The 288,358-nt window shown below is 42.9% G+C and overlaps 1 protein-coding gene across 2 annotated transcripts; it reads right to left on the bottom strand.

Annotated features, from left to right (window-relative positions):
* Nucleotides 1-96,835: 96,835 nt before the first annotated feature.
* Nucleotides 96,836-266,878, bottom strand: Lekr1 (leucine, glutamate and lysine rich 1). 2 transcript variants are annotated; one of them, XM_060378393.1, is made up of 13 exons: nt 266,386-266,878; nt 263,454-263,539; nt 244,920-245,134; nt 195,794-195,913; nt 193,927-194,102; nt 181,824-182,009; nt 152,963-153,044; nt 145,043-145,120; nt 142,594-142,797; nt 122,925-123,018; nt 113,747-113,911; nt 109,763-110,062; nt 96,836-97,321 (listed from the first exon to the last, which is right to left on the bottom strand). In XM_060378393.1, exons 2-13 carry the CDS (start codon nt 263,499-263,501, stop codon nt 96,911-96,913), a joined length of 2,079 nt encoding a protein of 692 aa, XP_060234376.1. In that variant the 5' UTR covers nt 263,502-263,539; nt 266,386-266,878; the 3' UTR covers nt 96,836-96,910. The 2 variants fall into 2 exon arrangements, 1 of the variants encoding a protein (XP_060234376.1); XR_009590120.1 differs by lacking the exons at nt 96,836-97,321; nt 109,763-110,062; nt 113,747-113,911; ... (6 more) ...; nt 195,794-195,913; nt 244,920-245,134 and adding exons at nt 256,624-258,348; nt 263,028-263,105 and having other exon boundaries at nt 266,444-266,858.
* Nucleotides 266,879-288,358: the final 21,480 nt, after the last annotated feature.

The raw sequence follows: 288,358 nt of genomic DNA, 5'->3' as shown, positions 1-288,358 counted from the left end.
CTATACTGTTCCCTCCTTTTATTATTTCCTGCATTGCTGGGAATTGAACTCAAGACCTTATGCATGTTAAACAGCTGCTCTAACAGTGAGCTATCTCTCCAGCCCTTTTTGTGCATTGAGACATCCGTAAGACTGATGTGACACCTCTAGTAAGTGACAGCCACTATTTAAAAAAAAAAAAGATTGATTTATTATGTATACAGTGCTCAGCCTGCATGAACCCCTGCACACCAGAAGAAGACACCAGATCTCACTACAGACAGTTATAAGTCACCCTGGTTGCTAGGAATTGGACAGCCACTATTAAACCCAAGTTTGTGAGTCACCAACATTACTTCTGGGAATCAAACTTGGGTCTTCTCCAGCCCGGAGGCATCTGATGTTCTCTGAGTACTCCTGTGTTCATGTGTCCATAACCCACATGCCATATACAGGTAATTAAAAAAAAAACAAACAAAACATTTTTTTAAACCCCCAGATTCTTAGTCACCATACTACATACCAACCCACTGGCTTTATTAGAATTCTATTTTAATCTGTCTTTATTTCCAAGTCTGGGTTTTCAGACATTTTTATGAAGGGTCTTTATAATGCAATGAAACCTGTCAGCAGCCTTTTGGAGCTCAGTAAGAAATGCTGCTCATTGGCTGAGTGCTACAGAAACTGGTCCCTGGGGCCGGGCAAGTGCCTGTCCCTGTGTCCAGGTCTTAGGATAGCCCCTCCAGTGTTGGGCTTAGAGACTGGAGGGCACCAGCTCTCCATGCTCAGCCACTTTCTAGAACTGACATCTGCTTGCTCTGGAAACTTCTCAAAGGCCGGCGCTCTCAAGTTATGGCCCGAGCTACCTGATAGGGTGTGGTGCTTATGAAGGAAGGGGTACGGGAGCTTGTGAGGGAGGGAAAGGGCCGTTGGCTTTTCATCAGAAGTCTGCTGCTCCTACTTGGTGGCTGTGTGGCACGGTTGCTTAACCTTTGCGAGCCAGACCTTCTTCACTGGGGATTATCTAGATAATGTCTCCCCTTTGTGATTGTGGAGTTAGCAATGTGCAGAGAGACACTGGCACTCTGTCCTGTCCTCACTTCCTTGAAGTCACAGCTTCATCCCCAGCAATGAGAAGAGTTGCCCCCGACATCATATGCTAAGCGGAGCGCCAGCCAGCATCTCTTTCATAAGCGCTGGCAGGCAGCTCTGTTGGCAAGCGTCATTTCTTGTGCTTGACCTGACTGTCCCATTAATCGCCAACCAGAGACTGTTCATTCCTCTTTGTATCCCTTCTGTTAACTGGAGACTCCAAACACTAAGTTCTCGGCAGCGGCCTGTGTGCCTGTGTGGGGGAGAGGTTAGCAGAAGTCGGTTCCCAGCTGTTAATGTGCTGTGTATATGTTAGGCAACAGTGCAGTTCTGGAAATATCAAGGTCAAGGAAGCCTCACTAAGGAACTCCGGCCTTTCCTCCCAGGAGGAAGACAGTTTGTTAAAGCAATCTGATCAACAGTGTCCCAGACAGATTAAAGTCTGACAGCCTGAAGCCTTTTCACGCCAAAGAACATGTCACGTGACATTTAGTGCCAGAGCCCCACGGACCATGTGGGACCCCACAAGCTGTTCCTTGAGATCAGCCCCTCAACCCTGTTCCCACTAGGGTGAGAGCCCAGAGTGTTGGGGGCGGGGTGGGGAGGCACAGTCTGCTGCCCTCTCCACCAGGTGTCCGAATTTCCCCAGGTAACTCATGGCAACAATCTAGTGGGTTGGAGGAAAGGGGAGAAAGTGGGTCAGAAAAACAAAACCATCTGTTGCATTCTCCATTTGCCACAAGTCATGAGTTCTGCCTACGCAAGTGTTCTTAGTGCGGTGAGGAAAGTGACCCGAGCGGTTCAGAAAACCCTACCTGAAAATCACAATAATGGAAGGAATACTGCGCATCAGTAAAATGACACTCTCTTATTTGCAAAAACAAATTGAGGTTTTGTTTGAGGAGGGGACTCTTAGAAATTAAACAAACAAACAAACCAAAATGTAGTTGACTAACTAAATACCCCTTCCCCCAAACAGAAAAAAAGACCTTCCCTTTTATCTGGGTTCAGACCTGGCGAGCAACCCGGCAAGCCCTTCATGAATATTCATGAACGAGGGAAATGGCTACCGCAAAGGAACCATTTCAGCAGCGCAAGAACCCTTTCGAAATGCTGGTGATTGAGCAGGGTCTTTCTGATGATTCTCTGCAAATCTTGGAACAAGGAAGGCCAGGTCATCTGGTTTCATGGAAGAAACAGAATAAGGACTCCAAATTAATCGCTCCTGGGGCTGGGGGCTGAGGCTGTATGTCTGATGCAGTGGGGCAGTTTAAACAACCATTCCTCAAACTTCCAGCAAGTGAGGTTCAGCTCCCAAATTAAGTACCCGCTTCATAGACACCTCTTACAAATGGCCCGAAAGTTTTTACAGCTTATGTACAGCAGCCCTGAAATTCGTGATCCTATCTCCCAAACATTGGTGTGTGACTCCCCTGGCTCCTATTTTTATTTTTTATTTTAGACAGGATCTCGTGTATCCCAGGCTGGTCCTTGCTAGCCAAGTTTCCACCTGCCAATTGCTGGGGGCTGCAGGCACTTAACACCATGTTCTGCCTTGGTTTTTCATTGACAGTAATTATATATGGCTATGAAGGACAGTAGCATTTCAGTGTACAAACAGGATAATGGCAGATCCGGGCAACTGGCATGTCTGCCACCCCAGGGCCTTGGTGTTCTTTTAATGACAACAAATTGTTTGCAAGAATGTCCTTCAACTCTGGGAAACACCCTCGCCTGGTTTCACTTTGTGTCGGCTCCAAGGCTGTGCCTGTAGACAGAAAGGGTTAAAGTTGGAGTGGGTGTAGAGGGTCATTTCAGTCATCTGAAGCCATGAGAGTGGAGACTGGGGCTCCGGCCCAGGGATGTTAGAAGGGAACGCGGTGAAAGCAATGCTTTGCTCTGTTGCCAGGCCAGGGTCTGTCCTCAACCTTGATCCATGTGATCTAGATAAGCAGAAAGGAGTGTACCTCAGTCACCATTGCCATATTGCCTGGGATGGCAATGCCAGGTCATGTCTGAGTCACACGAGTATGGTTTGGACACCTTCCACCAAGAGACCTGCAAAATCTATGTGTGACTTTCCCAAAACTTTTTTTTCTAGGTTCCAGGAAATACTTTATACTTTGTAGTGATTGACTTGGCCAGGGCGGGGGGGGGGGGGGGGAGGGGGGATGGAGGGGCAGTTACTGCTTGGCTGTGGGGCCTGAGCTATCTTAGTCCTAGAACAGAATAATCCTCTTTCTCTACACCGACACCCAACAGGCCTCCCACTCCTCTGTACTGATCTTACACTGTAGGGATCAGGAACTGAGGGGAAGGGGTGAGGGCGACAGAACCCATTCAGAATCCCAGGAATCAGACTCCGGAGACCAGACTCAAAGGCGCTGAACTAACTTTGTTATCTAGGGTAACAAACAGCCTTTAAATGATTGAATGGCCAATCAGACCATCCCATGCTAGCCTCAGTCAGGTTGGTGCAACTATAAGACAATGTGGGAGATGAGGGGGAGAAGGTCACCTTAGGAGACTCACATAAAGGACACATAAAGGAGGGGCAAGCAGTCACGGCCCTGGCCTCAGATCCATTTTGAAACTTCACTCGTGTGCTAGGAATCCCTAGTAGATAGATCAACACTGTGCAGTGGATCAGGATCTTTCGGGGAGTCAAGGAGTTGCTGTCGTTTCACTTGCCATTCCCTGTGCGCCTCCTAAAGGCCGACCTTGACATTACATTCCCCACACTACACACACACACACACACACACACACACACACACACACAGGAGCACTCTGACAGCTTAGTCCTGTCTTCATTCGGCCTCCCAGGCTTTCAGGCTACCTCTATATAGAAAGGCCATTCAATGATTTAAGTCTTCTGACTAACACATGCAAACTAGACTTTTATGGAGAGAGGCACAGGGTAGCTGACTCCACAAAAGGGAAAAGGGCTGGTGCTGAACATGGGTCCTTGCTTTGTGCCAGAAGTTCCAAACATTTGATCTCACTTAAACCCACCCTTAGGCCTAGAAGGAAGATGTCTGTCTTATTTGCCAGGATTGTGTCAACATCAAGAAGAGGACAGTGCTAAGACTGGAGGTGGTCAAGGCGAAACTTCCATCAGCTGACTTTAGAGATCATCAGACATCAGCTGTCTCTATGAGTTCACCCAAGTCCAGCCTCAGCTAGATCCAAGGCGTGTATCTGAGATGCAAGGTTGGCACCATATCTGCTCTGGCTCCCAAGGACTGGCCCCTGGGTCTATCTTCACAAAAGGCTGGTGATGACCTTCTGAAGATAATTGACTGGAATGATCTGAGAGTTACAATGAAGCTGACAGACAGACCCAGACCAGGTGCTATCATTTGCTTCCTTCCTCCCCATCAAACGCCCCCCAAGGAACCACTGAGAGACAGAGGCAGACAAAATGATGAAGCCCAGCGGAAACGCCACTCTTGGTGAGATTATCAACATTGCCGGACACGTACGGCACAAACTGCTCCTTAGCTAGAGAACTTTCTTAGACCGTGAAAGAAATCCTGGGCCCAGCACAGGTCATATGCTGTAATGTCAGCGGTGGCCACCCTCACCACCTCATAGATGACATCAGAAAGTGGAACAACCAGCTAATTAACAACATCCAGGAGAAGTTCCTTCAACCAAAGGTCATCTAGCAGCCAGAGGAGGAGGAGGAAGAGGAGGAGAAGTGTTAAGCAGGAATATTCACTCCAACTGGGTGTGGCTAATCCTTCTGGCAACATGGAACCTGGGCTGTTGCTTATGTGAGCAGAGATACGAAAAGCATGTAGACAAGTTATACGCAGTTACATTATAACCAAGTTGGCTATTCCATGAGAGGCTTCCCTCAGACCCTGTGCAGAAACGAAACAGAAGTCCCCTCCCCCCCTTACCCCTCACAGCAAGGGCTCCCGATTTCCCACTGACTCTTGAAACACTAATCCTCTTAGGGATAGTTATGTCTGACTCATGGCCAGGGCCTGGAAAGCCTTTTAAAGCACTGTATGGGGGAGAACTCTGGGAATTCCCTGGGCCTTTCTGGACCTCTGAGATTGTGTTCCTTGCACTAAGGATAGCCAGCTACCAGGCCTGGGCCTGTCGTGCAGAGGCTGGTGAGTAGGACATAGAGCAGTGGTTCTGGCATCCACCACCTCCTCTTATCCTGTCCCTAGCCTACAATTTGGGTAGCTCCCTCCCCTGTACGATACAGGCACAAGTGGATTTTATGCTTTATTTTTTAGTTTTATTGGCCTCATTTAAATTTTTTATTTTATGTGTATGGGTGTTTTGCCAGCATCTATATCTTCGTACTACAGGCATTGCAGTCCAGGGGGAGGCCAGGAGAGGGCGATGGATCCCCTGGAACAGAAGGTAGAGAAGGCTAAGGGTCACCATGTGGGTGCTGGGAATTGAACCCCAGTCCTCTGGAAAAGCAAGCACTGTCTTCCTGAAAAGGAGCCAGTCCTCTTAACTGCTGAGCCATCTCCCAGCCCAGCGGAGGTGCAATTTAAACCCAAACCCACCTAGCCCCAAAGCCTGGGTTTTTCTCCATTCTTATCTTAGTCAATTAGCCCACAGCTGCCCACACCTCTGTGGCAGACAGACAAATGCAGCCACAGAGATAACGTGGTCATGACTCGGCCTTTGACTACAGGAAAGGAAGGCAAAGAGAAACTGGGACAAAGGGCAATTCTCAGTGCGGTCACGCCTATGGGTAGCTAAGTCATCTGATGGCTTGATTCATTCCCAGGGTGGACCATTTTCTGGAGCTCACATCAGGTATAACTTTCTTTAGCTTTGTGATCTTGTGCAAGCCTCTTGCCCTCTCTGAACTCAGTGTGCCCCCTGATACCTACAGCGTGACAACCTTGCAGGGTTTTCCTGAGGGTTGTGGAACAGCACATTGCAAAGGCCAGTGCCTAGCACCCAGATATCTGTGAAATGCGTGTTCGCCTGAACTGAATAAGAACCCAAGCATGAGCTCACTGAATGCCTCCCAGAGAAGCAAGAGCTGGAGGAAGGCTTTTGGTGTGCTTCCGGGAACTATCACAACTCACACTGAGGGGTCTACAGCCCACGAGGCTCAGGATGATTGCAAACTGACTTCGTTTGGCAATTATTTTCCTCTTGTTGGCCTGATGACATGGTGAGCTCTGGACAATAACGTGGTGCTGAAATGTCAAAGGGTTGGACGGAAGCCAGTCTTGGATCAGGTGACGTTAAGATGCCTTCATGAATCCCTGAGGCCTCTGTGCCTGTCCACCACCTCTCTGTAAGTCCCTCTCAGGCTGTTCCATGCTTGCCAGTATTTTGAAAGCCACACAATACCTGGCACCAAGTTGACAAAATTTTCCCTAGATCACTTATGGGTATCTAGAGACCCATGATGTGGTCCGCTCAGGAAGAGACACAGAGCTGCAGGGGCATGAAGGATGGAGCCAACAGCAGTCATCTGGCCAGGAGCAGATTTTAAAAGGAAACTACCGGAACCTGGGAATCAAATGAATGACAAGGAGAATACTGAGGCGACTCTTCCAGGCAGGGTGATCCCAGCCTTCTGGAGGCTGAGGCAGGAGACGGCAAGTTCAAAGCCCGCAGAAGCTGGGCACGCCTATAATCCCAGCACTCTGTAGGCAGAGGCAGGCGTAAATCTGTGAGTTCAAGGCCAAACTGGTGTACAGAGTTCCAGGACGGCGGGGACTGTTACAGAGAAACCTTGCCCTGAAAAACAAAACAACCCCCCACCCCCCACACACATGAACTATATAATGAGACCTTAAACAAACGGGGAAAATGAGAGGATGACGAAGGTGAGGAAGGAAGTGGAAAAGCGGGGAGCAGAGTGAAGAGGAGGGGAGGGGAGAGAGGCTTGGTTCTAACTAGCGCAGAGAAAGGAAAGCAGGTCAGAGGGGCAAGAGCTTTCAGTTACACGCGGTCGACACTAGAGGGCGACCGTTGACCAGATTATTTCTTCCACAGGCATGACGGAAAAGGCTGTGAATTTTTGTGTGTGCTTTCCTCTCCACCCTCGCAGCCCGTTCCCATCAACACAGCAAAAGGAGTGAGGGAGTGTGGGGTAGGAGTAGCTGGCTGGAGCTGCTGGTCGTCTCTCCCCATCGTGGTACTGTCCAGGTTCACAAGAGCTAAGTCCTACCTCGAGGCCGTGAGCAGCCAGTGAGAGCAGAAGCTCCCACAGGGAGCCCCGCAGCCCACTGGCCGCGCGGTTCTGATCGACAAGAACTTCCCTTCGGACCACCGGAGTCTCAGTGGCAGCAGAGAAAAAGATGAACGCTCCAAGCGTTCTGTATTCTTGAGTGGACGTGAGAAGAAAGGGCCGAGGAAGAGCAGTCACAGGCTTTGATTGCTTCCCTGTTCCTTAGTCTACTATGGGGGAAGCGTGGACCCTCCTGGGGGAGTTTTGGCGAGTGTCCACTGCCAGGTGTCAGGCAGGTTCCCCAGGCTTAGCCTACGGGCAGCAGCTGGGAGGCTGGCTGGGGAAGGCCGAGCTCCCTCCTCGCTCTCCAGTCCTAGGTTTAAGACCTGGTGTGCTTCATGACCTCGTTCCTCCACCAAAAAATACCGAGCATGCTTTACCGACTGCATCTCGTTGGGCCCATTACTGTTATTATTATTTGTTATTATTCTTTGTCGCTATGGATATGTGACTTTCAGCGAAATACAAGAGTAATGCATTGGGTGCATATTGGCCACTAGGTGGCAGCACGAGGCCACCAGATGCTTACGGGTAGCTGGGCAGAGGGTGGCTGGTAAACTATGGGGAAAGACAGAGGACTCCACCTCTGACTCACAGACGGCTTTGGCTTCTCACAGCGTTTCCTCACATTGCTGGGTTTGCACCTCACACCAGGCCCAGGAAACTGGCGGGTGGGGCAAAAGTCATTGCCCCACTCCGAGGGCCAAGCGAAGGGAGGGCTACCCTGGGAGGGCCAGTGTCTCTGAGGTCACAGAGGGGCAGAGGCGGAGGCCACCGGGATCCTGGCTCCCCCTGGGAAACTCCTCCCTCGGAGCCTCAGATAAGCTGGGTACTGAGAAGTGGACTAGGGCAGAAACCAGGAGGAAGGACAGCAGTTATTTTTACACCGTCGCTCAGCTCAGTCTTGAAGCAAGCAGTAGCTTCAAGCGTGGCTTAGGTCTGCTTTTCACGCCTCACCAGGGGAGACTGTACTTTAGACTCTGACAGAAACTAACTCTCCCCGCCTCCCTCTGGGCCGAGCTTGTCCTTCTTCAAGCTTTCTCTGACCCTGCGCCGGTGGGAGGTCTGCTGGGCGGCCTCCCTCAGGACTGAGCACAAAGGGCAATTCACTGTATATGTTGCACGGGCTGGACGACCCGGAAAGGCGAATCAAGAAGAAAAGGCCACAAAACAGAACACAGGCATGGAATGTTCTGATTGTGGGGAAGCGATTTTCTGACCCCGAGGAGGAAGAGCCAGGGGGTTGCCAGGCAGAGTGTGCCGGGCACTTCATGTCTGCGCTCGGCGCTTTCCCCTTGCTTCTTTCCCTCTGAGGTAGGAACACCAGCAAGAAGGCAAAGTCCGAGCTGGAGTCTGGACACTGGAAAGCTCTCTTACCACCCAGAGACTAGCGTTCAGTGTCTTTCTGAGAAGGTGAACAAACCTACAGAAGAGAGAAAAGCTAGAGGTTCCTTGTAGATGAGAAAAAGCTATTGTTCATTAGTGGGGGTGGGATGCATAAAATGCCAACTAATTATGAACCGGATACAGCAGGACGCAACCTGGCCTGGGTGGTTCTTTTAATTTTTTATAATTTAAAAAATTTGTGTGTGGGGGCTTAGGGGGAGCTGGAGAGATGGCTCAGAGGTCAAAAGCACTGTCTGCTCTTCCAGAGGTCTTGAGCTCAATGTTCAGCAACTACATGGTGGCTCACAACCATCTATAATAAGATCTGGTGCTCTCTTCTGGCCTACAGGCATGCATGCAGGCAAAACATCGTATACATAATAAAGAACTAAATCTTTTTAAAAAATGAAAAAAATGTATGTGGGTGTTTTGTGTGGATGTATGGCTGTGTACAACATGTATGCCAGGCTCTGGAGGCCAAAAGATGTTGGACCCCCTGAAACGGGATAGAGATGGGTCTTCTGCAAGAGCAAGTGCTCTTACCTGCTGCATGATCTCTCCAGCCCCATTTCCTCCTTATTGAGCAGGAGCCAAAAAAAAACAAAAACAAAAACAAAAACAAAAACAAAAAAAAATTCTGGGAGGAAGGAGTTGGCAAAATGGAGCCAGGCCTGAGGCTGATGGAGGTGCTTCAGGTAGAGGACCAGAAAATTGAGACAGGTAGATGGTGTCCTGAATGCTACCAGGTATCCTCTAGGGTGAGGTGACGGTCACCCATGGGTACTGTCCCTTCTTAGGGTCATCCAGAATGACCTAGGGCTGTTCTGACTGGGCAGGTCCCACTGGGGGAGGAACTGTCCCGGGGATAGAGAGCAGGAGACGACATGGTTCAGTTCCCTGCCTCCACCACTGCCCTCAGGGGACTGGCAAGTGCAGTTCAAGATGGGGAGGAGAGGAACTGAAAAATCAGATCACGAAAAAGAAAGGAACCTTTGGCACACCGCCTGGGCATTCCAGAGGCTGTGCATTCAGCACCCTCCTGGGAGGGCCGTCAGATGGGCACTAGCCTGGCTTTCTGCATGGAGTCAGCTTCTAAGCACTGACTCAGGATGACAGCTCTCCAGAATTCAAGGAGGATTTGAGGATGATTTTGGAGCCCTCATATCGGCACTGAAAAGAACCTGGGAGGAGTCTGTCCAACTCTAGCAACACCATGGCGAATGGTGTTGGAGGGCAGAGACAGGAAGCCCTCATTTTCTGACTCACCACCTAAAGCTCTTGCTGGTAATCAGTGAATGCTGCCTCAAACATGCAGGTGAAGGCAGCTGGAAGTGTTCTGTGGAAACTGGAGCACCTTTCCCAGGCCTACGAGGTTGAAGGCAGAAAGTAAGCCTTATCTCTGAACCTGCCCAGGACTGGTGGAGCTAAGCCTCCCGACACTGTGACTTACCAGCAGCTAGAGCAACAAAAGAGCCAACACAAAAGGTCACAAACCAGAGAAGGTTGGTGGCAGAACATCCTTTTGTCCTTAGTGTCCTGTGACAGTTCCCTGAGAGTCACTGCGCCAGGGAGATCAGAAAATGGAGGTGCTGACTTGAGAGTAACAGGCCCAGGAAGGTTTGCCATGACCCCTCAGGCAGCTCTGACTCAGCAGCCATTTTATGCCATGCTGGCTGGCAGTCACTGAAGAACGTCTGTTCAGACCTCTGTGTTGGCTCTGACTAAGCAGATGAGGAGAGACAGCTCATTACCTGGCTGGGAGCGTCTTTCTGCCTGAGCCTCCCACCTGAGCATTCCTGTCCTTCCTCTCCTGTTGGAAGGCAGAAGTCAACCTGCCTGCCTTCCTCACAGGCTCCCAAATGGCAATACCCAAGTCTCCCTCTGCCTGGGGTAGCATGGGCACATTCACAAGCAACCACCTACATAGTTTTTAGTTGTTTTTTTTTTATTTCTGTTTGCATTATAGCCCAATTAGTTAATTTTTTCATTGCTGTGACAAAACGCTTGACAAAAAGCAATTTAAGGAAGAAGGGTGTTGGCACTATTTTTTTTAAAGCTATTTTATTTGGGTTCTCATACCTCTACCTCCCTTTCAATCCTTATCCCTTCCAGCACCAGGTAGGAGAGACCGAATGTTGGAGGGGAGAAGCAGAAATAGGTCTCTCTTTAGACTCCTTTCTGCCGGTCAGGGTCTGCGGGATTCTTGGGGCAAGCACAATCTTCACAGTCAGGACATCTCCGACATCTCCACAATGCAACAACAGCAACCAGGAATAGAGGTGGGGAGCAGCGGCGGCCTCCTCTTCCTCGGAGCGCCCCGGCCCCTCTCGGGGCTCTGACACTTATCCCCTCTCAAGAGTTCCCAGAATTAAACTATTTGCAGCTGACACAAATCTCGCCCCTGTTAGAGCGCAAGACAGTCAAAGTGAACAGCTGGACAAACTGAAGCCGCTCCATACCCCACACCTGGGATTGACACCAAAACCTATTCACGTAACACAGCTGGGTTTTTTTAAGAAACTGAAATCCTCACTATAGGAGGTTGTATTTTGGCTCACAGTTTGAGGGGGTACAATCCGTCATGGTAGGGGTGGGAACTGTCAAGAAGGGCTCTGAATGGGTGTGGTGCCGCAGGCGCCGTCACTTGAGAGGCAGAGGCAGGGATCTCTGAGTTCAAGTCCAGCTTGATCTACATAGCAAGCTCCAGCCCACTCAGCACTGCATAGAGAGGCCCTGAGTGGCTCTCAGCGGTGCGGCAGCCGATGCGTGAGGCATTCTGGTATAGCGGGAGGCGGAGCTGGCTCTTCCAGGAATGCCTTCCCGTGGTGTGCTGCCCCTCACTCGAGGAAGGTCTCCCCAGCTCTCTGGAAACTCACAGACCGCGCACCTACAGGTGCGTCTCCTTGGCGAGTCCAAATCCCAGCAAGGTGATACACTGAGACTAGCCAGCGCATAGCCCCCTCACATAGCTCCGTCAGAACTCATCGTCTGCTGGGCTCCCTGTCCTCCAGCAGCCGGTCTCTGGGTGGAGTCTCTTCCTTGAAGAAAGCTCTCCGTGGTTCGTGGTAACCACCCCAGTCTCACCCAGCACTGGGGGGCAACTTCTCTCACTTTCAATTTCTCTGTCCCCAGCAGGTCCAGGGTTCCACCTTAGAGTTTTGCAGGTTAGCCTTCTTGTTCTGATCGGCCCAGGCTATTGCAGCCGGCTCAACCATTTTTGACTGTCTGTGGCTGAACATGGTAGCTGCCATCAGACGAAGGCCATGAGGCTGTTTTTCTTTCACAGCAAGGCATCTGGGTCAGCACAAAACATCCCTGGCTTTAAGGCTCGTTCAGGAAAGGCAGGACAGTTCGACAGAGTGAAGATTAAAGACAGCTGGGTGTGGAAGCGTAAGCCTGAAACCCCAGTGCCTGGGAGGTTGGAGAAGAACTCAAGGCCAGCTTGGACACGTGCAGAGACCCTGCTCTCCTGAGCACAGTCCTGAAGAGTGAGAATCAGATTCTTTAAAACGATTTGCTAGCTACAGGAGCACATAGGGTAAGGCTTTACGGGGCTCTGAAGGGAGAGGCTCTGACCCTCCTCAACTTAAACCCATTGACACAAGTGTAAGTAAGCTCTCTGTCCCTCTCTGTCTTGCTCTCTCTCAACAGGGTTTCTCTGTGTAGTCCTGCCTGTCCTGGACTTCTTCGTAGACCAGGCTGGGAGAAAGGTCTCTTGAATACTGTGGGTTTTTTGGTTGGTTGGTTGGTTGATTTGGCAGTTTTTGAGACAGGGTTTCTCTGTGTAGTCCTGACTGTCCTGGGACTCTCTCTGTAGACCAAGCTGACCTTGAACTCATAGATCTGTCTGCCTCTGCCTCCCTGAGTGCTGGGATTAAAGGCATGCCCTGCCCAGCATGAAGAAAGGGCTTTTAAAGTTTGTTTGTTTTTTGTTTGTTTGTTTTTTTTAAACCACAGAGATTTTTTGTTCTGCCAAGATTACGCAGTCAAGGTGACTTCAGAATAGTCCTTGAATGTCTGTGTTAGCAGGTCACAGAAGCCAAATCAGGAGTAGTCCCATCATAACAAGCCAACTCCGGTCCTTCCGTCTTCCTACTTCCTTTCCCGCTGTTGGCCTAGACTTTGTTTTTCTCTTGTGGTGTCAATACAAATGCACCATTGGTGGTACCAGTCGAAGCTTGCAGGCCATAAGGACACTTTGTTCCTTCTCTGTGACTTTGCATGTCTCTGCCTGATTCCAGATGGCAAGCCAACACCCTCAGAGGGTCAGTTCCTGTTTCCTCTCTTTCCTATGGAGTAACGTCCCATGGTGCCCTGCTCTCCAGCACTAGGGCTCACTCCTGCCCACATCTTCCATCCATCATTTCTCTCTTTTGAAAATAATGTTTGCGTTAAGCTTTGCCTTACTGTGTCTCCAGATGGTATGGAATTTATGAACAGAGATGTTTCTCTAACACCACACAATCTAGCCTTTGTCTGATTGTAGAGTAATGCCAATGTAGTCTCTTGTTGAATGAATGTAGTCTGTGTTGGTTTTTTTTAAAACTGTTTTAACTGCCCACAGAAAAAACATTCATGTTTTTCCTCATTGGGCTGTATGTAAACATCCATCAGAAAACCTATATTAAAATTTTATAACATTTTAAAACTATTTACTCCTAGATAACTTTGCATCGGCTTTAAGCAAGGGAGCAAGCCATGGACTCATCAAAACAAGAGCCAAAGAATCAGAACAGAGAATAAAGACGGGGGAAAAAAAAACAACAACAGCAAAAAACAGTGCAAGTAAACAGGGAGGGAAAGTAGAAGAGACAGGGGACAGATGAATCTAGAGGGACCTAAGACCAGGGTTGGAGACATGTTAAACTCAGTCTTGGCATGTGTTCAAGGTCAGCTTGGGCTACAGAGAAAGTTCCTAGACCAACCTGAGCTATGAAACCCTGTCTCAAAACTTCAGTAACTAACTAACTAACTAACTAACTAACTAACTAACTTTTTTGCCTTGGAAATCAATACACAAAGTGAGCAAGGCGAATTCTAGTATGTGATATGCTACTAGGAGAGGGTTTTAGTTTCATCTGATCCCTCAAAGCTGAGCAGTAGCATGTACCCATTGCATCTTGCCCATTATACTGGGGGGGGGGAGACCATCTGTGATAACTAAAGAAATTCTCTTTTGTGCTAGGCAACCATCTTGGTACCTGTCTGACTCAAGTTCCTGGAAGATAAGTTCCTGACAACCATGACTGCTTGACTCCACCCAGAAATGTACAGCCACCGCCATCTGCTTGTTATGATGTGACTAACTGCTGATTTGGCTTCCGTAACCTGCTAACACAGACATTCAAGGACTATTTTGAGGTCGCCTTGACTACCTAATCTTGGCAGAACAAAGAAATGGATTCCTGGCAGAAACACAGCAAACATCTATGATAATTTTACAGAGAATTTCAAGTAGGAGAGCATAATGACTTGAGGCCAGTGGCAGCATTACCCTAAGTGAAGACAAATCAGGAGCCGTGGCCTTTCTGGGGAACTTGAGTTCAGAGGAAGTTAGTGTTGTGGGCTCCTGGCTTTATGAGCCTCATCATCGAAATGTACAGTTTGGTGGTCGTAGTGCTGTGTCAGCATTTAACATGTTGTGCTGAAACTATGGCTTTCCTTTGACTAGCCCAGGTCAGAGTGATGGAGTCCTAGCATATCCTGGCTGCAAGGGTACCTGACACACCTCTCTATGATCAAACATCTCTGTAGGGGCCTGTCTGTTTTTGGACCAATGTTTGAGAGGAAGCAGTCTCACAGCACCCTGCCTCCCCTTAGAACAATGGTTCTAGGATCTCGGTGGGTGTCAAATGCATAGATACCCCTAAATCCAGTTAAGTAGGACTGCATTGGGGCCTGAGGATTTGAGTTCCAGGTAATTAAAGCTGCTGCTCTAAGGACACTGGGAGAACCACCAACACCATTCAGTAACGCCACTGAGCTTACTTCCCAAAACAAAGGAACCTTCTCCAGGGAAGGGGGGAGATACACAAGCTCCTTTATGTTTCCAAACTCAGTGATTCCAAAGATGACCCAGGATCAGGTCTACCGTTCCACGTGATGGTTTCCAAGTGGTTGGGGTAATGAAAGTGCCACTATTTGGTTGTGAACTATCCATCCTGCAATGAAATAATAGTGAGAAAATGATGTACAATAAGATAATGATAGCTAATAACTGCTTATCATCCTGTGTCAGATTAATTTTCTCCTTCCGATAGTCATGAGTGTTTTATAGGTGATGAAGCCGGTATTCCACAAAGTTAAAAAAAAAAAATTGTCCAAGGTCAGGTATAAGTGACAAGGACTATAGGGTTCCTTTAGGTGTCTTCACTATAGGATCCTAATACCCAGGATTCAAGAGTATATTTCTGGGCAAAACATAATATAATTAATATAATATAACATAATATAATATAGCATAACATCATATATAAAATATATAACTATACAATAAAGTTTTAATTATATTTTATAATAATTCATTATATATTATTATTTATACATAATATATGTAAACATTTGTTCTATTATAATATGTATTTGTTTGTTTCTTTTTTGAGACATCATTTCTCTGTGTAGCCCAGGCTGTCCTGTACTCAGAGTTCTGCCTGCTTTTGCCTCCAAGTGCTGGGATTAAAGGAGTGTGCCGCCACGTGTGGCTACCTACAGGATCTCACCAAGCAGCACTGTCCTTCCAGGTTCTCACTTTGTAGCCCCGGCTGCCCTTGAACTTCTGGGCCGCGCTCTAGCTCCACTCTCCCAAATTCTGGGATTACAGGCATGAGCCACCACCCCCGGCCACATGAGATGGTTCATTATCTCTTATACTGGGCTCGGATCCAAGATTCCCCTCCTTAATGGTTGCTATGGCCGCTGAGTTGGGAGGTGGGCTGCAATGGGAAGGGTTTGAGTCACAAGGAAGGGAACACTGATTCGTGCAGCCCTCAGGGGCCTCGGGAGCGCGCTCTTCTTCATCTGCTTTATTGACACAGGAAGGATAGCATTTTCCATCTCTGGAGGATGCAGTACTCCAGACTCCGAAGTGGAAGCTAATACTTGACCCTTGCTAAAACCAAACCATGCACGTATTTTGGTCTTGTAAAGTTACACAAGTTTATTGTTTGCAAGTTAACCAGACTGTGGTATTTTGTTATAGCAGAGGCAAATGGCTAAGTAAGAGTCAAACAACTCGAGCAAATCCTTCATCATTCCTTCTGGGCCTGTTTTCTCATCTGGAAATTGGGCGTATATGTGCCTTCCTCAGAGGATGACTAGGAAGGCTAAAAAAGCCATTTGCCAAATTCTGGGTGCATTGCTCAGCACAAGGCCAGGGTTCAAGAAATGCCCACCTCTTTTTTCTTCTCTTTTCCTATAAGGTTTTCAAAATTGAAACGTCTTCCCCGGTTGAGTCTGAACCGCTGAGTCATCTCCCCAGCCCTCTCCCCAGCTGATTCTTGAGGATCTTTTGAACTACAGCTCCCCTCCTGATTGGCAGGTGCCATTACTACAGCTACGAATCCCGAGGGCACGAAGCTTTTCTGCTGGACGGGAAGAGACGCGGACCTCAGGCTCCGCGGAACAAAGAGCTCATGACACTTAGAGTGAAGCAAATCCACATGAAGGAAACTGAGGAGTGACTCAGAGGCCACAGTGCCCAGCACAACCCCGGCAGCCGATCCTCACCGAGGGTCTGGGCTCGGGCCGGGCTCCCAGAGCCGGAAGGTGTGCTCTGAGTGAGTCACCGGCTGCTAATAAAAGACAGCAGGCACCGGGGGTGACTCAGAGCGGTCGTACAGTTGGCTGAGATACGCTCTTCGGAGGGGTAGCAAAGGGACTGGAGCTCTTTGGCCGGGGCTGTGTGAAATTTGGGGTAGGCCTTCGGCAAGGCATCTTGCCATCCAGGGGACGCCGCAGGGAGCACCAGACTGGGGAGACCTTGGGGCGCGCGGGATAGCTCGTTTTTATACCCCTTCACTTCTTGAAAAATTCACAGAGGACCATAAAAGAAGATCTATGTACCTTAAAACAAGCCGGAACAGCGGAGAAAGAAAACCTGGCGGCGCTTGAGAGAAGGGGCTATCGGATGAAGCCACGCCAGAAAGCTGTGCTAGGGGGAATTCTTGAAGCTGAGCCAAAACATGGAGTCCTGGCAGATTTTATGTTAAAGTTTTTATATTAAGAAACACAACAGATGTCTATGGTAGTTTCACAGAGAATTTAAAGTGGTTCTTCACCTAACAATTTCTTAAAGTAGCTGTGAGGGTTGGGCTGTGGAGTTAACCTGACTGGGTTTTAAATCACCCAGGAAACACGTTTGGGTGTGTTTGTGAGTTTGTTTCCAGAGAGATTTCCTGGGGAGGAAAGACCCACCCTGAATTCAGGAGCATGGACCCCTGGACCGATTTAAAAGGAAACATGGAGAAAGCCGGCTGAGTTACGGCGTTTATTCTCTGCCTCCCAACTGTAGCCTCATGCTTCAGCTTCCAAGATTTCCCCACCAGGCTGGTGTCACTTCAAACAGCCAAAATAAGCCCTTCCTTTCCAAAGGGGCTTTTCTTAGCTATTGTGGCAAAAACAAGAAAGTAACACAGGGACTTTGACTCAAAGCTTAGGGGTACAAAGCCAAGCAAACCGGGGAAGTGCTCTGCTCAGCACTAGAGTTATCTAATGGTAGAGCAAGGGAAACACTAAAACTGCAAAGCAACGTGTCCGGTGTCACTGCTGGTTGTTGGTTTTTGCTTCCCTTCAGAAAGCAGAGATAGATTTTAAAAGTCGCTTCGACAGCATCTGTCTTAGTTGCTATTCCATTGCTGTGAAGAGACACCGTGACCAAGGCAACTTATAGAGGAAGCCATTTAGTTGGAGGATCACTTACAGTTTCAGAGGACAGGAAGCAGGGCAGCAGGTAGGCAGGGAGGGTATAGAGCAGGAGCTGAGAGATCACATCTTACCCACAAGATGGAGGCAGAGAGAGAGAGTGGGCAAGACCAGGTCTAGGGGGACTTTTGAAACCTCAAAGTCCACCCCCAGTGACACACTCCCTCTTACAAGGCTTCCTAAACAGTCCACCAACTGGGAACCAAACCTTCAAATATATGATTCTATGGAAGGGGAAGCGTCCTCCCTCAAACCACCACAGTGCCTTAATAAGATTGTTTCACGTGCGCACATTGGTGTGTATACATCTCATAGCTCAAAATCAACCTTTGGAGGGAAAGGTAAGTACAGGTCTGTGATTCTGTGGGTAGAAGTACTAAGACAAGGCATTTCTACAAACTGCAAGCAGATTTTTTTTTTTTTTTTTTTTAGGAAATTAAAATCTTCAATTATGGGTTACATTCTTTAAAACAATAGAATATTTGCTTTAATTTTTTAAAGGTTTATTTATTTTTACTTGTGTGGACATGTGTATGTGTGGGTGGGAGGGGGGTTGGGGGGTGCATGTGTGAACTCCGGTGATTGCAAAAGCCAAAAGAAGATATTGGGTCCCTTGGAGCTGGAGTTAGAAGCAGTTTAATCACTGAGCCATCTCTCTAGTCCTAAGTTTTAGGTTTTGATGATTAAAAGATTAAAAATGTTTTACAACCATAAAAACAGGACCAATTTTAAGTTTAGAAGACACAGAGATAGAAATTAAGAATGAAAACCACAGCTGGGCATGATGGTGCACACCTGTAATCCCAGCACTTGGGGAGGCAGAGGTAGGAGGATCTTTGTGAGTTGGAGGCCAGCCTGGAGTCTAGGACAGCCAAGGCTACAAAGAGAAACTCTGCCACACACACACACACACACACACACACACACACACACACACAATAAAAGAAAGAAAAAGAAAACCACGTTTCTAAAGTTGTGCTAATATTTTTAGATTTGTTTATTTTACTTTATGTATGTGAGTGTTTTCCTGCACGTATGTATGTATGTGCATCATGTGTGTATTTGGTGTCTGTGTAGTAACTAATTTAGACATGTCCCGAGTCACGGGCTTCATATTAATTCGCTGTCAGAAGCTTCAACCTCCCTTCAGAACTAGCACAAGGTTCAGCCCAAGGCAGTGGCATCCTGAGAGGTGGCATGTCTCCTGAGTCAAGCGTAGAGCTCACGGCCTGCAATCATCTTGCTGTTGCTCGTATGGCTAAGCAAGGCTTGCTATTTGGAAACGTGCAATTTTCAGTCTGTCAAGTGAGAAAAACCAGGACCCAGAGAACAGCAGCACAGAGAATAGTGGCAGCTGGGACTAAAGGAGCAGTGGGGAAGGCCTGCGCCTGTGCGCAGACTCGCCCTAAGATCAGTCCCAGTGGCTGTCCCGAGGCAGGCTAAGGCCTGGTCACTGGAAATGGTCTCAGCAAATGTGAAAACTCCTCCTGGATGTAGCTAGAAACTCTCCTGCACCCTGGTGGCTGTGTGAGGCAGGCTGCCGGTTTCCGGGAAGGATAGGCCAAAGAGATTGAGATGGTAGGACTAGAAATAGGGAGTATTGACACTTGACCGGAACTAAAGCCTTTCAAAAGATTTCTTCAAAAAACAGACATCTTCGATTCTTCCTCTTGCTGTAGAAGAAACTTTTTTCTTAAGGTTTGTTTATTTTTACTTTGTGTATGAGTGTTTGCCAACGGGTGTGTGGGTGTGCCATTTGAATGCCCAGTACCCTCAGAGGTCAGAAGAAGTTGATTCTCAGGAACTGAAGTTATAGATGGTGGCAAGCTGCCTTGTGGCTTCTGGGAAACACACACAGATCCTCTGCAAGAGGAGCAAGCGCTCTTAAGCTCTGAGCATCTCTCTAGCCTCAAATAAATTATTTTTTAAAGATTTATTTATTTATTTATTTATTATGTATACAGTGTTCTGCCTGCATGTGTGCCTGCTATTTGTCCAGCCCTCAGTAGGAAGTGTAGTGGGAAGCAGAGAGCTCTGGGTTCTTAGGGAGTAGCCTGGAGTTTCACTAGATGAGATAAATCCCACCTCAAGAAGTAACTAGGGACCAATTTCTACTTAAGGGCTGTGATAAGTCTAGCCTGAGTGACTCATACAAGAAATAAACGAGAGCATTTGAGAGACGGCGAGCACAGAGAAGTGGAAGGGAGTTAAAATTCAATTTCCTGTCCCTTAGTGTTCGATTTCTCTTTAGTCTTGTACACAAAGTCCTGGATACTAACAATCTGAACAAAACTGACGCTAGCAGGAGTCAAACATTTTCCTACCAGCACATTCCAGCCCTGGAACTGTCTGAGTTCTAAATCTCCATTATCCCAACCAGTTTCTAGCAGCGTTTTTCGAGCCCTTGGCTTTCCCCTGTGCCTCAGTCTGTGTGCCTCAGACAGCCTGGACCAGGCCCGTACTGTGTTCACAGTGGGCACAGCTTACAAACGGTGGTACGGGAACTGTTGGGGAAGAATGTTTCAGCTGACCTATCCCATAGGTGGCCTCTAAGAGGCCAAGGCCTGAGTCATAAGGCTTGGTGCTGGGCTTAGGGGGAGTGGATTGTGTGTGTTTGGGGAAGAAGCTGATAAAGCTAGTGGGCATTTTTGGTTTGAAACCTCACCGCACAGGAACTTTAATTGACCACGTTACACTCGCTTCCAGCATCGGGAAGAGCCGCAGACCGTCTATCCCAATCTCAAATGCTAAATAAATAAATAAATAAATAAATGCTGTCTGGATCATGAAGCTAGAAGACAAAGGTGGAGAGGCCCCAGTGAGAGCTGCCTGTGAAAGCGATGATTCGGAAACTCTTGCAGCACCGGGAATGACTTTCTTAACAACGGAAGGAAAATTGACCAGGGCGTGAGTGTTTTATTTTTTTTATTTTTTATTTTTCAGATGAATTCTGCCGCACAAGCCCAGAGGAAGAAAATGTGTCCCTCAGCCCTGCTGCGGACTTCCTGTGTGTTCTAGAACGCCTCCCTCAGCCCTGCTGACTCAGTGTGATCTTGACAGCATTCATCTCCGCGGACTCAGTCTCCCCACCAGTAAAATGAAGCGTTGGCCCAGGGAAGTTGGAAGCCCTTTCCTGGCCTGGACACGCTGATTCCGTGCGAGCCGTTTTCAGGCTTGCTAAATCATGCGTCGCCCCACCCAGAGAGAGCCGACTTTGTGCAAGAGAAGAGTGACACGCACTGCTTGACTCTGATTAAGCGGAGCTCAGCATCGCTCAGCACCTCGCTGCGTTGGGCCACGCCAGGCTGAGTCTCTGCCTGAGGGTAGACAGAGCTATTTTAAGGCAGGGCTGATTAGAGATAAGGTGTTGCGTTTCTTTGCCAGTCTCTGGCCCTGACTCACCCAAATCTCTCGGGCTTAAAGCTTAACCCTTGACGAATGGATGGATGTAAGCTCACCTCCCTGCTTGCTTATGAAAACGATATCCACTGCGCCGCAACTCGTGCTCCAGCACCTTTGACCTCTCCTAGCTCATGGAGCACCTCTGAGCTGCAGCCTGTTTGTAAACCACTTTCTTTGACATCTTCAGTTCTCTGTTCAGTCCTGTTACTCAGTCTTCTGACTTACACAAAGGGGATCGCCTTAGCGATCCTCCTAAATAAATCCAGCCACCCTGTTAGGTAGGGGTAAGGAAGTGTCACAAGATGCTTGCAAGGGGCAAAATACTTCTGCATGCCGAAAGGCCGCTAGATTTATGTTACTTTAAAAGCCAACCGAAATAAATTAAGTAGCAGCTAACCCGACACTGAAAATCGAAAGCATTAAAAAAGAAATCAATATGGTTTTAGAAGATAAAATGTTACAAATACTTGAGCGGCTTGTTCCCACTATTTACAAGAGTCTTGGTATGTTGTCTTTGTCCGGTTTGTTTATGTTTTGGCTTGACATAGAAGAAAGCCTCCATGGGAACTTGACAGGGCTAGGACCATGGCTTAGACCACACTGGATTTTATACAGTTGCTTTGGTCCCAACAAGCAAGATGCAGAGGGGATTTTTAAAAATTGATTCAAATTTCAGGGACACTTCAGAGAGTTTATGCCTTTAAAAACAGTCTGTACCTCAGACCTTTCTAATGAGAACAATCATAGCTCTGTTTGCTTTGGAAAAGCCTTTAAAACAAACAAACAAATGTATTTTTTAGGAGCATATTCCAGTGTGGCAAACACTATTATTTTAATTAACTAATTAGTTTACCTCCTGACCAAAGTCCTCTCCCTCCTCTCCTCAGAGTTCCCTCCCCGGCCCATCTCTTCCCCCCCATCCACTCTTCCTCCATTTCTCTTAGAAAAGGATAGGTCTCCCGTGGGTTATCAATCAGCCCTGGCATATCAATTTGCAGTAAGACTAGGCACCTCTTCTTTTATTGAGGCTAGACAAGGCAACCCAGTAGGAGGAGAGCACCCCCAAAACAGGCAACAGAGTTGGAGACAGCCCATGCTCCTGTTGTTCATGTTCTCACATGAAGACTCTGCAGCACATCTGTTACATACGTGCACAGGGTTTAGGTCAGTCCCATGCATGCTCCCTGGTTGGCAGTTCAGTCCCGGCAAACCCCTAGGGGTCCAGGTTAGTTGATTCTGTGGGTTTCTTCTGGTGTCCTTGAATCCTCTGACCCCTGCAATCCTTCCTCCCCCTCTTCTGAAGGATTCCCCAAGCTCAGCCTAATGTTTGGCTGTAGGTCTCAGGATCAGTTTCCATCCATTGCTGGGTGAAGCCTCGTTGATGATGGCTATGCTAGACTTCTGTCCCAGCACGTCTTAGAGGCAGCGCAAATTGTGGATCAAAGGCTTTGTGGCTGGGTTGGTGTCCCGGTCCTCCAATGGAAGTCTACTCTGGTTCCAGGAGATGGTCAGTTCAGGCTCTATTTCCCTCCTTAGCTAGGATCACCTCATAGATTCCTGGGAGTTTCCATTGCTCTAGGTTTCTAGCTCATCACAGAGAGGGCCCCACCCTTGTTTCAGTTGTTTCTCCCAGTATTCTCTTCCTCCCTCTTCTCCACACCTGAACCCTCCAGTTCCCATCTCCCTCCATCTAGTCTGCCCCTCCCCCACCCACCCAGTACGGTCATTCTATTTCCCCTTCCCAGTTAGACTCACAGGTCCCCCTTGAACCCTCCTTGTTACTTAGCTTGTTTGGATCTGTACACTGTAGCATGTACTTTACGACTAATATCCACTTATATAAGTGAGTACATATCATGTTTGCTTATTTGGGTCTGGATTACTTTACTTAGGATGTTTTTTTTTTTTTTTAAGATAGGGTTTTTCTGTGTAGCCTTGGCTGTCCTGACTCACTTTGTAGAGCATGCTGGCCTCGAACTCACAAAGATCCACTTGCCTCTGCCTCCCAGAGTGCTGGGATTACAGGCCAGGATGATTTTTTTTTTTTTTAGTTTTATCCATTTGACTGAAATTTTTCATGATGTTATTGTTTTTAATAGCTGAATAATAATCCATTGTGTAAATATACCATATTTTCTTTATCCATTCTTCAGTTGAGGGACATTAGCTTGTTTCCAGTTTCTGGCTATAATGAATAAAGCCTCTATGAAGACCGTTGAGCAGGTGTCATTGTGGTAGGATGGAACATCCTTTAGATGCTCAGTATAGCTGGGTCTTGGGGTATATTATTTCTAATTTTCTAAGAAGTCACCAAAATGAATTCTAAAGTGGTTGTACAAGTTTGCACTCCCACCAGCAGTGGAGGAGTGTTACCCTTGCTCTATATCCTTGCCAGCATGTGCTATCACTTTAGTTTTTGGTCTTAGCCATTCTGAGGGTGTAATATGGAATCTCAGAGTCGTTTTGATTTGCATTTCTCTGATGGCTAAGAATGTTGAATATTTTTTAAGTGCTTCTCGGCCATTAGCGATTTCTCCGTTGAGAATTCTCTGTTTAGATCTATGCTCCATTTTTAAAATTGTGTTGTTTGGTTTGTTGATGTCTAGTTTTTGGGTTCTTTTTATATTTTATCAAATATAAAATATTTGGCTAAGGCCTTTTTTTTTATTTTGTAGGCTGCCATTTTGTCCTTTTGACAGTGTCCTCTGTCTTCCAGAAGCTTTTCAGTTTCATGAGGTCCCATTTATTAATTGTTGATCTTAGAGCCAGAGCTATTGATGTTCTAATCAGGAAGTTGTCTTCTGTACCAATGTATTCAAAGCTATTTCTCACTTTCTCTTCTATAGATCTAATGTATCCGGTTTTATGGTGAGGTCTTTAATTCACCTGGACTTTAGTTTGGTGCCAGGAGATAGATACGGATCTATTTGCATTTTCTACATGCAAACATCCAGTTAGACCAGCACCATTTGCTGAAGATGCTGTCTTTTTTCTATTATATAATTTTGGCTTTTTCGTCAAGAGAGTTATAGGCCAAATTAACAGTGTAACTAAATGGTGTAATAAATAAGACCCAAACTGTGGGTCGATATCCGGCAGGTGGAGCTGAGAGGAGGGTGGCCAGTCCAGCTGGACGCCCTCCGTGGCTGAGCCAGATGGTGAGTATCAACAGCCCGGTCCTCCCCAGATGCCCCAGGAAATAAAACACCACCAAGCAGGGAGATCTGTAGGAACTCGGTTTATTGAATAAAGTGGTCCTTTTGGTTTGGGTCGAGGGGCAGGGTTAAGAAAGTGAGGTAAGATGACGTAGAGGGCAAAGTTAGGTAGTGCAAGGAGAGGTGGGCCAGCGACAAAACTCCACGTAACAGTTGCCAGGCAGGGTTGATTTTAAGGCGGATATGCTGAGTCACTTTTGCCCAGAAGTGGCGCCTCTTAAATCAGAAGCTAAAGACAGGTCTCCAAACGCGAGCCAGGCTCAGGTAGATGCAGCAGGCTTTATCAGGCCCAACACCAGACTAGCCTCAGAGAGGTTAAATTCTAGTTTGGGCTTTGTCCTTACCACCTGTGAACCTTTGAAAGATCATTTCTTCAGACCATGTTTTCTTTTCCTATAACATGAGATGTATACAGTGATCTTTAAGTAAGTCCCTGACATATTGGGATTGGAGCAGTCTTTTGCTTGGAAGTGATTATAAAAGGTAAGGTTGGTGGTAAAAGCTGTGGGTACAGCTCAGGGTAGAGTGCTTGTTTAGAACAGGCAAGATCCTGGGTTCAATCCATCGTCACCCCATCCACCCCCCACCGCACCCCCACCACAAAGTTGGCAGTTGGTAACCTTTTTTTCTTTTTTCAGTGTAAGCCATGGCACAGTTTGGGACACCTATGATACCTCAGTGCCGTGTTAGGCCATGTGTGGAATATGATGCAACATTCTAGCATCCATTTATTCAGCAAACACCTACTGTGCACCAGGCTCTGTGCTGAGCAACAGGGGTACACCTAGGTATAAATCCTACATCTGCCAGGAACTGTCCTTGACACAGAATAGTCACGGGAAAACTAGTTTATATTTTTTCTTTAAAAAAAAACCTTTAAATGCTGTTACTAGAGGTATGCACATGATGGGTGGGGGGCATGCATGTGTCATGGAATGTATATTGAAGTCAGTTCTCTCCTTTTTCCTTGACATAGGCTCTTGGAATCGAACCTTCTTTTCCAGGCTTGTGTGATGAGCACTTCACCTGCTGAGCCAATTTTATCACATTTATGACTTTCAGTGTTGTTCTGTGCTACCCTTTACTTAGCCCATGGCAACTACAGGAATTCAGGTGTGGAGCAGTCCAATGGAGCATCGGCAGCTAACCAGAGACTATCCTAAACAGTGACTTTTCCTCTCGTTGCCACTCCCAGAAGCCAATAGTTAGCCAGGTGTGAGCAGGGCTCCTATGAGCCTTTCCCATATTCATGATTGGAGGTTGATGGCATGGAAGCTTCAGATATGAAAAGAATACATAGAATGTTTATGTAAACATTATCCAGCTTTCAATAATGAATAAACAAACAAATAATTTTGTGTACTGTGGTGCTGTAGTGCCCAAAATTAACCAGTAAGCACCACCTGCCCAGAACCAGGTGACTTCCTGGAATGCTGGGAATTGTAGTTCTTGGGAAATAACAAAGCCTCATGGGAAAGTGTGGTGGCCTATAGGTTTGTCCTCATAAGCTCCTGCAACATGTGCTTGAAGCCATTCTCAGTTGGGAAATTCCAGGAAATGGTCTTCATCAAGGTTCATCTCTTGGTCAGTATTTAGTATTTAATAAAGCTTGCTTCATATTTGGCCCAACATGGTGGAGTCATTTTTTCTGGTGAATCTTGGAATTAACAGTGTGATGAACCCCATTGAAAGTGAAATGAGCTAATGCAAGACAAGTTAAAATATATAAATACAGGTTTATTGGAGGCAGCTCCTGGCCACCATGCAGGGGGAGGGGAAGAAAGTCAGAAAAATGTGGGGTTGGGGGAGAGAGGAAGAGGAGAGGGAGGAAACAAAGAAAGAAGGAAGCGAGGAGCACAAGAGACAAAAATGTCTGGGTTATATAGTGAAGGGGGAGGGGAAGGCCCTGCCCCTGGGCTGGAAAGTTCAGGGTAGAGGACAGGGTATGCCAGCCATACCCTGCAGCAGGTAGAGACTGAGGGATGCTGGGAGAACCTGGGAGTCAGATCCTCCTTGGTTGAAAAGGCACCTCAGCTGCTTGTCCAGGTCTGAAGTCCAGCACAGTCATTTTAATAAAATGGCCCAAATGGAGTAGCACTATTAGGAGGTGTGGTCTTGTTGGAATAGGTGTGGCTTTGTTGAAGGAGTTGTGTCACTAGAGGGTGGGCTTTGAGGTCTCAGAAGCTCAAGCCGGTTCTCTTCCTGGTGCCTGTCAATCGGTATGTAGAACTCTTAGCTACTTCTAGCACCATGTCTGTCTGCATGTGGCCATGTTTTCTGCCATGATGGTCATGGCCTAAACCTCTGAACTGTAAGCCAGTTCCCCTTAAATGCTTTCTTTTGTAGGAGTTACTGTGGTCACAGTGTCTCTTCCAGCAACAGAAACTCCAAATAGGACATGTGTGCTTACTCTGATTTTTCTGCACCTTCCTCCATCTGTGACTTATCTTTAACAAACCCAAAACATCACCCTTCATATGTAGATATTTAATAGTTTGCTAGTAAAACAACAATAACAAAAACAAAGGTTCTTTTAAAAAGGGTGTCACTATATTGTTTGTGCTTTCATCTTGCCTTCCCCTTTCTTCAGGGCTGGGGAGATGGCTCAGGGGATAAGAGTACTTGCTTTACCAGCTTGAGGACCAGAGTTCAAATCCTCAGTGCCCATGTAAAAACCCAGGCATGAGTGTGGGTGCCTGCAACCCCAACATTGTGGGGTGGAGGCAGGTGGTTCCCCAGATCTCGGTGGCCATCTAGCCTAACTGAAAAGGCAAGTTCCCAATTCTGGGAGAGGCTCTGCCTCAAGGCGATCAGCCAGGGATGAGAAAACTGATGGCCTTGGCCTGCACATGCAGTGGTGCAGGCACCCTCAAAGGCACAGACACACACACACACACACACACTCCCACATGCTTGCACACACCATGTACACGCTGAGAAGATAAGCCTTAACAATGATTTCTTTAATGAAAATTTCTTATTAGTAATAAAGGCGCATAAACCGTGCAGATTCAGCAATGATTCTGCAACAAAGCTGGGCCTTGGACAGGTGGCCCGAAGCAGCCACAGTGTACTCACAGGCCCACCCGGCAGGACCCACAAGGACACCTGTGGAAGATGAGCCTTCCAAGAGCCACCGTGCAGGAGCTCAGGGGTTGCGTGCAGCCTTTGGGACAGAGGGAAAATGCCTTCCATTAGTGAGGAGCCCCAGTTACCGGGTAAAGAGAAGAGGTTCCTAGGCCGGCCAGGTGTCTCAGAGGCACAGCGCTTGCCCCCAAGCCTGAAGGGCTGAGTTTGACCCTGCATGGTAGAATGAAAGAAACAAGTCCTACAGGTGGCCATCTGACCTCCACACCCGTGTAGCGGCACTTGTGTCCCCACAAATGGACAAACAAATGAAGATTTTCCCCATGTTCCCATACAAGGGATCACCTGGGGTGCTTAGCATTCCTTGAGCTGTCCCCAGGTCAAACCTCCTCGGAGCTAGGCCTGTGCCGTGTGGTGGCTAACGCAGAGCATTAGGGTAGGGGGAAGAAAATGTCCTTTGTTTCCTGTGGAGTTCTATCACTTCAGATGTGCTTGTGCTGCCCAGACCTGTCATCTGGAATCCTTGGAATGGCTGCCTTCTTTCTTTCCAGCCCTCACAGCTTCTGTGTGTTGTTAAACAATCAAGCATTTTGCTTCTCCTCCCCAGCCTTAGATTTCTCGGCCACCACTGCTGCCTATGTTCTACGCACAGCTCCACAAACTCCCTTCTTTCTGCCTCTCCGACAGTTCTTCAAGGCCCAGCCTCTTTCTGCTTGTGACCTCATCTGTAGGCGCCCTGGGATCAGCACCCAGAAAGGTTGACATCTAGGCCAAACAGTCTTTGTTTTTCAAAACTGGGTTTCTCTGTGTAGCTTTGGCTGTTGTGGATCAGATTGGCCTTGAACTCACAGAGATCCACCTGCTTCTGCCTCCCGAGTGCTGGGATCAAAGGTGTGTACCACCACATCCGGCCTAGGCTGAACTGTCTTGACTGAGCAAGAAAACAGTGTAGGAAATGCACTTAGCATGTGAGGAAGCCTCAGTATGCACAAACATTAGCTCTTAGTCCTGTTTGCTTTATTTTGAAAACACTTCTGGCTGCAGTAAAGTTGCACTTGTGAGAAACACAGGAGAATAAGGGTCCTCGTGTGTTTATCACCCAGCTTTGGCAATTGCCAGCTCATGGCCTGTCTCGTTTGTCTGAGTATTCATGTTTCCCCTGTTCCCTACACATCCCCTTCAACAATTGATTTTGAAGCTACTGCCAAGGAATTCATTTTAATCTTAAAATTTTAGTTATTGTCTAATAACTAATACTGGTATAACTTGAACTGTAAAGTCACAAAAAGTTAAAAAGAGAAATGTCCCTCCCTTTATCTTCACCCTTTTCTTACAAAAAGACAATATTTTATACCTTCCCTGATTAAAAAGTGGAATCACCTTCACCTTGGGCTTGGCTACGGGAATTTCTTTGGCCAAAGGGGCATTAGCAAGCATCGCGCAATAACCATTTAAAGTGTTGTTTGTTTGTTTGTTTGTTTGTGTTTTTTGAGACAAAGCTCCTCTATGTAACTCTGGCCATCCTAAACTCTGTAGACCAGGCTAGCCTCCAACTCACAGCTATTCCCCTGCCTCTGCCTCCCAGAGGGCTGGGATTACAGGCATGTGCCACCACGCCCAGCTCATTTAAAGTGTTCTAATCATGAGTTTGCCTGCTTGTGTCTGGGAGCCCTCCTGTCACCATATGAAGAGGGTGGAATGTGGAGAGAGGCCCTTGCCATCCCAGCAAACCCACAGAAATGTAATCTGGATAAACGGTGGTATGTGAGCTGTTCCTTTGGGTGTGAGCTGAAGTATAGAATCCCGCCAATTCCAACATCCAGCTGGGCATTCTTTCTGGTTAGATGGATATTGTATAAATATTGGTATAGCTTGAATTGTAAAGGCACAAAAAGTTAAAAAGAAAAATGTCAGCCCCTTTATCCCTACCCTTGTCTTACAAACAATGTTTTCTATCTTCCCCCAATTAAAAAGTGGAGTCATTTTTGTATCTTCACCTCGAGCTTCGCTATGGGAATTTCATATCTGTTTTCAATATAGCCTGTTTGTGAATCCTCAGAAACAAGGTTGTACATGCACATTCTTCTCCTTCTCCCACTTCCCCCAAACTTTTCATTAAAACAATGATAAGACATAAATCCTGAACCCAACCGTATTTGTTAGAGATAGCAATACATGCTGGAGATTGCTTCAGTATGCCATTCTATGCAGTAACCATAAATTATTTAATCAGCCCTAATTGACAGGCATTTAGACTGTTCCCAGTCTTCTGCCATTGCGTGCAGCGTGGCAATGAACAACGCTGTGATCCATTATTCAACACACACAGGCGGATTTCTGAGGGATGGATCCCCAGCTGTGGCTCACAGGGATGAGTACAGCGAGGCTGAACAATGCCTTCCCCTGTAGGGAAAGCAATACTTTGCTACTTGCATATGCTTTTCCCCAAGGCCACAGCTGTCTAGTCACTTCTTCCCACAGTATTCCCACTGGTCCCTTTGGCTGTCAGGGGCATGGCCACATTCCCTGGAAAAAGCCCTTGTAAGGCTGCCTGTCTCACCCTGGGGTGAGACCAGCGCCACAGGGGCCTGCCAGCTCGCTGGTTCAGTGTCCACCGTGGGGCCGTCAAACCCTTGCCTTTTCCCAGCACCCCGGTGTGAGAACACTGCCTTCTGAACTGGGAGAACTGTGATCAGCTCAAATGAGCCATGCTTCACTGACAGACACGAACAAGTCCACTAGAGACAAGGGTCCTTGGGCAAACTACCAAGTGGCCGGAGCTGACCTCAGCAGAACTAAAGGGACTCTATGGAATGAGCTGTAATTTCATACTCGCTCCACCCACCCCAAGCCATTAACCCTGCAGACAACTCAAGCTGACTATCTAAACAAATCAGAGCTGCAGAATAAAGGAGATGCCCCTTGGAGGTATGGATTAAAGCTCACATAGAGTAGCTCCTACCAGTGCTCAGGTACCCAGGAAAGGGTAACCTGTCTACTTCCTTGCTTCCCAGTGAGGTCTCTTCCTTCCTGCTTTAGTCCTGCTTTTGGGAAGGGCGGTTCGAGACAGGGTTTCTCTGTGTAGGCCTGGTTGTCTTGGAACTCGCTCTGTAAACCAGGCTGGCCTCGAACTCACAGAGATCCACTTGCCTCCCAAGTGCTGGGATTAAAGGTATGTACTACCACTCTTCATGGCTACTAAATTTTTTTTTAATGGGAGGAGGGGTGGCTAGTGTCACTTTTCAGAGCCACTTTTCTACAGACAAAAGACACTTTTCTACAGCAGGGTCTCTAGTCTCCAAACTCTTCATCATGGATAGCTGCTCCCTTCACCAGCATCTTTGGCTGGAGAGAGTTGCTGTCCCCACAAAGTCTCCTCCCTCTCTGCCGCCCAGCTGAGCTTGGCATCTGCTCTGTTTTGTGTCAACAGTCATTTGAACCTCACCCTTCCTCCTCTCCCGGGGCCTCAGGGCTTGGCGTGTGGATCCCTGTGGTCATTCCTCATTTGGCAAACCACCACCAGGTCTCAGAGGTGCCTGGCCCTCTGCCACCATTGAAGAAGAGGTCGGGGTGTGGCGGGGAATCTAGGCTTGGAGCTCCCAGAATAGGGAAACCCATGGAGCCGATTCTGTCCACACCTGATAAGGCTGACGCCAGAGGTAAGGTCAGAACCCAGCAAGCAGCCTGGCAGGCCCGGGGACAGATAACCTAAGGATCCTCTGGGTCCTCTGTAGATCTCAGGAAAGAAAATACCTGCCCAAACAGAAAAGCACACAATGCGGAAGGGAGAGGAGGAAGAGGGTGTGGGAACAGGCCTGTGAGTAGCCACTGGGCTCTCGCTGCTTTTATCTCCAAAGGGGCAGACACTGGAGAGAATTTTATCTCTCAGAGGTTATATTTCAGATGCAGGGGTGCTGCGGGGCGTACCTTGTGGTGGGTTTGTTTACTCCCTCATGAGATCCCTCAGTCTTGAGAGGTGGAAGAGGGAAGCTGGGTGGGAGGTAGAGGAATGGAAGCTTTCTTACAACGCTCATCAATTTAACTTGACTAGGTCGGTAGTAAGTATCTTGGATTTTAAAAACCAACACCACAACTCCACTTTGTGGGTGGGATTTAGTCTGCACCATAACCATGGCTATTATGGATTGACTTTACTGCCACATGCCACACACCGTGCATATGCTTTCTAATCGAAGCTCTCTGCAGGGGCGGCATCGCCTCCATTAAACCTCGCTGCGTGGCAGGCTTTGCCTTCATTAAGTGAAGGGAGAAAATGGAGTCTCCGAGAAGCTGGGAGTTGTATTCAAGTTCATACTGCTTCCAAGAGGTCCAGATTAAATTCACATCTTCAAGACTCCAGCATCCAAGATCCTCCCTACCAGCATCCTGATGCTGCTTCCAGATTGAGAAGGTCGGAAGCCAAACCCTGATGAGGGACCAGAACTGGCTTTTCTGTTCATTTCTGTTGGCTCTGGACTTGTGACCCGCTACTGTATAAAGCTTTCTCTGGGAGCCATGCAGAAAGAAGGCAATCCCAGACTACAGTGAATAAGCAGGGAGCCCAGGGCAGATGAATAGCTGGTTTTGCTGGTTTCTGTTGAGAAAGCAAATGATCTCCCATTTCTTCTACTCCTCCAGCATGCATGCATTACAAACACACCACACACACACATTAATGTAATACAATTTTTAATAACCTTTCACATACTAATCACTTTGAAAAAGGATCTTAGCTTCGATGTACAGCAAAACATGTATTCAGCACGTATAAATATCCGATGTTCAAAAAATGAAATATAGTTGTTCTAGATCTCTTGCATATCCTAGATCACCAAGCTGCTTTTTGAGTTGGGTGTAATTAATTTAAAAAATATTCTTTTTGCAAGTTGTCTTTATAACTGAGAATGTGGACAGGCTCCATGAAAAACCATTAGCTCCCTTTAACCAAGGAGAAACTCACATTAAGTGAGTGGGTGATTTATTGCACAGACCCACGGGGAAGTGTGGTATTGGAATTAATAATAGAGATTGTCTGATGCTCTGTCTTTTCCCAGGCTGTTTTCCAAGGCCTGATGTGGAATCCTGCTGTTTCTGCATCAGATAAATCAATGATAATCTTTAACTCAGTGAGAGGCGAATCATGGGGAGGTAGTCTTGCATCCGAGGCAGTGCTAAGATCAGATTCCTACAGCCCATTCACCAGACGGTTTGAACTTGCCAGATTGCCTGCTGGGTCTAAAACACGGCATGCGTGTGATGACCCTGGCTCAATCGTTTTCCATGAATCTGCTTTCCCTAAGTCACGACTGACATTTCCAAGTCACACAGCGGGAAAAGCTCCACATTTCCATTAATGGTCATTGGCCAGATCTGGCCTGTGCACCACCCACTACTCTTCTCCCGGCATCAATTCTGCCCATGGTAGGAGCAGAGAGAACTGAGGACAGACAGAGAGGGTGGGCGACGCATGCCCTGACTCCTTGTCTTCCCTTTCCATTTCTTCCTCTGCGGCAGCTTTTGGCAGGAGAATTTTCCCCAAAAACTTATGTTAACTCATTCACTTGGTTACTCCTTTCTTTATTCATCTGCTTGTGTAAGCTACACGAATGGAGCCTTTGTTGTGAGATAAATGTGGAGAAGCTGAGAGATTTAAACTTGGTATGTAAAAGAATGGCTTTCATTATGATATCTTCATACTTGTCTATAATTGGGCTTCGCTTGTATTCACCCTGCTGTTAACCCCTCTTGTTCCTTCTACTGCTCTCTTTCTTCCCTCCAAACAGTTTCCTTTCTTCTTTCATACTTTGTATTTATTGGATCTGGATTTTAAAGAGCTGGATGCAGGAGGAAGAAAAAACAACAACAACAACAACAAATAACCTCACCATGAATTGAAATTCTGCTAACACCCTCAAATGCTAAGTTAATACTTTAGGTGGCAGATAAATGGGTAGCTTTTCTTTTGATCTATGTTTCTGAATTTTCCTTCAGTCAGACATATTGGTATCTGTATGAGATGGGTTATTCAAAAGGTAACTATATTATGACATGATGAACACATGCTAAGTGCACAGAGAGGAACAGGAAACATTCTGGAGGATGGAGAGGAGTGTGCTGTATCTAACCCAGGCGAAGATGCAAAGGCTTTTGGAGAAGGTCATTGTTGGGTCGTGCTGGAAGTTGGAGTGTGACTTTATGATGTGACCTATGAAGTCATCTGCTTAGCACCTTTCTCTTCTCTTCTAAAAACCTGTTCTCCACCATCCAAGTGCCAGCCGGATCTGATCCTGCTCAGCTTCCATGGTCCAACAAGCCTGTATTCAGGCTGATAGAGCTCTAGCCTGAGTCGTCCAGTTCACTGTTCTGTGGTCTACAAAAGGGCTGCCTGCCGAGACTTCACTACCTAGCACTGGACCAGTCCTAGACACCCAGACTTTTATCTAGAGCTTTCTTTCCTTTCCTTTTTTAGATTTTTTTGTTTTATTGTGGCCTACAAAAGGGCTGCCTGCTGAGACTTCACTACCTAGCACTGGACCAGTCCTAGACACCCAGACTCTTATCTAGAGCTTTCTTTCCTTTCCTTTTTTAGATTTTTTTTTGTTTTATTGTGTGTGGGTATTTATGCATGCCTGGTACCTGTGGAGGTCAGAAAAGGATCCCCTGGAAGTGGAGTTACAGATGTTTGTATCTACCATGTGAGCCCTGCGAAGCTAACTTGGCCCTCTGCAAGAATAACATTTATCCATTGCCAAAGTGACTTTTATTTGCTTGATGTAATTGTTGTCTTGGTGGCTTACTACCTCTGTCTGCTCACCTAGGCTTAGTCCTGGAAGCTTCTAGTCTCCATGCAATCTAATCTAGGCCTAGATGTTTTCAACCTCTGAGATTTACTGCTGAATAAGCTTACCTTTTCTAGTTCTTTCTAAACTTTGGCTATCTGGTCGACCCGTTCTGGCTCAAAACTCCTCTCCAAGCTAACTTATTCAATCTGGCTTTTTTTTGACTTCTGACTGAATTGTTCTGCTTGGCCTCATACTAACTTTGGCAATCTATTCTAATCTTCTGACTCCTTCTCATTCTCTGGCTCATTCTGTCTTCATCTGTGTCAAGCTTGTTCTCTCTTCAACCTGTCTCTGTACAACTGTCCTGGTAAAACTGCCTTCTCTCTACCTCACTCTCTTAAGTCACTTCTCTTTCCTCTCTGTTCTCCTGAGAGTTTGGACACATTTTATTCTGTCAAATCTTTCTCTGATTGGTCACTTTGTCTGCCCCTCAAGTAGACATCATTTTCAAATATGGGTACTTCTTTTTAAAAACTAACTTAACCTTCATTGTTTGGGATTAAAGGTATGTACTAATGGTGTGCCTGTATTCTAGCCAGATGGATTAAATGTGTGTGCAAAGGGTGTGTCTGTATTACAGCCAGACTAGCCATGTTGCTCAATTAAAAACCCCTCTATGTCTTCCCCCTTTTCTGTTTAAGCCAAAATTGTTTACATTTTAACTGTTATATCAAAAACCATTATCAATCCCATAAACTTAACGGTCTGAATGTCCTCATGAAGATCCACTGATACGATGATCCTTCATAACTGCAGTCCTAAACATCTGTCTTCAACAAATGTCCATTTCAGCCTCAAGGTTTTCCAAGCTGCCATTTGTCCTTCAGCTGGGTTGTTGAGCTGTCTCCATGCAGGGGGATCTGCTTTCTGCATCTTCTGCATTGCTGTCTTTCTGTGTCTCTTCCTGGAGTTGTGACTTTCATATGGAAGCTTTTCTTATTTGGATCAGATTTTTATCAATTTTGATGCAACCTATAGTCTTTTATCATCTGTGGAAATATAGGCAAAGCCTCTTCTCCAACATAACACATTCCCTGACTTCCATTATGATGTTAAAACATCTTTAAATTATACAGTTTGGTCTAATTCAGCAGGTTGTTTTTTTTTTTTTTTCTTTCTACAGTCCAGTGTCCATACAATCTAATCTAGGCCTAGAGTGTTTTTTTTTTTTTCAACTAGTTTCATTCCCCCTTTCTGTTTATTACAATAAAATTAAATCTTTATAAATGCACACATAAACTTGACACTTAGGCACTTGTGTTCCAGTGGGCCAGGCTCCTTACCCATTGTCAGTGGGCTATCTTAATTCTTAATTTCATTAGGTACCATAGGTTCACAATTAAGCACTTTCTGTTCTCTTATGTCTTCTGTCTTTTGTCTCTCAAGCCTTTGTACTATCATAGCTATTTTTTCTTGTTGTATAGCTATTTTTTCAACCTTTTTTGAAAGAAAAAAAATATAAAGATTGCACTTGAGAGTAGGGAGGGGTTTACTCCAGTGGTCACAATTGTAATGAGTACTGTGATGGCTTTTTCAAGTAATGTTTCTATTTCCTCAACTCTTACCCTTGCTCTTAAGGGATCTGAAATGGAGTTTCTTATTTTTGAATGCAGGAAAAGTGTGTCTATGTAATTAAGATTGTCTTTTTGGGTGGCTTACTGTGATTCACTGTTTCAGAGGCTCCTGCATTTTCCCTTGCTCTGGGCTCGAAGTTCCTGCTGCTTCAAAGTCTCCCAAGTCTCTCTGGGCATCCAGCAAAACTCAAAGAATGAATACTTCTTCAGCCGATGTCCCAAAAGGAAATCTTTCTTTTTCCACGCCATCTCGAAAAACTTTCAAACAGAATGTCTTTCCTTCTGCTTCCTGTGCATCTCTCTATCTGACCTTCTGACTTCTTACTCTCTAAGGTTTTTCTCTATGTTCACGTCCTGCCAACTGGTTGTTTGCGTCACCTCTTAACCTATGGTTGATTGTATTTAATTCAAGCAGAAAGCTCTTGGATTAAGGGTGTGTTCTAGGGTTGAGCCACCCACAACTAGAAACAGGTTTTTCCAGGTAACAACACAATCTTAGGGTTCACAGTGTGATCAACTGTCCTGCAAGAAGCCATCTCTCCAACCCCTGATTTTTTTTTTTTTAATTTAAAGTTGGAAGTGTCTTTGGTGGAAGCTCAAAATTCAGTAGCTGTTCCAGATGATAGGGCTGAGTTTGGAGAGCAAGTTTCCTTTAACACGAAAGAAATCAGCATGTCATGAGAGACAACTCAGTGGCCACCTGATGAGAATATGAGAAAACGGAAAGCTGGAGAATCATGGGGGAGTTCAAGGCCCTAACTCTAGCTGCTCTGGTATCTGTTATAGTTTTCCTTCGCCATAGCTCAGCTGGAGTCTGAACTTGTCACTAATACACCCTCTCAAAGAGCAGTGGCTAGGAAAGAACAAAGGCAGAGGTGCAAACGACATGTGCGTTTGCCTGGAGGGGTGAGTGATACATATGTGTTGCATGTGGTCACTTGCAGGGACGGCAGAATTCAAACTTCAAGGTTTGAATCTTAAGCTGTGCTTCTCTTGGACCCCGAGACACCAATGCTGTTTGACCAGCATCCACAGCTGACCTGAATTTCCTCTCCTCTCCATGACCGGCCCTCTCTTCTAGATTTTCAGTGAAACTAAACTGGATCCCTAAGAGCAACCTCTCCTTTCTCCTTTGAGACCAATTTTGTGAATCTTCTAAGGGATGGCCGACAATAGAGAGTCAGGAAGGTGCTAGTGATGCCCTCACTATATCCCACAAACAAGGAGAACTCAGATATACAGTACATGTAGCTCCTAGAGAAAGGCTTTGCTGAAACCTTTAGGGACTCATCTTGGGGAACTGTTGGCATACGTTTTTTTTTTTTTTTTAACTCTTTTACTTACATTTCTTATATCACTTTCTCCCTACTCCACCCCAATCCCTTCCAACACCTGGGACAGAGAAAGGGCTAGTGTGAGAGGAGTTTCAGGAGATCTCCAACTTCTTGTCTCACTGTATCAACAGCAACCAGGAGCTGCAGTAGGGAAGCAGCAGCAGCCTTGTTCTTTCTCGGAACTCCCCAACACTCTCTGGGCTCTGGCATTTATTCTCTCTCTCCAGAGTCCTCAGATAAAAACTATCTGCAGCTAGTAAAGAGCTTCTCTCAGAGCTCCCATGAGGCAAATAGTTTGCTGCTGTGGACAATCTGAATCACACCTGGGATTAAAACAAAAACATGTTTATGCCCACAGCAGGGAAGAGCAAAAAAGACTCAGAATGCAGAGCTGACAGCAGCCCCTCTTGTTTCATGACGTTCCAGGCAAACCAAGCATGTGTGTCTAGAACCTGGGCCTTAGGGAATCTCCGCCACAGAACATGCGGACAACTAGCATCTTTATGTAATCTCCGTTTCTCTTTCTCTGCTTCCTTCTTCATCACCTTGTCTAGAAACCTGCACTGGAAGAGTGTCCAGGGAATATGGGCTACCCCACAGGCCAGATGTTTCTCTTTCAGCCTAGCACACTGCTTAGTTCAGATCAATAAGTCTGACTATGACTTTCTAGCAAAGATGAAACACCATCTGGACATGCAGGTAGAAAGAGCAGGATCCAGGGGCTGCTCCTGCTTCTGCTCACCCAGTTACCTTAGCAACAGCATCTGCACCAGGACCCAGGGGAAAGCAAAGCACCACTTGCCGATGTCTCAATTTCGAGGTGAGGGGCATGGAAGAAGTCTGAGCTCTGGTGGTCACTGGCAGGCTGTCCCCAAATAGGCCTGTCTGTGGGTCTGAGGTTTCTTTGCCTGGTTTAATGATGCTGTTAAAACGTACTGTCCTCCAAATAAGAACAACCTCTCATTTCTTTGAATAATTTAGCACAGGAACTGTGTCTAGAAGCAGGCATTGTTCAGCCAGTCTTTCGAGACTTAACATTTTACCCATCACCTATGGCACAGAATATGTGTGCTAACCAAGGAGAAGATTGTGTTCCAAAGAGGCCAGGACTTCATCAGGTTGGATATTTCTTCAGCTGTACTAGGAAGTAAACGTGGCCTTGGGCTTTGAGTTCATGTACAATAAAAGCAATCTGGGGTGGTCAACATGACTTATGAACATCTCAACTCTAAGTTACCTGTTACAGTAGGAATAATAGGAGTGATTGCTTCAGCATGGTCTCTGAAACCTTTGCCTGCAGTGTCTCCTCCTCTTAAAAATTCTTCGCAGCACTGAGGATGAAACTCTGGACCTCAAGCATGTTAGGTAAACTTTCCATCACTAAACTATATCCTCAGTTGTTGCCTTGTCACCATCTTGAAACCATCTATTGAGGTAGAAAGAGCAGACAACACTACCTCTATGTGGCTGTGGAGAACACAGAGAGCCTAAAGATCCTGGGTTCTTGGGTAATGACCCAAGAGGACCTGGAGTTTGTGTCTTCTGCATCCTAGATCCAGGGACTTGTCCTTGAACATACTTCATGAGAGCTCTTAGGAGACAGAAGTGCCCTCCAGCCTTGTGATTTGGCTTCACACTTGACCGAGTACCTCTCTGAAGAAGGAAGAAAACTAATGTTCATTCATTCAACAAGTAATTTTACTGAGTGCTACCCTGTGCCAAGCATGGGGCTAAGCAACGAGGACTCGAAAGGGGATGAAATGTAGCCTCTACTCCCACACTGCTCAATCCATTTAGACATTTCCCTTGGTTTATGTATGTATCATGTTGTTGAGGGAAGGAACCATCAACTGTGAGATTCCCCCAAGCGACACTCTTCAGCGGATTTTTTACCAGCATATTTCTACTGGCTGCATCCATTGGCAGGAGAAAACACACTTCTAAAATTGTGAGAGAGGAGCGAGGAGCAAGGGTGAATGAAAACCTTAAATAAATGCTAGCTGATGGTACCTGGGCTGCAGAGAGGTTAGCAGGCCTTGGCTTGTGAAGAAATGCTTCCAACAATGAAGCTGGGAGCAAATTCCCAAGCAAAGGTTGAGGGGCTGACAGGCAGACAGAGAGGCCTGAGAGCATCGCCACGTGGCCAGCCACAGATGGTGCTGGAAGAGAAGCCGAGCCTGTCCTGTGAGCACTCAGCCTTTAAGGCTCCACAGCTGGGCACTGGGGACGTACCCACCCACACAGCAACCCACTTCTGTGTCCGTGAGGTCAGACGGTAAGGCCGGAGACTTAAAGCTCCAAAAGCTCTGAAACAGGGCCTCCTGCCACTAAGGCTGGAGACAAACTTTTAAGTATTCTGACTTCTTTTTCCCATGGGGCCTCGTCATGTCTTGGTTTGTGTACAGTAAAATCAACAGATTTGGGGGTTTTCTTAGATCAGCTTTTTATCTACGCGGTGAAATGGTATTGAGGGATCATAATCCACATGAAAAGCCCAAACTTTCCAGGCCTATATAGGACCCTGATGACATAATTTTAAATCACAGAAAACAACCTACAACTTAAATTTCTGATTCCTTCTGCAGAATTTGTAACGAAAACACATGGTACGGGTTTAACTCCATAGACCAGAGGAAGATTCAAGTGACCACACAATAGAAGCTGCCTCCCCACATTTTCTTTTTCTTCTCTTTCTTTCTTTCTTTCTTTCTTTCTTTCTTTCTTTCTTTCTTTCTTTCTTTCTTTCTTTCTTTCTTTCACAGGGTTTCACGGTGTAAACTTGGCTGCCCTGGACTCCCTTTGTAGACCAGGCTGGCCTCCAACTAACAGAGATCCTCCTGCCTCTGGCTCCCTGAGTGCTGGAGTTACAGGCGTGCACCAACAGGCCTGGCTGAAGACCCACATTTTAAATCAATTTTATTTTAATTTCTAGCATCACATTCCATGGCACTGGAAATGACGTTGTTTTGTTTTTTAAGATTCCCTTCACATTAGCTTATCTTTGAAACAACAAAGAAATGCTGGAAGGGCCAGATCATCAGTCCAAGAGGCACTGAACTGAGCTGAAATGAGCATAGATAAAATTTGGGAGAGGTCTTAGAAATCATCAAATTCAGAGATGTTACTGAGTAGGAAGAGGTTAGCCCAGTGGGAAAGTGTTTGTCTAGCATATACCAAACCCCGGGTGACATCTCGGTCACAACAAACAGAAAATAGACAAATGTCTGGATGACGCCAAGGATGACTGGCTTCCACTCACCAATGAAAGAATTTTGTACTGAGTAAGGACTGTGTTCTGATTAGCTAAGGGCTGTCGAAGTTCCACAAACTGTATAGCTTGGACAACAGATATTTTATTGTCTCTCTGAGGTTCTGGAGTTGGGGCAGGCTTATTTTCTGAGGCACAAGAGAAAGTTCTGTGCCGTGCCTCTCTTTGACTAGTTTTCTAGCAATCTCCAGCATTCCTTACCTTGTGGAAGCATTGCTTTAATCTCTCCTTTCTCACAGGTGCATCCTTTGTTTGTTTGCTTTTTGAGACGGGGTTTCTTTGTAGCCCTGGGTGTCCTGGAACTTGTTCTGTAGACCAAGCTGGCCTCAACTCTGCCTCCCAAGTGCTGGGATTAAAGGCATGTGCCCCACTGCCCGGCTGGCTGTGTGCATCTTTTTCTATGTCCAAAGTCCTATTATCATCCTGGATTAGAGCCGACTAGCAAGAGCAGGGCAAGCAGGCAATGTGCAAAAGCTTCCTTCTTCTGTGTCCTTATCTAGGCTTCCAGCAGAAGGTGTGGCCCAGATGAAAGGGCTCTTCCCACCTCAAGATCAGAATTAAAGGCTGCTGTCTTCCTGCCTCAAGGTCCTGACCAAAGCATGAGTCTTTCTACCTCAAAGGTCCAGACTAGAAGTGGATTCGCCCACTACAAACCAAGCAGAAAATCTCTCACAAGTGTGCCCTCCCTTCCTGGACTGTAGTTCATTCCAGGCATTGTCACGTTGACAACCAAGAATAGCCATCACGACATCTGTGAGCATGGACTCCAGAGCCCCGCTGTGGGTTCAGAGCTCAGCCCTTCTCTCACAGGTTAAAAAAGTGGCAAGCTTTTCCTCTCAGTTTGTTCATCTCTAAGAGGAAGATGAAGCAGGCTTACAGTTTCAAAACCTCAAGAGCTCTGAGTAAAAAAAAAAAAAAAAGTATTTATAACTTATTTGGCAGCCAAATAGCACATTTGATACAAAACACATCTGATACAAAAACCAGTCTTGAGTTGACACAGGCTTCCTACATTCTATTTATGCAACGCATATATTTAGAGAGCTAGTCTGTCTGAACACAGGATGTGGCCGCACATGCTACAGAGTATCGTGTAGCCTGTCATATGCTCATTCTATGGCTTTTTATTTGTTCATATCCCCAAACCCTGGCTTGCCTGACTTGCCCCCAGGGTTTGAATTAGGGACTCTGGGTTTTTCAGCACATGTGACCCACCACGACCTGCTTGGTTTGAGTTCTGGAACCCTAGCTGGGGCCAGACACCAAAGCTGGGGCCAGATTGGGTTCTCTAACAGCTACAACCTGGGACCTCACTGTGTGTGTGAGGGGAGCACAGGGGAGCGGTTAGCGAGCTTCAGAAGGAGGTCTCTGAGGGTAAGCAGTCTTAGGCTATTCAGGAGGAGGAAGCCACAGCTGCTGGTCTTTGCTCACACTCATCAATCATTCATAAATACTCACTCAGACTCCTAAGGAAAGCTTTGCCGTCCCTCTTGTGCCTGACCCTTATGGGTAACGGCTTTGCCAGTTTACTGTGGACAAATTGGTCTTGGAGTCCTTAACAGGCCATGCTCATGTCAAGATACACATTCACTCTGGACTTCACTCTTCCAGAGCTTTCTCCACTTGCTATCGTCATGGTGCCATGGAGAAGAGTATGTAGCATCTCAGGACACATCCTGGCAGATACGATTGTTAAAATCACAATAGTATCTCTCCGGTCTAAAGTCTCCGGGGTGGTAGAGCAGTGAGGAAGGTTCTGAAATAAATGCCCTATGCTAGAAGCCATGCCTGTTGTGTGTGTTGCTCTGCTTCTTGGTCTGGGGGCTTATGTCTCAGGATTCACAAGACAGCCTTCTATACGCACTACAGTGAGGCAACCTCTGCCTTCTGAGGTGATTGTTGAATGATATGGTGTTATTAGTTTGTGTTAGTCTGCAATGGCTACTGCAACCCAATACTACAAACTGAGTGGCCAAACAACGGAATTATATTGTCCTGTAGTTCTGGGAATGGAGGTCCGAGACTCAGCTGTTGGCAGGATCAGTGTTTTGTTTTGTCTTGTACTGTTTTTCTTCAATTTTCTCTCCTTGGCTTTCACCCTCTTCCTCTGATGCTATCTCTTCTTCTTAAAAAACACAAGGCATGCTAGATGCATACTAGTCTCATGATGTTTAACGCAGTTAACTTTTTAAAGTTCCTACCTCCCAATACTGTCACATCCTGTGGTACTAGAAGCTAGGGCTTCAGCGCATAAGTGGGGTTGGCAGTGGTACCCATAACACTGTTTTTAGAGACTAAACGAATTGCCATTATCTCTGGATGAGTGCCACATGCTTGCCAGTTTGTGTCTGCTTCGTTGAGTTTGACAATGATGCCCAGGAGAACTCCCCCTTTCAGTGGACTAGGGGAAGGGGATGAGGGGAAGAGGGAGAGAGGGTGGGACTAGGGAAGTTGAGGGAGGGGGCTTCAATCAGGATATATAATCAATAAATTATGAAGGAAAAAAATAAAAATAAAAACAGGAAGAAAAAAACTGAGGCCCAGGACCACTTAGAGCCCTTAACCAAACTCACTTGCTCCAAACAGCAGAACCCAGCTTTAGTGCTTGGCTTGTTTTTATATTAAGATGCAGGTTTAGCTTAATTAAGTGCTAAGGAATGGCTGCCATATAGCACACCCCTCTCCTTTATCCCACAGAACCGTAGCCTCCACGTAAGGGCATCTGAGGAACAAAGGGGAAGAGAGTATGTGAAATCTGAGTGGGGTTCTCCATTTCTCCTCAAGGTGCTTCAGGTACCTTTCACCTAAGAAGGCCATGACAGAAGCAATGTTCCCACAAAAAGGGTAGGGGTCAGTTTGTGCCCGTTCCCCTCAGTGAAGCTGCAGTGTGGATACTAAGAAAAGCCTCTGGGAGGTCACCTTCCTAGCAGTGCCATGCTGTGGAATGCAGGCCCACAGGGGTGCCAGCGTCACTTTTGGGAAGATTTTCCTCATCGCACCCTCAACCCCTGCTCCTGGCTGGACCTGAGGTAACCTACCCTCACAATGGTGGAAGGCAGGCAGTGGTTCTCAACCTGTGGGTTGCGACCCCTTTGGGGGTCACCTAGGGCCACCTGCTTATCAGGTATTTTCCTTACAATTCACAACAATAGCAAAATCACAGTTGTGAAGCAGCAGCAAAAATAATTTTATGGTTGTGGGCTCACCACAATCCGAGGAACTTTATCAAAGGGTCGCAGCATCAGGAAACCTGAGGACCACTGGTCTGAGGCTGGAGCCTTGAAATGGTGTTTCAAAAAATGGACGACAGTGGCATTCCCAAGACTAGTGTCAGAATGGGAAACAAGAGGTCAAGGTGGGTTCTTGCTGACTCCATTCCAGGGCTTCCGGTTATGTCATGTGAGGTAAAAAAGCATCAGGGTCATGCGTCAGATGACTACCGGGAGGCCTCCGCAGTGGGTGCCCGCCACAGGTGTGTGTGTGTGTGTGCATGGCCATGGCCCACGCCTGTGCTGCGGTGGCGACCAGCCTTCCCATGCAAAAGTTCCAGCAAAACAGCTGGTGAGTGGGACCCTAAATGGAAGTGATTTTCCTAGCACCATGACAACAAGACACCCTCAGAGCTAATGGCAACACTCCAGCCCTCATCTCTCTGCTGGTTCCTGCTTACACTTCATGTTTCTTAAAATACTTGCCTGGCTGGCAGTGTGGTGACTCACCTGCGCAGAGCAGGTGGGAGGCACTTCCTTCTGAAGAGGAGTGGGGAGCTGGTACAGCCCCTGAGCCTACCCTTCACACACTGTTCCTGGCAAGGGTGGCGCGCTCCCTCTCTGTCAAAGCTGCAGTTGCCCAAGAAAGCAAAGTGCGGAAGTGTCAGGCTATGTCCCTTGTGGTGCACAGAGGTTGGGGGAAGTAGGCAGGGCTGTCTGGGTAGCTCCTCCTCATCTTCAGTCCTGTATGAGTACCCGAACCACCACGCACTGAGAAACGGAAGCTCACATGGAGTCATTTTTACCCTTGGTGCTCTGGGGCACCTCGGAGCCAGTCCTGTTCCTGAGATTCCACGAATTCTGATGTACTTACAAGACTTCAAGTTTTGAACTTGGTAACCTGGAACTCACACAGGTTATAAGCTTCAATAATTTAAAAAAAAAAAATGTACTGTCAAGAATTTTACTGTCGACTAAGATGTTTGTTCGTTCTTGAGTCTGCTTGAATCGTGCAGGCTACGTATTGCGGTCTATTGGAAAATACCCTGGAGTCAGATTCAAATGCTTGGTTCACTGATGAGGAGCTGGGTGACTTTGGTCAGATTACTTTGTCTCTTGGAATGTTCATTTCTTCAACTTTTCAGAGCAGTGTCCTCCAAATTGCATAAATAAAACAAGAGACTGTGCTCATGAAAGGTACATTACAGGGGCAGGAGAAATGGCTCTGTGCCTGTGCTCTTCCAGAAGACATGAGTTGAGTCCCTATGTCAGATGTCTTGCAACCACCTGTACCTTCTGCTTCAGAATACAGGGCATCCTTTTCTGGCTTTTATAGACAGACAGACAGACAGACACACACCACACCACACTACCACCACCACCACCACCACCACACACATGCACACACTCCACCTACCCCATATAAAAATAAATCTGGAGAAAAAGAAAAAAAGAAAGATGCAATATAAAGCGAGGCCACTACATGCTCACGTCTTTTCCTGTCTCTTTGGATCTTTCTCATAGTTTGGAACGAGCACCATTTCTGGCTATCTAGTATTCTAACATTGATATATTTCCATATGTGGCTTTACATACCTTAAGAACATAGTACAAAATTATTCAAGAAATAGAGATCAGGACACATACCCTGAGACCAGCGGTGGCTAAAGTCACAGGAGTGATTTGGATGGTGTCTTAGGGTTACTATTGCTGTGATGAAACCCCACTACCAAAAGCAACTTGGGAGGCAAGTGTTTATTTCACTCACAGTTCCATACAGCAATTCATCATCAAGAGCAGTGAGGGCAGGAACTCAAACAGGGCAGGGACCTGGGAGATGGGAGCTGCTGCAGAGGCCATGGAGGGGTGCTGCTTATTGACTTGCTCCTCATGCTTTGCTCAGCCTGCTTTCTTATAGAACCCAGGACCACCAGCCTGGGGATGGCACCACCCACAATGCTACCAGTCACAAATTAAGAAAATGCCCTACAGGCTTGCCTACAGCCTGATCTTACGGAGGTATTTTCTCAGTTGAGGTTTCCTACTCTCTGATGACTCTAGCTTGTGTCAAGTTGACATAGACCAGCCAGCACAGATGAACTTCATAATAGTATAGAATCAAAGCCTCTGGCTTTCAGAGATGTGTGGGTAGTTTCGTTCTGGAAGATCTATTCCAATTCTCTGATATGAAAAGTTGTATTCTAACTTCAGGGCACCAGCTGATGACACACTGGCAGCTGTTCACCCATTTGCTTTGAGGCTCCTTTCTAATGCCCTTCCCTCAGAAGCATCCTGTTTCCTCGGGTCTGGCACCAAGATCTGTCTTCTTCTGCAGCTTTCAATATTTGCTGGTTTCCTTTTTGTTGTTCTTCCTGCTTAGGTCTCTGTGGTCCAACAGATGCTAATGGAACAAGACAGGGCTTGAGTCTAGTCACGTTCCTTACTTGCTGGGTTATCACGGACAGGTTACTTTATATCTTCTCTCCTCCCACCGCTCCCCCTCCCTTTTTTTTTCTTTTGGATTTTTGAGACAGCATTCTCTGTGTAGCCCTGGCTGTGCTGCAATTTGCTCTGTAGACCAGGCTGGCCTCAAACACAGAGAGAACTGCTCCCCTCTGCATCTGCCTCCTGAGTGATAAGATCAAAGGTGGTGACCTCTGGCCCTGCTTCAAATCCTTCAAATGGATCTGTCTTAGTTGCTGTGCCATTGCTGTGAAGAAACACCAAGACCAAGGAGACTTACGGAAGAAAGCGGTAATAGGGACTTAGAGTTTCAGAGGGTGGGGCCATACCCATCATGGCGGGGAGCGTGACAGCAGGCAGGAACAGCGCTGGGTCAGTATGACACCACCATCCAGACAAAGCAGAAGGCCAAGAGATGGGAATCAATATTTACCAATTACACCTCTGACAGAAGGTTACTATCTCAAATAGTTAAAGAACGATAACAAAAAAAAAAAAACCTGGATCTCAAGAAAACAAACTACCCAATTTAAAAATGGGGGACAGATCTAAACAAAGAGTTTTCAAAAGATAAAACACAAATGAATGAGTAACAGAGACATGTCCAATCTCCTTAGTCATCAGGGAAATGCAAATTAAAACTACTCTAAGATTTCATCTTACATCAGCTTGGCCAAGATCAATGAAACACATGACGGCTCATACGGGCAAGGGTGTGGGGCAAGAACACTCATCCATTGTTGGCGGAAGTGCAAAGGTGTGAAGCTGAGAGGAGCTCTACCTCAAGATCTAGCTATTGCATTCTTGGGCATACACCCGAAAGACTCTCCATTCTACTACGGTGACACATGTTCATTCATGTTCATTGCTGCTCTATTCATAAAGCAAGAAATTAGAAACAGCCTAGATCTGTATCAGTAGGTGAATGGGTAATTAAAGTGCGCTGCATTTATGCTAAGCGCAGGCCCCATGGCCAGGGGAAGATGGTCAACACGAAACAAACACAAAGGTATTTCTGGAGATTTCTTGTCTCACATTGCTTCGTTTGGGATTTTATTTTATTTTCCTTACTGATCTTTTTTTGGTTGCTGATTTTATGTTTTAATGGGTTTTGTGTGTATCTGTGTATGTGTATGTTTCTCGTTTCTCATGCTCTTTCTTTGTTATTTTTTTCTTGTTTATTTTGTTTTCTTTTTTTTTATTTGCTTGCTTTACTAGAGGGAGGAAAAGAAGGCATAGAGTTGGGAGGGAGAGGAGGTAGGAAGGACCTGAGAGATAAGGAGAAACTGATCAGGATATATTATATACATTTTTTTTTCGGTTAAAGAAAGGGAAGCATTTGGTTCTTGATGTTTATAACCAGTTTACAATTTCCCATTTGTTTCTCCATTTGTCATGTAGAATGTATCTCCTAGTAAGATGCCTTCTATACTGAAATTTTAGGGAGGCTCTGGGGTAGAAAATCCTCAACAAATAATGTCTAGGTGTCTGGTGCTATTCCTCTCCTTGATCTACCATTGTGCACTGGCAAAAACAAACAAAACAACAACAAAATAACCAAACCAACCAATTATCCCCCCCAAACCAAACCAAACCAAAAACAAGAACCAGTCAACCAACCAACCAACCAACCAACCAATCAATAACAACAAAAACCCCTGCTCTATATAATGCCTGGTGGCAAAGACACCTTCCTCTCCTGTCTTGTCTCTGAGGGCCCTGATATAGGGAGTAAGTAGGTCTGAGGACAGCTTCCAATGTTCTCCAAACTGCCCTTCCTCTCCCATAGAGTTTTTGCCACTTGATGCACCCACTAGGCTCTGTTCGCTGCAGCTCCTCCAGGGAGAAGGAGTCTCCAAACCCCTATAGACTTGCCTTGTCAGTGCACCAGACATGATTGTATCCTAGCGCCAGCTCCAACTACAGCATCTAAGAAGATGAAGAAATGAAGATCCAAGTAACTTCTGAAGATCTCCCACTGGTGACAGAGGCTGGTGCTCTCTGTGTTGCTCTGCCCTTGATCACTATCACAGTGATAGTCATGGTTTATTGTCCATCCTTTTCCTCTCCTCTGGGGTTACTAACTCTCCTTCTGCTTGTTTCCATGGAGAAGCATGTACTGGGATGAAAAATGGGATTTTCATTCCACCTCTATAACTGTTCTCCCCATGCACCTACAATTATTTCCATGTTGACAGAGTATGAATGTCTGCATTATAGCAAAGCGTAATCTTAGCCATGTTAGGATTTGGGAAAATCACAGCTTCCTTGACTTGATCCTGAAAGTCAGTAACCTGGTTACCCCAGACCAATTCTCAGCTCCAACCTAGATTCAACACATGACCTGGAATTCTCTTTGGTCTCCTCCATGTGTAGAGGATTGCTCACTGAGGTGGTGTCTACCTCTCTTATCCCTCTCCAGTGACTCACTGACTCAGTTCCACACATCAGATTAGAAAACTCTTTGGGGCTAGAGGAAAATGCATACCAGCTTGTTTTGCCAGAGGGCACCACTTCCCAGAACTCTGAAGTAACATGGCTGGTCACTTTCTTTGATGGGATACTAATCATAGTTTCAAGTGCTCAGGTACCTGAATATTCAGGCCGGACTTCTTTATTTTACTAAAGTGTGTGTGCGCGTAGCTACAAAGGCCAGAGGAGCTGGAGTTACAGAGAGTTGAAAGCTGCCTACTGTGGGTACTGAGAACTAAAGCCTGGTCCTCTGCAACGTCAGTACGTTTCTTAACTGTGGAGCCATCTCTTTGGGCCCCAGGCTGGACTTCCTAAAGACCTTTTCTCATCGTGGAACCCCCCTCACTGTGCCTGTGCCCCTAACCTCTGCTTGCCTTTTCTCCAAAGTCCTCCACACTGAGTTCTCTTTCTCTCATCAAAAGTGAGCACTGAGAATTGAATTGAGCAGTGTCTGGCCCATGTTCAGCAAGTACCTCTTCAAATGATAGCCAGAATGCTCATAGCTTTGGGAGCCAGTGCCGGAACCCACATATCAAGATGTTCAGAAGACCAGTAGTTCCTGTCTCTCACATGTCACAGACCACGACTGCCTCAAGGGTGCCAAAGAGGATTTCCAAGCTTCCTCCATTCTCGAGGTTTCTAGCACCACACTGGATTCTGTGGGGAATACAAAGTTCCAGGCAGTCTATTATCAGGGCTATTCTCTTAGCACCATCTCTCTCTCCTGACCACTTGACTTTCTCCTGCAAGCTCTGAGTGCAAGCCTTCCCACCCCAGAGTGAAGCTGTCTGCACGGGCTTCTCTCCCTCATTTCCAGAAATGAGCCTGCCTTACACCCCTCATGCCCAGCCTAGCAGAGACAACTGTGAAGGATCTTATAAATACCAGATAAATCAATAAAAACCTAGGAATTCACATGTTTCAAAAGCCAGGCCTTCTAAATTTCATGGACTGACTCCAGAGAATAAGGAATTTACTTCCTCTTCTTGTGAGTGGGGATAAATATACATATACATATATATTACAAGCTTTTCAATTCTCAAAAGCTTCATACATTGTAAATTTCAAAATATTCCATATGGAACAATGCTGTTTCCAAAAGGCACAGCATAAATTTTAGGGTAAAACTGGTAAGAGTTTCTTTCCCTAGTTTCCTCCTTTTAACTAAAGAAAAGATTATGAGTGTCTCACATGTTGAAAATAAAGGCTATAGAGAAGGTTCAGTGGGTAAAAGTGCTTGCCTTGAAAGCTTGGTAACCTGAGTTCATTGCCTCGAACCCGTGTAAAAAATGTGGATGCAGCCGGGCGTGGTGGCACACGCCTGCCATCCCAGCATGGGGGCAGACAGAGGCAGGCTGATCTCTGTGAGTCTGAGGCCAACTGGTACACAGAGTCTGTACAGCCAAAGCTACGCAGAGAAACCCCGTCTTGAAAACAAAACAGAACAAAACAACAATAAGAACATCTGTATGCATGGTGCCCAGCTGCAAACATCTGTATGCAGTGGTGCCCAGCTGCAATCCCAGAACTCGTAGTAGGACGTAGATCGGAGCATTCCCACCAAGCTTGCTGGCCAGCTAGCTGGAGTATACTGCAAAGCACAAACAGGAATCTCTTTCTTCAACAATGTGCAAGGCATATGTAGTCCTCTTTAGGTGTTCTTGAATTCTGTTTGCAAGTATTTTGTTGAGAAGTTTTGTATCTATGATTATCAAAGAAATTGGTTTATAGTGTGTGTGTATGTGTGTGTGAATCTTCATCTGGTTTTGAAGTCAGGAACAATACTGACTTTATGGAATGAATTTGGTAGTGGGGTCTTCTTTGAAAGTTTGATAAAGTTCAGCAGTGAAAGCTGTCTGATTCTGAGGTTTTCTTTGAGGAAAAGCATTTGATTGTAGCTTTTAACTCATTGCTTGTAATGGGAGTGTTTAAGTTGTTTATATGTTCTGGGTTTAATTTTAACAGGTGGTATGCATTTAAATTTTTTTCTATTTCTTCCATGCTAGCCAGCTTTTTAGAATACAAGTTTTCATAGTAATTTCTAATAATTTCTGATAATTATTAGATAATAACTTCTAATAATGTTCTGCATTCCATGAAGTCTGTTGTAATGACACCTTTTTTGATCTCTCATTTTATTTATTTGTGTCTTCTCCTTTCTTTTTTTCAGATTGGCTTAAGGGTTCACCAATTTGCATTAACTTTTTCAAAGAACCAACTGTTTAGTTGACTTTGGTATTACTCATTTATTTATTTATTTAGAGGCAGAGTTTTTCTGTGTAGCTCTGGCTATCCTAGAACTCCCTCTGTAGACTAGGCTAGTCTTGAACTCACAGAGAACTGACTGCCTTTGTCTCCTGAGTGCTAGGATTAAAGGTATATGCCATTACAGCCTGATAGGTATTACTCTTTTAATCTCAATTTTATTCATCTTTTTCATTATCTTTATCATTCCTTGCTATACACCGTGTTAAGGATTGGCTGCTTGTTTAGTTTTGTTTTTCCTTCTGGGCATCTTGGGGTGCATTATGTTGTTCATTTGACATCTTTTGTATTTTTTCACATGGGCACTTATTGCTATAAACTTTCCTGTTAGGATTGTCTTGGCTGCATCCTACAGGTTCTGATAGAGAGTATTTTCATTATCACTTGTCTCTAGGAATTTTTAAATTCCTGTCGGACTTTTTGGATGACCTATTGTTCTTTCAAAAATGTATTATTTACTCTCTAAAAATTTTTGTGCTTCCTGTAGTTTCTATTGTTGATTTCTAGTTTCATTCTATTCTTTTCTGAGAGGACACAGAGAATTGTCTTCAGGTTTTTCATTTGGGATTTTATTTGTGTCCTCTGCTTTGATGGATTTTGGAGAAGTTTCCATATTCTGTTGAGAAAACTGTGTATTTCCTATCTGTTTGAGTGGAACATTAGATATGTATCTGTCGAGCATATTTTATCCTAATACGCTTTAGCTCTGAAGCTTCTTCATATGTGTTTAGTTTGGAAGACCTACTTATTGAAATGTGAGGATGGAGTGTTGAAGTCTCCCACTATTGTATCGGGACCTAAATGGTCTTTTGTTTGTCTCTTTGTGTTTAGGAATTAGGGGCTCTGATATTTGGTTCATAAATGTTTACAACCAGTATGTCTTCTTGTTGAAGTGTCTCCTTTATTAATATGTGGTATCCCATTTTATGTCTTTTAACTAATTTTATGTTTCCCATTTGCTTGATAGTTTGTTTTCTACCCTTTTATACAAAATTTTGAGTATCTTTGATAAATAAGTGTGTTTCTTGGCTCTTTTTAAAATAATAATAATAATAATAATTTTTGCCTGTGCACATGTCTGTATGCCGTGCATATCTGGTATTCTCAGGGGTCAGAAGACAGATCCCTCCAACTGGAGTTACAGACAGTTATGAGCCTTCATGTTGGTGCTGGAATCAAACCCAGATCCTCTGGAAGAGCAACCAGTGCTTTAACCACTGAGATATTCCTTCAGCCCTGGTTATTGTTTTGTTGCTGTTGTTTTTCTAAATCCAGTCCATTAGTCTGATTGTGTGTTTTGTGTGTGTGTGACAGAATTTCTTCGTGTAGCCTTGGCTGTCCTAGACTCAATTTGTAGACCTGGCTGGCTTTGATTCACAGAGATCCCCTTGCCTCGCCTCTGCCTTGCTGAGTCCTGGGAGGAAAGGTGCGCTCCTGCACTCCCAGCAGATCTGAGTGTTTTACGTCGTGAGTTGTGTCTACTTACATTTAAGGTTATTATAGAAAGGAACGTGCTATTTCCTATATGTTTGTTAGATGGTGTTCTGTTTTGCTTGATTGTTGATAATTATTTTCCTTTTCTCACATCATTTAGGAGGGTTTGCTGAGTTGCTATATTGGGCATGTTGTTTCTTCCCCAAGTCTAGTTTGTTTACAAGTTTTCACAGAAAGTACCCTTTCATCTATTCATGTGGAAGAGGCTCGCTTACTTCTCCCTCCCTGTAAAGTATCACCAAGGGCCTTCTGTGACTCGGGCTTCTCTTGAATTACCTTAATTTGTATTTGTTTAAATAGCTTTATTTCCCCATCAGTTTTTGAAAGTTAGTTTCCAGAGTGTAGCATTCCTGGTTCACAGTTGCTTCCCTCCAGAGTTAAGGTGCATCGTTCCATGACTCTGACGTTGAGAGCTGCTGAGAAGTCTGCAGTGATTCTGACTGTTTCTGCCTTGGCTGTGCGTTAGTCTTGTCCTGCTTTTGGGATTATTTCTTTACTTTGTATTCTTGACATTCTGGCTCTATGCCATGGGCAGTTTCTTCTCTGGTCATGTTTGTTTAGAGATGTACAGGCCTCTTCTGGTTGGATGCCTACCTCTTTCTGTAGATTTGAGAACTTCTTTTCTCCATAGTTTCGTTAAATAGTCTATCATTCTATTTGATTTTTTTTTAAAACCTCTGCCCCTCCCTTTATACAATGATTCTCAGGTATAGCCTCTACAATGATTCCCAGACTTCTTGGTAATAGGTGAGCCCTTGAAGTCCCCAAGTCTATTGTCTCTCCTTTGGGACACCACCCCCCTTACTCTTCCTGGAGTTCACCAACTAATAGTTATTGCCAGAGCAGAGCAGGCAGCACCATTCAACAGGGTCTGAGCTGTGTAAGAAGTGTTTAGTGTTTTAATCACGCTACTTGAAGGATGTGTATGGTGGATGTAGAAAGAGGGTATATGGCCTCCTCGTCTCCACGGAGTAGAGAGGAAAGAACGTGGCCTGCATGGGCCTCCACAGCAGCTGCCCTATGGGATATATCACAGCAATATCTGCCCTGCTGGTTGTTGTGGGCGCCTGGTCCATCTCTGAGGTGGAAGTGTAAAGGCGGTGAGTTCATGATCCAACCTCCAGTCTGAGCTAGTGCTCCCTGATTGGCTCGCCCTTTGTTCTGAGTGCAATAGACTATCTAACCTCTTGCTGTGGCCTTTTAGCAGCCCTGGCCTCAGGGGCCTAGCTTGAAAGCCTTTATTTTGGGGTCAGCTTGCTGAAAAGGTCACCTCAGCCATATGGAACAGACTTGTGCTTATATCTGGGCAGAACCTAGGCCACACGTGGGATTCGTGTTGCCTGCGTCGTCCACAGGAGGGTTTCTCTCTGCCTGCCCAACACTGGGCTCCTCTCTCACAGTTCTGGAATGATGGAGGGGACAACACCCTACTCCGCATTTGTGATCAGTCATTACCTTTCCATTAGGACTGTTCTCCTTCTCTAGGAGCATTTGCCAATTCCCAATGTAAAGAAAACACTAACCAAACAACTACACACACAAGCCAGTGTCTACTTCTTTCAGCTGCAGCCTTCCCTTTTTTATCCAAACGCTCCTGAAACCCCAAATTACTTCTCCTCCCTCAACCCTACTTGCTTCTAACACAACTTGGTTTCTGCTCTCACAGCTCCACGGAATGGAACCAGTATCACATAATTTACCAATGACTTCCTCTTTGCCAGACTGAATGGACATTTCCCAGTACTCATTTTCTTGACACCGTTGGCATTTCTCACTCATGACTACTTCCTCAACCCAGAGATTGCTATTGTGTGAAATGGGTGATGTTATTTGTCCCCTCCCATCCCCCCGACTTTCATTCCGATTCACCACCTCCTCAGAATGTCTCACTTGGTCATTAGAAACTGAGATCTGTCAAGGTTCAGTTCTCATGATTCCATGACATACTTTTTTTGGTCCACTGTACTTTGTGGCCATCTGAGCCCTGACATTAATGCAGAGACGCCTTCTGTTGAATATTCCCTATTGGGCAACTCTAAGACTCTTATACTTGGTATCTATGATCCTAACCCTTCCATGGAAATAGTCATCTGTATATTCTTACGGGCACATCCAAAGTATGGTCACAGCATGCTGTCTTCTTCTCAGGTCAAATTAAATGTTTGCTTTTCACTGTTTGTTTTTAATCTAGCAACCACAGTAAATGGTATTTCTATATGTGAAACTGCATAAACTAGAGAAAGGGAATCCTTTTTTATCCCCCTTCCCTTCTTTGCCGTCTGCAGGAAAACCTTGGACTGGTGGCTAGTATGTAAGGTTATCTGCCAAAGAAGTGTGGATGAATGCACTACTGGGATTCCAAACATTAGGCCTGAATTCAGGTCTGAAATATGGCATCATTTTACCTTTCAAGGCTTCTCACTCCTTTTTCATTCACGGAAGGGAGTCCACAGACATAATCTCCATCTTCAGTCATCTATGAGTCCATGTGCTCCATTCTGTCACTATGTAAGCATCTGCCTCCTGCCATTCCTCCTTCTTCAGTCTGTCCCACCCAGGGAAGCAAGAGAGAATATAAGACTTATAGCTGGAACCACTTGCTGAACACAGATCATACCTGCCTGATGAGAGGTGCCCAGGTGGGAGTAACACTGAAAGCGAGGAGGGTAGGGAGGGTAAAGGAGCTCCTTTGCTTAGGAGATCCTCCAGGGCTGTGTACTTTGCCTAAGCGCCGTCACACGGGAGCACTTTCCCTCTTGTTCTGCTGTGCTGTCTCCCTCTCAGAACACGGCATGGATATTTGAGAGCCTGTCACCACCAGGCTTTGTGTTAAGCGATGGGTACCTCATCTTACTTGAATCCCTAGGTCCTCGGCCCCATTTTAATCTCCCTTCCACAGTCCATAAAACTAGACTTCACCAAAGAGCGTTCAGCTAATCGTGCAGTTTGGTTAATCATCAGTTCAAACCATTCTACTCTGTGCCCAAGTCCAGAACGGCTGTGGTTACAAACACTGATGAACCCAGAGTTCTCTTTTGCAGACCCACGTGTTCTGAGTCTCTAGAGGCCTGATAAATGACCCGGAAACAGTCGCAGATGTGCCAGTAAGATCTGGATCCGGTTCCAGCTTGCAGAATCCAAAACTATAGCTTTAAATCTCAGCTTCCTAAGATGTAAAAGAGAGGCATTATGCTGTCATCGTCTAAAGAGCCTGAGTCTTTAACACTGGCAGTCCTGCAGTGTCCCCAGCATGCTGGGGGAAAACAGGACCCAGTAAGCTCTGTTCTCTGCGCTCTGTTCCCTTAGCTAGCCCCGGAGCCGCCTTCTGCTGTCCTGGCTGCCGCCCTCGCCTCACGCATGCGCAAGCAGCCCACCCTGTGGCCTTCCATCTGGGCTCAGCTTGGCCTTGAGAAAGTCCTCACTCCCAGCAGGGAGAGGGTTCACCCTGCCAAGAACCCTCAGGCTCTTGAGGGAGGTGCGCTCGTTAGCAAGGCCAGATCCTCTGTCTGGCCCCTGGGAAAGCTGCTCCCGTGCTAGAGAGCATGTTCCCCTCCTCCATGCAGCTGTGCACTGGACCAGTGGACGTGCGGGGCAGCACAGGAGAAGCCAGTCCTGCCTCCCCATCTCGGAGGGAAAAGCTTTCCAGACCACAAGGCCTGGCCTGGGAAAGGAACAGAAGCCAGAGCCCTGCTATCTCAGAAAGCTGAGGAAGAGTTTCCTCTCAAAAATGATACTGTGGATTAAAATGAACACCTTTAAGTTCATCAATGACGTTTAGCCAGGCTGGGAGTGGGGGTGGCACTAATGGAGGGGTGGAGTCCTCATAACCTGATGCTAAGCCCTTGAGAGGTGCCTGCAAAGTGGTAGACCCTTCTTTACTGCTTGGGTAAATGTGAAAGCCTGGGTCCCTCCCTCTCTTTCCCCCTCTCTCCCTCTCTCCTTCTCTCCCTCTCTCCCTTCCTTTCTTCTTTCCTAACCTCCTTCCCTCCTTTCTTTTTTTTTCAGTGTCTGAAACAGGCCAGGGGACAAGAAAAGGCAGAGAGTAGCCTTTTCCTCACCCAACGTGTCAGTTGATCGCCTGTCCTCTTGCAGAGTCCCTGTGCAGAGCTGAAGCGTTTTATTTGTTGAGATAGGGAAGGAAAAAGATGCTAATTGAAAAGTTTCCTAAATGGTGAAGCTACTGTGGGCTCTCCCTTCCCAAACTGTGTTCATTTCTGTGAACCTGAAAAATTCGGGAACTGCAGTGAGCTGGAGGAATCAGCAAAGGGACATTCTTTCAGGGAGATGAAGAGCAGAGACACCCTCTAATGTCAGAGGTGTCCTGCTTCTTCTATTTCTTCAATTAGTGCATCTTTAAACATGTTTTATTTTTATTTTTCTATTTATTTATTTTTGCCTCATGCTAAGTTCTGAAAAGGGAAAAGGTCCAGGAAAGACTGTTGCTCTGGGCAAAATGGGCCCCAGCCTGAGTTTTCTTCTGTCAGCAGACAAGGAGTGGGGGCTTCCTAACCCTGGAGGCAGAAGCGCTCTAGAAAAAGATTGTGAGCTGTGTGGAAAATCTTTGCTGACATCAGTTCATTTCACATCACCCAGCTTACTTTGATTTGGTTTAACTAATCTAGTTTTCTTTCTAAATCCTAAAAGAACTGGAAAAAGAGACACCGACTGAAAGTAATTTAAAAAGTTAAACCAGGTATAAGGGATTCGCCATCTAAAGGTTTGCTTAGGTGAGCATTTAATAGTTTTCTTTTCTTTTCTTTCTTTCTTTCCTTTTTTTTTAATTTTAGGATTATGGGGATGTATACATACATCACAAAACTCAAAACTTCACCAGAAATCCTGGAAAATGTTCACTGAATATGTCATTTCTAACATTTGCTAATTCAGAATAAGGACTAGTGTGGGGATATGGAGGGCGCGTTACAAGCAGGGTTTGAAAGCCTCCAATGTGCCTGGTCAGTGACTGGCTGCTCCGGCAGTGAGAGAAAAGTAATCCTTGCCTTCTGCTGAGGTAACAGGACCTGGCTGCTGTGGAAGGAATCCTACCCAGGAACCACAGCATTACAGGGTCCAGCTCAGTTCTGAGAACCTACGTGCCAGTTCGAGAGGCAAGTGAAACAATGCAGTCCAGGCACTCTTCCTCAGCCAAGCCCCCGGTCTCTGTATTATGTACATAACAGTTATTTCCAGTCGTGTAAGAGGAGACCCCCAAACTACCAGTATTGTGTTGGTTTTGTTTTTCAAATGTAGGACTTCCTGTTCAAAGGGATGAAAGCCCCAACAACACTTGCAGACCACTGTAGAGAAACAGGGGCCTGGCCATCCACACGTACCCAGGGGCCAATTGTAAAAGTGACCCCGTTTCTACCTGAATGCACAGCACGGCTCACATGCTAGGGATTCCCATGCCCAGTCCTTTTCACCGGCCTGCCCCTCTGCGTCCATAGCAACTGAATCCAGGTCTAGAGACCGGGAAACCTGGCTTGTAAGGGGAGCAGGTCTCACGGGAGATGAATATCAATAATCTGCCATAGTATTCTCTCAGAGCTCATTTTTATTTTTAAAGAGCAGGATCGAAACTATCCGAGAGCTTTGCTTCCTCCCTTTCCTTTCTTTTTGGTAATATAGTAAAAAAAAAAAAAAAGTTGCGGAAGTGGCAACTTAATTTGTATCTAATTTCAGCAAAATAATTGCAGACTGCTTCCAGCTTGAATGAGCAGCGAGGTGAGGCTCCCACAAGCCGCTTATTTTAGTAGCACTCCCTCAGGATGAATGCTAGCTATTTTCAGTTGCATGTGGGAAAACCATGGGCGAAGCCAAACCGTGGCAAGTTGGCATCGTGTGTGTGATCCGTCAAACAGATTCCACTCAGCTTCGTCTCTTATTGCACTCGACGGATGACCTTTTCCTTTCCTTTTCTTTATTCAGTTTTGGGTCATGCTTTCCTCTTTCTCTGTCATTCCACCTTCCTGCCTGTCTCCCCCTCTACCCTCCCCAGCGGCTTTTGGCTGACTGTCTCATAAAAACAGTGTGAGTGCCAAGTGGGTTGTATAAAATCCTTAGCAAGGGATGTGGGGTGAAGCACACTGCTCCCGAGGACTCAGAGGGACCGGCGCGCACCCATCCACAGAACCTATCGAATACACAGTGAAATAATACACTTCTCTCTGTAATTTATACGGCCTGGGGTGGAGCTGAGCTGAGGCCTTAAAAGGCTCTTGGTACGTGGACTGCCCAGCCTCTAAAACGGCCCCCAGTAGCCATCCCTTGCTAACGGTCACTCTTGGCAGCTTCCTCTTGAAAGGGAAGGCCCCGCTGGGTGAGGTACAGATGGACCCATATGGTGAGGAACTGATGTTTATCACCAGAACACGGGGTGGGCCTGGGAGGTCCACAGAACTTTACGCAGAACTGTACGCTGACATTTGCTCTGACTGACATGTCGTCTGGAGCCAGATAACATGTGGACGTGGAGATAACGTGGAGTCAACATGTGGACTCCAAATACACACAAATCATGAGATAACGGCCTTCAGCTCCTCAGTGTGGGGATAATTTGTAGCAGGAGACAAATACATGTAGTCCCCAAGCAGGTAAGTGTGATCCCACGGGGTCCACCAGAATGTGAACGCCACCTGCTACAGCTTCTCGATCTCTCCCTCAGCTCCTTCTGGCCATGCCTTTTTAAAAAAATTTTATTTTTAATTACACCTTATTTACTTTGTATTCCCCCTCTAGTTCCCTCCCTCCTCCCCTCCCAGTCCCTTCCTTCCTTCCCCTTCTCCACGCATGCCCCTCCCCGAGTCCTCTGATAGGGGAGGTCTTCCTCTTCTTCCTTCTGATCCTAGTCTATTAGGTCTCATCAGGAGTGGCTGCAGTGTCTTCCTCTGTGGCCTGGTAAGGCTGCTCCCTCCTCAGGGGGAGGTGATCAAAGAGCATTGGCCATGCCTTTTTCTCAGATGTCTTTATAGGAGTCTTTCTTCTGCCTGAAATGACCAGTTTTTCTCTTCCCCAGAGAACAGACTCTGGCTTGGCACCAGGCTCAGCTGTGCCCTCTGAAGAATGCTCCACTCTGAACCAGGCACTACTGTGTCCTATTTGGGGTCTTAATGGCACTTGGCCTCTGCCTACATGGAGCACATGACACTGTACTACTTTTATGGGTAGGTGCCTTAGTCCGTATTGTGTTACTGTCACAAAGTGCCTGGGTCTGGGAACTTTATAAAGAAAATAAATCCATTCATCTCAATTTGAGAGGTTCAAGAACATAGTACCAGCAGTAGCACATGACAAACCACATCAACAGCATTGGCTCTAACAGCTTGCAATCCTAGAGGGCAGAAGACTGCATCAGCCCTCAAGCCCTGGTATATAGAATATGCCATGCTAGAACACCATTCTTGGAATAGATCAATGGTTATTTCTCCAAAACAAGGATGCTAGGTAGAAGGGGGCATCTGCTAACTAGTTCCACACTTACTCACACAGTGTGCTTAAAGCATTTGGTAGAAGCCTCCTTTGTTTAGCTGGGCAGTTAATTATTTTGAAAACGCAGCTACAGAGGAGGCCTGAAACTCTCTTAATCTGATGCTAGCCCATCAGTTAGTGTTTGCAGGCTGGCAGTTCTATAATCTGACTTGACATCATTTCAGTCTGTAGCCATGGAGTTGAAATAGCCCAGGCATCTCAAACATCCCTGCTCTTCATTTTTTCATTTTTATTATGTATACAGTGTTTTGTCTGCATGTATATCTGCTCACCAGAAGAGGGCACCAGATCTCATCAGGTGGTTGTGAACCTCTGAGCCATCTCGACAGCTCCCCAACCCCCACTCTTCATTTTTAGAAAAAGGTGGGGGGGGGGAAATGAAGGCAATGGACATCTTTAGGTCTATACAGAAAGCAGAGAGGAAGGCTGACTTTGTGTCTCAGATGGTGATCTAGGGTACAAAGAGCAGGGCTCACTCACTCACTCACAGGCTAGTGAACATACAGGTGTGAATAACACTGCAAATCTACCTGCTCCATCGTCCAACATCAGTTCTTTTCTTAGTATACACACACCAGTAACAACCAGCTTTTAAACTGACCTAACTATGCTTGCTTAGGACCCTTAACTATAGTTCTCCACAGAGCAGTCTTTCCGAAGCACACATTGCATCTTCCTGCCCATCTAGTCCAGCACTCACCACAGCCTGTCCTGTGTCCAGCCTGGTACATCCTCTCTCCATTGTTGCTGTCTACCTCTGGTTACATTTGCTGTCTTTCACGGCCCTGAGGACACAGGCCCCATCCTTCTCCAGACTATGAGCGTGATCTCTGGGGCCTGGTTAATCCTATTCCTCCAGATTTCATCTCACTCACTTCTCAAAGATTTTCAGGGGCTTTCCCTATTAAATCAGTCCACCCTCCTCCACACTGTGCTGGAGGACTCATAGAGGAAAAAAAATGGGAATCAATAAATGTTTAATGGAACTATCCTGTTAATTTTTGGGAAGAGGAACATCAGGTGAGAAAAATGCCTCCATTTGTAAACGAGTGCGCAGGGCATTGACTGATTGATTAGTGACTGATGTGGAAGGACACAGCTCACTGTGGCAATGCCATCTCTAAGCGAGTGATTCTGAGGTTTATAAGAAAGCAGATTAAGCCTGGAGGAGCAAGTCAGCAAGCAGCATTCCACCAAGGCTTCTGCCTCACTTCCTGCCTTGAGTTCCTGCCATGTTTCCCCCAGTGATGGGTGGTGACAGGAAGAACAAGCTGAAGAAATCCTTTCTTCCTGGAGTTACTTATTTTATTATGACTTTTTTTTTTTAATTACAGTAATTGGAAGTGAACCTAACCAAGACAGAACCCAAAGCTTGGGACACAGAAGGGCCATGGTAGTTGGAAGGAGAGTGGCCCCAGGGCCTCCTATATTTGAATATATAATCCCCAGTTGGTAGACTTGTTTGGGGAGAATTAGGAATGCAGACTTGAGCAAGGATGTGTGTCACTGGGGATGGCTCTGAGGCTTCAATAGATCGGGGCTGGTCTAAGTTGGCCTCATTTTCTGCCTTCTACGTACGGATCAGATTGTGAGCTCGGCTCCTGCTCCAGCGCTCCCTACTTTGGCACTCAGGGACTCCAACGCTCTGGGTGTTTTATCCCAGCAATAGGAAAGTAACTAAGACCCAGGCTAATTTGAAGAATACAATCCTAAAATAGCACTGGGATTGCAGTAATCAGAGGTTTTAAGTTCAAAATGTGAAGAATGCACCACATTTACTGTAAGAAGGAACTCCCACTGACCCAGGCTTCCAGAGCCTCAGGGAAAACCAAGGGCTCCAGGCCAACTCCGGAGCAATCTCATCTCTGCTTCCCACCTCCACCTCCTGACCAAGCTCGCCAGCCCTCCACACACGGAGACTGTCTGCGTTGCTCTGAAGGGGAGGGAGGGCTGAGTAGGGGTGGGTCTTCCAGCCCCCTTTCCCAGGGCACCATGCTGCCCTGCGAGCCTTTATCCCACACCTGTTCTTACCTACAGGACAACCCTTCTTTGGAGAGAGAGGCACATGGTGACTGTTACTGCCCCTGCTGGCGAGGTACGATATCCTGTAGGGGGAGGGGCAATTTCCTCCAAGTGTGGAAGATGCTTCACTTGGCCTCCTCTCTCACTTACGTCCCTCTTCTCCTTGATTGCTGTATTTCTTTCAGCAGTTTTGCACTAGCAAACACTTTTTTTTTCTTATCTGTTAAAATATCAGAGTTTAGTGTTGGCTGATTGGTCTCAGTTCCCAATCCTGTGTCACAAAGGGGCCCTGAGAGGACTAGGGAAGACGACTCCCCAGTCACCCAGTTTGCATGTCAGTGAGAGCTGAGCAGGACACTTCATGCCCCAGACACAGGCCATCTTGTGGGGTCTCTGTGCCCTCGCTGACTCCTCCCTCTCTGACTTAACTTTTGCCAGGAGCCGGGAGTCTAGAAGGACATTCATCTGGTTTTTCTTCCAGCATTTCCACCACCACTACCACCAACATTCCCCTCAGCTTCCCAAGTGCGAGGCTGTATACTGGACACAGAGAGCTTCGGAGCTATCCAGCTGCTTATCCTTCCTTTCCAGGTCTTCCCTGCCTGGGAATCGGCAACGCAGAAAATTAGATTCAAGAAGAAAATGAAAAACGAAGCGAGGCTTGAGGTGAGCGTGGCAGTGCAGAGGGCTGGTGAGGGCCAAGTGCGGGCTGTCGCCTAAGGGAGCTAGCTCCTGGCGAAACTGGCCTGCCCTTAGCAAGCTCCACGGAGCTGACACAGAGCACTGCGACTCGGGGAGGGATGAAAATACCCCGTGACATCATGGCTCCTAGCACGGCCAGGGCATTCTAGAGGTGTGCGGTGTCAGGACGGCCTGTGCTGGCCTCACTTATCTACCTGAGTCATTTGAACAAAGCACTTGCTGGCTTAGCTTTGTTGTGACTGGAATCTGGAGCCAATCCCCTGGCTCTGCCCTGTGGGTTTTGCTTCTGCAGCACAGCGTGGGGATGCAGGGACCCAGACTGAGTCCCCTGGCGATCAAGGATAGACTGTTCCTTCTCTGGGCCACAGGCTTCCCAGGAAGGAGTCTTGGCCAAGTGTATTTTGTGTCTCCCAGAACCAAGTATAGCGCCTGGCAACCAGCAGGTTCCCGTGAATAAATGCAACACTACCCAGACACGTTCTGGGAAACACAGGGGCTTTTGTGCTCAATAGCACAGCGCCGTGTAGGTTCCTTAGTTTGTGGGACTCCAAGAATCATTTTTATTTCCTGGCAAATGTGTCTGGTGCTGATTGCACACGAGGAAGTCCCGTGGGAATCAGAGTTGTCACCGGCCGACTGCAGGCCTCAGAAAAACACACTAAAATGGAGGTATTCATCCCAGGGAGGCTGCAGAATACTCGAGGAGTGAGAGAACGTCCCTGATTCTCGGAGCAAAGAGAGGCCGTGCTTGAAAACAAGGCTGCAGGCAGAAAGCTTCCCTAAGACACCCTCCCACACATTCCGCAGCTTTTCCACTAGGCGGCAGACAGAGGCTGGAGAGCATTCCAGGCCGGAGGCCAGTCCCTCGGTGCAACCAGCCCACACCAACACACTAGGCTGTTTGTGCTATGCAGAAGGCAAGGCTTGGTCTCTTTTTCGGCCTGGCACCGCCTCAGGGAGATTGCCTGGTTTGCCTGTGACGTCAGACACCACAAAGTATGATAAAGAAACTATACGATTCAGGGTGAATGTTAATAAACAGAATGAAAGAAAAAGGAGGAGGAGGAGGAGGAGGAGGAGGAGGAGGAGGAGGAGGAGGAGGAGGAGGAGGAGGAGGAGGAGGAGGAGGAGGAGGAGGAGGAGGAGGAGGAGGAGGAGGAGGAGGAGGAGGAGGAGGAGGAGGAGGAGGAGGAGGAAGAAGAAGAAGAAGAAGAAGAAGAAGAAGAAGAAGAAGAAGAAGAAGAAGAAGAAGAAGAAAAACAACAACAAAACAAATCAAAACAAAGATCCCTGATGTTTTTCTTGCCACATGTGGTGGTTTTGGGGACTCCGTGTCTCCTGTATCCTTCATTATTCTGAGCAATCATGTTGTATCTGAATTTAGTGATTTCACATAATAAAAAAATAACTGGGAAAGAGCAATGGCCTCTTTCTTGACCATCAGTTCTTGAAAACAGCAACTCTGTTTTCTAAACAAGTCACTGGTTCCTTCTGAGACCCTGTTCTGCAGGCCTCCGTGTAGCAACACACAGAAGGAAATATTTCAAGGGAAATTTATTTTTTAATAATTCCCACATGCCTTAAAAAGTCATTTCCTCCTAAGACATTCTAGGCAATCAGGCCCCTTAATTGGCTTAATTTTTATTCTTAATCCTCAAGGGTTGAGAAAAAAACAACGTAACTGTCTACTGGCTTCCTGTTCCTACTATCTTCTCATAAATTGTTGGACGCATAGAGTTGGCTCTAAAATAAACTACACTGAGCCTAAAGGAATAAACATTTGTCAGGCCAGATCACAGAAGCGAAGATCATCGTCGATGTCATCATATAAAATCAGAGGATTTGAAAGTTGCTCTCCTGCTTGCTGAGGATAGAACTTGCTCCATGTTTTCTGGCATTAATAGAAATGTCTGTCAAAACAATGCTTTATGATTTTTAATGAATTGTGTTTTTAATTGTGCTGAGAAAAAGTAAACAGATTGAATGAGCCAATAGGGAAGGATCAGGCTGTCCTTAAAACACCAGTTTCTGGTGGAATCAAAATTCTTATGCAAATCTTTTCAAGCCACGGACTCTTTTTGAATGTGATCCCCGATTTTATTCTGATAATATCACAGCTCAGAAATACTCTATCAAGACAGATCCTGACATCAAGTTGCTTTAATGATTTGCAAAATGCTCTTAAGAATTATCTAAAAATATGCAGTTTTTAAATGATATCATAGATTCGTTCATCTGAAGTCGTTTGATTTTCAATTAAAAAAATAAACAGGCTTGGATATATTTGGACACAGATGCTGCTGTGGTTTCCAAATTCCTTTGTTTAAAGGTGTTTTCCAACTGTGACAAGATGTGTGGAGAAGGCATTCATCTGATTGGGTATTCAGGCTTACAAAGAAAGTAATTACAGGGCCAGAGAGAGGACTCACCCTCCTTCATCTAAATTCTCTTCCACATATCAACATAGTTTGACCTTGATTTTTTTAGATGTAAGTAAAGGACACTGATGTAATTCAAATAAACCAATTTTTCAAGTGCCCCAAGGGATCTGGAATCAGAGATGACAGGCTTGAAGGGCAAAAGCCTAAAGGGGTAACCAATTCTTCAGGCCTCACGGTGGATGCATCGTCCCTTCTTATTGAGCTAAGTTATTTTGTCTTCTTTCCAGGGAACATTTGTTTGCCCGGTCCTCTGGAAAACGCCCAAATGCTGGCTTCCCCTTTCCCTCCCTCTCTCTGACTTCCTCTCTCTCCCTCCCTTCCTCCCTCTAAGCCCTTCAGTCTTCTTATTGACATTTGCACCCTGGCAGCCTCTGTGGTCAGGGAGGTGACCTCCAACCTTCCTCGCCTTTCTCAGAGGGCAGAGGCCCTCCCTTCTGCCCCTGACAAAGCAGTTTCAGTCAACTCTTGGGTTTCTTCATGGTTGATTAAACTGTCTGTGTTTATTCAGGACCCTTCTCCTCTTTCTGTGTCCGGCTGCTGACCTTTCTGTTGCTTCATTGTTAGAGGAGAAAGCTCACGGGGCAGTCAGTCCAAGGGCTTGTTAGCAGCCCTGGAAAACAGTGAGGCCAACGAAATTATTAGCGCATCTTCAAAGCCAGTGGCTTTTCACCTGGGTATCTCTCAGAACTGCTGTTACTGGATGAAGCCAGAGATGAGGGGGGGGGGGAAGGGAAACATTAGGTAGCTTGTGAGTTAGGGTTGCTGTGTCCTTCTGAAACTGACCTGATGCTGCTCATCTTGTCATTAATGTCCTTGTGGCTTCCTGTAATGTGAGGTTCTGAACAAGGGTAAATAAGACTTTCATTGCTTAGAAAGAGGAATGAAAAAGACAACAAAGCACAGAGAGTTTTGTTGAGAAGCCAAAGACAAGCTAAGAAGGACACTTTGAGCCAGAACTCCCTGCCTGCCCGGGTTCCCCTCCTCCTCATCCGTGGAGATTCTTGTCAGCAGACCCATACTGAAACCCTTCCCTGGGCTTCTGGGCAAACTCAGGTCCCAGCAGGCTGTCAGCTGGCTAAAGCCTAGTCTTCATGTGCTCCCACCCCACGTGGGCATTCTTTCTGTTTCTAAACATTGTGACCTGCACCTGCTGTATCGCTCCAAAAGGCATTTTTGTGTTCCACTTCTTTGTGTATGAATTTCATCACCCCGGCTTGGCTGCCGGCGCTCAGACAGAGGGAATGCACTGTCTTTATCTGAGTATGCCTGGAAGCAGGAGCTGCATATTTTAGTGAGAGTAAGTGGATAATGGAGGTGCAGACGGATGCTCTCCCAGCCTTTCTCTTACATTCCTTTAATGCCACCTCCTCCCCTGTGATAACTTTATCCTTCTTGCTGTTCCCTGCAGTGCTTAGCTCCTGGCGTACATAGGGTTTGGTTTCATTTGCTTCTGACTTTAGCTATATGTCTCTATCACCTTTCTATATCGCTAGCTCTGCCCTGTCATTGCTGCCCTCTCAGAGGGTCTAGTCTCAGGGGCCTGGAATTCCACTTAATGCTCTTGGTCACTGGAAATGACACACAGAGGCTAGACACCCAGTGGAGTTCAGATTAGTCATATGCAATCACCAGGGCTGATTTACATAAGGACAACAGCTTCAGGCTGACCTCAAGTGTAAGTCTAGCATTGTTTTGAATCCCTGGTGCTCCTGCTTCTGCTCTCCTGTGCTGGGATTACAGATAAGCTCTGCCATTATTCTTGGCTAATAAATTAAGTTTTGATGGTCTAGGGACTCTGTGCAGGCTGTCAGGCAGTCCTGCCTGCTCTGTTCTGGCTCCTTTAGTTCCTCCACAGCTGGCCTGGTGAGAGGAGAAGCCATGCTCTAGGCAAAGCTTCTTTGACATTTGGTGTCTCCTCTGACTCTTGTAGGTCCACAACATTCCTTGCCTCTACCTTCTAAGTTCCAGTAGCAACCCCTACCTGTGGCAGCTGAAACCTGCTCCTGTCATTGCCAAATGTCCCTAGAGTCAAGGTTGGGGCAGAGTGACTGCCACCCCCTCACCCCCAGGGATACAGTTGGAAGCCACAGACATGGAGTGGAGAGGGTGGCTCTCAGAGCCAGAGGGCCATCTTCTTCTCTAGGGAATTTTCTTTTCAGATATTTATTAATTTGTGTGTAGAGGTCAGAAGACAACTTGAGGGAGTCAGTTTTCTCTTTCCCCCACTGGGCTGGAGGGTTTGAACTCAGGTCTTCGGCCTTAGCAGTAAGTGCCCTTACCCACTGAGCCATCTTGCTGGCTCTTGTTTTCATTTTATAATGTAACTGGTATGGTGCTCTGCCTTAGCCAGTTTAGGGAGAGAGGATTTCTAAATGTACTTGAATTATATAGTATTTTAGCTCTCTGCTTTAATTTTCCTCCAGGGGCCAGTTTTTTAAAGTTGCTGCTCCTGGGATGGACCCTTCTGTCTGAGGCTTGGACACATCTTGTTTCAGGAACCCTGTGGCTTTCTGAGAACTCTACTGGAAACAGGAAGGGAGAGAAACCAGCTGAGCAGCTCCTATATTGAGGACATTATTTGGGGCTCCATTCCTCCACTATCATGACCTAAGAAGTAGATTCCTGTCTCTCCCAGCCCCCCTTCCCTGAGGATCCATAGACATTTGGGAACAGTAATCATATAATCTGAACTCAGCTGACACCTGGCTACAAACCAGATGTTATAGTATTGATCTGCCCCAGAGCTCCTGCTGGGCAGCATGGACTGTGGCTCAGAGTACACACAGGACCCCCAGGCCAGCACACTCTGGCTCTGGTCAGTGTCTGGCCATTTCTGCCTATCACAGGATGACCCTGTGGCCTGGGCTGCTTCTGGCTGGGGGTGGGGAAAAGAAGACGGAGAGTTAAAGACTTGCACAGTCTTCAGAAAGCATTTCTGTTGCTGCTTCCACGGAGTGCCAGGGTCTGGATGCCCTTGTCCCTCCCCACTGGGCACTTTCCATTCTCAGGAGGAAGAACAAAAGACTACCATGAGGCAGAGGTGGAATCAGGACAGAAGGGAGCGATGTAGTCTCAGGATATAGTCTCTCCAGACTTGGAAAATCCTGTCAAAACAACGTGTCCCCAGAGGTGGGAACCTCTTCTTGGCTGACAGGGCTGAGAATCTCTGGCCAGACTCTTGTTCTTGAGGGCCCTGGGCTGCTCTCCCTCTGGAACACCTCTCCTGTGTCACCACATGCCCACACAAATGCCCTTCCCCCTGAGTGCTCACTTAACTTAGCTGTTACCACAGGCTTCTCCCCCCCTGAGCCACAGCAACTTGCTGCTCTTGAGAGGTGACCATGGGCCTGGAGTTCTCCACAGGCCACCCTTTCTTTAGAGCTGTTTTTCTTTGGTTGTAGCTGCCGCTGACAGATACTTCTGTAGGTAGCCACTGTCTTTGGAAAGTTGGGATTTCTCCTAATAGTGAGATAGGGAAAGGAGGTCACGAACTCGCCTTCACAGCTAATGAGAGGGAGAACCACCTTTTCACTGTGTGGCGAAGGCACCTGGCGTTGTTTGTGACTCCTGCCCACCCTCTGGGTCATTTGTGAGGGCTTCTCTGTTGGGCTAGCAGCTGATATTCAGGATGACGAAATGCCTTGGCTGGACCTGCTTTTGTGTCACGAATCAAGCAGGGCAATAAGCTAACCACGCTGAGTGTTCCTTTCTGCCACTTGAGTCACTCGTACTCTCATTGCTGGGCCTTTGTCAGAGAGTCCTTTGTCACTTCTGAAAGTGTTATTTCTTAGGAAATAAAAGAACAGTACGACCATAGTTAGTGCTGCCAGTAAGTTCTATTACTTGAAGCACATTTACTGTAATAGAAAAATATGAATCTGATCAGTGTGTTGGGAAGCCTATTACTACCAGGGCCATCTTCTTTGTCCCCAAGCACCATGGCACCTACACTTCAAAAACTTGTTCTATTGTGTTGGGGAAACAGGATGAACAGTGCTTCTGTGATGCTGGTTTCTTTTAAAAGAGAAAGAAGACAGAAAGGGGAGCTGGGGGTGGGAGGAGTGGAGGGTAAGAGAGGAGGGAAGAAGGAAGGAGGAGGGGTACTGCTTTGCTTCTTCAGCCAGAGACCATGCAGATTTTCTCTCTGAATTTAACTCACACAGCTCTCTGCTGACCCCCAGGCAGCGCTCTGCACATGCTCTAAGGTTAACTGTGTGGCTTTAGGTGCATTCTGGACTCACCACTTTCTTTACGTTTGGCGGGAACACACCCGGAAGCATGAAAAGATGCGGGCCAGGGACTCGGCTTTCACGTACTGAACCTTGAGAGCCAGTGTGAAACAAAATGTGAAGTAAGCTCTCTGGATTCTTAACTTTACACACAGACTTCAGAGAAATGTGTTGATTGTGTCAGAGGGATACAATAATGCACTCCAGTATTTGGCTTGCAGGAATCTTAAAAATAACACTAAAATTGTCAGAGTTACATCAAATGCCGTAAAGTAACTCCCTTAGACCCTTAGATGGGCAGTGTTCTGGATTGAGTCATGTCCTCCTGGAAAGTGTTGAAGTGGCTCATCCTCCTTCAAGACATGAACCTATTCGGAGACAGGGTCCTTGCAGGCACAATTAATTAAGCTTAGATAACTTATTTGTGGGATGGGGAGGGGTGGTAATCTGATATGACTGGTGTCCTCACACAAGTGGGCATCAGAAGTAGACAGGGACAGGAGGAACCTAAGGTGAAGCCAGAGGCAAAGGCCAGTCTAGCGGTCTGAAAGCCCAAGGATACCCAAGCCTCCAGACAAACCATTGGACTTCAGCTCAGAAGAGTGGAGCAGATCCTCCTCCCAAGGCCCTCCAAAGGACAACCTCTTTCTCCCCAGTTACACTCTGATTTTGTATCTCGGGTCGACGACAGGACTCAGGCACAGTAAATGGCCATTGCTTGACGCCATCCAGCTTGTGACTCAGTGCATGTCTCTTCTGCTAGGGCTACTTGGTGGGTATTTTGAGAAACACTAAATTTTTAAAGGTGCCTGATTTTAGAGTCTGAGTGACACAAGTATGGTTCTGGTCAGGCCACCTCCCTCCAAAGTCAGGTGTCCTTGGACATGCATGTAAATGTACCAGGGTGAGGATGAACGAGAGGCTCCATGCGGTAATACCAAGAATGGAGCTGGAGACACGGTAGGTTCTCAAAGGATGTTGCTTAGGCCCATCTTTTCCTTCTGGAGCTTTTTATTCAGTTATTTTCCTAAGAGATGAGTTGCTCAGGGCAGGGAGAGCTAAGATCTCTTGACTTCAGTCTCAGCATGGGCTAAGTGTGAAGTTGGAGGTCAGTCCAGGCCACCCGACTCCACACCTCCAACGTGGTGTCTTTGGCGGTGTCCTTGCCTCTCCATTACACCAACTCTCTGCGTGCGTTTCTCGTGAGTGAGAGTAAAGGAAATGCAGCAGCCGAGCCTTTGCGATATCTGCTAAGAGGTCCTTGCTGTTCAAACAGTCTTGCACAACACAGAAGGCTTTCTTAACAAAACAAACAGTTTTTCTCTATTCTTAATCCTACTCACTGAGAAACAACTGACTTCACATGTTCTTGACATGTAATTGTTTGCTTGGGGCAACTGTTGCCTCACAGACTTATATTGCATTGAGAATGTTTTGCAATGCTCCTTACAGGAAAGATGGGGCCTTCTAATAAGGGACCGAGTAGATCCTGAAGGCTGCAGAGTGGTGTTTGGAAAGACTGCAGAGGCCTGTCCTGAAGGAAGTCAAGCTGTGGCCATCATCACATGACTCCAGTGCAAAGGGATTTGAACATTGCTTGGTGGTGACTGATTATAGAGCCAAGATGTCCTGGAGAGATAGATATTTTTGGAACCAGTTTGCAGATTTGGGATGCTGCTTCAGTCATGACTCAGTATCAATAAAGACCAAGGACTAGACTGCAGCCTACACAGATCTCCTCCCCTGGGAAGGTCAGAAACTGTGCGCAGGAAGCTGCAGTTCCCTGCCTGTAACACACACCCCATGCCAAAACCCACCTCTCTACAAAAGATTGCAAGCAAGCTGTTCGTTATTTCCCTGCTTCCGTCGACTCTGTGGGCCCTGAGTCCCAGGTTGAGAACCAGTCTTGTGACTCCTTTCAAGATGAAAAGGAAACTCTAAAGCCATTTATAAATTCTTCCGTTTAATGACATGAGCTGACACATGAAATACGATGTGGGAAAAACTAACCATTGACAAAGCAGTACTGGTAGGAGGAACTACAAACTGAAGTTTATTGAATGGAAAGAGCAGCCAGACCCCAGAGGCCTCAGCTGGCTGTTCGGGTCTGTCTTGTCTGTCATGGGTCTGAAGCAGTTTCTGCTATCTTCCCAGCCTCCATGTCCTCATGAACAGTGATGGGAGTCACGGTTCCCACAAGCAGCTACCTGGGAACCTGGGGATGGTTCCATACTCAGGGATTCAAATGTCTATGCAAATCTCTATGTATGAAGAGAAGGTGGCATTAATGTGAAAACTGAGCATAGTGACAGAAATACCTAAGCATCTCAAATTCTTAGAGTTGTTTTTCACTTGAGGGAATTTTACTATATTCAATAAAACAGTATCTTTTAGGGGAAACAAACAACAAAAGCCTTGGTCCTATTATATCCTGTATTAGTTTTTCTGTCGAGAGGGAAAGCACACCCTAAACATTGCAAATAAACTCAGAAAGGCTCAGTTTTCAGTACAAACAAGGTTCGCTTTTCTTTTAAAAACAGCTGCCAACAGTTATCACTACAAATGGTCCCTGTCTTAGGACAAATGAGCTTTCTTTGATGACTTGACTTTACAGTGGCGTTGGAATGATAAGGAATTTAAAAATTTTGATCTTTTCCCAGACTCAGTGAGATCTTTGATCTTTTCCCAGACACCGTGAGAATCGGCTGTAGCTGTGCCGCAACCGCAGTAAAACACTCCTGCTCTACAGTGGACGATGGCGGGCAGTCAGCGCCACATCCGTTGGTTGGCAGAGTCCCTTGGAGGATCCGTCTGGGGAGGGGGTGTTCTTGGGATTCCTTTTTTTTTCTGAGAATAAGGAAATAAGCCCGTGGGAGAACAAAGCCCTTGGGACTAATGCTGAGGCCCTTAGCCCTTGGCAAGTCATTCCAAAGTCCCACAAGTGCTAGGAGGTTTGGTGTGTGTGTGTGTGTGTGTGTGTGTGTGTAATGACAGCTAATTTAAAAGAAGGCACAAACGTCTCCTTGTTTTCACAAAGTCACACAGTGATAGCTGTATATTTGCCTCAAGTATAAGCACACAGCAAACTTCCTTTCTGAAACCCATGTCCCAGGGGCCAGAACATCTAGGGAGGCCTCGGGGCTTGGGGTGGAAGGAGGACGCTGCCAGCCATGGCTGTGCCCCTCTGCGGTGTTATCTCCAAGAATATCACGATCTGTCCCCGGAAGCCGTGCTCAGGCCTGGTCTTACAGCTTGTTTCTTCTTGCCAACAATTCTACTGCCGCTTGTTTTATAGGAAGTCGCTTTTCTTCTGAGCAGAGAGGGACTGTCCCTAGCCTGAGCACAATATGAGTAAATGATTGCTGGCAGCTGTAAAAGGATCCTGTAAAGCATTTATGTCAACCCACAAAAAGGAGCTGGCTTTTGCACAGCTGTCTTTTCTGCTCATTTGTTGCAGGTAAAAAGCTGCCAGAGTCACTTGTGATACGAGGGCTCAGGCTTGCTTTAGGAAACGGGACAGCCAAGGCCTTGGGATGACCACATTCTGCTTCCTCCTCCTTCTCACATCACCGAGAAAGGAAACCCACACACCCCAGGGGGATATGTATGGGGGAGTGTCCATGCTCACTTCCTATCACAAAATCAGGGTGGTTTTCCCACAGGAGAAAACCAGACTTTACCCTGCTTGAATTTGGTGCTAGAGTGGGCCAAATGATACTCACATAAGAATGAGGGCATGAAAGAGTCCAGTTTTTGACAGCAAGAAGGAAGTCCTTCAGGTTCTGGCTAAAATCAAAGCAGAGGTTCTGAACTGGGGGAGAAGGAGAAGGTCAGCAGGGAGCTCAGATTTAGGAGGAAGGGCTTTTTAGGTCTCTGAGGAGATTCACTGCCCGTTCCAAACTGATCTTCGCAAAGCCTGAGTTTCCTTAGACAGCCCTGCTTTCCGCAGAGTCCCAGACAGATGCTCGCTGCCAGTGAAGCTGAGCTTCCGGTTTCGGGTCAGCTCTCTGCCTACTGCTTCTAGATCTTGCCAGCTTGGATCCTTCAGCTGATTACTCAGGGTTTAGGTATTTTTAGGCTTAAATCATGTACTCGCCCCTCAGTGTCTGAGCCATCGAATCCGGACAGAACCTCTTAGATAGCAGTTGTCTGCCACTCCCGAATATGTGAACCTCCCCCCTCAGCAAATGCAGGAGATTAAGAGCAAATCCTGCCGTTTAATGTAGTTTGTGCTGTGTCTCAAAAGCGCAGAAATGGAGTGCACATATCTCTTGGGTACTCAATGATGGTAAAGCCTTAGACAAGCTGAACTTGAGGTTTCTTGCACTGGCTGCTCCGAGCTCTGCCTGTTCCGCTCCACCACTGCACCTCCCGTTCTACCTCTCTCCCCAGTGCGCTAGCTGCTCTGCTTGGCTTCACTGTCTCCCCCATCTCTCCGCTGCTTATTAATAAGAATAAAGAAGCCAGGCCCTGTGGTGCATGCCTGTAGTCCCAGCACTCAGGGAGGCAGAGGCAGGCAGATCTCTGTGAGTTCGAGGACAGCTGGGTCCACAAAGGGGGCTTTAATCTTTCCCTCCATCACGTATTCACTCATCATAGTGGTCCCTGCTGCGGGAGGGGAGTGTCCGAGCTCGGACGTTGTACTCACTATTTCTGTGTGACAACTTGACGCAAGCTAGAGCCATCACAGAGAAAGGAGCCTCAGCTGAGAAGATGCCTCCATGAGACCCAGATTTAGGGCATTTTCTTAGTTAGTGAGCCAGGGAAAGCAAGGCAGTTAGCAGCACCCTTCCATGACCTCTGCAGGCTCCTGCCCTCCAGGTTCTAGCTTGTCTCAGTTCCTGTGATTTCCTCCAATGATGGACCGTAACCTGGAAGTGTAAGCCAAATAAAACCTTTCCTCCCCAACTTGCTTTTTGGTTATGGTGTGCAGCAGTAGAAATTCTGACTAAGAAAAATTGGTACTAGTGTAGTGGGATATTGCTCTGACAGCCCTGACCATGTTTTAGGGAGAATTGTGGAAGGACTTAGGAACGCCGGGCTAGAAGAACCATTGAGTGTTGGGACTCCAATGGAATGTTCTGTAGGAGCTTGGAAGATAAGAAGGTTGAGCGCAGTGAAGAAAATGGAGGCCTGCCTGTCTTCTGAAATTTCAGACTCTATCAGGGCCATTGCTATTTCGGTTTAAGATTCTGTGCTTCTGGTTTGAACAATCAGCTGTGATTAACAAGACACCAGAACCACTAAAGTGACCCTTTTGCATGACTGGGACAATTGGAGCTGGTTAGCTGGAGCTAAGAAATCAGTGGTGATTAAGAAGAGACCAGCATCACCGAGGGGGACTCTTCTGGGAAGTGTCTCCTGAGAGCACAGAGGAGCTGTATTCCAAAGGCAGCCAAGGCAGGCTTGGTAATCAATGTGTAAGAGTCAACCAGGTGGTACTGGTTTTAAGGTGGGATGGAGAGCAGCTGAGGCTTGGCACTGTGAGAGGCCTGGAGAGGCCGTTGGTGAAGGTGCAGCCTCAGTGGCAGTTGAAGGCCCGTGATCGAAGGGTCATGCAGAGAAGTCGAGGCCTGGCGCCATGAAGAGAGTCTGAGAGCCTGTTTGTGAAAGTGCAGCCCAGTTGCAGCAGAAGACCCCAGGGTTTTGGAGCTGCCGGTACCGTGGAATGACCACCAGGAAGAGCAGCAGCAGTGGAGTGGAGGCAGCTGGAGCCTAGAGGAGAAGCTGTGTGTGCTACAGAGTGCAGAGCTGGAGAAGAGACTCAAGCCCTTTGGAGGAGCTCAGAAGATCCGGAGTGGATCCCAGACTTTGGACGACTGGAGTTCAATTGATTTTGCTTTACTTTGATTGTGACTGTGTCCTGCTTTTCTCCTCTTGAAGTAAGAAAGTATTTTACAGGAGCCCACAGTTGAGGGACTTTGAATTGTAAAAGACTTTGGATTTTTGAAAGAGATTGGACATTTTAAAGGGACTGAAATTTGGATGTGTTTGAATTTGTAAAGACTAGGGGACTTTTAAAGTCATATAGATCTTGGGAATGAATAAGAAGGTAAAGGGTTGTGGCTTTTTAGTGATGAGTTTGTGTCAGGTTGACAAGGGTCAATTGTACTACCTGGTTTTGTGTGTCAACTCGACACAAGCTAGAGTCATCACAGACGAAGGAGCCTCATTTGAGGAAATGCATCCATGAGGTGCAGCTGTAGGGCATTTTTTCAATTAGTGATCAGCGGGGAGAGTGCCCAGCGCATTGTGGGTGGTGCCATCTCCGGGATGGTGATCCTGGTTCTAGAAGAAGGTAGGCTGAGCAAGACAGTAGGCAGCACCCCTTCATGGCGTCTGCATCAGCCCCTGCTTCCAAGTTCCAACCCTGCTTGAGTTCCTGTCCTCACTTCCTCCACAGCTTGCTTTTTGGTCATCGTGTTTTGTCTCAGCAATGAAAACGCTGACTAAGACAGATGTTTTTCTTCCAGCCATCCTGGGGCCATGGGACTGTATCATCATCTGTATCATGCAAATGCAGCAAAAGAAACCGGCTTCAGCTATGGGTGTGAGTGCCCAGGACAGCGCAAGGTTCTCCTTTACTGGACAGCATCTCCACTTTACTCCTGTCCTTCCCCAGTCTTCAGCACATCCTTGGCATGTTGTCTCAAGTTTCTCCCATCACAGCCCTACCTCCTTCTGAAGACTGAGTGCCTGCCTGTCCTCCTGACCACTGGAGCTCATCTTTCCCAGCCCTCTTGTCTTGAGATCATTCTCCCTCCTGCCCCATTGGCTTATACTACAACATGAGGCTTGTCCACACTTGTGTCTCTCCCCTGCTGGAAGATGGAGCCACATAAGCCCTTACAGTTGGATATTCAATACAGTTGTATGAAGTTTAAGTAAAGTGGAAGAAGTTGCAAAGCCCTCCCCTACATTCCCACCTCAAGCGCCCCCCCCCCCCAGACAAACCCACAGATTTCTTGGATGCTCATAAGTGGTGCAGTCAGTGTTTCTCAGCCTTGGCACCCTGACATCAGGCCTAGGTAATTCTTGGCTGTTCTGTGCTTTGTAAAGATGTTTAACAGCATCCCTGACCTCTCCCCAGTATATGGCAATAGTACCTTCTCCTCCTAAGGCTCTAGCAATAGCTACAGACATTGCTAATGTCCTCCAGGGACAGGACTGGCCCTGGTGGAGGACTTTGATGTAGGAACATAAGAGGAACTGAAACTTTGCCAAGTGAGGGTTCCATAAAATTTTCTCTTACATCTAAAATCATCACATTTTAATATAATGTAAAGCAGTAACTTACTCCTTCTAGCCAAATATTTCACCCTGACATTTCACCGTAAGTTTGAAAGGGGCCTGGGTAAGGTCTCACCCCCTCTGAAATAAGAATGTCTTGTAGCGGAGGGTGTCATCTTGAGGACAGCACTAGTAAGTGTCTGGGGTCATACCAGGAAAACCACAGGAAAGAAAGTGAAAATGAGGATGCTGACATGAATGGCACGAAGATAAACTATGGTGTTGTGTACATTTGAGTCATAGTTTTATAATTTCAGAAAGATGTTTCCTGCACCATTTGACTCATTTGAGAAACTTCTCCACACCCTTCAAACCAAGAATTTTGGCTCATAGAGTTTTTCCTGTGGCTTATTCCTTGGGCCTTACTGATAGTGAGCCGTAGAAGTAGGCCTAGGAATGGTACTTTTACCTCCAACTCTCAGGGCCTTTACAAACTTTTATGACTGAAAATACAAACTTATTTGAATAGCGTGATAACACATTTGAGCCGCCAGGGAAGTCATACGTGAAGGCAGGAGTACCGGGCTTAATGGAGGCAGGGCATGGAGCAAGGTGGGACCTGACCTCATCACTCAGGAAAACACACGGAAAGTGCATTCCTGGGATGTGGCACATCAGGGGTGTGGCATCCCTGATACGAACATCTCTCCTGTGCAGGGAGGTGGTTCCCAATATCCTTAGCCAGGTCTCCGCGGCTGGGGCCATCCGTCAGCCACAGAGCATCCCACCAGCAGACAGAGCTGTGATGAAGCACATTTGCTCAAACACAGAAGATGGTGTTTGAAAAACCACCACGCTTGCTGTCTTTGACGCTGTTACACTCTGTCATGTCAGGCAGATGAACCCAAGTAATGGCCAAGGGTGATGACAGATTCACAGCGCAGGGCCTGGGGGAGCCGTGGGATTGGCTGTTGGTCTTTTTCCCCATAGGAAGGCAATAAAAGATTGATTTCTGAGGCAGTGACTGGGGCATTATGTATTAGTGACTTCATAGGGATTTTCACTTCACATATCCCGCACTGTGCACTGGCAGTGGAAACTGGAGCTGTAATGTAAAGCATTAGCGTGACACCTTTCCGGGACTCTTCGTCACCGCATCCTTCACATGCTAGAACACAGAGGCCTTCAGATCCACGGGGAAAGTTCAGCAAAGGGTCCGGACTTTTGTAGAAGACTTCAGGTCAACAACACGGGGATGACTGTCATGGCTGCTGAGAGAGCATGCTTGCCTCCAGTCCAGTAACCCAACATGGCCACACTCTTATGGACACGTCAGCACGTTCAGATATGGGGAGACAGCTGCGGGACCTCTGATAAGAAAATCAAAGGTTTGCAGCAACAAGTAGGTTGTTGCTTCTAGGTGTGTCTCTCCCACACCAGAAGAGGGAACTCGCTTCAGGAGGTGAAGTGGGACTTGGTGAGTTGGTTTCATCAGACTGGAGCTATCATCACAGGGGCAAGAATGCCAAGAATGCCAGCGTCAGCTCTGCCTCGCAGGCTCTGTTGGAAGAAGCACTTCCCACGCTGGCTTTGTTCTTCTAAACACAAGTCAAGGGAGTCTTGGATCCCAGCCAGAATCCACTTCAGGCAGTCACTGACAGCCACCTGAGTCCCTCTCTCCAGCCCTTGTTTTCCCCATGGGTCACAATACAATGACCTTAAGGAAAAGCAGGAAGAATGAGTTTAAACAGGGGTCCTTCAGCTGGCGCTACCGTCTGAACAGGCTTCAAGAGGGTCTGTGAAGCCTGGCATTTTTACGAAGCCCTTGTGTGTCTTTATGTGTGTCCTCTTGAGGAGGGGTTAGGCCTGGCCCCGTGATTCAAAGAATGTTGGCACTTCTACAAGGTTAAGGATCACTTCTTGGGGCCGCGTGAAGGTGATTTAAAGCTGTAAGCATCCAGTTATGCTACTGGCCACCAAGAACTTTGGAAGCAAAAGGAGGAGCGCTTGCTGTGTGGGACACACGGAAGAAAAGAGAAAAATGTGACTTTTGGTTTTCTGCAGCAAACAACAGCTTCTGGACACAACGCTGAACGAGATGAGAACTTGAAAATGAAAGGCTAGACAGCTCCTGCTCAGAAGACTTGAAATGTCTGGTAAAGGCCTGCCAGAAATGGACTGCTGCCTGCAGTAAGGTCGGGAGTGTGTGCAGAGCGTGGATGACCCTGTCCGGGGAGAGCAGGGAAGGACATTCATGCCGAAGGGAAGGCCGGGCTCGAGAACTTTCCTGATTGGCCTATGAGGCCCCCACCCAGTGTCCCTTCCCACCCCAGGACTGACGATTGCTGCGCAGGAAGCTGAGCTTAGGAGCAGATCCCCAGTCACCGTCTATCCCGAATGCACCTTTACACGTGCACGAACTGGTCTTGGTCCTTCAGCCTCTGCTCCACAGGCGGGCGAGGCTGAGGGGTTCAGCCAGTGAAGCACTGTGGGTAGACAAGCGACTGACTTCCGGTGACTCACATCCTTAGGCAGGAGGCTCTTCATTCTTGCTGTGAGACTCACAGCTCGCCTCCCCCACTTCCATCGCCGCAGTCCTTGGGGTCGTGCCTCATGGCACCACACCCCAAAATCTAGTTACAGAAGACTAAGCAAGTCTCAGAAAGCAAGAAACAAAGATGGGGAATAGCCGGTGTTCATTGTGGGAGAACACTTCTCTGACAAGATGGGCGGCGCCGCTGTAACCCTTGCTGTACTCCCTGATCTTCTGCATAGACTCTGGCTCCACCGTGACAAGGCTATCTTTCCTTAGATCAGCAAGGCCCTCATCCAACCAAGTGCTGCCTCTGCAGATACCAGTTTTCTAGTTTGTGGTTCCTAGATTTTTACACAGATATATAAAATCATGTTTATGCACACATAGCATGAAAATAGGATCTGACTGTCCAGGGAACAAAGAGGACTGCGGGAAGTCAGGAGGGCTGAGCAGGGGAAGGGGATGCAAGGACATAATGAGGTCAGCATGTAACCTATACATATATGAACATGCCCTCATACAACACCGCTTTGTTTTTGGATTTTTGAGTTACGGTTTTTTGTATTAAAAAAAACCTTGCTTTAGGAGCAGGCCACCGTCATAGTCTGGTTCTTGAGTTATGGCCCTCGACCGTTAGTTCCTGTTTAGTGTTCAATAAACACCTGTTGTGGTCAGTCTGTCGTCTGAGTGGTCAGGGAGTGGCTGTTCCTGAACCTGTAACATACCAATGAGGGTAGAGGACATAAGGGTACATCATTTCTGAGGGGAGCTCATTAAAGGTTACGGACGGAGGCTTTTTGCTTTGACAGCAGCAATACTGAAGCTCTCCACGTGAGAGGCTGGTGTGTGCGGAGGAACAGACAGGTGCCCTGGCTGAGTGTCCCAGGTGAGTGTGTGCTTGGCGCAGGTGCTCACACCAGGTAAGCAAGCATCTCAGGAGCAGATGACTCAGCCTCTTGTCATATGATTCCACCTCAGTGTGGTTCCAAACAGCAAAGATTGGGGCTGAACTGTTAACGTGCCATTCTACCTAATCTCTTGACCCACATCGTGGCATCCCACTAAGCTTGGGTGGGTTTCCTAGCTGGACATAGATGCCAAAGAAATCTTACTCAGACTTCTTCCTCACAACTCCCCCACAACTGATCCTTCCATCCCTTCATATAATTCCAAGTCCCAAATTCAGACTCCTGACTCCCGAAGTCTTACCTTCTGCCTGTGGCGGAGCACTGGCCTGTCTTGTCCTTCACAAGATGAAGAGTTCCTTAAAGGAAGCAATTTGGAGTCATTTTGTGTTGCCCAGCTTCTCACACTGTGTCTGCCACAATGAACCTAACTGGTAGTCTCTCCATCCCTGTGCTACTGAGATAATGCACAAGAGAGAGGGAGAGAGAGTGCCAAATTTGGTGTTCAGATTACATTCTTTTTTTTTTTTTTAGTTTTTTTCTTTATTAATAATGAAAAAACAAATTTTATAATTTTGGATCAATAAACATTTTTATAAAATTCTTTATTAATTACACTTTATTCACTTCGTATCCCCCCTGTGGTTCCCTCCCTTCCTCCACCCTCTGCATGAATGCTCCTCCCCAAGTCCACTGATAGGGGAGGTCTTCTTTTCCTTCCTTCTGATCCTAGTCAATTAGGTCTCATCAGGAGTGGCTGCATTGTCTTCTTCTGTGGCCTGGTAAGGCTGCTTCCCCCTCAGGGGGAGGTAATTAAAGAGCAGGCCAATCAGTTCATGTCAGAGACAGTCCCTGTTCCTATCACAATGGAACCCACTTGGATACTGAACTGCCATGGGCTACATCTGTGCAGGGGTCTTAGGTTATCTCCATGCATAGTCCTTGGTTGGAGTATGAGTCTCTTGGAAGACCCCTGTGCTCAGATTTTTTTGGTTCTGTTGCTCTCCTTGTGGAGTTCCTGTCCTCTTCAGATCTTACTGTTTCCCACTTCTTTCCTAAGATTCCCTGCACTCTGCCCAAAGGTTGCCTGTAAGTCTCAGCATCTGCATTGATAGTCTACAGGGCAGAGCCTTTCAGAGGTCCTCTGTGTCAGGCTCCTGACTTGTTCCCTCTTTTCTCCTTCTTCTGATATCCATCCTCTTTGCCTTTCTGGATAGGAATTGAGCATTTTAGCACTTGATTAATTTCTTTAGGTGTACCAGATTACATTCTTATGGAGTTCCTGGTACCTCCATCATCCTGGGCTACACCACAGTGGATGTACTAGCTAGTTTTTTTGTGTCATGACATGAGCCAGAGTCATTTGGGAAGATGGAATCTCAACTGAGCATAGGCCGGTGGGCAAGCCTGTGGAGCATTTTCTTGATTGATGGCTGATGTGTGAGGGACAGGCTCACGGTGGGTGGCGCCCCTCTGGGTAAGCAGTCCTTGGTGCTATGAGAAAGCAGGATGAGCAAGGCATGAGGTGCAAACCAGTGAGCAGTGCTCCTCCATGACCTCCACTTCAGTTCTCTTCTTGAGGTTTGTGTTTGAGTTCCCGTCCTGACTTCCCTTCATGATGAACTGTTAGCCGGAAGTGTAAGATAAAATAAAGCCCTTTTCCCCAAAGCAGCTTTTGGTTATGGTGTTTTATCACAGCAATAGAAAAATCTCTCAGACAGTGGGTCATATCTGTCAAGAAGCACAAAGGTCTTAGTTTGCTAAAGCTGAGAGGAGCAACAAAACTGCTTTCCTCCTAGTTCTGTGGGTTGGCGCTCCCAGACCGAGAGGCCAGTTGGTATGGTATTTCCTGAGCCCTCTTTACTTGGCCTGTGAAAACTCTTTGCTCCATGTTCATATGGCTTTTCCTCTGCATGTGCTCATTTCTGCTGGTGCCCCATTGCATAAGAACTTCAACCATACTAGAGTAGGGCTCTGCCCTTTGACCTCACTTAACTTGACCCCCTCAAAGGTTTTATTTTTAAACATAGGCACATTGGGAGTTAATGTTCCAACATAAGGGTTTGAAGTGGGCCAGGCATATAATCCGGTCCAAGGCATCAAGGGACACAGTGAATTCTTGTTTATCCTCTGTGCTTGCAGATAAAATGCGAAGAAGCAATGATAGTCTAGAGTTGTGTGTTATTAGGGACTTGTTTTCTTGCTCTCACCCCTATTGGCCACTTGTGATTGGGGCTACCCCACGCCTAAGGTGTGACGATGGTGGCCACAGAGAAGACAGCGTGTCTCTGGGACCAACCAATTCTAGGCTGCCATTTGCTCTGAAAAGTAGAAAGTACAGGCTGAGGCACAAGCAGAATCAGAGGATCAGACAGGGCAATCAAAACTGGCCGTCCCCACCAGCAATTGCTCAGCTTTGAGGGAATCCGAAATACCATGCCATGCTGGATAAAGCTGTTGTCCATCAAGGTAACAACATTGAACAGGAATAATGTGGAAAACACTGCAGAAGAAAGACGTTCACTGCCTGTCATCGACCTGAAGGCCAGCACAGTCTTTAGACAGCAATATTTAAAAAATATTGCAGTATTTTAAAAATTAAACTTGCCAGAGATTTTTTTTAAAGAAGAAACAAACAGCAATCTTAATCCCATCCATAAACATTATCCTGCCACTGGCTCCAGGCTTATGCTGTCCTTAGTCCCATATCCCTTCAAACAGGGATCAGCTTAGGTGACAACTTGTTACTCTCCAGAATCAATGACACTATTTCCATGTATATGGCTTTTATTTGATTTCCGGTGCCCAAGGAAACCTCAAGCAATTCTTCTTTGGTATCATTGTCAGCTCACAAAACATTGCTGATTGCATAGCAACGCACACACGTCACTTACATCCAGAGGTGTTCTTTGGTCACACACCATCATTACAGAGGCTGATGGAGGATGTCAAAACAGACTGGGAAGGAAGTTGTTATAAGCAATCAAAGGGTGATTGAAGACAAATGATGGTGCCAGGGTGATAAAGATGCTCTTCAAAATTCCCCTGTTCTAATTATAGAAATGTCCTCTTTGTCACTTCATCTTCTACTTTTTTTTAAATGATAGTCCCCAGGCAGTGTGAAGGGGAAAAAAAAGTGAATAAAGGGGAAAGTGAGCAAGTGAGAGAGAAGATGAACTGATTTGGGACTATTTTATGCCCATATCTATGACTTGCAGTTGCTGAAGGAAAGAAGGCATCGTGCAAATGTTCTTGTCCTGATACAAATATCTGCTCTCTGCTACTCAAGCACACCTATCTTGCATTTTTGCCCCTTGTTGTCAGCTGGTATCTTCACGTGATCTCAATGTCAAGCCAGGTTCCTCCCTTCGCTCCCGTCCTTCACTCTCATCCCTTAGGTAATGAGAACCATTTTGGGGTCTAATTACCAATGCAAGCTGTACAAGAGTCAATTGACCCCCAATTCTGCACAATCACCACCCTCCCAGTATGTAGCGGACTGATGTTGATAAATTCTTCATGTGAAAACATTTCTGAAAAGTATTTTTGCTGCCAGTTGCAACTGGTAAGAATTGCTTTTCAGTCTGCGAGATGCGTCATCCACGCTCAGCACTGTAAAACCCGTAAGCCTTTCAACTTTCTTGAATTGCCCAAAGGTAGAGAGATTCAATTCACCAACCGACCTTGTTTTTGACACAAAGACAAATATCGTCTCCGATGCTATCCTTCACAAAGCAGTGATCTATTTACAGAAGAGAAAACAACTCCCAACACCAGAGATCCTCCAGATAGAGAAAATGAGACCACGTTTCGCTTTCTTCATTAGTTTCAGTATGCTCCCCCCCCCGCCGCTGCTTCACTTCAGAAAAGATAGATAAATACTATCTTTATGAGTCAGACTCTTAGCTCAGCACCTGCTAGAAAATAAAAAAAAAAAAAATATTTCCCCATGTCACATTACAGAGTGGCTTTCATTGTCTTCACCCGGTTGCTGGTGTTCACTCATTTGCCAAAATGACTGCACTGGAGGCTCTGAAAGCCAGAGCGATAATGAAAAGCAACGACTGAGGACATTTTTTCCACATGCCAGCACATAAAAACAGTACCGTGAACTCGGCAAACTCAAGGTTTCATTCCTTTTAAATTGTTCAGAGGTTAATAAAGGAGATTCTGTTTGTCTCCAGCACAACAAAGTAACAGATGCAGGAAGTTCTGAGTTGTCTTCTTAAGCATGGAGTTCAGTCCGGTCTGTGCTAATAAAGGAGAATCAATCTGTTCAATATCACTGGCCTATGCTTAAAAAAGAAAACTCAGGTCGTGATACAATAACCTTCAGCATGTGAAGAGGCAGGTCGTGATAATAAAGCTTCCTGCCTAATTGCCATATAAAGTAATAAAGATCAAGACATTGATCTACAGATGACAAATGATTGCTAGATCTCCAAGGTAAACAAAAGATGTGCCACCGTTTCCAACGAACTCTGCTGCATCTACACCATAACTTCAAGCGTGTTTCTGTACAGGACCAATGTTCAGTTTCCCATAAGTGGGAAACACAGGAAACACAGCACTTTAGGGACAGCTGCACTGATACCTTGGCCAGCTTTCTGCTTCCATTCCCAGGACTTGCTGTGGCCCTTGAAGAGAAAAAGAAAAGGGGCAGTCCATGCTGTTGGTTATGGCACTAGGAGGTGACAGTCTTCAAACTAGCATGATCTCACTTGAGAACTGGTAATCACCACCTGGCCCACACTGGCTTTTGTAAGAATTTATATAGCCTTTATTTGAAAAATCAAAAGAGAATTTTAGTTAAAAATTCCCACAAATGTTTGTATAATCAAACTGGGTGAGTGAAAATCTTTTCTGGAAAAAATACAATCTCAGTTGGGTTCTGCTGTCCATAAAAGTTCAAGAGTTCAGGCTCACATTAAAACACATTCACAAGCTGAGCAAGTAGCTACAAACCTGTGGTCCCAGGATTTGAGAGGCAGAGGTGGGCAGAGCTCTGAGTTTAAGACCAGTCTTCTCCACAGAGTGAGTTCCAGGACAGCCAGGGCTACACAGAGAAACCCTGTCTAGAAAAATAAAACAACAGAAAACAAACCCCCTCCTGTCAAGAGTGAGATACTGTAGAAACGGGCTACAAAACTAACCCTAGAGAGACTTTCAAACACAGGGGATAAAATAAGCAAGTTTCTCTCTCTCTCTCTCTCTCTCTCTCTCTCTCTCTCTCTCTCTCTCTCTCTTTCTGAGAAGAGCTGTAGAGTATCTCAGGCCGGCCTGGCCTTGGATTTGCTAGGTAGTCAAAGATGACCTTAAAATGCTGATCCTTCTGCCTTTCCATCTCCAGTCCTGAAATTACAGGGGTTGACACCACACCAGCTTACACCTAGCTGTTAAAGTCAGTGCTCTGCGCATATGAGGCAAACACTATACGAACTGAACTCCAGCTCCAGCCTAAGTCTGCTGTGCTCTAAAGAGAAGTTTGAGAGAGAGACAGAGAGAGAGAGAGAGAGAGAGAGAGAGAGAAGGAGAAATTTTGTTTTCAAAAGTATCGAATAAAAACTGAACAAAAGCCTGGCATGGTGGTGCCTGTCTGTAGTTCCAGCTACTCCAAAGCTGAGGCAGGAGGATTTTGAAGGTCAGCTTGGATAATATGATAAGACTTCATTTCCAAAAGCCAAATCAAAACCAAAACCAAAGACAGACTAATTGAAAGACACATTGAGAGATCACAAAGGTTGCTGGTATAAACAGAAAAATTATGAAGCCAGAGGCAGCAAGGACCAAGATACTAGAAAGAGCAAAACGATTTGAGTTGAAGAGTTGAAAAAGAAATTGGTTATTAGGTAAATCCAAATAAATACTGACTACATATAGCAATAACAATATTTTGTATTTTTAAAAAAGATTTACTTATTTTATGTATCTGCATGCCAGAAGAAGACATGATTCCAGCACAGGATGGTGGTGAGCCACCATGCAGTTGCTGGAAGTTGAACTCAGGACCTCTGGAAGAGCAGCCAATACTCGTATAACTGCTGAGCTATCTCTCCAGCCCAACAGCATTTCCTATTAATAATACATGGTATTGAAAAGCTAGATAGAATTCAAGCACTTGCCAAGCGGGAGGGGTTGAGAACTGTGGCGAAGCTGGTCTAGGTCTCCAGCACCATGTGGTGAGGCATAAAGGAGAGAGAAGATGAGAATGTTGTGGGTGGCTCCTGAAACACGTGTGTAGGAAGAACTACATTAGGAGCGACAGAGGAGCACTTGCTGATCTCACTAGAGCTCAGTCTCAGGACATGCCAGGTGGCTCAAACACCTGTAATTCTAGTTCCAAGGGATCTGATGCCCTCTTCTGGCCTCTGTGGGCAACAGCACACACATGTGCATACACACAGATACACACACAAATAAGAAATTTTAAGAAAAGAACTACTTTTACAAGATTAGGGTCTGCTGCAAGGTGAGTAAGGAAGAAAAAAAAAGACAGTAATATTCAGAAGATAGAAAAATCTAGAGAATCAGGAAGCACATAATGTCAAAGAAATAACAGTTGTGATGCTAAAACAACAACAACAACAACAACAACAAAATGGCATTTATGCACATGGACCCATGGTTACTGGGGGTATAAAAGGCGAACAATTAGTGTGAATGATCTTTGAGAATAAAAGGCATTCTGAGAAGATGCTTTAAAGGTCTGAAGACGTGGAACTCAAAAATGTACATTTATAGACAATTTTCAAGGGCACTCGGGGTCAGCACACTTGCAGCATGTCTTTATTTTTGTAAATTTTGGCTTTGATTTCATCTGGAGAGGTGTATCCCTCACCCCCCACCCCTTCTGAGCAATTGTGAAATTCTTTTCCTTTTTCCACTTTGTGTTTTGGAGGACCTGGCTTTCTTTTTTGGGGGTGGTGATGGTTATATCCCTGGTCAGTTTTCAATGCTTATTTTTTTCGTTATGCTTCTGAACCTCCACCGTGTGCTGTGGGCTGACATAACACACACCCCTCAAGCACACTCATAGCCTTATGCCTGCTTTGTTTGCTTTTATTTTTAAAGGTGTGTGTGTGTGTGTGTGTGTGTGTGTGTGTGTGTTCGCGCGCGAGCGTGTGCAGGTGCCCTGGGAGGCCAGAAAAGGGTGTCACATCCCCTTGTTACTGGGATTCAGGTGATTGTAACCTACCGGATGTGTGTGCTAGGAACTGAGTTCAAACCCTCTGAAGAACAGGAAGTTCTCAACCATTGAGCCTCTCTCCAGGCTCCCGCCTCTCTTTTAGAATCATTGACAGTTTCACACGTGTAGATAATGGGTCTTGTTTCTTTCCACCCATTGCTCTGCCTTACCCGTCTTCTCTAGCTGAAACTACTATTTCTAACGAGTTTCCCTTCTACTTTTTTTCCTGTGTAACCCTCTGAGTCAGTCTCATTCAGGTTCAGGGCTGCCTGAATGAGAATGGATGAGATATTTTGGTTTATTTGTTTATTGGTTGACTGGTTTTTGTTATTTTACCTGAGTATGGGCAACCTATCAGTGGCTTTAACACTAAAGAAAGCGACAAGTGACATCCTTTCTTCCAGTCTCCACTAACTGTGAATTGTCTCGCAGGAAGAGGTGGGCCTCATGAGCCCTTTTCCTTTCCGTTGATGAAATGATGAAAATGATGAATCTAATCTTGTACAGGCTTCTGAGTTCCTGAGTTCCAACCATGTCCATGGAATATCCAGAAGACAGTTTTGCATCAGTCCTTCTCAACTCTTATTATCTGTCTACCCTTCTCTTCAACAATGTTCCCTGAGCCTCAGAGGAAGGTGGCTGTGGCCAACATAGATGTCCCATTTAGGATTTAGGGCCAAGCACTCCATTTTCTAAACTTTTACCAATTACTTTTATAGACAGTCCACTGGGGGGGGGGAAGCTATTTGGTGCAAAGAAAGCTGAGCATTACTAATCTATATATGAGCATTAAGGTGAATATTTAAAAGGTATTTCTGATTAGCAAAGCACCAATCATAGGTTCCCCCCTGGAGCCTGTGACCACCCCAACCACAGGTTATAGTTCCAAACTGGCTATAAACCAGGCGTATAGCTCCAAACACAGGTTCTCTTTCATGGAGGGACTTGGATCCAATCAGAGAGTGAGTGACTGGCTACTCCATGACATTTGTGACACTGTTGCACCAATGGGTGTGCCTTTCCAGGCTGCTCATCGCTGTAGCTCACAGTGAGGGAAGACTCTGACGGCTTCTCCTGTAGCAGCCTCCATCGCACCCACCATAGGTATGATAGCTGTTTAGAAGGGAGATAGCTTGGTTTCACTGGATCCTGTGACCGTGGGTGGTATCTTCAGCGAGAAAGTCTTCCTATCAACTTCTGGTAGGTCACCAAGAACAACGGTAATTGTTGGTATTACTTTGGAGGCATCTGGGACCTTTTCGACAAACAACTCAAGGGAAGATATTGCATACCTGGCACTGAGATTTTTGCCAAAAAAACATGGCCTCTGGAAGCATCATTACCCCTCTGTGTAGGAGCATTGTTTAGAAGTAAGTATGAGAGTACAGTGCCTAAAGATTTAATATGGAAATTTTAAAAAAAGGAATATAAACACTACAATATTTCATTTTTATAGGACATAAATAACTTAAGGACCCCCTAAAGGATTCTAAGATCTGTTCCAGGGCTGTCTACATACTCTCTCTTTTTTAAATTTTTTATTAATTATACTGTATTCACTTTGTATCCCCCCTGTAGCTCCCTCCCTCCTCCCCTCCCAAACCTCCCCTTTCTCCCCTTTCTCCATGCATGCCCCTCCCCAAGTCCACTCATAAGGGAGGTCTTCTTTGCCTTCCTTCTGATCTACATACTCTTTTGCCCTATAATGCATTCTCCATACATTTGAAGCTGGCTTTATTGCCCCTTGTTGAATGTTTGTCCTCAGATGAGGCTGAATTTTTTTTTTCTTGTCAGTGGACAGAGCACAGAGATGGAGTCCAGGTTGTTCTAAGATAAGGATTTCACACACACACTTGGAGGACTGTGTGACATGCAGGGACCATGCCGCCATTCCTACCCGTACTGTACTGCCTGGTCTCCTGGGCCAAGAGTTGCTACTTACTAGCTATGCTACTTCCAGAGGGCTGATTGGTCTCTCTGTGCCTCTGTCTCCTTATCTGTAGAAGGAAGCTAATACAGCTAGCTCCTAGGGCTCCGGTGATGAGCAGGTGACATGTATTTCAAACCTCTGGCAAGGTGCTGTGCCCCTTAAAACTGTTTCTGTTAACCCCATATTGGTGTGGTACCATCCTGTCACTGGGAGCTTTACTCTTGGGGCTTTATGCTACCCATTCTTCTGGTGCTATACCTGTGCTGCCCTGGAGGGCCCACTGCCTACGTTGTGACCCCTTGGCCTCCTTTCTCTGTCCACTGCCATTTCCACAAGCTCGCCTCCAGCCATCTCATGGAACTGCCATCTCTACATATTCTGACCAAAGGAGCCTTGGCATCTGGAGGGGTAGACACAACAAAGGGATGTTGGATGCACATAGGATCCTGGCTGTCCTTACCTGGTCAGCAGCCTTGAGTTTGCAGTATATACATATACAGGGCTTTCTGTAATTCCCTGGCACAGACATTCCTACTGAGGTTCAGTTTAGAGATGCAACATTTCGGGCTATGTTTGATTTTTTTTTTTTTCTTGAGTTTGGAGTCAAAGTACCGTGATGGGAACAGAACAATCCTGGACACTAATAATTATCCTTCCTTATGTCCTGTGCCAAAGGGTATATGTGAGGCAATTTAATTAAAGCAAGGCAAAGGTGACCCAAGTAAGAGAAGTTGAAATTGTTTCCTCCCACAATATGCTTTTATGTAAGGACTCATCATTTCTACTTGGTACTTGTGCCAAGTAGACAAATTGGCTGTAAGGAATCTTTAAATAACAGATGTAGTAGACATTAGTATCACCAATTCCTTTAAATATAATTCAAATTTATAGGTTATCAACATTTATTGATATACTTTTATTTAGTATATTACAGATATGCCAGAGAAAAGTTTTTAAAACATTGACTCTTTTCACCAATTAATAAGACATAGATAATTTCCCACATGGGGAAGCTGAGGCAGGAAGATAATGAGTTCAAATTAGTTATTAGTTCAAATTAGTTATTTCCTCAAAATAACTAATGTCATTCGTACAGACCAGTCAATCATTTCAATCATCATTTGTTCTCTGTAAATGTCTTTCTTCCTCCCTCCACCCCGGTTCTTCTCCTTATGTCATAATAGTCTTTGTGAGATAGGTTCAGACCGGCCAATAACTCATTATGGAGTACAGGCTGGCCTTGAACTGAGCACCATCCTCCTGCTTCAGCTTCTCAGCTCCTAGCATTGTACACAGAGGTTACTATTCCTATCTATATTTTAATTTTCCACTAAATATAAAGAAGAGGCTATGGTCAACTCATCAAGTAAGCACTATTAAGGCCAGTAAGATGACTCAGTGGGTGAAACCAATTGTTGTACAAGCCTGAGGACCAAATTCCACAGTGGAAGCAGAGAACTGCATCCCAAAAGTTGTTCTCTGACCTCTACACACACTGTGGCACACGCACGCTCACAAACACTCATTGTACAGCTGCACATACTAAATTAAAAAAAGAAAGGCACAACTAGTAACATTTCATTTTTATGAGTCATAATTAAAATATTCATGTCATCCCAAAAGTCATCCTAGCAATAATAGCTACTATAACAGCTCACACCAGAAAATCTACAGAACGTTGTGTATGTATTTATAGTAACTTAATATGATAGTTCAAATAAAGATTTTGCAGTCATAAAAAATAACCCTAAAGTTAAAAATTTTACAAGTGCCAATATTTATAACATTCTGGCTATTTTTAGACTACCAAAAACATCTACTCAGACCTCTAGTTATTTAAGATTCCAACTTAAGTATGCAAAAGAGATACATAGTTTCCCCCTTTTAAATTTAGGGCACATTGGTAAATGTACTGACGGAGAATGGAAGGAAGACGTACGTTAGGCCTGTGCCTGGGGCAGTTCAAGTAAGATGATGGGTTTTTGTTTTTGTTTTTTCTTTAGTTCACCAAAAGTACATATCTTAGCTTCCTTATTAAGTATTGTATACTACATGGAAAAGGAAAATGATTTCAGCTTCAAGATCTTGCAGCCCAAGCTTAATCCTTAAATACCTTATTTTAAGGTCTGGTAATAGTGGGTGGAAAGTTGGCTACCCTGAGTTTCCAGAAACCCTGCTTCCAATAAGTAGAAAGGAGTCACTTGAATTTTGGCAGTGACCTTAATTCCCTAGAAATTTAAGGCTCTGGATAGAAAATCATGACTGGAGAACTCATTTGCTTCAAGAAGACAGAGGACAGAGAGATCTCTCTAGATTAATGTGCGAGGCTGCATCGAGCTCGCTTGGGAGATGGAGACAGCGCTGGCAGCGAGGCAGGGCCAGATGCTCACATCTTCAGCAAATAAATCTACTGCCAGCATTAATCCTCCTCACGCGGATGCCTTACAGAAGCCTCAAATGCCTCACTGTCCTAAGTTATACACGTCTAATTGTTGAGTTTGACTTAACTATGAGAACTATTTTTAACTATAACTATACAAGCATCAGCACTAAGTATGTTAATATGAGGTATTAAAATTTTAACTGGCAAATGAAGATACTCTGCCTCATTATCATCTTTACATTGATTGATTGGCTGAGAGAGTCTCTCTACGCAGCCCTGGCTGGCCTCACATGGGCGATGTAGCCCAGATTGGCTTTGAACTTTCGGTGATTCTCCGGCCTCTACCACCCTGGTGCTATGTCACAGGTGTGTGCTACCATGCCTGGCTTCCTTCATTCTTTTCTTAATTAAAAACATTCAAAGAATGGACTAGAGATATGGCTCAGCAAGAAATTGTGAAGAAGAGCACAGGAGAAGAGCAACCACTCTCCAGACAGTCTCAGGCTCTCTTGTGCAACACGCACAATGCTGGAAAGAAAAAGGAGAGAAGGAAAGAGCAAACAGATTTAAAGAAGATGGCTGTCCGGGGCTATTGTGAGCCGAGCTAAGAATGCTCCTGGGCAAGTGTGTTTAACCCCTCATTGTGTTCTCCACATTTGTGAAATTGAGTATTTGAGCTGAATTCTATTTAGCCAGTGCTAATTCTTAAACATATTAATCCAGGTGTAATGCCCAAGTTAGTGTTACATTTAAGTGATTCAGAACTACTTCCTGGAGGAATAATTTCTTTTACTTTCACCCGAGAATGTTTTCCAAGTATTCTGTATTTCACAAGCCTCAGAAGACCATGAGCGTCACCACTACAAAATAAACAGACGTTTGAATACATGCTATCATGAGTTTAAAGCTTATGGGTACTTATGAGCTGCTAATGATTAAAGCCAAAATTCCTCTATTGGAGTAAAACAATGAAATCTCATTGTTCTCAGGCTCAAAGCTGTGGGCGTTAATGTATTTTTAAGGCTTTGGAGATGAATATTGATTTTTTCTTTACGCACTAGTTTTCCTGGAAGGTTATGGATTCACAGTCAATGGCCACAGAGAGGAATCTTAATGTGCTGGGAGTGGGTGTTAAACGGGTCAGTGCGGTATGCGGCGGGGGCAGGCCTCATTGCCCCGCTGTCCTCACTTAGACACAAGGGACCAAATGCGGCTATTTTGTCTAACTTGTAGTAAGGAGATATGGAGTGCTGGACCACAAACGATGTACCCAACGCAAACACTGATCACCTGAGGGGAAGGGGACGAAAGGGGAAGGGCGGAGGGGGAAGGAAGGAGAGGACAGATTAGTCACTAGGCTTGGTTGTGAGGCAAGAAACTGTACTTCTCAGGACGTGCCAGCGCCAGCGGGTGTTGATCTTGCTGGAAGGCTGGCTTTCAGTGGTAAAAAGCTGGCACACTGATCATATTCTGTCTGGAAATGAGCTGTGTAAGCCAGAAGCTGAAGCCCAGGTTCTCTCATTCAGTGTGACGTTACACAGTTATGCAAATAGAAAGTTAATTAACTAAGTGGACTCTTATCTACCTACATAAGATATAAATCTGGACCAGGGGAGTATCAGGTCTCCTCAGTACCACACAATGTAAGATCTGAAGATTTGACTTTAATTTGAGCATTGTCTTTTATACTTCCCTTCACGAACAGTGACAATTCATAGTTTTATTGCAGTATCACCCCAGAATCCCCGTTTAGCTGCACTTGCATTCTTTGAGTCAAGACAGCAATTATTTGCTTAATGTCGATGTCTCACTCTTCCTCCACAACTCTTAGAACACTTTTCGGACCTGTGTGCTCCTGTAAGGAGAGTTCTTACGTGGAGTGGTCTGTGGGACCACGTGTTTCCCAAATGAAGAGCAGCTCCTGCTCTTTCACGTTCTCCAGAGGGTTCTAATATTCTGAAATAGAGATGATCCCCTCACTAGAGCCACGCTCATCAAATGCGCTCCTGCCAACGTATCAACGGCTGGCAACAGTTTCAAACTGCCGTTAGCAGGAGGAAAAAAAAAGGCCTTTCCCTACTCTGAATAGATTTTTAATCTGCTGTCTATTATTTATTCCCCACACAAATATCTTCATTAGAACTCATTAGCTCGTCTGGAATACTCATTGTCTGGCAGCTGCTGTTGCATCCTCAGCCTTCCCGTTCCACAATACCCCAGCACAGCCTTGCCAGGGAGATGCTCCCAGTTTTCAGCAAAGCGCATGTCACTTCCAGCTAACGGCACGCCTTGGCCCTTATTCAACACCTCCATGCAATGAAGTCCACCTATGCGGTACTCAGGCTGTTACTACTTCCCTCTCATCAAATGCTTTCTGTGATTTCCACATCTGTGACTCTGGTTATACATTTCTTCTACCTGGTATACTTTTTTTCTGTACAATTATACTCCTCCTTTTAAAGACTCATTGAATGCACCTATTCTTTTTCCGGCACCCCTGATTCCTCTACTACTTTGCTCCCAACTCTTTACTCAGCAGCTCCCATTTACAGTATGATTATTCAACTACACAGTTCTTGAGGATCTGTAACATGTTTTTTTTCTAGCTCCCCCCATGCTTTGTCACGACAGTACGCATATCTGTTGAAGAAACAAGCAGGCAGCTTTGGGATTAATCTGTAATTGAAGCTGCTCAGGAGCTTTAGACATCTGAGATTATTTACTGCTTTAAAATCATTTTATTACTTTATGTGTATAGGTGTTTGTCCAGGACATATGTATGTGGACCACCTATGTGCAGTGCCCGTGGAAGTAAGAAGAGAACATCGGGTCCTGACGGAGTTACAGATGGCTGTGAGCTGCCATGTGACAACAGGTGCCAAGCCAGAGTCCTCTGCAAGAATAGCAAGTGCTCTTCATTGCTGAGCCATGTCTCTATCCTTTCACTACTTTAGTTCTTTCCTTTCTTGGTGGTTTTGTTTGTTTGTTTTTCAAGACAAGGTTTCTCTGTGTAGCCTTGGCTGTCTTTGAACTTGTTCTGTAGACCAGGCTGGCCTCACAGAGATCTGCCTGCCTCTGCCTCCCAAGTGCTGGCATAAAAAACATCCACCACTGTGCCCGGCTTCTTCACTACTTTCTTAACACTCCTAACACTCCTTCCTGCTAGGAGTTCATCCTTGGAAAATCAAGGAGATGTGGTTTGACCTCTAGGTTACAAGTTCTTGTGCTACTTTTAAGGACTTCTTCAAATACATATTCCTGTAACTCAATCTGTACTATTCAGTTGGTGCAATGTAAACTAAATGTAAATACCATTTTCTGTTTATACTTCTCTGATACTTTTGTAGCTTATAACACAATCTCATGATGGTCTGTGGTTCCATTCTTAGTTACCAAGTTATTCACCGTAAAGGAAGAGAGTATCAACAAACTAAGAAACCAGGTTTTGCAATGGTAGTCGTTATATCTGTTTAGAAAAGCTTACATGTGACTTTCCTTATTGACCTATGTTCATAGCAAAAATAAAGAAACTCATTGTAAGCCTATGACTCCTGCAAGGGGAGCTGACATTGCAAAATAGTGAAAAAGCATGTCTAACCTGACGACAGAGATTGTTGCCCAAGGCAGTCTGTGCCTTTGCTCACATTGCCATCTACCTTATGTCACAGGTATTTATAATTCAACATGCAAACAGAAGTTCAGAACAAGGAGACCTAGTGCCATGGTCCCTGCTGCATCACACAAGGGGTTATCAAGGAAGGGGAACACCAGTGAGCACTTCTTATTTTAGGAGATGCGCATTTATACTAGAGTTCGGTAGAAAAGGTTTAACTAGCAAAGGACGTTTGCTACTTTCTAGTCATTCTTCCTTGAATCAACTATCCTTCTTACACAAACTCGAGTTTGGAAAGTGAGTGCACTTAAAGAAGGAACAATGTTAATTAGCAACAGTGTGGCCACTGATGACAGCAACCATGATGGAGGCTTGGGGAGCTCTGGGGGCTGGAAAGATTGGGGTTAAGTGACAGGGGCTCTGGTTCAACTTCTCTCACTAAGTATACCCTCTCCTTCCGCCCGGTCACAAGCTTCCTAGCTGCAGAGGTGGGTAGGGCCACCTCTACTCTTACTGCTGCGCCCTCTTGTGAAATGCCATTATGACAGAACAACAGACAGCATTCTAATCCTAACACAGAGATGCCGTACCTACAGCAGCCTGGGAACCAGGGGCCCCGTGCGGAACTACTTCAAGGTTAAAGCACTCCACTACATCTTAGAAAGATGGGAGATAACCTTGATTTTGTTTGGTGATGTTACTCTTCTATGCAGTGGTGAGGGTACCAGGTACCACCAGTTTCTCTCATCAATACTGCAGCAAAATAGATAATTTAATGTGCTGTAATCACATTGTGACCAGTATTCCTGTACAAGAAGGGGAAAGTGAATGTCCACGATGCACCAGGTGGAGGATTTAAGTCTTCTTTTTTTCTCCTCATAAAAATATAAAGACAAAAACAGTCTTACAGATGGAGACGAGACAGATGAGCACTGGCCTGAGGTAAGAGCAGCCAGGCAAGCCAGAAGCTCTGAGGTAACTTTAAATAGCAGATCTTGTTTTACATTCTCACCCCGAGAATAGAAACTGTTAATCAGTTCCCCATTTCCAAGGGTAATCAAGGAATCCAAATTAGCCTTATGTTCGTTCTCCTCAGCAATCTTGTGTTAGTTCTCTTCCCAATAGCTGGAGAATGCAAGTTCAGTAGAACTCAGCTGTGTACCAAAAAGTACCCAGTGCAGAAAATATCCACCAAGAAATATTTTCATGGTCATGTCTTCTGTTTTCTATTTCAAATGATAGTCATAAGTTGAGAATCAAACCACTTTTCCCCAAACAGGAACCAGCACCATTTGTAGCAGGTCCCCAGGCTCACACTAGACGGTCTTTTAAAAGTCTGTCTATCTTTACCTTGACCCATCCTACAAAATCCTCCGATAACCAACTAGTCAGAAGGAGAGGAGCATTTGATGATTATTGGCTCTGCAAATATTTAAAGCAAGTACTTAGGACATTAACTAAGGACTTTCTTTTTCTATTTGGAATATTTATCACATCTATTTAGTTCAATAAACAAAGGAAAAATGACAATGAAACCGATATAATCTTTCGTGAAGATCATCTATGGAGCTATCTGTGGAGATAATGGTAGAAAGGAAGGAAGGTAGAAGGGAGGATGAAAGGCAGGAACTGAGGAAGGAAGAAAGGAGGAGAAAAACAAAACAAAACAACAACAATAACAAAAGCGCTAGGTGGAGAAGTCTTTACCTGTGGTCTCTAAAAGGCCAGACTCACAGCCCATAAAATACATACATGAACGTGGAAATCAGCCCTCTGGAATACCAACTTCATTACCAGTTGCAATTTCTAAGGCCCTTTGAAAAATGTGGCTCCTCAGTCCCTAGCCTTACATTCGTTGTTAATTACATCGACAGATACGTAATTATCTGTCGGGCACCCCGGTTACAGTGAGTCTCTGCCAGGCTGTGGAAGGGGTGTGTGTGTGTGTGTGTGTGTGTGTGTGTGTGTGTGTGTGTTTGCGCGCACCGTGGGTGGAGCCGGAAAGCAGGTCATCATTACTGCTGACTCAGCCTGCTGCTGCGCAGGAGGATGGCTGTCAACCTGCGCCTGGCATCGTTCACTGAGGATGTTCGGCCTCTGGAAGGGCGCGGCTGGGTGATGGAGGGCAGTCCGGAGCTGGCGACCTTCTTGAGCTTATCTACGTTCGGGGAAGCCATGGGTTTTGGCAGTCCATGCAGGGTGGGCGTGCTGGTGCCTCGTGGGCAGTTCTGCTTCGCGCTGCTTCGCTCCTGGCGATTAGGGACTGCAGAGGCAGGGTAGGCCAGGGTGCCCTTGTTGAGGGAACACGGCAAGCTTCCTCCACTCTTCCTGAGCTCCAGGAGCTGTTCTCTGGCTTGACTCAGAGCCTCTGTCAGTTCAAAGCGTTCTTCACACTCTCTACGCACAGTTTCCTGGAGAAAAGTGTTCTGAAAAGAAATGAGGAAAAAGCACCCCTGGCTTGAAACAGTTTATGTAAGTGGAGAGTTACTGACAATTTAAATCAGAACTGAGCTGAAGGTCAGGGGCTGTATTCGCTGTCTCTTTAGTACTCTACTACATGAGACGGAGAAATGAAAAATAGTGTGTGAGGTTGGAAATAATGCTAACAGAATGGGTAGCTCACCCCTTGCCATTTGTAAGGTGGGATGACCAGGGTTCTACAGAGGGTGTGGTGGAACTGCAGCAGGAATCCAGGCCTGCTGCTGCCTACAACAGTGTGTTCTGATACCCACTAACAAATCTGAGAAGTCATCACGTGCTTGTTGTTTTATAATGAAGGTGTAGGCCGATATGTGAGGCAAACTGGTAAAATTAGGAGTTTGAAAAGAATAATAAAGCAGCCACAGCGTTTAAACAGTGATATTAGTTATTTTTCGGATGCTTCCACTAGAACTTAAATATAGAGATCCTGCATCGTTTTTTAGGATACTATTGCCCAATACAGAACATGTATTTCTTTTCATTCCAGCAGAAATCTCATCGTAGGCTGTGGGGGACAGTCTGCAGTAGTCAGTGCCTCCTTACTGAGAAGACTGTCTGAGGCAGTGAGCTCTGAGGGGGACACATTTATTTTGGCTTGTTGGCTCTGGAGGTAACAGTCCACGATCAGGCAGCCCCTGAGTGCCGGGACCTGGAGAGGGTGGCATATCACAGCAGGAGTGCCTGGTGCAGCCAGTCAGTGGAGTGGGAGGGTCGGCCGGGGTCCCACCATGTGCTTCGGTCACACACCTCCGGGAACGGAAGGACCTCCCACCAGACCAGCATCTTAAAGCTCCCCTACTTCTTCCCAACAAGAGCCACATAGGGCTGACCTTCAACACATGGGCAGTGGGATCTTCACATCCAGCCTCTTACTGAACAAGCTTGCAACCTCATAGGGTTGAGCACATCTGGTTTTTATGTATCTAATGGAATCTGAACCCAAGAGTGGATGCTATGTGTTTTAGTAAGGAGGGACTTTTTGACAGAATAATCTGGAAAACATAGAATCTCACACATAGGGATATATTGAAACAAATGTGAGCTTTAAATGAGATTGGATTAGATATCATTAAGGCTCTGTCCAAGTCTGAGATTCTACATTTTTTTTTTTTTTTTAAGGTGAGGAATGATCCATTTTCACATGTGGAGTTCATCGCAATTCTTTTAAGGGCCATAGTAAACATAAGCTTTTGGCTCTTCCTAGTGTCTGGATACTGTGAAATGCATTCTTGGGCATGATATGGCCATCCTAATCAGAGAAGCTGCGATTACCTACCCTAGACCCTCACAAGAGCAGGCCTACTGGCATTTCCTCATAGGAGAGAGTAAGGAGGCTCATTAGACTCTCCCCCGAGATTCCATCCACTCCCTCTTGCCCCCCACTCACCCCACAGCTGTGTGTGTGTGTGTGTATACTCCATTATGAAGCTTTTGGGAAGATTTCACCAGACTGGAGTGGAACTTTTTGGAGATGCAGCTGTATTGGGGTTACCTGTGCTCCTGTTCCATAACCCCACTCCCGTGTGTCTGTAAGTAAGCTCCATAAAATTATTTGGTTCAGCAAGCTGGGTGTGAATGGAGCTGTTCGTGTGATCTGTCATTGAGGACCTATCTGAGGCAAACAGATATTTGTTCATGTCTCCCTAAGAAAAGTAATGCAACATCTGACATGAGTCTGCAAATGGGGAGAGGAGGATGAGAAGAAGGTTCAGTCAATAAAATAATTGCCATGCAAGCACGAGGACTTGAACTCAGTTCCCGAGCAACCATGGAAAAAGCCAGGGATGGCAAAGAATGTCTGGAATCCTGGTGCTGAGAAGGCAAATACAGAAGGACTGCTAGGGATTCTGGGGACAGCTGGTCAGGCTGACCTGGTGTCAGCCAGATCCAGTGAGAGATCCTGTCTCAAAAAATAAGGTGTAGGGTGATGGCAGAAGACACCCAACGTTAGCTTCTAAACTCCACATGGTCTCCATGCAGGCACTTACACACACACACACACACACACACACACACACACACACACACACAGAGGAGGAAAGTCAGTCATTCAAAGTGGTGTCATAAAAACAAACACTTTGAAGTTATTATACTATGGGAATTATCAGTCAGGTTAGTTTGTAAAAGCAGCCAAGGCATTTCCACATCTGAGTCTTCATGGAAAACATCCTCTGTAAGATATAGTGACTAATCTGCCATCAGTAACTAAATAAGAAATCATCCGGCTGAGCTGCATCTTCCTTATGTGAGTTTCTCATGATTAGGGACAAAATTTTACTCAGTTACAAATTTGGTAATTAAAATATAACACCGGCTGAATATGGGCGCACACTCCTTTAAGCCCAGCACTAGGGAGGCAGAGACAGGAAGTTCTGAGTTCCAGGCCAGCCTGCTCTACATAGAGGCTTCCAGGACAGGCAGGACTACATACAGAGATCCTGTCTCAAATACATAAACAAACAAACAAAATAAATGAATAAATAAAGGCTATGGAGCAGTTCCAGATGTTACTAAAAAACCCTTAGAATGTCAGGGTCAAAGGTCCTTACTTCTATTTTTAGTGCAAACACACATGATCCCCAGTTCCATGTTTTCTAAGCCATTTGTCAGTTATTTGCCTCTGCTTGTTTTTAGTTTTTAGAGGAACTGGAAACGGCTGGCATCTGTGGCTCTGGCATCTGGCTTTCATTAGGTCCACCTGAGTGCTGGTGAGAACGATTAATAAGCCGCTGCGTGAGAGCGCTCACATTCGCTGCTCCTGACATCGTCGCCACAAAAAGACCCGGAAGCCATGAGGGCATCGCGGCCCTGAAGCAGTGGATGCCTACCGCTGCCTATCGCTGCCCCGTGCCTGTGTGAGAACTCGGCTTCAGCCATGTGGCAGGCATACACAGGCCATTTCATGTCTAGGACACATCAAGGTGATGAAAACTGGTGAGACATTTTCATCTGATTTTCCTAGGAATTCTAAACTCTATTAATTAAACCTTTCTTTTAAAAGGAAAGTCCTACTGCTTCATTTATCTATTCACAGTATTTATCTACATATACAGTACTATACATATCTATATACATTCACACACATTGTTTATCTATATATACAGTAGGCTGGCAAAATGTGTAGAAGTAATCAAATTTAAATAGTTTTCAATTAATTAGTATAAAATACCCCTGCTCAAGAAAACTTTGTGGAGGAGCCAGTTTCCCTAAAACATAAAACCAAACAGGGCTAGGGATGGTTAATGAGGCAAACAGCCAGTGGTCTGGATGCTTACTATGAAAAATAACGAGATGAGGTCACGACAGCCTCGTCAGAGAAAAACAAATTCCAGTCAATTCACTAAGCTTGAATTTGGGCCTCCAAAGAGAGTAATACTCTACTGAGAACATACCCAGGGCAAGCCCCTGAAAACTGGCTTAGGGCAAGTGGCAAGGGGGAATGGAAAGGCCGGGGGGACGGAGAGCCACTACAGCAGCAGGCGCGGCTGGAGCGCGGTGGCAGCAGACTCCAGGCTTTCTAGCCAGGGAGGGCTGAAGCAGCCACGAGTTCCCAGACTGCACGCCCCAGTTCCTCCTGGATACAGTCCAGCTGGGAGGAAGATCAGGGAGTTGGGGCAGGAGAGGGCTGCTGGTGGTCTCAGTGTGAGGGCAGCCACTCTGTAGTCATCCTTCAAAGCTATTAGCTTTCAGCACCAAGAATTAAGTCTACTATTTCCCAAACCAGGGGGACCTCTGAACTGAAAACAGAGTCCGAAGTTGGGACTTTCACCTGTGCCAAAACACTATGATTTCTTAGGTGGATACCCTAATACCTTTGTTTTCTCTGCTGACATCACATCTCCTAAATTAATACTACAACACAGCTTTGTTCAACAAATAGTTTAGGTGTTACAATTTATTCAGTGATAGTGTGGGCTATGGAAACTGTGGAACATTGAAAGTTTAGGAAGTTGCTGTTTCAGGAATGGAGTGTACCAGCATAAGGGAGCATGTGGATGTGACTACAGTTAGTAGACACAGGAGTGGAAAATTCCATCAGATGTGAAAACAAACATGGCCTAAAGTGGTACTGTGGTCTGCAATTAGGGAGGAAGGGTGGGCTGTGCACACTCCTTTTGCTTGTTTCGTTTTTGAGACAGGATCTCACTATTTAGTTCTGGCTGTCCTGAAACTCACTATGTAGACCAGGCTGGCCTCCATCTCACAGAGATCCACCTGCTTCTGCCTCCCAAGTGCTGGGACTAAAAGGCATGTGCTACTGCGCCTGGCTGTGGCAGACTTTTAATACGTACTTTTCCTGAGTAACAAGAAAGAATGTGTAAGACAGAACATGCTTAATGAGGCTGAAAATCAGCTGTAAACATGAGAATGATCAGTGATGCACTGCTCTCTCCATGTCTCACATAAGATTATCCTGGGCTGCAGTTTACCATAGCATCATAAAGTAATATTACTGAACTGCAACTAAACCGGAAGTCAAAATGAAATGGCAGGCATGCGCCAGGTAGAGAAGGGTAAGTGGGGTTCCCAAGCACAGGGGGCAGCAAGAGACATGTCCAGGCATGGAACATGGTCACCAGAAGACTCGGCCTGTAGACACAGGAGAAACGACCAGCACTGAGGCAGGAGGAAGTGAGGGAGTCAGAGAAGAACTCTGGCAGCATGTTATTGCTGGAGATTTTTCTTGGCTCTGAGAGGGCCAGCTGGATCATGGGAAGATATTTCAAGCAGGGCACTGGCACGACCACATTGGCATGAAAGGCAGCTCTCTACGCCAGCTTTGTGAAAGGCAGTGTAGGGTGGAGCAAGGGACAAGGTGGCGGACACGGCACAGCAGGGACTGAGAGTTTTCATGGAGGGTCCTATTCTGAGGCCAGGAGTAATGTGGCCCAGGGGTGAGTGACTGCTTCTGGACCTGACGCCCACCCATTGGTGCTGAGCAGTGTCTACAGAGGTCTCAAGACATTCTCAGACAACGGCTGCTTCAGATGGACTTAAGACAATTGCTTAATTATACTCCCACTGAGTAGGTAAGTGAAAAAGTGAGAACATAAATTAGCTCAGATTCTACTTACACTTCCCAATATTAGTGGTGGCCCATTCCCTACCTTTTGAAATGTAAGGGTGACTGGTTTATATTTGTTTTGAAAACTGAGTATTTCAGCTGCAAACACAGAAAAGAAGAAGAAGCAAGAGGAGGCTTTGCAGAGTAACCTGATTATTGTGAAGGTGAGACTCCTGTTTGTGGTGTTTCGGAATCAGCTGTATTTGGCATAACAGGCCGCAGTGGTGCTGCTGGGGGGTTATGCCAAGAAAGAAGCCTTCACTGAAGAATAAGCACAGATGGCCTTGTTCATGTTTTACACTAATGAGGTCCTGACCAGGCACCAGATGATGGATGACATAGTTTCTACCAACTCTAACCAGATATAACTCAGAAAGGTGGGTGGCCAGCTGGCTGGGATGGGGAGAAAGGGGCGGGGGGCAACTGAGGCAAAAGGAAGCTCTTTGGAGAAGGTGTGGAAACCAGAAATATGAGTAAGACTTAGCAGAAGATGTGCCCAGCTCCCCTTCAGCTAGTCTGTTCAACCCCAAGCTCTACAGGAAAACAATAGAGATGGCTTTTTGGTAAAATAGGAATGAGAAACAAAATAAAGTTTTAGGAAAGAAGATGGATGCCAGGCAGACTGTATTAAAATCATGTACTCATGCTTGCAAGCACAATAAAGCCAGCTATTGTAATCTTATCAGAATAAAAGTCACAGAAATGACAAAATCCCTCAGAATGACGGTCTTCAAGATCAGGGAGAAGAGCCTAAAACACACATTATTTAGGATTTCCTCTTCTAAGCCAACAATTCAATTTTAATATCTTGTCAGTTTTAAGTGCAGCAATGCAATACCTCCATATTTCTTCCCAATTTGTCACTGTCCTGACATCTTCCTTCTTATAAGTGGAGACGCTCTGGCTGAGCCCACGTCTGCTCATGCTTGTTGGCCAAATTCTTGGGTTCTCAGTTCCTCTGTCTCTGCTGTCAGCCAGCCAAGCCTAAGCAAGACCCGTAAAAGCTTTGCTCTTTGAAAGAGAAACTGATGCTGTAATTTTATGATGTCTTCAGGCTGAGAATCACTTGTTTGATAACTTACTGGCTGGACTGGGTTTCTCATTCTCCTATGTAGAATTACTATAGAGTAACAAGCCATTCTTTATCAATTACATATGCATTTGAACTAAATAGAGACTCCCCAACAAAGGAATTCCCTTTTGAAAATAAGCTAATTGTGCTTGCAAATTCTATGTATTCATGAAGTTCTATCTTACAGGTTTACATAGATCCAAAGTTTTATCAAATTTTCCTGCATCAATGTTTTTTGAAGCAGATTTGATATTTGGAAATAGCTTTAGCTATCCAAAGGTTTAAGATCATCCATGATCCCAATGTTTTACAAGGTTACATAAGATTCCTACTCAATATTTCCGACTCCCCACAGAGAGCCACTGTGCCAACAGTTTGGAGACAAATTCTCCTTGCCCCCCTTCCCTGCTGTCTCCCAAGTCTGCAGCACATAGCACTGACTTGTACTTTCTTTCCTTGTTTCTTAAGCAAAAGCAAATGCAGGATGCCAAGCAAAGCAACCCAACAATAAAAACAGGTGTGTTGACACAAATACAGACTGGCGATCCTTCAAGCCACAATTTTGACATTTGAATGCTCTGAAAAAGAAAACACTGCAAGTCAACACATTTGGTGACTAAATCTGGCTGGGCTAATTATGTATTCATTTGTTTCTGGTTGCTATCCTTCAATATTAGAGACAGTTCTAAAATATTATGTGGTCTTTGGCTGTTTATGATAACAAACCAAGTTCCCAGAACAATAAGTGTCTGGATAGGGCTACTGGCTAACCCACTTCTGGGCAGGGAGACTGGGCAGGTAGCTACTTGTCTTAGATACCCCAATGACTATAGCTACTGTCTTAGATACCCCAATGGCAAGTATACATGGGTCTTTTATTTAGAGGTAGATCATTTCATAAGAGAGAGCTCTTAGGTACTTACATATAAGCCTTGTTGTCTGAACTGTGGGAGAGGAGTCTGTGACAAGGAATGGGATGTCTCCTATTTGCTATACAGACTTTCACTACAGCTTTTGTTCTATTTCATGCTCTGATGTATTTGCATATACAGTGTCTTTCTCATTCAATTTTGCTAGAGAGAAAAAACCCAGGCAGGTGGGTAGTGATACCAGGGGACAGTGGGTCCCTGAGAATCTACTTGCTCCTTTTACTCTCAATCAGCCCTGTTCTGGGCTCCATTCTTTTTTCTTCTCTGAGACAGGGTTTTTCTGTGTAGCCTTGGCTGTTATGGACTCGCTTTGTAGGCCAGGCATTTTGTGTCTCCCTTTCCTGAGCCTCCTTGTTGTACCATGTAATTAGTGTCATCTTTGGGATCCTCAAACCCACAATGGTTACTAAGATTCAATACTTTTCCAAGTCCATTATCTCTCAGGAACTGGCTTTCCATTTTTCAAAATTCTGTCTTTTTCATCGGGTGTTAGTTCTTCACGTGTTTCCTCTGCCCTGACGGGTTTATCCGAGTTTTATTTCATGGCAGTGTGGTGGAATAGAGACAGACACACCCATTCCGTTCCCATCTTTAAGGAGGAGCACTGTTTTCTATTTTTGAATATTTTTAACTACCATTAGATGGGCTACAAAAACTGCAGTATATGAAACTTCTGCCTCCCCCCCCACCCCCCGCCGCCCCTTACTTTTTATGGTCTTAAAACAACAAAAAGATTGAGCTCTCTGTTTTCTTTCTATAGAACATAAGATGAGGCCCCTTACATTGGGCCACACTGTCTTAATAGAATTCACGTGGAACTCACATGAGGAAGGGGGACCACTGATGCCAAAAATACATGACCTGTTTAATTTGGCTTTAGTGTGCTACTTGCTAACATTAACTTCCTGTTCTCTCTTCTGTTGGTGATGTTCCAGCTTTTTTTTTTTTTTTATTGTGTTGTGTGTATGTCTTCCCCACCCCCACCTCCACAAGAGCTGTTTGGAGTCTTAGTCAACTTTACAATTTTCAGTAGTTTTGTTTTCTGTTCCCTGTCTTGTGAGTCACTGCACCTCCTCACTGTCCTGCCTTCTGTTGCTGTCCTCACTCCCAAGTCATGGCACTGAGGAAGGCCCCATTTGCCTGTCAGAGGCCTCAGCTTCCTACTAACCCTTTCCTGCAGTTAAAAACAATCCCATTCTCTCTTTGGCCTCTTGAAAGAGAACAGGACTTTCTTCACCTTAATTAGCCTCCTTAGGAGAACATTAATTTATTTTTATTCTAATGGGATTTTTTTTTTTTATCCAAGTAATTACAGCTCTAAAGTCTCCAGAATCTGAGGAACTTAAAGTGTCTAAGAACACTGGTTAAAAACATACAGAACTTTTCATTTTATAAGACTGTATTTACAGCTCATATTCTTTCTGCTCAAAAATCCTATCACTTTCATGGGCTCATTTCCTATTTTATAAGCATATTCTGTACTTTGGCATGTTTAGCCAAAGAAATAGCCTTCAGGTCTCATTGTTTAATCTGAAGTGATATTTTGGTAGGTTCTGATGGAAACCCTAGTCTACTTGTCCCTCTCATGAAAGAAAACTGCCCTCCAGCATTCTTTCATTGTTTGCTTTATTTTATGAACAATACTTTTCTCCTTTCTAGCAATGACCCGTGACTAGTTTGTATACTAACCTAATATCTTTCTGTCTTTCAGAAGTCCATATTTTGTTTTGTTTTTACTGTATGTCTGTGCCCTTCGTGTGTGTCCTTGGAGATAAAAAGAAGGTATCAGGGCCCCTGGAATGGAGTTACAGACAGTTGTGAACTGCCGTCTGGGAGCTGGGAAGTGACCCACGTCTCCTGGAAGAACAACTGCTACTTTTCACTGTGAGACATTGCTCTACTCCCAGAAGTCCACGTTAAAACAAAAACCTTAAAACCTTTCATGACTACGGGCGTGACCAGATGAGCTCTCCTTAGCTCTCTTATCTATAAAGAAGTCCACTCTTCACTTTTAGTTTTGCTAACATCGCCTCCAGAGGGTGTGTCCAGAAGATGTAGTATACACTCATGTTTGAATACTTGGTTCTACTTGGTGAGACTGTTTGAGAAGGATTGGGGATATTCCTTGTTGCAGAAGGTGTGTCTCTGGGGGCACACTGGGGGCTTTGAGGTTTCAAAAGACTGGCCTCATTCCCAATGTCTCTTTCTGCCTCCTGTGTGTGGATCAAGAGCTGAGCCCTCAGCTTCTGTACCAGCCAGCCATGGCCATGCCCTTGCTCCACCATCACTGACTCTAGCCTCCTGGAAGCATAAGCCCAAATAAACTTATTCTTTCATTGCTTTGACCATGTTGCTGAATCACAGCAATAGATAACAAATCACAGAAAAAGCAACACATGCAGAAGCTTCTGATGGCTCAAGGCCACTCTCCTGCTAGTCACAGCTTGGGTACCTCCTTACCTTGCATGTGGATTGGACTTACTGCCTCATTTGTAATGAATAGAACTAAAAAAAAAAAAAAAAAAAAAAAAAAAAAGCCGTGAGGTGTCACTTCTGGGCTACCTAAGGACTGTGGCTTCTGTCTTGGTACCTTTTCTCTGCTTGTCTAGAGGGAAGCCAGCCCACAGGGTTGGTTCTTTTATGGAGAGGCCCGTGTGGCATGGAATGAGGGATGCCTCTGGCAAACAGCCACAGAGTCTCCATTAACAGCCCACGAGAAAAAAAGCTGTTACTCTAACTTTGCTTATACTAGCAAGGCAGAATCCCAGCCTCTGTCAGCCACGCCTCTAGCTCAGACTGTTGCCTCTTTGATACCTCACACCAAGTTCTTAAGAGACACTGAACCATAGACACCCAGCTAAACTACAACAACCTCCTCATTTACAGAAATGAGGTGTTGGGGGCTGGAGAGAGGTATCAGTGTTTAGGGGTGCTCTCTGTACAACATGACAATTGAGTTTGTACCCTGTACCAATGCAGCAAGCTAGTGTCTCTCACATACCTGTTGACTCCATCTCTGCGGGTGGAGAATGCTGGGCCTTGCTGGCCTAGCTGAGAAAGCGAGAGCCTCCCGATCAAGGAGAGATTCTGTCTCAAATGGGCTAAGAGTGTCAGAGAAGGAATCCCTCCTCTGACCTCCTCTGGTGAGCATGGATGTGTGTACTGGCAACTCTATATGTATACCCACACAGACAAATATGCACACATAAATATAGGTAAATAAATCTTTCAACAGAGAAACGAGACAATGAATTCTTATTGTCTGAATCACCGGCTTTGGGGGTAATTTGTCAAGTAGTGGTAAGTTATAGGCTCTTAAGGGAGGCTGTCTCTACCCTTCAGTCTAAGGCTTTCGTGTGACACATTTCTGTTTAGAGCATTCTGTTCGTCTGGGTGTTAGTTCGACCATTCACTCACAGCCTTCTTTAACGTTTCCCAGAAAGTCACCACCGTTTTGTTCATAGTTACACCACTGCCTATCTAGCATAGTGCCTAGCACCTACACAGATGATAATTCACATTAAAAAATGACCTTGTTCTTTTTGTATTTGTCCCCTGCAGGAGTCACTTCTCATTTTGTGCATTGCCATTTGTTTTGGGGTTCAGACTAGCTCGTCCAGCGGCTTGGCCCTCCTCTCCTTCAGCCCCATTTTCTCCATGGGGTTGGCAATTTACCAAAACCCAGTAAAAGCAGATCAGCAGCACCTCCTTCCTCAGTTTCTCCAGTGTGCTCCTAGGCCTCTCCTGCCTGGACTGAGCTGCTGTCCTCCTGCATGAGGCAACTGCCTGACCCTATGGTGGTGCCTTCCTCTTCTAGACCAAGCTGGACTGAATTTACTGTTTGGGTGTTTTGTGTTTACCTGCTTTGTTTTTGTTCATTTTTAGAGTGAAAGTAAGTGGTTGAGACTAGAAGATACTGTGGGCTGAGCCTGAGATCCTCCAGAAATTTAGAATCAGAAATTCTTCCTGGAAGAGGAAACGTGGTCCCACAGAGCTTCACATTTGCATCTTGACTCTCACTGTGTGAGCCTGTGAAACAGCCCACGCTTGTTCGTCAGTGCCTCACCTTACGGTGGCATAAGCTTTAAGTTTTGGATGGATATTTAAGTATGGCAAGAAAATAGCGTTTATTGTTAATAACCAATGTTATTGCTAGCACTTTCCCTTTGCTTCTTTATTAAGAAGCCAGTAAGGCCGAAAGAAATCTTCTCCCTAGCATTCAAAATAGTCCATTTCCTTTATACGCTATATTTTCATAAATGGGATCAAGTATAATCAATTGTTATACCATTTATAAACTGTTTAGCAGTTCATAAATAAGCCAGAGATAAATATTTCTCAATAAAAAGGAGCCTCTTCAGTCTAAAAAACATTGAAATAATTGTGCATAGCAAAGATAGAAGACAAATGCATAAGTTGCCTTACAAGTTCAGGTTGACAGAGCTATAAAACATGAAAGTCAAATTATCTTTATATTGCTGTATTTTTTTTTTTAAACTTAAGCAGAATGTGCTCTGAAAATCTCTTTGGCAAAGCTCAATTGTTAAAGCAAGTAAGATCTACTTTGTAGGAGTCCTAGTCTTGCAGCTGTTAAATGATCATTTGCAACACAGAACTGTTTCCTGGAAAGGACTCAGCCCTAAACAGGACATCAGTGTCACAGCACAGCCCCCACAGCTCACAGAACGTGGTGGAAGAGGGAACAGAAAGAGTCTAAGAAATAGGTTTGGGCTTTTTCCCGGACATGGCAAGACTCTTGTACTTTGAACCCTGTGGGGGCTGAAGCTGCTCAGAGAAGAGCCACACAGATCAAGCCCGTCAGCATCCCATGGCGAGCAGGGAGATGCGAGTGAGCTTCCCACCCCTAGCTGAGAAGCATTGTTGATGGCTGCTACAGGATAGAGAGCCAGTTTTTCTTCAGGGGTGTGGCTCCCTAGTAGATGAACCAGGCCCCAGAAGATGGCTGAGCACTCATGGACACAGGGATAGCAATAATTGGACTGTTATTAAGACAAAAACCAACCAACCAACCAAACAAAAACAGATATCAAGTTGGGAAGAGAACAAGGGGGGGGAATGCACGAGTTGAAAGAAGGGAAAGGATGTATATGAATATGACCAACAGAAATACACTGTATGCATGCATCAGAGTCTCAAAGAACACAGAATACTTAAAAAGAAGAGAACTGTCCCACGGGAGCCCAGGGGTGCCATGAGGCCAGGCTATGACTCTCTCCTGACCTCAAACTGCCTGTCAACTTCGTGCCTGTTTGCTTTTTAAATGGCCCGGTTCTTCACCGAGGGGTTGTCTGCATCCTACCTCTTCCTGGGACTGGCTAAACTGCTGCAGCAGCTCTGTTTGGGCCAGCATTACTCTTTCCAGTTCATCTGACTTCTGTTTCACTTCCTTCTTCAAGTCTTCTGAAACGGAATCATTGTGGCCAGTTTCCTTCTTCAAGCGACACTCAAATTCTGAAACCAGATTTTTCAGGTCTTCGATTTCTTTCGACTTTGAGTCGGCCTCTTCAGTGTATCGTGCATGGGACTCACGGAGTTTTTCTTGGAGCGAGGCCACTTCCAGCCTCAGGTCTCTTGTAGCATCTGCGATTAAGTCATCTATCTGTAAGATAAATCTCATGTTAGTTTATAGGCAACTGTTTCTAGGGAACCACAGAGCTCTTGCTGCTGTAAGGACATTTCTTCCATAAACCAGGGTGCTTTCCTACCAGATGAAAGCAAATCCTATGACATATATAGGCCTTCTGATATTTTTTTAAGTCAATATAGACTTTATTTTTTCTTAAAATGGTATCCTATGAACTACTTGGGGACCTTTGGAAATACTGAAATCTCTGTGACAGTATCGAGCTGCCAAAGATAACTCAAGTTTCCACAACCAGATGGGAGAGGGGTTGGCTGAACTCTGGGATCTCCAAGTAGTACCTGCCTGATGTTTGGAGACCCAGAAGGGGAATACCACAGTGAGTGCACTGCACTCACATCAAAACAGCAAGTTTGTCTGTGCGTCTTCCTTCCTTCCTTCCTTCCTTCCTTCCTTCCTTCCTTCCTTCCTTCCTTCCTCCCTCCCTCCCTCCCTCCCTCTCTCTCTTTCTCTTTCTTTCTTTCTTTCTTTCTTTCTTTCTTTCTTTCTTTCTTTCTCTCTCTCTCTCTCTTTCTTTCTTACATATTGGATAGATGTACCCTTAGACTTTAGCTCTGTCTTCACAGCAGCTCTCCTCCATTTCTTGTGACCACAGAAATTCTGTACTGTTCTATATGTAATGATAGTGAGGTGCCAGTAAATGTTTAAACATACCCCCCAGGTCACACTTTTATCTAATTTCAATGGTGAGACCCCTTTGTCACTGCTGCTGATCTGCCACACTGATGACTGAGCTGGGAGAGACATGCCTAGCAGACTCCGCAAAGCCAGGCCTGGCTGTGGAGCATTGGCAATTCAGCCGGAATGACTGAAGAGGTACGAATTAAATTTGAGTGAATGGAACTGAGGGATAAGCAGCCGCTGTGGCTGTTATGACGGCATTCTAGACAGAGAACACCAGAACATGGTACAAACGTGCTATTTCTCACCTTACACAAGAACATGAGACAATAACTCAGGGGACCTTGTGCCCAAAGCACACAGTCTTCGGAATGGAAAAGGCTTTTCTTTCTCCTTAAAAAAACAAAAAGTTGAGCCTAGTGGCTCATGCCAAGTCAAGAGAATCGCTGGGGCCAGCCATGGCTTCATGGTGAGTGCTCCACCAGTGTGAGCTACTACTGTCTTAAAAACAAGCAAATAAAACAGCAGGCAAACAACAGAAACAGAAGAGCAGGCGTGCAGAAGCACTTCTAAGGTCCCCTACTTATGCTCCAGTGGGAAACTAGCCACAGAGACTCTGGAAATGAGTTTCCAGAGCTCTGTGGACCACTGCTTAGAAACAGTATGTATCTAAAATTTGTTTCAAATGTTAACTTTACATAAAGAATCACTTTTGGAAGAAATCTGTTCACCACCATGAGTCATTTCAGAAATTAATATTTTAATCTTTTCACCTATTACTGTTAGGTCTGAACAATGGTTTCCCTTCCCCACAGCAGAGCTGACAATGACACAGAGCAAGCTGTCCTTGTGACAGGAGCGTCAGAGGGCCACAGATATATCTGGATTTTTTAAATGGGAGTCAACATTTAAAAATCAAATTTTACCTATAAAGTTTGAATTAGACCTTTCAAGTAATGTGGTATTACTTTGTTTGCATCCCTCTGCCCATGAAATCTCAAGTAACTCAGGGCACCTGCAGTCATGAGGTGACAGGGGCCACTTGGTGGAGCCTTTGATGCCAGGAGTTATGCAGCAAGATGAGGGGACCTGTCTAGCACAGGCTAGACCATCAGGGGAGTGGAGGCACCAAGCTCCCAGTACACAATTCATTGTTTCGATAGGAACTCATCTTAAAATTTCACAAATTCAAGGATAAAATCCTCAGGAGTTTACAGACAGAAGCACCTGCAGGGCATTCTGAGTGAGGCAGGGACTACTGCCCGTGTCATGTACTGTGAACTCCGGAATGGCCCAACTTCACACAAACACAGAGGCCCTTAGGCTGTCTGATACTTAACACAGATCCTTTTTAAAAATTTTTTAGATTTACTTATTGTGTGCCATCTGAGTGTTTTGCCGGCATATATGTCTGCACACCATGCTCATGCCTAAGAGTGGGTTAAGTCCTGTGGAACTGGAGTTATAGGGGGTTGTGAGCTGCTGTGTAGGTGTTTGAATTTGAACCTCAGTCTTCTGCAAGAATAAATGTGTTTAACATAGAACCACTTCTCTAGCCTGTTAGAGGTTGGTCTGATGCATCTTACTAACACTCAAGATCTGGTACACCCATCCTCGTTGTGTAAACGTACTTGATTGGCTGATTAAATGGCCTCTACCTGGGCAGAGCAGAATGGGGTAGGCATGGTTAAAATTCGCAGGCTTGGAGAGGACAGAGGGAATCATGGGAGACAGATGGACTGGAAGAGAAGAGGAAGAAGGACACCACAATGGGTTAGTGTAGAAAAGAAACCACATGGCCTGGGAGGAAGAACTCCAATAATGGTGTGAAAAGGCCCAGATGAATACAAGCAAGTACCATGGGATTATGGATGGAAGGTATACCTGATGGGGAGGATTAAGATGGATGGCACTGGATGGGGGCTAAGAGAGGGATGGTGAGGTTATTGAGACAGTATAAGTGAAATATCTGCCCGGCCCAAGGTAAATAAGGCAATTATAAATCTAACAGATGTCTGTGTCTTATTATTTGTGATAGTGGGTTAGATAATACCACAGTGATAATCTTAGGGCTAATAATAAACTTCATATACCTAACACTAGTTTATTTTTTTTTTAATTTACTACAACACCAGCCCCTAACATGAATTAAAAAAAGATTTAAAAAGATTAAAGATTATATTTTAGAAACATCTGTGTGTGTGTGTGTGTGTGTGTGTGTGTGTGTGTGTGTGTGTACAGGTACATGTATGTCATGGTGTATATATGGAGGTCAGAGGATATCATATAGAAAGTAGTTCCCTACTTCCACCATGTGGGTCCCAGAGATTGAATTCATGTTTTTAATAGTGGCAAGCACCCTTACCTGCTGAGCTACTTAATAGCCTTAACATGGATTCTTAATGAGTTTCTTCAAAATATGTTTCACACTGAATTTTGATTCATTCTCTTGCTTGCTGCCTCTCCCCCTCCTTTCTTCCCTCTCTACAACTTAAGTCGTACAAAAGCAGGAATAACTCGCCTTGCTTGGTGGTACACATCTGTAATCCCAACCTTGGGAGGCTGAGGCAAGAGGTGTCCCCTAACTAAGTAAACCAACAACCAACCGACAAAGCAGGGTACATCAACTCTTGGCTTTTTATAGTACTTTATAATATCTTCCTTACCCCAAATTAGTCAGAATTTAAAATATCTTCAGTTAAGAAGGTTAAACTCCAGGAAGGACATTTCTCTGTAAAATACTTTACTAACTTTTGATATTGGACCATCCAGCCATGCTAATTATTAGTCAGGCAGTGTAGTCAGTTTTAGAGGTAAGCTGATGCCAGTAGGAAACAAATCCCCATAGTGTGTAGCTGTGTGTTCTGTAACTTATGTCCAGCATCCTTTCTGAAGAACAGGCAAACCAATCCACGTGTCTGTGTGGGCAGAGTGAAGGTGCGGTAACCAGAGAGATGGAAAGGAAGGCGTGCCTGGGGGCAGCGCGAGGTCTGTGCTTCAGCACAGACCGTGAGGACAGACCTTCATCTGTAGGTCCTCTTGTTCTTGCTGATACTTCCGGATTAGTTCCTGGTGTTTTTCCTTTTCAATGTCAAGTTGCAGCTTAGCTTCTTTCTTAAAGAGAAGAGCTTGCTCCTGGAACTCAAGGAGATGCTGGTTTCTTTCCTTGGTGAGCTCAGCTTCAATCTGGAAAAGAGCACGTTAGAACACACATGGCCAGTTACCTTGAAATGAGTACACTCAACATATTCTCAGACTCCAATGTTTAAAATAGCCAAACATCAAGTTTTTAATTGAAATACTTACAAATTTCTAGTATTAAACATTTTAACTTAGAAAGTTAACCTTGGGCCAAATATTCTAATAACTAAAACTGAAAACGTAGCAGATGCGACAGTTTTTGGAACTACCAAGAGCTCAGTCATTTACACTTAAAATGGCTAAAAGCTTACTCATTTACACAGGTAACTTGCTCTTCATCAGGAACCCAGAAAAATAAAACAAAAACAAAAACAACCCCCCCATACTGAGGTTAGACCATGTTCAGCTGAAAAAAGAACAAATGCTTAAGTTTCAAGTGTCTCCATGGATGGTCACAGTGGGCTATGGAGTCACACACAGGCTGACCTTTTTCATGTGAGTGAGGCTAGAAGAACAAAGGGAAAACAGTGACAGAAGAAGACAGTGATGTCCACAACCACATGCAGACTCAGATAGAATCGCAGTGCTGGAAGGGACTTTAGAAAACAAGTAAGGACTTCAGTTTGAGGTGGAGCTGACGCTTGGTGTGTGATCTTAAGTTTGTGACCGTAAGCTCTCCTGGTGGGATTATAACTAGTTCCTTTGGGGGCCTTTATGAGGATTAAATGAGGCAAAGCATCTGGGTAAGGCTGTAGCATGGGCAAGAATTCAACAGCCAGCAGAGACTGCCTTCACGTGCCAGCCCTGCGGTCTCTACCACAGAGCTGACACAGAAGGATGTTCCACGGTCCCTCGCACCTCACGAAACCATAACTCACTCCTTCCCCCGGCAGGAGTTTCCATTTCTGAGCATTAAGCAGTTTTTCCTGTAGTTGAGCCAACATCTCCTTCAATGTGGCTTTTAGCTATTGGCTTTGGCTCTACCTACTAGCGCAAGAGAGAGAGCAGAAACCTTCGATAACAGAGTCACTCAACTGCATATGTCTTCTTCTGAGACCAGATGAGATCCAGCAACTCCAGGTCCACGCTGAGCCATGCTCAGGTGATTAGTTCAATGCCAGACAAACTGGGAAGAGAGTGTCAAAGCTCACTGTTTCTGACTGTGATTCTGGTCAGTTAGGGAAGGAACAGGTCAACCTGAATTTCTCAAGGAATCCCTGAAGTTGAGATACCAGGGCCCAGAAAGTTTGTTAAAGTTTACAGGAAGCCCTTTAGTTTAAATAATGTGAGTTAAGAGACTAGCCCCAGAGTCAGTTTGGATTTACTGCCTGAAGGACAGAAATGGAAAATGTAGACTCAACAAGAGGAGATAGTCTGGCCCTCTGAAAATACAATTCTACACTTTTGCAGAAAGGTTACTGGTGATCTTGATGGGACACCAGGGCACTGTTCAGATGGAAAGAACACACTTCTGAAGACCAGCCACTCGCCAATGCGTGCCTTCGGTAGACAATCACAGGGAAGCTGCAGAGTGGGAGTCTGGACAGTGGCCACGAGGCCGCCTCTCCCTCACTTTCCCCATGTCTGGACACAGCATGCCTTCCCAGCTCTCCCCTCCTCTCCACACCCAGCAGAAGATGTCTTCACCCCATTACCATGCCTCTCTTTCCACGAGTCTAATTCTCCTGGCAAAGGCCACTCTGTTCTCTCTCCAGTCCATGTTGTGTATGGGACACAGTGTTCTTCACAAAGTATAGATTATTTTATTCTCTTAGTGGTTTCTCAATGCATTGAAAAAGAAATCAAAACTCCTCACATGAACTCCTCACCTGTCTCCCCACATGCCTACACAATATAGTTGTAAAAAGCACAGGTTCAATGTTTGTTGACTTTCAAAAGCCTGGGAAATTTCTATTAATGACTAAATCAGTTTCACTGTAGTCAGAGAAAATACTTTGTATGTCTTAAATCCTTCAAAATGTGTAGCACCAAATATGGTCCATTTCGACAAATGCTTCAAGTGCATATAAAAAAATGTGTACAGTACTGGGCAGTGGAGGACTTTACAAATATCTCATATCAGATTTGTTAATAGTATTTCCAGTATAGCTTTAAAAACTGAATTAATATGCTACTTTCCATACTATTTTTTCTTTCTGTTTTGTTTTGGCTATTTTCTATCTGTTATTAAGAAAAAGATGCTAACTTCTGGATTGTGCACTTTTTTTTCTCCTTGCAGTTCTATCAGTTTTTGCTTCATGTATTAATATATATTGTATATATAATTTTATATGTGTGTATATATAATTTGTTTGTGTGTGATTCTGTGTAGTATATATGTGAGCCCATGAGCACACCTGCAGAAGCTAGAGAGAGACATGGAGTGTCCTGCTCTATGACTCTCCACTTGATGCAGGGTCTCTTTTTGAACTTGGAGCTAGGTAGGATGGCAGCCAGCAAGCTGAAAGCAAATGCCTATCTCTGCATCCCACAGCATGGTGAGAAGCCATACCTCGCTTTTAACGTAGGTGCTGCGACTTGAATGCATTTGAGCATTTCGGGTTATTATGTCCTTTTACTGAGATGACCCCTTTATCATGATGAAATGATTTTTACCCCTGGCAATATCTTTTCTGGGGCTGGGGATTGAATTCAGGGCCTCGCTTTTTCTAGGTAAGTGCACTACTATTGAGTTGTACCAATAGCTTTCTGATTTTTTCCTTTAAAAAAAAATTTTTTTTTTAAATTTAAACACAAAACCCAAAGACAGCTAAAACAATCCTGAATAATAAAAGAACTGCAGGAGGTATTACAACCCTCAATTTTAAGTTGCTCTACAGAGCTATAATAATAAAAACTGCATGATATTGCCAAAAACCCAGACATGTCAATCAATAAGATACACTTGAAAACCCAGATACATGTATGGGACACGTGAGTTTTGACAAAGAAGTCAGATACACATATTGGGAAAAGACAGTATCTTCAACAAACAGTAGTGGTCAAACTGGATGTCTGCAAGTCCTAGAATGCAAAGTAGATTCATACTTATCACTCTGCACAAAGCTCAACTCCAAACAGATTAAAGGCCTCAACATAAAACCAGACAGACTGAACCTGATAGAACAGAAACTGGGGAAAAGCCTTGAACTCACTGCCACAGGAAAAGACTTCCTGAACTGAACATCATTAGCAGAGGCACTAAGACCAATAATTAATAAATGGGACCTCATCAAACTAAGAAGCTTCTGCATGGCAAAGGACACTGTCATTCAGACAATGTGACAGCCTACAGAATGGGAAAAGATTCTTACGAATAAAAATCACATATAGAATTAATATCTAAAATATATAAAGAACTCAAAAAAGTAGATATTAAGAAACAATAAAATGGTATAATTAAAAATGGTATACAGATCTAAACAGAATTCTCAAAAGAGGAAACTCAAATGGTTAAGGAACTCAAATGGCAAATATTCAACAACCGTAGCTTTCAGGGAAATCCAAATCAAGACTACCCTGAGGGTCCATCTTACACCTGTCAGATGACTAAGATCATCTGTGACAGCTCATGCTGATGAGGATGTGGAGTAAGTGGAACATTCATCCATTGCTGGTAGGAGGGGTAGAAGGAAGGGAAACTGTAACAATTAAATACTATGTAAGAAAAAACGTTGAAAAGAAAAAACCTTTTTAGTTCCGTATGTGTCTGTGAGGGGTTGTATTCATAAGCACTGGTGAGAGACAGCAGATCCCGGAGCTGGAGATACAGATGCCTGTGCTCAGCCCAACTTTGGTGCTGGGAGCTGAACTTGGGTCCTCTACAAGATGGGGACATACTATTAACCTCTCTCCATCTTTTCTAGCCTTCTGAGTTCTTTAAAGAGAAAGGAAGGAAGGAAAGGAGAAGGGAGGGAGGGATGGAGGGAGGAAGGAAGGAAGGGAAGAAAGTAAGTAAAGAAGGAAGGAAAGAAAGAAAGAAAGAAAGAAAGAAAGAAAGAAAGAAAGAAAGAAAGAAAGAAAGAAATTATCTTTTTTTTTGTGTGTGTGAGAATTTGTATCACAATGTCCTTTGGTGTGTTTGCTTTTTTTTTTGTGCTTGTGGCCTGTTGAGCTTTGTAAATCTATTTTTATTTAATTTATCAACATCTCACCATCATTTACTTAGCTGCTTCTGTCTCCCTTCTCTTCTCTGATCTTCAAGAATTCTAGCTGCATATATCAGACCATTTGTGGTTCCTCACAGCTCACTAACTGATGGTCTGCTTTTTACTTTCTGAGGCTTTAAAGGAAAATCTTGTTTTAGTTGAAAAGCTTTTCTTTCTATTCGCTGTGTTTTCAGGTACACTGGACTTTTCTTGTGGGATGTCTAATTTTTTTATTAGTCCAATGTACTCTTGTCTGAATTGCAGTTTTCAATTTACATCGTGTTTATAGCTTGCATGACTAAACATGAAAATTTCCTTTACCTCTTTGACATATGGCAAGCACTCACGTCAATGTGAATTAACTCACGTTAATGTTCTTATCTTTTAACATTAACATCTGTGTCTGAGCAATTTAAAATATTTAACTTTATTTTATGGGAGTGAGTGTTGTGCCTGCATGTCTGTCTGCATCATGCATGTGCAGTGCCTATAGGGGCCAGAAGAGGGCATCAGATCTCTTGGTCCTGGAGTTACAGTTGTGAGCTACCGAATGGGTGCTGGGAACTGAACCCGGGTCAATCTCCAGCCCCTTTGGGTCAGTTTTTAGTCACTGATTTTTCATGTCATTATGAGTTCTATTCTAGTTCTTGCTGTGTGTGGACATCATGGAGTAGACCCTAGGCACTGTGAGCTTCACCCAGCTAGGTGCTTGCGTTTCAGCACGGTTTGTCTTCCAGAATCTGGATATGATAACATTTCTATGAAAGTGTGAGGTATCTATTGGAGGACACAGTGAAATGTCAGCTTATTTTAGGTTCTCCTTCTGACATTTGTGAGGCTCAGAGCACCAGTCAAGCCTAACAATGCCCAATAATGGAATGTCAACTATGGAACAGCCTTCTGGGTGTCCTGTGTATTACAGGCTTCCTAGTCAGTCTGGTGAAGACAGGCTAGCGCCTGGCTGTCTCTGAGTGTTTGAATTCTCCCTTCTCTCAGATTACCTTCCCTGGCTAAAGTTCCCCTACATGCACTTCCTAGATTACCCGCACTCCTCCTCTTTAGACCCCTCTTCTCCAAATACTACTTTGAAAACTGTTGCTACTTTGATCTCCACAGACTCCTCAGTTCAAGGAAGACACCAAGTATAGCCTGTGTCCTACTGTCCTGTGTCACAGCCTGGACACCGTCAAGGGACTGACCTACCACAGGGACAGGACTGTCACAGTCAGTCAGCTATCTCGAAGCAGCTGTTTTCTGTTTGTTTTTTTTTTCTCCAAGGTTTTGTTTGTTGTGATGGAAGAGTAAACAGGCGGTTGTGAGTGTACCCTGGAGAAGCACAGAAGTCTTGGCTTTGCACTTAGATGCTGGAGAATGCTGTTGACGTCTGTCATCTCCTTGCTCTCTAGCCTTCATATGTTACCTAACATCTCCCATCTGTAGAACTGGAACAATGATATCATAAAAATTCAACTCATAAAAACTATACTCCTAAAAAGTATTCAGCACAAAGCCTGCTGTACAGTAAGCATTCTAATAGTGGGGACTATTTCATTGTCTGGATTCATGGTGTGTATCAGACATTCTTTGCAGGTGATTCTAGATCTAAAACATTTAGATTTCATGAATTCAATCATTTAAATTATGATATAATTTAAAAAGTCAAACTGTGCCCTCAATATTGTAGCCATATGTTTATGATGTTCAATTAAAAGTGACATTATACATAAATGACTCCATCCCTGTCAAACTTGTATTTTGTGTGTTAGGCTTTCTCCTTTATTGGAAACAAATTATAACACATTAGAAATCATCAGACCATTTGTACTGTTTACTGAAAAAAAGAATGAATTTTGTGTTTCTTATAATTTGGAATTTATTATTTCTTTTTTGTTTGTTTGTTGAGAAGGGTTTTCTCTCTCCCCAGTGTTGGGATTAAAGACACAGGCCACCAACCTGGCAAATTTAGGATTTATTATTTATTGAAGTGAAGTTTACTTTTGGGCATTTCACTGTCAATCTAGTTATTCTACGCAGGAAGTAAGGTTTTGTTTGTTTTAGTACAAAAGGCCTATGTACTAAAAATGAGGTCATTAGTAAACTTCCAAAATGTTTCTAGATTGTAATATGTTAATGATAATCTAAGAAAATATTTGTTTGGAAATTGTCTGCTATACTAAAAAGTGAATGTCAACAAATGATATAAACTGGTTATACAATTATTCAGGCAACAAGAGGATTTTTTCATCACAAAATTTTAAATGAATAGTAACAATATTGTGCATTTGGGACCAATTTTAAAGGTTTATCGTGCTCATTAATTTGCTTTCTTCGTATCTAAGCAATACTTAAATAAACAAAAATTCATGACAATTAGTAAACAGTTATTTAAAATGTGCCCTCTTTGTTGCATAGCAACCATTGATCCTATTGTGTGTTTTACATACTCTAAAATAATTAAGCACAGACACAAATTGCTATCTACTTCTCAAAAATTTTAAAAGCATTTAAGTTATTAAGTTTATTCTAATTTGTGCATTATATATTTGTAAAGAGAACATTTCATTCCTACGCAAAGGCACAGTGACCCAAGAGAGAGATGACAATGTCATATTAGTGATTCTCCGTTTTCATGAGAGGACTTTTAGGGAACTTTTTATTCATAGTCTTAATAGCTAACACGGTCAAGACATTCTTATTATTCTCTGGCTTTACTTGTCTGACCATGATTTACTGCTGGCTAAATAGTAACATTTAGTGAGAAGCAATGTCCTCCCAACAAATGAGAAGCCCATCTATACTATAGGAAATTATACATGCCAGAGGACATCAGGGTGATCAGCATAACGTGTTAGAGAGACAGCAAGCACTTAGGAGGAACTTACCCAATATTACCCAGGATTCTTTTCACCATCAGGCTAGCTTTGTATAAAGCAAGAACACTGAATTTTTAAATGTCAGAGGCTAGCACTAGCTTGATCTCTGAGTAGGACTAGACAGAGCCATAAAGACCCTTCTTCAGTGTGAGTGTAGAGAGTGTCTCAGGGAAGGCAGGAGCGTTCATCTCTGTATTCAGTGTAAGTGGAAGACGTCGGGGATTGGAGAAAATGATGGCTATAACTCTATCCTCATTAACTTTACCATAACAATTTCTGAGTCAAAATATAGGCCATTCAGAGAACAGCATAATAAATATCCACAAACTGCTCTCATCTCAAAGAGATGAGATGAAAGAGCTGCTTTCATCTCAAGTCCTGTGGCCCTGACAGACTACTTTTCCAGGCCTTCACCAAAGTGCCAAAACTAACCTAGCATCTGCGCATTAAGAGACAAGCCTCCATTTTGGAATAGTTGGTTGACAGTTTGGATGGTGCTGGAATGGAAGCTAGGGCCTTGTACAAGCTGGGAAGGTAATCTGTTTGAGTATTGAAACGTTCAAATGATAAGGAGCAAATAAGTGAACAAGAGAGAGCCATCCAATTAATTAGACTAAGAATCAAGAAAAATTCTAAGTGGGAACCTTACACAAGAGAAGGTCTACTATATGAAGAAAGACTGGGCATTTACAGCAACTTCTGCCCATAGTCTCAGACCTTATTCCCACCTCTGAACAGCTCTGTGTAACAGTGATTGTCTTCCTTACACTGCGTCTCTTCCACCCAGGCTGGCCTCAAAGTCAGATTCTTCCTGCCCCAGCCTTAGCAATGGGTAAACAGGTGTGTTAACACCCTAGCCAGAGGTCATCTGATAGTCATAGTCTGACCATCTAAGGACAAGGGAGAAGGTGTTGATTCATAGCAGGTTAGTACTGGTTGAGGAGGTGTGAGAACTAGAAATGGAAGGGACACATTTGGAATGTAGCAGAGCCATTAACATTGCATGCGTGGTTTCAATGCACTGGGTGGTACACTGGGTGGTACACACGAGGCATCAGCTTGAAGGTGGCTGAGGTTACAAGCAATAGGATCCAATCCCCAAGAAGAATCTGACAGGAACTGAACAAATTATGAAGAGCACAGGCACATCACCTGAAGCTCCAGCTATGGAGAAAATGTAAACGTGGGAAAACAGTGGTGCTGGGGGCTGCGTGTTCACAGGCAGTGCTCTGCCCACCATGTTCATGACCTTGGGTTCCAAAGCCAGCACTAGCCCCAGTTTGTTGCAACGAATGATAAAACTGAGGAAGAAGGCCTGTGCTGGGTACAGACAGCACTAGAGTCAGGAAAGGTGGGAGGGCTTAGGCTCAGTGTGCAGAGTGGTCCCATGGGTCAGTGAGGAGGGCTGAAGTTTGTGTCAGGGAGGGACCAATCACCAACCCACTGTGAGCAGGGTTGTGCATGCTGAGAAAGTGGGGACTACTTAAAAAGTGTGACTTTGTTATTTACATATAGTGAAAAATACAGCAAAGGCCAAAGACCACAGTGTATCTTTTTCATGCTCTGAGGGCAAATAGTTCTTAGTGGTAGAAAGAGAAATGTTTGCTCATTAACTATACCAGAGTAAAAGGATCAAAACTTCATAACTAATAATGTAAAATAATCTCTCTTAAAAGCGAAGAAATGAGAATTATGGATATGTCTATGCTTTAACAAATATGATCAAATGCAGATTCTGACACTTGCTGGAAAAAGTAAACATTTAAATATTAAACTTACATTTCCTGTATAAGAACCAAGAAATATCCTAACATTACTAGATTTCAAAATGCAATTTTTCTTTTCCTTTTTTCTTCCTACCACATTGTCTAATATTTTGGAAAATACTTATATCTTAAGTATATTTGGAGTTGGAAATTCCACATGGACTCAAAAGTATACACAGAAGCAAGGAAATCTATCTGGAATAGTCTTCTGGCAGATGGACAGAGGGTTTCAGAAGCAAGTAAGACACACGCTGATGAGAGCCAGTGTTACCTTCTCCCTCCAGCTATCATCGCTCAGCAGCTTCTGTCTCAGGGTTTCCTGCAGCTGCCTGATGCTTTTCTGATGAGAAACCAGCATCAATTCCCTGAAAACCACAAACCCAACAGATGAGTCGGGACTCAGCCCTCACAACCCTCCAAAGCTGCAATTCCTGTCCCTGGAGGGAATTCTTCCGCACCATAATATATGTATTCTCTTTAACGACATAGATATTGCTTTGGATTGAAATCCCAGTCACCTGTTATTTCTGTTGCTCTATCCATGCAAGCGCAGATGGCCAGAAGACAAGCATCAACAATTATTTTTTTAAACTGATGTCAAGGGCTGAGGAGATGCTCTGTTGGTCTAGTTCTTTCCACACAAGCGTGAGGAGCGGAGTTCAGAACCCCACATGGAGCCAGGTGTAGTCGCATGCTTCTGTGAATACCAGAGCTCCGACAGCAAGATGGGAAGCAGAGACACAAGAGGCACAGAAGCTCTCCAGCCTGCTATCTTGGTGTCCACAGAGGCGAACAGAAGGTGCTGCCTCAAACAAGGCGCAAGGTGAGGTTCAGCACCTGAGGTTGTTCTTTGCATACGTGCAATGGCACGTGTGTGCCCACATGTGCACACACACACACTTTCCACCATGCACACAAGATTTTTTAAAAGCTCTGAAGTCATAGCAAGTGGCTTTTTCAATCATGTTGCAATAAAACTAGAAATCAGTAAGAAAAAATTTCAACACAAGCAAATGAATGCTAAATCACTAATTGTTGAACAACCAATGATCAAGCAATACATTTAAAATTTTCTTGAAACAAAACAGTGGAGACACATACATCAAAGCTTTGTGACAGGGCAAAAACAGTGTCAAGACTCAGGTTCACAAAAATCAATAACTGTGTGACAGAAGCAGAAGCTGTAAATATACAGCTACATTTCAAAGAACTAAAGAACAAGAACAAGCCAAACCAAAAATCAAAAGGAAAGTGATAATAAAATCAGATCATAATATGAAATAGATAATAAAAAATACAGTCATTGTTTGCTTTCTGTTGCTATGATGAAGACCATAAGCCAAAGTAACTTGTGAAGGAACAGGTTTATTTGACTTACATGTCCCAATCACAGTCCATCACTGAGCAAGGCCAAGGCACTAACTCAAGTAGGGTAGGAACCTGGAGGCAGGAACTCAAGCAGGGTAGGAACCTGGAGGCAGGAACTCAAGTAGGGTAGGAACCTGAAGGCAGGAAATCAAGCAAAGATGATGGAGGAGCTCATACTATGGATTTCTCGGTTTACTTCCTTATACAACCAGAAACACTGGCCCTGGAGACGCACCACACACCCCAATCACTAATCAAGGCACTGCCACCTGTAGGGCCATGGCTGCTCCAGGGAGCCCGAGAGACCCACAGAGGCTCTGAGGGGAGACACTTCGGAGGAGGATGAGCATGCAGTGTGCTCGGCACCTCTGGAACAACAACAACAAAAGCAGGTCTTATGGAAAGATGCTTTTAAAAAGTGGTTTCATGGAATTGGAAAAAAGTGGTGGAAGGAGTGGCATGCATAGCAGAGTCAAGTGGGACTAGAGGCATGATATGATAGATGCATTTTTTTTTTCATTTGAGGTTCCCTCTTTTCAGATGAGCTGATCTTGTGACAAATTGACACAAACCAAATCAGCACAAATACAAAGATCAAAATGTGAATGGCTGGGGACTGGATAGATGGCTTAGCAGTAAAAATGTGTACTGCTTATACAGGGGCCCTGAGTTGGCTCTTAAAACCCTCAGAGGCTGGGCTAGTCATTGGTTTGCCATTCCTTCAATCTCTGTTCTGTCTTCATCCCAACACTTCCTGTAGGCAGGACAAACTTTGGGTTGAAGGTTTTGTGGGTGGGTTGGTGTCCCCCTCCCTCCACTGGAAGTCTCACCTGGCTACAGGAGGGGGTAACTTCAGGCCCCATATCTCTGCCACTAGGAATCTCAGCTTGAGTCACTGCATAGACTTCTGGGAGCCTTCCTAGTCCCAGAGATGCTCCCCACTGATTTTAGATTTCCATTCTCTCTCCAGGTCCTCTTCTCCCTTCCCCACTGCCCCATCTCCCCAACACCTGATTCCCACCCTCCTTACCTCCCCACCTTCTCTCCTACACAGCTCTTTCCCTTTCTCCACTTCAGATGTCTGTTTTATTTCCCACCCCACGAGAGCGAGTCAACCCCTGACATTATTAAGGATACTGTGCTATGATTGCAGACAGAAGTCTAGCATAACCATCTTCTGAGAGGCTCCATCCAGCATCTTATGGAAACAGATGCAGAGGCCCATTTCCAAACAATAGGCCAAGCTGGGGAGTTTGAGTGGGAGGAAGGATTGAGGGAGTTGTAGGGGTCAAGGACACCATGAGGAGATCTTATAGAGTGAACTAAATTGGGCCCCTGGGGGCTCACAGAAACTAAAACTGCCAGCCAAAGAGCTTGCACGGGCTGCCCTGGACCAGCCTACACATAAGACTTTCTTACCCATAAATAACAGAGGACAGCAAGGTCATCCTTGGATTCCCTAACAACAGGAGGAGGGGCTAGCTCTGACTCTGTTGCCTGCCTTTGGATCCCTTCCCCCTAGCTGGGCTGCCTTGTCTGGCCTCAGTGGGAGAGGATAAACTTAGTCCTGCTGTGATTTGAGGAGCTAGGGTGGGTTGGTACCTCTTGGGGGGGGGTTTCTGAGAAGAAGGAGAGGGGAGAATGGGGGAGGAATCTGTAAAGGGGGACCAGAAGGAGAGGGGGGAGGGGGCAGGGATTAGGCTATAAAGTGATTTTAAAAAACTAGCAAGGAAAAAAGAAACTGCATTAGGTGGCTCACAGCTATTCATAACTCCAGCTCCATGATATTCGATGTCTGCTTCTGCTTCCCCAAGCATGCCTGTAGCTTAGTGCACACTCCCGCCCTATGTGCACATAGGAAAGAAGTTTAAAAAATCAGATATGACCAGATGTGGGTATGTGCTCTTTTAATCCTAGGAGAGGCAGATGGATTTCTGCAGGTTGAGGCCAGCCCTGTTTACACAGCAAGTTCCAGGACAGCCAGGGCTACATAATGAGTCCATAAGTTAAAAAGAAAAAAGAAATTCAGAGATGAAAAGAGACATTACAACGGGTAACACAGAAATGGATAATTTCCTGAACCCATACACTTTTACCAGGCTGAATCATGAATTAGAAGAAAACCTAAGAGAAAAAACTAACGAAACTGAAACTCTGATTTAAAACATAAGTCTCCCAAAGAAAAGCCTAGGACAAGATAACTGCATTGCTGAATTCTACCAAACATTTAAAGAAGAACTGATTTCAGGCTCTTCCTAAACTAGTTCACAAAACTGAATATAAGGGAATCTCTCCAAACACAGCCAACGATGCCAGCCTTATCCTGCTGTTACTGCAAGCACACAGTAATAATAGTTCTAATAGGTTAATATCCCTGATGAACACAGATACAAAAATTCTTAAAATAACATTAGCGAAAATTTTAAAAATTATTATTATTATTCATAATAGGTAAACATGTAAATAAATAAGCAAAATAACCACACCATCAAAATGGAAAAAAGATATTTGATCATCTCAATTCATTAAAAATGCCTTTATCAAAATTCAACACTCAACACTGAACGAGTCAGTTAAGTCAGGTATAGAAGGAGCATACATATATTTCAACGTAATATCGGTAAAGATAACAAGCTACATCTAATCTTGGACTGTGTGACAAAAAGCTGAAGGCATTCTCTCATACTATCCAGAGCAAAGCCATCAGTTGATATTCAACATAGTGCTGAAAGCCCTAGGCAGCACAATCAAGCAAAGGAAAGAAATAAAGACATCTGAACTGGAAAAAGAGGATGTCAAGTTGTTGCTATTTGCAGACAACATGGTCTTATATCTAGAAAAACTTAGACTCTATCAAACTCCAATAGAGATTAATACACAAATTTAGCAAAGTTGCAGGACACAAAATGTAAAAATTAGTGTTGTTAAATACTAATACCAATAGCAAATTATCTAAAATAGAAACCAAGAAAGTAACTCCATTATTCAGAAACTATAAAAAGTAAAATGCACTGTAGCACATCTAACCAAAAGGGCAAAAGATCTCTACAACAAAATTATATAAAACTGAATTAAAAATTAAAGAGAATACACAATGAATTGAAATACACTCTGTGTGTTTGTAGACTGGATTAATCAATACTGTTTAAATGTACACATTGCCAAAAGTTGCCTATAGGCTCCTTATAATCCTCACCAAAGAGGATTCCCTATCTTCAGAGAACCAGGGGAAACAACCTTAGACGTTCCCTTAGATTATATGCGTGTGTGCATGTGTCCATGTGCACACATACACAAATGCACACGCACACACCACAGACACATACACACACACATATGTCCCTACAAAAGCATTCATGACAAAGCAGTGTTTAGCAAAGAAGATAGCAAAAGGAATTACGCTAAATAATTTCAAAATCAACCGCCAAGTTGTAATAATCAAACAGCATGAAACCGACAGAGGCAGATACTTCCACCATTGTGACAGAGCGGAGAATGTGCGTGTGGATCCACACTGTAGCCAGCTGATTTCCTACGAGCACTGGCCACATGCAGGGAGGAAGGACGGTCGCTTCAACGGTGACTGAACAGTTGAGCAGACAGAACAATGGAACTAGACCCCTTAACTAAGCAGTTGCAAAATCCAACCGAAAATGAATTAAAGGCTCAAAGGCAAGAGCTGGAAAAATGAAGGTGCTAGAAAAGATATGGAGGAAACTAGGACATCTAATGGGCGAGGTGTTTTTGGACAAGACCTGAAAATCACAATAAACTAAAGAGCAAAAATTGACAATTGGGATCATGACCCAGCAAAAACCTTCTGCAGAGCAAAGGAAGCAGCCATCAGGCTGAAGAAACAACCCACATCTTGGGAGGCCATACTGGTAAAACACACATCTGAGAAGGAGTCGACATACAGATACAAGAGATTCAACTAATTGCAAAAACCTGATTAAAAAAAATGTACAGTAAACATTTCTGAAAAGAAGACAAGCAAATGCCCCAAAAGGTAGGTACAAAATGCTCAGTACCACTAATCACGAGCAAGTGCAAATCAAAGCTTATGTGAACTATATCATTTTATCCCACAAAGACTGTCTATCGTAAAACCAGAGATGGTGATAAGGAGAAAAGGGAGTCTTTCTCTCTGTTGTTGGGAATGTAAATTAGTGTAGTCATTTTGGAGAACAAGATGAAAGGTCCTTAAAAGACTAAAAATAGAACTACCATATGGTCCAGCAAGATCACGACTGGGTATATATCCAAGGGGTGGGGGCTGGGAATCAGCACGTCAGAGAGACATCTGCACTCCCACGTGCACTGCAGCAACAGCCAAGAAATGGAAAGAAGCTGGTATCCACCCTGTGAATGCACTCAGCTCAGCAAAACACAATGGAATACTATGTGCCGATTACAAAGAATGAACTCCTGCCATTTGTGACAATGTGGTCAGAACTGGAGATCATTGTGTTAAGTGAAGAAAGACAGGCACAGAAAGACCGGCAAATGCTGCACAATCGCATTTGTGCAGATTGTGGATTACAGAGAACTGGTCTCATCAAGTTTAAGGATAGAGGTTACCAGAGGCTGGCAATTGTGAGAGGTGAAAACACTTGGTCAGTAATGACTGCTTACAGGTTGGAGTACGAGGGTAAGTAGATTCCTCTCTAATGTCATGGTCTCGCTAGCCGGATGTAGTTGGCTCGGGTCATGGTAGTAGGCAAGGCTTCCCTCTTTTTAGCTGGCCTTGAGTTCAGTTAGAAAGCCGCTAGTCATTGCCAACACAGAAGCACCACAACTGCACCTTCAGGAATGTTGTGCTGGCGTCTGTTGTGGTTCGTAAGGGCCGTGGCTGGGTGGGACTGTGATCATTTTCCTCCCTTAGCGGCTGGTACTTGAAAACTGTGCTCAGGGAGGAGGCTCTTGGGTCAGTTCCAGCTCAAGCCCTCCCAGACCTATGTCTAAAGTGCACGGTGTCTTCAACAAGTTTCTGGTGAGGCAACCAAGCACAACAGCAACAGCCTATATTGTTTGGGGGGCTCTCTTGGAGTCTTCTGGTCAACATCTTGAAATAAGGTTTCTCATGCCTGGCGCAGTGGTGGCAGGGAGGTTATTAGACAATCTATGGCTCTTGGGAAGAGTATTATCACCCCAAGGGCTTTAACTTCCCTTAAACGACATATATGTGCATTCGCATATATGCATGGTATGTGGCTTTAGATAACTATATTTTCAAGCATTGTTTATCTCTCCTCCCTCCCTTTCTACTTTCACTCTGTTAAACCATGTAATTCCTAGCTTCACTCAGTCTATCCTCATGCACACGGATAGGTGTAACTCTTGCTCCTCATCAAAGAAGCTTCTTTCTGAAGCAGAAGGAGACCATTACAGAAAACAACTAGTCAAAAATGCAGAGAACAACTGACTGTGGGCTACCCACCACTGATATAGCACAATTCCTGCACCAAGGGTGCAGGGAATATTTTAGAAGACAGAAAGACTGTAAGAACCAGAGGACCAAGAAGTCTGTTGTGAGATTGTGCCTTCTGGTTATGATAGCAGAGCTACACTCATATTGAATAAATGGAACTTGGACAATTCCAATATCAGTTGACAACCCAACTGATTGGAGGGGGTGGTCTCATAAGGTCGCACTCCTTTGTGAAGAGCAGCAGGCATTTAACAACTGCTGGGAGAGAGAATTAGTTTAAGTCCTCTAAATCATCATCCAGTACCAAGCGGTCAGCCCTAGAAACACGCACATAGGCAATTCTGAACAGACTCAGCAAGTTGATTTAATTATTTATTTGTTTGCATGTATATGTAATAAGAACGGTTAAAGAGGAGGAAGGCATACATTTGGGAGGAAGAGGGGACACAGGGTGGATAGGAAGGAGGAATGATGTAATTATATTTTAAATGATTTTTGCACACTTCAGCAGCAAGTTCTCCATAGACTGTATTCTCAGTCTACCATGAATTTTCTCTGTCCTTTCTAATGCCAAAAGCCCCATTTTTTTTTTTTTTCCTACAGGACAGCCATGCTTAGACCGTGAAAACAAAAGATGTTGAACACTGAGCTACTTCTCCAGGACTATGCCAGGCTTCATGCTGTCAAACTTCCCGCCACGCTTCTCACCATGACAATAATGGACTACATTTCTAACCTATAAGCCAGCACCAATGAAATGTTTTCCTTTATAAGAGCTGTCATGGTCATGGCGTCTCTTCACAGCCTCAGAAACCCTAACTAAGACAACGGGTTAACTAAGCACATGTTTAGTCTTGGAGCCTCAATTCCAACCCAGTCTAGCTCTTGCCAGCTCCCTGCACTCTCCGTCTTCACCCCCAAGCTGCCACCCTCTGCTTCAGGTGGGTGCAGGGTTTGTACTTGGCTACCGTACCATTCAGAGCCTGTTCTTATACTCTGGTAGTGCCATGTCTGAGGGTGTATAACACTAAAGAAAAACAAACCCACCTCAACAGGTTAAGGGGCAGACTCTTACAGAAAAATCCTTTCCGTTTATAAATACATTTTTATTTTGTACTATGCCCTGAAAGTTATGTAGCAGGCTGGCATATAGTATGTGTAAGTCAATATTTCTATATAAAGTAATTTTGGTTATGTGCAACCAGAGGGACTAAGCAAAAAATTCTAGCAAACTGGAAAAAATACAGGCTGTGTCAAGAGGATATCAGCACTCAAGTGTGCTTTGGTCTTTATATTGTTTGAAATAAATTCAAGTTATTAATTTTAGACCTCATTAAGTACATATGATAGAATTTCAATAGTAACAGCTAACAAAATAGAAATGGAATATACTGCTAGTGAAAAAAAAAAGTACCAGGAAAATACACAAAACTCCAACAATCCTCTCCCCCAAAAGCCTATAAAGAGCAGAAAAGGAATGTGAATAGAAAGATTAGAATAATGATAACAAAAAGGCAAAAGGAGAGAGAAAGCAAATACAAGCAAACTTAACGAGCGACTGTAGCTCTGTGTTCTCCATACAAAAGGCCCTAAAACAAGGATGGCTAAAGATAGATATGTTAGTGTGGAAAACACTTAACAGCTACATATTAAAGGAGGAATGTAAACAGTGTCACCAGGCAAGCAGACTTTTAGAACTAAAGCAATTATTTGGGGGCTGAAATGATAATGAGTTAATTTCACTATGAGTATCTTAAACTTAGATGCAGCAACTTAAAAATAACTTTAAAATAAAGAAACTGGCATAGCTCTAAAGCAAAACTATCAAATCCATACAACTGTGGTCAAAGTCAACACAACTTCCTTAGTTATTAAAAAAAAAAATTGCTCCAGGATCCCTACAGATGGCCATGGAAACACACATTGCACAACTGTAGACTGCAATAGGAGTGACACTCCAGGTGTTGTAATGTAGCAAGGGAGAGACACAAAGAGATAATGTGGTAAAGAGAGAAGCCTGCTAGGAAGAGTCTTTCAGGGGCCCTCTGTGGTAGGCTCCTGTCCTGTTACATGTTTTCTCCTATTTCTAATATCCATCCCATTTGTCTTTCTAAGTGAGGATTGATCATGTTACCCTGGGTCCTCTTTCTTGTCTATCTTCTTTAGGTGTACAGATTTTAGTATGTTTATCCTATCTTATAGGTATAGTACCCACTTATAAGTGAGTATATACCATGTGTGTCTTTCTGCTTCTGGGATACCTCTGATCTTATCTAGGTCCCACCATTTGCCTGCAAAGTTCATGATTTCCTTGTTTTTAATTGCTGAATAGTATTCCATTGTGTAAAAGTACCACAATTTCTGTATCCATTCCTCAACTGAGGGGCATCTGGGTTGTTTCCAGGTTCTGGCTATTACGAATAAAGCTGCTGCAAACATGGTTGAGCAAATGTCTGCAACTCATAACCAAACCTTTGCAGGGTGCAGGGAATCATATGAAAGAAGGAGGAGTTAGTATGACCTGGGAGGACAGGAGCTCCACAAAGACCAAATATATCTGGGCCCAGGGGTCTTTTCTGAGACTATTTCTCCAACCAAGGACCATGAACGGATATAACCTACAACCCCTGCCCAGATATAGCCCATCACAGCTCAGTATCTAAGTGGGATCCCTAGTTAGAGGAACAGGGACTGTCTCAGAAATGAACTCAATGTCTGCCTCTTTGACTCCCCCCACTCCCCCAAGGGAGAAGCAGCCTTGATAAGCCACAGAAAACATTGTAGCCAGTCCTGAAGAGATTTGATAAGCTAGGATCAGACGGAAGGGAAGGAGGACCTCCCCCATCAGTGGAATTAGAGAGGGGCAGGAAGGAGATGAGGGAGGGAGGGTGGGATTGGGAGGAAATGAGGGAGGGGGCTATGGCTGGGAGACAAAGTAAATAAACTATAACTAATATAAAAAAATAATAAAGAAAAAAAAGAGAGAAGCCTGAATGCAAACAATAAGGTTTACTTGAAGTTAGTATGTAGAACCCTTGTATGCAAGTTGTAGAAAAGCACATAATTATTTTCTAGTTCATATGAAACTGACTATATACGAGGTCAGAAAATAAACTGCATCACATTCAAAAAAATCTTAAGCAACCGTTTTACTATAACCTGCACTATCTAGTATCACACGGTACTAGACCCTCAAACATGTCTAATACAAACTGAGATGGTGACAGACATGCCAGACTTGAACATTTAGATCAATAATCTAAAATATCCACAACTACTTTTAAAGTCTATGTATTTTTTTATTTTAAACATTATTAAAAAATAGGAAAAAAAAACCCACACACACTAAAATTAACCAGACCCACCCAAAGACTATACAACTCAATGAGCTTTTCTACTGCTGAAGCTAGCATTGGGAAAAGCAGATTGTCACACTGGATTTTATACTGTCACCATATAACATTTTTATGCACTTACCCACCACCAAAAGTTAAAAGTCCATGACAGAATTATAACTAGAAAAATAATTAGCTTTATATCCTCTTTCATAACTCGTGTTCATTGTCTGCAAAAGTTACACATTTAATTGAGGATGTGTGTTGTAGATATATTAGGTTAAATAAAATATATTATTAAATTTTATTTCATCTATTTATTTTGTTATTAATGTGGCAAGTAACTTATAAAAAGTATATACCTTGAATTATATTCCTGATAAGATATGGTCTACATTCTGGGAAACAAATATCAGTTACAAGGTATAAATAATATACCTCTATATATTTGAAAAAATTTAATGTTTCTGAATAAGCTACAGGTCAAACTAAAAATCATGATTAGTATTTAGATATACTTAGAACTAAACAATAATAAAATTTCTGCTGAAGCAGACTAGATAAATGGTGGTGTTCCTCAGGCTACAATACAAATCAAGAAACGGATAGTCCTTTATAACCTGTGTACAAATCTCTGGAACTGAACCCTAAGCACAAAGAACAAACCATGGAACAAAGCAGACAGGATGAGTTTGGGGTGTGCACTGGGCATCAGGATTCCACATATGCTAAGCAAGTGCTGTCCCCCGAGTTGTTTGCCTAACCCCGGAATCTAATTCTGTGAAGATAAATTGAGTTCAAAGTCTAACATTTTTTAGGACCAGAATAACTGATAAAAATTATAGAGAAGCAGGGACATAACAGGCTGCCAGTTCGAAGATGTTCTCTATCAGTTTGAGGGTGTTTCTTTTTATCCTCATTTGCTGAGAAGGCAAACTTCAGGTTGAAGATTACCATGGCAAAAAGAAAGACTGGATGGGCCTGGGGAGAGGAAGCACAGGGAACTTCAAAGCCGACAGGAAGGTTCTCTGTCCTGAGATGAGGATGTCCATTGGGTTGGACGTCTTAATCCTTACATAAGCCTTCTACATGGCTATTGGGAACTTAGGACAATAATCATTGGTAAAGCCAAAGCACAAAGGAGAATAATTTGGTGGGATGAAAAGAATTCCAGGCCACGACCAAGGTGCTGCAATGGTCTCCTGAGTAGAGGGCAGCACTGTTCTGTCTGGACACAGCAGCACCATCTAATCCTGGACACGGGCAAATTAGTCACTGCAGCTGTGCTGTTTAAAGTCCAGAGAACTGAAAAGGAAAGTCTTCTTTGGTCATGGGTCAGACACACTGGCTTGTTTGCACAGTCATCTTTAGGCTGGAACAGAGGAAATAAAGCAAAATGAAGAGGTTCTGGATGGCAAGGTGGGGTACCAGCACCCACCTTGGTCTGTGGTGCTCCTCCTGGACATTTCTCTGCTTCAGAGTTTGATTCAGGTGCTGCCAACTCCTACATTTTATCTGCAGCTCATATAAATTTGAGTATGACTCATGTACCCAGCTTCACACCTGACTGCTGTTTTATTGAAATAATATCTCAAGCCTTACACCCGAAACTTCATATCATACAATACAAATGCTTGTTTTTTGCTCACAGAATGTGCCATCTGCTGTTCGCCTCCACAGGTATGATTTCAGTATCCCACATTAGGTGCAAGTTTTACCTGAGGATGGTGCTTTTTACAGCAGACAGAAAAGAAAAATGATCAACACAGATATTTGAAAACTTCTGTTCACATTTCAATGCCAAGTGACCAAGTACAGAAAGGATTGGGTGTAACTAGCATATCTGTGGTGGGAGCATTACTATAGTGGGAGATACTCTGTAAGTCACCGGACCACAGCCCTCTACTAGAGTGGGAGGCACACTGGCCACTTAGGAGTGCTCACCTGGCTCAGCAGAACACTTCCCAACTCGGAAATCTCTGGACTGAAAAACATTTCTTGGTTCAACTGTGATGGTTTCTCCTGGTAGTAGTGCTGGGGTAGGTCTGGTGCTATGTAAACAAATACTAAAATTCTGGTCCCCAAGATCTAGCTGTAGTCCAAATGAGTGCATTCTCTCAAGTATACCAGTCTTTGCTGTATAAACCTTGCTCCCCAATTATCTCTGATTGGTTAATAAAGAAGGTTAGACAGCTTGTAACCGGGCAGAGAGAAGTAGGCAGAGTTTTGGTTCCCAAGCTTGGGGTCTGTGGTAGGGACTAAAAGGCCCGGAGAGAAGAAGAAAACAGGAAGTAAAAAAAAAAAAGATGGAGAGGAAGTGGCCTGCTGGAGCAGATCCAGCCCAGACTGGACTAATATTGGCAAGTAACATGGGGAGTACAGCTCGGAGGTGGCTAGACTAGCTTAGAAAATTAGTTTAACTCGTACTTGCCCAAAGCTGTTTACTAAGTCAATAGGTCTTAGTCTCAATTATTGGAGAACTAGCCAGATCATTGTAAAGCCTCGTGGAATTAATAAATACTCAAAAACTATTAGTCACAACATTCTGGTTCTAGTTTTATTCATAGTTTCTGCTTTCCCCCTCTGAATGGAATGTGCTTCTTTTTCATTATCCAGCTTGGCAATGCTATTAAGGGCACTAAATACTTTGTCCTGATTGGGATCTGCTTCTTTGTAATCTCTGTCTTTCCTTGATTTATTTTATTGTTATGTGTATGAGCGTTTGTCTGCATGCAAGACTGAGTACCATATATGTGCCTGGTATCTGTGGAGGCCTGGAAATGGAGTTATATGTGGTTGTGAACCAGCTTATGGATTTTGGAAACTGAACCTAGGTTCTCTGCAAGAGCAATAGGCATTCTTAATTGCTGAGCTATCTCCCCATTCCTCCTCCCTTGTAATCTCTCTTGTATTACCTCCAGTGAATCTATGGTTTGCATGTTCTTTATTCTTCATTCTCAGAATATATTTATGTTTTCTATATGTATGGGACCATAGGGTGTGTTCTTTTTTATTCTAGCATCTTTTATTCAGCACAAATCTTTTTAAATTTATCTATGCTGTGCTGTGCATAATTCGTCCATTTATTTTTATTCTGAGTAGTACTCTGTTGTGCAAATGCAACCACAATTTGTTCTCTATTCATCTGTTGATGAATAGTTAGACTGATCCATAGACTTTGACTATTACAAATTAAGCCACTGTAGATATGTATGTTTGTATGTTTCATTTTTCTTTGTTAAATACATAGGCATGAAATATCATATTTCTTTGTGTGCTGACTAGTCTTGTTTAGTAAAATGTCTGCACAAATCTTTTTCTCAGATTTTAGTAGGCTGTTTATGTTCTTAAAACTGAGTTTCTAATATTTTTTTGTATTCTGGAAACAAATCCTTTATTAGATATATCTTTTGCAAATATAATACCCCAAGCTATGGCTTGTCTTCTAAGTCTCTTCCTAGTTCTCTGATGAACATGTTTTTAATTATGGTGAAGTCATTTGAACTTCTAATAAGACAGAAGAACTGTAAGATAATATGTTTATATTTTTTTTTAGCCACTAAGTATGTGGTTGTTACCATACCAACAATACACAAATACACTGGTCTAATTTTTAGTAATATCATTCAACTAGGTTTGATCCCAGAATCACATTATAGCAAATTTGATCAAGAAAATGAGCAGCTATCAAAAGAAATAAAGAAGCACTTCAGTTAAAATGGCACTGATTATCAAAAAGGTCAGCATCATAGAATAGATATGGCTGTCCATGTGTTCATTAAAAGGGGACTGATGGAAGAGTCCTGGCAATCTGGTACAATTTCTTTTTTCTCTATTCTTGTTTCAGATTCACTTTTCAAAACTATTATTTTATTTTTATTTATGTGGACATATGTGTCTGTGTGTAGATTTGTATACTTGAGTAGCAGTGCCTGCAGAGGCTTAAAAGAAGAAGGTACAGGATGCCCTGGAGCTGAAGTTATAGGTGGTTGTGAACTGGTTGTGCCATGGGTACTGGTTTTCTGAGAGAATATGAGGTGCTCCTAACTGCTGAGTCATCTCTCCAGCACCCTCACTTTTTTCTTAAATCAGGTTTTCTCTTTGAACCAATTCCAGTGAACATTTCTAGAAGGTGCCCTTGAGTAAACCTAGAGGTTACCTTTGCTACGAAGCAGATGGTACTTGTCAAGTCCAAAGGAAACTTGCCCAAATTCCAAAAGGCAGAAGGGACATATAGGCTACCTATGATGCCTACTGCCACACCAAAGCCCACGCTGCCCGCCAGACCCCCTAGTGTCACAAGTATCACAAGTACCTGTTCTACACTTCGAAGTCCATGAGAACTTGCATCTTAGCTCTTCTCACCTCCTTCCCTACCCTAAACTCTGCCAGCTTGCAGGTTCCCCTCCTATAGCAGGTCAGTCTTCTTATAACCCAGTTGTTTCAGTTATGCCCTGTCTCCTGCCTCTCTCAGTTTTCTCTCTTTGTCTTGCCCTTGCTCTCCCTATTTCCTTGCCCCACCCCCCGATCCTGCTTCTTTCATAGCTAGGTCCACTCCGCAGATGATGTTCAGTTTACTTTCTCTGCTCTGGGTTCTTCCAGATGCCTCTGGCTGTTCTCTCTCTGTTTATCTCTCTAAATCTACAACAAATCCTTTCTCTTCTTCATGCCATGGAACAGTCATTTCATCAGTTTATACTGACTATCTGAGATGTCTGAATTCCAGGCTCCCTCAAGACAGTTTTCATTTTGACACCATGAAATGTAGAATATATTCCTTACTCAGTCTCCTCCTCACGCACAAAGCTCTTTAGAACAGCAACTTCCGCTCCAGTAGACTACAGCAGCTGAGATATAGGAGGTCCAGGCTCAAAGTAGGTTAAACATGTGAGCATAATTCACGAAATTTACCAACAATTGTGAAGTATGATCGGACATTTCCACAAAGTCCAAGGAGTTAAGTAACTGTTATCCTATGAATTTATAACTGTGAGGGAAATTTTGTTTGGATCTGTAGTTACCAGAACAAGGACCTTTCTTTGATTGCTTGCTGAGCCTCTGTTCCTGGCTCTAAGAAGTCTTTAATGGGACAAGGCAGAGAAAATGCCTATGCATGGAGTTCTAATCACCAGTCTCGACTAGAATTTACAATGACTAATGTGTATAGTGATGATTAATCCTGATTCCTAAATGAAAACCACACTCAGGCAGTATACCCACGGAAGGACTTGCACACTGAGATTATAACACGGTGATAAAAGAAAGCTTTCTTGTGTAAAATTAAGAATTTCATACAGGAGGATAATTCTAGATAAATTAGAAAATATAAAAACATTAATTATAAAGGTTTAACCACGTTTAAAAAAGCTAAAGCTATATCCATGTAGATTTTTGGACTTCTTTAGAGCTGGTTTCAGAGATCTTGATGTTTTGGGATTATGGGAAATGCCACAGATTTAAGTCCTAAATCTGAGTTTTACTAAGAATCAAATAAAGGAGATTTCCATCAGAATCCTGAACAGCCACTGTATCCCAGTTCTTATTTTCAATAAAGTCAGAAGCCCTAGAAAATGTGGGGCTTTTCAGTTTCAATTCCTGTGATCAGTGGTTTGATGAGGATGGAAAACATTCTTACCCAGCTAGCACATACATAGAGAGTGCCTGCTGTGTGTCAGGAACTGCTCTTGTGTCTGGGGGTGCAAAGGCTCTTATCAAGCCTTAGAAATCTGTTCATACAATCCTCCCATTGTTAGAAGACATGAAACCAGAGAGTAAATGATTGAGTTGATGTGATTCACAAGTGGCCAAGCTAGTGCAATTTTGTGACACTGCAGGGCTTTCTGCAGTGTGTCATGCTGTCTTTCTTCTGAAGGCGTCTCAAAGAGAACTGTGGCTTGCTATCTCTAACACTCTACCCTGCAATCTCACCAGATTTTTTAAAATTAGCATTTTCAGAGTTGACACAATAGGCAAATTAGGATATACTTGCAATTAAGGGTATTTATTTTAAAAGCTAACTTTTAAATTCTCAGCCCCAAGGGGAAAAAATGAGACTCTAATTTCTTATATAAATGCAAAATTTTAGATTCCCTTAATTATAGTTAAAAATGAAACTGCAAACAAACGTCAAAGCAGAATGCCAAAACAACAGCTTTAAGTCCTATTTCACAAGTTGTTCTTTTAGAGATGTCTTCACATTGTCAATCAAAGAGATAATTTTGATTTTGCCACAGCTCCTGCCTCCATTAAAAACAGCAAGTGTGTGATAGCATAAGAAGCCGGGCAAGTGAGTTCTCAATGCTGTTGATGGACAGGGAGCCAGGGAGAACGGTGAGTCTGGGGAGAAACAGTTTGTTATATTATTAAAGATAGTATCGATTCTTTCGTTTGGTAATGTTGCACTGTGATAATGACATCAAGGTGGACTTGGACTAGTTGTTACAGCTCATGAATAAAGCAGATAATACTGAATTCAACAGATGTTTGCTGAATATCTACATGGTGACAATAGGCTATAAAAAATAATGCTTTGACCTGATAAAACAGGGTCGGATGAATGGGGAGAAGGTCCCACCCATCAGTGGACTTGGAAAGGGGAAGGGTGGAGAGGAGGGAGGGAGGGTGGGAGTGGGAGGAAATGAGGGAGTGGGATACAGCTGGGATACAGAGTTAATAAAATGTAACTAATAAGAAAAAATAAAAATTAAAAAAAATGATGCTTTAAGAAGCCAGTGTTAGAAGAAGGAGAAGAAGAAGAAGAAGAAGAAGAAGAAGAAGAAGAAGAGGAAGAGGAAGAGGAAGAGGAAGAGGAAGAGGAAGAAGAAGAAGAAGAAGAAGAAGAAGAAGAAGAAGAAGAAGAAGAAGAAGAAGAAGAAATATTTCAGAGTGTTTATAGCCTACAAGACATAGTGCTATATGCTTTAGCATCTACAGAAAGCTACCTGGTATTATAGCCCAGTTTGCACATAAGGCAATGGACTAACAGTTGGGTTGCCCAAGCTTGACAATGGTCAAGCTGGGATGTCAACCTGTTTGTTCAACTTAAAAACTCACAGAGCCTGTGCTTCAGCTCTGAACTCCTTGTTTGAGGCAGGGTCATATTACATAACCCTGGCTGGCCTGGCCTGGCTTCAAACTTGCAGGGATCCTCCTGCCTGGGCCACATCCATGCTGGGATTACAGGTATATACCACCATGGGCAGCTATGCGTCTTTTCAGTTTATCTAATATTAAACACGTCTAAATACTTCCTGTTGCTTTTAAGTTTTATTGATTTGTTCCTAAATGGACAGAGGGTGTTCACCACTCTGGTGATAATGTAAATCAGGATCCTCAGAGAAGAATTTCAGAAACATTTAAAAGATAGGAGGAGCTCGGCGATCACCATGGCAGACAGCATTCACCTGAGTACACAGATAATCTGCACTAATGCAGCATCGTTGAAAAGAGGGAAGCTGCACACCTATGATCCCAACACTCTGGGAAGCAAAAGCAGGCAGATCTATGTGAGCCTGAGGCTAGCCTGGTCTACGAGCAAGTCCAGAACAAAGCCTGTCTTGGAAAAAAGAAAGGAAGGAAGAAGGAAAGGAAGGAGGGAGGGAGGAAGGGAGGAAGAGAGGGAAGGAAGGAAGTTAAGAAGGATGGAAGGAAGGAAGGAAGGAAGGAAGGAAGGAAGGAAGGAAGGAAGGAGGGAGGAATGGAGGAAGGGAAGGAGAAGGAAAAGAAAAAATCCCTGGTAACAAGAATTGTTCAGATGACCAAATTCTTAACCAAAGACTTCTGAGGTTTTTATTTATTACAGTGTATCTTTTTATTGTACTTATGTGTATTCTCTATAAAATCATAGCTGTTTTTATATGATAGGTAATCATTGTGGCCATTGGTTATTAACCTGTATTTTAGAGACAGGGAGGACATTTCTGAAGTTATTGATGTGCCTAGGCCCTCAGTATGCATTTCTAATATATTTCTAATATATACTATCATTTATATCTGAATTATAGTTATCTTGAAGTTTCTGTGTCCATACAGATGTTCCTTTGTGTTTCTACGTGCTCAGTCTTTCAGTGGGTGCTCCTTCAGTAAGCCTGGCTTTTAAAGTTTTTGCTTATTAGACTGCAGCTTCTAATATGCTATTTGCTGGGATACTATATAATCGTGAAATGAAGAAGAAAAGAGGTTGATGAAGAGTCAGACAGGTACAAAGACAACATCGTTGCAAGAATCATTTTTAGTAACATCTCAACGTGAAGAAGAAATGTGGGAGACATTAGCTCCACAGTTGTTACTTAATCAAAGAGGAGTAGACATAAAATCAACCCATGAAGCACAAGACACAAGCCTTGTTTCTTAGGGAACTGTGAAGGCATGCTGGCCTCCATACAAACAAATGACTCTCATAGTCCACCACCGTGTCGGGGAGAAAGAGTTCTGAGCAACAAACCCAATTACCTAATTATAGCATGCCTGCCGTCTACTGCTGCAGCCCGACCCCAGATTTATTCTCAGAAAACAGTTACAATCATGAAGGGGAACAAAAGATTAAGATGTATAAGTTATCTCCATAAAGTTAAGTTTTACAGAAATTTTTAATGAGATAAAAATGACAGAAGAGGACCAGCAAGGTGGTTGGGAAAGGCCTGACAATCTGAATTCAACCACTGGGACTGCATAAAGGTGGAAGGAGAGAACCAAGTCCACAAAGTTGTCCTCTGACCTCTACGTGTACACTGTGGCATGTACGCCAACACACACACACACACACACACACACACACACACACACACGTGCATGCATGCACGCGCACACACACACACACCTCAAAAGCAATTAATAAAAATTCTTTTAAATTATGTAATAACAAATACCCAATCAATCATCAGCTTCCTATGTGCAGAGAATGGTAAAAAGTAAAAATTTTCAAACTTATAAGGCTTGTATTATTCTAGAATATGATAATTAGATCAATACATGTAAAAGGAACACTCTCTGTGACCCTATTTTAAAAATTAACAACAGGAAAAACCAAATGTTACACTATACCTTAGATATATAAATGGAACAAAAGGGTTCAGGATGAATGAGTGAAGACATTCTAGGCAAATTAAAACAAGAAAAAAAGCAGAGTTGAAACATTACTATAGAAAATGCTAGTGCAAAGGTCAGAACAAAAGTATCTTGAGAGTCTGGGCCAGAATGCTTTCAGTCCCATTGATATCACCTTTATGGAAACTTCAGAACCTACAATAGGTAAAGAGGAGGTAATAAAAAGGAATAGTGGTAAAAAAAGCAAACAAACATTTTTATGTTAAAAACAACCAGCTTGCATGGTGATGTACACCTGTAATCCCAGCACTCAGGGAGGCAGAGGCAGGCACATCTCTGTGAGTTTGAGGCCAGCCTGGTCTACATAGCAAGTCTAGGACAGCCAATGCTACACAGAAAACCCTTTCTCAAAAAACATCATCTTCATCATCATCATCGTAATCATCAACAGAATTCACCAATTTTGTGGTGAGGCTACAAATATTCACAAATGATCAAATGCTGGGTAGAATTCCGAGGGCATTGCAACTTGAACACCACCAATGCTTTGACTAACGGGGAGGCTCTACATAGCAATTTAGTCTCCCCGAGGTTCAGTTGATCACTTCAACGTGAAGTAATGAAGTTCACTGAGCTTACATGTGAAACATGTCTGAAGTCCTGACTTCACTGTTATTATAACATCCATTTTGATGTTTTAAATATACACTGAATACTTATTTAAAGGTAAAATACTTTTAAGGAATTACTGTTGACTGCACCTTTCATTTTTCAGTGTTAAAATTTCTTCCTGTGTCTGATGCAGGAGAGTTTTGGTCATCTCCAGTTCATTTTCTGTGATCTTGATTCTTCTTTTTATATCTTCTTCTTGTCTTTCTTTTGTATTCAGCTCTTCCTGTAAAGTTTTATATAGTTGTTGACAAGTAATTAAAGAGTCTTCCTTTTCTTTAAGTAGCCTTTTGTGTCTAAAAGAAGTTAAAAAATATCACAAGCATGCATTAGGTACTATGATTTTATAGTTATAGTTATATTATACTATACTTCTATAGATCTTTCATCATAACTATACCTAATAAAAAACCAAAGATGTTAAGAACATGGATAGTTCTTTGATGTTAAATTTTTTTTCCCATTGTGATAACTAACCTTCATTGCCAGCTTGGCTGGACTGAGAACCACCATGGGTTCTGCATGTATCTATGAGAGTGAGGGAAGACTCACTTTGAATACGGGCAACACCACTCCAGGGCGTGGGGTCCAGAACGAATAAGAAGAAAAAGGAACCTGGGCTCCCATTCATACTGTGGATGACATAATAGTTGCCTCATGCTTCCACTACCGTGCCTTCCCTGTCATAGTGGGCTGTATCCCCGAAACCCTAAGTTGATTTTTTTAAAAAGGTACTGAGTTCATGGAATGAGAAAAGTAACAGAAAATTGGTACGAAAGGGAGATAAACGAACCATGTGGTTCTTAGGCTTTGGGAACTGCTTTGTGGGAAGAATGTGAAAGAGTCTGGAAGTTATGGTAAGAGAAGTCTGCGATTGCTGTAAGCAGACCATTCTAGCAGAACACAAAATTCTCAGACAAAGAATTGCAGGGAAATGCAGACAGAGAAACCCAGATCATGAGACCTCGAGGGATCTTTTGGGCCATTCACGTGATGTTCTGGAAAAGAACATGGTTTCCCTCCTGTGCCGAGACCTTGAGTGAGACTGAATTCAAAACCAAAGAACTAATTTGGGTGAGGAAGATGAGTGAGAAGAGGACATCATTCAGGCTGTGTCATGGTTACTGCTCACTGTTCTACTCAGGGCTACAATGACAGGGTGTGACAAGTAAAGCAGATTCAGACCTTTTGAGATTCAGACTATTCAAGACAAGCCTCAAACTTGACTCATTGGAAAATGGGAAAGGAGTTCCCACACACACATCAAAAGCTTCACTTGTGAAAATATTAATATTCACTTAAAAGAGACTGACCCGAGAAGGCCCCTGAGGGATTCCCTGTTTAAAGGCAATAGCTTTGGAAAGCATTTCCTCAGCTTCAGATGTGCTGTGACAAAAGGATGTTGGCAGCAGAACTAGGCAGTGCCATCTACCTGGTGTCTGGATTCTGGGACTGTAAAACACAAGGGTTCTCAGGGAGTTATGGAGGCTTTTACCAAGTAGTCCAGAAAGCTGCTGAGGTTAGGTAATGTGGGAAGGTTTGATTCCCCACAAGGAAGCTCCAGAGGCTCTGGGTAAAGCTGTGAAGGTGAAGCATAATTTTCAATGGCGAGCACGTGGTATTGGAAAGGCCAGGATCATAGGGTGTCTGCTGAGGAAAGCTACAGGCACTGTGAGGAGAAAGCCCAAGAGAAAGGCTATCTGTGCTGAGGAGGCATACTTGGAGGAACAGGTTCAGTCGAAGGCCATTAGAGCTCAGATAATTCTATCCCAAGTCCAGATGTGTATCGTGGAACTGTAGGATTCGGTGTTTGTCTTGATGGGTTTTGAGTTGCTTTGGTCAGACCTTACTTTGCTCAAATTCTGTTCCTCCCCTTTGGAAGGTGAATGCTTACTCTACGCTATACACTGGCTTCTTATTTATAGGAGACATGGAAAGATGCTGCCTTACGTCTCAGAGTAGACTCTGGAGTTTGGAAAAGTGTTGGGATTTTTAACGACTATAGATACACATTCCAAGATGAATAAGAGACTCAAGGGCCAGGGTAGTCAAGGTGACAAGCGGTAGAGCTGCAGCTGTTCATCGTAATGGCAGATTGGCAGGACGTAGAATCTTTCTGGAAATACGACTGCTCTGAGAGAGTTATAACAGACACAGAAGAGCTGCCCTGAACGTGGGTGACACTATCTCACGGGCTGAACAAAAGGGAGAGGCAAGCTGGGCGCCAGCATTCATCTCCGTTTCCTCATGTTCCCGCTGCCACATGAAGTGACGCTGCTCCTTCTTAACCTGTGAGCCAAACAAACTCTTCCTCCCTTACGTCGCTTTTGTCAGTTGTTTTTGTCACAGCAAAGAAAAGAAGCAATGGCAATGCAGGCAGAGACAGAAACAAGGAACAAATGTGCGATATTAGAGGTCCAAGTTAGGCATTACATATGTAAGCAAGAAAACAACAGACATGCATATTCTCAATATGAGGATCTTTAAATTATGGCTTAAGTTTAGTTATTAAAATGATTATTAAAAATTTTCAATATATACCTTGACTCAGAAATAACGGACTCAAACTTCAGTTTTCTAAGTTCTCTTTGACAGCTCTCAGCATCATTAGATCTTTTCCTAAGGAAAAAGTATTTTGAAATAGTTAAAATGTGTTATTTCAAAATAAAATGCTTTTCTACATCTTAAAGTCTCCATACTGTTATTATTTGAAAACACTTAACCGAATCAATGCCTTTCATATGGGTTGTACTTAATTAAGAAGGGTAAACTCTTGGGGTACACTATCAAACAAACCCCACAAAGGAACAAACAAGAGTCCATCCTCCTGTACCGGGGACTGATCAAAAGTGGGGAGAGTCTAGAGGGAAAAATGTCTCTTGGACTGAAGAGACACTGTAGAATCGGGCTATTTCTTACATCATTTGAGCCTGGGGGCATTCTCAGTTAGAACCATGCAACAGAATTAAAATTCCGGCAGAAAATGCTACTCTTTCAGCAACCTCAACTGAAGAGAAGTGAAGGGTTAAGCCTGAATAAGACACAACTTAGGAGATGTAGCTCCAATTATGGGCTCTGCTGGTTGCAAGTGCCCGGGCAGATTCCACATAGCCAGGGTGAAGATACAATAACTGAAATGAGCTGCGGTCCTGGAGAAAACCTGTAGTGCAAGACCAACCAAGTTATTGGCTTGGTTGGTTACCACCCTTGCCTTTAGGTTGGTTTTTTTGTCGTTGTTGTTTTTTGTTTGTTTGTTCTTAACTTGGCACAAGCTCGGGTCATTTGGGAAGAGGCAATTTCAACTGAGAAATCCATCAGATTGACTTGCGGCATTTCTTGATTAATGACTGATTTGAGAAGGCCCAGCCCACTGTGGGAGGCTCCGCCCCTTAGCAGGTAGTCCTGAGTTGTAGAAGACTGCAGGCTGAGCAAGCCTGGGGGAGCGAGCCAGTTAGCAGCATTGCCTCACGCTCACTCTCGGTGTGTTTCTGCTTCTAGGTTCCTGCCTTGAGTTCCTGCCTTGACTATCCTTTACCACGGGCTGTAAGCAATAAGCTCAAATAAGCTCTTTCCTCACAAGTCACTTTCAGTCATGGTGTTTATCACAATAGAAAGCAAACCAGGACGCTACTTGAGACCATGTAACAAGTAGCTGTGCACAGTGACAGCAGAATGCTACCAGGTCACATTCTGCTTCCAGACAGACATTCCCAAGTCACCACAAAAGTCAGAACATTAGCAGTTATATGCTAATAAGAGCAAAAGCTCCAATACCAGAGGTGCCAGGTGTGTTTGAATGGAAAGCTAGGGCTTCACAAATTAGCCCGTTGTGATAGTCAGAAGCCTACTGTGGCACAGACTGTTAAGGGAAGAGCGAGAACTGCTAAGAAAGTGTAAGCATGTCAAAAGGGTCCTCTGACTAGAAAACGCATTGTGTGTAACCATTTTAGACATACAGGAGTCCCCTCTCCATGTCTGCGGCTTTGCTTTGAGAAGTTCCTGCTACTCTACTCCAGTTAAAGAATAATAAACCAAATGTCCAGAACTAATTAGTAAATTTTAAATTGTTCACAGTTCTGACTACTGTTATGAAATCTATTGTCCCAGCCCATCTTGCCAAAGGTAGTCATTCCTTGTCCTGTATGCTTACATTATTGATGCTATGCATCTTCAGCTCTCTGGGTCCTGCTCAGGTATCAGATCTACTGCTGTTTATCATGGTGTCTGCTTTTATGAAAGCCTTACATGGCAGCCTAGGACCATATTACAATGACTCTTACCACGAGTATCTCATAAGAGAGTGAATACAGTATAATGGGATATGAAAGAGTTCATTCCTACAACGCTCATTACACTATAACTGTATCTTTGGCCATTTATCTTATCAGACGTATGCTACTGTAGTGGAATGAGACTGTCCCCATAGGCTTAGATGTCTGAATACTTGGTCACTAGTTGGTGGTACAGTCTTGTTGAAGGAGGTGTGTCACTGGAGGTGGACTTTGAGGTCTCAAAGGGCTGGTACCATTCTCACTGTGCCCTTCTCTGCTCCTGCTATGGATCAAGATGGGAACTCTCAGCTGTTCCTACTGCCATGCTTTTATTCTGTAATCATGGAGTCCAACCCCATGAAACTGCAAGCCCAGTTAAATGCTTTCATATGTTGCCTTGGTCATGGGATTTAATCACAGCAAAAGAAAGGCAACTCAAGAAGTCTCTCTCTCTCTCTCCTTCTCTCTGTGTGTGTATGTGTGTGTGTAGGGTTTAATACTAACTGTAGTGATTTAGGATTGAGTCCTTTTGGTTTTGATTGTTTGTTTGTTTGTTTGAGATAGGGTCTCACCATGTAGCTCTGGCTATCCTGGAATTCATTCTGTAGACCAGGCTGGCTTAGAGCTCCCAGAGATCCATGAGCTTCTGCCTCACGAGTGCTGGGACTAAAAGACTATGCCAACACACCTTGCACAGCATCTTAAGGCACAGCCCTTGTGGATAAAGGATGGAAAACTAGTATATTTATTACTAATTGATAAATTCCAAAATACTTTAAATGAATTTGTTCCTTTTATTGCATTCATGGAAATAAACGCAATCTTCAGGAAATACATAAGCATACTGAGAGAGTAAGAGACTATACAAACCTCATCCTCATTCCTGTGAACTCTTTTTTTAATTTTTTTAAATTAATATTATTTATTTTTAAATAATTTTATACAGTCACTTGTATCCCAGCTGTAGCCCTCTCCCTTCCTGCGTACTCTTGGCAGGTAACTGCTAATCATTCTATCAATTATTTATTCAGTTCACTTAAACCACGTCAAGTGTGTGAATTTATATTTAACATGAAAGGGATAATTTTCATGGTCACATGTTTAATCTCTCAACTCATAATAGCTTATTTTTCGTAACAGTTATTTTTTTCCTTTTATAGATACAATTAAACTTAGTGGATAGCAATTATAATAACTTGACTGTCTTCTGTTTGCTAATTTAAATTTCCTAACGCTCACTGCATGAATTCTTAGTCACTTTTGAAGGGTGGGATGGGCCTTATACGTGGCACATTTTTTGGGTTCATACTTAACTTTCTGAATCTGTCTGGTTGCTTTCTTATCTGTTTTCAGAAGTGTGGTAGGGCAGAGTTTGCTCCTGCTGTGAGGTGTGAGCTTTGGCTTGGCTGTGGGTTGCTACATGCACTGCTTTAGTCTGAGGGCCTAGGGAAGCCTCTGTAAACGCCATCTTGACGGATAGGAGGCTTTCTTCATATAACTTACATTAGAATATGTAGACTATATGGTTACCCCAAATGACATGCCAAAATGGATTCCAGCATGGGAGTGTCTAGAGAAATTCTCACAAACTCCCTAGGATTCGCTAGGTCTCAAGGCCTTGACTTTCTAAAGGACTCGAGAGAGAGCTGCCTGTTGCATATCTACCACTGCCAGTACACAACTGGCACCTCCATAGAGTCAACCCTTTTATTGTCCTTTCTATGCATCAGCTTTCAAAGTTCCTGAAAATCTCTCATCTATGGTAGTTGTTCTTGTAGCCTTATTTACTTGTCTTTATGTTGATAGTGTGTGTCTGTGTGTATCTTTGTCCTGATATATGTGTGCATAGCTAATATTTATGGGAGCATCAAAACCCTTGATAATATTGCTAATAATATATGAAGGTAATGTACACATCCTCATATACATATATTAAAATAATACCAAGGATCTTATGCATGCCAGGCAAATTCTTTACCACTGTGAATTAACCTCAGCCCTCCCCCCCACACACACCTTTTTTTTTTTAATTTTCCATTTTGAGACACAGTCTTGCTAAGTTTTTCAGATTGGTCTTAAACTCACTCTGTGGCCCATTGTTGTATAGCAGTTCCTTCCAGATAAAACATTCCATCTTGAAAGAACATTCCTTAAGATACAGGATGTTCTAAAGGAATGTAAAACATTCCATCCTGCAGGGAAACTAATTAAGCTCAGGAAGTAGACGACTCAAAGTTTTGGGAAGTCCCCGAAACTGACCAGATTTACTAGCACCCTCCCTCCTTCAGTACATGTAAACTGTAAGACAAGCTGAGCTATCTGCAAGAGGCAGATCACTTGTGTTGCCTATTCTTAGTTGACAACTTGATTACATCTGGAATGAACTAAAATCCAAAAAAGGAGGGCTAACCTGTGAGGAATTTCTGCTTAATTTGAAGTAGGTGGATTAACCTCTAATCCAGATCATTAAGGTAGAAAGACCCAGGCCTTTAATCTGGATCTTGGGGTGGAAAGATGCACCTTTAATCTGAGCCATGACTTCTGCTGGAAATCTATATATGAACATGAAAAAAGGAAGTCTGCTCTTTGCTTGCTTGTCCTCGCTTTGTTAGCATGTTCATTCTTTCACTGGCCTTACAGGAAACCAGCATACACTGAAGACCAGTCCACATTCAGCCTTGCGGGCTAAGCAGCTACTAGATTCTTGGACTTTCTGTTCACAGCCAGCTAAGCTGGATTAGCTAGACCTCAGCTGCTAAGTCATTCCAATAAATGGCCTCTACAGATATTTAGAGAGATTCATCCTGTAAGTTCTATTACTCTAGAGAACCTGACTCATACATCGGCTAAGCTTTCTGAAAGAAGCGGAGACCAGCCAAGCTTCTGGAAGACGCAGAGACCAACTGGGCCACTGGAAAAGGGCTCAGATAAACTAAGCTACTTGGAAAAGACACTCTCCAACCTGTTGAGATACCTTCGGGCTGTGCTGTGCATTTAACATTTCCAGCTTTTCTGAATTGCCACTCACGCTAAAGTAGATTTTTGGTGATGCAGCTTTCTTTGAGTCATTTCTGCTTCTAAAAGTAACTCCAAGAAACTCACTGTTTCACCAATTAGATTTTGATGGTATCTGTACTTTGGTCGGTAGTAAGTTCCCTATCTGCAGTGAGATGATGTTTATTCGTGTCTCTAGAAATAGCATCACACAATGCTCAGGCAGGCCTTAAATTAGTCTCTTGAGTAGGGATTATAGGCCTGTACCTCCAGGCATAGCTATAAAATTATATTTGCAGCCTTCTTAACTTTCATTATTTTGGTGTAGTTCTTCATTAATGATGCAGATAGTATGACAAAGATAGAATTTGTAGAAAGTTTCAAAACTGACTTTCAGAGCTTGATTAGTGCCCCACCACTCAGCAAACATCACTGCTTCCCTGTGACAGTCACTGCAGCTCCCTTCCTTGTCTCAGAATCCCAGTTATCATCCATCAAGATACACACTACTAGGTCTAAGTTCGTTTTCAAAGTCCAGTTCCTCTTGCCAGTAATTCATTTAACAGAGAGGAAGTAATCAGCTCCAGACAATCAGAAATCGAGAAGGGTGTTTGGTGATTTGGGGGATTTTCTTACAGATTCTTTTACCACTAGATAGCCTCATTTGCAAATAGTACTCAGAGATACAGCCATTCTCTAGGCACAAGCAACCTTGATGTAGTTGAAGCCAGTGCTGAAGGCAACAGGAAGGAGACAGGAGTGTGGTGGTTTGAATGAAAATGGCTCTCATAGGTTCACAGGGAGTGGCACTAGAAGGCATGGCCTTGTTGAAGGAAGTGTGTCACTGGGGGTGGGCTTTGGGGAGAACTCTCAGCTAGCTCTCCAGCACCTTGTCTGCCTGCATGCTGCCGTGAGGATAGTGGACTAACCCTCTAAACTGTAAGCCAGCCCCTTTGGTCATGGTGTCTCTTCCAGCAACACTGACTAAGATACTGGAGTGTCAAAACCCCCGGTGATATTGCTGAGCCTCTGGACTGACTAACTCAGTCACTACTCACTTCAGAGACTGCAGCCAAAGCCTTCTGAGAGAAATAAAAATCAATTAGAACACATAACAATGCGTGTAGAGTATTTGCATAGTACGCACGAAGCCCTGGTCTCTGTCCCCAACACCACATCAAACTGAGCGCGGTGGTGTATGCCTGTGATCCCAGCACTTGGCGTTTGGGAGAGGGACGTGGGAGGATCCGAAGTTCAGGGTCATTCCTTGCCACCTAGCACATTCCAGGCAGCAAACAGAAAGCAGGTGGAGCAGAGACGGAAGGGTACGGACACGCTTACAGCAAGGCCTCTAGCACTAGGGATGGTTTCGAGTGGCTCTTTGACAACCCACATTTTCTAAAAGTGGTTACTTGCTCTGATTTTCCATTGAAGTCAGTCTCTGGGGCTGGGAAGCAGCCTTTCCGTAATCCAATAGCACAGAATTCCTGCAATCATACAGCAATTTCCTTGTAAGCAGTTAGTGTGATGGGCTGTCGTGAGGTCGCACGCTTCCTCTTCAGCCGCACTGTGGCTTGACTCCTATCACTTCTCAGTACTCAGGTTACAAATATGATAAAGAGTACACTTTGCCAAACAGCACGGCTGACATTAGTGATTCCGTACAAAACTACTCTGGAAAAATTTGAGTTTATCAACCAATAAGCTTTATTCTTGCTCTTCCATTTGGCATCTTTCTTACTTTTCCAAGATTCTATCTAAAAGCTAAATTTTCCTGGGCTGTCACCTCTTCACTTTTCAATTTTATTTTTTAAGATTTTAAAGTGTGTGTGTGCACACACGTGCGTGTGCACAGGTGAGTACAGGTGCCCACAGAGGCTGGAGGAGTTGGATCCCCCTGGAGCTGGAGTTGCAGGGTGTTCTGGACTGCTTACTGTGAGTGCTGGAATCCCCAGACTCTGGCCCTCTGAAAGAGCATCGTCTCTCCAGACCTTCCTTCCCTCACCACTTCCTGAGCTCCGAGGAGCAAGTGCTGGGCCAGTGAGATGGCTCAGGGGTAGAGGCACATGTCTGCAAGACTGAGGACATGAGCTCCGGTCCTGGGGCATGGATATCAGAAGGATGGAACTGATTTGACTCGAATAAGCTGGTCTCTGACGTCAGTACATGTGCCATGGCATGCACATGCCTAGGGCGCACACACACACACACACACACACACACACACACACACAAAGTAACAATGATAATAACAAAAGAAGCAAATGTCACACAGAAGCTGTGGTCTGAGCCTGCTTTCCCCACAAGACTTCCACACGGACACAGTCCTCCTGATATTCCACACAGAGTGCGCAGGGATTTTTTATTCTTTGCAGTTGCCATCTCGCCTCTTTTTCATGTTTCTCCTCGCGCACCTGGCGGGGAATGGCACGGAGAACTCCCTGTTTTCTTATCCCTTCACCCCAGCATCCTGCCCAGCAGCCGCACCTCTGACCTTACTGTACTATTAACTTCTTGTTTTCCTAAAACAAAGCACTTGCTACAAATAACTCTACACTAATTTGATTAGGCAGTTCTGGAATTTGTTCCTTTTTATGTGGTTCAATATTTGATTAAACACATTGTTCTTAGGAACAGCCACAGTCAACACAAACATTTGGTTGCTAAGCACCCTAAATGTTTATATTTATGAGGCTGAACTTTGTGAGTACAGGAACTGAAACCAGAGCTCTCAGATTATACATCAAGAAGGAAAATGGTGTACTGTATTTCAAACATCATGTGCATTTTATTTTAGCATTATAATTCTAGATATGCCACGTTTATATAGAAAGCAGTCTTTCAAAGTCCTGAAATAAATTAATGTTTGAAACAAATACTTCCCTGGGTACTTTTCATGTGTATTACTGTATTACATCTCTTTCTGTCTCTCTGTATGATGCTTGTGTGTGTGTGTGTGTGTGTGTGTGTGTGTGTGTGTGTGTGCGATGATGCACCACCACGTTTATGACAGGGTCTCTGTTATTTTGCCTTCACATATGCCAGGCTGGCTGCGGCTTCTAGAGGTTCGCCTGCTTCTGGCGCCCATCTCATCACAGAAATAGTTAAGTTCTCACAACAGCCTACTGGCAGGACCCAAATAAGCCAAGATTCTACACACATTACACTCTTCCGGCAGTTTAACACTGCACCTTACATGAGCATCTCTTTACAGTTGTCCAGCTCCATCGATGTCTTCTGAAGTCGCAACTCAAGTGCATCTATTTGACACTGCAAATCTGAAAAGACACAGCATGTTCATCAGCACAGCAGGGTCTAGGCGTTTTCATAAACTAAACCAAACTCCTCTGAAGCTTCCTTTCAGCTTCCTAGGAACAGCACAGCTGTTTCTTCTGCTTTGCCTGTATCATTCTATGCATCATGCCCGTGGTCCATACAGCCGCCTACACACCTCGTGTTTTTGCCCTTTCTCCTTTCACTGTCAGACTAATTCGTAAGCACCTAACAGGCTAACCTTTCTACTGTTTTCAGAGGAAATTTGTGTTGGTGCCACACTCCACACATTTCTGATCATGTGACTCACTTGTTAAAATGTTTGGCTGTCTGAGCTCCCTCTTTTGTTCCCAAAGCAACTGAGGCTTCTGGATAGAAATGAAATAGACAAATTATGTACTGGGCTCATGGCTGACAGTTCATTAACTCTGAGTAGCATCTAAAAGGTATTTTAATAACTTTAAAAGGCAAGAGAACACTGGGGGCAATTGGTTTTCACATAGTCTTCAGCTAGAAAATTTAGGGAGTATTTGAAAAGGATTATTTCAGAAGGTATGCAGAGTCCTGGCTTAGAACCTGTGAGTAGGCTGTTGTGAGAGCTGTGGTCTGAGCCCCGACTCCACTCACAGCCTGCAGGCAGTTAACTCTCCAGGATCATCCAAGGTATAAAGGGAGACGACACAAGTGAACTAACCAGTTTATGTAGAAAATGTCATTCAGAACAAGGAATTACCAAATTTTTATTTTCTAGCAATATCAAGTATCTTAATAGTAAGATGCTTCTATTTTTGCAATTATACATATATACCAAACTTCTATGTAAATCTTCAACATCCTTGCTTATCTTTATATATATATGTGTGTATATATACATATATATAACTGTGTGTGTGTGTATATATATATAATGAGCTAGTTTCTCAAAGCAACAAACAGATCCATTCTAAAATGTTCTCATAACAATTTTCTAGGCACTTATATAAAAAATCTTTGTTTTTTATATACCCAGTGCTTTCAGATACATTATTTTTAATTATTTTAATGAGCATGTAAAATTTTGTGTCTATTATACATATCACATTTTGAAACATGTACATGTTATAAAATGGATAAGTCAAACTTATTAACAGACATACTATTCCCATATACTTTAAATTTACTCTTAAATTTTTTAATAACATGTTATTGAGTAATAATCACCATGGTTGTACACAGAGTTCTTAAAGTTCACCACGTATCTAAATGAAATGTTTGTGTTCTGTGACCAACATCTCCTCACATGCATTATTTAACTTTATCCCTTCAAAATCCCAGACAGGTTCTAATTGTCTCATTTTTCAGATGAAAAGGAAAAAAACTGAGATCCTTTCTGAGTGCATTGTCCCATTCTTGCGATCAGGAAATCAATGAGCCAGCCATCAAACTTTCTGAAGATGTTTAAGTCTGCTGAGGGTAAGGCCTCTCATATCACATGAACTACAGACTTACTAATATTTTCAGGGTACACATTTTCCTATTAATGAAAGAGAAAATATTATATATGTACATATATATATTAGAAAAACCTTTCAAAACTCAGAAACCATATTTTGAACGATCTGTACCATGTCCTTGTGTTATTCAGCTCCGGTAGGCTTCAGAGAAGCTGCTGGCAGGTTTGAGCAGTGAAGAGGAAGGAGGTGGTGTTCACTGAGGCCACACTACGTCCAGGAGCTGAGCCTGCCTCGGTTCATTTGTGGTCACAATTAGCAGGAAAAGAAAGCTGGTGTTTGGATTTTCGCAGGGGGAATGTGTGAAGATGAAAGTACGTTCACTCAGCAAGCTGTGGGGTGATCCAGTGTTCAAACAGTCCTGCCCGATCCCCAAAAAACAGTCCTGCCCGATCCCAAGTCTTCCTCACTCACATTGGCTCCTGAGGCATAAAAGCCACAAGGAAATACTTTGTCAAACAAGTGTGGCGAGCATTGTTGTAGGGCAATTATAGTCTCTGAACTTTTAAAGAGATTCACTCTACAAAATGAGAAATTCTGTTTTACAGGTGAAAGATATAAAGACAAATGTGGTATCCTTGTGACTAATTTCATCGAATGAACAACACAAAGAACAATTTTGCTTTCTTGTTGAATGCTCCTTGGTGCTTTTTTTAGAACAGATTCTGAACTAGATGAAACATGAATCTGAGCCCACATGATGGATTTTGTTATTATTTCTAAGTGTGGCTATAGTTAAAAGTGATGAGTTAGAAAATAAGCCCCCAAAGAACAGTTATTCGGTATGTGAATTTTATGTAATTAATTCTCAATTACCTGACAACAGTATATGCTAAAAATAGCTGCTAATTCAAGCTCATTTTGGTGACATTAAAAAGTATTCTGTGCCACAGATCTGCATATAGAGAGGCATCAGATTCCAGAATTTCAGGTTCCAACTAAAACAAACTATGGCCCATGACCCTGTGCAGGAATGATGACAAAGCTGTTATACTTTGGGGGTTATTCTCTTTACCCATATGTTTCTCTTCTCATTTTCAGAAAAATACACAGTGTAGAACCAGCAGAGGAGACACTGTCCTCAAGGCTGTTGGCCACGTGTCTTACAATAGCTCTCAATACTGGTAAAGTAAATAAATGTTTTACCTTGAAAAACAAGAACCCACTGAAGGATGTCACATGAGGTACACAGAAGCAGAAATGTAAGCAGTGCCAAGGAAGAAGGCATTTTATTTAAGCAGAGAAGGCACCATGTAGCACTGAGGAAACAATTTATTATGAGTAACTCACAATGTAAAAGCTCCGTGGTGTGTTATTGGGAGATGATTTGTATATTTTCATGGCTGCTTTTCATTTTTTTTTTTGTAATCAGGAAGTGCTAAGGGTTATTAAAAAAACAAAAAAATAGGATGTGTCCCTAGTGGTTCTGAATGATGTGTAAGCATCCCACAGGCTAGGGTTCGGGTACACTAGCAGGTCCTTTGTTTTCAGAAGCAGAATGCCCAGTTCCTGTCCTTAATAAATAAAGGCTCACAGTCAGGATAAGCAGCAGAGATTCTAAGCCACCTGCGCAAAACAGCTCCTTCAGTTTCTGAGGCAAGGAGTTCTTAAATAAGTGTATTGTTCTGTGCAGTCCTTCTCTATAGCCAAATAAATTCAACTTCAATTTTCTGTCATTCAGCATGACATTGGATTATGAGGCGAAAGGCCCTGAATGACTACAAAGAGAAAGGAAGCATTGGCTTTAAACACCATGCAGATGTAAGGCGGAACCCGTGGAAACAATCCAAAACTTAACAACAGCACATTCTACTATGATGTGGCTGCATTCTTTGCAGATATTAAATACGAAGAAGCAAATGATTTTAAATGAACAAAACCAAAAAGAGCTCTTAGCCGCTCTTCATACGAAGCAGCTGCTTGCTGGATAGCATTACACAGGCAACCAGATTTGCAGTAATTAGTCATTTCAAAGAATCCTGTGATTCTGAAAGGCTTTGAGAAACTGCACATACAAAAGGTATTCATGGCTAACTAATTTATAGGAAGATATAAAGCATTAATAGTCACTTGGAAGGCGAAATAATAGGCACAAGACAATATCAGAGAAAACAATAAATACACCTCAACGGGTAAAAAGAAGTTTCAATCTTAAAAACGCCTAATAAAGAAAACACACAATATTAAATTTTGGTTCAAAGTGCTATTTGGAGGAAAATATATCACTCAAGATTCAAGTAGCAAGATGGAAGAATAAGAAGGCATAAAGGCATTCAGAGACACAGGGCAAAAGATTTTAAATTCCTAAGGTTTGATTTGACGGCTGCAGTTTCTGAGACGAAATAGGGCGTGTTCAGGGTGGTATGGCCATACACAGTTGCAATTTCAAAGGGTTAAGATGACCTAACAGATCATTCTGAGTAACAGAAATTATTCATCTATGCACAATAAATGAATTTTAAATACAAAAAACTCCAACGGCTCTATTTTTTTTTTTAAATGCTAGAGATAAGAAAGCTCAAACTAATGTTGAAGCTTCTAACACAATTTAACCCTTGACAGTCCAGGAGTGCTACATATGAGTTTTAAAGCCACAACCCTGGCTCTGCTTCCTCCAGGCTGTATGTCTTCAGGCACCCTGCACAGAGCTCCCAGTCTTCAGTGACTTTATACCCACAAAGAAGGAGAGCAGTGACAGGCAGCCTGAGTGTCACCTAAGCGCCAGCTGGAGTCCAGCGCAGGTCCTCTAGTTCTGCTTGGGAGTTCGTCCCTTCCCTCCCTAAGGACCTCATTCTTGCATACAGGCGTGGGGTCACTGGTGACCATCTTCTTACAAAAGGAGTAAAACTGGAGGTCTACTGATTTAACAATTTCCTGGGGAACTAAGGTAACATGTTATCATTTATTAGATACAAGTAAGTAATGTGGTCACACACATTTGTTACATTTTCTTGTGTGCCTGTTTGAAAATTTTTATGGCTACATACTTTTCAGAGCAGTGGTTCTCAGCCTTCCTGATGCTGTGGTCCTTTAATATAGTTCCTCATGTTGTGATGACCACCCCCCCCAGCACAAATTATTTATGTTGCTATTTCTCAAGTGTAATTTTGCTTCTATTATGAATCATAATGTAAATATCTGATATGCAGGGTTTCAGACATGTGGCCTCAAGGGGATCACATCCCTCAGGTTGAGAGCCACTGGTTCAGAGACTGGCCTTGCTCGTCCAGAGTCACAAATGAGTATCTTCTGTATCATCGAGACTAGTCAATTCTGGTCTGTGTATCCTAGGTACAAAAGAAAGCAGAGGACAGGAAGAAAACCTGTTGTGGGAGGGTCCAAAAGAGGGTGTTTGCTTTGGTTTGGAGAGAGGTGATACTGAGTGCTGTTCCTTTGTATTCAGACTCAAGCTACAAGGCATCTGTGCTGCGAATTTAATGTATGACTTATAACAAAAATTATACTTCTTATGTTTTTTTTTTTAATTACACAAATTTCCTGGTTTAAATAACTGTTTGGCCTGGCAAAAATGAAGAGGCAGGGTAAAGAACAGTAAAGAAGAGACAGTCTGACCAGGTTGTTGAGATGTGACCAGGGCCTGGACACCCAGACTGCAAAAGCAGCACAGGCTGTGGAGACAGAAGTGTGAAGTAGATATGAAACTGGAGTTTCCATTAGTACCCTGGGGTGAACGGCTGGGAAGGAGCTGTCTCCAACGCTGCCCGGGCAAGTGACAGCATGGCCGTGCAGCGGTGCACTGCTTAGTTAGATGCAGCGCTGCAGACTCCTGACAGGCTCGGCTGGGAACAGTCCATCAGGCGACAAGGGCAAGTATGAGAGGGCTGAGAGGGCTGAGAGGGCTGAGAGGGCTGAGACGGCTGAGAGGGCTGAGAGGGCTGAGAGGGCTGAGAGGGCTGAGAGGGCTGAGACGGCTGAGAGGGCTGAGAGGGCTGAGACGGCTGAGAGGGCTGAGAGGGCTGAGAGGGCTGAGTGGACAGGCCTTCTATGCCCACAGAGTGGCAGCCACAGAAAGGCCATACCATATAGGATAAACATACTAAAATCTATAGTCCTAAAGAAGCTAAACAACAAGGAAGACCCTAGGGAAGATGCTCAATCCTCATTCAGAAGAGCAAATGCGACAGACATCGGAAGCAGGAGAAGACAGGGAACAGGACAGGAGCCTACCACAGACAGCCTCTGAAAGACTACTAATTGAGGTATAGAAGCAGAGGCTGACTCATAGGCAAACTCTGGAATGCATGGAATTGGGAGATAGAAAGACAGCTCCAAAAGGAGACCAACGGAGCCATAAAGACTGAACCCTGGCATGCTGAAGAGAATAATACCCCAACCAAGGACAATGCATGGAAAGGACCTAAAACCCAGGCTCAGATGTAACCCATAGGCTCAGTCTCCTAGTGGGGTCCCTAGTAATGGCAACAGGGACTGTCTCTGACATGAACCCAGTGGCTGGCTCTCTGATCACCTTCCACTGAGGGGGGAGCAGCCTTACCAGGCCACAGAGAAGGACAATGCAGCCAATGATGAGACCTGATAGGCTAGGGTCAGAGGGACAGGGAGGAGGTCCTCCCCTATCAGGGGACTAGGAAGGGCATGGGAGGAGAAGAGGGAGGGAAGGTGGGATTGGAAGGAGACCAGGGAGGGGGCCACAGCCGGGATACAAAGTGAATAAATTGTAATAGATGGTAATAAAAAAAAAAAGAAATAAAAAAGTCAAAGAACAACACACCAGCCACGGAAGCATGTCTGCCAACTGCAGAAGTTCCTTCCCCTCAGCTCCTCCAAGTCAACCTACCTCCCAGTCTTAGACCCAGCTTTGTGGCCGACCAACAACCTGCTGCAGCCTCCCTTCTCCCCTGCTCCCATTTCCCGTGGAAGCCAGCGCCTAACTGCAACTCTTTACCCCTCTGCTCCTTCTTCTACAAATCCAGTCCCTCAGCCTCTCCCCATTTCTGTAGCAGACCACCAGCCTCCGCCTACTCTCCACCGCCATCTCTACTGGATCCGGCAGATCTTCTCCTCCAATCTTCCTCCCAACTCATCCTGCTATTCTGCCCGCCCCCACCCTACTCCATCCGGCTTTCACTGGACACCCACCAGCCACACCCGAGAGAGAAGCGAGCAAGCCCGCGAAGCAGGTAGGTGAGCCTCAGATTTTCACCCTCCTTCAGATCCAATCCCCAGTCTCACTCCCTGCTCTTTGGCAGACTACCTGCTGTGGTCTCCCCTCAGTCTCCATTCTCAGAGGACTAAGCTGATCCTGGGGGGACACCTGCTTCCTTCCTTCCTGTGGATCCCCTCGACAACCCCTCCGCGATCATCCCCATTCTTAAGTGTCAGTTCCCACTACCTAGGAACATAAACGAAAATTTAGTTTACCTCCAACAGATCAAACACTGGGGAAACAAAGTACACTCATGCTGGGTGGCAAGCCCAGCAGTAGGTGGCCAACAGAAAATAAAGTCAGCGGCATCTTTGGAGGTTCTTTGTCTCATAATGTCATGTCAGGACTGATCCTATTTTTTTTTATGTTATCTTATTATTTTTAATTTTATTTTACATATATATTTTCTTCTTCTTCTTTTTTTACCCTACAGGTCCTTTGTATATGTATGGCTTCCAGTTTAGTGTTTTTATGGGATTCCTGTTTTTTGTGAATGAGTGGGTCCTGTTTCTTGTGCCTTCTCATGGGCTCTTTTCCTTCCGTTTGTCTTGTCTAATTCCGACATGTTAGTTTTTATTTCATTATTGTTGTTGTTTTCTAATGAGAGAAGGGGGTAGACCTAGATGGGAGAGGAGGGGGGAGGAAGGCAGAGGAGTAGAAAGAGAAGAAATCATAATCAGGATATATTATAGAAGAAAAAATTACTTTGAATAAATGGGAAAAGTCAAAAGACAGAAATAAAACCACCGAACAGGAGCTTCAGTCAACTTGATATAGCTGTTCTAATACCTGAAAAAGTAGATTCTAAATCACAATGAGTCGGAAGAGATAAATCAGGCGACCATATACTGATAAAGGGAACAATTTAACAGGTGTCTGTGGTGATTATAAGAACCATGCACCAAATGTAGAGGAGCTCTGATTTTTTTTAAAAAACTAGCAATGAAAGACATGAAGAATGAGATGGTCCAAGACACAAAGAGAGTGTCTCATCTTCAGGTAAGTCCTCCAAACTAAAAATCAGCAGAGGCACTTCAGAGCAAATCACTAGAGATCTGCAGAATATTCCGCCTAGCAGATAAGAACACACATTTTTCTCTGTGCCCCATGGAGTCCTCTTGGGCCAGGCGGTGGTGGTGTTTGCCTTTAATCCCAGCACTTGGGAGGCAGATCTCTGTGAGTTCAAGGCTACCTACACAAAGAGAGTTCTAGGACAGCTAGGGCTACACAGAGAAACCCTTTCTCGGGGGGGGGGGAGACTCAATAGGCCACCAAGGAAGCCCTAAAAAATATAAATGACAAGAAATCCTTCTACCATATCAGATCACAGTAGAATAAAGTCAGACAACAGAAGAAAGAAGAGTTCACAGAAACTACTTGTAGGGAAACAGGTAAGAAAAGAGCCAAAGCAATTCTAAGCAGACACATAATGCTGACGCTAACACACAAATGGACAGTGGAATACATGAGGGCACCAGAAATAAGCCCTCAAAGGTACATCCATCCATGCCATCTAATCTCTGACAACATGCCTCAGGGGAAAATCTTCAGCAAATGGTGCTGGAAAAAGTAGATATCCACAAGATGAAGAGTGAAATTAAATCCCTAACTTTCACTGTGCACGAAAGAGTCAACTTAAAACGGATCAAAGACTTTAAGACCTGCTGGAGGGAAACACTAGCTATGAACCCAGGAAAGGACTTTGGGATTCCAATAGTACAGGAAATAACCTCCAAGAGTTGACAAATGGATTCACATGAAATTAAAAAATCTTTCCACAACAGAGGAAACAACTAGCAGGGTGAAAAGACAGCCCAATGAATGAAATAAAACCTTTGTTGACTATACACCACTTAATGTATAGATGTTAATTGATATCTGAAATATATAAAGAATTGCAAAAATAAAACACCAAAATTCAAGTTTTAAAAATTGGGCTAATAAATTGAATATAAAGTTCTCAGAAGAAACATGACTGGCCAATAAATACATGAAAAAAATGGTCAACATCCTTTACCATCAGTAAAATGCAAATTGACACTATTTTGAGATTCCATGTATTATGGAGAAATGAGCAGAATATTACCTGAAAACATTTACAGCATAAAAAACATAGAAATGAGGTTGATAGTAAGTGTAAGGAAGAGGAGCTTAGCTCTGAAGCTGTAGACATTTCTCAACAGTTGTCCCGTTACTTGAATGAAGATGTTTCATGACTAACGTATTTACAGAGGTTCCTTTGTTAGGACTAATTGACGCTGGAGCAGGAGCATCTTCAGCTGCACAGGGCACTGGTCTCCCTTCAGTCCCTTCACCCTGTGCTCAGATGTCAGTAAAACAGCAAAGGACAAGAAGCACTTTTCAAAACAGGACTTTGTTAAGCACAGAACTGCTCTGAGCTAGTGCATTCTAAAATAAAGCCTGTCACACAAATATATAAAGTAAAAAAGGAAAAATCACCTTTGCTACCATTTTAAGACTGAAGATACTCGAACAATACTTACAGATATGTACAAAATAAGGTATGATAAAGCTTAACATAATTTTGATAGAAAAAATGACGATAACTGACTGGTAACAGGGTGAGAGTAATGAGATTGATCTGGAGAACAGAATAGGGCCTGCGTGTGGTGGTACAGCACGTGGCAGACAGAGAGGCAGGCAGATCTCTGAGTTTGAGGCCAGCTTAATCTACATAGGGAGTTTTAGGCCAGCCAGCGCTACATAGTGAAAACCCTGTCTCTCAAAAGGTCAGAGGGGACTGGAGAGATGGCTCATCAGTTACCAGCTCTTGTTGCTCTTGCAGAAACTTCTAATTCAGCTCCAAGCATCCATGTGGCAGCTCACAAACACCAGGGCAATCTGACGCCCTGTCCTGACCTTCCAGAACATCTGACATCCACATGGTGCAGGCACACAAGCAGGCAAAACACTCACACACATATAAAATGAATCTATAAAAATATAAAAACAAAAACGAACAGAATAAATATTACGAGTATTTTTGAGATGGAAAGATGCATAGTAGAGAAAATGGTGGGTGTTAGAAACCACTATTTATATTTATATATGTCTAGAAGGATACACACGAAATGCTCATAATTGTATCTGAATCATTAATTTCTTCACTAACAGTGTGCATAGCTTCTTTTGGTGATAGAAAACAAAGCAATCACATTAAAGTGCCTTTACACTAAACCATCCTGTTTACCCCACAATCCAGCGGTGTTTCTGGGAAGCCCTGCCCACTGTGGGTTTCACCATTCCCTAGGTGAGGGTAGGAGTGTCTTGAGGTGTATGAGAGTGGAGAAAGGAGCTGGCATAGGCATGCATGTGTGATAATTCACTCCTTTCTCCTCTTCACTGTAATGCAATCTCACCAGTTCTCCCAAGCTCCTATGTGACTCCCCTGTGACAATGGGCTGTGACCTGGAACTGGGAACTAAATTAAACCTTTCTTTCATAAGTTGCTTTCATCAGGGTATTTTGTCACACCAACAGAACATGACACTAAGACAACAGTATCAGCAGTTAGTTAGTGGGAAAGAAATGAAGGATATGACGTTACTAGAGAAAAGGCAGAGGGAGCAGGATGGATATGATCTGAGCCTCAAAGGAGAAACAGTGCTGGAGAAGAATGGGGAGAGGGGTCTAAAATAGCTGAGGGGAAAAATAAACTAGAGACTAAGCCAGAGTCACGACTATTTAAAGAGAGGGAAAAAGAGTATGGAAGGGGAGCCACATCTGTCCTGAGGACTATCCGTGATCCTTGTGGAAAATGCCTCATGATCCAGATGGTCATACAGTGGAAACACACAGAGTAGACATCACCCTCAAATGAAAGTCCAGTGTTGGAAGCAAATCAAGAGGCAAGGAAACAATCTGCTAAGAGAGCAAATCATGCCAGAGACCAGTCTCTACAGAAACCGCTGGACAGACCCCACATTTCAGTGGTGGCCTCATTCTGAGGAGGAATTCTCCGGAGTTTTACTCCAGTTGTGCAGCTTGCAACTTGCCTAGCTAACGGGGAAACCTTGTGTCTTGGTTGCCTGCTTTGAGGCACGGAGGCAGGAAGTGTATAGTATTCCAGTGTGAAGCTACTTTGTAAAGAGATGCTGAAGTTACGACAACTAAGTGATTTTAAGTTTCCTTAGTTTTCTGGTATAAAACCAGTGCTTGTCAGGAAGCTGGGCTAGGGAAGCTCAGTGGAAGAGTGCTTACCTAACCTGCAACCCAAAGGAGCGGGGGAAATTGCCACCTTTCCTTTTACTAGAAGTACAATGTTCAAAAGGCTGGCCAAGTCACCACCGCACTTGCACTGAGAAAAATTACACCTTGCAGGTAAGGTGAAAGTGCAGCTCTGCTCAAAGCCTTTGCTTTCTACACAGCAAATGACTCCTGGTTAAGTCTCTGCCTCTCTCTGCTTCAGTCACAAAGCACAAGAGCAGGCAGACAACTGTTCAGCTAACCAGAGCTGACCAGAGGGTAGATCTGTAGAGACAAATGGACCCTTTGAATAAGAGAAATAAAGACTGATAGCTTTTTTCTTTTCTAGCCTTTCATTGATTCTTTGTGAATTTCTCATCATGGACCCCAACCTCACTCATCTCCCCATCTGTCCTTAATCACTCTCTGCACTTACAACCTTCCCCACTAAAGAGAAAAAAACAAACAACAAAAACAAAAACAAAACAAAACAAAAAACCACTCACCCTGGAAGCTGCAAGTATGTCACACAGTTTTACTTGCAAATTCACTGCAAGTTCACTGTAATGAATCATTGGTCTGGTTTGGGGCCTCTGGCTTCTGCTAGCTACACCATCAATACTGAATCCTTACCAGGACTCCTCTCAGATATCCTGTTGTTGCCCTGTATCATGGAGATTCAGCAGCTTTGGTTCTGCCCCTTCGTGGGCTCTAGCAGTTCATAGATAGGATAGATGTTTGTGTGGGCCAACTCAAAGTCCTGGATCTGGGCCTGCGTGGTAACTGCGTCAGCCTGCCGTCTCTGCTGCTTTGCCCAGGAGAGAAGTGGGGCCAGCTCTCTAGCACTGCCCCATGAGGAACAGGGCCAGCTCATGCCTGCCACCATCATTACGGCCAGCCCTAGTGTGCTGCCCAGGTGAGGTGTGGGCCTGATCTCCCAAGTGCTGCAGGTGGTGAGGGGCAGGCAGCTCTCCTGAGTGGCACAGCTGGCGGGGGACAGGGCTCTGTGCAGCTCTGTGTAGCCCTCAAACATCAACATGGCCCCAGGCAGCAGCCCAGATCAAGGGAAGTCTGCATACCCCTGGGTGGTTAACATGTGCCACAGATATTGACATAGATCCCTGCTGCTGCATGGAAGCGGACATGGCCCTCAGTGACACCAGAGGCCAGGACCTCACCAGGGCCTCAGGTGGCAGCATGGGCTTCTCACGTCAGGCTGACCTCACCATCCTTGCATCTCCAGTTCTGCCTTCCTTCCTAGTGTACAAATCCTTCTGCTTCTCTTTCTCCTCCATCTCTGCACCATAGACTTGCTCCTCCACAGTGCCACCAGCCCACATGTACCACACGGTGGCAGACAGGCCCCTGGGTGTCTTCCACCCACCCGGGCAGGCTGGCCTCTCGAATGACAATTTTGTGACTAAAATATTGTCTAAGGAAACTCTAACACATTTATCCTAAATCCAGTCCTCTGGTTTGCTGGTAGAGCAGAAGCAGCTACTTCAACGTACTTGAGTAGGGTACATTTTTGCAGGTCTCCTAGCACTACACTCTGCCCCTTTCTTCTCCCCTTCTCCCACTGCTTTGTAATAGGTGGTAATGAAAACTACCAGATTCCCATTCACAGATGTATGGTCAAGTCAAACAACAAATGGCTTGGACAAAGGGTCAGCAACAGAAATACGCAGGCACAGGAAGCAGGTGCTAACCTCTGGATTTGGTCCACTTGTTGTCCTCTACCCTGCTCAGCTGAATTTCCCGCTTTACTAGAGAATTACAGACCGCAGTATTCACATGTATTTCTGCACGGATGAGACACACAAACACTGTGCTAGTGCACAGACAGACCACACATTGCATGGTTCTATTTTAAGAACTCTCCAGAATAGGTGAATAGAGACTGGAGTACGAGCGAGTACAGGGGCACAAGAGTGGCTGCTAATGGTCTCAAGTGTGTGCGTGCTTACTGGACAGTGTGTGTATGTCATAACAGTTATGCAGAGGTAAGTGGACATTTTGTCGATCTGGTTCTGCTTCTCTACCTTTCAGTGCTCAGAGTACCTGCTGAGTCATCGCGATGGTCCCGGAAAATTCTTTCTTCTAAAAAGCTTTTTAGATGTATATATGTTTTTATTTTATGTGTATGAGCATCTTCCCTGAATATATGTGCACCACATGCATGCCTGGTGACCGTGGTGGTCAGAAGAAAGCATCAAATTCCCTGACTGGAGTTATGGATGGTTGTGGGCTACCACGTGGGGTCTGGAAATTGAACCCAGGTCTTCTGTGAGAGCAACCAGTGTTCTTAAACCCTGAGCCACCTCTCCAGAGCCTCAGAACTTTTTGAAAGTGCTAGAAATGCCTAAAACACAGATTCTCATCCTGTGAGTCGCAACCCCTTGTGGTCAAACCATTGTTTTACAGGGGTTTCCTGTGATCATTGGAAAACACAGATATTTACAGTACAATTCATAGCAGTAGCAAATTACAGTTTTGAAGTAGCAACAAAAATAATTTTATGGTTGTGGGTCAGCACATCATGAAGAACTGTATTAAATGGTTGCATCATTAGGAAGGTTGGGAACCACTGCTCTAAAATGATATCATGGCAATGGTCACATAATTCTGTGCATAGCCTAACATCAATAAACTGCACACCTAAAATGGGTGAATCTGAAAATATGTAAATTATACTTCAATAATGCTATTTTTAAAACATTTAATTAGGGTGTTCAAATATTTTATGCAAAATAACATCATTAAAAAGGCTGTGCTATTTCTTATACCAAATAGCTTACTAAAAGAAAAAAGTTCCCAAGTTTTTCACTTTGAATAAATTTGAAAGTTGGTTAAATAGATTCAAGGAGAAGTAACAATGCCGAGATGATTTATCTGAACTGTGTCTTCCAGTATTTGTGACTGCTGACAAAAAGCAAAGGACACTTTATTCTACCAGGTAGAAGGAAAATCATTTAAGTGGACTGATTTGTAGGTCACAATGACCTCTGAGAGGACTATAATCAATTGAGATAAATTGTGCATTTTGGAAGTAATATTAGTGTGCGCTAAACATAAAATTACAAAACTCATGTAAATAAATATTTTTAAAAGAAAGCTAAAAATTTTAGTCTTCAAATTTTTATTTTACATTATTTTTTTTTTCTGGAAAAAAGAACCCTAAACTTTAGCATAAAGATTAAGGTTGCCATCATCAGCCTGTTATCAGTCTTACTACTACAAAGAGCAGAATATATGCATTTAAATATTGGGCATGTATATTTCAAACAATAAGCGAAAGAAAATAAGGTTAAAAGGTTTTTATGTAGAAAAGTAATTATCACAGAAACTACATACTTAAACCAAAGTTGAAAATGTTCAATGGCATTTTAAAAGAAAAAAGTGAACACAAATATAAATGTTTAACCTTGGAAACAAAGAAATAGTGTCAGAGCTCGAAACAAATGAGAGCCTGAAGGGGCTGACCAGGTCATAGTCCAGCCCATGTACGTACTCAGCAATGACAGATCACGTACGTACTCAGCAATGACAGATCACGGCATGTCAGAGAGCCGCCTGCATGATGTATGGTGGCAGGGCCGTCATCTTACACCTGGCCTAGGATGCCACTAATTAATATCACGTTGGTGGGAGACATGGAACTACAGGGTGAGGCAGAAGAAACAACAGTGATAGTTACAGTTTAAAACAAAGAAAAGTCTGTAGTAAAAATGAATTCTGAAAGTGAGAGATAAGGGGCATAAATGGAGGCTTTCGGGGGGAGTGGGAAGGCAGGGTAATATAGAGGTAGAAGAAGGCAAGAGTAACACTAAGGATGTCTGAAAAAGGTGACCATTATTTTATTTTCTAGTACATATACATCTCTCTGACAGACACAAACACACATGTGCAAACACACAGTGTGTACATAAAGTTACTCCACAGCTCTCCCCCAAAGCCGCAGACTGTTTAACGAGATTCCCCGCACCAGGCATAGGAGACTGCCTACAGAAATGTTGGGGAGGAGAGACTTCCTCAGACAACACAGGCTACTGCGATGGCCTTCGCTTGCCTCCCAGAACTTGTTAGAAGCCTATTGCTGAAGACAATGCACACTGTGGACGCACTGAGCTGAAAGAGGCCCAGAAGACTCGGTCCCAAGAAGGTGCCGCAAGCTGCCAGGGGAGGAAAGCAATCAATGGTCCTTCAGCTACAGAGCCTACCAACTGCACCACAACAATGTGCCCAGCCGGAGCAACCGTGGCATTTAGTCAGCAACCATCTGATTGGATTTAAGGCCTGATCAACAGTATTTGTGTCTGGTACTATAGATATGACCAATGACCTGTGGCTGGAGAAGCCATATGCCCCAAAGGAGACCTCACTATTGCCACTTTCTAAACCAAGATCATTTTTAATTGTTTCTAAATACTTATACCAATGAAAGTGTAGCCCTCATCCCTCATTAAAAAAAAAAAAAAAAAAAAAAGCACCTTTCTGCAACAGATGGAGACTATTACAGAGATGCATAACTGGTCAAAATGCCAAGAAGTGACCATAGGGTGTTCAGGCTCAGTTGACATAGGCACTCATTAAAATAAGAGTTAATGTAGTCAGGATAGCCTCAAATTTTCCATGTATTTTCTATGTACAGGGGATAACTCCTGACTGTCCTGCCTCTGCCCGTCCAAGTGCTGGTTTACAAGTGTGCACCATGCCTGATCAGTCAACACGGATCAGTTGCTTTCTTTCTTTCTTTTCTTTTTTCCAAGACAGGGTTTCTCGGTGTAGTCTTAGCTGTCCTGGACTCACCTTGTAGACCAGGCTAGCCTCAAACTCAGAGATTCACCTGCCTCTGCCTCACAGACTGTTGGGATTACAGGTTTGTGCCACTATGTCAGATGGGTAGGTTTCTTTTTATTCTGAATTGGTCCCAAGCACACATTCTCAAGACTACTTCATCACAAATAGATTAAACAAATGTAGGACTAATGTATGTGAACCAACAGAACTTTACTATTCAATTTGTGTACTAAGTTAAAATGTAGAGCTGTGTTAAATGCAAGCAGTTGACCCTCTGGGTTTATCTGTTTCAGTGATCAGTCACCTCTTAGCCTAGATGTACACAACTCAATTAAACCTTCAAGTGTGGTTTTCAATTTTTTTTGCATATCATATACGACTTAAATGCTATTTCCAGCCTGCTGCTTTTAGATTTGGAGGAGTGTTTGGACTCAGAATCGCTGGTTTTGGAGCTGAATGTTAGCTTGTCTTTTGTGGTCTTTCAAGTACTGCCTTGGCCTGACAGCAGACATACCTTTGTCTCTCCTCTATGTAGCTTTCTTTTTTCTGCATGTCCTCTGAAGTTGGTTTCACATATGTCAGTTACTCGTCAGTTATTATCCCCATAACACTGATTGCAGAATTTCGCTCTGATTCCACTTCTGGATCTGCTCATCTACCTCACCTGCAGTGCATGTACAGCAGCAAGGCAGCAGCATGACGTGACTATTTACTAGGGGGCTGGGTGCCAAACACAGCTCCTTATTTCTAGACTAACTACTTCTGATTGGTTAACAACTGGTTCTAAAACATGGAAACAAGAGAATTCCTTCCAGAATTCCAGGTCCAGTGGCCTGCAGGACCAGAGAGCATTGGCAGGTCAAAGGGCTCCACTGTCAGAGGGCAGGAGGCGCAGTCACTCTATACCCACTAAGCATATCCATGGTGTGATTTTAGCTGGGAGCTATCAGATTCCTAGCTACTTTCTAAGCTTGTTTCTCAGAGATTCTGAGTACCTAAACATTTCTTTCAATAACTTCCTTTGTTTTTGAGTTGGACATGGCAACTGTTGAGAAGTTTCACAACTGCATTTCTGTTTGAAAACACAAACCTATGCCACTGCTCGCCAACCGGGCACCAGTGTAGACATCCTTTTGCTTGCACTCCTTATTTATTTATTTATATATTTATTTATTTATTGTAGCAACCATACTGGCCTGGTTATAAGAAGCACCTTGAGCACTCAACAAAACCAAAGAGCTTTCTTTGTCATCTTGGCAACCATAAATCCAACATAGAACAGATGTGCAAGAATATACATTTTTTTAATTAATATTTTTTTATTTTTAAATATTTTTATACATTCACTTGTATCCCAGCTGTAGGCCACTCCTTCTTTTCCTCCCAATCCTCCCCTCCCTCATCTCCTCCCTGCCCTCTTCTGAGTCCACTGAGAGGGGGTGTCCTCCTCTCCTTCTGTCTGGCCCTAGCTTATCAGGTATCTTCAGGATGGTTGCAATGTCCTTATCTGTGGCCTAGCTCCTTATCTGTGCTCCTCCCTCAGGGGGGAGGGGAAGCTCATGAGTTCATGTCAGAAACAGTTTCTGTCTCCCTTACTAGGGTACCCACTTGGATCTTGAGCTACCATGGGCTATGTCTGAGCAGGGGTTGTAGGTTATATCCATGCATGCTCCTTGGTTGGATAAACAGTCTCATAGAAGACCCCTGTGCCCAGATATATTTGGACCTTGTGGAGCTCCCTGTCCCCTCTAGGATATACTAATTCCTCCTTCCTTCATATGATTCCCTACTCTCTGCGAAGGTTATGGTTATGGGTCTCAGCATCTGCTTTGATACACTGCTAGGTAGAGTCTTTCACGTGAAGAATGTACATTTTAAAACCAATCCCTTTACTTACCCAACCCTCCATGTCACTGCACACACCAGCGATACTGTCCTAGATACTCCTGCAGTCAGTACTGCTTCGGATGAATTCTTAGGGGACTTTCTAGGTCAGTGGCCTATTTTTGTAAGGGGAGAAAACCTTTTCTTTTGAATTAAAGAAGAGGAGTCAAGTAGTTCCAAGTGTCCTTTTGGAACTCACTGTAACGATTAATGGAAGCATAGGATTTGGCTTGACAAAGGCCTGGGTTCGAATGTCAGCTGCAGGACTAGGGACTACTCTATGGCCAACAGATCATAAAAGCGTCTGAGGGAGTCCACAGAATGACAATACGAGGACCACATGAGGGAACATGTGCTGCTGGAGCTCGCATCAAACACTTAACGATAATTGAATGAGTGGCAGAGCACACCCGGGAAGGAAAATGTCTTCCTCTTCTTCCCTTCATTGTATTCACAAATCCCATGGTCACCAGGACATCTTTCATCCAGGAAAAGGTTATTTCTTGACTTTTAACTCTCTGGGAACACAAGATACTGTGTTCTCAGTATCAAATAAATTGCTTGTTTTGTAAGCCAAATTCACAGAACAATATTTGAAAATATGCTTTGATTTAGGAAAAGAATTTCACTTTGTGTAAGTATTTCTAATTAAACAGTGTGTATTTCACCAATCTGTCTTAATTTCCTAAGCCTATGTTAAACAGCATGACCTACTATTTTATTTTAAAATTTATTTAATTTTATAAAACATATTTAACTTGAAATAGTTTTAAAAACATAAAAAATGCAATAATTTTCCCACTAGAATGATTCATGCAGCAATAACATCAGTAAGAACCCACACTGGGGTAAACAGAGCTGTAGAGGGTTACTTTTAGAAGTACTTATGGACATATATAAGTGTGTGTATACACATTTTCACAGGCATATTTATGTCTTTGCTTTGTCATCTGGGAACATATAAAGCAAATAACACCCCATATTAACAAACCAACCGACTTCCTGATTAGGAAAACCATCTTGCAATAAAAGGAATCAGAGCTCGTTAGAGAAGTGGGTGATCCATACTGAGACACGGAATAGACAGCATGAGCTCGCTTAGTTCTGGAAAATAAAAACGACATTCCGTATTGATGGGACTATGTCAAAGAGACATAGGCGTCAACTGAAAAAATTCAATCAGTTAAAGCTACACAATTTGAGGAGCAAATGCTATTGGATTACAACCTAAATATAACTATCAATGTCAATACTCATGTAAATGATAAATTAAGCAATGGGGAGAAGAGGTTAACCTCCATGCAGGGCAATTCCAAGTAAGTTATGCAGAGTTCTTTCCTAACAGGGAGAACAGGATTGGAGTTCCCACTCCAATCCGAGCTGCATGCAGAAGGATGCTTTCACAGAGGACAGTATGGGAAGTGGAAAGACGCAGCTTTCCCATGAGGAAGCCAGACGAGTAGTGCCACCCACAGTCGGGTGACCAAGGTCAGCCGGCATCAATAATCGTAAATCACACTGCTGGTAGTGTTTATTTTTGACAGGACATAATGAAAACAGTACTGTACCTCTGAGCTTCTCCTCCTCCCAGCCCACGTAACTCCAGTGTAACTGTAAAATAAACATCAGATAATCGAACAGAGGGGCATCCTACAGCATAGCTGGCTAGCAGTCCTTCAAATGTCCAAGGAAGTCAAAAACAAAGTTTGAGAAATGTAAGAACCGAGGGAAGCCTATGAAGTCGTGACAACTGAATACAATGTGTACCCTGGGAAGGTGCTGAGAACAGAAAGCACATGGGTAAAGTCATGGAGACGCGAACTTGTTGAAATTAGTTCCTCAGTTACGGCAAAGGTGCTGCAGCAACAGCAGAAGTTAAACTAGGGGACCTGAGGAGGGATGTCAAGAAGAGCTCTATATTCGTGTGTTTCTTTTTCTATAAATCTCAACTTGCTGTGGAGGGGAACCTAGTTGGAAAAGGCTTCACTGTTCTCTCTCACCTAATGCCTATCACTCCCAAGCAGGTAAACACCGTTCTAAGTTTTCTATGCACAAAGGCTTTATATATGTAAAGATGTCTGTATGTGTGTGCACAAAGGCTTTTAAGGCATAGAACAAACAAGAATGTCCACATTTTCGACAAGCTCCTTTCGATATAAACTGCACCATGGTACAAACGCAGGGTATACCTCTTGCTTTCCTTGCCTGACAGAAAAGTTTGCTCCTCTCTTACAGTTGCATGGAATCTACAGCCTGGCTGTTCCACAGCTCTCTAATTAGTAACCTAGTGTGATGGTGTTTGCTCTCTGTTTCTGTTCTTATGCTTCGAGGAGTAACTTTGCACACATATACTTATTTCACTTTCCAAGAGGGGTGCTACCTGTTAATCCCAGAACAGAACTACAACAGCAAAGTGGGGGTGCGTTTGTAGTTCAGACAGATAACAAATTCCTCTTGAAAGCTGAATCAATTTAGAGTGCCCCTAGCAATATATAAAAATGCTTCACCATCCCAACTACCTGTTGCATTTTGGGGTTGTGTAAATACATGGAAAACTGATCCATTTTCTTTTCTTTAATCTTGTTTACAATATTTAACTTTGATAGTGCCTTGAGAGAGGAACTGTTACAACTGAACTCTAAAACATCACTGCTTCTAAGAGGATCAATTATTCATACATTAAAGAATCTCACAACAGCTTACATTTTCAGCATAACTAGCTCCTGGTGTGATAAGTTCCATAAAATTATTTTTGGGCTACTAATCCTTCTGTTTTTAATGTGCCTCCCTCCGCCAGCATCAGCACCTGGTTCCAGCAGTGTGCAGGACTCTACACCCTGGCCGACATCCACTGCAGCAGTTCAAGGTCAGGGAGATAATCCGTTATAAGAGAGAGGAATTTCATTGTCAGGGCAACTCTTAGGTAGAAGCTGCCGCCACAGGCCTCCTCTTCTAGGTCATAAAATCAAAACACTGTATACTGGAGTGACATATTTCAAGACCCAAGTATAAAAACTTCATTTGGATACAACTTCAAACACTTGGTTCAGAAATGACATGTTCATTCTTATAATAAATCATTAGCAAAAAAAAGAAGAAGAAGAAGAAGAAGAAGCTTACAATGTTTCTTAACTTCCTCTCAAACCTTTCATAACATACCTGGAAGTTAAACTTGCAGACTCAGCTTGCTTCTTTTAAAACAGCCACGTACTGTTAAAAAGCTGTGAAAACAACATTTTGAAATCTCCCTGCCAAAATCTTGAAAGTCTGGTCATAGTTTAGGTAAATGGAAAGAAACAATTCCCTTTTCTGTATGGAAACCCACGAAGAAATGGTGGCACTTTTTTTTTTTAACTTTATACATTTCTAGTCCCTCTACAGTCCTCAAGTAAATGATGTCTATCCTCTAAAGCAAAAGTTTCCACTGGGAAGAGTCTTTGGCACTGTACATATGGCTTCAGTTATAGACCAACTATGAAATGAAACACTACATTTAATTCCTTTAACCAGGCCTCTGTCACAGTTAAGATATAACCCTATCTTTGTTACTTACTAGCTTTGTAACTTAATACAAATTACTTAACTTGACTAATGCTGAATTTCTTCACTAGTAACAAGAGCATAATGATGATAATTAACCCCTGGAGCTATTTGCGAATGAAATGAAGTAACAGATAATGGTTAGCTCATGATGGGCAAATAGCTAGTGCTCGGTCGATGTCAGAAACTATCAGGATATGTGCCATAGCGAGTGCAAGCAGCTGCAGCATTAGGGACAAGGCCTGGCTTCAACACCATTTGCTTGGGGGAGATCTAGAAAGACTACATTTTATATTCAAAGGAACTTATAAGAATTGATTGTGTGCTCAGGAAAAACCAATGCTGTTTTGATATACTCACATTTTATGAAAATTGTTCCATCAATATTCATAATCTAAAGAAGCTTATTGTCTTCCTTTCTTCTAATCCTTTGTCTGGTTTTGAGATTTATTTTAGCTTGTAGAATGAGCTGAGAAATACACTCAGTTTTTGTTTCTTTTAAAGATATTATGTATGGGTTGGAGACTTGGCTCAGTACTAGAGCACTTGCTTTTTAAGAACAAGGCCAAACATTCAGTTCCTAGCATGAAAAAAAAAGGTGTGTGTGTATGTGTAAAGTTAGGATCTTCTGTCTGAAAGTTTGGTAGAATTTGCTTATAAAATCTTTTGGCCTGTCCTGTGCTTCTCTCTTTAAGTTATGAGACTTTTAGCTTTTTGGAGTAAGTTGTAAGATACATTGTTCTTATTTTTCCTTCTTACATATGTGTATAGTGTGCAAACACACTGCATGTGTGTGTACATGTAGATGTCCAAGGTTGGTGCTGGGAGATGAGAGTGTTTGACCTGTTGTGCTCCCTGCAAGGCATGTACAGTGCTCCAAGGCTCCAGCCTCAGTGGGTCATAACCTATGCCAGAGTGGACTTCTGTTGATGCAGCTGCCTGTGCGTTGCCCATGTTCCTGTAAGCAACCTCTCGCCCACACTCCTGTACGTAGTCCCAGTACAGTAACTGCTTCACCAAGTTGGACTGTACTTGGGTCTGCCTTCAGAACAGTCGCTGTTCAGGGTGAGTTTTTTCACTCCTCCCAGGGGATAGTGTCCACACTATATCCACAATGTACCATGGTAACTGTTCATTGCTCTTAAATCTACGGTAAAGGTAGAAAAATATGGAAAAGAGTGCAGTTTAGTGAGAAAATAAGAGTTGACAAGTTTAAAGACAAGGCAGGGGTGATTGCATCAGGGAACCCTGTACTGGAACAGCAGGGTGGAGCCTCAAGGGAAAGATGCCACCTGCCAAGGCCATTAGCATGTAATGAAGGAATTCATTCACTCAAAAATGCTACCTGATAAAAGTGTTTTTTCAAGTTCAGCTGTCAGAGTTGTTTTAATTTTGTTTCCTGCTGCTTTAACAGAATTCCATGACAAAAGCAATGTGAACAAGAAAGGGTCTTTTTGGTTCACAGTTCCAGGTTCCAGTCCATCACTGGGAGGGAGTCAAGAGTGATTTGGAAGTTCAGTATCCAAGTGGGTTCCATTGTAATAGAAACAGGGACTGTCTCTGACATGAACTAACTGGCCTGCTCTTTAATTACGTCCCTCTGAGGTGGAAGCAGCATTACCAGGCCACAGAAGAAGACACTGCAGCCACTCCTGATGAGACCTAATTGACTAGGATCAGAAGGAAGGAAAAGAAGACCTCCCCTATCAGTGGACTTGGGGAGGAGCATTCATGCAGAGGGTGGAGGAAGGGAGGGAACCACAGGGGGAATACAAAGTGAATAAAGTGTAATTAATAAAGAATTTAAAAAAAAGTAAAGCAGGAAAAAAAAAAAAAAGAGTGATTTGGAGCAGCCAGTCACATGGCACTCGCAGTTGAGAGCAGAGAGCAGTGAATCCCTGCATCCATGCTGGTGCTCCCCTTAGATTCCCTACTCTTAGAACACAGAGCCTCCTGACAAGTGACTGGGCCACTCAGTGTGGACAAGCCTTCCCATTTCTAGTAGTGTAATCAAGAGAATCTCTCAGAGACATGTTCACAGGCCAATCTGGTCTAGATAATCCCTCACCGAGCCTCTCTTAGGGGACTTTAGATTGCGTCAGGTGGAAAATTCAAAGTAAACATCCCAGAAGTGCACAGAGGCCACTGCGGGTGTGTAGAAGGGCCAAATGACACCTTGAGACAGCAGAGCGTAGCAGTGTCATTCACATGGACATGTTTTCGGAAGCACTATGTGATGATGAAGCTTGCCCAAGCTTCGGAATGCCACCGAAGCTGGGAGTATACAGTAGGTCAGAATCCCTGCAAGGAGGCCTTGTGCATTTCATGTGTCGTGAAATGAAACTTAGGTGGGATGGAGGCTCCAGGGTGTTGGAGATGCCAGGGCCATGGAGAGTCTCCCAAAGGAGAGCAAGCCTATGAGAGAGGCTATGTAAGTTGCAGACAATAGAACTAGAAATGGCCAAAGCAACTGGACTCCAGAGAATGCCACCAAGTATCCTGATGCTGGATATGGACTTGGCCTTGGTCTAAGTCTTGTTTTGATCCATTTGCTTTTTGCTGTGCTCCCATTCCTCCTTTTTATAATGAAAAAGCTTACTCTGTCATTGTATGTTGGAGGTATGTAACTTTGTTTTTAATTGTGTAGGGGCTCACAGGTAAAGAGCCTGTCTAAGTCTTACAAAGACTCTGAACCTAGACTTTTGGACAATGTTAGAATATATACCTGATGGTATAATCGTCTAACTAGAAAACCCCAGAGCTGTTGATAACAATGACTAGCATTACTATGATTCCAATTCTCTAACTTTTATACATATAATACAATTATAGTTAAGTTTCCTACTGTAATTATAATGTGATGAAATTTGTCCTAACTTTGTATGGAATGATAACTGTGTATGTAGAACATGGTATAAAGTTTAGAAAAAAAAACTTTACTAGAGATTTGTCTAAGCCTTTGGAGAATAGCTAATAAAATGACCTTAAACTGTAAAGGGACAAGGGGCTGAAGAGATGGATTGCTCAATAAAGTACGTGCCTTATAGGCATGAAGGCTGGAGTTCAGATTCCCAGAACTAACATTAAAAAGCTGGACATGGCAGTGTGGTACAGGTGTAACCCAGTGCTGGAGAGTCTCTACAAGAGGACCCCAGAGGGCTGCTGCCCAGGTAGTCAAGACAACCGGCAAGCTCCAGGTTTAGAGAAAGACCTAGTACCAAAAAATAAGAGGATGGAAACTGAAGAGGTGGCTTAATGGTTAAGAGCACTGGCTGCTCTTCCAGATGACTGGAATTTAATTCCTAGGACCTGCATGGTGGCTGCCAACTGTTACTCCATTTGCAGAGGATCTGATGCCTTCTTCTGACCTTGGAAGGCACCAAGCATGCCTGTGGTATACATACATACATACATACATGCAAGCCACTCATACACATAAAATGTGTAATTCTAAAAAGAATTAAAAATTTTAAACCAAGATGGTAATCAATTGAGGAAAACACCCAACTTTGACCTCTCATCTGCACACATACCCCCCCAAACACACATAAATGCTTTAAATGGAAAAATAACTACATACAAAATATACTTAAAAGTAGAAAAAGAATTACTACTTGCAAGAACGGGTTACTAAAGTATATAAAAAAATAGTGCAACAGAAGAGAAAATTCAGTAACAGGTATTAATACACAAGAACTTTAACATGTTAGGTGGTTAAATGTTTACTTAATTACTATAGAACACTAACACAGTGGGAAAAGAGTGAAACTGGGCCACTGTCTCTCATATCACATAAAATATATTAAACGGAAGATTCCAAAACACCATGCATACCAATGTTTTAACCAAGATTCATCAGAAATAAAAAAAAAAAAAAACACCATTTGGTTACACCAAAATGCAAATTTCTGATATGATATCATAAAAATTAAATAAAAATATATACTTTAGAAAAACTGAATATATAAAACAATTAACATACTATACAAACTGCGCTTTAAACTTAGTAAGTGAAGGCTGTGAGTGCTGCCTCCCAACATTAATCCCAGCATTTAAAAACAAACAAAATGACTAAAAGAAGCTGGGAGACGCACAAACATCTGGATCCCAGCACTCAGGAGGTTGAAGCAAGAAGGACGTGAGTTCTGGTCAGCCTGAACTCCAAGAACATAAAATGTTACCAAGAGAACCTTCAATGCATCAACTTTAAATCGGTGACTCAAAGTCAAATAAAAACAGTGAGCCACTGTTACTTGTTACAGTTTTCTGGACTAACAAGATGGCTCAGATTGCTATCAAGCCAGATTATTTGAGTTTGAGCCCAGGGCATGCATGGTAGGACAGGACCAGTCTCCACTAAGTCCCCCTCTGACCTCCACACACCCACTGTGGCGAAAAATGATCCCCCCACAAATACATATAAAATTACAATTAAATTTTACATTTTTTTCTGACTTTATAGTGCTACTGAATGAATGTCTCCCTTTTTTCTCTTCCAACACTCATCTCTCTCTCTCTAGATTTTAATGAGTTCATTCCATCAGAACGTACTGTTTCACAACTCAAACCTTCTAAAATTCTGCTTTTATCATTATATTGATAAAAAAATTTCAATACTATCAGGTACAATTATGTATTTGTTAGACTTATTCCCAAAACCTGTCTAAAATTCAGGATTCATGTTTAAAAAGCAAAGGAAAGAAAAAGCTTTAGAATGCTAGATTTGGCAACGATTTCTTGGCTATGACACCAAACACATGGGCCACAAAAGCAAAACACAGAAATGGGGGCCCAGTTGAGATGGTAAAAGTCTGTGTCTCAAAGAAAACAATAAATGGGCTTGAGGAGGCAACTTATGTTACGGGAAAGTCACATACATGATAAAGTGTTAATATGTACAACTTATGAAAAACTTCTATAATCCAACAACAACGAAACAAAACAGGAACATTTTAAAAATGGGCAAAAGACAATTCCCTGTGAAAGACAGCAAATGACAGTAAACACCCAAAGCATTAAATGGTGCTAAACATGCAGAGATGGAACCTGGCACATGATGGTGGGAATGACAAATGCCAGGGTCACTGTGTGCCACGGTCACTGGGGAAGCAGTTTTGCTCAATGACCTAGCTGTGCTGCCTCTCAGTGTGTATCAGAGAACCCAGAACAAGGGCTCAAAAAGGCATTTACATATCATCCTCACCGCCCACACGCAGTGGGTAAGAGGCGGAGCCCGAGTGTCCACTGGATGATGAAGGAAGAGCCAAGAGTCCTTACAAACACATGGATGACTGTTGCCAGTCAGAACTGAAGGGAATTCAGACACCTGTGACAACACAGATGGCATTATGCTAAGCGGCCCCCCGACACACACACAAACACAACACCATATCACCCTCTTACGTGTGTCAACTCATAGGAACAGAGTAGACAGGTGGCTGCTCAAGGGGACGGGAGCTCGGTGGCTCTCACAGTTCAGCAACGTGAAAAGTTTCACACATCTACTGCAGAAGACATAAATATATCTTTAAACTCTTGAACTGAATAATTAGAAATGCTTGAGGTCATGTGTTTTACCTCAGGAAAAAATTATAAAGAATACTACAATTAAGTTACATACTCAGCATGAAGTTTTGAAAACCTTAACACTTTAAAGTTTTAGAAGTAAAACGTATAAAAATGAAAATAAAATCTGGATTCATCTTATACAACAGCACATGCTCTGTTTCCCATTGGCATCCTAAGCCAGCAATCTCCTAGAGATGATGAGACAGCAAAGTAAATTCCACTTTGTTTTGATGAAATCTTACTTTGCACTTGAAAGGTCTCTCATAAACCTACTTACTCCTGCCTCATTAAATGTCAAAATTACAACCATAAACACTGAGAAAACACAGTTATCAGCATTACTATTAGACATATTTTCAAGATAAATTAACACAAAACTGTTAGGACATTAATAACATGGTAGACACTTCCATGTTAGGGCCAGATGCTGACATCAAGAAGGGATTCTAACCTCTGGAAACGGAAAGCTTCTGTAAAGCAAAGGGCACTGTCGTCAGAACAAAACGACAGCCTACAGACTGGGAAAGGATCTTCACCAACCCTATATCTGACAGAGGGCTAATATGCAGTATATATAAAGAACTCAAGAAGTTAAACAGCAACAAATTAAGTAATCCAATTAAAAAATGGGGAACAGAGCTAAACAGAGGATTCTCAATAGAGGAATATCGAATGGTTAAAAAACACTTAAAGAAATGCTCAACGTCCTTAGTCATCAGGGAAATACAAATCAAAACGACCCTGAGATTTCACCTTACACCCATCAGAATGACTAAGATCAAAAACTCAAGTGACAATACATGCTGGAGAGGATGTAGAGAAAGGGGAACCCTCCTCCATTGCTGGTGGGAATGTAAACTTGTACGACCACTTTAGGAATCAATCTGGCGCTTTCTCAGAAAATTAGGAATAGCGCTTCCTCAAGATCCAGCTATACCACCCCTAGGAATATATCCAAAAGATGCTCAAGTATACAACAAGGAAATTTGTTCAACCATGTTCGTAGCAGCTTTATTTGTAATAGCCAGGATCTGGAAACAACCCAGATATCCCTCAACTGAGGAATGGATATAGAAATTGTGGTACATTTACACAATGGAATATTACTCAGCAATTAAAAACAAGAAAATCATGAATGGTGAGAACTAGAAAAGATCATCCTGAGTAAGGTATCTCAGAAGCAGAAAGATACTAGTGGTATATACTCTCTTATAAGTGGATATCCTTAAAATAGGATAAACATACTAAAATCTGTACACCTAAAGAAGCTAAGCAAGAAGGAGGACTCTGGGTAAGATGATCAATCCTTATTCAGAAAGGCAAATGGACAGACATCAGAAGAGAGAGAAAACAGGGAACAGAACAGGAGCCTACCACAGAGGGCCTCTGAAACACTCTACCCAGTAGGGTATCAAAGCAGATGCTGAGACTCATAACCAAACTTTGGGCAGAGTGCAGGGTATCTTATGAAAGAAGTGGGAGATAGAAAGACCTGGAGGGGACAGGAGCTCCACAAGAAGAGCAACAGAACCCAAAAATCTGGGCACAGGGGTCTTTTCTGAGACTGATACTCCAACCAAGGACCATTCATGGAGATAACCTAGAACCCCAGTTCAGATTGTAGCTTATGGGAGTTCAGTCAACCAAGTGGATTCCCTAGAACATGGGCTGTCTCTGACATGAACTCAGTGCCAGGCTCTTTGATCACCTCCCACTGAGCGGGGGGGGGGGGGGGGAAGGGGTCAGCCTTAGCAGGCCACAGAGGAAGACAGTGCAGCCAGTCCTGATGATTCCTGATAGGCTAGGGTCAGATGGAAGGGGAGGAGGACCTCCCCTATCAGTGGACTTGGGCAGGGGCATAGGAAGAGAAGAGGGAGGGGAGTGGGATTGGGGGGGATGAGGGAGGGGACTACAGCTGAAATACAAAGTGAATAAATTGTAACAAAAATAAATTAAAAAAGAAAAAGAAAAGGATAGCAGTTTATATGAATTACTTGTGTAAATGATCCTGAACCTCAAGTTCAAATATGTCTCATACGACTATAGAATAAAGCACAATGTAATTTGCTGGAAAAACAAACAACAGAAGAAGAAGGAATTCTCTTTACCTAGTGCCTCCTTCTGCAGATCAAAGCACCTGGACTGCAAGTTCGCTTCATGTTGTTTGGATGCCTGCATCTGCTGAGTCCTCAACATAGCTGCATCCGACAACAATTTGAGATTTTTCACTTCCTCTTCGAGGCATGAGTTATTTCTCTGGCACACTGTTAGACTTTTATTTAGCATATCTATTTCTGTAAAGAAAATTCAAAGTTTATAAACAGAAGACATTAAATCACATTTGTCTAAAAACTGATTTTCCTTTAGAAAATATGTGAAAATAAGATGATGTTTCTGAGAATACGACACCTGGCCAAAAGTTAGATTTACATTCACTAACAATTCTGAAAAGAAGAAGAAAAATGGCTGGATTGATAAATGATGTATTTTTTTTCTTAGCCTGAAATCATACCAAATAATAATACAGCCTATGTTTACATTCTCACGTAACTGCGAAAGGTATGATGCCTGTGGAGTGTTCTGGGATTTGTTGAAATGGCATGACAGACAAAGTCAATTTAAATGCACAGCAGTAACTGGCTGGGTAGCATTTCTAAGATAGAAACTAGCCTAATTCTCAGTGGTGAGCATGAAGAGGACCGGAAGGATGAAACATTTAAAACGAGCAAACTGTGGGCATAAAGTATTTAATACTTAACAAATATATTTTAATGATTCTAATAATAGTGTCCCCTAGAGTGAAACCACAACTTATTGTAGTAATTCAATGTCATTACTCTCTTTCCATGTAATTCTTAAATGGCTTTTTACAGTTCTACTTACATTTCAAAGCGCTAATTTCATATAGCTTCCTGGAAAATGCGCAGAGCACATGATCCATCAACATAATTATCAAGTTTTCCCTCACCAGTCTTCAGTACTGCCAACAGAAGCCACCACTAAGGTAGCAAACATGCAGTAAAGAACGTGTCCATTGTACAACTGCAACTAATTCCATTGATGAGGACGTGGCCTACCTGAGTCTCTGGACAGTTTTCCAGGAGGTCTACCTGCTGCTGCCTTCTCTGGCTAGCCTAAGTGGTGTGGTGGGTTCAGGTGTGACTGGGTATCTCAACATGGTGGCTGGCTTTGTTGTTCCTGGGGGCTGCCACATCTGCACACAGAGGGAAGGTCAAAGTGGAAACCCACAGGCAGACCTGGGAGCAGAGGCAGTAAGGCCAGCGGATGATGACAGCAGGGCACAGGCAAGAGAGGATGTCCTAAAGGATGGTGCAGGAAAGTGGTCCAGCCAGGCGGATGGTAACACCTTTAAACCCAGCACTTGAGAGGGCAGTGTACGAAGATGTTTGTGAATTCAAGGACAGCCTGCTCTGCATAGCAAGTTCCAGGCCAGTGAGAGGAGACACAGTGACCTCGTGAGATGAGAGATAGTGAGAGAATGACGGTGAGAAAGAAAGCAAGGGCGTAAGTGAGAGAGAGCAGGAGAACACGGTCCAAACAAAGACAGAAAACGAAAGGCTCTTTAGATGGCTCAAAGGCATGTCTGGGAGAAAAAAAAGTGACATTAACCCCTGCCCTGAGGGGCTGAGAAGATGCCCTGATAGCTCTTTTCTTTTAGTTCCTTTTCAACCTCTCAAATGGAAAACCCAATGAATGGCAGGGATCAGATGAGTGCTTCCACTGCGGTGCAACATTCCCCGGCATTTCCCCCACTGAGAGTAGCTAATCTGCTTGTAAAAACGTGTGTCTGTGAGTCTGTTTCTGTGAGAGTAATGACCAGCACGCTAGTAATATGAAGCTTAAAAAAAAAATTCAGCTTGCTAAAGTGAGATAAGTAAAACTGTTCCCTGGGTGTTTTCACAGCCATAATGGCTGCCTATGTCTGAATACAGTGTCCCGTACTGTAACATCTGCCCATGCTCAAGTCACAATGACACTGCAGAGGAGGACACACATGCTGCCACCTATTTATCATCTGCCAAAGTGATTCTGCTTTGGCTTGGCGGCTGCTTCTGTTCGTGAACACTATTGTTTCTAAAATAGCTAATGTCAATGTGACTTTCTATCTGACATTAAGAGGCAGAATCCTCCAGACAAGTTTATTTGTGAAATATAGTCTATTTCCACGTATTCATGGAAAAGTACAGCAAAATTTCTGAACTAATGGGAACTAAAACACTTTCAAAATGGTATTAGGAAAGTAAACTCGGTGAAGGTGAGTTAACTCCACCACGATGAGGTAATGTGCCTCCATCAGTTGGTCGTGGTGTTAACATACAATTCCACATTTTGCCATTATATACTTTCGCACTTGCCAGATATTTGTCCCAATCTGGGGTTCAGAATTATCGCCCCTACCAGCCTAACCTATACTTGCTGCTGGGCCCAACTCTGAGGCTTCTGCTTGAGCACAACCTTAAGAAATAATCCCATCCTCACACATTGGTCCTGACATAGCTCACATGCTAGCCCACCACGGAAGCCTTTTCTGAGCTAACCTACACGTTTCACCCCAACTTGTACACTTGCTTTGCACTGATCACATAAAAGCACATAACCTAGTGTTAGAATATCTGTTCACTTAGGCCAGAGATAACATCTTATTCCCCTGTAGTTTCCCCCATCGTGCTTCAGAAACAACAGGAGCTGTTATATGCAGAAAGGCTTCTAGTAGAGCTTCTAAACGGTTCCTAATCTGTTAGTTCTGAACATCCTGAATAAATGTTTGCTTCAGTGTCATTTTGGAGGCAGGCATTTGGAGCTGGATATGCTTTTAATGCCAAACTAGGTTAGACCATTTAACCCCCCCCCGCCCAAGTCCTGAGCTTAGACAAATGAATGTATAATTATATTGGGTCATTATGCCATTATAAGAGCTCCATAAACTTATTATCAGGGAATTTCAATGTTACACTCATTGTAACATTCAGTGTTAACAATTTCAGTGTTAATTCACGTAACTTTAACTTTAGTACAGTAATAGGAAAGGCCTTTAAAAATTATAGATATTAAATGAAGGAATTAAAAAACATTACATTGATTCTTTTAAAGAACCCTTTTATTTTGAAATAAATAGTTTACAGAAAGTTACAAATAGATGTCTAAAGAGGCTCCATTTCTCCTCCACTCTCCTCTCCAGAGAAGCCACTAGATTGAACCAGCATAAACTCATTTATGTGTGTGTGCTTGCTCTATGCCATCTTGGCACAAGCGCAGCACTCTCACTTGCTTTCTATTGCTGTGATAAACACCCTTACAAAAGCATCTTGGAGAGGAAAAGGCACGTTTCAGATTACAGTTTACAGTCCATCATCAGAGTAAGTCAGGGCAGGAGCTCAGACACAAACCTGGACACAGCACGTGAAGCAGAGGTCATGGAGGAATGGTCTTTACTGCTTGTTCCTCATAATTTGAAGAGCTCACCCTGCTTTCTCATACAACCCAGGACCACTGCCCCAGGAGTGGTAGTGCCCACACTGGGCCGGGCCCTCCCCCACCAACCAATAATCAAGAAAATGACCTCACACACTTGGCTTCAGGCCAGTCTAATGAGAGCAATTTCTCAGCTGAGGTTCTTTTCCCAGGCGACTCTCTAGTTGTGTCGAGTTGACAAAAACCAACAACCAAAAAACCCTAACTAGGACATGTAGCTTCATATCATCAGGACCACAATCAAAATATGGAATCGCAGACCACCAGGCTCACTTCTGCTGTTTACAGCAAGATCATTCTCCAGCCCACCAGCGATGGTCCTCAAGAACTACTCCTTTTTGCTTATACCTACAATGGCCTTATGTCAAGACTGCTATATAAGTCAAACAATAAAGATTTTCAAGATTGAACCACTTTCTGATTGGATTTAAGCCCAATCCACAATACAGAATTCATGCCTTGTACCATTAACAGAGCCAAAAATCCATGTCTGGCTTGGTTATCCACCCTATGGGAGAATCTACAAATATTCTTCTGTTAAACTGATGCAGGAATGTACTATTCCTATGTTCTATGTGCCGTCTCTCAACCTTCATCAGAGAAGCTTTGGACAGTGAGTTACACAGAGAGCCAAAGCCTGTCAGTGTGCAGAGAATAAGAGAATGGACAGCTCAGCTCTACGCGGGACATCTCTGTCATATTCCCTCTTGCAAAAGCCCAGGAATCGTAACAGAAGAAGAGGTTGAAAAATTATGAGAGCTAGAGTTATTTGCCAGACACAAGGCCTTGATCTCACAGTGGCTGTGACTCCGTATGCAAGATCAAGCCAAATAAAAGCCCAGCATGAATGAGAGAGGGACCTATCAAGTCCCATCCTAGCTGGGGAGCTGTTGGCAACTGTTGTGGGAGGGAGACTCGGTTTTATTTAGGGATTTGGCCCCCAAGAGACAACCCAGGTTCCAGGAGACAGTCCCATGCCCAAGCATACACAGGCAGCACTAAGCGGACTCAGTGGCCTTAAAAAAAAAAAAAAAAGTACCTGAAGTTGGAAAAGGAAAGTGGTGAGGAGGATAGCGGAAGGCTGGAGAGAGTACATTTGATCAAAACACATTATGAGTTATAAAGTTTTCAAACAATAAAAAAGGAAAACTCTTATGAAAAGATCTGAAATGGGCTTTTTTTTTTTTAACTTGGAAATATTTCCTTGATGTGATTTCAAGTTATTGCTTGTATTAATAATTATTTCCGTTTTGTTGCTGACTTAGATTATATAGAATGGTATAGCTCTGTTTGTTCGTCACTCATGGAAAAGTATCTGGACTCTTTCCAGTTGTGAGCAATTATGACTAAAGCTGTTATGAACAATTAAATACAGGTAGCATGTTTCAGTCCAGAGTGGGCTATGGGCTGAGGGGAAGGGAGGGCAAAAGGAGGAGGGAAGGAGAGAGGAAGGGAGATTAGGATAAAAGTGACAGACACCCCTGCTGTAGTTCACATCACCTTTACCATTTTGTAAATCTCAAAGGGGAATTTTTAGTTTTTAAAGTGTGGAAAAGTCATCTCACTACTAATTTAGACCAGCAATAGTATCAACTGAAGCAAATATACTACAGAACCATGTATGTAATTTAAAATTTCTATTATTGGTGTCTTTAACTCCAGTCACCTAAGTGTCACACTTCAAAGAGGCTAAAGCCACATTTCAAATGCTCTACAGAAACAGATGACTGTGGCTATCACAGTGGACTGTACAGTAGATGTGACACTTTTTCAGGCTTTACTGCTCTTGGCTTTGAGGATATATTTAATTTATTTCCTAAAGCTTGAAGGCGTGGAAGTTGTAAGTTCCTGTAGCCACTAGAAACTCTGCTTTAGATTTGAAGTGCATTCAAAGCAGCTGTACAAAACCTTTCAAGTTCTGCACCTACTTGTCCCAGCTGGCACACCTGTGTCCTGGGGCTGTGATCATGCCAATAGTGGTGAGCAAGAAGGAAGAAAACCTCTTACTCAGCAAGATCTCGGTGCCACACACCCATGTGTTGTGCGCTCCCCTCTTGTTTGAGAACGGAGTATATTGTCCTTGCGTGTGCATTTCTACCTTCCAGCTTTGGAAGAAGACCCTGTTCTTCTCCTAAAAGAAACTGAAGCCTGGTACCAGAGGCTATACGGTAAACAACAAAAATCAATACATGGACAAGAATACTCCCAAGAGAGAAACAGATCATTTGGAATGAAACATAGGATAGAGAAGTTTGAAAGAAGAAGGCTTTAGGACAATCTGCAGAGATCTCTTGGAGGAGGTGACATATAAACTGAAACATGAATGCCAGGAATTGGGAGGACATTAGCCAGTTTCCCTTGGTGACGCTCAAATGTTCTCTAGTGCAGCGATCTGTCATACTTATCTTTAATGACCTCCTTTGATGAGCCTATGTTCTTAATCTTGGAGTTTATCAATGTTTGTTCTTCTAGCGTCCTTACTTTTTTCTTTTAATCTAATGTCTTCCTTCAGGTTTTTAAAGTTTTCATCATAGAGGTCTTTTACTTCCTTGCTTAGATATAATCCAAGGTGTTATTAATCTGTTGTGCATGTGTGTTACCTGGATTTCTTTTTCAGTATGCTTGTAATTGTTCTATAGAAAGGCTATTAATTTTTTTTTAAGTTGGAGATTTTTGGCATCCTGTCACTTTGCTGGAAGTGTTGATTGCTTATAGGACACTTATAGGAGTTTCCTGGAGACATCTTTAGGGTCTCTTCTGAACAGAGTTGTATCATCTGAAAATAAGGGTGCTGGGGCTTCTCTGTTTATATCTTTTGTAGTTCCTTCACTTGTCTTGTCGCTAAGACTGAGCACTCTATTGAGGGAGAAGAGAGGGGAGAGTGGCAGCACCATCTTGTTCCTGGTTTTAATGAGAATATTGTAAGTTTTCCCCTTAAAGCACAGTGTTGGCTAGAGCACTGTCACATACAGCCTTCAGTTACGTTTCTTACTATGTTCGGTTATTTTCCCCAATCCTTACTATCTCCAGTACTTTTGTCACAAAAGATTTTGTCAAAGGCTCTTTCTGCATCGAATGAAATGATCATGTGGCTTCTGACCTTGAGTGTGTCTACGTGCTGGGTTACATTTACTTATTTGTGGTTAGTAAACCATCCCTGCATTTCTGGAACGAGGCCAACCTGATGTGTTTTTCAGGTGCTCCTGTCTGCAGGCTGCAAGATTTTGTTGAAAAAACTTTTTATCTATGTTCATCAGGGGATGGGTTGTATTTGTATCTTTATCTGTTTTGGTATTTTCAATGTTTCTTCTACTTTATGGAACTTGAGACAGGTTGGTTTTACCTCCTTTTAGAAGGAGAATTCTGCAATAAATCCATCTGGACCTAAGCATGTTTTTTTTTTGTTGTTGTTGTTGTTGTTTGTTTGTTTGAGTTGGGAGACTTTTAAAATGTTTTTAAAATTGCTCCAATCTCATTGCTTTTTATATAGTTCTACTTAAATAACTGATTTCTTCTTGGCTTAACCTTGATATGCCAGATACAACTATAAAATCATTAATTTCTTTCAAGTTTTTTCCATCTTAGTGGAATATATGTTTCAGAAGTATGTCCTTATGATCCTTAATTTCATTGCTTTTTGTTCTAATGTCTCACTTTTCATCTCTAAATTTTATTATTTTATTAATTGGGTGTTTTCTCTGTCTTTTTCTTGATTAACTAAGCTAAAGAATTATTTATTTTATTCATTATCTTTTTTGTTTTGCTTTTTCTTTGTTTATTAGACAGGGTCTTATGTATTCTTAAGTGGCCTGGAACTCTCTACATAGACCAGGCTGGCCTCAAACCCATAGAGATGAGTCCTGGTGCCACCACACCTAACCCAAATCCTTGTTTTATTCATTCCTCCATTTTTTTTTTCATTTCTATTTCATTAATTTCTCCTCTGGTCTTTATAATTTCTTCCCACCTAATACTTTTGACTTGGTTTGTTTCCAAAGCCTAAGAGAGGAAATATTACTTCCCAGAATTCTGATTTTTTTTAAATGTACTGTTACATTGCTTTCCTCTTAGAACTGCTTTCACTATATCCTATAGGCTTTGCTATGCTGTTTTTATTCAATTCTAGGAACTTTTAAAATTTCTTGATTTCTTCAAGGAAACATACAGAATGATCCCAAAAACCAAATGAATAGTAAACAAAAGCAAAACTACCATGAGACATACATGCAAGACTAGAGATTAAGAGAACAGAAAATAAAAACTAAACCGCACACTTCTGGGGTTAATCCCTGATGCAGCTGTGCTGAGTTTGAAGCTTCACCTTCCTAGAGTGCTCTTATTCCCAGGATGCACCTGGTGCTGTGTCAGCTGGGAGCTGTTCACTCCAGAGCCTTGATGTCCCTGTAGTTCTGGCATGTGATGAAGGAGAGACTGGAAGGCCTTTTTTGGCGCCTGCCTAAGACTCCTGTGCTCCACCTTGCCTCCTGATGCTGCAGGCAAGCTATAGGTGAAGACAGACTTCCCTGTGATTTTTACTCCTCTCCCCAGGGTAGCTGGATTCAGCCAGATGGTCACTGATGCCAAAGGAGGAGATCTCTCCTGGCTTAAGTTTTTTTTTGTTTTTTTTTTTTTTTGGCAGATTTTGTCTCTTGCAAGGAAGCAGCTTATTGTGTATTAACTTGGCTGTTTTCTTTCATCAAGTTTCAGTGGTTGCTGTGTGACCAAACTTCTTATAGGGAGATCACAAACTTCTACTCAGTCCAGATAGGGAGCTTACAGCACAACAAACTATGGATACCACCAAGGTTCAAACTGATGAACCACGAGTTTTATTGGAATTACTTACAGTAACAGAAATGACTCAGAGACAGCTGCATCCTCAAGGCCCATCCCAGCATGGGGTCCCTGCCTTGAGGTCCTTCCCTTTATAAGGGGTGGTAAGCAATAAGGCCTTTCCTCTCCAAGTTGCTTTGGTTATAATGTTTATCACAGCAACAGAAAACAAACTAGGTCAACTGCTATTTCTGCATGGTCTACAATTATTTCTTCCACTAATGTATTCAGCCCCCAAAGCCATGTTGGTTACAATCAACTTCTTCTAAATTCTTGTTAATATTGATATTTTGACATGAAAAATGAATGTTCTTAATGTGGTCTATATGGTGGATCCTAATGATAGTATTTAATCTTATTGACATCTACAGTAGAGAATCATTTCCAGAGGTTTTCAATTTACATTGTCTATATAAATCATGGCAACACTACCTTGATAAAGATAAACTTATAAAGTGTACAGATAGTGAAACTTGAAGTAAAAATCCTTGATCCATAGGCCAATGCCAGTTATCAGGCATGAAACATTACTAATCTCACTAAATTCCATCCAAGTTCTTGGGTGAAGTTACATATTGAAAGGAATTTGTTTTAGAGACTGGATCTCAGCATGTTACCCAAGATAGCCTTGAATTCCTTGAATAAGTTGCTCCCCAAGCCTTCCTGTAGCTGGAGCAGGAGGCATGCAGCGCCAGGCTGAGCTTATTGAGCAATAGTTATCAACAGTAGGCTTTAAAAAGTCAGTAAACCATTTTGTAAACAGATGTGCTGTCATCCAGGCTTTGTTGCTCCATTTACATTGAACAGGAAGAGTAGATTCCATGATTCTCACAGTCCCAGGATTTGAGGGTGGCAGATGGAAAGGGGGCTTCCACGTCAACTCAGCTTTTCCTGGCGCCGATGAGTCAGCCTGTCCTTTGAACCTGGGCGATAACTTCTCTAGCAATGCAAAGTCCTAAATGGTGTCCATTTCTGGCATCAAGCTGTTCCATTGACAGCCTGGTATTAAAGATCAAGTGTGATAGTTGGTGCACCATGGAAGATAGAAGCGCTAGGCCACCCTTAGCTACATAGGGATTTAGAAACTCTGTCCCCAAAGAATGTTGTTTATTGAGGCCATCTTCATCAATTATCTTAACCAGATATTTCAGATAATTTGATGCAACTTCTAACTCAGCATTTGCTGCTTTGTCTTGCACACTTATCTTATAAAGGCATTTTTTTTTTTCCCTTAAACCTCCTGAACCAACTTCTGGTAGCTTCTCCTATAGTTTCTTATTTCTCTGGACCTTCATGAATTGAAGGTCAGGGACTTGTTCTAAATTAAGCTTTAACATCAGAGAATGTTGCGGGCAGAAACTTAATCAGTAATTACTTAGTAGCAAGGATGTTTTTCTTGTCTTCTATATGTTCACTGAAGTAGCACTCTGTACTTCCTTCAAGAACTTTGCTTTCACAACTTGGAATACTGTTCCAGGTCTAGAGGCCTAACTTTCGACCTATCTTGACTTTCTCACTAAGCACAAATATTGTAGCCCTTGAGCTAAAGAGAGAGATTTATAGCTCTTCCATTTTCTCCAGCAGTTAGCATTCACTGTGGGGTTATTAACTGGCCTAATATTGATACTTCTGTTTTAGAAAGGTCCCAAAGAGAGTGACAGACATGGAAACGGCTGTTTTTGAACAGTCAGAACACAGGAAATTTGTTAAAGGTAGGTGCACCTTCTTATATGGGTGTGGTTCATAGTATCCTAAAACAGTTATAAGAGTAGCACCAAAGATCACTGTTTGCTATAAAAGATTATAAAATAAGAATAAAAAGTATTGTAAGAATTACCAAGATATGATAGAATGTGAGCTTACCAAAGTGGGCAAACATCATGAGACTTGCCCACTAATGATGGCCAGAAATCTTCCATTTATAAAAAGATGTAGTGTCCGCAGAGGACAGTAAGAAAGGAGATGCCTCTGACATCACAACTCATCCAGTGCGATTCAGTTTGCTCTGTACTGACTGCTATATTGGGGGGTATGGACCATATTTTTAAATATTTCTCCCCAGGTTAAGAAATTTGGATTGTGTATCAAACACTGTGTGTAGTCCATTATGGAGCCTCGGTTCCATTTTGCTTCCTCAGAAGAGTTTTAAGGGGGCTGGAGAAATGGTTCAGCAGTTAGGAGCATTGATTACTCTTTCAGAGGAGCCAGATTTGATTCCCAGCCCCCATGTGGTAGCTTACAATGGTCTGTAGCTACAGTTTCAGGGCATATGAAGCCCTCTCTGGATTCCTTGGGCCCCAGGCACAATTAATGGCACACAGTTATACACAGAGTAAAACATTCATGCACATATCTATTTTTTTTAATTTAAGGAGTATTTTTTTTCCATTGGTTCTACTTTGGCTTGATGAGCAATGAATTTAGCTAAATTCAAACTATAAGGTCTATCCTGCAGGGAAAGTATCTGTTAAAGGATCAATCATTTTTGTCTAAGGTAGGCTGCTCAGTCTTCCTTGTGTACATGTACTCCAGAGAGAAGCTAGAGATTTGGAAAGCATTCCATGCAAAATCTGGTCTCTCCCACTGTCTCTGCACCTGGCTATTCCCAGAGGCTGGGTCTGCCTTGATCTCTGTCCTCTCATCTTCAGGTTTAAAAGAACACATTTTTCTTTCATACTTTTTGCTTCTATGTAGAATAAACAGTATCTTGACCTTTGTCTACTGACCTCTAAAAAATAGAAAAAAAAAGGAATTCACCCAGTTCCATATCCTTTTTCAATATTTAAAATAATCTTAGCAGTTTTAGGTTCACAGTAAGAGTGAGGGAATAAAGCAGAGTTCTTATGTACCTTCTGCTCCATCCCCCACCCCCACCTTCCTTCCTGTGACATTCTGTACCTCTGTGGTGCACCTGGTTCAAGACAACCAACAGCGGCATTATTTACACAGAGCTCTTTTACACCAGGAGACACACTTGGTGTTCTATATTCTGCAAATTTTAGCAAATGCATAATGATGTTAATGTACCATTACAGTATCTTAGAAAATAATTTCCACATCTTAAAATTCCTCTGTGTAATACGTAGCTGACAGCAGCTTGACATTCATGTGGGTCCCCTGGAAAGGGGAGAGGAGCCTGTCTCTGACATGGACTCTGTTGCCTGCTTTTTGACCACTTCTCCCTAGAAGATGCTCTCAGTCCTGATGTGACTTGATGTGCTGCTGTGGGTTGCTGTTGGTGGGGACTCCCCTTTTCTGAGGAGTAGGGGATGGGGGATGGAGAAGGGGGAGGGAGGGTAGGAGCAGAGGAGAGGAAGGATGTTAAATAAATAAATAAATTCCTCTGTGTGACACGTGTTTACTTGTCCTTGCCCCTAACCCCCTCTCAGTCACTGAAGTTCACTGTTTTATAGTTCTCCCTTCCAACAGGTCACACAAATGCAATATATCATGCTGCCTTTTCAGACTGACATCTTCACTGAGGAAAATATTCAATCTTTGATGCTTCTGCCTTTATGTGCTTGGTTTTGGTCTCGCAGCAATATTGAATATTTATGTTTGGTATTTATAATTATTTCGGGGGGAGCTGATCAAACCAGTTATTGAGATGAAAAGAAAAATTTTCAACAATTCCATATGCTTAACAAGAGTAATCATACTTTTGAGTAGAGCTTAAAATGGAGGTATTGTAGCTTGCGTTAGGTCGGTACAGAACTGCTGCACTCCAGGAATGGGGTGGACCTTAATGTTTCTTTACAGTACCAATCCGCCATCAGCTTAAAAAGTGGGGCCTCGGCCCCGACAGACAGAGAAATTCTATGATTGCATAACTATTATGTACCAGTTACAGACAAAGCAATTAGGCTGTAAATATATGTAACAAACCTGCTAAAGCTGTATCACTTATAGATTTAATTTGCAGAAAAACTTCTCCTTTCAGTGAAGTCCAGTTTTGAAAATTATCATATATTTCATATTTAATACTGGTTAGTTCCCTTTTAGTAAAATTAAGTAATAAAAGAGTCTTATTCCAGAAGTATTTGTATTCTGAAAATCTTTGACTGCAATTAGTAAAACAAAAAAATTAGGATTTTTAAACACAGAAAGCACAACACATTTCTTCAAAAGTGGTTTATCATGATCATATATTGCTTAATGAAAATAATTTATAAGTGAAAGGAAGATGTCAGCATATTAGGCAGAGGCAACAGACATAATCTGAGAATAGTGAGATACACTGAATTATACAGCAATGCCAAAGTACTTCTGTTTTTTTATTTTAATGAAAAGAGGACATAAGCGTAATTCACACATAGGCCAAGGGAGTCAAGCAACTGGCAACCAGAGCTGCTGGCTCACTACTGGCTTTCTTGAAATGGGCCAAGGAGAATTATAATGTAAAAATGTTCATCTGGGGACCAGAGCAATGGGGAAGAGGTTAGGAGCACTGGCTGCTCTTCAGAAGACCCAGGTTCAGTCCCCAGCACCCACATGATAGCTCACCGTCCTCTATAACCCCAGTCCCAGGGGAACACAACCCCTTTGGAGGATACGTATGCATGTGGTGCACTGACATTACTGTGCATGCTCACACACACGCGCGCGTGCGCGTGCACACACACACACACACACACACATCGTGTGAGCAGACCACCTTCAAGCATCCATTCAGCAATCCTTTACTGTCTACAGATAAGACATTTATGAAAGAGAAATAATGTTCAACAGGCAGTTAAAAATCATGAGCTCAGAGAATGAAAATGTTTGTGGTATTAGAGAGTGGATTAAAAATAAAAGCCCAACATTCAAAAATACTTATCTAGCATCTTTTTTTAGTTATCCTGAATCTGTGTCACTTATGTTGACTTAATCTATTTTTCTTTTTCTAAGTGCTAAAAGTTACTGAAATAAAGAATCATTTTTATAAATGTTCTCAATGTATTTCCTCATTTGTTTTTTTTTTGTTGTTGTTGTTTTATACACTGGATTTTATCTTTATGCATTATAAACTTTCCAGAGATTCAATGGGAAGGTGTTAACATCATTTGTTAACAATGATGAGAGAGTTCCAATTTCAGGGTCTATATTATCACAGAACGGTTTCTGTTCTGGCAGATCACATGGCCAAGAAGCTGCTAATCAAGAGAAGGCCAGAGGGGCAGCTCAGCAAATACAATACCGCCACTCAAGTGTGAGTCCTCAGCTCCGATTCCCAGCACTCATATAAAAAGGCAGCCTGACAGCGTGTGCCTAGACCCCAGTGTAGGGCAGGCTGGAATGTGGAGCTCCCTGGAGCCTGCTGGTCAGCCGGCCTCGCTGAATTAACAAGCTCCAAGTTCAGTAAGAAGACTTGTTTCAAGAAATAATGCAGAGGGTAGAGGAAGACATCCACAGCGTGCGCGCGCGCACACACACACACACACACACACACACACACATCAACATGGACATGGACTACACACTAATCACCACACTATACATATACACAAAAAAATTGCATTAGCTACTATGCTTTCATTTTAAATGTCACTACAGAGAAAAAAAAACCCAAGGTGTTAACAAGTGTTTGCTCAGTTACTTTTTATTAGTAAAATAATTCAATTGATATAAAGACAATAAGAAAGTGAAGCTCTTTTTATTTTTTTTTTCAAAATTAGAAGCCATATTACTAAAACGTTTGGATGTTCATAAAGTAAGCATTTACTGCTTGTTTTTAATACTTATAACTTTCAATTCTTAAAGATAATCTTACCTGAACATTTTGGATTGTTTTTGTTTAATTTTTAACTCATGCTGTAGATGACCTAATTCTTTCTGTACTCTCTGAAATTCATTTTGTTGCATTTTTAACTGCATGCTCATATCTTGAACTCTAAAAATATAAACAAACAATATCACTGCACACTTCAATATTTCTAATAAAGAGCATTTTAAAATTAAAATTAAATGTAATTTAATAAAAACAAGTAGATAAAAACCTATTTTATACATACTGTATTAGGAAAATAACTGTATACAAAAGGATGCAGAAAACCACACCAAGAGTTAGTATTCTAGGCAATAAGAAAAGTAATTACAGGTAGGAAGTAAATCTATAAATAGTAATTAAAACAGAAAAGTTCACTTAATTTTATTAATGATGTATATAACTTAAAATGTTAAATATTACAGAAATTATTATAAGAAAAAATCGCAAACATTTGCTTTTATCCCAATTCCCACTGCCAAAGGCAGCTGCTTTCAGTTTTTCCTGTTCCCTCTAGTATTTATCTCTACTACTAAATAACAGGTTTATATTATTTATTAACATGAGTGTTAACTTTAATACAAATCAGCTAAGAAATGGTCCCTATAACAAAGACTTGAACATTATCTCAGACACACACAATTTCTAAAGATCCAGGCAGGATATGATGGCATATGTCTATAATCCCAGAACTCAGGAAGCTAAGGCTGGAGGATTGCATCAAGGTTAAGGCGGAGTTGCTCTTCACAGTGAGCTTCAGGCCTGTCAGGGCTACAGAGACTTTTCTCGAAACAGAGAATACGGGGTGTGATAGTCTGTAATGTTTTCAGGACCCCACGGCCTACTCTCTGGTCTTCCATGAAAGGGTGTTTACTTCATTCTCACGGTCCACAATGGTGAGAGAAGCGTCAACCAGTACATTCCCATTTCAGAACAAAAGAGAGTACACTTTTAAAATCAATCCTCGCAAAGGACCCTTGAACACTTCTTCTAAACTTAAAGCACATGTTACTTTTTGCTTCAAGCCTAATTAGATGGTGTACTCCTTGACCTGGGAACATGGGTCTCCAGGCTTACCAACAGCTCTGCTACAGAAGAAGGGAACATGAGCATTGCAGTCAAGCAGCAAACAGAAACAGGCCTTCCTAGACATCGCTAGACACCCTCACCTGCCACCTGCCCCAGCCCTTTCCTTATCTTTTCAATATTGTTAAAATAGCACCTATTGAGTCACATTCGGTATTCCCTTCATCCTCGCCGCAAAGCACATTTCATGTCAGATTGCATTTATTATTTGTCAATGGAATGACAGCAGTCTCCCTTTTCTTCTCTGTTTTCTGTGTTCCTCCCATGAATTTTTCTGACTTTTTGCCAAAAGGCAAGCTTCCTGGAGTTCTCTGGTTCAATCCCCTCTCTCTGCTTCTCATGTGACCACATGGCAATCCCTGGGATTTCCCTCTTTCAGAAACTGCCCTCATATCATTCTCATAAAACGAGTACATGTATCCACTGCTGCTCAAGTCTCTCCTTCTTGGTTTACTGCTTCCGGTGGAATAAACTTTCTAGCTTTCTCTACATTCAGAGGCAAATATGAGATGCTGAATGTCTGAGATTATAGCCCAGAGAACAAGACCTTCGAACAGATAAATAAAAGAGAGAAGAAATCCCTTTCTTACTGAGGATTTTTCATTAATGAATGCAGAAAGAATAAAAGAGAAATATCTACACTATAATCACGATAAAGAACTATTTCAAACAAATTCTCCTGACAGTTATGTTAAAGATAAGTAAATGAAGGTTAAAGATAAGTGAAGGTTTCAAGGAAAACAGAGCATGTAGTTTCGAGTTATCTGCCCCATTTATAAAAGTTAATGATTTCACAGTGGGAAAACAAGAGAAACCTCACCAGAACATGCAGATGTCATCACGTACCCCTCGCAACATGCTGTCAGGGGCCATCACTTATGTGGTGCGTCCCCACCCCCCAAAATGATCTCAGTTCAGATAATGTCAGAAAAACACAAATTACACAAACTGCAAGACAGTCTTTGAAACAAGCAGAATTTTCTTGGGGGGGGGGAGAGGGAGGGTGGTTGAGACAGGGTTTCTCTGTGTAGCCTTGACTGTCCTGGACTTAATTTGTAGACCAGGCTGGCCTGGAACTCACAGAGATCTACTTGCCTCTTCCTCCCCATGTACTGTGATTACAGTCGTGCACCACCGTGCTAGGCTACCAAAATTCTTTAAAAGTCTCAAAGTCATTAAAGGCAAGGGCTGAGAAACTGCCACAGGTTGAAGAAAATGTGAACTCTAAGAACCAACATTCTAAATAGAATTTTGGACTAGAAAAAAATTAGCTGAAAAATGATAAAGTGAAATGAAATCTGTAGGCCAACCCGTAGTATTGTGCCAATACTAACTTGTAATTTTTTTTTTCAATGCAGTTTATTCAGAAACCTTGAACAATCCTCGGACCCTGGGGAAAGCCAGCCCACAGCTTAAATAGCCTCTGGGTAGCCAACCCAGGCGTGCCACGTGGGCAATAGGTCCACATACATGGAAGCAAGCCAGATCCTCAGCCTTAGCCAAATGTGGAATTGTTCATGACAGAGAGCACTCACCATCGGGAAGGTGGAAGGCGGAAACCAGCTCCATCTTTAAGGCATAGCATTCCGCAGCTCTCTACAGTTCCCCCTTTTTGTTTTAGATGCATCAGGCAAGAGTAGAGGTCTGATCTCTGATATTAGAAATAAATTGGGACTTTGTACCGATGTTCGTTTAGGTGTCATCCACCCAAAGAGCATCAGACCCGTCCGATACCTTTTTCTCAGAGGCGGGACCTGGGGCATCAACCCGCATGCAACCAGACATGCTCTACTCTGGGTGGAAAGTGGCTGACCCTGAGTGCAGTGCTTAGCCTCGCATCCTGAGCGTAACATTTTAGCTTTTTATGGTATCCAACCATGCTTGGGGACTGTACCACAGCTACACAAAACTGATTAAATTTGAGAGAACCAGGGTGTCTGTCAACTCTGTGTGCTATTTTTGAGACTTTGTGAAGTTTACAATTATTTCAAATTTAAACATTACAAGTGACAGGCATGGGGGTGCATACCTGTAATGCTAGCACTGGAGGCAGCAGAGGCAGGCAGACCTCTGTGAATCTTAGGCTGGCCCAACCTACAAAACAAGTCCAGGACAGCCAAGGCTACACCCAGAAACCCTGTTCTGAAAAACCAAAGAAATTAACAAGTAAAAAAGAAATTACAAATGTATGACTTGTGCACATATAATAAGTAGCTTTTATATGTCAAATATATCTTTAATATAAAATTTAGTATAAAACAATAGTGTCTTTTAAAATTTTGTAAGTGATATAGTTGTTTTTTTTGTTTTTTTGAGATGGTGTTTTTCAGTGTAGCCTTGGCTGTCCTGGCTCACTTTGTAGACCAGGCTGGCCCTGAACTCACAGAGATCTGCCTGCCTCTGCCTCCCTGAGTGATGGGATTATGCGCGCACACCACCGCGCCTAGCTAATATAGTATTTTATTTTAAAAAGACAACCTTCATGGCCACCTTTCATAACCAGTATATTCCCTACGTATCCATTTTTAGAAGAACAACAAACAAAGTGTGGGCCTATCAAATGTTATGGCAAAACAAAACAAAATAAGAAGAATGAAGTAGATCTAGGACATGAAATCAACCCTTATGTTATAGATGAAACAGATTTCTGTCATGGTGTGAAAAGAATGTTAAGATTTATCAAGGAGAAGAAAAAGTAAGATGTAGTGTACACATCAGCAAGTATGTCATGAAACCACGTGTTTGCATGTTATCAAATATGTATACACACAGGTATGTACTTGTTATGGTTTAAATGAGAAATGTCCCCCCATAGGCTCACTTGGTCACCAACTGGTGGCACTGTTTGGGGAGGTCAAAGGACCTTTGACCCTTGCTGAAGGAAGTATGTCACTGGGCACAGGCTTTGGGAGTTCATGGCCTTGCCCCAGTACCTGCTTGCCTGCTCTCTAGTTCCTGTGTGCTGTACATGGCTGACATGATCTCTCAGCTTCCTGATCCTGCCCCCGAGTCTGCCTGCTGTATGTTCTCCTGCATTACAGAGCATCCCTGCGCAGCTGGAAGGTGAAGTTAAGCCTTCTATAAGTTGCTTCTGGACAGAGTATTTTAACACACACAACTACAGAACAATCGTACAGTACTGCAAACTTCAGAAAAAACGGGAACAGCTTTTGCCATGGCTAACACAGGGTAACCTGAGGCACAGAACCAGAATTGAGAAGAATGGACAAGAAGACTTCAGGTTTGTGTCTACAATATTCAGATTATTTACAATGAAGATATATTTATTTATACATTGCTCAAAAATAAAATGTTAGACTGCTTGAAAGCCTAAATAGTCTGGTTACATGTGCATAAGCAGATCTTGGCTTATAAACAGGAAAACACCTACACACATTATAAAGTAATTTAAGTTTATTTAATATGTTATGATTTTTTAAAATCTGCTTTAAACATGCCTTGATTTATAGTCTACTTCAACTAACAAAATTCAATTGGAAAATAATTCTCAGCCTATGATTTTTATAAAATACAAAATTTATATTTTTTATTAATTAAAAAATATAAATGCTAAAATACTTTTCAAAGTCATTTCCTTCAGGATATTTCCTAAATGGATGTTTCGTGTAAGCATCTGGAGCTCTCTGACTATACTCCCTCAGAAAGCTGGTGTTTTGTCTATGCTTGAAACTTATTTCAAATAGAACTAGTATGCTTAAAACATTCCATGCTAGATAAGCATGACCGCCCACTATTACTGTATACATACAACATTCTGTTTTTTTAAAACAAAAACAAAAACAAAAACAAAACCTCACAAGACACAGTCCAGGATGTACTGTGTATGCACAGTTTTCTCCAGCAGTCATAATTCTACACAGAATTTGAACACCGCATCATTGTAAGGACACGGTGTTGCCTAGTCAGAGAATGTTCCTGAAGACGGGGACTAACAGCATGTTCTAACAGAGAGAACCCGTGCTGGGAGATAGGTGACGTATATTATAAGCTTTCTGCTCATGCAACCATGAGAACAAGCACATTTATTACCATTATCTATTTCCAAGTTTTTCCTCGTCATCGTAATTAAATCGAAAGTATGAGAATAAGTGGGTTATAAAACACATAAGAGAAAGGGATGAACCTCTCAATTATTTTTATTCGAATTACCTGTTAATATCGCTCATAATAAAAATAATCTCAAGGGAAAATACTTTTAAATTCCCTTTTAACTTTTTTCTACTCTGTACTAAAACAGGCAAGAAACACAAGAAAGCTGTGAGGATTTTACCACCTGTAAAGCGTTTGTGTCTAAAGATCAATTTCTTTTAAAGTCTTCCCTATCCAACAGGTTTTGCAGCAATCAGAGATGACAGATGGAAGCTTGGAGCCTGGAAAAAGTGGTGAGTTTTCAGGGTCGCATGCTACCAGGGTCTCACAGGCAAAAGCTTCTGAATATCAAGGGGAAACGAGGACAGCGACAAGGAAATCCATCAAAACAGGTGGTCTTCAGCACCCGGGAAGCAGATTTCGGGAGTGCACATAGCTGCCAATTATGAAAAGGGGTCCTGTGCCTGTTCTGGAATTAACCACCACCTAAATACATTCATGACATTAGATTACCTTTCAGAAAGCAGGATGAAAGAGAAGGGAATGCAGAAATTACAGACAGATAGGTCACTGAGTGCTCAATAAAACAAGCAAGAATTCTTATGTGACAGAGAAACGTGAGCATTCTGAGGAACTAACTCTAGGGGCAAAAACAAAACCATTTAACCTATTAGCAGGAGTCAATGCAGCTTCAAAACCATCAGCAGGAGAATGCAGTAGACCAGAAATATCTTTAGCACAAAAGTACAGAGAACAGAAACAATATTTAAAACAAAATTATTAATGAAAACATCTAGTTCTTTTTTTGAAAGTTATCTGCTTTCATTTAAAAAATTAACAAGGAACTCACTTATATACTACTGAAATCTCACTTACCAAAACATCTTTTGCTAAAGTCATTTGAATGTTAAGGGACAATCATTATCCCACATGTTACTAACAGACTTAAGGAATCAGACACAGTAAGAGAAAGGCATCTTAAATTGGACTAAATCCATGTTGCTTTTCAAGTATACCTTGTTCAAGTCAGCTCATCTAGGCATTATTCTGTTTTTGATTGCTCACTTTTTTTCTACACTCTCTTTAATATGTGGTTAGGCTATTAAAATATTTTTTATTTAATTAAATATAATTTTCTTTAGACATGTCAATGAAGAAAAGTTTTAGAATATTAGCTATAATTTTAAAATAAATATTTTGGTATCATGAGACTGAAAGATAATTTCATACACAAAAATTGAAGGCAAAATAATTTACTGTAATTGTCTGAATGGTCAGGGGATAGGAGACCATTTGAGAGGAAGTGAAATCCCTGTTGTGTTAAAGCATTCTTTAAAAAATCACATTGTTCAGATAAAACATTTCTTCAATTATCACCATCATTTCAGGGGACAGCCAAGCCTCCTTTTCTGCATCTTCTGTAGATTCAGCCATTTCACATTAACCTATATTTGGTTGGGCTGCGGATACAGCTGAGTAATGGGGTTCTTTCCTGGCATGCACAGGCCCTTGGTTAGATTCCCACCATAATGTCTGTCATTATGTTTCTATGTACATATGTATGTATGCATGCATATTTGGTGGTGACGGCATCCATATCTGTATTGAACATTTACATATCTATTTTCTTGTTATTATTACCTAAACAATACAATAATTACTTATATAACATTTACATTATATTCGGTATTAGAAGAAATGTAGTTTAAGGCTTATGGAAAGATGTACTTGGGTAACATTGTCAACGAGATGTGTTTTTTTCATAAGGACTTGAGCATTATCTCAAGGCATAGCCCTGGAACCAGTTCCCCAGGGATCCCAACGCATGACTATACTCAATATCACAGAATTTATTTTTCAGTAGCAGGGCGTTTGCTTTCTGTTTGTTCTCTCGCATTTCTGATAAAGCACTGTTCTATTAACTCTAGAGGGTGGAAAACCATGTACATATAATCTTTCTGTATCTCTGGGGTTTACGGATGTTTTGAGACAGTGATATATTGTAGCTCAAGCTAGCCTTGAATTTACTATATTGCCCAGGCTGGCCCTGAATATATAGAGATCCTCCTTGCTTTAGCCTCCCAGGTGCCCAGGATTGTAGGCATAAGCAACCATGGCTGGACAGATATCCTTTTTCATGTGCTAGGTACCCAATGTTTTATCTACCAACTCTAATTACCTCCCTGTGGGGAAGAACGACTCCTTTAGTCAAGAGCTCTTTCCTTCCATTCCAAACAACCATAGAAGTCTCCATTATCTCTTAGTCAATAGAGTAGATTACACACCCCAAAGTAGTTCAATCAGGACTTTTTGTTGTTGTTCCCTAAGACTAGAGAAAGGAGCAGACAGTCCCTTTCAAGTAGCAGTAGAGACATGAAAAGTAAAATTAAGAACACCAAGTAACAACTTTTGCTTCTAGAAAGGAAGAGATTTTTCAGTTTGACAAGAGAAAGTCAATGTACAGAGAGAAACAGAAATGAAAGACAATGCAGGGTGGTTCCAGCCTTTGGATTATTACTGAGGCCAGCTTCACAGAACCATCCCACAAATCAACTCTTCTTTAAAATCTATGATCCATTTAAACACTTATCTATACTAGTTCAAGCTAAGCATTTTAGTTACATCAAAGCAAGGATCCTAAATAACTGCATAGCTGTCACATATAAGTCTTACATTTAACCTGTCAGAGGTTGGTTTGAAAACTAGATGTTTCTCTTCACCCTTAAGAATGAAAAGCATGAGGTGGCATGGTGGCTTACTGGCTCAGAACACTTGTTGCTCTTGCAGAGGACCAGAGTTAGGTTCCCAGACCAACGTGGTGGCTCACAACCATCTGTAACTCCAGTTCCTGTGGACCCAACTCCTTCTTCTAACCTCTCAGTGCATGTAATACACATACATACATGCAGGCAAAGTTCTCATATATATATATAACTGAATAAAAAATTAATTTAATTTTGAAAAGAATGGAAAGCACAGACTTAAATAATCAAATGACAAGTAGGCAATTAAGAGAAAGGAAGTATTGTGAGTAACAAACTGGGGGAAAATCACTAAATGTCAGAAAAATGGAAACAGCAGTAGTAATTAAATCTGATCATTTTTTTAACAGTGAGCATGCCCGATACTGGAAAAATACAACAATACAAAGCAGTATTTTCTCTCCTCATCATGGGAGCAGAGTATTTTTATATACAGACTTCTACAGTACATTTTGAGACTATCATCAAGAAGCCTAAGATGTTTATTCATATTATATGACTTGGTAGTTCCACTCCTATGATTCTAACCTAAAGAAAGAGATCTACATATAGGAAGCCTTTGTGGCGTGGCTGGCTGGTTTTGAAGAAAGACAGTCATCACAGTAATTCAGAATAGCAGAAATCTGAGAATAATGAAAGAAAATTGAGTAAGCAAAATGATTGGTTTACTCAGTGTAGCATTTGTCATTAAAATAGTATTTATAATGGTTCTATAATAACAGAAAATTTATATTATAAACTTTTATAAATATTTAAGTTTAAATAAATTGCATAAATGTTTTTAAGCTGTATGAACATATAAAACTAATTCAGGCATTGCTCTACAGAAATGTTCATGGTTACCTATCACCTCCTAGTTTGTGGGATGGGTTATAACTGAAGGCATTAACTCCATCATTTACTATCTATTTTGTGATCCAAGATATTTTCATTCCAGCTCTGAACCTGCAAGATCAACAAAAGCATCTGTGTGTAACAGTGGGACAGTAACAGATAAACATTCCTATTCCAAGAGGGAGAAAGAGTAGAAAGCAAAGAAATAACTGGCTCAAAGCAAGTCTGAATCTTAGCAGGGTAGACTATAAACCATAAAGTAATCTTTCACACTCTACCCTGTCTCATGATACCATAAATGGACCTTCAAGGTCTTGGGCACCTTGCCCTCACAGCTTTCCTGGGGTCAGTCTCCTGGGCTATGTGACACCGGCTGTCTACTGCTAACTGTCTTTTTAAGGCTGGTGCTCGCATGTGCCCAGGGCTAGGGCTTCTGGGATCCAGTTGCCCGGCACTGGCCTCAGTATGACCAGACACCTGGCAGAGACAACTGGAGGTGAGCAAAGCATGCTGGGGTTTGTGGCAGCAGAAGCACGGTGGGGTTTCACATCTAGGCAGATAGGAAGCAGAGAGTTTTGGCCAGAGCGAACACCCATCATCTTCTAGTGACCTGCTTCTGCCATAGTTCAAAAAGATCCAGAACCTCCCAAAACAGGACCACCACCTAGGGACCAGGCGCTCTAAAATGAGAGCCAATCGAGGACTCTTCACGGTCAAACCCTGACACCTCATAGGGAATCTCTGCAAAGATTCTTACTCAGTATTGACCTAGCCTCCAAGGCAGTTGGCAAACATTTTTAAAATGTTGGTGGGCCCCATAGCCCAAATTCTGTTCCCCTATGGAATTAGCAGCATATGGATGTAGACACTGCTGCGATAGTTTGGATCTGGTCCATGTTTAGTTAAAGGAGAGGGTTCTCTAGAGTAAAACTATTGGAAAACTTTCATAGGTGAGGCCTCATGGGCAGTCATAAGTCACTGGGGGTATGTACTTAAGGGCACTGTAATACCTAGTCACTTCCTGTTTCTCTTTACCACTTTCTGGCCATGAGATGATCAGCCTTACTCTCCCATCCTCTCCTCTTCATAATGTGTTGCTTCATTACAGAGCCAAAGCAAAGGGACCAAGCAAACACAAACAGAACCCCCTAACTAAGTCAAGATAACCCTTTTCTTTTCATAAGTTGTATTCAGTATTTGCCACCATGGAAAACCAACATGGCTGCCAAAGTTGACAGTGGGCTCCTCTGTAGAGCAGTGGCAGCACTAGCCATATCTGGGCCTGTCTGAGCCATAGGGAGGGTGGCCAACACTGCACTGGGGTGCTGAGAGAGTTCCCTGACAGTCCTGAATGGCAAGCCTATTGAGGGCCTTTCAGGCCTGTTCCCTCAAAGCAGCCTTTCCTCCTTGGCTCAGAGCCAGTGAGCACAGAGGCAGCAGAGAACCACTGGAATCCCATTAAGATCTCTAGTCCACTGTAAATACAATAAACACCTGGCTTCCCGCTGGGTGCCTATCTAATAAACAGTCCCTGGCCACACAGGTTCTCTGCTGAATGTGCTCTTTCATCCTTTGCATGGCCTCACTACATTTCCAAAGTTTTATACTCTATTTTCTTCTTAAATTATAACTTAAAATCTACCTTTAAATGATTATTTTCCTATCTTACATGACCACACAGTGGAAGTAATCATAGCAGCCCAAGGGCCTGGGGTTTAGAAATGTCTCCAGCAGTTCATCACTCTCCAGTTTAGCCTTCTACAGTATCCCAGGACACCCACATTTCGCTACTGTTCAGGATAGCTTTTTCTCTGATTTCTAGTAAGGGATATCCTCATTTCCACAATTACCAGCATTCTGATGATCACAACAACAGACAGTCTAAACCTTTCCAAGTTTCCCTCGCTTTCTTGTCTTCTTACCCCTCAACAGAGCTGACCTAAATGTTCTGTTCATGGCATGTAAGTTCTTCCAGGCTCTACTTGTTTGCTCTTGGAAACAATTTCATATCTTACCCCATCTTCTAAAAATACCATAACTCTGGGATTTATGAAGAATAAATAAAGTCTTATTCAGCTCATGGTTCTGAGGCTGAGAGTTATAAGGAAAATAAATTAAATCTGGTGAGGGCCTTCCTGCTGGTGGCAACACTACAAAGTCCCAGAGGTGACCGAGGCCATCACCTGGCACGGGAGGTTACACCTGGCATTTGTAAGACACTCCAAATAACTCAGAGTGGGCTAACTTCTTCACAAGGGCAGCGTGCCCAGGGCTACCTCCTAAACTGTCTCACCCGTTAATGCCTCAGGGGGAGGATTGCAGTGAGAGTATTGGCGGGTAGGTATAGCTACAGCACAGATTATGAAAAACCAGTGAATGCACAGGAGACACGATATGATGAGCCATCTGACAACGAGTCCAAATAAATGCTTTTAAGCACTGGTCCACACAGATGCCTTCCCTTGAACAGTCTCAAGACAAGGATGCATGAGGTCCTGGAAGTGTGCAGGTAACTAACTGTACAATATTTAGAGGACGGCTAAAATATGTGATTTCCTTGCCTTGCCTTTTTATTTGAAGCAGCAGGACCTGGTCCAACTAAAGGCAAAGAGACTATGTGGCAGCTTCTAGTCTATATCTTCGCCTTCTGATAAAATTGTAATTGTGGTAGATAGAAAAAGATAAAAGTTTTAAATAAAAAATACGTGTGACACGCCATTATGAGTAAAATACAGGAAACAGTCCAGATGTCCTTCAATTGAGGAATGGATATGAAAATTGTGGTATATTTACACAAGGGAATACTACTCAGCAATTAAAAACAAAGAAATCATGTAATTCGGAGGCAAATGGTAGGATCTAGAAAAGATCATCCTGAGTGAGATATCTCAGAAGCAAAGACACACACAGGGTATATATTCACTTATAAATAGATATTAGACATAATATAGGATAAACATACTAAAAACTGTACACCTAAAGAAGCTAAGCAAGAAGAAAGACCCTGGGTAAGATGCTCAATCTTCATTCAGAAAAGCAAATGGGACAGACATCAGAAGAGGGAGAAAACAGGAAACAGGACAGGAGCCTACCACAGAGGGCCTCGGAAACACTCTACCCAGCAGGGTATCAAAGCAGATGCTGAGACTCATAACCAAACTTTGGGCAGAGTGCAGGGAATCTTATGAAAGAAGGGGGAGACAGAAAAACCTGGAGGAACAGGAGCTCCACAAGGAGAACAACAGAACCAAAATATCTCAGCACAGGGGTCTTACTGAGACTGATACTCCAACCAAGGACCATTCATGAAGATAACCTAGAACCCCTGCTCAGATGTAGCCCATAGGCTGCTCAGTCTCCAAGTGGGTTCCCTAATAATGGGAATAGGGACCGTCTCTGATCACCTCCCCCTGAGGGGGGAGTGGCCTTACCAGTTCACAGAGAAAGACAATGCAGCCAGTCCTGATGAGACCTGATATGCTAGGGTCAGATGGAAGAGGAGAAGGACCTCTCCTATCAGTGGACTTGGAGAGGGGGATGGGAGGAGATGAGGGAGAGTGGGATTGGGAGAGAATAAGGGAGGGGGCTCCAGCTGGGATACAAAATGAGTAAACTATTGCAGAAAAGAGAGAGAGAGAGAATAAAATACCAGACCAAGAATATTATGACTTTGAAAACAAGATGGTGTCTGTCCCCAGGCATGTTATGGCTAGGTACAAGAGAAAAAAAAAGAGTAAGACAACTGCCTTACAGTTTGATGTTGGTAAAGAAGGCAGGAAGAGGCACACACATGCGCCTATGTACTGCTGGGAAAATGTAAAAACCTTCTTGATTTCAAGAGCCTGCTTTTAGCATACAGTCTATTTGAGCAGCCAAGGAAAAATGGGGAGAAAAAAAATGAAAGGGCATTATTGAAGCTTAGCAGAAAAGAAAAGGTTGCTAGAAACAACCTTAAAATATAATAAAGAAAAAAAAATCTTAGTCCATATGTTTACTTCCAAATCAAAGATGATTCAGGATTTCATTAGTACTGTAATGACATTTTAAAATGCCATCTAACAAATACCCAAAGAATAATTCAACAAGATATTTACATGTTCTTCATTTCACCTTCAAAAATAAGAATAAGGAAGAGAAAATATTTATTCAAAGTTCAAATTACCAAACTCTGAGGAAAAAATTCAGCTATAAATTATGAAATCATGTAATGATGTTCAGATCAAGAACTCCTGCAGTCAGCCAAGAAGCCATTTTTCTCTGCCAGATTTCCTGCCATCAGGAATTAACTAAACATTGTCTACCTTAGACCCTGTACCAATGTTTCATGCCTACTGCCAATGCCATTATGAAAGGCAATGACTGTTTCTAGTTCATCAAATGATAGCATCATAATCTCAAGGTAGATGAGGTGGATGCTGAGGAATTTTCAGAAAAGTCACTGGTGAATGGCCAGTTAGCAACAGCAGTACCCGCACTGTCTGTGATGGACAGGACCCAGAGATGGGCTGCTATGAAACTTACATGATACATGCAGTCTTACACAAAGAGGCACAAACTTGTCCTTGCACATGTTTTAGTTGATTTAGAGAGTAGATATTTTTAAATGAACACCAAGATTTAAAGTTTAAGATATTGGTATAAAGATTCAGATCCTCCAATATATGCATGTATAAAAATGTTAGTGAAACCCATTAATGTACACAGTTGGAAGCTAGAGAGATGGCTCAGTGGTTAAGAGCACTGGCTGCTTTTCCAGAGGACCTGGGTTTGATTTCCAGCATCCACATGGTGTCTCCCAACTGGCTGTATCTCCAGGGGAGCTGATGTCCTCTTTTGCCTTCTCTGGCACCACATACATATGAGGTACATACAGGTAAAGCAGCCATACACATGAATAAAAAATAGATCCTAAAAATATGCACAATTGATAGTTATTAATTACAAAAATAAAATCTGATCAGAAGAAAATTTACTATTATAAAAAAATCTAGTTTGTCTTTAAAACTCAAATAATTGCACAGATGTATCCCATGTCAGCTCAGACTCCAAGTGGGTTCCCTAGTAAGGGGAACAAGGACTGTCTCTAACATGAACTCAAGTGGCTGGCTCTTTTGATCACCTCCCCCTGAGGGGGGAGCAGCCTTACCAGGCCACAGAGGAAGACAATGCAGCCAGTCCTGATGAGACCTGATAGGCTAGGGTCAGATGGAAGGGGAGGAGGACCTCCCCTATCAGTGGACTTGGAAAGGGGCAGAGAGGAGATGAAGAGGGGGCTCCAGCTGGGACACAAAGTGAATGAACTGTAATTAACTAATAAATAAATAAATTTAAAACATTTTTTAAATCTCAAGTAATTTAGGTCAGAAAGATGGCTTAGAAGTACCTGCCACCCGAGCACACATGCCCGATAACCTGAGTTCAATCTCTGGAACCCACATAAAGGCAGAAAGAGAAAACCATCTCCACAGAGTTGTCCTCTGTCCTCCATGCATGCATGATGGCCACAAAAATAAAATCAAATTTAAATCTTTAAAAATAAACTTGATAAACAATGAGTTGTCCCAACAACCTTGATCTCATGAAACAGCTCCCTTATTTAAGGGGCATACATAATTCTGGGTAATAATTTGCCAAAACTCCTAGTTCTAGAATTTGCTGGGCAGATCTTACATGCTTTAATAATAATAATAATAATAACACCTAAAATATGGTTTCTGTGGAAATAAAAAAAGTAAGCCTACCTGTCATTTATTTGAGTTCTCTAAGATAAATTAATTCTGTTCTATTTTGCATATTAAAAATTATAGAAAAACAGAAAAAGTCAGAAGTGAAGAATGGTTAAAATCATATAGAAAAAAATTCAAGTCTAGGTGGTAGTACACACCTTTAATCCCAGGATTTGGGAGACAGAGGCAGGCTCTATGAGTTCTAGGTCAGCATAACTACAGAGTGTGTTCCAGGACGGAGAAACCCTGTCTCAAAAAAGAACAAACAAACAAAAAATTCAGTTTGCAGCAACAGTTACAAAGATACAAAACTCTGACTGCAAGAAGAAACCAGGAATTTAAGGCAGTCAACTCCTGTCTGGGATTAGGTGATGTCTATCCTACTGACAGCAACGTCTGTCTCACAGCTGACAAGAGGCCTTCTTTGCTTCCTTCCCCATAACACAAGAAAAGCAGAAACAACAGCAGCCACAGCTGCTACCTCAGCTCTGAGAAGAGCCCATACACAGGTTTTCTCTCACTAAAGCTGCTGAGGAGTCCCAGCCCCAGCCCCTCAATTTCCTTTGCTCCCTCTATTATAAGAGGTCTCTGCTCAGCTTGGACATTAAGTGCTTTATTAACATTTTAACCCTTAGCTTAGTGCTGCCTAACTGGCTAGAAATGGCTTCTCAACTGACTAAAACTGGAGATAGTGAGTTGCTGTACTGCAGTGTGTCCAAGAACTTTTACTATTAACATAGTCCTTTATCTGCCTGGGGCTACAGCAGAATACTACACAGGGTGGTTTATGGACAACAGCTTTGTGGGTAAGAAGCCCAAGGCGAAGGTGCCCGCAGAATTGCTGTCTAGTGAACAGCTGCCTCCTGGCTCATAAACGGCCTCATTCCCGTATGGAGGAATAGGCAAAAGAGCCTACTGGAGTTTATGTACATTGATTCATTAATGAGCACAGCCTTCATGGGCTACAGGCTAATACTGTCACTTTTGAGGAAGACGTAGATATAGAATATTTTCCAAATGAAATTTAACCAAAGAACACTTTTCTCAATGACATTCCTGGGAACCTTTTGGGAAACACTTTGAAATGAAATACTTTCTTTCTATCATTAATTTTATAAGAACTCTACTGTGACTGATTTTCACTTAAAGTGTTAACCCCATCAAGATAGTATCAAAAGAGGAGAAAAGCTGAATGGATCCCTAGTATGCTGAGAGGAGCAGAGATGACTCTCGGTAAGCCTGTGGAGGCCTTTACCTGTGCCCATGACAGAGTCTGCTCCCTCAAAGACTTCCTTCTCCTACAGTTTCCAGAGACTGATTTAGGCACTGCCTCTCACGCTTTCTTCATCTGTGGCTCCTGAGCCTTCACTTCCACCTCTAAGTGCACCCTTGATCCATTGCTTTGGATGTGAAAGACTCTTTGAGAAAGCCAATGTATCCCAACTTGGAAAATCTGGGGCATGTTCACTACCTCAAAACCAATAATGATTTCTCTCTCCCTGAGAGGAAACTGACATACTTCTGCCTCAAATTCTGTTGCTGCCATCGTGTTGTTTCATAGCCTTATTTCTATGTTAGGAGAGCAGTAATACAAAGTCAGAAGAAACATCAGGAGAGCTAAGGAGCAGCGTTTCGTTTCCTCATAGCCTTAATCACGACACTGCTAACTTCACAGAGTCTGATTCATCTCATCTTCAGATACCAGCCAGAGAGCCCAGGCCATGAACCTCAAGTGCCATCAATAAAGAATACCACCCACAAAGATCTCCTCAGTTTAAAGGCAGAGATTATGTCATTACTTTTATATTTTTCTACTCTTGAGAATATCAAAGTGAAGGGTTCTTTGATAATGCAAAGTATAATTAGAATTCCAAGCCTCTCAAGAATAGTTTCCTACATATCTGGGCCTCACAAGGCTGCATTATTTCATGAAGAGCTCTTCTGAGAAAGTAAAGCCAGTTAAGGAAGGTTTCTTGGAAGTTTCAAACAGGAAGTCATCAGCAGTAGGTTTGACCATCAAACTACATTACATCTTCCCCATAATTTTTAGTTCTCAGTCCCAGGTGAGCTATGTACCTGTCCATCTATCAAGGAACTTCAGTACAGAAGAGTGGCTGATTGTCTAATGAGCACTAAAGGTGTGGACTAATGTCAAGTGTAAACAGGGTTCTGTTTGAGTACAGAGTTGAAGCATGAGGTGTTCAGTGGTTCAGGGGAAGGGACAAGAAGTCATAAACAGTTATGACTTGCATTCTTTTCTTCAGTGCCTTGAGACTCCTGGATGACTAAAGAAGAAATCAGGTATTCATTTCTGAAAGAACTTTCTACAAGAAATAAACTTCCACTTATATTTAAGCCCCCAAAATATTTGTGTCATGTTCAATATCTCCCATTCATCAATTTATTCCCCAGTGAATCTTCTCATTTAAAATCTTTTGGCATGGCAATGTAGCTCAGTGGTGGAGTTCTTGCCTGCCATGCCCCAAGCCTTTGGTTTAACCCTGAAACTAGAAGAAAGAATTTTCTATAAAACTGAAGTCAACATATGTTCTCACTGACTAAAAACAGTTGTCCAGCTTCCATGTAACACAGTTTATAGACCTCCTGTCCTCGGATTCCCTCCCTCCATTCCTCTCTCCTGCTTGTTAAAACCAATTCTGGTTTCAGTGGCCCTTGTCCATTTTAGCACACCAATTCATTCCTTTTAAAATGTCCTCATTTATCCATCCATCCTTTCATTCATTTTAAGTGCATGCCTGTCTGTGTGCCGTGTGCATGCCCAGAGCCTGGAGAGGCCAGAAGAGTGTGTCAGATCTCCCTGGGACTGGAATTAAACATAATTATGACATGCCCCATGGATGCTGGGGATTGAACCCAAGTCATCTGGTAACCCCTGACATTTCTCCAGCCCCACCAATTCTCTTTCTTGATGCTGATTTTTTTTAACCTTTCTTTAATAACTGGGATATATCTACGTTTCTAATACTCTTGTCTCCTAATGATAATCCCATTTAAAACTAAATACCTAGTATTCTTTTTCCAACCTAAGACATTTATTTTTGCAATTTAGTTTCTTGGGTTGTCAGAGACCAAGTAACTATACTTGGGGAATCCCTGACATGATCCCTACTTTATCTTCAGCTTCCATGTGTGTGTGTGTTTGTATACATATGTATGTATACATACATGTATACATATATAAGTATCCATATATATGTATACATGTAAGTATACATATGTGTATGTTTGTATACTTACACATATGTACCAGCCTCAAGGGAAGGTAGAAGGCTGTAGCTAGTTGAACAATGAGCTATCACTGAAGAGACTAGAGCTTTTATGTCGGTACCTGTCCTTAGGCAACGATTCCAGCCCCTTCAGGAAGTTATGTAGTTGTTATTTTTAAAAATAACAAAAATAAACCACTAACGTGTGTTGCAGTTGAATTTTTGGAGGGCTCAAGAGCTCATCACAGGTTTAACTTTTCTTAGAATGATGACGAGAACCCTCAGAAGTGATACCTGTTAATACCTAAACAATCCTTCATGACTCTCCTGAAAAGCCCTTCAAGTCTTTCCCTTTCTTGTCTAGATTACAAAGAGTAATAATAAAGCCCGACTTTTCTACTCTGAGGAACTAGATAGCACTGGGCCTGTACTGCAGTATCAATTTATTGAATATGGAATCATGTAGTTCCGGAGGCAAACATATACGCTTTGTTCTTACTCTTACGTATTCCTCGGTCATATCTTCCAAAATTACAATTTTGCTGAAATATTATTGTATACACAATCACACAGAGATGCTCAACTATTTTCCCACAAATCTTTTGGTCTGATTTGTTATAAAGAAACACGGATTCAGCAAACAACTGCCTGCATCAAGGTCACTGGCTCTTTTCCACACTCTGTTAAAGGAAAGCAGACAGACTGGGGCATTCTCAACCAACAGCGCAGAGGCCTCAGAGCTGCCCGACACATTCAATGCTGCCTCACAATGTGTCTGATTGCAAATGCGTTAACGGAGAATTACAGACAACAGAACCATAGCCAGGCTGACGCTTGTGTGCATGGTTTGTGGCGGAAATATTAAAACCATTCCAGTGTATCAATTTCAGAAAAATAACGTGAATTATGTGAGAACTAACTAAAGGGGAACACTAGATCTGGGTGCTTATTAAAGCAAATCCATGAAATAATAAATCAACAGTACTTTGTTTTCTGGATTTTATGACTTATACATACTAACTACATACTAAATTATACATACTAAATCTGGTTTATACAATAACCTATCATTTGGCCAAATACTGATCTAGATGTATTGTGAGAAACAACAGACTTGAAAGGTTATCTAGTACTGAATGAATCTATTGTGCTGACTTCTCAAATGTCACTGGCTTTTATTTTGTTATTTAAATAAATAAGTTCAGCATGTGCTTTCTGTGCTTGCTGATACTTCTTCACTTCTTTATCTGTTACTGTGATAGAAATGACTATTTCTTTTCTTTCTGTCCTTTTATTTGAGATAGGGTCTCCTGTAGCCCAGAAAGAACTTACTATAGTGAAGATGACTTTGAACTGTTGGGTCTTCCTTATTGCCCAAGTGTCAGGATAACAATTGTGTGCTTCTGGGTTGTTCCGACTGTTCGCTTGGCAAAGCAGCCTCCATCTTGGAAAGTTCAGTAAAGAAATGTCCCAACTGGCTTGTTGACTGTTAAAACTCATGGAGGGGAGAGGAGGATCATAGGACTCCCACCTGAGCATCAGGCTACTCCCTAGTACCTGCGGTACCTAACTCTACCCTTTTATGTGTGGCCTCGGGAAGGGGCTCTAAGTATATAAGCAGGGGAGACTAGGAGAGGAGGCTCCATCTAAGCAGCTGCGGGGAAACCTTGATCACTGCTGGGGAAAGGTTTCCCAGGTGTGCCTTGCTCTAGGGAGGGACACTCTCACTCCTGTAAACTCACCTATTGGTAAGGAAGCCAAATAAATAAATAAATAAATAAATAAATAAATAAATAAATAGATCCTCATTGGTTTCCCCAGAGTATCATGTCTCCGTCTGGGAAGGGCTAGACATTGCTGACTTCTGACCCTGGGAAGAAGTTTTAGTAACACCTGTCCACTTTCATGCAGCACTAGGTAATTACACCAGAGCTCTGTGCATGTTGGCAAGCAGGCCACCAGCTGAGCTACATCCTCGGCTTTTAAAGCAAAATCTTTCAAGACTCAATTTTCTACACCTAAAAAGACACTTCTAATAATGATAGTAAACAACAAAATATAAATAGTGAACATTACTAAGTGCCAAGCACTTTGCTTAATAAGTTATGTGAACTGCCATATTTAAACTCTGCAAAATCCCTCTTGTTATCTTTATCAGCCCCATGTGACAGTTGCAGGATGAGAGGCAGAAAAGTAAGTTAGTGAGGTAAAGTAACAAATGACTGAAGTGGGATTTGAGCACAGCCAGCCTGACTTTATCCTGCTCCTACTGTGTGGTTGGACTGCACTTTGTTCTGATTTTTGCGCCTTGGGTTATTGCCCTGCCTTATCATTTTATAGCCTGTCCTTTGATTTCCGGGTTAATTAACTTAATGACAATGGGAATTGATGCAAACCGAGGAGGGACAAACGGTATCATGAAAAGGAAGTGAGCAGCAGCTAAACACCATCCATGTTATGGGCATAAACAGAAGTTAAGCAAGTTCCCAAAATATGGTTCAAAATCCCACTGCAGAACCAAGAGGTCCACAGAGGGCAAGATCTCCGTGGTAGTTCTATGGAACAGTGGTTTCTGGGAGTTGTTTTCCGAATCAAGCCCTGTGAGTCTGTCTGCAGCCTCTCTCCTAAGAGCCAACGCTCGCCAGACCACTTCCAGCTCCTACACTTGATCACCTTCACACACACACCCCACCCCCAAGCCAACTTCAGATCTGAGCAGGAGAGAAGGGCAGTAACTAAAAAGGAAAGGGGCACAGAATGGCTGCAGCTGGGTTTAGGGCAAGCTGAAAGGCTTGTTTTTGTGCTTTTTGCTTTTTTTTTTTTTTTTCACTACAACAAACAAAACATGAGCATAATTATGTGAGACGAAACAGTTCTTTATGGGTAATCCCTGCTACATATCCTAAAATCTTCCTAGTTGGAGTCTTCACTCCCACACTAGCATGAAACACCAGGCCAATATTATAATTAGGTGCCGAAGAAAGTGACTGCTTTTTAAAATTTATTTAATTCTTTGTGTATGAGTGTCTTGCCTGATGTTTACATGAGCACCATGTGCTTGACTGGTGTCCAAGAGGGGGTCAACTCCTCTGGACCTGGAATTTTGGACAGTTGTGAGCTGCCACGTGGGTGCTGGGAAGCGAACCTGGATCCTCTGGAAGTGCTCTAACATGGGGCATCTCTCTGCCTTTTCATTTTTTAAGCTGCGTCTCACTGTGTAACTGGGCTTGAAATTGCTATGTAGATCAGGCTAGCCTGGAACTCTCAGAGATCTACCTGCCTGTTTCCAAAGTGGTGGGACTAAAGGCCTGTACCACCACCCTGGGTTCTAATTCAGTGACAATCTGAGTTTAGACTCAATAGCCAATTTCCATTCCTTTAAATTTTAAAGAAAATATAAAGTTTAAAAGAAGATAGGTAATAGAATTTTTAAAGGATTTGTTTGTTAAGTGTGTGTGTGTTTGTGTGTTTATGTGTGTGACACAGTGCACCAGAAAATATATTCCCCATGACACATACTAATCAAAACACTAAACATACAGAACAAAGACAGAATATTAAAAGCTACAGGGGAAAAAGACCAAGTAACATAAAGGCAGACCCACTAGAACTAAGGTTTTTGGTTGCAAACCCCAAAAGACCACCAGAAAACACTGGCATTCATAACAGTAGCAAAATTACAGTTATGAAATAGCAATGAAAGTAATTTTATAGTTGGGGGTTACCACAACACGAGGAAGTACATTAAGCAATCACATTATCAAGGGTTGAGAACCACTGCATTAGAAGAACGCCTGCTTTCTCAATGGAGACTTTGAAAGCCAAAAAGGCCTGTACTCTACAAACACAGGTAACAACCCAGACTACTATACCTGCAAAACTATCAATCACAATGAACAGATAAAGAAAAATGTTCTATAATAAACCAAATATAAACAATTTCTATCTACTAAACCAGTTCTACAGAAAGCATTAGAAGAAAACTTCAATCTGAAGAGGTTAACCACACCCAAGAATACACAATGAAAAATAATACCAGACCACCAAATCAAAAGGAGGAAGAAAAAAACCTATACCATAAAAGCAAAATAATAAGCATCAATAAATACTGTTTATTGGCAACTCTTAGTCTTAATGGTCTCAATTACCCAATAAGAAGACACAGACTAACAGACTGGATTACAAAGTAGGATCTACCTTTCTATTTCATCTAACATACCTCACCATCAGAGAAAGGAATCACCTCAGGGAGAAAGGACAGACGAAGATATTCCAAAGAGATGGACCCAAGAAGCAAGCAGTTATCTTTATTTGCAGATGATATGTTTTGTACATAAGTGACTCTAGAAACTCAACTTAGGAAACTTCTACAGCTAATAAACATTTTCAGCAAAGAAGATAAAATACAAAATTAACACAAAAAAATCAACAGCAATCCTGCAAATGACTGACAGACTGGGAAAGAAATCAGGGAAACACAATCTTTTACAACAGTCTCAAGAAGTAATAAAATAAAATACCTTGGAATAACTCTAACCAAGAAAGTGAAAGACTTGTATAATCAAAACTTCAAGACACTGAAGAGAGAAATCGAAGGTATCAGGAGATGGAAAGATCTCCCATGCTCATGGATAAGTAGTAGGACTAATATTGTGAATACAGCCTACCAATATCCAACCAAAAGTAATCTAAAAATTCAACACGATGCCCATTCAAAATTCTAACATAATTATTCACAGAAATTGGTAGGACAAGTTTTAGCTTCATACAGAAACATACACACACCAAATAAAAGAAATTGCGGGGGGGGGGGGAAGCAGGATGGCTAAAAAAAAAAAAAAAAAAAAAATCTGAGCAACAAAAGACTTGCTGGAGGTATCACTGTCCTGATCTCAAGTTGCACTACAGAGCCATAGCAATAAAAACAGCATAGTATCGGCATAAAAACAGACATACAAATGGAATCAACTAGAAAACCCAGACATATGGACACTTGATTTTTGTCAAAGAAGCTACATATACACACTAGGATAAAGAAAACATTTTCAACATATGGAGGTAGTCAAACTGGATGTCTACGTTGTAGAAGAATCCAAATAGATCCATACTATCACTCTGCACAAAATTCAACCTCAAATGGATCAAAGACCTCAACATAAGAGCAGATACATTGAACCCGATAAAAGAGAGAGAGAGAGAGAGAGAGAGAGAGAGAGAGAGAGAGAGAGAGAGAGAGTGGGCAATACCCTTGAATTCACTGGCATAGAAAAATACTTTCGGACTTGGACACCAGTATCACAGGCACTAAGATAACCTGTTAACAAATAGGACCTCATGAAACAAAAAAGCTTCTGTATGGCAAAGAACACCATTATTCAAACATAGAGGTAGCCTACAGAAGAAAAAAATCTTTACCAATTATACATCCAATAGAGGTTTAGTATCTAAATCATATCAAGAACTAAAAACAAACAAACAGAAAACACTGAACATCAAGAAAACAAATAACCCAGTTGACACTGGGATATAGACTAAGAAGAGAGTCTGTCAACAGATGAAAAAGACCTGGCTGAGAAGCATTCAAGGTGTGTTCAAGATCTTTGCCATCAGGGAAATAAAAATCCAAACCACTCTGAAATTTCATTGTACGCTAATCAGTATGGACAAGATCAATAACCTAAATAACAGCTCATCCTGGTGAGCTGGGAACAAGGATGGGACTGCAAACTTGTACAGCCACAGTGGAAATCGGTGTGGCTTTTCCTCAGGGTGCTGGGAATTGATCTTTCTCAAGATCACGCTATACTACTCTTGGGACTATACCCAAAGGATTCTTCATCCGGACTACAGAAGTACTTGCTCTCCCCATGATGGGGGAGCAGCCTTACCAGGCCACAGAGGAAGACAATGCAGCCAGTCCCGATGAGACCTGATAGACTAGAGTCAGAGGGAAGGGGAGGTGGACCTCCCCAATCAGTGGACTTGGGGAGGGGCACAGGAGGAGATGAGGGAGGGAGGGTAGGATTGGGAGGAAATGATGAAGGAGGCTACATTGGTGATACAAAGTGAATAAACAGTAATTAACAAAAATATAAATTTTTAACAAGTGAATAAAAAAATAAAAATAAAAAAGAAGTACTTGCTCATCCATGTTCACTGTGGCTCTATTCATAATGGCCAGAAATTAGTAACAGCGTTGATTTTCATGAAACACTGAATGAATAATGAAAATGTAGCACATTTACACAATGGGATATTATTCAGATATTAAAAAAACAATCACATTTGCAGGTAAATGGATGAAACTAGAAAAAAGTCAGAGTGAGTGAGCAAGGCAACCAAGACCCAAAAAAAACAAATATTTCACATTGTGCTGGCTATTGTTGGTTGTCAACTTGACTACATTTGGAATTAACTAAAGCTCAAGTGGCTGGATACACCTGTGAAAGATTTTTCTTATTTAAATCTTTTGAGGTGGGAAGATCCACCTTTAATCCGGATCTCACTTTCTGCTCGCAGCTTAAAGAAAGGGCATGGGAGAAGGAAGCTCTTGCTTTTTGGCTGCTTGCCCTTGCTCTCACTTTTCAGCTCATTCCTTCGCTGGAATTAGAGCTTACTCCTTCAGGATTCCAGTAGATACAAAAGATCAGGTGAGCCATCTAGCCTCATGGACTGAACACTGCTGAATTCTTGGACTTTCCATTGGACAAGAGGAGAGGATCTCCAATGAAAGGAGAAATATAATATGTTGATATAAAGAGACAGTGGGGAGACTGCAGTGGGAGGACTAAATGGGGATCAGGCTAGGGAAAAAGAGTAATGAAGGCAATACGGGGAGGCTCTATCTTATGCCACCAGATTAAAAACTCCAGTCCAGGAAAAGGTTACATATTCTTGAGTTGTTGATCAAAAACGTTCCATGGAACCTCCACTAATATCAAAGGCTATTGCCCAGGCTATTGCTTACTTGCCACAGCCTGCCAGTAAGGCCCTATTCCAGAAGAAAAGACATATATTTTATTAAACACAGAGAAATAGAGCTGGTGTCTAACTAGAACCTTTAACTCTACTGACTAGCATTCATGGTACTAGAAGGTACTCTGCACACTACCAGAAGCAAAAAGTAATTAACAATATCTCCCATCTACAAACCCTACAAAAGAGACCTGCCCGCAATGTATAACTGGTACACTAGTGCACAAATGTTATTGGAGTGACCTCATTTTCTGATGAGGCCCACTTCCTGAGATGGAACCCATACCTGACACTGCTAAGGTGGCCAAGAGCCACGTGTTCATGGCCTAGGAAAAAGCCTAATACTCTTAGTTTGCTCCAGGAACACAGTAATAAATGGCTCCTAATAACAGACTGCTACAGATTGGTGCCTCGCTCAGCCCTCATCAGGGAAACTTCCCCTTGCAGTAAATAGGAATTAATACGGAGACCCACAACTGGATAATGTGCAGAAAGAGGCATTGGAACACTCAGTCCTAAATGAGATATCTTCATTTAACCCCTCCCCTCACAGCTCCGACATCTATGGAGAAGAGGAGGCAGAAAGATTTTAAGTCAGAGGTGACGGCTGACCCCAAGGAGACAGTGTCACCCAGACACTACAGGACATATGCACATATGACATCATGGAGAATGTGGCAGCATGGGTAAGGCCTGAACAGATTCCAGCCTGACTGGGCGCTAGCACTGAGAAGAGAAAGTGGCACAGGCTCCCAAATCTAACCAAGAAGCTATCTGCAACTGATCATCTGCCGGCAACAGAAAAATGAGTTTTCTCCACTGGAGTCTCACTGGGTATATGAAGTACACATCAGGGCAGACCCTATGCCCAGGAGTACTTGGCCAAGACAAAAAACAAACAAAAACAAAGAAACAAACAAACAAAAACTTAATGATAATTTTCAAGATTTTTTTTTTGTTTCAGTTTGCTTTGTTTGGGAATTTTTTTGTCGTATTGGTCTTTTTTGCTTATTTTAATTTCCACTTCTGTGTTTTGTGAAGGCTTTGTGTGTGTGTTTCTTGTTTTTGTTTGTTTTTAAAGAGAGAGATAAAAAGAACAGAGGGTTGGGTGGGTCGGATAGCTTCTGGGGGTAGCAACTGGGGAAAGGTAAAACATGATCAAACTGTGATGCATGAAAAACAGAAAAAGAAAACTCACCTGAAAATTCTCTTTGTAAATGTGAACTTTATTAACTTTTTTGTTTGTTTGTTTTCTTTTTTTCAAAACAGGTTTTTGTGTAGCCTTGACTGTCCTGGACTCAATTTGTAGACCAGGCTGGCCTTGAACTCACAGAGATCCGTCTGCCTCTGCCTCCCAGTGCTGGGATTAGAGGTGCGCCACCACATCTGGCAATTAACTTTAATCTCATGTACAATATGTCTTTTTTGTAAAATACAAAGTCCTTAAATTTTCTCACTTAGAAAGACAAATGGGATGGACATTGGATGTAGGAGAAAACAAGTAACAGGACAGGAGCCTACCACAGAAGGCCTCTGAAAGACTCTACCTAGCAGTGTATGAAAGCAGATGCTGAGACTCATAACCAAACTTTGGGCAGAGTGCAGGGAATCATATGAAAGAAGGGGGAGTTAGGATGACCTGGAGAGGACAGGAGCTCCACAAGGACCAAATATATCTGGGTACAGGGGTCTTTTATGAGACTGTTTCTCCAACCAAGGACCATGTATGGATATAACCTAGAACCCCTGCTCAGATGTAGCCCAGGATAGCTCAGTCTCCAAGTGGGTACCCTAGTAAGGGGAACAGGGACTATTTCTGACATGAACTCAATGGTTAGCTTTTTGATACCCCCACCCCACCCCTGAGGGAGGAGCAGCCCTGCTAGGCCACAGAGGAGGACATTGCAGCCAGTCCTGAAGATACCTGATAAACCAGGGTCAGATGAATGGGGAGGAGGTCCCCCCCATCAGTGGACTTGGAAAGGGGCAGGGAGGAGATGAGGGAGAGAGGGTGGGATGGGGAGGGAATGAGGGAGCAGGATACAGCTGGGATACAAACTTAATAAACTGTAACTAATATTTAAAAAATAAAATAAATTTAAATAAATAAATAAGAGCTACTCCTGTATTTGAATATGCATTTCCCTTCTTCCTGCCTTCTGGTCATAGTTTATGGACAACGTATGTTAGGGAAGTATCAATAAATAATTTTCTATGTTTCTCCTCTCTGTGCTTCTTTGATCCTTTCCAAAACAGAATAGTCATTCTACAAGGTGCCTCCTGGCTGGCAGTGGGTAAATTACATCCTCATCTTCAGAGGGCAGACAATGACAAAACCAAGGAGTAATCACATACAGGTGGTAAAAATGCATTCACATTAATAGAAAAATGAAATATAAATTCCAGGAAATTATTATGATTCAATCTTGAGTTATAGTCTCCTGACATTTTCCAATGTCACTGCCATTCACCTGGATCCACAAAGGAAAGCTAGAAGCATCTTTCACAAACACCTCATACAGCTCTCTAAGCATTTACTGAATACAGATATTACAGGATTCATCATAAGTAAGGCTGCATGCTGAGAACAGAATCTGAAGATCCAGGAGGCATATTAAAACCAGCGCAAATGATGCAATTCACAGCAGAAAGCCATCTGTAAGCATACATGCATTTAGTGTTAATAGAAAACAGGAGTGACAGCAAGAGACATATTGCTTCCATTTCTTCTTTCTCAACACAGAAATCATTTAAAGCACAGAATATAATGCATAAGCTTGAGTACCTTCCAGGAGGTGTATAAACATTCCTAAGTTACGTATAGTGGTAAAATAAAAGTGAAATGCAACATAAAAATATTGGCTTCATGATTCATTTTACGTTTTAGCATATAGCTGTAATATTATATAAAACATAGGAAACTGGTAAATAACATTGGCATACTACTGGGCTAGGTCCTATAGATAACACAAAAGAAAATGAAGCCTCAGTTTCAGTCTTTAAAATTCTGACATATTTTTTTTAATGGAAAGATTAAGCTGAACATGGTAGCACATGCCTGTAATCCCAGCCCTCAGGGAGGCAAAGCTGGAGGACTGCTGTAAGTTTGAGGCCACTCTAATCTACACAGCGAGTCCAGGACAGCCAAGGCTACACAGAGAAACCTTGTCTCAAAAAAAAAAAAAAAATTTTAGCAAATACCAACTGTGCTACTCATGAACTTGATACAAACCTAGAAAAATCTTGGAACAGAAAAATTTAATAGAGAAAAATGCCTCCATAAGTATGCAAGTCTATAGAGACTTATGATAGGTGGCTGAGGGCCCAGCCTGCTGTGGGTAGTGCCCAACACAGGCGGAGCAAAACCATAGTGAGCAAGTGATTAAGCAATGTTCCTCCATGGCTTCTGCTTCAGCTCCCGACTCCAGGTTCCTGCCTTGAGTTCCTGTCTTGGATTCTTTCAACAGACTGTGACACAGGCTATAGATGCTTCATAAACCCTTTCCTCCCCAACTTGCTTTTGGTCACGGGTTTTATCACAGCAGTAGAAACCCCAACTAAGACATAAACATAAAGACAAGATAGTGCACACTCAACTGCTCAGCTGTTTTCAATTGTTACATGCTATAGATCAAAAACAGCATCACTATGGGTTACAAAACCCAGACATAACATCATGTATGAGACAGCTCTAAAGTATATAAATAACCACAAGGAAAAAATGAAATGGATGATTTATTTTGGCTAGGGGGAAAAAACAGACAGCAAAATGCTCTGTAAACATAATGAACAAGAATGGTCTCCTTATGTTGAGTAAAATGTGTCAGAATTATATTTTTATATGTAGAAATTAGTTATTTTCTTAAAGCTAGCCTTATCTTAGTACAATTCCAGATTAAGCCTACTGCTTTAGAATCATTATTAGTAGAACCTCCATCTTCTCTCAAAACATTCCACATTGAACTATAAAACTATAAAGACGTGGTCATTTTCCATATAGTGCGTTATCTCTGTAGAAAATATACTGCTCAGTATGCTTTCATTTAATAAGTCTGTCTGACTACCATTAGGAAGGACATCTGCCAATACATATCCTTGGTTCTTTTAGAAAGATATTTGATTTTCTGAGCTATCAAGGATTTATCAGGGGGCTGGAGACATGGCTCAACTGTTAAGAGTACCTGCTACTCTTGAAGGAGACCTGGGTTCAGTTCTCAGAACTCAAACCAGGCAGCTCACATCACAGTAACCCAACTTCCAGGGAATTTGATGTCTTCTCCTCACCACTGAGGAGGCACATACATACATGAAGGTGCTCATACAGATAAAATATAAACAAATTATTTTTTTCTTTTAAAAGGATATAACACACATTGATTCAAATGCATATAAATCTGAAAACTATGATAGTCCAAAGACCAGCCTCTTAGGGGATTTCATTTTCAAATCCTTAGTGAAAACATCCTTTCAAACCTCAATTAACATCATCACCAATAATCATCAATTCTTGGGGACAGTGGCTCATGCTTTTAATTCCAGTACTGGGAGGGCTGAGGCAGGAGGATCACTGCAAGTTCAAGGCTAGTCTAGGCTAAAAATAGTAATATCATGTCTCCAAAAACAAAGAAGAAAGGGTGAATAACAAACATGTATCAGGCAGCTACCCTACAAAGGACAAGGCTAGAGCAGATGAAGCTAGGTCTGAGGAAGGAGGAAAGAAAAACCTGTTCTCCAACAGTTTATAATAAACTGATTGTTGTCTATTTACCCATTTCTCCTTCCCATCCATCTACTCACCTTTTAACCTACCCAGCTAACCATTCATTAATCCATGAATTTCTAATCCATGAACATAGAATAGCACATGCTAGATACAAAAAGTCATATAGGTATTAAGTATGTATATCTAGAAATAGTTTGATTACATATAAAGTAACTATATTATATTACTTACAGCATTATTAGGCCTAAAGAGGGAGGCATTTCAGGGCTGGTTGCAGAGAGTTAGGATGTCGTTAGAGGCTAAGGTTCTTCTATTAGAATGTCACTGTCATCATTACTGTACCCACCATTGCAAGAAGGTTGATCACCCTCATCTTGAAGTGTGAATTTATGGTAGGAAGGAGGATGTGAAAATTTTTGTGGAACTCCGACAGGTTTTAACTGATATATCATTTCAGATATTTACAGAAAGTCACTCTTCATTTCAAAGGAATATGAGAATAATGCAGGCTTTTTGCCATGCACAAGAGAAGTTCAGTTCTGATGCCCACAAAAAACAGATGCTAGAGAATCCCAAGTCATCACAAGTTTTCTATCTGTTCATAACTGAATCAACTGAATAGCTTTTGAATGTTGCTAGATGTTAGACACTATGCTAGAGATAAAGAATAAAACTGCTTTCCCGGAATTTACACCGCAACCAGCAATGCAAACACTAAACAAGCTAGAGACAGCCCTAAAAAGAACAACAAAAGAAGTCACTGAAAACACCAGGATTTGCAAATGTCTTGCTGAGGATTTGTCACCTAAGCCAAGCCTTAAAAAGTTGTTGGTGGTGGGATCAGGCGGGGGGTGGGAATGGAGAAAAGAGAATGGTTGTGTTTAGTCTAAAAAAAAAAAAATGTAAATGTGAAACAGGTACAACAGCAAAGTGCAGTGACCACATACATTGTACTCTATCATCTAGGTTGATTCAAGACATTAAGAAGAGAGATAAAAATGGGAAAAACCACTTCTGGACAAGATGGCAGGTTAGAAACTGCCTTCATGTGACCCACCTTTGATAGTTAATATTCATTGTCACTTGACAGCATCTAGAATCAACTTGGAGAAAATTTTTGGGTTACGTTAGTTGAGGAGGAACATAAGCATTCATCGTCCTCTGCTGTGAGCAGGATGGACTTCACCCTCAAACACGAGCCAAAAGAATTCCTTCTCCCTAAAATTGCTTTTGTTACGGTAGTTTAACACAGTCACAGGAAAAGTAACTAAGACGTCAGTGGATGAAAAGCAGGGGTAAAAAAAAAATACTCTACTCCTGTGAGAGGAAAAGCTGAAGAGTATCAGGAATGCAAGGATGGTAGGAAAGTGTGGGAAGATAAAGACAGATGACACAGAGAAAAGTAAGTTCAACTGAGGTTTACAAATTTCTCTGTGGAAGGGCAGCTAGTAATGGCCACTGATTCAAGCCCAACACACTGTGCTGCTTGCTCGCCAGGCTGCAGGCATCAGTAGCTGCCACTGAGGTCCTGTCCCCTTTTAGACCTAGTGGCCACAGGAAGTGTGAGCTGGAGGAATAACCAAGCTACTAAGATGCGATGTGGGGCTGCACACACCATGTGCAAGAAATGGCTCTGAAGATGTAACAGAAGTGTGGTACAGGCCTGAAGCTGAGACATTGTACAAGTTTCCTGGAGTGACTAGCATGAGGAATGTATATGTGTGTGTGTGTGTGTGTGTGTATTACATGTGTGTGTATACACACACAGAGGGGGGCTATGTATAGAGTGGAGAGGTGGCTCAGCAGCTTAAGTGGTGACTACACACATGGTAGCTGCTGCAACTCCAGTTCGACGGTATCTAACATCATATGTATCTATATGGAAGTATACGTGTGTGTGTGTGTGTGTGTGTGTGTGTGTGTGTGTGTGTGTGCGCGAAAGGCCCTGATTAGATAAGTGACAACATCACAAAGTGAGAAATGTGCTGACCTTGGCAGCGTCTCACCAATGACCACTGATATCTACATATTTCCTAGATCAGAAACGTTCCTCGTGATCGCATTGGATGTTTGGATACTGACGTATGGAAGTATGAAGTATGGAAGTGACACTATCAGTAGTGGAAAGACAGTAAAGTAGTTGATTTCTGTTGCTGTGATAATGGCTAGGACAAGGAGGATTCCAGAGAGATAGGAGTCAGCATGGTGTAGAGGCACGGTAACAGGTGGCAGAGCATGACTCTGAGAGTTTATATCCTCAACTGCAAGCAGGAAGCAGAGCCAGGAAACCGGAAGTGGTGTGGGCCCCAGTGACACTCCTCCAGGAAGACCACACTTCCTATGCCTCCCAAAAACTAGGGACCAAGTGTTCAAATACTCGTGCCTATGGGAGACATTTCTCATTCAAATCATCACAGACAACATGCTATTAGTTTCAAATGAACATGGAAAAGACAAAAAGGAAGGTGAGAATTCCCCAAATGTTAAGCAAGCTGCCTTCCATCTCTGTGAAACAGACTATTCTTTGACCATTTTGCAGAAGAAATAAAGGCCCAGAAAAATTAAGAAGCAAATCTTGAGACTAGGTAAAGGCAGAGTTGTACTAACCTCATGTCCTTCATTAATTCTCTTCTACTTTGTTCTCAGAATAAATTAGATTTAACCTAATGAAAGCTGTAGGATTCAGCCTTAAAAAAATGAATTTTCATAATAACTGGGGATAAATAAGGAAAATCCAAGGTGAAAGAAATATAAATGTGAAGAGTAATGATGGCCTGAATCTCTACACTGTTGATTAAAATGCTTGAAGGATAAAAGAATACCTTTAAAAAGATAAACGTAGAGGAATAAATGTTTATTTTAGTGGCCATGTTGCTATAGTAACACCAGAACCATCTTGAGAAGAGGTTTCAGTTAAATCAGTAATAATATACATACATGTATACATAGGTCTATTGATATTATTGCATAAATATCAGTCTCCATAATCTTGCTAGATCTGGTAATGGGGAAACCCATGTAAACTTTATTTATCCTGATAATAAAAACATGGGACAACTTCCCCATATTGTTTGTATGTGCCCCCTAAAAGAAGGAATAAAGAAAAATAGTATGCTCTCCGCCTCAGGATGATATGGGATGGGGCTAAGAAGTAATAAAGCGTTAGCTGACCTTAGAATTACATAATAGGAATAAAACACATTTAGTTTCCTCAAGGTTCAAGAGATGCATAGTACTAACATAAATACAATCGATTCACATTTATATGCCTAAAATAAAAATGTGATATCAATTTCTAGGCTTAAATTACATTCTCCTAGTCCTGTGTCTACTAGAATAATTTTTGAGCAACATGAAAAAAAAAATGAATGCTTTTCTGCATGGCTCCCAACCATATTAAGTATGGCTGTGCGTCGGCCAGTGATAGTTTGCACATTCCTACAGAGGTTCGCGCCTTGTACTACACAAGGTTGACCAGATATTTGAAATGGTTCTTTTAGAACCCCACCCTGTCAGAACTACAGTTCTGTATCAGTTTCGTGTTCTACACACTCTCGATTATTCAAAATGAGTTGTCCAGTCGTTTTAACATGCATGACCCTTAAGCTACATCCATGAATACCAAGAAGTGCTTCAGAAAAACAAACAGCAGAAGCCTGGGTTAAGGGGCTGGGAGATGGCCCAGCAGCAGAGGACTGGGTACAGTACCGACATCGTGGCTGCTGTAAATCCAGTGTCACGGTACCCATCTTCATATATGCATACCTCTTCCGGTTCTTTCCACCCATAAACCTAGAAACATTCTCTGTTTTAGTGCATTCCCAAACTGGGGTTCTGGTCTGGCTCTGAACAGCTGGAATCTTCATGTGTACTTTTATTGGGCTAACTGCTTTAGATTTTACTTACGGTTTGCCTAACATGCTATCTGCCAACTACGATTAAGATATTTTTGATATTTTAAGGTTTTGATTTATTTAAAAGTACATTTTTCCGATGCAACAGTGTTTTAATAATTACATGCGTGCAAAGAATATGCTGTGACCATATTCATCCCTTGTCCAAATACAAAATTTTCTGGGAGATGGGTTGCTGGGAATGCTTGTCGGGAATTATCTTGATTTTGATAATTGACGTAGTAAGACTCATATTGACTATAGGTAGGGTTATTTCTTCAGCAAGAGACTGTATAAATTGGAGAATACAAGCTGTGCAATAGTTTGCATTCATTCCTCTCTGTTTCTGATTATAGATGTAATGTTATCAACTGCTTCAAGCTCCTGCTGCCTTGATTTCCCCTCCACAATGGACTGTAACTCAGAGTAATCTACACAGCAACAGAAAGGAAACTAGGATGACACCTTATTCTCCCTAGCCTCTTGCTTGTTCCTTCTTCCCAGTGTGCTCCCTTCTTTCCCCATGAGCTGACTCTGTGTGTGTGTGTGTGTGTGTGTGTGCGTGTGCGTGTGTGTGTGTGTGTGTGTGTGTATGTGTATGTGTGTATGCTCTGTCTTTATGATAGTAACAGCCCTGCCATACCAGGAAGACAGCATTTCCATGCTCCTTCCCATCCTCTGATGCATCTTTCTTGATGTTCCCTGAGCCTGTAGTGGATGGTAGAGACTTCTAAGCACTGAGCACTCAATAGTCACTTACTGTCAGCATTTGTGAGTTTCTGCATTAACACATGCCCTCTGATGTGGATATAAACATGCTTTTGTTTTAATACTAGGTATGGGATGTGGGAATGATTCTGATGGTCCACAGAAGCAAGATATTTGCCTCATGGGGGCTCTGCGAGGGGCTCTTTGTCAGCAGCAGATAGTTTAAATCTGAGGACTCTGGACAGAGAATAAATGCCAGAGCCCAGAGAGTGTGAAGGAGCTCACAGAAAGAACAAGGCTGCTGCTGCTTCCCCACTGCGGCTCCTGTTGCTGTTGATGCAGTGTGATAAGAAGTTGGAGATCTCCTGAAACGAGAATTGGACTAGCTCCAAGGAACCCGATGACCCTAACCAGCAGGAAGCAGCTAAGAAAGAGGACTGTGGCTCCTCTCCCACTGACCCTTTATCTCTCCTACCTGGTGTCGGAGTGTTGGAAGGGATTGGGGTGGAGTATGGAAAAAGAGGCAAAAAAATGTAAATAAAGTTTTTTTAAAATATGCCAACAGCCTTCTGGAAATAAAAGCTTTTCTGGTCCATGCTGGCAGCAACACTAGTATCTGACTGCCCTTTGCATCAGTCTGAGTATTCATACGTTTCAATAATGATAATCATTGTTATTTTAACATTCTGAGTTTCTCAAAGCAAAACCTCATTTGACTAAAAAACCAACTCAGGGTTTTTATTGAGAAGGAGGAGTTTTGTTTTCTTATGGTTGAATCTAGACATTCAACCATAGCAAGGTAGAAAAAGGAAGGAAAGGATCCTGACTTCCCTTTGTTCCTCATGTTCTACACACAGTGCTATAGGTTTCCAGTCCAGAACTGACCATAGCCACAGACAGGAAAACTCTGATCCACCTAGCCAACTGAGAAAAGGGTGGCTGACCACAGAAGACATTTTTAGCACACCTGCTTTACCCTGGCCAAACACAACTGAAACACTGTACCTCTCTACACTACGGTTTCAGGAGGACTGCCTGGACGAGTTACCTTCCACACTAACCCAACCCGTCACTCAAGTGGAGAGTTGGTGGGCTGAGCTGGGCACTGATATTTTAATCCTTAACACCAGAAACTAACAAGGTTCCAGTGTCCCTAACAGCAGTGTCAGCAAGTGTCCCTAATGGGGACACTAACCCTAACCCTGTCCAAGAAGGAGCAGGACAGCACAAGCTGGTAGCAGTAATCGTGCCACTTTCTTTCCACACCAGGCATATCTGAGACATACTCCTCTAGCAGCTGTCACCGAGGGACACTAGAAACACCACTAGTGAACACTTGTGTGTGGCCTCGATCCTAGACCCTGTCAGCAGGTGTCAGGGGAGAGCCTCCAGCTCTACACAGTGTCACCAGGATGCAATGAGGTGGTATGCCACAGGTTATCAATACTCTGCCTCCATGCCCTCTGGATCAGTGAAGCTAGCAGGAAGCTGAACCTCCTTTAAGTGGCTAGAACTAAGTGGCTAGAGGCAAGGTCAACTAGCACTACTACTTCTATCCCTCAGTGGAAAGAGAAAATAGAAGAGGCAACCTTCTGGCTACAGCAACAAAACAAGCCAGCCCTTGGATTCCCTGTTCCACCCAAGTTTAGGAACAAGGAGGTAATTTTATTTCACGATGCAAAAACATAAAGTATAAGATAGTGACCTTCTTTTACCAGAAAAGTATAAGACTAAGACAATAGATGAAGTTTCTCTCCACCAATCTGATACAAGGCAAAGTGAGCCTGAGTCTCATTTTCCTAGGAATGGTATCAGCAGACCCAATAGAAAATGGCATACATGCTGTATTAGTCAGAGTTCCTCATATAAACAGAAGCAACAGGTAAAATGGAGAGAGACAGAAAAAATTATTATGAGGAATTAGGTCATATGATAATGGAAGCTAATGTGTCCATGATGCCTAATGTATGTTATGGATCCAGGAAGGTTGCAATACCTTTACTCCAGGTCCAGACAAAGGCTAAGAGCCAACTCACTCTCCCCAAAGTTACTCTTGGCACACATCTGAGCAGCAGAAGCACTGGTCCAAAGGAAAAGAATAAATGCTACACAGCTCAAAAACACAGAGAGAAGTCATTTTACTCTTTGTGAGCCCTCAACAGCTAGCCCAACCATACTGAGTAAGACTCATCTTTACTAATTTAAGTATTAATCTCTTGGAAAAGCACATAGAGACAGAAGAAAATGTTCTGCCAGATATCTGAGTACCCCCTAATTTAATTTGACATAAAAATTAAATCCATACACCTCACCATCAAACCACAATTAGGAAAACCACAACATTAATAGACTAAACATTAAAAGACCAAACACTGACATGAATCTGATATTAGAACTATCGGACGAGAATTACATTGTAGCCAATAAAAAAAACACTTTTTAAAAAAATAAAGGGCCTCTGAAAGACTCTACTCAGCGGGATATTGAAAGCAAATGTTGAGACTCATGGCCAAACTTTGGGCAAAGTGCAGGGAATCTTATGAAAGAAGGGGGAAATAGGAAAACCTGGAGGGGACAGAAGCTCCACTAAGAGACCAAGAGAGCCAAAAAATCTAGGTCCAGGGACCCCTACAGAGACCTATACTCCAAACAAGGACCATGCATGGAGAGAACCAAGACCCCCTGCTCAGATGTAGCCCATAGGCAACTTAGTCTCCAAATGGGTTCCAAGTGGGAGCAGTGGCTGTCTCTGACATGAATTCAGGGGCCAGCTCTTTGATCACCTTTCCCGGGGGGAATGCAGTCTTGCCAGGCCACAGAGGAAGATGTTGTAGCCAGCCCTGATAAGACCTGATAGACTAGAGTCAGATGGAAGGGAAGGAGAACCTCCCCTATCAGTGGACTAGGGGAGGGGTATAGGAGAAGAGGAAGGAAAGGTGGGGCTGGGAGGAGATGAGAGGGTGGGGGCTATAGCCAGGATACAAAGTGAATAAATTGTAATAAACAATAAATAAATTTTAAAACATAAAAAATTAAAAATCTCTTGAAACAAAATGGAAAATCTTGAAAGAAATAGAAGTTACAACAAAGAATTAAATAGAAGTTATAAAACTAAAAATTATAATAACTAAAGTAAACTTACGGTATAAAAGAATAGAATGAAGGCAAGATAGAAAAGTGGGAAATCACAAAGACATGGGAAGGGAGGGGAGGCCACCAGTTTAAGGTTGGGTTGAAGCTACGTGCCAGCTAAAAATCAAGAACTTCAGTGCAAATAACCTTTGTTCCATAAGTTACCAACATACAAATTTTTTAAGTTAAATTGCTAAAACAGCAATAAACCAGGCCTAAGGCCTGACTGTATGATCTTGAGCAGTGTGTTGCTCCTCTCCCAGACATTTTCTGCGAATCTCCCAAACTATTAAGTTTTATTTACAGTAAAGATAGTCTAACTACCTATACCTGTGATCAACAATTCCATCATATCAACTGTAATCATGTCTGCAAGTTGTTAAGTCTCAAACCTTGGAACAAATGGCTAAGGCACCAATTTAACATATCAAAGCAGAGCGGGCCACCAGGGTCTCCCAACATCCCTCAGTCCCTACCTGTGACAGGTATGGCTAGCATACCCCATCCGTCTCTTTCACCCCCCCAACTTTCTAGCCCAGGGGCTAGACTGCCCTTCCCTCAGAAGCTCTTCCTGTACAACCCAGCCATTTTGGTTACTTACCCTTTATTTTTTTTTACCTTTTGCCCCCTTGCCTGCTGAACCTGGTTCCTCTCTCTACAGTCTTTCTTCCCCTCCCCAATTCTCCTTACATGGCTCAGGGATATGTCTACTCTGGGCTCTGCCAGATATCCCCACCTTTGGCTATGCTCTCTCTTTTATCTACATTAAACTTTCTCTTCCACCACACAAGGAGCAGTCCTTCCCTTCCTTTTTATTTCTTTTTTTTTTATTCACAAGTAAGGAACCACCTGTGATATCATTTGCATTTCTTAGCAACCCTTTCAAGATAACTTCAGATAATAAGCAAAGTCAAAAGTATGGCTGACCCTGATGCTCTCCTGGTGCACCATGCTTCCCTAAACTCCTTTTTTTAGTAACATCCTGGCTCACCCTGAAATTTATTTCTGTAGTGAAGCCAAGGATTGGCTTTACCTGAAGAAAGGTCTCTGAAAAGAACTGTCAGATTGATTTCCAAAGTGGTTGTACAAGTTTACATTCCCACCAGCAATGGAGGAGGGTTCCCCTTTCTCCACATCCTCTCCAGCCTGTGTTGTCACTTGAGTTTTTTATATTAGCCATTCTGATGGGATCTGGCCCTTTCTCAGAAAATTAGGAATAGTACTACCTCAAGATCCAGCTGTACCACTCCTATGCATATATCCAAAAGATGCTCAAGTATACAACAAGAACATTTGCTCAACCATGTTCATAGCAGCTTTATTCGTAATAGCAAGAATCTTGAAACAACCTAGATGCTCCTGAATGGAGGAATTGATACAAAAAGTATGGTACATTTACACAATGGAATACTACTCAGCAATTAAAAACCAAGAAAATCATGAAATTTGCAGACAAATAGTGGGAACTAGAAAAGATCATCTTCAGTGAGGTATCCCAGAAGCAGAAAGACACCCATGGTATATACTCACTGATAAGTAGATATTAGATATGTAATATAGGATAAACATACTAAAATCAGTTCACCTAAAGAAGCTAGGCAAGGAAGACCCTGGGTAAGATGCTCAATCCTCACTCAGAAAGGCAAACGGGATAGACTTCAGAAGAGGGAGAAAACAGGGAACAGGACAGGAGCCTACCACAGAGGACCTCTGAAAGGCTCTACCCAGCAGAGAATCAAAGCAGATGCTGAGACCCATAGCCAAACTTTAGATAGAGTGCAGAGAATATTATGAAATAAGGGGGAGAAAGACCAGGAGGGAGTAGAAGCCCCAAAAGAAGAGCAACAGAACCAAACATCTGGGCTCAGGGGTCTTTTCTGAGACAGATACTCCAACCAAGGACTATACATGTGTTGTGCCTGAATCGTGAGATCCCAAAAGACCACCGCTAGGAGTTGAGTCCATTGCAACACACATGATTTTTATTACAAGCTACAGCTTGGGCTCATACCCTCACCACAGAAGCAGTGAGAGCCAAGAGCCTTGTGCTCAGGTTAGTTGGGTGATTTAAAGATTCTAGAGATGGAGAGGACGGGAACCAAACAAGGAGAGCAACAGAACCAGAAAATTTGAACACAGGGAACTTCTCAGAGACTCATACTCCAACCAAGGACTATTCATGGAGATAACCTAGAACCCCTGCACAGATGAAGCACATGACAGTTCAGTGTCCAAGAGGGTTACATAGTAATGGGAAGAGGGACTGCCTCTGACATAATCTGATTCGCCTGCTCTTTGATCACCTCCCCATGAGGGGGGAGCAGCCTTACCAGGCCACAGAAGATGACAATGCAGCCACTCCTGATGTGATATGATAGACTAAGATCAGAAGGAAGGAGAAGAGGACCTCCCCTATCAGTGGACTTGGGGAGGGGCATTCGTGAAGAAGGGGGAGGGAGTGTGGGATCAGGAGGAGAAGAGGGAGGGGCTTATGGGGGGGATACAAAATGAATAAAGTATAATTAATAGTAAAAATAAATAAATAAATAAAGATTTAAAAAAATTAAAAAAAAAAAAAGATCTGATCCCTCCCAGCATGCCCAAGGCAGGGGGATTCCTGCCTGGCAAGCATCTATTGGTTGAAACACAAAAGGGATGTTGCATTTTGAATTGATTGGCTATGGGAAGGCCCCAAAACCATTAATGATCTGGCTTCTCTTCCTAGGGTAGAGGGGCCAGTTTCCTAGCAACTGTATCTCTAGTAGGTGGGGAAAGGATGCAGTAAGGCTACTTCTTCCCGTCAGGGCATTAAGGCTAGTTCTTTCCTGAAGGTGGCTAAACATATCTTCACTTGGCTGGCCTTGGTTCAGGCTTGTGCTTTAATCCTTAAAATAATAGCCACTGATTTTTAATCCTTTGGTCTCTCACATGGATATAACCTAGAACCCCGGCACAGATGTAGCCCATAGGCATCTCAGTGTCCAAGTGGGTTCCCTAGTACTGGAAACAGGGACTGTCTCTGACATAAACTCAGTGTCTGGCTCTTTGATCATCTCCCCCTAAAGGGGGGGGCAGCCTTACCAGGCCACAGAGGAAGACAAAACAGCCAGTCCTGATGAGACCTGATAGGCTAAGGTCAGATGGAAGAGGAGGAGGACCTCCCCTATCAGTGGACTAGGGAAGGGGTATGAGAGGAAAAGAGAGAGGGAGGGTGGGATTTGAAAATGATAAGGGAGGGCACTACAGCTGGGATATGAAGTGGGAAAATTATAATAATAAATAAATAAATAAGGCAAAATAGAACATTAAAAAAAGAACTGTCGGGCTGCTGGGAGTGGCAGGATGGAACTGTATCTCCACCCATACAGCCACAACAGTTAAGCACTGAAGCAGTGGCAAAGAATGGCATCAGCAAGACTGTAAGAATTTACCAAATGTGAACAAGGAAGAAAGGGGAGGGGCACTCTCGAGATTTGGGACACAATAACAAAAGAGGTGGACTCTCAAGGAGAAAGCTATACTCTTACAAGTGATTACCACGTAAATCTGGATAAAGAGTGTGTGTGCTCTCAGAAATCTGCCTGCCTTTGCCTCACAAGTGCTGGGATTAAAGGCGTGTACCACCCCTGCCCAGCTTTATTTACTTATTTTAATTTTATGTGCATTGTTGTTTTGTTTGCATTCATGTATGAGGGTGTTGGATCCTCTGGAACTGGAGTTACAGACAGTTGTGAGCTGCCATGTGGGTGCTGAGAATTGAACCTGAGTCTTCGGGAAGAGCAATTCTTAACCACTGAGCCATCTCTCTAGTGCCCCCAGTCTAAATCTTAACATGAAATTTGATAATTCTGGAATGCCAGGAGACATGCTAAAAAAGGGAATAACTACTCAGCAAAACATCACAGTAAGGGTATCCTAATGATAAAGTAGTTACATATGATGCTGACTGACTGGAAGACAGTGAATCAATACCACCAAATAGAGGGCCCAAATTAAACTAGAAATTAATAAGCTGCATTCAAATTAGGGGTCAAAGGGAGACATATTTAATCAAAGATGTCAGGATAACAAACTAGAAGTTTGGAAAACAATTAGAAACATAAAATTATAAATCTACCTCACATCATATTGAGAGATCAAAGGATTAAAAATCAGTGGCTATTATTTTAAAGGTTAAAAGCCTGAACTAAGGCCAGCCAAATGGAGATATGTCCAGCCACCTGGGAAAAGAAACTTGCTTAATGCAATCTTTTTCCACCCACTAATTATACAGTTGCTAGGAAACTGACCTATATGACCAGGCCAAAACTGTTTGTAGTCTTGACACCTAAAGTAGACCAATCATTTCAAAAGTCAATCTCCCTTACCCAATCATACAACGCCAAAGCATGTAAGTCTTTGTGGTTTTGCCCCATAAAAACCTTGCTTCCCTAGACCTTGGGGTGCATTCCTCTCCTGTTTCCACAGGAAGTTTGCTTCCCATGTTCGTATACAATTAAACAAAACCTCATGTATTTACAGCGAAATCTATTCCTGGTCTTTTGGGGTTTGAGAACTGGACACAACATTTTGGGGGATTGTCCTCTGGCCCCACCCCAAGACACCAGGAACCTGACCCCGAGGCTTTTATGACGGCAGTAAGTGTCTAAATGTCTCTGTGCAGTGTCTGTGTGTGCATGTACTTTCTGTCCTCTATCCCGAAAATTCCTAGGGGCTTGGGATGTCCGTATCTGGGCAGCAAGATGTGATCAAAGCAGATTTGCTGCAGTCACAGCTGCTGAAGTTCAGGGGGATCTTCAGTAATGTCAGGTAATTTGTCTAGTCTGTTTTGATTTTTGTGTTGTTGGAGTGAAATTGTTAGACCTTTGCCAAACACACTTCCACCATGACACGGAAACCAGACATGGCTTCCACCATGGCACCATAAAGCAACTTCATGCGCCCGGGTCTGGAAAGGGGCGGGGCTTGGTCACACCAGCCACCCTGTGAGAGCAGAGCTGCTCCTGGGTCCACTATGCACCAGCTGTGCAAATATCATGCCCACTTGGCTCCAGGCTGCACGGTCCCAGTGAGCGCTGCAGTGGCTGGAGCCCCAGAGAGGCGGCAGCAGTGTGGGAGGACTCTCATCCCAAGGTGAATGGGGACATGGCCCGCTGCCCCCTACCACATGCTCCCCTCCGGTGCAGTGGGCCGCCCAAGGTAGGACTGCGCCGCGCCCAGGGCCTGCTCGCCACACAGCTCTGTGCATCCCAGGCCAGGAAGTGGTGGCGTCGAGTGCCATTGCCCACTCCCTGGTGTAGTCAGGCCTGCCAGCCATGCAGGAATAAAATAGTTGGGAATGTGACTGGAAGGATTATTAAGGAAGTTTTCTTGAGCCTCCGCTTGTGTGATCTGTAAAACCTGACGCTGCTGGACTCCAGCGAATTCAGCTGCGGCCGCAGAAAGCTTCTGCTTTGGTCTGAACTCAGAGGCATCAGCTTTAGCCTCTTGGGGGTAGATGTTGTGCCTGCTTCAGAGGACTCAGTTTTGATCGAGTTAGAACAGTTTTGGCCATTATGTATTTGTTTTTGACTGATCTTAAATGGGTTGTAGATTAAGAGTTATTGGGTATGTTCAAAGGTTAAATTCAAACTCTTGTTTAGAACATATATGTGGGCCTATGTGTTTATAAGATGTATAAATGCATGTATTTAAGAAGCAACAATGTGGCTGGCCATGCCATGTGATTTGACTCTGCCATCTTGAGATTGCCACGTGGTATGGGCCAGTGAAAGGAAAGATTATAGAACCTCTTAGTTGAAATGTATTTTGTTTCCTTTTAAACTAAGAGGGAGTTTCATTTTAAATTGGTACTGGTTTTAGAGACTGGATTGTTTCCACTAGTAATTTAGATTTGACTTTTAAAATTATGCTTATGTTTTGTGATTTCACTCCTAAAAGGGGTACTTTATTTTCATATTGCAAAAACAGGTTTTGGAGACTGTTTAAATGTTTAAGGCTATAAAATGTTTTAAAGTTTATCAGGCATTTTAGATGATGACCTTGGGCAGTCTAACAAAAAACTTGGAAGAGTTTCTCAATCCTTTGGGGGAGGACAAAAAAAAAAACTTTGGTCTTTATTTAAAATTTTTTATCAAATGAAACCAAGCCATACTCATTGAGCCAATTGAGAAAACTGCAGTTTTTACAGTGTATCATGTGAAGAGCTGCTTTGCTTATGAAAAAACATGTTTTCACCCTGACCTTCACCTTGAGACAGAGAAAAATGGAAGTTTCACCAAGTTCCTTAAAGCTTGTTTGTGTGACCTTGGATCATATCTGCTACAGGGAAGTAATTTTAGAAAAGGAGTTTGGCAGTTCCAGAACTTCTTTTTGTATTTATGTGACTTGTTTTTGCTTTGCCTATAAAAAATAAATCCACTCTGGGTTCCAGCAGTATCATGTCAAGATGAAAAGGATTTTGATGGGAGTTTTTATGTTGTCTGAAAAGCAAGAGAGAAAGCAAGAGACTGGAATATTAAAGAAAAGAATAGCTTGTCTAAAGTAAGAAAAATGTCTGGTTAAACCAGAAGAATGGAGCTAGGAAAAGCTAACCTAAAGTATATAGAATGTTACATAAGGTCAGTGCATATATAGAAAGCCAGAGGGCGTATGGACTGTATTTGCTTTGGTTCTTCATACCTGCAAATATGATTTGAGAAAGAACTGTAAAATATGTTGTTCTTCATTCAAAAGGCTGGTAATTCTTCAATGCAAAATGTCTTCTTATGCTCTTTAAAGGAGGAAGAATTTCACCGATAGGTTTGGGGTGGCCAGAATAATTCGTATAGTTTAAAATTGTTCTGTACTGTTCTGTTATGTAGTTGGTTCTAAAACTTATTTGGTTAAAATGTTAGAACTTTTGGTTATGGGAAGTTGTGAATGTTTCACAGAGCTTGCTGAACCATGAGAGGCAGTAATACCATCAGCTACACATAATGGCTGTTTTATATTGTCAGCCACAGCCTATGGTAACACATGTTTAGCCACTATGTTGGTTCAGGGATAGAGGGTGGAGCCATAGTTTTACCACCATCTTTATTTAGGGCTACCAGCTATGTTCAGTTACATGTGGCTAGCCGCCATGTTGGATCAGAGATAAAGAGGGTGGAGCCATGGTTTTGCTGCCATCTTAGTTTAGGGTTGCCAGGTGTGTTCAGTTCTCTGATTAGTGCTAAGTGCAACTTTTGTCCTTTAAGCTTTTTGCTGTTCAGTTTTAATGCAATGTGGTAGGATCAACAAGATTTGCTAGCCCCTTTATGAACTGTGTCTGATTAAAAGTTTTGCTTTGATTTTAGTTCAGAAAGAGCAGACTTAAAGTTATGCTAAGGACTGCGGTTGAGTACAAGATTGAGCTTTGCCTAGTCTCTTTGTTTAGTTTTTTAAGGTTAAGCCTAGGTTGGATAACTATGAAGTTTGCCTATGTAGATCTACTTGAAATATAGTCCTAAAACATGCATCTAAGGAATATGCCAGAATTAGAGATTATAGTATTCTGTTTTATATGATGCAGTTTAGAGCAGATGATAAAGATAGACAAAGAGTAACTCAGATATGGTGGCCCTCAAGCTTGTCAGAGATCTGATGAATATGGCATTTTAACATGTGTAAGTTTATTGTGACAGAGAGTCCCAAAATCCTGACAGTAGTTCCCCAAGGTCTCTGAGAAGATTTGGGCACAACAAGAGATGACTGCAACTCTGGATTGTAGTATGCTAACCACTGGGCAATACTGTCCCCAACTGGCCCACTGCTAGGGCCCAGGCTAAACTCTGGACAAAGTTGTGGACACCTGGAGAGTCATTGTTCCACAAAGCGGGAGGTGAGGTCAATCTCCTTTTTCCACAGAAGCAGTTTCTCATCTTCTGTGCCTGATGCCTGGACTGCCTCTGCTCAGGATACCATGAGACCACAGGAACCAGGGACACTGCCTAGGTGATGGACTAGCTAGTCATCTCTGTCATTTTGATTGGTACATGGATTGGTGTATTTATCTTATAATTTATCCTTCTCAGGTCTCTGATCACATTGACAGCTATACTAAGCTTATGGTAATGTTGCAGCTAAAGAGAAGACAATTAGATCCACTGTTAGCTCACTGGTCAGTTCATTAGCTAGTTAGAACTACTAGGTACTAGATCTAGATCTAGTACTAGGTACTAGATTTATTTAGAAAGGCAAACAGGTTTGCCTTGCTCATAGGCTTCATGTTAGTTGACTGTGTCTTATGGTAAATAGCTGCATAGAAAGATGTGGACTTTATGTAGGGTCTGAGGCTATAGGAGAATTTAGAGAATGTTGTTTGATGGTCTGGAAAAATGTTTCAGGGTTGATAAATACAAGAAAGATTAGAGAGTCTAAGTAGGTGTTTTAAGGTATATGAATATGAGTTGTAATGATATAAAAATTATTTAAGGCATATTGAAAATGGGAGATATTTTAGATTTCTTCCCCCTCTTTGCTACTGTTGTATTTATGTTGTTATAAGATTTTAGAAGTTCAGAGTTTTGACATTGATCAATAGAGTTCTGATAACTTGATGGAGCACTGACTGCTTATTATTCAGTCACAAGCTTGAGATTTTAATTTCCTTTGATTGTCTTCTGGAGATAGACTTAAAGGTGCTTCTCATTATGCTAAAAACATCTGTTTAATTTGTATATCTGACCCAAAAGCCATAGCTTTTACTATGGTATTCTTAATATTTGCCATTTCTGAGGCAGACTTTGACACAGGACTATCTTAAACATATTCTTTCTAGTTGCTTTGTTAAAAGTCCAAGCATCCAGGGTTTAGCACTAAAGCCATTAATGTATTTCTGCCTAACTTTCCGGTGTGACATGGAGATGGAGGCTAAAAGTAGATGCTGAGTGTACAAAAAGTGGCCAAGATCCATTGATGGCTGATTACCAACAGCTGTGCCCACAGAAAAAGTGTTAAGAGTTTCAGACCATGGACACACTTAAATTGTTTATAAAGGTTACAAAACAGCTAAGAAGAACTGATGCTCATTTCATTGGATGTAGTTTTACCGGTTACTCACAGAATGCTGTTTATATTGGATTTCCTGATATGTTACTTTTCTGAGTTTTTTAATGTATTTCCTTTTATAAACTAAAAATTCATGTGAGCTTCAGGAAACCAAAAAGTCATGAGATCTGGCATAGCTCAGACGGACCCCAGATGAGTTTTTCCTCTGGTCTTGGGATTCCTCACTTTTCCCATTTAATGGACAAATTTTAACTTCTGTCTCTAGTCTGAATTTGTCTCAGCAGATTTTCACCTGTTTGACTTTATTCCGGGATCAGCTAGGGACTGCAAGCTGAAATCTGGACTTGCTGGAAGCTGACATGATTGATCCCTGCCTTTTCAGGTGTATCAACTAACCAGGCACTTCTGAGGACTGCCCCATTGCCCAGCCTTTGACTGGCATTTCAGCCTTCCTAGCCCCTGATGCCAACAGTTCTATTGTCAAAACTGAAGCAATTTCAGAAGATGAGACCCTTGGCCCAAAATCCCACCTAGCAGGCTGAAATGCTAAGTCAAAAGGGGCTCCCTGACATTAGCAGATCTTGGGGATCTGCTTAGCTGGAATAGGAACTAGTATTGCAGCAACTAGACTAAAAGCCTAGAGAGACCCTAGAGAGAAAAGATTCCAGAGGATGGTTTAAATCCTGGTATAATAGTTCTCCTTGGCTTACTACCTCTATATCCACCCTGAAGGGATCCCTACTCATTTTGATATTTACCTTTGGGCCTTGTATTTTAAATCACTTGATGGCTCTTATGAAGAAATGTTTGGGAACAATACAGTAATGGTACTCAGATCCCATTGTGGAAAGGTAAATCTGTAGGATACAAAAGGTCATATCTGGAAAACCCAATCTTCAAATGATCGTGGGAAGGGGGGAATGAGAGACCAAAGGATTAAAAATCAGTGGCTATTATTTTAAAGTTTAAAAACCTGAACTAAGGCCAGCCAAATGGAGATATGTCCAGCCATCTGGGAAAAGAAACTAGCTTAATGCAGTTATACAGTTGCTAGGAAACTGACCCATATGACCAGGCCAGAACTGTTTGTAGTCTTGGCACCTAAAGTGGACCAATCATTTCAAGAGTCAATCTCCCTTACCCAATCATGTAACTCCAAAGCATGTAAGTTCCTGCTTGTAGTTTTGCCCCATAAAAACCTTGCTTCCCTAGACCTTGGGGTGCATTCCTCTCCTGTTTCCACAGGAAATTTGTGTCCCGTGTTCGAACGCATATACAATGTTAAAAAAACCTCATGTATTTACAGCAGAGTCTATTCCTGGTCTTTTGGGGTTCAAGAACTGGGCATAACAATATATAAAAATTTACTGCGAATATAATAAAAAAATTACCTCGAAAGCAATATTATAAAATACTACCATACAGTTTTTTTTTCCCTTGAGGTTTTAAATTAGGATTACTGTTGTCATTTTTCTTTCCAGTACTTACCAGATTTACATTTCTCTTTCTGATAACAGAAAAATCTAATTTCTCTTAATGCTAGCTTTTCCTTTGTTATACACAGGCTTTGTAGAACTGCCAATCTTTCTCAGGCTATAGAGGTGGATTAGGATGGTCACAAACTCAAAAGAAACCAGTGAGGCTCTTAGGGCCCAGACTGGAAGAGTGACACAGAAGGAAGAGGGGACATATTTACTGCAAAAAGACTTAAACAGGATCTTTTTACCGTCCTTTACAGTCAGAGGACCTGGATATTTCCTTTATTTCAACAGGTTGCTAGTGCATGTTCTTCTAATAAACTCCTTTTGTGTTAAGGGTAGAATTACTAAGTCTCATGATATACAACCTTGGCAGAATTTGGCACAGGATAGAATTTTTTAAAAAGAAAAGAAACATACAACAAAAAATATAACAGACAAGGCAAAAAGATAAGCAACCATGAGAAAACATTAACACATATCAGGTGTAAGAGCAATATTATATTAGGAACTCCATAGATTGGGGATATAGCTAGCTGGTAGATAGCTTGCCTAGCACACACAAAGCCCTGGGTTTGATCCCCACATAAACTTGGTGTGGTGACATCTGCTAGCACTGGGAAGCAGAGGCAGGTCATCCTTCTCTGCCTCAAAAACAAACAAAACTTCTGTAAACACATGAAACAATAGAAAAATGGACAATTTATATGTGCAGGTAATCAACAAAGGAAGAAATATCAATCTCCATGTTTAAAAAAAGAAGGCTCTCCTTCATTAATAAAAAAGGGAATATAAACTAAATATCCAGGAGCTAGCCTTTTTTCATGCATGAGACTAAAAGAATGTTGATATTAAAAATGTTTAAAGGATAGCTAGTTCCTAAATAATTGGTCAAATTTAATTCATGCTATCTTCTCAAAGGACATTTTGGTTTAATAATCATCAAAACTGAAAATTGGAATTGCTTTTAATATTTTTGTTTCTGAGAATTTATCCTATGAAAAAACATGTTCAAAGGTACATAAATATAAATAATACTTATAATAATAAATATAAGTAGTATCAATATTGACAAGAGAAATGATAAATAATGAAATATCTATAAGAAAAGCACTGCCACAGAAAAGAGCTAGGTGGATCTGTATGCATTAATATACAACAATTTCCAGTACATACATTTAAGTGTCAAAGTCACAAACACACTTGATATTATTGCTAAATATCTATTAAAAGATACTAAGCTTCAAATATAACAGAAATACATTTATTCTAAAAATAAAGAAAGGCGTAGAAAAATATAGAGGAAAAATACACAGCTGGCCTGGAATTCTCAATGCTTCTGCCTCTTCCTCCTGACTGCTGGAATTACTTGGGTACCACTAGGTCACCCAAGTCTACTGTTGTTTTGTTTTTTCAAACTAAATAAGAGATAGAGAACATACTCCAACCTTTTGTTCTTGGATTCACTGTCAGTTTTATTCTGTTCAAACTCCTGGCTAAGAGATTGCAGCTTTTCTTGAAGTTTCTTTTCTCGTTCTACACTTCCTTGATAAAATTTCATTTCTTCTTCCATTGCTTTCAGTTTTTCTTGCATAGCTTTAAATTCATGAAGAATTAGATAGCTGACGCCACAGTATTTACAAACTGTTTCTTCAGGAGACATCTAGGAAACAGAACAAATATTTATTGAAACTTTATGTTTTTGTGAGAAATAAAGTTCAACCAAAGTTGTTATGTGATCATACTGTGGAGACAAAGTAAATACAGGGTCTGCTACACCACTACAATAGTCATTACGACACTGCCTACATCTGGATAAAATTTTAAAGCCAACACAAATTCTTGGAAAGAGACAAGAGTTTCTCAAAGAAACTAAGAAATATTTACTCTTGAAATGTCTTTCACAAAATAAAACTTAAAATGCTGAAAACATCCTTACAATGTTAGTTCTGGCATGAGCTGCTCATAATGTCAGAAGGACCCGTGGCCTTCTGCTGCCAACTCTCTGGATCAGTGGTTTTCAGCCTGTAGGTCATGACCCACTTTGGGGATCAAATGGCCCTTTCACGGGTTGCGTATCAGATATTTACATTACGATTCATAACAGTGGCAAAATTACAGTTATGAAATAGCAACAAAAATGATTTTATGGTTGAGGGACACCACAACATGAGGAGCTGTATTAAAGGGTTGCAGCCTTAGGAAGCCTGAGAAGCTTCTAAATACCCCTGGCTTTTTCATGTCTTTTATTCATTTATAAAAATTATGGCACTGAACCAAATGAACTCTGTGTCCTTACTCAGCTTCAATATTTTAGAATTTAATATTCTGTTTAAACCTACAACAGTAAAAGCATTTTGAATCTATTCTCTTCTTTGTTTTACTCATTTAGTAGATTAAAACTGAGACTCCTAACGTTACATAGCCAGCTAAAAGGTAAGAGTGTTGAAACTAAACCCAAGTCTTCTTAAAAACTGACACATATTTATGTACCATATTGTACTTATCCACCACAGGCATATGACTTCTTGTGTCCTTCAGACAAAGCGTGTTATGTGGCTCTAGCCAACACAACAGCAGTGAGAAAGCAAGCCAGGAAAAAGACCCTTCCTTTTTTATGTCTTAAGAATAAACAGTCCTTGGTAGCCTATGTTTGATTGGCTTTCATAAAGGTAAGCGAGCTCTAGGGCACCAAAGTAAAATAAATTCTTAGATTACTCAAAAGGGACTTTTTTTAAAGTATAATCTCTCATCATGGCTTGTAATTTGGTGACTGATTCAAAATGTCCTCCTACCTTATTGTCTGCAATACTAGAAGTAAAGGTTACACACCACATCTAGCCAAGGTGTTTCTTCTTAATATAGCCTACCTTGGTGTGCTAGAAAGTGTCCCCGTAACTGTTATAGCACAAAGAGGTAGGAGGTGTCCCTGTGACTATGCTATAGCACATCTACCTATCAAGTCCACTGTACAAGTGTCACTTGGAACAAAGTAGTAACATTGAAACGTTAACAATTTCAAGTCAAACACCAGAATGCAATGTGTGAATGTTATGTCAACCCCCTGCCACTGATACCAAATGCATGGATTTATTTTAAAAAGTTTTAAAGAAATCCTAAATGACCTGGTTTAAGCTTTAGTGTGTTCTTTGGGTCTACTCTGATCCAGATGTATTTTTCAGCCTCTATTCTGACATGCCAAAGGATGAGAGACTCCTTTCCAGTGCAGCCTATTCCATCTGCCAGTTTTGTCTCCCAGGAAATTCTTTCTCGTGTGCACCCGCTAACTCCCTGGTACACCCAGTAACAATGCAAAACAGCCTGCCCTCCCACACAGAGCTCATTCTACGACCTGAAGACAGCATGCTTCTTCTAACAGTGCAAGACAGCTATCAGGAACACACCATGTCTCTCTCCCTCAGATAAGCACTCTCAGTTCCATCCCACAAAACAGCTTTCTAGTCTCCATCCCATTCTAGTTTTCTCTGAACTTGTCCTATGTGTTTGCCAGCATGACATCTAGAACTAAATGGCTCAGTGTGGCTGATCTTAGAGAACAGAGCGAGTAAGGACTCAAGCATCCCAATAGGCACCATGTTAGCAATACTTTCTAATAAAACCTGAGTCTGCACCACTCTCATATTTTAGTAATTTCATATTATACTATCATGTTCATTAATACCTGCTTACCTATCTATATTTATACTGCTATGTTTAGTAATGTGACTGGCTTTGTCTACCCATCCACCATCCCCATGGTTGATTGATAGCCCCAACTTAGACACTGGACACAGAAGAACCAACCTCTAGGCAGGAATAAACCAACTAGTTCTGAAAGTATCGAAGAGTTAGGCAGTCAGGTTTTCTTAGCAACTCTACGGGTGAAGCATACTGTTTATAGGATAGAATTAGCCCATTATTGGGCTGAAACACACACAGAGAAGCTGAGCAAGACACTATGGCTCCAAGAGAGAAAAGTCTTTGTCCTATACCTGATGGCCTTCCAGTTCCTCACTTATGTTCCTCTTGACAGCTGAATATCCTACTTGCATTTAAGGATCTTTGCCCAGACTTTTTACACTTCCTTTCCCTTACGCTACTTATCCCTTGAAACCAGGATTTTCCATTTTCTTCTGTGAGCACTTGGCTTTCAGATGCAAGCACAGAACTATAAATGCCAAATGTAAGTCTATATCCTATATCAACCATACTCAAATATTTGCATAAAACAGCATGTCACACACATGTATGTTATATATATGTGTGTGTGTGTACATATAAAATATATGTTCAATATGTGTTGAGGCTGGAACTTTACATACCACATCACCATAGTTAGTACTAGTCCCATTTACTAAATACTGTTCCCTTATACATCATTATGAAACTATTAATTACTTCTGCAAAGAGCTTAAAGTTATTCATACCTACTTTAATAATAGTAAGACAAACCTTATCAGGTGTCTCCATAAAATTCACATATTCTATGCCTAATATAGATCTTAGAGCTAGTAACCACAGAATCAAAAATGAAATGAGGGCTGAAGAGACAGCTCAGAAGTTAAGAGTACTGGTTGCTCTTGCAAGAACCTGGATTCAGTTCCAAGCATCTAAATAGTGGCTCACAACCATCTGTATCTCTACTCTAGATCCAGGAGATCCAATGCTCTCTTCTCACCTCTATGGGAATCAGGAACAAATGCAGTACATATTAATATATATAGGCAAAATACTCATATGCATGTAATTTATAACTTTAAAAAAGGAAATAGAAATAGGCAAGATAGTGCAACAGGTAAAGATGTTTACTGCCAAGCCTCACAGACTGAAGCCAATTCCTGGGATCCACATGATGAAGGCAAGAACCACCTCCTGTAAGTTGTTCTCTGACATCTGTATGTGTGCGGCACACACAAATACATATAAAGTAAGTATAATAAAGAAAAAATCTGAATGAACTAGCAAGGCTCATATGCTATCTCTCAATGAATGTAAAATCGGTCCAAGGAGCACAGTCTTCATTAATGTGCCCTTAGTTGGGAATGGTAGTGAGGCCTTTAATCCCAACACTCAGGAGGCACAAGTGGTGGATCTCCAGAAGTTCAAGCCATCCTGGTCTGCAGAGTGAGTTCCCAGGTTAGCCAGGGCTAGGCACTGTGACCCCATCTTGAAAACACTGACTGTTGTAAGCCATACTTTAATAATGTACTCTAAAGTCTTGTCTGCAGTAAAAATAAGCTCTCTTGTCATTCAAAGGCATTTCATGCATGGAACAACACTGCATGTTATCTTCTCTAGCAGTCTTCAAAGACAAGTGACTCAGCAATCCCATTCAGAATGTTACCAGCCCTTGGGAAGCTCACATACCCAGGTTGAGAGAGCTGAGCTCATTCAGAACAGGTGGGCATTTCCTTACAGGTCTTTCGCTCATCTTGAGTTTTTATTCCTTCTCATTAATTAGAGCATTCTATTGCTTAGTCTAAGGCATTTTATTCCTAAACTTTGTCTAATTGTCACAGTCTTTTTCCTACTCCTGGAAAATGCCCTATCCTTATTCTTAAGAAAATTCGTGAAAGTTAAAGTAGATTCGCAGCTGGATGTATAAAACAGAAATCATATAAACTTGACATTGTGAAAGGCATTAAAATGGACAGCATTCATCATAAAAAAATCAAGGGATGAAAAGCTAAAATAAGTAATGAATTTTAGAGATTTTCTAAATGTTCATCAAAGAAAAACAGTCATTATGGTCTGGAAACAAAATAATAATAGGCCCAAGAGAATGGTCTCCAGACTTGGCCAAACACAACCTGGATCCCTGAATTATCTATTAAATTAAATAAATAAGTGGCCCACAGACTTCCACTGCTGATCAATTATAGTTTTCTATAAGCAAAACTGCAATAAAAGGTATATAACCTTTTCTAATTCTTACTGTCTTATGAACTCATTGCTTGGGACTCTCCTGAAGCTTGAGAAGTTATGAGATACTATAATTATGAATCCAAATGAAGCAAGTAAAAGTTATTTGTTGTGAATTACAATCTGTGCTTCCTTCTTCTAACCCGGTGTTCTGTCATCTTATTTTCACAGTGAAATAACAGCTGTCATCCCTGACAAGCAGGCCATCATTAGCAGGAAGTTTCTGCCTGTTCTGCCAGAGGAAGCACTAACAGGTAATACTGTTCAAATGGAAACCACTTAAAAATGAATCCTCAACAAACTTCTTCAATGCAGTGTTTGTGCTCTTAAAATTATAGTTAATATAAAAATCATGTTTAAAAAGTAAATTAAGCTTAAACCTTCATGAGTGTTCCTGACCACACTTAACTACAAGAAGCGCCTAACAGCCTCCTGCTGCCCAGCTGAGGCATTTCCTGCTCCAAAGCTTGGCCCTTTTTCTTTTTCCTTTCTGTTACATCTACCACACATTTACTGCCCCTTGTATAAGGGAGAAAAAACAAACTTTAGAGAAAGGCAAGAGTGATAACAGCATAAAATGTTGACATTTTCCAGATACTTTTCATGTTTAAATGTCTTTCCAGGTGCCTGTTGCAGAGCCTGAAGACCTGACTTTGATTCCCAGGACCCACATGGTTGAAGGAGAGAACCGAGTCCTGAAAGCTCTTCTCTGACTTCCATATAGCCCATGGCCCATGCACACCTGCCTGACACACAATAAATAAACTAAATGTAATTAAAATATTAATGACTTTATACAAAATAACAAGTATTTAGCAATTTCAGCCAAATTGACAATTTTTTTTGAGATAAGACAATAACTTTTGCAACAATTAGCCAGACAAACCAGCTTACCATTTCCTAAGTCCACCAGAATAATTTCTCTTTCTTAAGTCAACTTTATAGTTAATTTCATAACATAGGTATAAAGAAACTCACAACTGGGCTGGCTAGAGAGATGGTTCAGTGGCTGAGAGTGCTATCTGCTTTTCCACAGGTCCTGAGTTCAATTCCCAGCAACAACATGGTGGCTCACAACCATCTGTAATGTGATCTGATGCCTTCTTTTGGAAAGTAGGCATATGTGCAGAAATAGCACTGTATATATAAAATAAATAACTTTAAAAAAAGAAAAGAAAGAAACTCACAACTACTTTAAACTTAATACAAAAAGCCTCAGTGCTTATCCCTTAGACTGGGAGAAGACAAGGATGCCCATTCTCGTTGCCTCATTCAATACAGTGTTGGAGGGACTAGCAGAGCAGTAAGATGGATCCACACACATCAAACATTGTTCAAAATGTGCATATGAGTTATATGATGACAGCCACAAAATGCTGATTAGATACACTGAGAACTATCAGGTATATGCAACGTTTTGACACTGTGATTCAAAGTGGTCTTCTGCAAACTTCATGTTTAAGAAATACACAACTGAGTTACAAAGAAAAAACTGGAATATTTTTCATAACATCTTAAGTAATTTTACAATTCCATATTGGGCTGCATTCATAGCTATTCTGAGCTGTGTGGAAAACAGGAAGATATGCTCTGCTGGTGGGCTTATGTAAACGACTCAAAGTAGCTAAAACAGAATTTACCTAGAAACACTTTCTAAGATCTCCAGCTGCCACGCTGGACCTAAACCCGGGCAGATGACCTCCACTTTCCTTCCTGCCCTCCACTATAATCTCTCCAGGCTCATCCCCAGCCCTATAGCAACTTGCTGGAGCCTCTCCTACCTCCTGGGGACACCACAGAGGACTCAGCTTTCTTCCCTCCACCATACCCCTTTCATACTTAAAAACACTCTCTCCCCAGGACCCCCAGTGGTCACACCTGGCAGGAACTGGGGTAGGTGAATCACACTATCATTTCTCTCCTCCTTTACCATCTTTCCATCCAATCTCTTCCTCAACCTGATGATAATTCCCTGTTTATAGATGCCCCTCCTTCAACATCTAGAGACCCCCAACTCCTAGTTGAGACCCAGGGTGCCCCTAGCCCTTTCATCCCTGTCTCTCCATACAATTCTTTACCTTACTACAACCTACTTGCAGTATCCCCTCTTTGCACCACACCTCCAACTCCCAGGGGACCCTACCGCTAGGTGTGAACAGGACCTCTTAGCTCTTTCCTGAAGTTTCAGTTTTTTTCTCCCAGCCCATCTTTATTCCTCTCTGCCACCCACAAACCTGCAGAAGCACTCTCTACCAGACAATGGACAGCCATAGCACTTTCCTAAAATCCATAGAGGGCAAAGAGATCAAGGAACAGAACACCCACCTAAAAAGACCAAATATCATCATCTAAAATTATCTTCATCATTCTAATCTCAGATGCCTAGACCTCAGGGCAAAAACACAGTAACAGCCAGGACAATCTGTCTCCAGTACATACCAGTAACCCTATTACAGTAGGCCTTGGGAAATGCAGTACAATTGAAGCCCAAAACTTCAAAATAACAATTATGAATATGTTCAAGGACCTTAAGAGGAGATGAATAAATCCCTTAATGAAGTCTGTGAAAACACAAACAGGGGCATGAAAGACATGAAAGTAGAATTTAAGAAAGAAATAGACTTACTAAAGAAAACTCAAACTGAGATAAAACTAGAAACCAATAATTTAGGAACTCAAACAAAAACTGCAGAAGTAAGCCTCATCAACAGGGTGCAAGAGATGGAAGAGAGAATCTGCAGCATTAAAAGTCAAGGTGCCAGAAATGGACACCTCAGCCAAAGAAAGTGTTAACTCTAAAAAGAAAAAGAAGTTAAGAGAAAAACACACACACACACACACACACACACACACACACACAAAACATCCAGGAAATCTAGGACATATTAAAAAAAAAAAAAGTCCAAATCTACAAAGAGTATAGGAAAAAGGAGAAACCCAGGTCAAAGGCACAGAAAATATTTTTAACAAAGTCCTGGAAGAAAAATTCCCTAACCTAAAGAAGAAGATGCTTATAAAAGTACAAGAGCTCTACAGAAAACAAAATAAACAGGACCAGAAAAGAAATTACCCATGACACATAATAATCAAGACACTAAACATACAGAACAAAGGAAGAATATTAAAAGCTACAAGTAACATATACAGGCAGATGCATTAGAGTAACACTCTGCTTCTCAATGGAGACTCTAAAAGCCAGAAAGGCCTAGATGAATGTTCTACACAAGGCTAAGAGACCACAGATACGAACCCAGACTACTATACCCAGCAAAACTATCAACCATAATAGATTTTAAAAGATAAAAATAAAAAAAAACCTTTCCACAATTAAAGCAAATTTAAGCATATCATCTAGCAATCCAACTATACAAAAGACACCAGGAGAAAAACTTCAATCTCAAGAGGTTAACCATGGGTGTTGGGGATTTAGCTTAGTGGTAGAGTGCTTGCCTAGCAAGTGCAAGGCCCTGGGTTCAGTCCTCGGCTCCAGAAAAACAAACAACAACAAACAAACAAATCAAGAGGTTAACCCACACACCCAAGAACACTCACACCCACAAATAAGACCAGCAAACCAAAGTGGGGTGGGACAGAGTGGAACCTATACCATAACAACAAAATAACAAGAATCAATAAATACTGCTCACTGATAATCCTCAATATTAATAGCCTCAATTCACAAATAAAACACACACACTAACAGACTGGATCAAAAACCAGGATCTCCTGGATGCGATGGTGCATGCTTATGATTCCACACTTGAGGAGGCAAAGACAGGCAGATCTCTGTGAGTTCAAGGCCAGCATGGTCTACAAAGTGACTCCAAGACAGCCAAGGCTACAAAGAGAAAGCCCATCTTGAAAACAAAAAGCAGGATCCACCTTTCTGCTGGTGCCTAACTAGAGCCTTAAACCATAATGACCAGTGTTCATAATACTAAAAGATACTGTGTAAGAAAGCAGAGGAGAAAGGTGAACACCAACCCACTGTAAGCCCTGTATCTACAGTGATGACCTGCCTGCTTGCTATGCTGGTGCAAAGATGGCACAAATACTGTGGAAGTAACCAACCACTACCTGACAGGATACAAGGTCCATTACATGAGATGGAAGCCACACCTAGCACTGCTTGAGCCACCAAGAACCTGAACTTTGATAGCCCCTGGACCTAGGGGAAAACCAAATATTACTGCACAGCTGTAAGAACAGAGCTTACAAATCACTTCTCAGAATACTGTACTGTTCCCATGGGTCAGTGTCTCAGTCAGCCATCATCAGAGAAGCTCCGCTTACAGTAAATGGGAATTAACAGAGATACCCACAACTGGCTAATGTGCACAGTGAGAAAACTTACTCAGTCCTAAATGGGATGTCCTCATCGAATCCCTCCCCTCAAGGATCAGGAAACTGTGCAGCAGGGGAGACAGAAAGATTGTTAATAGCCAGAGGAGATGGACGATACCAAGAAAACTGTTTCTCAGACATAACAGGGCTGATGACGCACATATGAATTTACAGAGACTGTGGCAGCATGCACAGGGCCCGCACAGGTCCAAGCCAGAAAGCGGTCCAGCCTTCAGAGAGTGAAATAGACACCGTCTCTCATCCCTAACCAAGTAGCTATCTCCAATCGACAACTGCTTGCAAAAGAAAACTTTGCTTCTGCAAGGGAGTCTCACTGAGTATGCAAACCACAGTTCAGGGCAGGTCCTATGCCCAGCAGATGACCAACACAAAATAAACTCATAGGTATTTTTGGAGATTTCTTTTGGTCTCATATTGCTTTCCTTAGACTTTTTTTTCAACCTTACTGATCTTTTGTTTATACATTATAGTTTCTGATTTTGATTTTTATGGAGTGTGTGTGTACGTATCTGTATGCATTTCATGTACTTTTTCTTTTGTTTGTTAGCATGTTCATTTTGCCTTATTCTTATTTTTTATTTGCCTGTTTTCCTGAGAAAAAGTGGACTTGGAAATAGTGGGGAGGATCTAAGAGGAGGTGAACAAAGGGAAACTGTGATAATAATATATTGTATGAGGGAAAAAACTTTCTTTTCAATAAAAGGAATAGTAAAAAATACCAGTTCTTTGAATTGATGTATAGATAACTCAATTTCTAGCAATATCCCAATAAGATGCTTTACAAATATAGAGATGATTATTATCAAATTTTTATAAAATGCCTAAGAAATCAGAATAGCTAAAACAGCCCTTAAAAAAGTAAAATGGAAGAGGTGACTGTACCAGATTTTAAGAAACACTGTGCTGCTAACTAATCAACACAATGTTGTACATGCAAAGGAAGAACACAGAGGTTAAGGGATTGGAATGAGAACCTAGAAACAGGCCCATATAAACGTGCCAAGTTGTTGGCATGAAAGCAATTCAATGAAGACAAGCAAGACAACCTTTCCAACAAATGTTACAGGTAAACTGGCTGGTCTTGGGTTAAAGGAAAACACACACCTCCACCTCAACCTCCTGCTACACAAAAGTATATACAAAATGGATCATGGACTTAAATGTAAAACATAAAAAAATTATTTTAAGTGGGGGAAACGGGGAGAAAATCTTCACTATGTGACCTATATTTTCTTCTAGTTTGCTTTTTGTTGCTGTGATAAAAACAGCCTGGGGGAGGAAGGGTTTATCATAGGTTTAACACATCCCAGTCACATGGCATCAGCAAGGAAAGTCAGGGCAGAAACTCAAGCAGAAACCATGGACAAATGCTGCTTCCTGGCTCACTCCTTTGGTCACCTCATGCTCATCTTGCTTTTTTTTCCGTTGGTTGATTTTTTTGCTTGATGTTTTGTTTGTTTGTTTTTCAAGATAGAGTTTCTCTGCATAACCTTGGCTGTCCTAGAAGTAGCTCTGTAGACCAGGCTAGCCTCACAGAGATCCGCCTGCCTTTGCCTCCCACGTGCCGGGATTAAAGGCGTGCACCACCACCTCCAGTTTCATCTTGATTTTTTATACATCCCAGACCCACCTACATAGTGATGGTGCTGCCCAGAGGGAGCTGGGCCCTCGGACATCATCAACAGAGTCAATCTCTTACAGGTCAGTCCTGGGTGGGTAATTCCTCAATTAAGGTTCCATGTTCTCAGGTGACTCTAGTTTCTGTCAAGTTGACAATAAAAGCCCACAAACACAACTTAATACAAAAGCGTAATCTGTAAATGGATATCTTCACAACTTAGGCTTCAACAGAATTAAACATCTTTGCTTAAGAAAAAAAAAAAATCCAAACCTGTGACAATAATTAAAAATACAAGCTACACATCAGGAAAAAAAATATTTTCAGACTATATACATGGCCAGTAAGTAAGGAACTCTCACACTCAACAATTTACAAACAATTAGAAGATGAGTAAAGAACACAAAGAAATATTTGACCTAAAAGGACACACAGATACTAGTAATTTCTTTTTCTGTTGCTATGATAAAATACTCTGTGCAAAGCAACTTAAAAGAGGAAGTTTATTCTGGCTCGAAGTTCATCAGTACAGAGCATCATGAAGAGTACGTTAAAGAGACTTGAAGCTGCTGGTCACGTTTTATCAGTCATCAGGAAACATGCTGAACGTATGTTTCTGCTCCATACAGTCCAGGACCCTGGGGATAGAATGGTGTCACCACAGTGGGCAGGTCTTCCCACCTCAACTGTAATCAAGATAACGCCCTTCAGGCATTCTCACAAGTCCATCCCCCAAGTATTACCTGACATCGAAGACTAACCAAACGAGCACATGAAAAGATGTTCTATATTTTTAGATCTAGATTAAAACCCCAGTGGGATCATTCCACCTACTGACTTCTCAAATGCTGGTAAAGATGAAGAAAAAGTGGATTGCTCATATACTCCAGTAAGAGCATATACACTCTACGAAACAATCATTCTTTAAAAATTAAACCTACCATACATCATTGGGTACTTATACTACAAAAATAAAAACACATGTTCATGTAAATAACTTATATATGCTAGCCCAAAACTGGGAACAATACACATACAATTCAACAGATGAATGATTAAATGAACTGATACATTCAAAGCATAGATCTAGTTGTAAAAGTGAAGAAACTTGCTGGGTGGTGCACATCTTTAATCCCAGCTGTCAGAAGACAAGGGCAGGCAGATCTCTGTGAGTTCAAGGACAGCCATGTCTACAAATCGAGTTCCAGGAAAGCTAGGGCAAAACAGGGAAACCCTGTCTTGAAAAACAAACAAACAAAATAAGTAAATTAATTAATTAGAAATGAGGAAAGTCTTCATATAAACAACAACATGAAATAAACTCTGAAATATTGCTTAGTAAAAAAATAATATTAAAGTGTTATTATACATTATGCGATTTCCATTTATATAACACTCTTGAAATAACAAAACTGTTGAAGATCAGATCAATAATTACCAGGAGTCGTGGCATGAAGGGAAGACAGAGAAATGGAAGAATTGAGGCAAGCATAGTTTTTAAAGGACAGTGTAAGCAATCACTGCTCTGAATTTTGACTGCATCAACTGTCAGTCTTCTATATCATACTTTAGTTTGCCAAATGTTACCCCAGAAAGCCTCTCCATATTATGTCTTCTAAGTGCATGTAAGTGTAATTTTAAAATCATAAAAATAAATAAATCTGATTTAAATTAAAATACCAGATCAGCATAAAGACATTTTCTTGAGCAATAATTTAATAAATTTTGGATTCATTCTGTGGAAATTATGCATGCCACATTATGACCGCCTACACACACGGTGGTAAGGCCTGTCTCCTCCAGTAGCTTCCTTACTAGGAACCCCAGGAACCTTATAACCTATAGCCAGGCAGCAGCAGGATTTTTTTTAAACCACAAATAGAAAAATGAAGATTTTTCTAGATAGTATTTTTTTTAAATGTTTTTACTAAGCTAGGCAGTGGTGGCACATGCCTTTAATCCCAGAAGCAGAGGAGGCAGAGGTAGGCTGATCTCTAAGTTCAAGGCTAGCCTGGTCTGCAGAGCAAGTTCCAGGACAGCTGGGGCTACACAGAGAAACCTTGTCTAGAAAAAACAAAATATACAAATATATATATAACATACGTTATATACACACACACTGATAAAACTTTGAATCACAGCATTAAGTAAATAGTGTTCCCATAAATTACACAGCTTTCATCATAAAGTGTCAAAACTACAAGTGTTTTATAATACACACACACACACACACACACACACACACACACACACCACTTTCCAGGATGCTGGATCTAACATTTCTAAAACCACTTTCTTTTTTTCTCTGCTCTAACTCAATATGAAATCTGAACCTAGCCACAGTGGCCCAAAATGACCTGAAAAATTAAGTTTATTTTCTCTGGCAGTGACAACCTGTGCTTGGAAATATAAAACTGTTATTCTGAATAAATTTCAAAGTTCCAAAGTACTAAAATTACTTTAGTGAAACAGGACAAAATGAGCTGTTTCTGCTGGGAGGCTTGTTATCCGGAAGGAACAGCACGCTCTCCAGCCCCAGCACCCTCACTTCTATTTTGCAAAATAAACAGCCCTGCTCTCTTTACTTTGTGTCCAGTGGTAAGAAAGATCTCCTGGAGCTAAAACCCTGTAAGGTCTTCATTTTGTCACCAATTTAAAAACAAGGGATTAGCTCGGCCTGTGTGAACTGATTTTCTACTGCTTTGATGCTGTTCTTTGGACTTATCCACATCCCCTAGCAAAATCCACAAAGGAGATTTTTTTTTTCTAACAAGAGAACATGATAAGTCTCTAAAGTGAGTGGAGGCTTATAAAAGGAGATACACAATTATTGCTTTTCTGATATCTAAGTGCTGCTTTCAATTTAACCGGTAAAAGTATGCAGAACTGTACTGCATTCCACTTGCAGAATACTGGATGAGGCTTCCAGCAATGCTGCTGGTTATCTGAGGACAGCGACAGGTACAGGCAGCCTAGAGAAAGAACAGGTTCAAGAGAGTGTTAAGTACACACACAAGTAAAATGTAGAGTCCAGCAAAAGACAAAGGGGACATATACACCCCATGGGCCTCTTGTACACTTGCTGTCACTTCTGGAGATAGAAGTCTGAGAAGCACTCTGTGCTCAGCCAGAAACCATGATAAAAAGAAAAAAGAACCAGGAAATGAAAGTCAAAGATTATCTTATTCCTTCTTCCCTAAGATTCCCTGAGGAGATAAAACCAAAGAAAGGAGACTTAATCTTTGCCTCTGAGTAGGCAATAGACTCTAACTTCGGCTTATTACCCATCATTCTTCTCCATTCTCTTCTTTGATGGCCCTCTCTCACCTCCTTTTTACTTTCCTCCAACTGTCATTTCTCCACTACTGCTCATTTTGCTATTAATGGTACAGTGAAGCATAGCCATTTTCACATTTTAATGCATTGAACATCCATTATCATATCACACAGCAAAAGTACAGAGAGAAAGAAGAAAGGCTCCCTTGCCTCTCCTCTCTGATTTCTGCAGAAGCCCTCCTTGTCTATACACAGAAAAAGAAAATAAAGAAACACAGCAGGGGCGTCTTCAGAAAGAAGAACCAGCCCATAAAGTAATACAAAAAGTTAAGAGACAAGAAAGAAAGAAAAAAAAAAAGGCTTTAAAAGACATCTCAGTCACTGTACACTGACATTGATTCATCCACCTCAAGTCTTTTTTCTTCCCAAAAAAGTGGAGCACATTTTCTAAGCATTATGAAAGATGTCCCTTTTTCTCCTTCTTAAAAATGAACTGAAAAAAAAAATTTTAATGAACTGATTCTAATTTAAATTATTACCATTATCATTATAAATTATTCATGATAATTATCCTTAAGTAAAATGCTTATGACCACAAGTGGTCCAGACTTCAGATTTTCTCAGACTTTAAAATATATTCATATATAAAATGAGATCTCTGAGCTAAAGTTCAAATGTAAATACAATATTCATTCATGTTTTACCTGTGTTAAACATCTAAATATGATCCTATACAACATCCTAAGAAAAAGTCATAGTGTAGAATTTACATTTGTAGCATAAGACAAGCACTTGAATACTTCCAGCATTTTGCATTTCAGATCAGCCATTCTTAATATGTATGTATGTGTGTATATATATATATATATATATATATTTAACATGATTCTGTATAGAATGACATATGCAAGCTGATAACAGAATCCTGCCTGATCATTAGATAATTAAACAAGTTAATGTGGACAATGCAGATAGCACATAGGTAAAAAGTTTCAAAAAAATGCTTTTTAAAGACTTTCTAATTTGGGGGATATATATATGTATGTGTGTGTGTGTGTATATATATATATATATATATATATATATATATATATATGTATATGTATATTCTGGCTGCTTTATAGTCAAACCACCAGAAACACACATGATATCATGAGTATAGAACTACTTTTGTATAAGTGTATCTATCTAACTCAGGCCAAAACAAAGCACAAAGCTATACTTTACCTTCTAAACATGAGCAGGAAAGGCTGTAACTAGCACACTTGTCCCTGGATTTAAACATCTGAGCCTCTCCTGCTCCCCACTTCTCTGCAGTGCCAGGACAGTATCTGCCATACTCACTTCTATCTCAAACACAACAAAAAGAACTCTGCAGTTCTAAGGCTACTGAAATACTCAGCTTCCAGGAAGCAACTCTAGGGCCACACCTCCTCCACAAAATACCGCCTTTAACGGTCCCCAGAATCCAGGGATTCCATTCTTAACAGGACAACTTGCAGGAGCCAGTTCTCTCTTTCCATCCTTAGTCCCAGGGTTCCAACTGAGAGCATCAGGCTTGGCAACAGGTACCTATACCAGCTGAAGCATCTTTCTGGCCTCCTGGACCGCTGGCTTATTTGGAACTTCACTCATAACACTGTCTTGTAGACTTTTAATGTTATTTCATGTTCTTCCTGACAAGTGATTAGGATCTGAAAAATGGGCTTTTGCTTTTAGGATTTTGTTTTATTTTATGGTTTCTTTTCATCTCTATCACACTCAGGCTATTTTATGAAAGGAACACAGTTCAGGTGAGAAGATGCTGCATTTTTCAAACCTACGGAAGCACCACTCCTCAATTAGCAGCATGGTTGGGCTTACTATATGTTTAGCATTTTACAGTGAATTTCAGAGGTAGAGAGGATCACAGGCAGGCGTTTAAAGGATCTCTTCTGGTAAGTACACTCCCTTTAACGTCCCATAAATCTGGAAGGTGGACACAAGAACAGCACCTCGTCAAACTGATGCCATGACTAATGTTAACGGGCCATCCACAGCAGCACGCACGCTGGCGGGAGCACAGCTGGGAACTGGCCATGGTTCTCAGTGGACACTGGTAAGCTACTAAGGAGGAGCAGACTGTCAGGCTGGGGGTGCAGCTCAATTACAGACATGCTCCAGGTCTTACACTCAGTTCCTAGCAGGATAAACGGGGAAACTGATGAGAAACTTGCTACAGAAGCTCCATCAATACTGACACACAATCAGCATACAGAAGCTGTAGCAATAGTGCAAGGCAAAAGGTTGTAAGATACAATTTATGGCAATAATTTTTGAAGAGGCATTTTTTAAATTATTATATTAACAATGTATGGATTGAAAAACTAAATATAGAAGAAATGCCTTTGTCCGAAAACAGGTATAAATTAATATGGAGAAGGGAAGCATGAAAGCAAAGAACTGCTTCTTAAGTAGACTAAAGGAATTGTAAATATAAAATCAAAGCTGATAAGACAGCTCAGCAAATACAGATACTGATTGCCTGATAGCCTGAATATGAGCACTAGGACCCACACGCTAGACAAGAACCAACTCGCACAAGTCATCCTCTGACCTCCACGTGCTGTGGTTACACACACACACAGAGTCATACACTCACACACACTCACATATAATACAGACTCTCACACACACGATAAAAACAAAATACAGTCACACATATTATACACATACTCGCACACAATACACACACAATAAACTCACACTCATACATTCACAACCACAATACACACACAATAAACTCACACTCGCACACATACTCACACAATACACAATACCCACACACAATATACACAATTTCAATGTGAAATTGAGATAAATGGGGGATTTTCTTCTCTTTGGGATGTTATGCAGGCACTAAGTATTATTGAAGTACTATTGGAATACTACCAGTATTAATGGTGGCATTTTAAAACTTATGTTTTCTCATAAGAAAGAAGAGTTATAACTTTTCTTATAATAAAAAAAGTTGTTGGTGGTGTGGCCATCTGCTTCTCTGGATGCAGCTGTTGACTTTCCCTTGCTACTCTGGCTGCCTTGAGTTAATAAAAGGACTGTCGGTCACATGGCCAGCTGGACGATTCTAGACCAGAATCTGCCATTTTGAATACTTCTGAGAGGCCTGAACAATGACACAATGGTCACAGCTGCCTGCTCTGGCTCCTGAAGAGGCAGCCACAGCCAGAACTTTTTTAAACCATTTGTATCGGAGCTTCTGCTATCACAGGCCTAAGTAAACTCTAGGTGACCCTGCAGTGATTTCTATCTCTGGCTTCTAGGCCAGAGACGGGGAGCATTTTCCATGGTGCCCTAGTGAAGTGGCTGTTAGCAACAGGTACAAAGGGGGCATTGTCTTGTATGGTGACAAGAAAGAACTGTCCGCATGGGAGGCTGGCGGTGGTTCCTGTAAACACTGTTTCTCTGGCTGTATAAACTAACTGTGTGCTGACTTGGGGAGCTGGAGAGGAGACACCTTCTGTGTTTCCTCCCTCATTTTGCAACACTGAGCTCAGGAGAAGGCTTCATCCCTGTGGTGACTTCTTGCTCAAATTTGGAAGCAAGGCTGAGCTGGTAACAAGAAGAACAGAGATGGTGAATCAGCTGCAGTAGTCATGGCTGGGAGGCCAGCACACTGAGCTACAGAAGTAGCAGAGGAGCCAGCCACTTGATAGCCGAAGTGAGAGCAGAGCTAGACAGTCAACAGCCAAAGCTGTAAATCGGCAGACTGGCAGTTGCAAGACACGGAGCCACTAAACTGTGCACGTGACCACAACAGCCGCAAAAGAGTGTTGGTGGCGACTAAGACAGTAGCCATAGCAACAAAAGGCAACTGAATAATCCAAGAGAGTGGCCAGGGCAAGAACAAGAGGAGCAGTGGAAACACAGAGAGGACAGGGAGCTGAAGAATGGAAGCCTGTGAGGGACCAGAAAGTGCGACATCTCTTAGAGCCAGGGGGTTTCGGCCAGTCCCCAGGCCTAGGGGTTTTAAAACTGGTCACCATCAAGAGCTGAGGAATCCCAATTTCCTGGGCCCATACAAGAGCTGAAATACTTGTAAAGCTAAGGGTCCTGGTACTCTAAGCCTGTAGAGGAGCTCTAACACATCTAAACCTAAGGCTCCTGCTACTGGAGGCCTCCCTGACAGCTGAATACCCCATGCCACCTGCTTTTGTTCTGGCCGGCCTACCACCAACACTCAAAATGCCTAAGGGATAAATCCTGAAAAAGCTTCTCCTTGCCTACTACCCACAATTTCCATCCGGGTAGAGCAAAGGACAAAAGGATTAGTAACTGATTAAAATCTTACCTAAACAACAGCTACAGTAATGCTCACCTTTAATCCCAGCACTCAGAAGGCAAAGCGAGGGAGAGGTGTGTGAATCCCAGGCCCGCACGGTCTATGCAGTGGGTTCTAAGCCAGCCAAGGATATGCAATTAGATTCTGTCTAAGGCAAACCAGCAACCTGGCACACAGTGAGTGATAACTAATGTATGTAAAGATGAATTATGTAAAGAAAATCACAAAAAGATACAAGCGTGAACATTTCTAGACTCTGCTTCTACTATGTCTGTAAAACACCTTTGTGGAATTCTGTCTGTCTTATTACATGTTCTTCGCGGTTCAAGTCCACAGTGTTGTGATCACTCCTTCTCCCACCACAAATGCATCACTGATTCTGCCATAGTTTTCTAAACTATTTTGGAACAGTCTAGCTGCTAAGCACTCCTAACGTGAAGCTCTGAGGATGAAGCATCATACCTGTTGGATTTCCTCCGGTAAGGCATGCACGGGAATGTGCCGATCCATGATCTCCCCAAATGTACCGAGAGCACTGCAGAAAAAGTCTAAAAAAACATTGGCGACAACAGTCAGAATTCATATAATGACAAGGAACTGCAAATGATTTAAAAATTCTTAGTGTTTTGGGATAAACTGGCAACAAGTACTTTAACAGCTGTTTGTTTCATCAGTTCCAAATTAGAAGGTACAGTTTAAGTCTCCTCAGTTTTTATAAGCTTCACACAGGAAGCCATAGCAATTATTGACTTATACATCTTTTCTATTTTTCAGAAATGTACAAGCTAATAGTAAAAATAGTAGTGGTTTACCAATTATTTGTTTTGCAATAAAGTAACTGTAAAATTTAAAGACATGTTTCAGCATTCTAAAATAACATTTTTCTGAAAAGCTATGGAAGGCAATACCAACTATAACAGCGTGTTATAGATCATCAGAAAGAAAAAAAAGCACTTGTGCCACCTAGGCTTGTTTAAGATAGGAAGTATAAAAGATACTTAGTTACTAGATTATGATATACAGGCACTGAGCAGAACATCAAAGACCACATGCCAACTGTAGCTGAGATGGATATCTATATATCTATGTACCTAGATTTTACTTTTAACAGATTTTCATTTTCTAATATCTACAATTCAGTATAAAATTCTTATTACTTTCATGAAATCACAGACAACAGAGACATATTTTCTTCCTTCAAAATGTTCCCAAATTACATAAAGAACACTCACTCAATCCAATCTTATCAGTGAAAAGTCTGTCTATCCACGGAGGGAGTAAATGGACCAGGGAGGGGGCTTCCTGAATAAAGTCCTTGACACAGTGTGAGCCCAGCACCCACCAATGCAGGGCTGGTGTAGAAGGCCACCTGAAATCTCAGCCTTGGGAGGCAGAGAGAAGGCATCCTGGACGCAAGCTGTGTGGCTGGACTCACTGAACTGACCAGTTCAGAATTCAAGTGAGACCTGTGAGGTGAAGAGTGATGAAGACACTTGCCATCAACCTCTGGCCTCCACACATACATAACATGCGCACACAGGTGTACCCATGAACATAAACACACACACACACACACACACACACACACACACACACCAAAATAGAAGACGTCAAGAGCAAGAGCAGAATGGAGAGGGGTGCAACAGATTCATGTGGTTCAAGGCCCATGACTGATAAACAAGGGTAAGAATGTAAGAGTCCAGAAAGGATAACGACCTATCTTTTAGGTTGGGAAGACGGGAAGTTGACAAAAGGCTTCCTAACAATGTTTGCATTAGGTTAGGGTAAGAGACTGAAGGCAAAAATAATACTAGTGTTATTTTTGTAAACTGCACAGCCATTGGTGGAACAGAGATTCCTCAGCCCTGTGTTAGCCCAAATGTCCCTCATTTCAATAAATTGCTATTTAAAACAAACAACTAATGAGCTGTCTGCCCACATATAACACAAGACAATGTGTGTGTGTGTGTGTGTGTGTGTGTGTGTGTGTGTGTGTGTGTGTGTTGGAAATATTAACAGAAGTCAACCATGGGAGTAAAGTCAATTATGTCGACATGGGTCCAAGTGACCAAGTGCATAATCTGGTATTTGGCATACTGTCACAGTCACATGGCAAGAAACCAGAAAGCTCATTATCCTCAGTTAATCCATCATTAGTAAATGGAAATGATAATATCTTCAGCTCCACTAGTCATATCTCCCCCTAACATTACCAACGAAATCTCCTCTTAAAGTACCATCACAAAATTAGTGAGCATGGATCTAAATAACCATATAAACTCAAAAAACAGTAGGACATTTTTTTTAACTTAGTGCCTTCCCTGTGACTCTATTCCAACATATTACTTATACCAACAGAAGTGGCAGGCTTCTGCAAAAGAAAAATTAAAAATAGCACCCTGGTATCAGAAGGCTCTGCCAAACATAGTGGTGGTGGAGAAAACTGAATATGCGCTTAACTTGACTTTGACACACGTCACAGAAAACATGGTAACAAGATTAGGAATCTCATGCTTTTCATACAGCCAAGATACACTCATTGTATTCAACCCAAAACATGAATAACTTGTCCTCATATAAAGAAGTCTTTAACACGGTTTAAATGTATACATTACTTTTAATGTATATATTACTTTATTGTAAACCCGTGTAAACTGTGATCGCAATCTGTAGTAGTTGCTTTTCTGCTAAGCAGTGCAGGCAGATGGTTACAACACAGAGCTAGTCACCTAAATTCACAAGGTGACAAAGGCAGTAGTTTCTTTCCCGTTTATTTTTGTTACACCTACTATTTTAAGGTAATCACTTCTATGCCTTTAAGAAACGCCCATTGGGTCTTTGTAAGATTTGGATACCCATGAAACAAACAGAGGGAACTCACAGATAATTCAGTCTTTCAAGAGATGTGGGGCTCTGTTTGCTTTTTAGTAGGAGAAACTTGTAATTTTTTATTTACCCACGCATTATTTTGCTTGTTCTACCAAACAAGTTCCTTTCGGTCTTCCCCACTATGCATGTGCAAAGCGCCCTTGGCAAAAGTACAGTGGTAAGTGGCTGCAGCTACGTGGGTGTTTTCAAAGCTTCTCTGTGACACTGGTCACGAGAAAGACGTGTTTCCCTAAGTGCAGAAACGTCCTCGGCGGTTCATTTCCCATTCTTACACCGGTGTCACGCCCGGTCATTAACTCGGGTTCTGCTTCCTGGCCCTTCCTCAAGTACCATTCCGGGGGCCTGAATCACTGGCGGGCAGGTCAGGGGCAGGAGAGCAGGAGGTCACATCCCGGAGACTGCAGGAAACTAACTTGCCCAGGCCTCGCCCGGGGCGCCGAGAGGCCCCGCCGCCCCCGCCGCCCCCGCCGCCCCCGCCGCCCCCGCCGCCCCGCAGCCTCCGCACCGGAACTGCGTCCCTGCCAACCGGTCCTCTGAGTGCGGAGAAAGGCCGTGACCCTCACCTAGCCCGGGACTCCGCAGGGTGTGAAACGGCTTCCCCGGTCTCCCGGGCGACCGCGCTGCACGTTGGCCTGACGTCAGGGCGCGGTGACGTCATCGCCCACGCCGGCGCTGACGCGAAAGCGGAGCTCCCTTGCATCAGTTGTCCCAGAGGCGAGCTGGGCGGAAGCCGGCGCAGGTGGCGGGAGTTCGCAGGAGAGGGCGGATTTACGCGCAGTTCTGTGACGGGCGAGGCTGTGGCTCTGGAGCGCGCGGGGACGGCGGGCTGAGGAGGCTGAGGAGGAGGCGGGAAGTGGGGGGCTATGAGGTTTACAAGAAGGGGCAATCGTTGCTCCCGAACGGAAGGAAAAAATGCTCTTAGGTGGCATGATGTGCAGGGAAGCACGTTCTCAGCCACTGCCGAGAGGGCAGATTGACTGGGGGAAAGTTGGCGCAGAATTCCATTCTGTTCTCAAAGTAGTCAAGATGAAGGGCTTAGTTGAGTGAAGTTTGTTGAGACGTGCTGCTCCACACCCAAGTTATGGAAGGCCTCTGGTGACACACTGCTGACTTCCCTTTACTCATACTCTTATTCATAGAACAAATATTGATGGCCTGCGTCGGGACAACCGAGCAGGATGAGGTGATGCTGGGTAACTAACCCAGGCCACGAGTATGATTAGTGTCTTCCTCCACGTAGTCCAGATGTCTCCCCTTTCAGGATTATCTCAGGTCCAAAGCGTTGACCCTCCAGAACGAAAGAAAACCCTAGCAGGAAAGACAGTAATTACTGCTAAAGAAGAGTTCGCATGAATGTAAAGGAAATGACAATGAAGAGAAAGGTGAACAGGTGACACGAAATAGTGCCAGAACAAAGGACAGCGTGAAAGAAGTGAACACTTGCCTAAGCCATGAAAGGTATAGCTAATACAGAAGCCAGCAACAGCTAGTGATTATTGAGTAAGTAGTAGTATATACTGAATATGTTTGGATATATACTAGAATGCAGTAACAATTGGTTTTCGTTTGTTTGTTTTTGTTTTTAAAGTAGGTTTGTGCCTAATCTTATCCCATCTTGTTATGCCCCGTTTGGTGGATATCACTAGGAAGCTGCTCTTTCGTGAAGAGAAGTACATCTGAAGGAAAGGGAAGGTTGTGGGCTGAAGGGATGAGGCGGCTAGGAGGATTGGAGGGAGAAGTTCCTGTCGGCATGTACAGTATGAGAGAAGAATAAAGAAAATGCTCCCGAGAACCCCTGCACAGATGCAGTCCTTGGCAGTTCAGTGTCCAAGTGGGTACATAGTAATGGGAACAGGGACTGCCTCTGACATAATCTGATTGGCTTGCTCTTTGATCACCTCCCCCTGAGGGGAGGGGGGAGCGTCCTTACCAAGCCACAGAAGAAGACAATGCAGCCACTCCTGATGAGACCTGATAGACTAGGATCAGAAGGAAGGAGAGGAAGACCTCCCCTATCGGTGGACTTGGGGAGGGGCATGCATAGAGAAGGGGAAGAGGGTTGGGATTGGGAGGGGAGGAGAAAGGGAGCTACAGGGGGGATACAAAGTAAATAAATTGTAATTTATAAAAATTAAAATAAAAAAATATTTAAAAGAACAAACAAAAAAGAAAATAGAGGCCTCAGTATCTGCTTTGAGAGAGTCTTTCAGAGGCCCTCTGTGGAAAGCTCCTGTCCTGTTCCCAGTTTTCTCCCTCTTCTGATGTCCATCCTCTTTGCCTTTCTGAATGAGGATTGGGTATCTTAGTCAGAGTCCTCCTTCTTGATTAGTTTCTTTAGGTGTACAGATTTTATAGCCAAACTTTGGGCAGAGCACAGGGAATCTTATGAAAGAAGTGGGTAAGACCTGGAAAGGACAGAAGCTCCACAAGGAGAGCAACAGAACCAGAAAATTTGAACACAGGGGTCTTTCCAGAGACTCATACTCCAACCAAGTACCATGCATGGAGATAACCTAGAACCCCTGCACAGATGTAGCCCATGGCAGTTCAGTGTCCAAGTGGGTTCCATAGTAATGGGAACAGGGACCGTCTCTGACATGAACTGATTGGCCTGCTCTTTGATCACCTCCCCCTGAGGGGGGAGCAGCCTTACCAGGCCACAGAGGAAGACAGTGCAGCCACTCCTGATGAGACCTGATAGACTAGGATCAGAAGGAAGAGGAGGAAGACCTCCCCTATCAGTGGACTGGGGGGGGGGGGCATGCATGAAGAAGAGGGAGGGAAGGGAGGATTAGGAAGGGAGGAGGGAGCGAAACAAAGTGAATAAACTGTAATTAATAAAAACATAAATAAAAAAGAGAAAATGAAGGGGAAAAAAGGCCATGAATTTGAAAGGAAAGTGGGGACAGATCTATGTTGTAATTTTTAATCCTTTAAAATAAAATTTAAAAGTGTAGTTTCTAAAAATGTTAACAAGTTAACATGGGTCAAAATATGGCTGGTGAGTACTTTAAAAAGTAATTTAAAAACAAAAAAGGCTGTCCTGTATTGGTATTTTTTTCTTTATTATGTATTGATTTCAATTCCTTTCTCTCTTACCCACCCATCCTTCCTCATTCCATTACTGCCCATTCTGTAACTAGATGCAATCTAAATAGTCCCACTGTAGGGTGTATTCAATACAAGTCTGTGCTATCCTTTTGTTATTCTTTGGTGATTCTGTTTATTTCTCTCTCTCTCTCTCTGTGTGTGTGTCCAGAGCCCTATATACACTAGGAAAGTGCCTTACTCATTAGCTATACTGGTACATCAGCTCACTCTAAGTCAGCTTTTTCACTTTTTACTGTGACTTTGAAAGATAACCCACTATTTAAAAATAAATTAAATTCCCTTTAACTTCTTGATGACCCTTCATTGTTGTTTTCCCTGTGGGTCAGTGACCCCTGCGGGGGGGTGGGGGAGAAGATGCCCTCCTTTTTTGTGTTTGCAGTGTCTGTTTATGAGTGAAATCCAGCTTTCCACGGTCGCAGACTTCTTACAAGAGCTCCCGTCTGTTTGTTACTGTAGGCATTTCCCTAAAATACTTACACAGGACAGTCATTCATTTTGGTCACTTGTTTCATGCTACCTTCTCTCCTTTCCAATGCACCTATGAAAAGCAGTATAGGAAAAATAGTACTTTGTTTATAAGTCTGCTAAAAACAACAGGGAGTCCACCCAAGATGGCTGATTTTAAAGTCAATGGGGGATGGTACAAAGGTAGCATGATAAAATTACAGTTAAGTCCAACAGTATTTTCATCCTGCAAACCACAATACAATACAACTCTGTACTCTTCGAAGTTTGAATAAAATGGTTGCAATCGGGCCTCCCAGGTTGGAAACAACTGCTGCTTTCATTGCTATTTCTGGGCTTCATCCAATGCAAGTGCAGAATTTTTAAAAAGCTAACATTTATTGGGTCCTTTCTGTTTGCCAGGCACTTCATACACAATGCCTCGTTTAGTTGAGAGCCCTTCCAAACATAACTCTGTCAGGTCCTACTTACTGTTTACTTTCACCCAAATGATAGCCGTGGCCAAGGGCATGGCCCGTCATGTGAACGCAGACATGCCCTGGATCCAGTGTGACTCTAAGTGGAAGCACCTGGGCCTCACATGTTGCCTTAGTTGTCTCTGCCAGACAGCCAGTCCTCCTGGGACATGAGCCTACTGTGGATTAGAGACACATGTCTCAGACTTGGTTTCTCCGTGACGTTTCCCATACCACTTCGAGCTTTCAAAAGAGGTTAGCTGCAAAGGACACTTTGCTTTGTTTTACATTCCCCAAACAGATTTTCTTTTCACCAAGATGGGATTGTTTCTTCCTGGACTCCTACCATGCTATTACATTTAAAGCAGTAGATGGCCTTATAAAGCTGCTTTGCATACTGAACCCCAAATAGCTATGGTCTAGAAATGAGTTAGACCACAAAATGCTATTTTTAGGTTTGAGCTCTGTAGCTTTTTATCCATCATCTGTGTATATATATATATATTTGATCTGCCATCTCCCTTTTGTTCCAGAACTCTTTACCTGTTGGAGGACCCTGCTGCTGAAGCTTGTATGTATATATATATATATATATATATATATATATATATATAATCCATCCTCTATAAACAATATATACTTGAGTATGTGACACAATAAAGGTCATGGAGTTTAAATGCTATCTCTCTAGAACGTCCAGTGCTTTCTCATTTGTGCAAGGACAAATTGTGTAACAAATTTGAATTTGTTTGAGCCTTAGACTATAATTATTGAACAGATTTCCAGTGAGACAAATTAGATTCTGAAATGACTAATGTCTATTCTCAAATACAAAAATTAAGGCACTCACTACAGGGGCTGGAGAGATGGCTCATCAGTTAAGAGCACAGTCTGCTCTTCCAGATGATCCTAGGTTCAATTCCCAATACCCACATGACAGTGCACAACTTTTTGTAACTCCAACCCAAGGGAATTTGAAACCCTCACACAGACATACATACAGGATATTTACTAATGCACATAAAATAAAAATAAATAAATCATTAAGAAAAAAAGCACACTTGTCGGGCACAGTGGCACAAGTTTATAATCCCAGCACAGGAAGGCAGAGGCAGGCAGATCTCTGTGAGGACAGCCTGGTCTACAAAGTGCCAGGACAGCCAAGGCTATACAAAGAAACCCTGTCTTGAGAGAGAGAGAGAGAGAGAGAAGACACTGTAGCAAAATGTTTCATGATTGTAAAAATTATCTTGGCCTGCTCACTATTGGTAAGAGTTTCATTAAAAAAAAATGTATTATGTCAAATATAATTCAGTATTTGTTACATCCAGATATTTTTAAAACACAAAGGTAAAAAGCTCTAATGACAGCAACTTAACAACCATCGTGAATTTACTACTCAGAAGTAGGGCACTGATAACGCTTTAAAAATTAATATCCCATTTAACTCAAATTCCTTTTATTAAATTTTTGGATCTCAATCTAGCCTCATGAGGTAATATTCAAACACCTCATGAATATTAGATAGTTTAAAAAAAAAAAACACCAAATACTGGGGACTGGAGAGATGACTCAGAAGTTGAGCACATACTGCTCTAGCACAAGCCCCTTGTTCAGTTCCTAGCACCCAGGTAGGCCAGGTTATAACATCTGTAGCTTCACATCCAGAGCATCGCACCCCCTTTTCTGGACTCCAAGGGTACCACTCACATGTGCACAGAAATGCACAAATAGAGGCACATACACATATATACACACATGATTTTAAAATGGAAGTCTTTTATAAAATCCTAAACCAAAAATTAGTAACTTTTTTACACATAGAGACAAATAAACTAAAAACTTCTGTCTTTGGCAGTGGTGGCATACCCTTAAGTTCTGATGTTTGGGATCAGGAGGCAGGATGATCCTGAATTATGAGCTACCCTGGACTACATAGTAAGATGCTGCCTAAAAAAAACAAAGAAAAAGAAAAGAAAAGAAAAAAAAAACACCCTTTCAGTTCTGAGATTTCCACAGTACCTTACTTCACATTATATTCTGATGACTACCTGGCAGAAGAGATTCTGTTTTCTCTTATGATGAAGTTTGTGTCTGTACAGTTGATTTCAGGTAGCTACTGAACCTATAGTAAATGAAGTATAGTAAATTTCCTGATATTGTAATGTGTCTGCTAAAGACTTAATGGCACTGACTAAGCTGTGGACTGAGGTTGTAGCTCAGCTGGTAAGAACGTTTGCGTAGTATGCCTGAGGCCTAGGGTTCTACTCCCAGAGTCACACACAGGTATGCGGCAGCTCATACCTGAAACATCAACACTTGCAGAGAGGCAGGACAATCAGAAGTTCAGGATCATCCTCAGCTAAGCAGTCCCAAGCTATCCTGAGCTACATAAGACCCTGTCCCACAAAGGAAAATAGGTGTATCACTATAAGCAAATGGTAGGAACTGTTTTTTGTTTTGTTTTGTTTTTCGAGACAGGATTTCTCTGTGTAGCCTTGGCTGTCCTGGACTCACTTTATAAACCAGGCTGGCCGGGAGCTCACAGAGATCCTTCTGCCTCTGCCCCCCAGAGTGCTGGGTTTACAGGTGTGCACCACTGTGCTGGCTGGTAGGAACTATTAATACAAAATATTAAGCACTGTTATCAGTCTATCAAACTGGACTTCATTAAAAAATGTATTGTGATATTAAAATAGTTGTAGTAGCCTGATTCATCAGGATGTAGAGCAACTACCATTACTAAACGTTGATGTTAAAGAATTAGTATATATATTACTTTTTAAGGGATTTCAATTTTTGAATGCTCAAAACTATTGAAGTAGATATTTGATCTGCCATCTCCCTTTTGTTCCAGAACTCATTACCTGTTGGAGGACCCTGCTGCTGAAGCTTGCAGTCTCCATGACTGGTCAGCTCTCCGAGCTTGGTTCAAGATGGAGGACTCCCTTCCTTCAGTGGGAGCTTCCTGTCCTTACTTGGAGGATGTTCCTGAGCTAGAAGCTGGCTTATTGAAGAAGTAGCCTCAGACACAGCTTCCTGCAGAATGCCCCCTACCCCGAGTGAGAATTAGGTAATGTGTCCCTGAATGGTTGATAGGACCATGCTGTTTTATGCAAATGAATTACACTGTGAGCATCTATCAGACCACCTCCTCACTGCTTCCCTTTTCCTATATATTCTCCACACCCGTGGAATAAAGTTAATCTGCCTTCGTGCAGCTGTCCTGGAAGTCTGTCACTGTCATGTTCATGGTCCTCTTAGCCATGCCCACCCCATCCCACCTTGTCCTCAAGGGCTGATAGCCAACAGCCCCCAAGGGAAGGGGAGACCCACATTTACCCTCACCTCTACTCTATCCCCAAGCACTTCTCCCAAGATCAGGAGTGGGTTCAGATTAGGTCATTATCACAAGTCCCTTCAATGAGATCAGCAAGAAACCTATGACATACTCCCAATGAAAGCAGCTCCAAGAGGTTATCAGAAGGGTTGGGAAGATACTCAGCACATGTATTCAGTGCCCATCAGAGTTTTATTTCCAAAGTTTAAGGGCTGGAAATACTCCAGGCTTAGGGTGCAGCGTTCTTATCCAGCCTTCAGAAGCCCTGAGACTGAGTGAGCTCCAACAACACTGGGCATGGTAGCACAAGCCTATAACTTGAGTCATCCATGTGGGTGCAGAAAGATCAGAAGTTCAAAGTCAGAGCAAATCAGAAGCCAGCCTGGGCTACACGAGACCCAGCTGAAACAGTAAGAGCAAAGGAGAAAACTGGCAACACTAAAATGTGAGTTAAGCTTGTTCAAACAAGACTGTACAGCTGTTAGAAATGTTGGTGTGGGACAGGTAAGGTGGAGGCTGAGTTGGGAGGATCACAAGTTCAAGGCCAACCTAGGTAACTTAGTGACTTTCCTTGGCACACTTTGAGTTCCATGCTGGTCTTTTAACCTCCTCGCTAACGCTAGCAGTTAGGTATCACAAGTGATTTAGCTTCCGACAGATATTAGCCTCTCGACCAAGTGGGACCAGGACAAAGAAGGCCAGACACATGGACACTTCTAATTACACATCTAGAGGAGCCACAGAAGCAGAAGCCAGGGAAGGGAGCAGTCCTGCGCAGGAGAAGGGAAGTGTGCTGGGCAGACGAAATATAAACATTCCCTACATTCACGCAAACAAGAAAGCTACCTGAGAGAACACTGGAAAATTAAAGTGTCATTTGCTTTCTCTTCCCAGGTGTGGTAAAACTTAAAACACTTACTGTCAGTTTATGGCATGAATGGCATCGCCAGAAGACCCCTTGTTCTTTACTAATGCTCCGTGTGTGAGTGTGAGTGTGTGTGTGTGTGTGTGTGTGTGTGTGTGTGACTAGGCACCGTAGGCCTCTAACAAAGGGTGAATTGCACCAAAATCTAAATTAAAGAAAGGCGACTGGTGTAGGGTTTTCCAATTTTTGAGTTTAATGGAGTGGTTCAATGTTAAACCGGGTGTCAGTGTTTTCCCCCCGAAACTGACTTATCTTCAAGTCTCCATAAATAAGACGGCTGCATGAAAAACACTTCTTGGTCGCATAATCTTGACTAAGAGCTTAGGTTCTGTAGTAGTCTTAAAACCTGCGTGCTCCCTTTTCAATTTCTTTGAGCTTTTGAGTCATCACAATAAAAAGGTCTCTTCAGTTAGTGCACTGAAGAAAAAAAAAGCCTCTGGGACGGATGAGAGCAAAGGATCACGACCGTTTTCTGAAATGAGGTTTTGCAGAACGAGCAAGACTTGCATCCCAACGCCTCTGCCTCGCTCTGCTTCCTTTGTCTGCAGGTCTCAGGACTCCTAAGCTGCGCCTCTGCAACTAATCCATTCCTTAGAAAGTTTCTGCGGCTTGTTGCTACTGACAGAGCACCCCGGCTCCCGATTGGCTTAACGCCTCGGTCTGAGCAGGTTTTACTGCCCAGGTTACCGGTGTTCTCATAACACCCGGTCACGGCGAACTGGCTCCCCCACCCACAAACATAGCGTGACTGCGGTCCCGGCTGTAAAGTGGACGGCGGGCTCCGCCCTGCAGCACCTGTGGCCCCGGCACGACGTGCGTGCGGCTGGGAGCCGGCGGGTCACGCAAGCCCAGGCCTCCCGTGGCCGCTGCTGCCGCCGCTCGCGTGCGCTCCCGGGGCTTCCTGGCCGCCCAGGCCAGCCTTGCGTGCCGACGGCGCCGCGTAATCCGCGGAGGAATCCTACTCCGGACGCCGCCGTCTCTAGCCGGAGGGGGTGCCCTGCTCTGACGCCGGCCGAGAGGTTTCCGGCTCGGAAGTGCAGGGCGATGACCAGGAGGGCGCGGGGCCGGGGACAGATCCCCGAAACCCGGAGGAGCGGCTGCGGACTCGGGGCGGGGGAGAAGGGCCACAACGGTCGGGGAGTGTATGTCCTTGGGACGCTTGGGCGGGATGGAGGTAACCTGAGGAATGACAAAGGGACTCGAGGGGCGTCGTGGCGACCCGGTCGGGCTCATCTGCAGCTCTGGCTCGCTGCCCCGAGACCCAGGGGCGGGCGCCTCGCTACGCCGCGTGCAGGCGACGGGAAGCGCGTGTCGTGAGCAGCAGCGATGAGATCAGTTTGCATAACCACAGCGTCGGGGTGGGGAGCGCAGCCAGTCACGCAGCCGCCGCCCTCCCCACGGGTTCGGGGGGCAGGAGCTAGCGATGGTCTTGCCCTCCCAGGCCCGGGCCCGCTGGGCCATGAGAACTCTTCCAAGGGAGTCGACAGGCAGTGGGGAAGAAAGCCACACAAAATGCAACCTGCAGGGTTAACAGGCTGGATTCTATTAGGCAGCTTTCTAGTCACCCTGAAAACCACCGTGCCTAGGAGACCTCAAAGACTGCCATCATGGAAATAAAAGATCATTAAACGGGGCCTTTAATTTGTTTATATTATTTCCCTTAGCAGTCTTTCGTATGTGTGCGTGAAATCTAATTTATGCTCTCAAATCTGGAGTCCTGGTTTAGCAAGGGAATTAATTATGAATTCTGTTAAGAGTATGGGTACAAACGGATTACTTTAAAGAACAATGAACTGGAAAAAGAAATTCCAGCTTCTAACAGAGCCATTACATTCAGCTTTTCACGGTCTTGAACATCTTGTGCGGGCTCAGCAATAATACGAGGCGGAAACTTATAAGTAGGCATTTTAAAACGCAAGCATTTACGCCAGGAAAACGTCAAGAAGGCCTTATGTTATAGACATGTGACTACCATCTATACACAGGAAGAGTAAGTAGTGTGTCTGGGAAAGTTTTGTATTTCGGTCACTGTCTCCGTGCACAAGCAGTTCGCTGGGAAGTCTGTCCAGTTGTGAAGTACCATTAAACATGAAAAATTGCAATCTCGAATTTCGTAAGACTTCATTCGGCAGATGTAAGGCTTACGTGAAGAGTGTTCAATGAAGACAAATTTAAGTGCCTAAGCACGCGGCATCCAATTAAAACCTTGAACGAATGGATGTGTAGGGGGATGCTCTGATGGATCCAGCTATGTGCTAAAGTGAGGAATTCCTCCCCACCCCTGACTCTTAGGACTCTGGTACAGTGTGAATAAGACTCCCAGCATTCCGTCCTGGGGGCGGCCAAATGCTACCACGGGTGCTTTGTAGGAAGAAAGTTCATATTCAATTATTACAAGCCATAACAACAACAACAACAAAAAAAAAAAAAACCCACAATAATATAATGTTTAAAACTGTGTTGTCAATTTTATTTTTATAGGGTTTATCAAACAATGACATATGGTAGAAGAGGCTTTATATATCATTACATAAAATATTTGACTTGTGGAAGCTTCATAATAAATATTCAACAATGGAGGTTTGCAATAACCGATGTTACCGTACTTATACATTAACAGAGTAGTTATAGATGGTGAGTAATTATGTATACAAATCTTTCTTAAGAATATTTGGGTTTTCTGGAAGAGTTAAGGCCTTTGGCCTATGAAGTATCTAGTAGGAAGCTAATTTTTGATCCGTCTTTTCTTGATGCATAGAATCTTGAAGGCAAGCGACCTGCCGAGTGCCTGAACATCTAAGATTAGAAATTTATGGAACCCATTGAGACTGACTGTGCATGAGGCATTGTTAAAGTTGGGCACAGCGCAGCGAACAGACAAAACCGATCGCTTAATGTTTAAATGGTCTCTATTTAAATGCAAATCGCATCAGGAATACTAATGCCTTGCACACATCTTTGTGTAAATGTGAAACCTTGTCTCCTTTGAAGCTTTTGGTAGAGGGCCCTTGAGAAGAGAAGGACAGGCAACAGAGAGGGACTTTCTGAAATGGAACGGAGGCCCCGGATAATGCAGTCAGCCAGTTTCAACTGGGATCGGAGAGCAGATCCCAGCCTTTAATCAATCTCTTCCGTTTAGAGAATCATAAGGCAGAGCTGGGGTTGGGCTCACTGGTAGGACACTTGCCTTGCGTGTGAGGAGTAGGGGGGGCCTTTGGCTTTGGGTTTAACCTCAAATCTAAAATATTATAAGGCAAAAGCCTGCAGTGCTGTGTCATTCTCCTCATCCCAGCCACCCTCATTTTTCTTAATGTCCTCTGACATTACTTGAAGGCTACTTGACCCTTTTTGCCAGGCTCCTACGTTGTTGTTCACTTCACTGATTGCCTGCTGACACCCGGAGAGGAAATGAGCCAGCACTGAACTCCCACCCTAGCTTACTCTGAGAGATGTGCTTTGCATCCTCCTGAGAAGGGAAGTCTTTCTCTAACCTGAGCAAAGGCACCCGGAAGCCTGCAGTAGCACTATCTGTCCCCAGGAACGAACGTGCGCCTTCTGCCTGTTAACAAGCATTTAGTTCCCAGTTGCACGTAAGAGCATTACTCTGCAGTGAGTGGCAAAAAGTGGGAGAGCTGGAAATGGGCAGAGGCCCAGGCTGATAGAGCGGTGCTGGATCGACGTCACCTCTGGAGGACGCATCATCAAGAGCAGCCAAGGCAAGGCTACGTGTGTAGAATGCTCAACAAAAAAGAAAACAGGGACAGGGCAGATCTGCTACCCGATGATCCTGCCAACCCCTTGGGATAGCCTTGGCTTTAAAGTGTTTTCTTTTTCCTGATGCTAACATCTCTGAAGTCTATTGACACGGCATCACAGCCCAAACAACAAGTGACAGAAACTGTTGTGTAACCCAATTTGTCTAAACTTCTGCAGGAGACGTGCAGATGAATGAGCCCCAACAGGACCTTGTGGGATTGCAATCTTTTCCAGATGGGCCACACCCTGGATGCACCTTAAATCTCCTGCTTCTTTGAAAGTTTAACTTATTGCTTAGCAACTCCAGGAACAGAGTCAATTTGATTTTTGTGTGATTTAATTATCATAAAAAAGAAGAGTTTGTATGTGTCTTCTTAAAATATGTGCATAATATAAACATATAAAATATGTGAAATTAATGTCATGTAAGAGCATAAAATTATCCAACTGAATTAACATCTTAAAAAAAATAGTTCCCAGTAGTAATTAAATAGTCAGTTTTGTAATTTAACATTTAGGCCTAGAGCAAATAAAGCATGTGAAGGGATCTGATAACTGCACGGCACAGTTCATCACTTGCTTATGGAGCAAAGATTCCTAAGAGAATTTTTTAATGTATTATCATTTTTTAAGATTTATTTCATATGTATGAGTGTCTGTCTGCTTCTATGTGTGTGTAGCATGCGCAGGACTGGGGCCCGCAGAGACGGGAGGAGGGCGTCACATCCACCTGGCACTGACATGACGCCCATAATGATGGTGCTAGGGACCAAACCCTGATCCTCTGGAGAAGCAGCAAAAGCGCTTACTTGACCACTACGTCATCTCCCCAGAACTCCACCCCCACTTCCACCTTTTGAACCAGGTACGAGCCAAGCCTTAAATTCCTGGCAATCCTTCTGCCTCAGCCTCCTCAGGGTTGATATTGCAGGTATATGCCACATAGGCTGATTTCCTATGGAGCTTTAAAAGGTAATGATCATTATTCAGGAAAGCCTTTGTAGAATGGTGCTTTCAATGTTACGTAGTTTTAGAATATGAAAAGAGTTTGAGTGAAATATTCCATAAACCCGTGGCTACCAAAAAGTAAGAGCTATGGAGGCATTAAAGCAATTGTAGAACTCCATACATAAAAGATGCTTTAAAATATGATTTATTACTATGAGCAAATAAACATAATTCATCACCCTGCAATACACAACCTGCAATGGAGGGTTCCTTATTTGAGGCTGTTACTTACTGATATTTGCACTACCCGGTGAGTGGTGATGGTTTGAGGGAGTCAACTAATGAATGAGAGAGAAAACCCTTCAGAATTAACCTCTGGGCACTATATTCCCAGGCCTTGCCTGTTCCTTTCTTGCTGAGTGCATGCCCGGATCATCCATGCTTTAATTGAACAATAAGGAAAAAGGAAGTCACCCAGATGGCAGCCTCTCTGCTCAGATGTCTCCGAAATGAACAAAGTGTTTGCAGATGTTCGGACAAGTGGAGAGGCTGGGCTGTACCTAGGCCTTTGGAAACAACTTCCACACCTTGAGGCTACTACAATAAAGGTGTCGTCACTCATCTGGACAGGATTCTCCTGGAAACTTGAAAAGCACTAAAGGCTGGAATGCTGCAAGAATCCAGACTTGCCTCAGGAATGCCGCCAGTGCTCAGATGTGAGTATTGAAAATTAATGTGATTTGTAAAAATAGCCGTCAGGATCACTGCTTATCTGGAAATCAGATCCTTTAATCACTGTAGACAGAACTAATGAAAGTAGAAGAAACCATCATTGATTCTGAGAGTCGTCCCCTAAATTAGTTGGCCTTTGGCTTATGGAGAGCAAAGTTCAAATTCCAGTTCCTGTTCAACAGGAAAATAACTCAGAAACTAAGTAGAGAGTCTTTTAGATTCCAAACTAGAACAGCGGGGCACAATGGACTTCTGAGGCTTGAAGAAACCATTTCTTCAGAGTTGCTGAACTCATTCCCAAAATACAATTTCCGTTGTGCCTTTGGAACTTGGAAATTTTTTTTGTAATGTGTTTTTTTTTTCTTTTACTTACTTGATTTTAGAAATATTTGTGTGTCTTTAGACTATTTGTTTGTCTCTTCCAATGTAAATTTTTATATTTTCTAATGAAAGTCCTCTACAGTCTACTGTTTTATGCAGGTTATCTTCTATAATGCGTTAATCTGCTGGCTCTCCATCGGATGGTGGGTGCTGTGGTTATATGTATCAACTTCTTAATGATGATGCCATACCTTCAAATGTGCAACTTCTTAGCTCTGTACCCCACCCATATGACAACCGAAGATTCTTTTCTCTGCCCTGATGTAGCCAGAACTGGGGGGGAAGTTTTACTTTTAGGTGAAGGGGAGCTTGTTTTCCAAAACAATGGGAACACACGGCAACAGCAAACTTGTTCCCTAAACATACTAAAACACTAAAGTGTTGCTGTGGACGCTTAGTCCGCAGACACAGGCTTTTGGTCACCCCAAAGGAAACGTCTCAAAACACACACAAGGAAGGGAAAAAGTGCCGTGACTTTTAATAAAATTGACCAGCGTATGTAGAGAAAGAGAAAACATTAATTAGCACTAACATTATTGGAGAATTTCACACATGTTGCTCTTCTAAGTGACCTGACCTTTTTGAATATTGGAATCTAATATTCAACACTAAATGCTAACGTGGCTACAAATGCTTTTGTCTTATTTTAGAACCAAAACAAACTCTGAGAGGTGTAGTGGATTTAGGATTAGATCATTGGAACATAGAAGAAACTCAAGTGTCACTGACCTGCTAGGATTAGGTCATTACCTGCAGTAGCATAGCAGTAATAATTTGCAAGGCACTAATCTTGGTCTGGAGATTCAGCAATGAACAAGACAGATGTTGTTCCCTTGCCCAGTCACACAGTTAACGGAGGAGCTGGAACTAGAAAAGAGCCTGCAGAGTTCTAATTAAAACAGCTTCCATCAATCAAACCGAACTCTGTCAGGCCTAAAGTGTCTCACCTGCTTCAAGTCAGATGCTCTGCCCTAAGTTACAATAGGTTAGTCACGGTTTCCCATTCCTGAGGTCTCCTGGCTCCTGTCAACTGCCTCAATGTCTCTGCCCAAAGGGAAAGGGGAAAGTGACTTCCTTGTTTGGAAAGATATTTCATTTGTAATCCAGCCCCCTCCCTTCTCCCTTCTCTCTCTCTCTCTCTCTCTCTCTCTCTCTCTCTCTCTCTCTGTTGAACACGGTGTGAGGTGGACCTGGGCTATCAGCAGAGGGCATTTGTTTAGCTCTGAGCTTCCAGAGCAGTGATCAAAAGGAGGCCTCTTCAGGTATTGTGGGTTGGGAAGTTGAGTATCCAACGAGGTCTTAAAATTAGGAAGCCGATTTTCTCACGGATATCAGCTTTCTCACTCATCAGTCAGGGACTGTGTGGATTTTCATAAGAGACAAACATTTCATAAAAACAAAGGAAATCATTGTATACTACCAAAGCTGAGCCATCTAAGACCAGTCAAGTTCTACCCAGTATGGCCTACTTGGCCCCTCACAAGCAGTCCCCACCTGTCATATCACCTAGGACACAGGGTTTTAAGATAACATTGACACAACCTTCACAGTTTGGGCTCAGGTCTCATAATTTGTAAAAATGTGACGTCCAACCACTGGGGAAGATGTGGTGAGATGAAAATCACATTGATTTATGGGACTGGAAAACCTAGATTTGAGTCCATTCTGAGTACGTACTTAAAACTTTGAACTGGTTCATTTGTTTATTTGTTTGTTTTTCTTACACTTTACATTGCTTTACTAAGCTCACATGGCTATGTAAGGACTGGATGTAACTACCTGGGCCAGTATGGTACCGCAGCCAAGCCTGATGACCTGAGTTTGAACCCCAGGGCCCACACGGTAGAAGGAGAGAACTTATGGTTACAAGTCGCCCTCTGATCAGTCTACACACACACACACCACATCTGTGCCTGGTGCCCTTGAGGTCAAAGAGAGTACCAGAATACTATGGGTTATAGATGGTTGTGGACTGCCTTGTGAGTACTGGGCAACAAACTCAGGTCCTCTGCTAGAGTGTGGTGGTGGTTTGAATGAGAATACCCCCTCCACTCCCCACCCCTCCCAGTTCCCAGATTATGGAACTGTTGCAAAGAATTAGTAAGAGTGGCCTAGTTGGAGGAAGTGTGTCACAGAGGGTGAGCTTTGAGGTCTTTAGTTCATTCTGACTCTTGAATTTGCAAGTAAGATCTAAGCCCTCAGCTACTACTGCATGCCTGCCAGCTTGCTGCCATGCTTCTCACCATTATGGTCATAGACTCACCCTCAGGAACTGTAGGCCCAATTAAAGTATTTCCTTTATAAGTTGTCTTGCTCACTGTGTCTCTTCAGGACAACAGAGAAGTGGCTAGGACAATCAGCAATCTCCCTTAACTGCCGAGCCACCTGTCCAGCCTCTGCTTTACCGATTAACAGGGAATTCCTCCTACCACAATTCCCAGTTTCACTGGAACTCTTAAGCCTGACCTTATACTTGGGTAGCATGAGTATCTGAAGAGTTAATGCCTGGATGGCTCTTGTTTAAAGGCTAAGAACCAATCTGCCCACTAAGCTCTCCTGCCAACAACATTACTTTAAGAACCATTATGTTTATTTTATGTGTGTGTTTGGATGTGGATACACGCATAACACAGAGTTCCTATGGAGGTCAGAGGACAACCTACAGAAGAAAGCTCTCTCCTCCCACTATGTGAAATAAGAGGCTTAAACACAGGTTGTCAGGCTTGGTAGTAAATGCCTTTACTGGCTAAGCCATCTTGCTTACCCCCAACATTACTTACATTTTAAAACCTCTCTCCCATTGCTGTTTACATTCCTGTTGGCAATCTTTTTTATTAAGCAGTCCCTCTCCCAATAACTTCCTTTTGCTTTTCATCAGGTTTATAGAATTCTTTGCTACTAGGAAGCAGCATTAAGATGCTCAAGAACTGGATCTGGGAAAGGATAAGGACACGCTAAAGCAGAGGTTCTCAACCTGTGGGTTGTAACCCATTTGAGGGTTGTTCTGACTGATTTTGTGTGTCAGTTTGATGAAAGCTAAGGAGCCTCAGTTGAAGCAATGTCTTCATGAGATCCAGCTGTAAGGTATTTCCTCAATTGGCAATCAATGGGAGAGAGCCCGTTATGGGTGGTGCGTTCCTGGGCTCGTGGTACTGGATTCTATGAGAAAACAAGCTGAGCAAGCCACAGAGAGCAAGCTAGTGAGCAGTACCCCTTCTGTGGCTCTGCATTAGCTTCTACCCCCAGGACCCTAACCTTTTTTGAGTTCCTGTCCTGACTTCCTTCAATGATGAACAGTGCTATGGCAGTGAACACCAGATAAACCTTTTCCTCTCCAACTTGCTTTTTGGTCATCCTGTTTTGTCGAAGCAATAGAAACCTTAAATAAGACAGGGGTGGAATGATGCTTTCACAGAGGTCGCCTAAGACTGTCGGAAAACACAGGATTTACATTATAGTTTGTAACAGTAGCAAGATTACAGTTATAAAGTAGCAATAAAAATAATTTTATGATTAGGGGATCACCACAACATGAAGAACTGTATTAGAGTGTCGCAGCATTAGGAACACTGAGAACCACTGCTCTAAAGGTAGAGGATACAGAAAAGTCTAAGCTATAATCGTCAACCAAAAGTATCAAGAACACTGAGGAGTCAGAAGGTGAAGAGCAACTTGTTAACTGACATCTCTTCTGTGGTTCGTTTTAAGACTCTCTCCCACTAATAAATTAACTGCAATTCAACCTGAGGACAAAGAGAAGTGGATTCAGTGCTATGTTTACAACCACCCAGTTGTATGACCTTGGCACTTTAACTGTTTCTCTGAGTCTTGGTTTCTTTACTTATAAAATGAAGTCTAGATAAATGTCCTCTAGAATTATGTCTATAAATATTCTAAAACTCTAGCAAAGATCCTTTGGTCTTTCCCTTCCAACAAGTAAGTCTTATCTTACAAACTATTGAAATATACCCATAGTAAACATACTAGAACTGGCGACAGCAGTAACAGCAGTGGTGGGCCTGTGTGTGGACAACAGCAACAAAAGATCACAGACCAGAGAGAAGCATTTCCTTAAAATGAACAGTAGTAAGAAACTGCATAGTAGCACATTTGCATGCTTGGCCGTTAGGGAGTGGTGCTGCTTGGAATGGGAGGTGTGGTCTTGTTGGAGGAAGTCCGTCAATGGGAGTGGTGGTTTCAAAGCCAGACCCAGTGTCTCTCTCTTCCTGCTGCCTGCAGATCCACAGGTAGAGCCCTCAGCTTCCTCACCAGCACCATGTACAGCACCATGCTTCCTGCCCTGCTGATAATGGACTCACCCTCTGAAGCTGTAAGCCAGCCCTAATTAAATGTTTTCCTTCCTAAGAGCTGCCAAGGTCATGGTGTCGTTTCACAGCAATAGAACACTGACTAAGACATGCTATCACAACAGAACACTGCAAACAGAACCATAGACTAAAGACGAGAAGTCAAGAGAAAACCAAGGGATTTTGGGAGAGAAGATGACTCACAGTGTCTTAGTTTGATAAAACTTCATGACCAAAAGCAATTTGGGAAGGAAAGGTTTGATTTGGCTTATGCTTCCATATCCACACCCCATCACTAAAGGAAGTCAGGACAGGAACTCAAAAGAGTAGGGACCTGTAGGCCGAGGCTAATTCAGAAGCCATGAAGGGTGCTGCTTACTGGCTTGCTCCTCATGGCTTGCTTGCGAGGTCTGCTTTCTTACGGAACTCAGGGCCACATGCCCGAAGATGACAGCACCCACAATGGGCTGGGTCGTCCCACGTCAGTCACTAGTTAAAAAAGTGCTCTACAGGTTTGCCTACAGCCCAGTCTTATGGAGTTTTCTCAGCTGATGTTTCCTCCTCTCAGATGAGTCTAGCTTGTGCCAAGTTGACATAAAATCAGCCAACACAACAGCTGTAAGTATAGCCTTGCAAATCAGCTGAGGCTCAACTCTTGGTTCCACTAAATCTATTCACTTGACCCTCTCTGGCTTTTCTCTCAGCTGTGAAAAATAAGGCTAATCACTAATTTTCAGGTATAAGAAATCATAAATACATAAGACGTATCTAATACTCAACAAAGCAAAATTTTTTTGTACATAGTGTCCTGGTGGGACTAATGACTCTCCTTGCTTTAAAAAAAAAAAGTTACATTTATTTATTGTCTGAGTCAGTGGCTGTGATGCCAGGATTTAGAGGCTAGATGATAACAAGTTTCAAGGGTCAGGACTCTCCATCCACCACACAGGCACCTGGGGTTGAGCCCAAGTCATCAGGCTTGATGGCACCAAGCATCAGGACCAGAGCTTGGATTCTCAAATCCCACATAACGTGAGTAGGTATGCAGCCAACTGTAGAGCCAGCATTGAGGAGGAAGAGACAGGGGATCTCTGGGACATGGCACTAACTACACTAGACAGGTTTGGTGAGCGCTGGATTTATCGAACGACACTGCCTCAAAAAACAAGATGGAGAGCTGGTAAGGAAGGCACACACACGTCAAATGCATGCATGTGAACATCCATGCATTCATGTATATCAGATACACATGTAAAAATAAAAATATTCAACTGTGCTGAAATTTGGAAGGATTATATTCTTACAGGCTTGTGTGTGTGTGTGTGTGTGTGTGTTGCATACATGTGCTCATGAGGCCAGAAGAGGTCATCTTGTGTCTTGCTCTATTATTCTCAACCTTGTTCCTCTGAGATGGGGGGAGGTCTCTCACTGAACTTGGAGCTAGGCTGGTGGCCACCAAGCCCCAGTGATCCTCTCCCCCTCTCACTGCAGTTATAGGTACATAAATGGCTATGCCAGGCTTTTTTTTTTTTTTTAATAGTCTGGAGTACAAAATCAGGTCTTTATGCTTGTGCCACAAATGCTCTTACCCATTAAGCTATCTTTTCAGTTCCTCAGACTACATTACAAGACCACCCTGGAAAAAATAATCATGTCCTCATCGTAGATATAGCTCATTCACAGAACCCTTACCGGTATGCCCAAGGCTCTTGTATCCCCAGCACTGTAAAAGAAGAGGAAGAGGATAGTTAAAAGCTATAAGGAGTTAAAAGAAATGAATCAAACAGAGAAACAAAAACAACAGAGGAAGCTTGGGTCTTTGAATTGGCACTTAGCTGTATTAAAGGGCTACTAAAAGATTCCCATGAACAATTTTCATGAAAATTCTAATTAATTCTCAAGGCTTCCTTTGCACACCTCACCCAATTGTAATCATTTTTTAAAACTGAAATTCCCTATTTTAGGCTTTTTCCAGACTATGTAAAAACACTCACTGCACGGCCAGCGTCTTACCAAGCGCGCTGCTAGAAATGCTCAACTCCTTTGTACAATTATGCAGTGAAAAAGTTCTTATCACTTATCTAGAAAAAGAGTCGAGCCAGGAATGGAACCTAGTACTGAGGATCCAAAGTCAATTTTGTGCCTTCCTATCACACGGGTGCACACACGTCACTAATGTCCTTTGCCCTTGAGCAATTGCCTTGGTATGTGTGTGTGAGAGAAAGGGAGGGTGCTCCCCACGCTCCCTTATTACCGAAGGCTGAATTCAGGGCCAGGGGCTCACACTGTGCTGTACTCCCATCGCTCCCTTTTTGAAAACAGCGGCGACCTCATTTGATCCTGTACGTATTTCTTTTTTGCTCTGGCTGTGTTCCTTTCACAGGCTGAGCATTTCCTATAGGTATAGTATGGAGAGGCCCTGAGTGGATTGCCAGTTGTTTTTCGTTTTGTTTTGTTTAAAAGAAACCATGGTAAGGCTGAGAGGTAGGTCAATGGTTGATTCTCAGCGAACCACAGCACACGAAAGTTGCGGTGAAAGACATAAAATTTACCACCTTAAGAAGTGGACAGCTTGGCAGGGTTAAGGGCAGCCACTTCGTTGCGCAGCTGCAAATTATTTCATTAACACTTGGAATCCCCATAGTACCTGACAGGTGTTTGCTGACAGGTGGGGAGTTTACATCCGTCTCAATCCATCAGATGACTATAACAAAATACCATAAACGGGGTTAGCTTATAAACGTATTTATTTCTCACAGTTCTGGAAGCAGGGAAGTCCATTAAGTTCCTGGCAGATTTGACGCCTGACAGTGGCTTTCTGGCTTTCAGACAGGAAGACGCCTGTTGATGCTTCCTCGAGTGAGAGGGAGAAATTACCTCTGTCCCCCTGTCCTAACACCTCACCTCCTAACCCCTTTATCGTGGAGGTTGAGATTTTGACATATGAATTTGGGGACCACAATACTATAACATCCCAAAAGTGTCTTTAACCTGAGTTCACCGTGCTGAGAGACCTCAGTAGCCCTGCCAGCAAAAGTAGTTATTTCAAAAGCAAAGTACTCCAAGCGTGTCCTAAGAGCTGCCGTACATCTCACAGCTTTAATTTGATTATTTATTTTCAAAATAGATTCCAAAGGCACATAGCTTAATGTGCACAACTGTGATTTAAAAAAAAAAAAAAAGATTCCTTTCCAGAACTGTTTTTTGGCATGTATAAACAAAACAGAGAGCTCCTGTGCCCCGCCTTTCACGCAGAGTGTAACCAACATGCCACATACATTCTTCAGGGTCTCGCTTCTGTCGCTTACTACATCCTGATGGTCACAGCACCCCCTATATCCACTTCCTACATTCCATGGACATGCTTGCTGGATTGTGTAATTTACTTACTCAGTCCTTTGTTAGCCAACATTTAGATTTTTTCCCCTTCTCCTTCTGCTCCTGCTGCTGCTTTTTTTCTTCCCCCTCCATCTTTTAAGAGTGAAACATCACTGTAATCGACGGCCTCTGCATTATCATTTCACAAGAGAGCAAGTGCATCTGTGAAATAAATCTCTCAACTCCGAACTACTTGGTGAGGGTGTGTAATGTCTCTAGCTTAGGAAGACATTGCTGGAGATTTGTAAATTGCTGCCTTCCTCCCTCGTTCTCCAGGGATGGAGACGTGCTAGATTGTAATGACATATGGCATCCACCGTAGGAGTGTGTTTCACATGGGTAAAGAGTAGAGGCAGGGAAAAATGGGATCTCGACTCCCGCTGCCACCCCTCCTATTTCTAGCAAAAAGAGAAGTGCTTGGCCAGGCTTGTCAGGTCATGCCCTGCCTCCTCAGGGTTATTATCATGTAAGTCACGTGCTCAACAGAATACAGAGTGCTGGCCCAGGGCTAGTTCCATAAGCCCAGGGCTCCCTCTCTACCAGGCTCCCCCTGGATAGTAACAAGGTCAGGCCAGTTCTTGGATTTTCATATTTACAAAGGCTGCTATCACCTCTGCTTTATTCTGGACTGCCCCTACTATGTGTGGGAACTGACCCTACTATGTGTGCGTGTTTCACAG

Source organism: Meriones unguiculatus, chromosome 2, assembly GCF_030254825.1.
Source record: "Meriones unguiculatus strain TT.TT164.6M chromosome 2, Bangor_MerUng_6.1, whole genome shotgun sequence".
Taxonomy (NCBI): Eukaryota; Metazoa; Chordata; class Mammalia; order Rodentia; family Muridae; genus Meriones; species Meriones unguiculatus.
The sequence above is the reverse complement of the archived record's forward strand: the minus strand, read 5'-3'. Positions and strand labels throughout refer to the sequence as shown.

Excerpts from the sequence above, each read along its gene's own strand:
- Lekr1 (XM_060378393.1), bottom strand. The coding sequence starts at position 263,501 with ATGGATCGGCACATTCCCGTGCATGCCTTACCGGAGGAAATCCAACAG. Across the intron at positions 182,010-193,926 it reads AAGTGATACAGCTTTAGCAG|AAATAGATATGCTAAATAAA; the intron begins GTTTGTTACATA and ends TTTTCTTTACAG. Across the intron at positions 97,322-109,762 it reads TTAGCCAGTCCCAGGAAGAG|AACACTTTTCTCCAGGAAAC; the intron begins GTAGGATGCAGA and ends ATTTCTTTTCAG.